The sequence below is a fragment of the Biomphalaria glabrata genome, chromosome 16, assembly GCF_947242115.1.
Source record: "Biomphalaria glabrata chromosome 16, xgBioGlab47.1, whole genome shotgun sequence".
NCBI lineage: Eukaryota > Metazoa > Mollusca > Gastropoda > Planorbidae > Biomphalaria > Biomphalaria glabrata.
This window is the reverse complement of record NC_074726.1, coordinates 19,214,324-19,468,116: the sequence shown is the minus strand read 5'-3', so window position 1 is coordinate 19,468,116 and position 253,793 is coordinate 19,214,324. Positions and strand designations below refer to the sequence as shown.

Sequence of the window (253,793 nt, the reverse complement as noted above, 5' to 3'; positions counted from 1 at the left end):
AGCTTCTGGGAGCCACAGGTAAGAGTTGGGTACCGAGTGTGGACCAAGAGTGAGCCATGCTATCCTCAAAAAGAGGGTACGAATGCCTGTCAACTAGAGGTGCTACCCCTTCTAGATACCCCAAGATTATGTACACACACACACACACATATTTTTTGCGGGGGGGGGGGGGAGAGAAAAAATAGGAAGAACATATTCTAGGGTACAATAAACGTATTCCGAAAGAATGAAGTGTCAGAATTTAATAAAGATTATGTACACACACACCCACACATATATATTCTTTTGCGGTGGGGGGGGGGGGTCCCCCTCTAAAAAAAAGAATCCTGGCTAGGCCCCGCCCATGCTACATAATAATAACACTATTACAATTAAATATGCAATTACTGTGTTTAGTTTTTATATGCTTCAGAGACACAACGGATGCATTCTAAAAAAAAAAAAATGTTTTTTACATTGAAAAAGTGGGCGTGTCGACGGAAGTTGTAACATCCCAATCCAGTTCCTGGTCTTTGTAGAAATTCGTCTTCAATTGTAAAAATAGCGCCGTATTTGAGTTTGTCAATACGTAGCCTACATAATAAAAAGGATTTGAAACGTATATATATTTTATTCTAATTTATAAACTAAATGGGTATTTAAAAAATCAGCATAGTCAACAATGTACGACGTGTACCCTTTCAAACTCTTCCCGTACCCTGGGGGTACGCCTACACCACTTTGGGAAACACTGGTCTACGGCATAGTTAATAAAATCCACCAAAGAAAGATTTTTTTTATTTTTCTTCTCTTTTCTCTTTGATATTTCCATTTTTTTACACTCTGACCCACGTTTCTGTGTGCCTGATAGCTCCGGATAGACATTCAGTAACATTTTGCGCACCGTCTTGTCAAGATCTGGATTTAGAGTCCCATTGTTGGAATTTTATATAGGCTACATTCGCTTGTACAGAATAAAAATGTTGCATTTATTTTAACCTATCATTCATTAGATACCAAGAGTAAATTAAGCACTCTTAAGAATCGTGCTTAACCACATAAGAGTGGAATAGTCTTAGAAAAAACTTTTTAAAAATGTTACTTGTTTATAGAGTCTAGGTCTAATGTTGTGAACTTTCTGTTCCTCCCATTGACATTTTAGAGTCGACGGGTAACTTCCCTTTTACTTGTGTCTTACTGACTTCGTGTGGACTGGTCAACATGATGACGTGATTTGTTTTGTAGATTTCGTGTGAATACCTCGTGCGGGACACAGGTGAAGTGTGTTGAGAGAGATTGAAGAGAGAGTATAAACAATTCCTCAGTGACTGGATTTTTATGTGGCTTCGGTGGAGTATTGTTCAATTGTTCCCAGCTAATTATTTCACTGGATTAATAAAATCTTATTTCATCCTATTGGATTGTGCATCCTGTGAAGGCTTTAGTATTTAGAAGAAGGGCGGCGACCGGATGATTGGTGAGTTCTTTAGAACCCTGAACGTAGCAATTACCATTCAAGATTGCGATAGGGGCCCATTAGAGTATTTAGTATTCCAAAGTTGATTTGTTTTGCTTTGATAAGATTTGACTGATCTCCTGCATACGCTTGGATATAGTGTCACTAGATTTTTGTATAGAATTATTTATTTGTATTAACCTACGCCCATGGTGTTGCAGCGTGAGTACTCAGAGGATATAGAGAAACGAACTGAGCCAATCAATTTCCAATAGAGATGCAAAGATATGCTTTAATCAAGCAGAATAAAAGTATTGATCATAGGTGCAAATGTGCATAAACTCGTGTCCGTGATGTCCTGTGACTTTGTACAATTTGCACACCACTAAACACGGCTTGCGAACTGAACAGTCAATGAACATCACGGAAAAGATCATAGACATAAATAAATATAGACTGGAAGTAGGAAGTTATTTTTATTTGGGGGAAGTCAAATATGTTTTATGTACTATATCTATGTGAAAAAAAAAATGGCGGCGATTGAGCTATAAATTCTAGGACTAACATTTCAGCCAATATATACCTTTGATCTTTAGTTTTGAAAAGTACAAAACTGCCATATTCCCAATATTTTGTCTTTGTTTTACAATCATAGACATTGGCAAATACATATAGGTTTGTGATGTGGATCTACAAACTTATCTTTTCCCAAATATTTCCGATAATAATTTGTTCTTTATCGTCCAGTCTATATATATATGTCTATGGAAAAGATATACGAGAAACTATTTTAAAAGCAAAATAAAACAATTACAAGATACCAAAACAAAAAATAAATGATTAAATAAAGTAAAAGGTTGTGCTCACTTGTGGATGCGGGAGGGGTGGGGGAAGCTATGGGCAATCGCCCCCCCACACACACACACACTACCGATGAGGCGCTTGTGAATCTTTGTACTGAAACCACTCAATTTGACTAAGAATTCTTGTTAATAATATACATAAATTATTTATATTTTAACACAATTTTATATTATGTCGCACCCCTCTTGAATATTTGCCGATTTGGTGGTGAGGAGGGGCTATCGCATCTATCCCGCTCCCCCCCCCCCACACACACACACTTCTCGACCCTAACCCTTCGAGTGGGATTTGATCCAATTTCTTTTGCAGAAATCACAGTTTGTTAACAGAATTAGTAATAAGTCTATATAAAATACGATACTTATTGGTATTTCAATACGTTGCCCCCTTTCTGTTGGCCAATTAGTTTGGGGGGGGGGGGGGAGAGGGGATCTACTGCCCTCCCCACCCAAACCCTTTAAAAAATGAGGGAGGTCCAATTTTCTTTTTTAGAAATAAAAGTTTGTGAACATATATTGTTGAACATCTATTCAATATTATTTTATATTATGTTGTTCCCTTATGATATGTTGGCCGATTCGATGGTCCATTTTTTTGTGTGTAGAAATAAAACTTTTGTGAACATCTATATAATATTTAAATTTGTGTCGTCCCCCTTCTTATAAGTTGGCATATTCGATCGCATCTGCTTCCCTCCTCACCCTAAAGTATAAACTTTGTAAAACTTTAGATGAGTTTTGAAACCAAATTATTGTTTCATAGCTGCCTTTTCGCCATTAAAAAACTAGCAAGAGACCGTGGAGAGTGGCGTGTTTTTACTGAGGCCCTATTTTCCAAGAGGAACTCAAAGGAAAAATGATGAGACGCCTTGTCCCAACCTCTTTTAATCTCAGATTTTTCTATTGTATAAAAAACTTTGGGATAAAACTCACAATGTAGGCTATACATTATACTTGTATCCAAAAAATACACATAATGTAGAGCAGAATCTATTAGGTCTATCTTAGTTTCTCCTCCCCCTTATGAACTTATTTATTCAGAGCTTTGGATGAAAGTTCTGTAACAAAACGAAGTTACAAACAAGTAAAAGCATTATTCAAAATGTTCTTATAAATGTATCCGTAGCCGACAAACCAATTCTACACATTTTACGCGCGTTAAAATGGTCGAATTTCTGCAGAGCGTTTAACCTTTTATGGAATTTCTGTTGACGTCTTCTGCTGACCTGACATGATTAGTTAAGACAGCTAGATAACGAGGCTTCTGGTGCTGATTGGGACGATGTGTTGGTTGATGTTACAATGAGACTGTATAGATCAGAGTCACAGATATTATGTATCTGATGAGACTGTATAGATCAGAGTCACAGATATTATGTATCTGATGAGACTGTATAGATCAGAGTCACAGATATTATGTATCTGATGAGACTGTATAGATCAGAGTCACAGATATTATGTATCTGATGAGACTGTATAGATCAGAGTCACAGACATTGCGTATCTGATGAGACTGTATAGATCAGAGTCACAGACATTGCGTATCTGATGAGACTGTATAGATCAGAGTCACAGACATTGCGTATCTGATGAGAATGAATAGATCAGAGTCACAGACATTGCGTATTTGATGAGACTGTATAGATCAGAGTCACAGACATTGCGTATCTGATGAGACTGTATAGATCAGAGTCACATATATTGCGTATCTGATGAGACTGTATAGATCAGAGTCACAGACATTGCGTATCTGATGAGACTGTATAGATCAGAGTCACAGACATTGCGTATCTGATGAGACTGTATAGATCAGAGTCACAGATATTGCGTATCTGATGAGACTTTATAGATCAGAGTCACAGACATTGCGTATCTGATGAGACTTTATAGATCAGAGTCACAGATATTGCGTATCTGATGAGACTTTATAGATCAGAGTCACAGATATTGCGTATCTGATGAGACTTTATAGATCAGAGCCACAGATATTGCGTATCTGATGAGACTTTATAGATCAGAGTCACAGATATTGCGTATCTGATGAGACTTTATAGATCAGAGTCACAGATATTGCGTATCTGATGAGACTTTATAGATCAGAGTCACAGATATTGCGTATCTGATGAGACTTTATAGATCAGAGCCACAGATATTGCGTATCTGATGAGACTTTATAGATCAGAGTCACAGATATTGCGTATCTGATGAGACTGTATAGATCAGAGCCACAGATATTGCGTATCTGATGAGACTGTATAGATCAGAGTCACAGATATTGCGTATCTGATGAGACTGTATAGATCAGAGTCACAGATATTGTGTATCTGATGAGACTGTATAGATCAGAGTCACAGACATTGCGTATCTGATGAGACTGTATAGATCAGAGTCACAGATATTGCGTATCTGATGAGACTGTATAGATCAGAGTCACAGATATTGTGTATCTGATGAGACTGTATAGATCAGAGTCACAGATATTGTGTATCTGATGAGACTGTATAGATCAGAGTCACAGATATTGCGTATCTGATGAGACTGTATAGATCAGAGTCACAGACATTGCGTATCTGATGAGACTGTATAGATCAGAGTCACAGACATTGCGTATCTGATGAGACTGTATAGATCAGAGTCACAGATATTGCGTATCTGATGAGACTTTATAGATCAGAGTCACAGACATTGCGTATCTGATGAGACTTTATAGATCAGAGTCACAGATATTGCGTATCTGATGAGACTTTATAGATCAGAGTCACAGATATTGCGTATCTGATGAGACTTTATAGATCAGAGCCACAGATATTGCGTATCTGATGAGACTTTATAGATCAGAGTCACAGATATTGCGTATCTGATGAGACTTTATAGATCAGAGTCACAGATATTGCGTATCTGATGAGACTTTATAGATCAGAGTCACAGATATTGCGTATCTGATGAGACTTTATAGATCAGAGCCACAGATATTGCGTATCTGATGAGACTTTATAGATCAGAGTCACAGATATTGCGTATCTGATGAGACTGTATAGATCAGAGCCACAGATATTGCGTATCTGATGAGACTGTATAGATCAGAGTCACAGATATTGCGTATCTGATGAGACTGTATAGATCAGAGTCACAGATATTGTGTATCTGATGAGACTGTATAGATCAGAGTCACAGACATTGCGTATCTGATGAGACTGTATAGATCAGAGTCACAGACATTGCGTATCTGATGAGACTGTATAGATCAGAGTCACAGATATTGCGTATCTGATGAGACTGTATAGATCAGAGTCACAGATATTGTGTATCTGATGAGACTGTATAGATCAGAGTCACAGATATTGTGTATCTGATGAGACTGTATAGATCAGAGTCACAGATATTGCGTATCTGATGAGACTGTATAGATCAGAGTCACAGATATTGTGTATCTGATGAGACTGTATAGATCAGAGTCACAGATATTGCGTATCTGATGAGACTGTATAGATCAGAGTCACAGATATTGTGTATCTGATGAGACTGTATAGATCAGAGTCACAGATATTGCGTATCTGATGAGACTGTATAGATCAGAGTCACAGATATTGCGTATCTGATGAGACTGTATAGATCAGAGCCACAGATATTGCGTATCTGATGAGACTGTATAAAACAGAGTCACAGATATTGCGTATCTGATGAGACTGTATAGATCAGAGTCACAGATATTGTGTATCTGATGAGACTGTATAGATCAGAGTCACAGATATTGCGTATCTGATGAGACTTTATAGATCAGAGTCACAGACATTGCGTATCTGATGAGACTTTATAGATCAGAGTCACAGATATTGCGTATCTGATGAGACTTTATAGATCAGAGCCACAGATATTGCGTATCTGATGAGACTTTATAGATCAGAGTCACAGACATTGCGTATCTGATGAGACTTTATAGATCAGAGTCACAGATATTGCGTATCTGATGAGACTTTATAGATCAGAGCCACAGATATTGCGTATCTGATGAGACTTTATAGATCAGAGTCACAGACATTGCGTATCTGATGAGACTGTATAGATCAGAGCCACAGATATTGCGTATCTGATGAGACTGTATAGATCAGAGTCACAGACATTGCGTATCTGATGAGACTGTATAGATCAGAGTCACAGATATTGTGTATCTGATGAGACTGTATAGATCAGAGTCACAGACATTGCGTATCTGATGAGACTGTATAGATCAGAGTCACAGATATTGTGTATCTGATGAGACTGTATAGATCAGAGTCACAGACATTGCGTATCTGATGAGACTTTATAGATCAGAGTCACAGACATTGCGTATCTGATGAGACTGTATAGATCAGAGTCACAGACATTGCGTATCTGATGAGACTGTATAGATCAGAGTCACAGATATTGTGTATCTGATGAGACTGTATAGATCAGAGTCACAGATATTGCGTATCTGATGAGACTGTATAGATCAGAGTCACAGATATTGTGTATCTGATGAGACTGTATAGATCAGAGTCACAGACATTGCGTATCTGATGAGACTGTATAGATCAGAGTCACAGATATTGTGTATCTGATGAGACTGTATAGATCAGAGTCACAGATATTGCGTATCTGATGAGACTGTATAGATCAGAGTCACAGATATTGTGTATCTGATGAGACTGTATAGATCAGAGTCACAGACATTGCGTATCTGATGAGACTGTATAGATCAGAGTCACAGACATTGCGTATCTGATGAGACTGTATAGATCAGAGTCACAGATATTGCGTATCTGATGAGACTTTATAGATCAGAGTCACAGATATTGCGTATCTGATGAGACTGTATAGATCAGAGTCACAGATATTGTGTATCTGATGAGACTTTATAGATCAGAGTCACAGATATTGTGTATCTGATGAGACTGTATAGATCAGAGTCACAGATATTGTGTATCTGATGAGACTGTATAGATCAGAGTCACAGATATTGTGTATCTGATGTTTAATTTCGCACTGTTCTTTTTTTTTTTAACACTTACTGAACACTCAGACAATATCGTGATACCGGAGATACAAATGTAAGCTATAAATTCAAAACTGAGATCCTGCAACAATAAATATAAAGATTTTATTTTGGAACTAGGAATAACTTTAATAATATACACACTTTATAAATGTACAATCATAGGCATAAATAAATATAGACTTGCCGATAAAAAGAGTTTTATGAAACGAAAATTTGTGACTTGCAATTTTGTGTACTTTATTATACAGCAGTGTAGTTTTGTTTAATTTCTAAGACTGAAGATCATGCAACTTTTCAGAATTCGGAAATCCGACAACAACAGATGTATATGTTTTCAAGTTACATGAGGTTATTCCCTTTTTCCAGTCTATATTTATTTATGTCTATGTGTACAATACATTTTAATTAAACACATTTACTGTCTTCGTTCAAGTCCCCAAACTATTGATGCCTCCCTTTAAATACATTTTACCATCTCCGTCATCCCGCCTTTCGCAACCAATCAATCTCCTTTCGCGTGCGTGAAATTTCTCAACCACTCCTTTTATAGTATGGAATTTCAGTCATTAACATGCCGCCATGACCTTGTGATGCGAACATTTAGCCAATGAAAGAATAATGATTTGTTATTCGAAATGGCCTTGCACGCTTCCGTTCCGTGACATGCCAAAATTAGGCCTATTATAAGAGCTTTAGCTTAACATTAAGATAATCTTACGATGAATATACCAAATAAAGACATACAATTTGTGTGCCTCGATTGTGATTCACACTTCAGTATCAACCTTTTCCGCCAGCTTACTTTATTTCCCCTCATTTGACTTGCCTTTTTAATAGGTTAGATAGTGAACTTTAGACATCAGAAGAATGTTTTTGAGCGTGTAAAAAAGGAAAAAAAAAACAAAAAAAAAAACGCTTGGCGTCGGGGCTCCGTCCCAAACCTCGCCGGGAAAGCTTACAGCGCTCTCCTAGACCTCCCTAGATTTCGAAGTGGAGGGTCACCAGCGAATTATTTTTGGCCGCCGATGGTCGAGAAACACTGCCTCTCTCTCTCTCTATCTATCTTTCTCTCTCCGTCTATCTATCTATCTATATAAATGGATATATATATATATATATATATATATATATATATATATATATATATATATATATATATATATATATATCCATCTCTCTCTCTCTTATACTTATGGTTAGTGTTTAAATTGAAGTTAGGGATAGGGTTTTGAAGAAAAAAGAAGTTTGTGCTTTATGGGATCTAGTGGGAAAAAATGCTAAATGTGGTGTAGACCTAAGTCGTCAACGCACTAATCTTTAAAACTTAGAGATTAGCATCTAATATAGCTACCAATCTTATCTTATATAATACAGACGTTACTTGAAAAAGAAGATGATTACGTCATACGCGTCATGCATTTAGTCATGCATATTAACCAATGACCTAAATTCTGCCAAGTCACTGGTTTTCCTGGCTAGCTTAGGCAACCCATTCCATGCTCTAATAGCGCTAGGGAAGAAGGAGTATTTATACAGATTTGTCCTAGCATATGGAACGAGGAATATGTACAAAAAAATCTGAGCTATTCTCGTAGGAAGAGTGTGCATCCAACAACTAATGGTAGATGTAGTGGCTATAGATTACATATATTACTGTATTAGATAGTATTAGGCTCTATGTTTACACCGTTTTTATTTTCCTCTTAGTGTTTAAGGACTTGAACAATCTGAAATGTTGGCCTTTAGGCATCAATCACTAAATAACGTTAAAAGAAAATCATTTTTTTTACTACGTATTTTATCTTATAGATTACAAAGAAAGGAGGGTGTGGGGGAGATAATAACGTCCTAATCATTTTATGTGCTAATCTAGACGTGCATGTTGATCTGTGACTCCGCTAAGTCGTTGTTGTTTTTCTCTGGCTGATTCAGGCAACCCATTCCATTCTCTAATGCCAATAGGGAAGAAGGAACACTTTTACAAATTTGTCCTAGCATATGAAATAAGAAATGTGTCTTTATTATAATAATTCGTATTTTTTCCCCCTTATTTCTTTTCTGTAAAAAGGAAATCTTAATTCAACGGCGATCTCGGGCTGAAACTCTTTACTCTAGGTCTGTCCGAGAGCGGCCGCTTTATTTATGCCACCCAAAACGTTTCTTAAATTCTGTATACTAGATTGAATTAACAAAACACTACTGCTGGGTTTATATCGTCAGAATTAGTGACATCAGAATTGAAATGTAGGCTTTTTAGAGTCCAGATATCTAGCTGTTTTTATTTTGTTTCTCTCACCCGGCACAATATTTACCCCAAAATTTATATTAAATGTGTGCCGTCATCAAAAGTAAGTAGGACCTACCATCTTTACATGACCTGCATGTAAACACGAATTTGTTTAAAATTTCGTATAGTATAGTTATATAATTTCTGCAAGGATTCATTCACTTCGCCTCAATGGAATGTAGCAGATAAGGTCATATTTCGGACAACGAAGGCCATTGGCTCACTGGGTGCCTAGGTCGCAATAACCTCGAAACAGCCAGCAGGCACACAGGCAGCATACGAGGACACGCTAGCTCATTCTGCTTTGCAGCAGTTAGTAAAGTTAGACAATTATTTTTAAAACTCAAACCAAACAATTGTATTCAGATGGCGGAATGTCTTAAATTACAGACGTTCCTTTCAAAGAGAAGACAACTACGTCCCACAAATTTGACTTCTCAAGTGTAACAATATAGGCTACATTGACCAAGGTGTAGGAAAATACAGATTGGGTTTAAAACTCAAAACTAGTAAAAAGTACCAAAAAAAAAATACAAACCAAAAAAAAAAAAAAAAGAAAAAAAACATATAGCATAAGTTTCTTTACAGATGTTAATCTTATCATTATAGATTATTTATTTTGTAATTTTTAAATATTTTTTTTTTTGTCTATAAAGTCAACAAATACATAGATCTAGTAAAATCTAGATTACTTCACAGAATACCCCTGCAGCAGTAAATCTTTGTTGTTTTTTTTTTGAGTCTTTCTACTTCACATAATCTGCCCTATAGACCCTAAGTTCTGAAAGGGGAACTTTACTATTTTTTCCTTTACGTTATACTTTAGCGTATAACGTTTGTAAGATGTGGCTCTGAATTTTTAAAAGAACGACAACTCTACTTTCCGCCCCTGCCCACATAATACAGCAATGGACTTTTGTGCATTTCTGTCAAGTACTTTTGAGACCAAAAAAATGGAAGAGTGAAGCAGCAAGGCCGAAAGACTAAAGGGGTGGGGAGGGGGCAGATCTGGGGTTTTCACTGGTCGGGGACTAGCCAGAAAGGGAAGTAGAAGAAAAATAAGTGCCGGGAGGGGGGACAATGGCAAATTTTTGAGAATGTTTCGCGAGTTATGACGTTCCGGGAGAAAGGTTGAATCAAGGGAGTGGTTAGTAATAAAAGACCTGGCATGGGAGGGAGGGGGCGGGAGGAGAGCTGACCCACAAACGGATAACGCTGTGTGTTGTGGAGAACTGAACTGGCTGTGGTGTAACATGGCCATGTTGCCGGCCTCTGGCTAACACACACACACAAGGATATTGTCCACTGCAGATTTTGTTTCCAAACCAGGACTAATGAAGGTTAATTATTATATTTTATAGTAGGCCAAAACTTTTGTTTCTTTATTTTTGAAGCAATTACACAACATTCATTCATTGTTTAGTTAGGCTACTAGTATACTAGTTATAGTATAGTTTAGGAATAAGCTACCTTGATTTAGAATTTAGTGTAAATCCTAATCTAATCTATAATATCTGGACTGACTTAACTGACTAGTAACAGTACAAAAAGTCTTGTTAACACAGCTGCGATGTTCATGGCATATACTAATTTCATATCATATAACTAGAATCTATGATTATATTATATATGTATTAATGCATGGCATTTCTAAATCTATATACTTTAACTTTGATGTTGTTTTCGTTCTGTGTTGTTTTTTTTTAATTTTATTTTACAAGACTACTGTGTGAGCATAAAATCTCACAGTGAGCCACCAGCTAGATCTATTTTATTTCTTGTAGAATAGTTTCACTTCTACACACGAGTCTTTCTGATGTCTCTAAAATTTGAACTCTGCCTTTTCTGTTTGTTCTTTTAATGTCTTTATGCTAAGCCATTGCCAGTAATCTTATAAGTTGATTCTTCACTGACTCCTTTCACACTATATTTGAAATGAATTGAACAATCGTTTGTAGATTTAAAAAAAAAAACACATTATCTCCCTTTAATATACATGTATAGCAAAACAGGCTAGAACTCTATCTAGATTGAGATCAATACAAGATCAGCGGTTCTCCACATTTATAGTTTTTTTTTTCCACCATGCAGCGATCTCCAACTGAAGAATAATTTTCGTGCATAAGCCTAAGTAACTGTTCTTTTGAAGTTATAACATCGCAATCACAATGTCAATATCACAATGTCAATATATAACATGCATGTTACAATTTTATTTGAAAACTCAAACATTGGCAATGCTTTGTGATTAATTAATTAACAATGCGTAATTATATTTGTGTATTGTATATTTCTGCTTGCATATAAATTACTAATAAATGAAATTTCATCATTATGACGCATAATTTAGTTTTGTATTGATATTCACCATATTCAAGTTGCATACTTATTTGACATTTGAAAAGCACGCCAAAATATGGATATAATTTCCATACATTGCAAACTTCTACAATATTATTGCATCTGTAAATACAAACAAGCCACAACATCTATATGAAGGTTGACCTTGTTTCCACATCAGGACTTCTCAGTCTTTGTAATGGCACAATTAATGAATTTAGACTTGATGACTTACAGGCTGGAGAAACCTGTTCACCAAAGAAATGTTGTTGGACTATAAGAAGGCGCAACACAATATCTAGACAGAGCAAAACAATAACTAACCAGAGCAACACAATCATAGACAGAGCAACACAATCTAGACAGCAACACAATCTAGACAGAGCAAAACAATATCTACATATCAAAACAATCTAGACAGAGCAACACAATCATAGACAGAGCAACACAATCTAGACAGCAACACAATCTAGACAGAGCAAAACAATATCTACATATCAAAACAATCTAGACAGAGCAACACAATATCTAGACAGAACAACGCAATATCTAGACAGAGCAACACAATATCTAGACAGAGCAACACAATCTAGACAGAACAACACAATATCTAGACAGAGCAACACAATCTAGACAGAACAACACAATATCTAGACAGAGCAACACAATCTAGACAGAACAACACAATATCTAGACAGAGCAACACAATATCTAGACAGAGCAACACAATCTAGACAGAGCGTGATTTGACTGCAAACATTTGAACTCGAATTGTGTAACTGGCTTTGAAGAGAAATAACTTTTCCCTGCATCGCTACTAATTATTTTAATACAACTTTTTCGGTGATGTCCTTAAATCTGATTGTAAATGAATTTCTGGCAAGTGCAATGAGAATTGGAAAATATGGAGAAATCTATCAGCCATCATGCTCAAATATTCTATCACAGATATTGTCAAGTTCAATGTCATTTTCCTCAGAGAAAACAAAGTTGGCAACATGTAAATATTATCCTCGCTCAATCTTAATCAAAGAAATAATATGTATGATTCCGCAATGGCGTAAAGTTGATATTTTGATACTTTGTAAAAATATTTATGCCACACCAATTCAAATGTTTGAAATCATTCACATTCAGTTGTCTGCAACATCTAGTCTCGGATGACGCTTCGAATAAAAACAAAATGGTATGTACCATTGAAAAAAAAAATTATATAGCCTAATGTCAATTTTACACTTAAAACTTTTACCTTGCTCTTATTGACTATATATATATACGTACTCAATGTCAATTCGATCTTGCAGTGGATTATATCGGAAATAGCAAAAACATAAATGAAATGATAAAGATTAAAATAAATGATTTTTCATTAGCAACCCAATCTTTTATTTTTTGGCTAATACTTTAATGGATTTTTTTTTCATTAATAAAAAAATTATGGGTAAAAAGTAGATTCTCTTTTAATTAAATAATTTAAAAAAAAAGTAAAGTAAGTAAAGTAGCGTCTGTATTATATAAGATTAGATAAAGGAAATATTAGATCTAGATATATAGTGATCAATTTAGAACTTAGCCTATATTAGCACAAGAGTAAAATCACTTAAGAGAGAGAGAGAATCCATAATAGAAAATTGAAAAGATAGTAGGTACATAAAACACTAGACCACAACTAATAACATTATTATAGATCTAATAATAGTTTTGGTCTTCTACATCAGCCATCTGGCCATTTATTTTGACAAATTCCGAATTAATTTGAAAAAAATATATTGAAATTAAATTCGTATGAAATGTATTAGTCCATCGTTTTTCATGACTACTTGGTCGTGAGGTATGCTCCGCTGTGGCGATACGCTGTACAAAGTTCGAAGCCTGTTCATTTTCATCTGATTTCCTGCTTGACGTTTCGGCTAGGGCGTAATAATGGTCCGTTTTGAAGGAGCGTGTGACATTTGTAAGTTATACTACCGTTTACACAGACACTATTGCATTTCGTAAAAGAAAAAAAAATAGTAAGAGTTAATATTTAACGCGGCATAAACTGAAAGCCAAATATATATATATACATATTTAAAAGGGTTGGTCCAAAAGATGTGATAACGAGGTCAAATGGTGTTATTTATAGACTCTAGTGACCATATATAGATCTAGATTTAAAGTCTAGGTTTAAGTTCGCTCTTCAAATCCTAACTATTACAGATCTAGCAATTTAGACCTATATTTGGATATCATTCATTAATTCAAACTTGTAAACAAGGACAAGTTTTATTCACCTCCCGGCCACTTCTGCGTATGCTGTCGCCTTGCCAGATACCGTACTACTTGACCTGGTTTCTGTTTGCAAAAGTCGTTGCATTTTCTGCACTTTCACCGCAACACTTGCGTAGGTTACGACTAGGTCATTGGACTACATAAGACGAATTAGGTCACGCTGCATTTAAAAATAGTCATGCCATTGAATCGATATTTTAGCCCTACATTTGCCTTCATTTTTTCCTTTACAGATATTATCATAACTATTCTATCTATCTATCTATCTATCTATCTATCTATCTATCTATCTATCTATCTATCTCTATCTATCTATCTATCTATCTATCTATCTATCTATCTATCTATCTATCTATCTATCTATCTATCTTATCTATCTATCTATCTATCTATCTATCTATCTATCTATCTATCTATCTAGTATTCTAGATCTATCTATCTGTTTGTTTGTCTGTGTCTGTCTAAAACTATTGCTCATCTCTTGAAACATTTCTTATTGTGTATATGGAGTCCATTCTCGCCCACAATTGCAATAGTAAAAAAAGCTGACATGTTGACCTAGATATTTTGACTAGCACATTGAGATATATATATATATATATATATATATATATATTTATATAAACACACTAAAAATTATCTCTGCCTTTCTTTTGTTGTTGTTTTCTATCAAATGAAAAAAATTAAAGTTTAAGGCGTCTCATTCTTAAGCATTCCTAGAATCAAGATCAACTTTAGCAGTTCAGTTCAGTCCAGACTGCCCGACCAAAGTAATTTGTTTGTTTGTTTAAATTATCGGTAATTGAAAATTCTCGCTTGTATAGCAGCAATCATATATTTGCCATATAAATGCATTTATTGCACCTATATACAAACCCGAGTATATATTGGTGTGTTCAAATGACTACTGCTCTCTAAACGTTTGTCTGGGGTCATTCCTCGTTCTCATTTTGATAAGCGAATATGCAAGCTAGCAGCAGGTCTGACACTAAAACTTCTGCAGTTCTGTGACCTTCTCAGAGCTCACACGTAGGCCTGGGCCAGACCGTTGGATTTAACTAGCAGCTCGTTACCTGTCTCCCCAAGGTCAAGGCTGAATCAGTGTGACAGTGGGTTTATTTATAGTGCGACCTTGTCATTGTCTTGAAAATCATAAATCAGGAGTTTTTTAGTTTCAACATAGTTTTTTTAAAATTGTTAGTTGTTTTTTTTTCTTTAATACCTTTAAATGTTTAATTCTTTAGTTTTCATAAAAAGTTCTCGTTTCTCTCTTTCTGTTTCCCCCTCTCCTCTTTTTCTCTCCTTTTCTTAATTCCACTCGGCACTCGCTCTTTTTCTTCATTTTTCTTTCATTCTGTCCCCCTCTTTTTCTTTCTTTCCATATGTCCCCCTCTTTTTCTTTCTTTCCATATATCCTCCTCTTTTTCTTTCTTTCCTTATGTCCCCCTCTTTTCCTTTCTTTCCTTATGTCCCCCTTTTTTCCTTTCTTTCTTCATGTCCCCCTCTTTTTCTTTCTTTCTTTATGTCCTCCTCTTTTTCTTTCTTTCCTTATGTCCCCCTCTTTTTTCTTTCTTTCCTTATGTCCCCCTCTTTTTTCTTTCTTTCATTCTGTCCTCCTCTTTTTCTTTCTTTCTTTATGTCCTCCTCTTTTTCTTTCTTTCTTTATGTCCCCCTCTTTTTTCTTTTTTTAAATCTGTCCTCCTCTTTTTCTTTCTTTCTTTATGTCCTCCTCTTTTTCTTTCTTTCTTTATGTCCTCCTCTTTTTCTTTCTTTCCTTATGTCCCCCTCTTTTTTCTTTCTTTCATTCTGTCCTCCTCTTTTTCTTTCTTTCTTTATGTCCTCCTCTTTTTCTTTCTTTCTTTATGCCCCCCTCTTTTTCTTTCTTTCCTTATGTCCCCCTCTTTTTTCTTTCTTTCCTTATGTCCCCCTCTTTTTCTTTCTTTCTTTATGCCCTCCTCTTTTTCTTTCTTTCTTTATGTCCCCCTCTTTTTCTTTCTTTCTTTATGTCCCCCTCTTTTTTCTTTCTTTCATTCTGTCCCCCTCTTTTTCTTTCTTTCTTTATGTCCCCCTCTTTTTTCTTTCTTTCATTCTGTCCCCCTCTTTTTTCTTTCTTTCCTTATGTCCCCCTCTTTTTTCTTTCTTTCTTTATGCCCCCCTCTTTTTCTTTCTTTCTTTATGTCCCCCTCTTTTTCTTTCTTTCTTTATGTCCCCCTCTTTTTTCTTTCTTTCATTATGTCCCACTCTTTTTCTTTCTTTCCTTATGTCCCCATCTTTTTCTTTCTTTCTTTATGTCCCCCTCTTTTTCTTTCTTTCATTATGTCCCCATCTTTTTCTTTTCTTCATTCTAGCCCCCTTTCTTTCTTTCCTTTTTTCTGCCCCCCCCCCCCTTCTTGGTTTTCACAGTTCACTGTTTTACCCCTCTATGTTGCATCATTATTTCAAAGCTAGGCTAAACTGCCTGTAGGCTAGTCCATTTTATTTCAGCCAAGTCTTCATTTAACTTAGCCCTAGACAAAGATATATATTCCCATTAAATACTGTTTTAGTAAGGGCGTTATTTACCTTGACTTATAAGCTGTCGTCGCGGGGGTCCCCTCTGCGAACTACTGTCATCCCCTTCTGCCTTGAATAGTACGTACTAGTATTTGTTAAGGAACATTCGTCTGATAGAGTTGTGGTAGTTATATAAAATCTTTCTTTAAAATATCACCCTATGTCCCTAATCATTATAAAGATAGTAAACATTGCAAATTTGCTAATGCAAGTTTGTTGTAGAGTTGAATGATAGTAATTATTTTTTACATGATATGGAAGTTCCTTCCGATTTGAAAGGTTCCAACCCAGGACTATTGAATCCAGAGCACATACCCTATGATCAGGATGTATGGATCTATTTGTAGTTTTTTAAAATTGTTTTTTTTTAATAAGTTTAACTGCAATGCTGTGCGAATCTTTACATTACTGCGAGGTTCCCGGTGAGGGTCGCCCCTTCGCCTAACGCCATCGGTACATTATGTCTTGACGCTGTAATCAAGATCTAGCTAGATCTATGTCATATCCTGGTTTTGTTTCGAGTATTCGGTAGATCTTTTGGTTTAAAAAAAAAAAAAGTACGTTCACAAGTTGACACAGAAACCACTTCGCGAAGGTTTACAAACTAACTGAGGCATCGATATCTAGGTCGGCTGCAGGGCTCGTTGGTGAAGGATAGTGCAGTGGGTAGGGGGAGAAATGAGGTCACGGGAAGGAAATAGGGGAGTATAATCTGTCATAGGCTACTGGACTTGTGTGTGGAGTTACATGGGGTGTGTTGTGGTGCGGGGGAGCAGGGGGAGCACCACGCAGAAAGTGAGAGAGAGAGAGAGAAGTGGTGTGTAATCTCGTGCTCAGCGATGAGCTCACTAGTTGTGCTCAATTAACACACTGTGTTAGCCGGCTAGACAATGGTCAGTAGTGCAAAGAAGTTTTATTTGTGTGAGTGTTTTCTGTGCAACTGGATAGTCTATATATCTGGCTACACGATTAACGGCCTAGATTTAGTCAATCTACTCTAGTCTCTGACTCTGGTCTAGATTAGTATAATATAAAACTAGATCTATATTCTATATTATTCTAGATCTATATTGTCTATAATAATCTATATAATATAGATTCTAGACTAGAAAGAGCCACAAGAGTGTCACAGGATCTTATATTCTTATTAATATTACGCCAATTACGGATAAGTACGGGATAAGTCAAGTGACGTACAAGTCTGTCAAGTCATAAGAAACGGTTAGGAATTTATTATTATTATTTTAAATTAGACTTAACTAGAGTACTAGAGTCAATCAGTGGTTCTTCGATCAATAGAATTAGATCTAGAATATTCTAGAATAAGAATCTAGTCAAGAAACTAGACTAGATCTATAGTATAATTATATCTAAATCTAGTAGACTAATTCACAATTATTATTGTTAGAGTATCTAGACTTATTATACTATGCTGTAGGTCTAGACTCTAGATCTAGACTCGATATCCAACATAGAATAGATATCTAGTTCTTCATTTAAGACTTGAATTCTTGTTTGAAAAAATGCTATTTCAGATTTTCTGTTTCATAATAATAATGACAGAACTCGCATCACTAAATTACTATCAATTAAATAATTTTACTAAATTATTATTAGTTAGTATTAGTCTAAGTTAGAGTTACATTCTGTATACACAATAGATTATATCTGTCTAGAAAAGGGGTGGGCAAATTACAGACCGCCGGAGTGTTTTATGCGGCCCACGAACACTTACAGAAATTATGTGTGCACATAGTATACACATAAATACCATCAGCTCACCATTTAGCGCAGAAGCTGATTCAGATCTAGAGGAAGTAACTCCAAGCAAATTATGACCTGAAAGAGTAGTTCCAGTCAATACTTCCTACGGAGCTTTATAGCTGCCAGAAGCTGTAGTTCAGCACTTTAGAAAAAAAAACTTGCCGCTAAACGTTCACGTTTATATATATATATATATATCTGTGGCATTTTACGTCTCGAGAGACGATCTTTTCCCTTTGCAACTTCTTGTGTGACTATGTGGCCCTCCATACAAAAAGGTTGCCCACCCCTGAAGTATCATAATCTAGATCAATTTCGGAATAATGTTTTTAAACAAAGAAAATATTATTAAAATCTAAATATTAGATTAGCAGTGGCACTTTGTTTTTTAAAGTCCCAGTGTGTGTTTTGTATAATGTGTATTTGTGGAATTAAAAAAATCTTGATACTTAGATGTGTATTTACTAGACCTCATTTCATGTGCAATATTTTGTCACATCTTTTTCTAAAATAACCTTTGTTACTCCTTTCTGCTTGAAAAAAATAGCCAGTGACTCTATTTCACTTTGAATTTGATCATCCTAGGTTTTTAACCCAGATATTACAAATTAGAAATGGAAGGGGGAGATATCTTACAATATTACTGGGTAAGGTTTTTAAGTATATATTATATATATTATAAATGTATATAAATGTATATAAATGTATATATATATATATATATATATATATATATATATATATATATATATATATATATATATATATATATATATATATATATATATATATAATATTTTAAGTATATAACATACGATCAGGATAAATTATACAAGACAGTATTGGTTCTGTGGAAGTGTAAAGTTGTTTTTTTCTCATAACTAACATGATAACTTTTATTAGCTTTAATATTTTAAATTGTGTTGAAATTGACAGAATTTACTTGTAATAACTAGACACACATAACATTTATGCTGGACTAAATATGCAATATAGTAAAGCCTAATACTAATAAAAAATGCATTGAAATATCACAAAAAGTGAAAATAGATTGAATGCCTATTACCCTTACAGTTGTTAAACACACACACAAACACACACACACTTGGAGTTTGGTCATATTTGTTCTAATTTAATGTTATGTACTTCAAAGTCCACTAATTCTACTCCTACTTCAGGAACATTGTTACCTTGAAAAGTCGGTATCATTTAGAACATAAATAAATAATGCTTGAAATCTTGCTTTAAATTTGGTCAACAATTGTGGCCTTTCCAATGTTATTGGCTTAACTTTTTGTATCCAAATCAGAAATTCAACTCTTAGTTTTGCTCTAGTTTGAGTTTTGATTCCTAAATACCTAAAGAAGATACATTAGCATTCACTGGGGCAGTTAACAACGAACATACATTCTTCTATATTTGATACTTTTTTTGTTGCAAAGTCTGCACACCATAGACATAAATAAATATAGACTGGCCAATTAAAGAGTTTTATAAAACGAAAATTTGTGACTTGCAATTTTGTGTACTTTATTATACAGCATTTATGAGCAGTATAAAAGTTAAGTATTCATATCTATTTCAGCCAGTGTAGTTTTGTTTAATCTCTAAGAATGAAGATCATGTCATGCAATTTTTCATAATTCGGAAATCCGAATACAATAGATATACATGTTTTCAAGTTACATGAAGTTACTTCCTTCGGCCAGTCTATATTTATGTATGTCTATGCTGCACACTCTTTCACACGTGCACTCCCTTACTTCATTCTATCGCATTGACTAGTCAAAGATAATGTCTGTATCCAAAGATGTCCAGTCCTTATTATCATCACATAAAGGTCTAAACTGTAGACTGAATCACTATGGAATGTTTCCATACTCAATAACTACATCGTCACAATGATTATGCAATAAAGATCACATATTACTTTTAATTATCCATATTAGTATTATTTAGACTGTTAGTTATTTGAAAAGTTGTGCTCAACGTATAGATTTAAGTAGCCTTTTTTTTTACAACCTTAGAAGCACATAGCCATAGTCACACATATATATATACAAATGTCTATGTACACATCATCATTTCTTTTTGTGATCTATTTTTTATTTCAACCGACACTTTCAAAAGAATGAATCGAATGTTTGAAGGCTAGATTTAATGTAGACAACGCCATACGGACGCTAGTACACCTTGAACATGGCTTCCTGCTAAGTTAATCTTTCTTGTTAATTTTTTATTTACATCTAATTACCTTTTCAATTGTTTGTTTTCCCCAAACTTTTTCCTGAACGGAACACTTCACACATTCTGAGTATTTAGCGGAACACTTCACAAGTTCTGAATATTTAGCGGAACACTTTGCTTATATATATATAGGCCTATATATATATTAGAAAGAGTAATTCACGTTGTGACTTACTAGCTAATTATTCCATTAGTTCGTGGAACACTACTCAGGCCTGGCGGAACACTAGGGTTCCGCGCAACACAGTTTGGGAAACCTAGAATCTAAAACAGCGGCGTCTCAGTATCAAGTCACGGGATACTTTTTACTTAGAAAAAAAATTAACCTCAAATATTATTTACATTTTTATGGACCCGTTCTATGTGAGACATAAGGTGTGTGTGTGGAATCTAATCAATTTTATACTCAATGGATCTATATCAACACTAAAACCGGCTACGCCCGTTGATTTGTTCCCATGATCTATATTGTTTATTATGGCCGGAACATCTCCTTTTCGTTTTCTGAATATTCATTAAATGGGCCACATTGTAACGACCCCCCAACGTACTTTTGAGTCCGTGACTTAATGTATTAAATTATTGATTATTAAACGCCCCCCCCCCTCTATTTCCTTCTCTCTCTCTTTTTCTCTCCTGAACCCCCATTTTTTGTTTTTTTAACCTGCGCATCGTTATTTCTGACACTTTGTGACTTGAAGTAAAATGACCCACTTTATTCACCCCACGAAAAAACAAGAGGGGGGGGGAGAACAAGTATTCACCCGTCACTACGGATGGCTGCCTGGTCGTGTGATTTGCACGCTGGACTGTCGTTTGGATTTATCGATAGTCCCGGGTTCGAACCCTGCCCGCTCCCATCTTCCGTCGTCCTGCGGGAGGTTTCGACTAGGAAGTAAACTATCGTCAACTGTGAAGGAACATCATAAACATGTAAAACATTTTACAAACACTAAATAGTAGCGCCGGACTTAACCATTGTGACCAAGAAGTCATGGAAAGAAAACAAGTAATCTACTATGTATATTTACAGGTCACTAAATAGCAGGGCCGGACTTAACAATTGTGGGGCCCTATGCGAAACAGATTTCGCGGGGCCAAGTTTGGGTAGGGAAGCGGATAATAAGTGAAATTTAAGAGTTTCTATTAGAAAATAAAATTCGTCTATGCATTTTATTCATTCTTCACTACGTACAGAATTACTTTACGAGCCTTGCGTGTAGCAAAGTCATACAGTATATCATAATAATTATGTTTCCTAAATAGATCACGCTCAATAGCAAGAATTACCAAATGAAATCTGTTTTAAGTTATAATATGGTTTGATTTAATAATTTATACACCTAGAGTTAGCGCGGGTCCTATGAAAGTGTGGGGCCCAATGCGGTCGCATAGGTTGCAGTGGCCTAAGGCTGGTCCTGCAAAATAGCGGCGTATGCTACGCCGCCGGTCGACTATTGTAATATAGTTTAGTTAAAATGTGTTCTCTAAAGCGGTGTAAGCAGGATCTGTAAGGCATTGCTATATTTGTGGCTAACAAGGAAGGTTGTCATGTGACTAGTACAGTTGACCACAATTTTTTTTTGTCCTTCACAACAATATGTACCCATAAAAAATTGAATTTTAGATTCTCACTTTCAGCCTCCATCGAAACTTCTTTTTAAAACAAACTGGTGTAAGATATCCTCAAGATATGGTTGCCTGGAGGTCCAGTTTGTTTACCTTTACAGTCCCTGAATAGGCATTTTTTAATTATAATTATTGAATAATACGAGCATTATGGTATAATATAAGACAATTTTTATTGGTCTATTCAGAAGGACAACTCAGTTTGACTACAAGTGACCACCTCAGCGTAACTACTGTAACAATAACAATATAGATGCAAATACGAACAAACACACATGAAACGCATACACACTCACAACCAGCGCTTTATGAATTAGTACCTCTCGATGACGACTTATGACCTTGAAACACTCTGACCGAAAGTGGGAGAAAAGAGTTTTTAAATCTTTCTGAATTTCGATGTAAAAGTTTTGACAGTGTTCACTCCATTTTAGTTTGTTGTTGATGGTTGTACCTAGATATTTATATTCTGCAAGACGGTCTTTATGTTTCCTAATATCTATTATCATTTCTTTAGTTTTCTGAGCATTGAAAATTAGAAAGTTCGGTCTGTCCTATGTCTAAGATTGTTTAACAAAGGCGCTATCTAATATTTCTGTTATTTAGTTTATTAAGCTATTTTTTTTTCGGATATGCTGTTGACCTTTCATAAAAAATTGCATAGATTAAAATTATGTCGGTTTTTTTTTGTTATTTTCTAAGTTCAGAAAGCCACACTTTTCTTACTAGGTCTATCCCCTTTTTTTTTGTTTCTAAACTTTGTATTGCTTTAATAATTGTTCTCTTAGTGTCGCCTAGGTTTGAAAGAACATTTCAGATATTTTCCTTTTCTAGTTGTCAGCCCTACCACAAACTTTGTGTACACTTCTTTGTGTCGTGTTCGCTAATCAAAAAACTTCCTCCCAAAATGACACTTTTGAAACTTCTCTACCAATTTTCTTTGTGTGCGTTAGACGTCTGCATGCTGACGTCATGCGATCTCGGCAGCCAACGGGAGGGAAAGATGACTCCTGGACACACAAAAAGTTGCGCCGAGTAACTCAAGGTCACGGAGGGGTGGGTGGAGGCTGTGGACTGAGTGACCCACACTCGAGCGTTGCCCCCCCCCCACATGCATAATTGTGTCAGATGACCACAAGGTCAATTTGTCAACTTTTTTCTGTCAGTTCTCGTTGAAACATAATTATTGAGCAGCAGATTGAATGTGGTGGTGTGTGTGGTTGTAATCCATGTTTCTTGTTCAATCCAAAGGCTGCTAGTCAATAGAGAAGGATATAGTGGACTCTCAAAGACATCATTTTTTAAGTAACTTAGTTTGGGATCACTTTTGAAGCTTATAACATACACTATATATCTAGCTTTAAAACTAGAAAACGACTAACATTAGACAATTGGTCCACTTGGAACGTGTCAACTTTAACAGCACGATAGTAAAGCAAAAGTTGAATCCAATTTGAAGCACAAAGTATTTGGTTTGCAAGAGGATCTTGTCGTCCTTGACATTGTTTTTCAAATCCCGATGTTTTCATTTTTTAAATGCTTTTTTCTTTGCCTATTAATTACAATTTCTTCCCTTTCTTGTGTGAAAATACACACACATACACTCTTTCTCTCTCTCACAGACACACTCTCCCTCTCTCACTCCGTCTCTCTCTGTCTCTCACATAATTTCTCAGATTTTCGGCTAAAGCCAAATATTTTGCGGCTGTCTAGTGCTAAAAGTCTAAAACTATTTATTCGCCATTTTGTTATTGTTTAAGAAACTTTAAAAAAAAAACGATTAAAATGTTGATTAACCACTTGCTTTGTTGGACTAGTCTCTAAAACGTCTGAATTTGTTGTGTAGCTTTGAAGTCCCGCCTACAGCTGTGACTAGATCAACAATTGATTCTACAGTCACACTAGTAGAGTCAGAAATCAGTTTCGTCTTGTTTAGTCGTAAGAAGTAGAACACTGATACTTACACTGCCACAATCTGTTGCACAGAGTCCAGTTTCAGTTTACCATTGATTCCCTCTCACAGAGCTGTGTCACGTGGAGATGTAGCCAGTGCTCATTAGCTAGGTGTGAGGCATAATGACCACAAAACTGTTTGCTCTTCCAAGAGGGTCCTAATGAGTATGTATCCTCAGTTGGTGAACTTGGGCTTCTGTCGGCCTGAGTTCAAATCTCTTTAACGGTTCTTCTTTCAACAGTTAATGTACACTCTATAGTTTTATAAGCTTTACAGGTTTTCATATGCAGAGCTTCTGGTAGGCAGACCATTTCAATTACTGAAACTCCTAATATAGTGTTTAAACCCCCACCCCCGCCTCACATTGGTGAAAGTTACATTTTGTAAAAATTTGTTACACGTGTAAATTTACTTAAACGCCTTAAACTGTGATATGTAAATTATAGTCATATTCAGTAGGAATCTTTTATCTCAGTTGACTGAGCTTCTTGGTATTAAGTTTTTACGGGCTATATATAGGCTGGCTACACTTAGGCATTAAGCTTATGACTTTATGCTGGGCCGGATATAAGGATATAAATGTTCTTTGTCGCATTGTTACCAATATCGTACTTTAAAATTTACAGTTGGCAACACTGTCGTGATTCAAAAGTGTCCGCTTATTGTGTACACTGATTCTCGTACTAAATTTCGGATAAACCACATAAACTGCGTAAACCCATAAACTTACTTTTTTAAAAAAAAACTAAAATATGCATATTAAATGATGTTATTTTATTAAACAAATGATAATGAAATGTATTTTAAAATTCCTTTTTATAATTAAAATATGTCATGCTTTTAGATGTTAGTATTTTTAAAATTAATATGTGGATTTTTATTAAAGCTTACGAAAAAAAAAAAGGTGTAGGGACCTTCACAAAAATTCTGCCTCGGGGCCTCCACATACCTAAATCCGGCTCTAACTTTATGCGCTTACATCATTAGTTAAGGGCATAAATTACATTTGTGTTTGTTGTCATGTGAACTGATGTGTTTCTATTTTTAACTCTTTCCGTTTGCTCCTTGACGACGACGTGAAGCAGAAATGGAAAAGAAAGAGAGCACTTTAGTTTGGGGAGAAAAAAACATTAAATGGCTGGCAAAGAGAAAATGGAGACTGTATTGAATAATGGTCGGGTGGGTGTTTGGGAAAAGGCGGGTGGGTAAACCATTAGGTGGGAATCAATGCATTAGGGGCAAACAGAAAAGAGAGTGGGTCATAGCATTGGGAACAATGAACGAGGCACTGACTGTCGGAAATTCTTTTCTTTCAACATTTGGCTACGACATAAGCTTAGAAATAAGATGTTTTTAACTTTTGTGTTGGCATGCATGCTTAATTTCTAGTTACTTAGGGTTAGGTCAGTTAACTAAGACATTTGATAGAGACAGTCGACGATCAATCTTAAATTATGTACTTTTTTTTTTTTAGCGTATCGCACTAATAACCAGATCTCTAGATCTAGACGTAATCTCGAGTCTTTCTATATACACAAACAAATCAACTTCAATACTATTTTGCGACACCTTGACATGTTTAGTTACTCCACGCACTTAGATCTAGCTTGAACTCCAGTTTTGGCTTCTTTCCCCCTCTGTACCGAATCACACTTTATCTAGGACAAGAAATTGGGTCATTGACCCAATTCTGTCTGCCGACCTGAAACACGTAGAGAATGAGGCCAAGTTATAAGTTTTTAGGCCTAACTTGACTGTTCAGACAGATCGAATCAGGTCACCGTTACGGGTACATCAGTTTTATTTCCTTAGGAATGTGCTTTGTTTTTGTTCTTGTTTGTTTTTCAATTAGGTTTAAAGGCATTCTGTGTTTACAGCGAGATATTTAATCTAGATGTATAGTATAGGCCTATATATAATCTATATAGATCTAGATCTAGATATAAAAAAAATACATTCCTAACGTAACATTTATTATATTGTCACTCACTGTATCGCGTGTGTATTGACATTGATCGACAAATAATAAATCATAATTATAAAATTGAATGATCTAGAGATCTATTTAACTCAGTGCAATAACTGAATCTTACTCCGATGGTTTGCAATTCATCTATTCAAATAGATCTAGATCTATATATTATTTTTATTATATTATCTAAATACATATAGATCTAGATATATCTAGACTAGGCTTTCTAGTCTTTAGAAATCTAGATCTAGAGAGGAGCTCTAAATTTAGAATAATATATTTCATTATTTATTTGAACTATTTTTCTGTTGGCAGTTCAATGAGATAATCTAGATCTCTGGTCATTCTCTCTTGTCCACAATCATTTTTAAATCAATTTGATCAACGTATGCCACAATCTGTCGTCTTGTTTTGTCTTGGTTCTTGGCCAATCAATAAACCACTACAAAAGAAATCCCATTGTTTGGCTTGAATCATCGATATTGATTATGAAGCTTACTATACACCTGTTTCAAAACTATTTGAAGTCTTGCAGTCAGATACATTTTAGAATCAGCTAGAAATGTATATAAAGAGATAGGTTTCAACATTTCCCAATAACAGAATTAGAGTTAAGATTTTTTAAGTAACATTTTTTGCCAGGCATCTAGATCCACCTATATGGATATACCATCAATTTTTGTTTTCAAAGTTAGTGTTAAAATTTACATTATAATTTGACTCACATATATTACTCTAGATTTTACCTGTTTGAAGAGGGTCTAGATCTCTAATTGAAAAGAAAGATACATCTACTAATCACCCCACACTGTGATATATAGCCAATTTCTACTCTTGACTTTATTTCAATGGATCATTGACACTCATCATCTTCATGGAGTTTAAGCTTTATATCCTGGTAAGTATAAATATATTTTTTTCTTTCTTTTTTTTATACCTTGGGTCTTAACTCTTGTATAGAATTAAATTTGAAAATGTGATAGACAGGTTCTTGGGTTTTAAGGGTAATGGGTAACTTAAGATCCACCTGGAAAGATCAATCATTATGCATAGACTACAGATTGGACTGGACTCTTCTTTTAGCTCTGAACAAAGACATCATGGTCTATATTCTATATTAGTCACAAGATTAATTATGAAAATCATTCTTTTTATAAAAAAAAAAAACACTCTTTGAGTCTAGCATTTAGCAGACCTAGGAAAGTTTTCAATGCTGTGCATGATATAAATAACTTCGCTTAACTTCGCTAGAATAAATTCTTTAATTCCAAATGACCAACTCTTATTAAATTTCAATTTGGAGACTTATATATAACAGTTTATGGAAGCGTGGGACTTGCGTGGTAAAACACTAAGCTTCTCAACAGACAAGTTAAGGGTTTAAATCAGAGTGAAGACTCTGGCATTTTTAGGACGTCCAAACTCAAATGGGTACCCTGTTAATTGATATAAGTTGGACAAAATAAAGGCAATCAATTGACACCCTTGTTGACCATGGACACAGATGTCCTTTAATTTAACTGCTTCATAGATCGCAAGGTCTAATAGGGCACCTTCATTTTTTACTCTCTATGTAGCACTTTATGCCATGCAGTTTCCAAAGCTGACATAGATAGCATGATTTAAAAACATCTTTAGCTCACACTGCAACACTTTTGTTATCAACAAGAGAATACTAACTGTTTATTTTTCAAACCCAATGGATAAATAATTTCCTAGATAATTTTTGTCTTAGATAGACTCATTTTTCAACATAACTTTGTCAAATTCATATATGATAATAAAAAAATTACTATAGTATAATTAATTATTTTCAAAAAATTTTTGTGCTAAAAAAATGGGTCATTTTCATTCCAAAAATATTTTATAAAAGTTAAGCTTTTTAGAATACATGACTTTTACAAACATGTGCATAGAAGAGATTAAAAATGATGTGTTCATTTGTAGACAGGGGGTGGCAGCTTGTACCACTGTGCCAGTGAACTCTTCCAGTGACAGGCTGAGACTATGAACTCCAACATGGGAACACAGTCTGCTGGTAGGCACAGTGAAGAGGACAATGACAACAGCAATAGTTCTTCTTCTCTAACACATGAAGTGCACGCAGGTCAGGATATTGATCAATCAATTCCTATTAGATTCATGTGTTATTAAACTTTTTGTGGTGTATTACATAAGTTTAAACCAAGGTATGTTTTTAAAAATCTATTAAACAAAGCACACTTCCAAGGGAGGGAAATTTTTTTTTTTAAATAACTAAGTTTGTGGAGCAGTGAGTTTGGAATTGATGGTTTGGAATAACATTTAAGTACTCCACATTTTCAATTAAATTAAATAAATTATTTTAAATTAGGTTTCCCTTCATTTAGTGCACACAAATAAGAATGTTTTAAAAAATGTTTAAATTTTTTTTGTGTGTTAAAATTCTTTCTAGAAATATAATTTTTTGCTGAGATATTTTAAATAAATGTTTTAAAAATGTTGTTAATAAGATTTGTACATTAATTTTGTGCTTTTAACAATAAGATTTTTATTTCCTGAACCTGTAAAAAATATTTTTATTTGTTTTGTTTTTACCAGGCATGACTGTCATTACTAGCCAGCCTGCTTTTCCTAATTATCCCCAAGTAGCCATGAATTATGGGAATTATAGTCATTATGATCAAGTTAATTTAATGCAGCCTATGGCAAAAGAATCTGGTAAATATTTATTTGTGACGTTAAGTTCTTTTTACCACTGCCAACAATAGTAATAGTACAAGTTGATTTTATACTCACATGTTGGTTAATACAAAATACCACTAGACCAATTTAACAACTTGCTATTATCTAATATATAAAGCAGAAAGTAAGGTGTATGTATCTATGTATGTTTTATATATATGTATGTCCCAAATAAAAATCAAAACCATTTGACCAATCTTGATAAAACTTGGCATAAAAGTTCCTTAGATCATAGTGAAGACTGTAGTGTATGTTTAATGTCCCTCCCACAACTGGAGGGGCCTAAAAATAGAGCAAAAAAGTATGTAATTGTATCTCTATTCTATTAAATAACAAAACTTTTTAGCAAATCAAATAAACCCATTTTCAATGAAAGTTATATTATAAAGTTATATGTCAGCTGAAGGGGTATTTTAAACCCATTTTCATACTCTACTTTTATTTTTGTGGCAAAATAAACAAATGTTAAGGGAACATTCTCCAAGTTTGACATACATCTAAATTCAATTCAGTAGATCAGTAATACCCAAACTAAGGCCAGCAGGCCGCTGGTCTTATCTGGCTAGTCTCAAATATTACTTACTTTTTAATTTATAACAGCCATTTAAAGACTGTACAATTCATATCATATTTCATTTTACTATGTGTAAGACTTGTCTTTGAGTGCAAAGATTGCAGTATTTCATCTGGCTATGCAGACCTAGGTATTTTAGAACAATGTCCAATTTAAGTTCCCTTTCTGTTGGGTCTCAAATGTGTATCCTGGGGCCTTTGTTTCTGTCTCAGACTTCTGTTTCACTGTGCACAAGATTTAGTCTTAACAGTGGTATTGGCCTTTGTAAGCCAATTGTCACTTTAAAAATATTGAGCTCAGGGTGAAGACCTTGCAATTTTACTATATAATAATATACTGAACATGTCAATTTAGCTTAAATGTAAGCTTCTGATTTTAGATTGTATATTTTTTTTATTAACAAGAAGACTATATATGCACACACACACATACAGTTATTTTGATAACATTTCCAGGCAGTATGTATGATCATAACAATGGATACCATGGAAACTTACATTCAACTCACCTTGTTGGTCCTGAGCAGTCCGAGTCACCTCCTCCACCACCAAGGGTATACAAACCATGTGTTGTATGTAATGACAAGAGCTCAGGGTATCACTACGGCGTTAGTTCCTGTGAGGGCTGTAAGGTTGGTCGCACTTGACTAGTTATCAGTTATCATATTTCTTATTGTAAAGTAATTTTCTGAATGTTTTGGTTATGGTTATAGATTGAGATGATTTTTAAAATATACACATAAAATAGGCTTGATCACCATTAAATATAACACTATTAGAATAATGCTGAAGTTACAATAAAATACAATTATAATAAAAAAGAACATTTTCGAACACATACAATAATTAAATTACTCAAATTAAATTTACAACATAAATTCCAACATAATACATGTTCACATTTAAGAAAAATTGTATTATCAAATAATCATTTTTTTCAGACAATTGTAAGAGATACAGAAGCTCTTTTCAAAACATATTTTAACATGAAATCATGATAATTTCTCTCTCTCTTAGTCTGGTAAACTAATAAAGTTTAGTGCTTTCTAAAAAAGACAAAAACAAGAACTGAGACAATTAGAAAGTTTAGCAAAAGATTAAAATATTAAGTATGTTTAAGAAAATAAATACTTTAGGCCAACACAGTTTGAATTCCAATTAGTTTCAAAACTGATCACATATATATATGTTTTTGTAAACATTTAATTATTGCTCTAAAGAGATAGATTGGTATGCCTTGTATTGAACATTATAGGCCCTAGTTTCTAATAATAGCATACATCCTACACATAGAAACTGTATTTAAGGCCAGATTAAAATGTTTTGTTTTCTTGTTCTTAGGGTTTTTTTCGAAGAAGTGTTCAGAAAAATATGCTGTATACTTGCCATAAAGAAAAAACCTGTGTTATCAATAAAGTGACCAGAAACCGGTGTCAATATTGTCGTCTTCAAAAATGTATAGCCAGGGGGATGTCCAAAGAAGGTTTGTTATTCTTCTTCCTTACATAAACTTTTTTAATGTAATTTAACTATAAACAAAAGCAACCAAACTTGTCACTACCATATTGCCTCCCCTTTGTATGTATGTTTATTTTTTCTTTTTTATTTATTTTTTTACACTAGCACTACAAAACGTTGACACCAACAAACATTTTAGTTTAGTAAACACTGTAGAAGGTTTGTGGTTGTTTTTGTCTGTTTGTAAGACTTAGAATTGTTTTTTTTTTTAAGTACTGACAATCACATAATTATAAATTCAACTTAGTTCATCATAGCTTCAAATGTTAAAGATTTTATACCTTTTTTCTATGTTCGCAGCTGTTCGAAATGATAGAAATAAAAAGAAAAAGATGAAGCCTGAAAGCACTTCGAGTCTTGACGAACTAACGGAAGATGATCAAATGTTGATACAGGAAGTTTTAGATGCGCACAGGGAGACAACTCCAAATGGTGTCAATGGTGCTAACAAGTCTCTTTTTGAGAAAAGTGGCATCTATAGCACACTGGCAGCTACCACCACCACAGTAGCCTCCACTACCTCAACTTCAGTAAGTTTTCAATTGACTTTGCCTAAAACTGCTTTGTGCTTAACGTTAATTCTATGCTAAGTGGTTTGTTTTTGTTTCTGTTTGTTTCTGCAGGATCCCAAGGCAGATGATGATGTTACTTCTGGGGTATTTCTTTGGGAGAAAATCACAGAGCTTTCATCAGCTGGTGTTGTTCTCATTGTAGACTTTGCCAAAAAAATACCAGGATTTCTAAGTCTGTCAACATCAGATCAAATCACACTTCTCAAGGCAGCATGTCTAGAAATAATGGTAAATTAATTTTTTTTTTTATTAAAAGAATCAATTTTAAATAAATCTGGATATTCTCTATCTCTAACTTGCTTTAAAAATAAAAGTGTTTAGAGTAAAAATAATCAGTCACTGATTTAAAGGGAACATGCTGGGTAGTTTCTGAACTAAGGGGTCTTGGATTCAAAACTTTGTGAAGACTGGGATTTTGAATTTCTGGATTTTTAGGAATTCTATGAGTTCACTCAACTCTAATGGGTACCTGACAGTAGTTGAAAAAAGTAGAGTTGGTTGGTCATTGTGCTGGCCATATGACACCCTCCTTAACCATCCACCATAGAAATAGATGACCTTTACATCATCTGCCCTATAGATCCCAAGTTCTGAAAGGGGTACTTGAGTTCTACTTTTTTACACTGGTTTAGAACAGCAAAATTTATTTTAATTCATCACTTACATATAAAACATTTAATCTAAAAGTTTATTTTCATAAATCATTTTTACGTGAGGCTTAAAAAATACAAAGATGATTTACTTTTGATTTTCTAGATTCTGAGAATCAGTATACGCTATGACCTGGAGACAGATACTATGCAGTTTTCCAATGGACTTTCCTTAACACGTGAGCAGCTAAAGAAAGGAGGGTTTGGACCACTCACTTCTACAATCTTCTCCTTTGCAGCATCATTAAAAAGCATGAGTTGTGATGAAACTGAATATGCTCTACTTTCATCCATTTGTTTAATCAGTGGTGGTGAGATTTGTATTTTATTTCCACTCAACTTTTGTCCTTATAGTCAGTTATTCATGTCAAGAATGGTAAAAATATAAAACATTGAAGAAGCTTTATATCATTATCTTAAAACAGATTTTAAAGCTTTATAGTGAAATAGGTTTAAAAGCTTTGAAATGATTTTAAATTTCTCAAAACAGATTTTGTCATACGACGTTGAGAATTTAAAAAATCACTTACAGTTACTTATGTTATAAAATATTAATATATAACAATGTAACATAATAATTTTGTTTTTCATGTATATACATTAAAATGTTGTCCTGATCCTGTGCTAATAATCTATTGGTGTTTTGAGATCACCACAACTAGTTCTGTTTTTTTTTAGTCAATGCCTGTCATAGAAACAATTAGTTAACTTATAAGCTTAATTAGAAATTTTAAATTTCTCAATGTTCAGAAAACCATTTATTAACCAAAAAATAATATTTAAACTTTTTTGAAATGATATAAAATATCATAGGTTGCTTCTAATTGAATTTGTTTCAAACAGATCGCTCAGGCTTGAAAGACACTGAAAAAATTGAACAAATGCAAGAACCATTACTAGAGGCACTCAAACATTACATAAGATCTCGACGTCCAGATCAGAAACACTCTTTTGCCAAAATGCTGATGAAATTGACAGACCTTCGCAGCATTAGTGTGAAGGGTGAGAATATATATTTTTTTGTTCCTTTGTTTTGCATTTAAATAGCTTCCATCGCTGGCTATCCATTATTGCTTGCTATTTGTATTGAAGTAGATAGAGCTCTAGTGATTGCATTGCATTATAGCACTTCTGCATGCCAATATTTTCAGTTCTATCAACATTGCAACCAGTGTTTACAATGTGTTCACTCTGCATCTAATGCTATATTATCCACTTAAATTATTGAATGGCAACAGCTTTATTTTCCTTTTCTATTTATTTTTCTCTCCAAAAAAGAAAATTTTATTTAAAGGAAAAAAAAAAATCAAATGTTTACAAAATCTAGTATCCTACTTATCTATTAGCTTATTTATGGAGCTGCCTCTTTGCTTACTTTGTAGATCTAATTCAGAGTTGAGACATAAAGCTAAATATTTACCTTGTGATAAATAGTTCAAGGATAGGAATTATTGATTAAAGCTCAAGTTTGGATTGTTTAAAAATTTCTTTCTACATAAATAATAATAATAGTAATAATAAGGCTTTTCTTCAAGTCCGAAGATTAATGAGGAATGCAGTATTTCCCATGGCTACATAAATACTGATTTAAAAAAAAAACACAATTGACATTTGTTACAAGACTTAAAAAAAAATTGTCATTGTCCATAGTAACAATCACCTTTCAGCTCTGTCACATTGAAGAATGTATTGCCTATTCTAAAGATGTTTCTAAACTTCTCATCTTTGTTTTACATTATTTATATCTTCTGCTATTAAAATGAATTTTATATAATAATATTTTGAAATGGTGAAATCTCTGAAGAGAGAAATACTTCTTGTTAATCTCTTGATGAAAACTAGTCCGTAGTTAAACTTGTGCAAGGCAAAATTTTTTTTTTTTTTATTAATCCAGTAAACGTAGTTAGTTAATCCATTATCTTCTGTACATTTCACTGTGCAGTCAGAATATTCTAAAGTTCTCTACATGATGCAATCAACTTAGTTTCCTCCCCATTAATTGAAAACTACTGCAAATCTTTCTTGCTCATAGTCCTCCAGGAGGGGTTTTATTCCATCTCCATCTAGCTTCTTGCATTTCATAAAATAAATAATAATAATTTGAAATGAATTAATTAGCTGCCACCTGTAAGTTGATAGAAAACTAAAATTACTTTGATTTTTACTTAAGTAAATTAAATAAAAGGAAAATAGAGCTGCATGCATTAATCTTTTTTTTTTGGTCACATAAATACTAATTGCTTTTTTTTTCATTATGAAACCCCTGTGATGGTTTGAATATTTATATATCATTATATCATTCCTTTATATTTATTTTTAGTTTAGCAAGGATTGATAGAATCAAATTGTTAAATCCTAAACCAGCAAACAGAAGTGACAGCTATTTTATTTTTTATTTCAAGAACCATCTAGACAAAGAATTTTTTTTACAAATCTCGCAAATTGTTTTCTTTAGTATCTTGGGTAAAGTGATTGGCCTCTCAGTAAGGCATGTATGAATAAATTATTTTTCCAGAATATTTAGGGCAATGATTAAAATATCTTTAGTAGCTTTTGAACATTTTTTTATTTGACATTTGATTTCTATTTCAATTCTCACACATTTACACATACAATGCAGCAGAGAATATTTTGAAATAAGTTGGAAACAGTCTTAAATGAAATGGTTTCTTTAAATACCATGCACTTTTGAAGCTTCTTTTATTCCTCACTTTACTACATGTAATTTAGTTTCATTAATAAATCATCATTTAGTATATGAATTACAGATGATCACTTAGTCTATGAATTTAAGATAATATTTAAAAAAAATAAATTTTCCGAGGAATATGGCTTTTTCACAAGTGCTTTAGACATTCTAAATTCTGTTTAATTCTAATTAGACTCGATTCAGTTATTATGCCCCCCACCTCCCAAAGATAGTTTAAAAAACAACAAAAAGTTTAATGTTAAAACTTCTACCTGTATGTAGACACAAGACATTCCTTTCACTTCTGTTTGCTTGCAATTTTTGTTTTTTATATTATTTTTTTTTCTTGCTCCCCACTGCTTTGCTTGGCTTTATTTTGCTTTGTTATTTTCATGGCTTGTAGGTGACAAACAGATGTCTCCTAATGATTTGGAATGCATTAGTGACCTTTTGAACCAGCCCCCCTCCTCATCTCATCCTTCCATCAATCATAACAGAATACTTGCATCTTCTCATATGACCACTGGAAGGCGATCAGAAACTGTGACCTCAGCAACACTCAGACAGAACAATGACCTTGACACATCACCATCATTGTCCAGCTCATTATCCATTTCATGCCCATCACCTTCATTAAAGTTAACTAGTCAACAAAGTGTAGCTAATCCTAGAGTTAGTAAGAGAAATAGTTCTAGTAGAAAATGTTCCTCCTCAAGTGTCTCATCATCTGACTTGCAGTTAACTACTTCACAAGAATTTGTTCCTGATTTAGATGAGGCTAGCTTGCCTGTGGTGGCTGAAGCGAATGGGGGAAAGTTGGCAGGCTTTGATAGCAGCAGGAGGATGAAACAGAATGATCATTACTTCAACCCTTGGGAAGTTAAAGAACATCTTCATGAGCAGCAACAGCTTTTACAATTCTCTAGGCCCACAGCAGAGGATTCCACTGTAGAAACAAACACTCTAACAAAGCAGTCTTTGTTTTTGATCAATCAAACCACTTCTGAGGGTTCTCAGTTTTATTCTGGACTGAATCATCCATTCCCATTAGATTCTTCTGACACCAGCACTGGGTATATGTTTGATCTCCCTCACACAACTTCCCACTTGAACCAATCCACTACTCAGCAAACACAAAGCCTTCTCCAGTCTATGATGCACCAAGTGCCAAACCACCCTCAATCCATGAATGGCCAAACATCAAGCAATCTCCAATCCAACTCACACAAAGCATCTAGCCTTTCGCAGCCTATGACTCACCAAGTATCAAGCCATTCCCAATCAATCACTCACCAATCTATGACACAACATGTATCAAGCCATTCCCAATTGGCCACTCACCAGTCTGCGACACACCAAGCATCAAGCCATTCCCAATTGGCCACTCACCAGTCTGCGACACACCAAGCATCAAGCCATTCCCAATTGGCCACTCACCAGTCTGCGACACACCAAGCATCAAGCCATTCCCAATTGGCCACTCACCAGTCTGCGACGCACCAAGGATCAAGCCATTCCCAATTGGCCACTCACCAGTCTGCGACACAGCAAGCATCAAGCCATTCCCAATTGACCACTCACCAGTCTGCAACACAGCAAGCACCCTATGTCTCTGATCAATTTTTATATTCACCTCATTCTTACAGTGAGCACTACTTAGAAGGCCATAATTTCAATGATTATCATTCACACTCTTCGGCTTCTGTCAGTGTTCCAAAAGACTTGTACACAATAAAAGGAGAGAATGGCTCTAGAGACATCCCATTCTTTGCTGAACAGTTTCATGAAGAGCCCGAAGGTCTAGACCTTGGACTTTCTGAGTTAGCCTCAATATTCAACATCAACAATAATTCTACTACAAACCAGACTAAGCAGGATACAACTTGGCTTTTAAACAAAGGCCCTCAACCTCACCCATCCATCTCTGCACAAGATCCTGCCTCCTCCAGCACAAATGTATGCTCTAATGTTGACTCAACCACAGATGATGCACAGCTGATGGCCTCCTCATCCAAGCAAGAAACTATGAACAATGAGAGCTCAAAATCATTTTCGATTGGTCAACTTATTGGTGGGGCAATGAAAGTTGAGCCTCCCTGGGCACATTGTTCAGATTCCCAGTAGAAACTTTACATTGAAAATGAATACACTTGTGCTAAAAAAAAAAATGTTTTTAAAACTTTCACTTAATCATTAAAACACACAAATAAAATGCTATTTTGTGTGTGTAAATTCTTGCAACTGCTTGATGATTGAAGTTTTTCATATGAACTACATGTTATGTGATGGCTGATTTGTATGTAAATATTTTGTTCTATTGTTTTTATTTGTAGCTGTAGCTTTCATTGTAAATAGCATTTGTAGAACAAATTAATGTTAACTTTAATCATTTAAATTGTGAGTGGCTGGAAACGTTTTTGTTGGGATGTAAATTTGAAGTTGAGGGTGTAGTAATGGGAGATCTTCAGGGATTAAGTTTGAAGTTTACAAAAGAGTTCTAATTTGTGCTAGCAATTATTTCCATTCGCTGATGATTTGCTTCTCATGCTGTCCTGTGGTCAGCGCTAAATAGGCCAGTAGTTTAAGTACATGTCTCTAGTAAGTGATATAATGGATAAACATTCTTGTTTCCATATTCGAGCCTTCTTATGATGGTGTTATACATCTAACTGCTGTGATGTGGTTTTGAATGTTATTTTTCTAGTGTTTCTTGTTCTCTTTGTTAATTACCCATTGTGAAATGTATATCCAGTGAGCTGATATTGTTTTTTTATTGTAGTTCTTCTTTTTTACTGTGACATTTTAATCTTGTTGGTACACAAACGTTTGCTTGAAAACTGTTGCATAATCTTTTTTTTCCCTATATTTTTTTTCCCATTTATATTTTCTCCTTCTCTTTATTCTTGACTAAACTAAACTAATGATAATTTGATAGTATCATCATTTAGATGTATATAAATAGATATCTTTTCTATTATTAGTCTTCCATGCTTTACAGGAATACATTAACTACTAGACCCATGTCTTTTAAAACCACCTTTAAATTCATTCCCTACAGTCCTCTGCATAATAGCTTGGATCTTGCTTATAGCATGAAACTTTTTTTTTTTTTTAAGAAAGCTTTTTTTTCCATGTACAATATAGATTTCATAAAAATGTATTTAAATTCTGCATTTCTTTTGAAAACTTAATGGTAATGATTAATTCTAGACAAAAAAAAATTATCTTGTTGAAGTAATGGAAGAAAAATGTATAGATCCTTGACTGTAAGGAAACATCTGCAATGTGTTATGTGTGGCTGAGAGGCCCAAATCACTTGTCCACTTAACAAGGGGGCTGCAGTTTGAATCACCACTTAGCAGAGTTGTGATTCATGACCACAAAAAACAGCACAGAAATCTTCTCCCAGATACCCCCTCCCCCCATTGGTCCACAAAGGAGATAGAACCATTGTGTACTGAGCATGCTATAAGCATGAAAGTTGTGCTAAGTAAAAGCAATGAAAAAAAATATAATCGAGTCTCATTACCATAAAAAAATTATTTTTTTGTATTCTGTTTACTAACAATTGAAACTAAAATTTACTGGTGGAATATATTTACATTTTTAGCTAACTTGTATTAAATATTGTTAATTTTAAATGTACAAACCTTTTATAATACATTTTGATTTTTAAAATCCACTCCTTTTTTTTTTTTGTTGTCATGTTGTTTACAAACCTTTTTTCTCTCCGGTGAGTTTTGTTTTCTTTATGTCATTGTGTATTTTTACGTTGTATGAAATCATTTGTTGAACTTTCATTGCATTCATCTCAATTGGTATTCTGTTATTCTGTTAATATGGATGTAAATTTCAATGACTAAATTTTGATCTCTGAGTAAATCATGTTTTAGATATGCTCTATATTAATCTAGACTTCAGTTGTTGTTTGTTTTGTTTTCTGCTTTTTTTTTTTCTGTTGTTTTTTTTTTTCCATATTTTTATACATGACTAAAAATGAATTTAAAGCAAACAAATCTTACAATATAATCATTTTCTGAAAGAAAGACATTTTGTGAGGTAAGCGATGACATTAGTTATGACCAAAATTGTATTTGAAAGTTATCAATGAAAGATTTACATTTAAAAAACAATATTTTGTTGTAGTTTAATAGTGAAACATTTTAATAGGATGTTATCAGCTATGAATTTTGAATAGCCGAGTCTAAATATAAAATAAAATATGTTTTCTGTAATCTCTTATGCTTACATAAATGATTGCAGATCACATTAGTAACATTGTTTTACATGCTTACATCAATGATTGTTGATAATTTAAAAGACTTTTATTTTTCTGCCACTAGGTGCTGAAAAAGTTCTACATCTGCGTTTGGAAAGATATGCACAGTTACCTCCGCTAGTGGTAGAAATGCTTGAACGAGTGGAAAATGTTTGTCTGCCTTGATTATCAACACTTTATATTTATTTACCAAGATTTTCTTGGTCAGCATGTGGGACTAATAAATGTAGCCAGCCAAACTCAGGGACATTTTTTGAATGTGTGCCTAATTTCATTACAACACTCTTGTTAATGATTGAACATCTTTATTATCCAGCTCACAGTTTACATCCTTGATACATGGCACATCTTGTGTGAGTGTAAAGGATACAAAATCACATTTATATGTTTGTCTAGAAGAATTAGACATGATTTGCTCTGTGGTATCAATACAAAGAGCATAGTGATACTTTCAAAGAAACATGAAGTAAAACAAAAAGGTATCAGGTTAGAGTAGATTATTTTCAGAGTATATATTAAGCATTAGATGTTGAATAAATATAAACAGAGAAAACCAAACAGATGCGCAGTGACTAGTTTAGATCTATGATACATCACTCTGTTTACTCTAAATCTTCATGAAGTTCAAGGGATTTAAGGCCATACAGAAAAGGTTACTAAAACGTAATACTAGATTCATTTTGTTTGTTTTTTTTAATTTCTAGTTTTTTTCTGTTAAGTCAGAACGGCTCCTAAACATATACTTCATTACATTTACAAATTAATATTTAAAGCGCTAATTTTCTATTTAAAAAATCTATTTTAATAAAGCGTTAAAACATTCCTTGTAATAAACACAATTTGATCTCATGACACATAAGGACTACTAGTGTATTATATGTTTTGTTCTCTGCATTGAACCTTTACATCTGTTTGTTTAGCTCCATTCTGAGCTCTATTATATAGGTCTGTCTTAGACTTTGGCACAAGACAAGGGCAACAAGTGACAGCTGTACTTGTAACTACATTCTTTACTTTAAGTCAATCTTCATGCACTGATATTTATTGATATACAAAATATTAAGAGCAGCAGTTTCTTTATAATAAATGCATGATCATGTCTGATACTACACATAGTGTCCTTAGAATTTGGAATATTAATACCTTTAACAAAGGCAGCACATCTTTGTAAGCATCAATTTCGTATCTAAGTGAAAGTCCTGGATGTTTATTGTATTTTTGCTAAAATAAGTCTCAAACATCATGTTATCCGAATCAAGTTAGGTAAATTTTGAAGCTATCAAGTTAGGTAACCAACCCGAAGCTATTAAGTAAGGTAACTTTTGAAGGCTTAGCCAATCTTCGGTAAACTTTTCAAAATGTAGAAACAAAAACAATGCCGTGTTTTATTGAGCTGGCTGGGTTGTATTGAATTTTTATGCTAATTATTTGTTTCTGAATTCCTAATGTCCTAGCCCAGCCTCTGCCACAGAACTGAGTTCTAAGAATCAAATGGCAGATTTCATACACTGTAGAAAAAAAGTTCCCCTTTCAGACCTTGCGTTCTATAGGGCAACTGATATAAAGGTCATCTGTTTCTGTCAATGAGGTCAGTGAGGGTGTCATGTGGCCAGCACAACTAATTTCTGGTACCCATTAGAACTAGGTGGACTCAAGAGGCACCCTAAAGATCCCAAAATTAATTTTTTCCTGAAAATAAAAAAGGAAATTCATTTTTCATCTTTTTTTGCAATTGTTTTGTACACTAAATAGATTTTTGTATGTATGAAATGTGAAATGATTTACAGTTGTGATTTGAATGATTGAATAGTTTAGAAAATTTAAAGGAGTATTGGTTTCATAATACTTGCATAACTTAACATTTCCACTTCTGCTGGCTATGAATTAGGGTGGAGATTTTTTAAAATCCCAACAAATAGCAATAAAAATTAGTTTGAACTTATAATGCATTGATCAATAAGATCAGCAACCAAACATTTTTTTTTTTACTCTTAGTCTTAAAGTTTTTGGTTAAAGCAGTTAAATACAGTTAAAGAATACTGACATATAATTAGAAATAACAGGAGATTAATTTTTAATTTGTTTTGAGATATGATCATGTGTGGAAGAGTTTAGTGTATGTCTAATCAATATATTTTTTTTTGTTATTGACTTCAATAAATGGCACTTCACATTCAGGGATAATAGCAACATATTTTAAAGTACATTTTTTGTACATATTTTTTTTTGTGCTGGACTTAGGGCATTTTAAAATGGTTTGACTAATACTATGCACACAGCCCATATTTTTTGTTTTGGTCATCTTCTTTCCTTGTGTCTGCATTCTAGCCATTGGCAGAGCAATACTAAGTAGTCAGTTTGATTATTTGATAGTGTTTTATTTAAATTGGCAACAATGCTATGTGCGACATGGCAAATTATTTTAAATGGCATGCAAAGTAAACCTTAATATTATTAGTCTCTGGTCTATCTTACAGACTAATTCATTCTACATTGTTCCTATTTGTCTGTCATTGACAAATTCATTCTACATGGTCTTACTGGTCTCATATTGACTTGTTCATTATATTGTTCCGTGTCATAGACAAATTTATTCTACATGGTTCCTACATGCAACTTTATTATTTACTGTATGCTTAATAACAGAATAACTCCAATTCCTTCATTTGAAATTGAATGTTTCCTGTTTGATTGACTTGACTAGTTTCCATCTTGTTTCCTAGTGTGCCACTAGTTTGTCAAGTCTTCACATTGTGTCAATTCCTAAAGTGACTTCTTTGCTAAATACCTCATTATTTAATTTAATTTATTCTACTGTAGCATAATTGATTGAACATAAGACAATTGTATCATATGTTTCATTGTTTAATAGATATTTTATATGTTAAAGCATTCAAATCAGTGTTTAAAGAATTATGTAAACTACTATCTGATGTACTTGCTTCAAGCTTGGGTGTTGAGTGGACCCTGCTGATCTAGGTCAAGTAAAGCTTGTGTATAAACTGTTTCTTACTGACAATTAGATGAGAAACTCAAGTTGTATTTTTATTCTTGATGTTTGTCCCATGGCCACAAAAGGTTCTAGCTGTTAGGGCAAGTAAAGGACTGGAGACTAAATTGATACAACAGTTTAAATATTATTTTTATGTGCAAATAGTTTTTTTTCTGTATTTGGATTGCAATTTTACCTTGATTTTGAAGTTGTGCAATGATTTACTTGAAGATGATTACAGAAAACATAAACATTGTTGAGAAAAAAGATTTGATATTGCATGTTTAAAGAGCTAATTCCCTTATTTAAATTTATCTCGTTCAAAATGTGAATAGTACTTGTGACCAAGAATACCTAATTGGTACAACTTTGTTTTTTGGCCTAATTCAGAGTGGTTCATTTCATCCATAGCTTCATTAATGTGTATATCAAATTATGCAATGGACAATTCTGATTGTACAAGTTGATTGCAGACACTGATTTACATAGATGACCTGTTTATTGTAGATATATTTTTGTTGTAGATACTTTTTTGTAAAGAAAGAAATGTAGTATTCTTCCATTGTTAATGTATGTCTGTTATGACCTATTATCATTTCATTTGTTCCTATTGTGAATCAGTTGGGTGTTATCAGCTGAGAAAAATGTCATGTTTTTTCTTCTTCCTATTATACCGGTTCATATTTCCTCGGTGAATGTAGCCAAACTTTCTCCTTTATTTTTTCTTTTTTGTTTTATTTTTTTCCAATGAAGCATAATCAAGCCCCAATAGCTGTAGCTAATTTTAAAGTCTGAAGCCAATAATTTTATGTTATATCTGATGTTATGTGGTATTTGTCGCACACATTTTTAAGTTTAAAATTTTTTACTGCTGCACTGCCACATTTCTTTTTATACATTTTGAAGATAAGATAAGGTACAAGATTAGATGGAGATTTTTTTTTTTGCTAGATTAGGAAAATTTCACATTTATTCAATATCTGATAATTGAGTGAACCTACCACATAATTTCATATTTATATTTTTGTAATTTAACCCTGTGACACAATAATCTATAAAATTATCACAAATATAATATATTAATAAATATATCAAATATTCAAACTCTAATATAACAATAATACTAAACTGCCCTTATACATTTTGTGCTGCAGATTGTCTCCTTCTAAATTGTTTCTCTTTTAATTTTTTTTTTCTCTATAAAATCATCTCATATTGAAAAGCATTAACGGATACTGTGAGAATTAAAAAAAAAATGATACAACTACAGTAGAACAAGAATACAATGCATATGGGATAGAGATACAACATAATCTTGGGAGAAATTTATATATGGCGTGGAGACTTAAAACAAATATCTGTTAGGTGTTGATTTTTATATGCATTTTAACAATAGGTACATGTAAATCTAACTAGATATGACTATTGAAATGGAAGTAAGCAGCAATAAAATGAATGAACTCAAACATTTGTTCATATAGTGCTCTCCTGAGTTTGTTAGATTCACTTTATATTACTACTATTACAGAAGTAGGCTTGTCTTAGTTGTAGAAACAAAATTATTCACCATTCTTTTGTATTTTAAAAAATGACACCATTTATTCAGGGTTAATTAAAAGAAGATGGTTTGTATTCAATTCTATGGAGAGGAATTCTTTTTTTTTTTTTAATTTTCATCTTCATGACATTGTGTTGCCCCCCCCCCCCTTTTTTTTTTGAAACACACACTCACTCACATCCACCAAACATCTTTTTATTTATTTTTTAAAATTATGCTTCTGCTTTGTTTCAAAGAGTTTTGCATGTTAGGTGGTTGTCTTTATAGAGAGACTTATAATGTAGAAATATTTGTAGCATAACTATATTAAGTAATCTATGGGTGAGTAATAATGTCCTATGTCATGTTGACTTTTTGCATTTTTTGTTACTGTTTTAATTGTTTAAAATTTAAATCTAAATGCATAATGATGATCAGAGAAAATCTGTCTGTGTAATTCATTGACTTGTTGTTTTTTTTAAACATATTATTTTTCTTGTTTATGTTTACTAATTCGTGTTGAATGTCTAAGATTGTAATGGTTAACACAACATCATTAAAAGTGTGGCCTTTGCATTTGAGTGCACAACTTTATAAAACTATTTTTCTGGGTTTAAATCCTATTATTAAATGTTTAGATTTTGAGCTAACCCACATCACCCAGCTCTGAGGGACAAAAAAAAAAATCAAAGCATACGTGGCTCTTTCAGATATGTTACGTGTATGAAGTATTTAAATGTTTTTCTTTCTACATTTGATGTTGATACCATTCATTGGTTTGGGGGATTTAAAAAAAAACATTCTTTTTATCATGAGAAAAATTATGACTTTTCCAATGCTATTTATGCTATTAATTAGTCAACCTTATGGTACACTCTGTTTCACCAATGGTTCATCACTGCTCTATATCTCCATCATTTCTGCCTCTATCATCCTAAAAGAACTGCTGCACTCATGGACTGTTTGTGTGTAAGTGAAACTGGAATCATACACTTGTATACAACCTAGCAGCTACCTCATTCAATCTCTTGTCATTGACTGCAAAGAAGCACTTGAATTGTATTTGCCTATGCTAATGATAACATGTATTGGTATGCTCTGATCATTACACATGTAATTTATTAGCGTTGCAGTGATATTATTGTCAAATATGCTGATTTAAACATGAATAGTAAAATGACAGTGAACAGTTTTAATTGTTCTTATATCATTTGTAAGAAAGTGAATGTGTTGATAGTTGCAACTGTTTTAACGTGCATGCCATATAGACATAGCTGGGTACCAGTACATTGTCATACAATAGGCCTGACATTCAGACCTACAAAATACTGGACTTAACTGTGCTTTAACTTTGTCTTTACAATGAATCGAAAGAAAATATACAACGAAATAGATTGAATATTCATAGGTTGTATTAAGTAAAGTTCTTCTTTCAGACCTTGTGATCTATAGAGCAGATGATGTAAAGGTCATCTGTTTCTGTGGCCTAATAACAAGGATGTCATGTGGCCAGCACAACAACCAACTGCCTTTACATTTCCCCAACTAATTTCGGGTACTCGTTAGAGTTAGGTAGACTCAGAGGCACCCTAAATATACCAAAATTGAAAATCCCAGTCTTTATTGAGATTCCAACACAGGACCCCTGGTTTCAAAGCCAAGCTCTTTACCACTCAGCCACTGCGCTAATATGATGTATTAAAAACAAGACCCACAAAACAACTGATCTAATAGAACTTGTTTTATTCACTCTGTATCTAAGTTAGTGGAGGGACCACTTCATTCTGTGACATCTGCTGTTCTCAGTGAGCCATAAACCCATCACTTTGTTTTATAGTCTCATTCACTTCCAGCAAAATTGAATTAACAGAAGCATTGACCTGGTAGTGCTAGTCACTGTGATCAAATCTGGAATACGTCTGTGTGTGTGTGTCTGTCTTTCACGTTTGGCTTATTTGTCAAACAACAAAAGATATTAAAAAAAATAACTAATTTACAAAAACGAAAAAAAAAACTGCATTTACAACTTATTATTAATTTCCCAAATATAAAGACAATTATTGAAGTAATAGGCTACTGCATTACTCCCAACCCTTCCTTTTTTTGTTTTACTTTTTTTTTTTTTCAGTTACCGCCTTACCAGTAATAGTAACATAGCCTTTGTTACATTGCCTTTCAAATGCCAATTTTTAGGGACAAGTAGATCTACCTCCCATGTAAAAAGAACAAACATTAATTTCAATGAACACGTAGATGACCTTACATCGACCTTTACAAATATACATGTGCCTCGAATTTTCATGACTTAAGTATTGGCCTATCCCCACTTTTCAATTTAAATTTATTTGACCATCGCTTTTCACTAAATAAAAAAAATAAATGCGCCATAGAAGCCAGTCAAATGAATTTTCAGGATTTCGCCGAGGAAGCTTACAGATGGTTCACGTAATTGGGGGGGGGGGGGGGGTGTAGGCCTAACGTTTGAGAACAGAACCCTGACATAGTATCTACATCCCACGACCATCTATTTGCATTACTAAAACAATACACACAAAAAGGCGCGATGAAAGCAATGGTCTAATATTTCTTGATCTATTAGATTTGGTTATCGAGCCATATGAACAGGATATTCTAGATAGATGGACACAGCAACTAAAACAAAACCACAAATTTTCCTTATAAAGCGAGTCGCTAAAAATTAAGATGTTACATCATACATATATAGTTCAGTGATTTTATTTACAAGAGCAGATAATTACGTAGGTTTAACAGCTCCGGAAGTAACCGTTACTATCAACAATTTCCTGAACGCTCTGAGACTTAGTTCTAAATCTACTGGTTCTCTGTTTTCTGATGAGCGGTAAGAGAGAAAACAGATAAAACAAGACGTTATCATACTTGGAGATTATCATACCATTATTTAGGTATGATTAAGCTGATTAAGTATTTATTCATTTATTATTAGTTTATGTTTTAAAAGATAAGAATTATAGATTCTATTAAGTCTTAAGACAATTAACTTAACTTAAGTAACTTAAGACTTTAGTCTTAGTAATAAGTATTATTTTAATATTTCTAGATCTAGATATCTAGATTGATTAGTAATTTTAAATTTAGTATCTTGCAATACTCAATACTTTAAAGTTAAAGTGACTAATACAGTGAATATTATACAATTAATACAATGTAACAATACACTACGTCTACAGTATACAGTTATTACAGTAACAAATAAACAATCCATTCGTCCATTGACAAAAGTCATAATTGACATATTAATATTACTAAAATAAAATCAACACCTAGTCTAGATCTAGCTAGATCTACTAGTGACAGTTTGTCTATTTTTTTAAATCTGCATAGCCACATTTACAGAATTATTGTAGATAATGTTATGATTATTTATAGATCTAGATGAAATTAAAAATGCTGATAAGAAATTAATTGGATTTTATTATCATATAACCTGTATTATTCTATTGCTTCAGTCCCTGTTCAACATGGCGAGAAAAAAGCAAGAAATACAATTACAGAGAGAAATTGAAACTCAAGAAGAATGGGAAGAAGTTATGGCTATGGAGGGCTTGTGGCGTAATTAAATCCTAACTATTCAGTCATTTTATCATTAACCTCATTATATATTTATTAATTATTTAAATCTTGATCTAAATCTTGGTATATAAATAAGGAAATGACAAATTATAAAAAAAATATTATTACTGGAAATATATTTAATATTATCATCACTTTTCTTGTTTTTTAAGTAAATATTATAAAAAGCATGTGCAAATAGTCTTCATTCATTTTCTTAAGTACTCTAAACATTGATTTTTAAACAAACAAGAGGAACATTTTGCATTAAAATTTAAAAAAAATGTCATAGCTATATTTATATTTTCAGTAGTACCCGGTAGTAAGACTGAAAACTAATCTTAGCTTAATAACGCTACAATTGCCATGCCATTAGTTACTTCATTAATAGTGTATAATTTTTTGTTAACTATATCTGCCTTCAATAAATATTTCTAAAATGCTATCTCTATATTTCATGCAACTTTTATCTTTCTGTATCATCCTCTCTTGTCTTCTTTCCACTTGTTTTTCAAGGTATCAGAACCAAGTGTTGAGAGCATTTCTTTTAGCACATGAAGAGCTATTATCTCAGCCTTACTTTATCCAACTTACATCTTGTTATTTTTCAAATAAAAAATTTATTATGAACCACTATTGTAACTATATTTGTTACCAGTTATTGATGTTTATCAAGAGTGGTGTGGACCCTGTCAAGCTTTAGTAGGAAATTTTCGTAGGTTGAAAAATGAACTTGGTGATAATCTTCTGAACTTTGCTATAGTGAGTACAACATTCACATATTAATTGTAAATAGTGTAGATGAATATTTCTAATTTCATCACACAAGAATTTATTCCTTATATAATCTTCAAAAAAGTCTGTTTGGGTATTGGAGCACTGTGCATTCCCATAATCTCTTTTACCACTGAGAAGTAATTCTCTCAGTAGACACTTCTCAATTAATATTTGTAGTGCTGAATCCGTTTCCTGGACCAGCTTTTTGATGAGGCTTGAGTCTGCACACTACAGGGAATTAATATAACTAGAACTTGTTAGACTACTTATATCTATTTACGTTATGTTAATGGTTATTAATGTAAAATAGTTTTAACTACATTTGTATAACATTGTCATAATTAATCGATAATGATTATTTTCAACTTCATTTTAACATTGATGTCAGTAAGATTCTTGAGATCTTATAAGATAAAAATTGTGTTTTTTCCTCCAAATCAGGCTAAGGCTGATACTATTGATGCTTTAGAAAAATATAGAGGCAGATGTGAGCCTACATTTTTATTTTATGCTGTAAGTACCCTCTTTAAGAAAGTTCACTTAAAATATTGTCACCTTTTACAATAACTATTTCAGAAGTTAAAAAAAACAAATTTAACTAAAAATATTCTCACAGGGTGGCATTTTAACTGCTTACATACATGGAGCAAATGCACCAAAAGTTCAAAGAGTTATAACAGAACAGTTAGCATATGAACATAAAGTCTTAGAAGGCACCGCAGACAGGAAAGAAGTAAGGTTTGATTTTAAATATGACTTATTTAATTTTAATATTTAATGTCTCAACTTCTTTCAAATTCTTCAATATTCTCTTCAAAGTCAAAGCAATCATATGGAGCTGCTAGATAATAGTAACATTTGTAATTTATATAATTTATTCATTGATGATCAAGGTGAAAGATCCAGTGATCACAAGACTGCAAGAAATTGAATCTGAAAGGCTAGAAGAAGAAGAAGCCAAACAATTAGCATTAGGTATGATTGAATCTTTGTATTTTTCCCTATTTCTTGAGCTGTATAGGTACATAAGATAAAAACAGAGTATATTTGATAATAACCTGCAGAAAAATCTAATTTAAAAAAGATGTAGTTAAAGTAAATTGTGAAATCGTAAAGAATCACTGTAATAATTGTAATACATTGTGATTTTACAGTAAATGAGTTGAGAAATATAGGCTCGTATCTTACAATTAAGTAAAAATAAAAAATAAAAGCCTTTTTCTGTAGTCAAATGGTATTGTTCCCCCTTACACTACATCAGAGCATATTAATTGTAATATTCCTTGCAATTTAAAATTATAGTGTTCAAATCCTTCTCTTCTTGTCTGTTGGTTTGTTCAGTGAATATTGAATCATTATATTATAATATTATATTTTATTTCTGAGACATCCTCATTGTCTAGAAAATTACCTAGTCCTTGATTGGTTTGCTGAGAATGGATGTAAACAAAAGACATGAGGATACGGTTAGCATTGGTGCCTCAATGACTGTCCGAAGGGTATCATGATAGTAGTATCAAAATTTGCATCTTGAAGTATAATCAAATTACAGTGCATCTATGTGAATCTCTGATTTGAGCCATCAACTTAAAAAAATAATTTTAAATCTTTTAAAACATATTTGTAAACATAGGCACTTTCCCATATGAATGTTGCAAGAAACTCTTTCTTTCTTTACTTGAGGATTCTCCTGTCTTAGTTATTTCTAATTACATGTTTAGTCACTTTATACAAGATAATACATTTTGATCCAACTCAAAATCTACAGCTGCCAAATTTGAGAAGAGTATGTATAATAAAATTTCATTGTTAAATCTTTTTTTAAAGTTGAATTTTATTTCTTCCAAGTTTGTTACACAAAAATTGCTCATTTTATAGGTCAGACAATATGATTACGTATTTATAATCAAAACAAGCAGGTAAACTATACAGTATATATGTCATTATATTAAATCTAATCTAGACTCAGATTCTGTTGATGCTCGTAAAACACCAGTTGCTGCTCAGCGATTGGGTTCAGGTGTTAGAGGTATCATTTGTTGTGTCACTCTTGGTGTTCTATACATCTAATCAAATCTGCTTGCTGTCCTTCATTTTGTTTGGAAATGTGATTAACAACATTTAAACAAGTTGTTTGCAACATTTACATTGACCTTTAAGACAAGATCAACTTTTTAAAAACAACAAAAAAAAATTAAAAAAAATTACAAAACATACCTGTAGCTACATTTTCTTTTTAATACATACAATAACTTTAATAAGAAAAAAATCATGCAATAGAATTATTATTCCTAGTAAAACCAACTGTATATTCAGTAGCTGAAAGAAGTGAACAATTTTCTTCCCAGAGGTTGACTTAATTAGTGGTGTTGCCACTACAGACTTAAGTAAACTGAATAGCAATTTAATATTTCAGTTGTATTAATTTTTACTGTGAGATGCTTCTACTTTTATTTTTAGGCTCAATCTGTGTTTTGAAATGATAAAAAAAACTAACTTCTGCTAGTCTGCTGACACCTCAACTTTTGAAACCAGTGAACTTCATCTCTTAAAAAAAAAAATTTAATTAATTTAAAAAAAACAAACTCAGATGAATTGTATTGTTTGTTCAAAACAATAAATACCAAATAAAATTTTTGCTAAATTTCTAGTATATTATTTTCAGTTTTTAAACTAACAGAAATATCTTGCCTTATTTTTTTCTTTTATTAAACAGTTGAACCTTATGTGTTTTCAATAAGGAATGCTGTTAATTGTCAAAGTTTTATATGACACTATATCACTTAGTTTATAGTTTAAAGCTTGTGGTGAATATAACTGTGTACTGCATTCAAAACCTTATGTATAGATTGATAATTGCATGTCACTTGATTTACAGAAATGTTTAGAGACCTGTATATCACTCACATATTGTTTGTCTTGTATTCCTGCTGCTTAGCAAACAACACAAAACAATACAAAACATTGGATGAAAGTGAATTAGAGCTATAGGATTTTTTAAGAACTTTTTGTTTTTTAAGTGTTAAGCCTTACATCAAATACATGTATATTAAGAACAATCTTCATGTTGTCTTTACTGTGGCATTCTTTTTGGGAGCTTGGAACTAAAAAGCTAGAATCTGAGAAATGGTCTGTGTTTGTTGTGGAAACTATTTTCAGATTTTTTTAAGCTAACAGAAATGTCTTCCCTTTATGAGTTGTTTAAATGAAACATTAGACCAATTGTTCCTGGCATGAATGTGCTCTAACACTATTGAAGCTTTTTCTATAACTTGGTGTTGGCATGATTTGTACTGTTCATTGGATTCAGTTGCTAATAACGCTATTTAAAATTCTAGACAATAAAAGTACCAGGTTCTAGAAATATGTAAATAATATTTTCATGAAGTTTATTTTAGCTTGAATGAGGCTGTTCTTGATCTTTTTTTATAAGAACCTTTTTATAGTTATTATTGTATTTAAAAAATGTATGATCTGATCAATAGAAATTTATGTCTTGTGTATGATATTCTCTATCCAGATTAATGTTCTACAATATATCATTTTTTAATATAATATCTATACATTATTGTCCTTAGCTTTAGTTAATTCTTACTATTTAGAAAAAAACAAACAAACCAAAAAAAACACACATTTTAGTTGTCCAATCAAAAGCTTAGCATGAGTGTTTAGTCTTTGTTTCTAAATATGTTAAAATAATTGCAGTTTTTATTTTATATTCAGGTTCTAAGTAAATTTATTCACATTAGTAATAATGTGATTTTCTCTTAAACTTTTCTTCTAAAAGTATCATTATTATACTAGTTTAAAATTATTACAAACTACTGTAATTGTTCTTTAACAGAGGAAAAAATGGTGACAGTGGCAATCATTAAACCAGACGCAGTTGTTCAAGGAAAAGCTGAGGAGATCATGGCGCTGGTTTGTATATATAATCTTTGAATCAGTTAATGTACAGACATTTCAACTAATATTTGGTTTATTGTTTTATATTTTAGTGTTACTCAATATTTTATAATCTGTTTTAACCTGTTTCTCCTTATATCGTTACTCTGGTGAGGCTTGTAGATAAACTGAACTGCTCTTTTGTAGTTCACTTTAGTCAGTTAATGTTGTTTTTTAAATGAATCTGACTCCCCATACCGAGAATTATCTCCCATCCAGAGGATTATTTCCCATACAGAGGATTCTCTCCCATACAGAGGATTCTTTCTCACACAGAGGATTAGTTCTTTTACAAAAGATTATCCCCTACACAGAGGATTATCTCCCATCCAGAGGATTCTCTCTCTTCAGCTTGTGTTTATGTGTCTTCATGAAGCAATTTTGCCTGAACTGACGTGCACAAAGTTTTAAATTACTGAAAGATATTTTTGAGATAAATATATGGTTTTAGTAAACAAACATAGTTTTTTTTTTATATTTTAAATATGAAAATAAAAAAAAATCATAACTGATGGTAAAACATTCTATCATGTGTTTAGTCTAAATATAAAATTTGTATTTATATTAATATTAGATAATAGAACAAGGTTTTGAGATTTTAACTAAAGAAACAAGGGAAATAACTCAAGAAGAAGCAGAAGCACTTTATGCTCATTTGGACAATGAGGTAAGAAAAATAGTGATAGAATTATTTTTTTATATTTTTGTGACACAACCCATAGGTAGACATTTTTTTTAAAACTGTTTTATGTTTATTTAGCTACATTTTAAAATGCAAGCTATTTATTTGCCAACATTGTCTATTCATTTCTTATGAGCAGCAGAAGCTGAAAAGAAGACAAACAATATTTACATTATCTTTTAGAATTCAGTCTCTATTTATTTGTTTTCAATTACTTTGTATAGTGCACAGTTCAGGCTCTAAGATTTTCAGTTTCCTGTGGTCCAATCTCTTTTGATGACTTGCAAAGGGATCTGGGAGGTTTCCATTCTGTTTTAAGGTGTTTAGCAAACATCCAACTCGATTAGAATAGGGATTTGAAATTGAGTTCTTTTGATAGGTGGCCAAGTGATCAGCCACACATCCCAACATAACACTGAGTCACACATCCCAACATATGAGTCATACATCCCAACATATGAGTCATACATCCCAATATATCACTGAGTCACATGTTCCATCATAACACTGAGCCACACATCCCAACATAACACTGAGTCACATATCCCATCATAACACTGAGTCACATGTTCCATCATAACACTGAGCCACACTTAACATCATTTGTGATGTTTGATAACTTCTTTTATTATTACCATAATCTTTGTATGACTTTACTTCCAGAGTTACTATGATGATATCATTAAGTTCATCACCAGTGGTCCTTCTGTTCTTCTTGTTTTGACACTTGGTCAGTCAGGGGATACTGCAGTGGATTTTTTCAAAATGCTGATTGGTCCAAAAGAAGTGGAAGCAGCCAAAGAAGAAAATCCCAATTGGTAATAATCTCATATTTGGCTTTTACTCTTAGGAATGAATTTTTTTTCAAATAAAGCATTTAGTTTTAAAATTACAGCAAATGTTTATAAAAAAATGCATTAACCTGGAGAAGGACAAAATAAGTTATAGCAGTATAGAGAGTGACTAATAAGTTATACTTTACAATGTTCTACCCTAGATTTGACCTACTACTTGGTGGATGATCTTGACTTAGGCTCTGACAATTATTTATGCTCATCACAGTTTTATTTCCAACACAGCAAACTCTCAACTATAACTATACTTTGAAGCTATAGCCATAGTTGAAACTATACTGCCACTGCTTTAGTTGAAAACCAATGGGTTGTGTTTGTTTTTCACTAAATAATAGGATTCAGCTTATATTAATTTAATTAGAACTTCATAATCTTAACAGCTGATGTTACTGATTGTAGACTGTATTGATCAATCTCATAGATAGAAGAGATAGATCATTGGACTCTTATAATGTGCCTACACTCATGAGATGATTGAGGTTAATAGGGTCAGGCTTATTTTTAAACAATATCAGGAACTTTTAGTTTTGCTATTTTTAATTAATTTTTGTTAAAGTTGCAATGTTTATCTTTTCTAGCATAAGAGCTCTGTTTGGTGAAAAAGGTTACCAAAATGCCATTCATGGTTCAGACTCAAATGAAGCCGCATTAAGGTACATTTGAATATTTATAATTGTTTTTTAAATACCAAAGTTTCTTAATTTTTATATTTTTAAGTAAAACACTGAATATGTACTATGCTATTTATAACAGAGAGCTGGCACTTTTATTCCCTAACTTTACTGTACCAACATATATGAAGAAACGCTTAAACATTCAGAAAACTTTGGCCATCATAAAACCAGAAGTATACTCAAAGAAAGGCAAGTTTTCATTTAATGAAATTTTATCAATCTTAAGTGTCTTATATCTAAAATAAAGTAAATTCATTATTTACTGCAAAGTTCACTTTGCAATTACTCATGTTTTGGTCTTAAAGTTCTAGATATTGTAATGACTCTCACTATTCAGGCTCTCCGCAAACTGCACCACACGACACTACCAACTTAAGGAACTTGACAACTCAGGCCTTTAAAATAACGTAATAGTTTAATGTCCAATAAATCACAGCCAATACTGTACAATTGGCAACACAAAACACAGACTGTACAAATATCTCTCAGTTAACAACTGTACTGCCGGACTTGCACTTGGTTCAACTGTTCAGGGCTGACTTCACACACTGGGCTCATTGTGCCGGAATCTATCACAGATCTAGATCAAGATGTCATCTCATGCTAGTGAGGTGTCTTGACTGTTCTTGACAGTTGTCCCTACTGAACCATCACAATGCGCTGTACAGAACCACCCGTTGAACCAGACTGTTTTGAGCTGTCTTGACTGTGACACCTCTGCTCTTTATATAGGGTCCCTAATGGCCTTCTAGAACCGGATGGAACGTCACTAGACCATTCTGGTTGATCACATAACTACATTTGTCATGACACTCCTGAGCTCTATTCACAACACAGACCCTTCTTGAACTATCTTGGCTGACCATTATGACAGGGTTGACCCCCACTACCCCCATTTGTGCCACCATCAGGTTTATTACAATATTTTGTTTTTTTTACTCTGTGATCATTGACAGATAAGTTTTTGTAAGATCTCTTATGGTCTGGTACTTATTTTTATAGTTGAAGCATAGGCCTTGTAAGGATTAATATTGGTTCTACACAAAAAGTCATAGTGACAGAAAAATGTTTCATTATGATTAAGTCACACTAATAGTAAGCTTGTTACACACTAGTCCTTAGTTTAAAATAACAAAACAAACTTTCTAAGTACCTGAAAGTATTTCTTTCAATACATCAGTTTAGTAGTGGAATTGTTGGGTTGACAATCTAATCTGTATAGTATGCCTGAACACTAACCTGCTATTGGTCTAAACTGTGACATTGCAGGTCATTGTTAAAGCCTATTATAAAAATTGGTCTCAATCCAACATACTCTGAAGGCGTATTTGTCAACTCAGACACAAACTTGAATAAAAGCTTGATATCCTCTTTTATGAACAAATAAACTTAATTTGTATAATATGTATTTACAGGCTTTTAGTGTAGAAATATGCAAAATAAAAATTAATCACAAGATGTAAAAGGATTTTCAATGTATCTCTCATCTCAATTAAATGTATTGTTCTTAACATTCAATATTATGCATGTGTCACTACCTGTACCTTTTCAACAGTTTCATACACACACACACACACTCCTTAACAACTTTATTTGAATTGAACTAATAGATAATTCATGGCTTCTATTTATTTGTATGAAATGTCTTGGCTACAACAGATGATATCATTGCTGCCATCAAACAGTTGAATTTAAATATTACTATGATGAAAGAGATTCACCTGACCAAGGAGCAGGCAGCAGAGTTTTACAAAGAACATGAACAATTTGGATTCTTTGATGCTCTAATTGATCTAATGATCAGGTAGTCTTTCAATACCTGTTTTAGTACATTATTAGCTCAGTGCAGGAGCAAATGTTGCCCTGAAGGACAAAATATGGTTCTCATAAAAAAGATGAACAGCAGATTAATAGATTGAAAAATGTTAAGTTAATAATAGGCTGAGGAATGTTAAGTTAGGATGAAGTTTTAAACTCATTTTTTTCTTTAAACATTTTAGAAAGCTAATCATTTGACAATATATTTTCTTTTCAGTGGGCCTATGATTGCCTTAGGCTTAGTTGGTGATGAAGCTATTACTGTATGGAGAGAAAAACTTGGACCTGATAATGTAGATGAAGCCATTGAAAAAGCCCCAAAGAGGTGGTTTAACAAAAAATAATTTTTAAATGAACTTTCTAACTTCTTACAAACCTTTTGCATTTCGATAGCATAATTTAAAAAGTTAAACTTATAATTACTGATGATCATATACAAAATCCATTTGTGATAAATAGTTAACTTGATAAATTATTTGACTTTTTAAAATAATTTTTGTAGCTTCCGAGCACGCTTTACTGGAGCTTCTGGAATGAATCAATTTCATGGATCTATTTCTGAAGAAGCAGCTGCTAAAGAAATAGCATTCTTTTTCCCCATCGAGCAGACTGTAGCAATGATCAAATCAAATGCCATGGCACACAAAGGTTTGTGAAATGGTCATTTTCTTAAAATTTTGTTTTTTGGTGGGGGATGCCCCCACTTGAGGGAACCCCAAATGAGTGTTTTTTTTACATTAAATATTAAATATTACGCAAAATGCAAGATAATGTAAACTGTTTAGAAGTTTACAGTAATGTATTTACTTAAACATTTACATGTTGACATCTACTAAACCTATTGTTCTATCATAGATGAGATCATTGAATACATTATCAACAGTGGCTATAAAATTGCTGCTCAGACTGAGCTGGTGGTTTCAATCTCATTGATGTCTGTTCTGTATCCTAATGTTGCTGGGATGGATCATTTTGATGAGTTGACAAATACTTTAACGAGGTAATGTTGTCACTGTATTTCTATTGTCTCTGGCAATGTCAGCTTTAACTCGGATCACTAGTAATGAAAGATTAACACTTGTTGTTTAAAATGTGTGTGTATTTTTTTTTTTTTTGATTTCAGTGGTCCATCCTTGTTTATGGTTTTATCTCGAGAGGATGCAATCAATGGCTGGAGAAGGGATATGGGAGATGCAGATCCTGCACAAGCCAAGGAAGAAAATCCAACATCGTTAGTAAATTTAAATTAATTTTATTTTTTTACAAAAAAAATCAATCTTAAAAATGCAATTTCTATTTTGAGTTACTATTGTTAAATAGTTATGAATTGGTTTACTAGTTTGATTTACAAATATCAATATTTTTTTGTAGTTTAATGATGTCTGGAACTTCATTCCAATATTGTAGTTTACAATATTTGTAGTATCACATTCAAAGCCTATGATTTGTAGTAAAGAAAAAGTCATCTCTAATACTATAAAACTCCAACCCCCCCCCCTTTTATTACAAAGAAAATCAACTTGACCTTAATTTTCTGCTGTAAAATAATAATTTAAATGATTTCATTGCTACTAGATCTATTTATGTTTACATAGAAAGGTAACAGCCTTAGGTGCATCGGATTACTAAAAAATTATATAGTTCATGGATATTTATGTCATTCAATATTTCAAGATTTTATTTTAGCTCATACTTAGAGCCTTATTTCAAGTTTTTACAGATTACTCTTTGTTATCATCTTGAATAAATTTTATATAATTTATTTTCAAACTAGGTTCAATTTTCAACTGGCATCATCATTTTGTTTTCAAGCTTTTAAAGCCACTTTTTTACAAATCCATTAGAAGCCAATTACTTCAAACTAAGATAAAGATTTTGGGCTCTTATTGTGACTTATATAAGCTTACTATAACGGTTAAAATATAGATTAGTAAATAATCTTTCATAGATTGAAGTCAAAAAATGTATATGTTACTATTATGATTAAACTTTTAGATTAAGGGCTCTATATGGCACTGACATTGCGAACAATGCTGTTCATGGAAGTGCATCTGCAGAACATGCCAGGGAAGAAATGATTGCAGTCTTTGGAGAAGCTCTCAGCTTTAATGAAGATGGCACACTTAGAGGTAAGGTTGTTTTGTTTTTTTTTAAATCTTGTGTTAATATTAAGAACATTGTACTCATCAAGGTTGAGGGGCTTAAAAGGGCTGTAATTTGTAGGTTGTTCATTGATTAGCTGTTCAGTCATGAACCTTTGTTTTTAAATGCTTTGAAGTTTGGTTTTAAATTTGGAAACAATAAAAATTTAATAAAACATCAAAGCATATTCTTTTTTAGCACCATTGAAACTTTTATTATGTAAAAAGTTGAATTGACCCTAGGACACTTTTGTATGAAAAGCCTCATAGAATAAATGCTAAGTATGTGGCCATTTTTTATGATGGAATTATATATGGCAGCACATTAATTAATAATATTACATTAATATCCATCCTTCCCAATGGCATTACAGCTTTATCCTATTTTAACACATTTGTCCATTACCTCTATATCAAGCCTCTTATTTTTGGATGCCTTTGGGTCACCTGTCTTTTAGTTTTATTGCCCCTCTATTCACCACATTTTAAGTTTAGACTTTGTGTGACCATTTAGCTTTCTGCTTTTTAACTTTAGTGACCCATCTTATTTTTTAAACAATCTGTGTATCCTTGCCATAAAGCCTAAGTCTATCTTGCTGTCATGACCATTGATCATATGTCTGTCTTGCTGTCATGACCATTGATCATATGTCTGTCTTGCTGTCATGACCATTGATCATATGTCTGTCTTGCTGTCATGACCATTGATCATATGTCTGTCTTGCTATAATAGCTGATAAGTATATGTCTGTCTTGCTGTCATTGACTAAAGAATTAGCCTGCAGTTTACATATTGTGATGTATGTGAGGTTTTAAACTAATTGTTTTGTTTTCCAAATCATTTCTTGAATATATTTTATTTTACAGGTGATGAACCTAAACTAGATGAGACAGCTATGGGTATGATGGAATTTTATATAGTACTATTTTTTTTTTTAAATAAAAGAAAAAACTTCATGTTACACAATTATAGCAAATATGTTTTCTTTTAGGAAAGGTGTCCTCCCATACTTGCCAAATTAAAAAAAATGTTTGACTGTTAAAATATTTTTTTTCTTTACTTATCTACCAGTATATATATATGTAGTGAGGTGAATATTTCTTCAGCTCACACCAGATGCTGATAGTCTCTTGAATGAATCTAAATCAGCCTATGAGATGTCTTCATCATATATTTTTCTGTGCCAAGCCCACCACATATAGATAATATACCTGGTGTCCCAAACAATTTTATGCAAAGTTGAAATAATTATAAGCTTGGTGTTTATTATAATTTTTTTATTTTATCATTTTATTATCTAATGGGGATACAAAACAATGTCTATGCTAAGAAACCTTCAATAGTCTCTGAATTAAAAGAAGCCATTGAATATGGATGCGGTAAAATAACAATTAAATCATTTTATGATGTCTGTGATGCCATTGCTTTGTATTGTCAGCATTGTCTGGATCAAAATAAGAACAGGCATTGAAAAAAAAAACACAATAAAATAATACTTGTAAATATTTATATATTTTTTAAATAATAAAAATTTAATAAACACCAAGTTTACAATTATTTAAAATGTATGTATGTTCTTGGGACACCTGATGAACATATATATGTGATATATGTGTATATAACAATTCATTTTATTTTGGTTTCCTATTCTAGTGATAGAAGGGGAAAGAAATGGTAAGAAATTCCATAACTTCTGCTAAAATTTATTAATCATTATTTTGTTTTCATATGCTTTTAGTGGGTTTTTTTTTTACACTAGAAATCTTCTATAAAATTGTCACCTTATTAAAATTGAATTTTTTGTTCTGAATAGCATTTAAACATATTTTTATTCTTAAAATAATCTAATGGAATGTGTATCATGACCATAAAATTTACTCTTCAGAAGCCTGATACCTAATATTTATTTCTTGGGCTTTAAATCCATAGATTCATTATGACCAGAAGCTAATTTATTCTAAAAAATTTTGACAAAAATGCTGTCAAGGCATAGACTATTTCCACCCTGCTCTCTTAATCCTTGTAACTGATTCTTCTCTAAATCTTTTTGTGATGCCTTTATAGAAGTATTTAGAAACAATGTATCTTTTCATAGTTGAGCAGCAATTCTGTCAAAATAAATCATTGCTTTTTGTAGTGGGATCTTGCTATATTTTGTCCATGATGGAGCGCAGAGATCTTTGGTGAAAAAGTTCAAAAGTCTTATTTGCTTTCTGTCAAGTGCCCATGTCTCAGATCCATATAGAAGGATTGAGAGAACCACTGTCTGGTACACACAGTTTTTTTGTATGCAGGCAGAGCTATTTATTACAGGACACTCTCACTTGGAGGCCATTCAAAGGCACTACAGCCCTTAGCCCCAGTTGGTTATCAACTTTCTTTGTAGATCTAGTTTCAATTTAGACTTAATTGCCTGGGAGTTAAAAGTTTTGATGTTTTAGTATTTGAATGTTAAGTTACCAAAAACCATATTGTGTGTGACATAATACATTTTTCTAATTTCTTTAAAGTTAGCAGAATGAATAGGACCTACCCATAGATAGGACAGAAATTTCATAAGAAAGTATATAATGAAACTAATATTCCAAAAAAATAATGAAATTTAAGAAACTAATAAAAAAAAACAACTTTTTACTTCTGCAAATAAAGAAATAATCCCCAGCATAACAAATTTCAATAGACTTCTTGAAATTCATTTAGACAATATGGTGACTCAATAGTTATAACCAGCTACCTTGATGCATATAGTATTTGATATTTTATGTTGCCTATTAAATAAGTGTTTATTGCAAAAATAAAAAAACTTATTGTCCCAAAATATTTGTTTCACATCTGTTGCCAGAACTTTTTATCTAACATTTTGTTTCTGTCTCATGTATATAAGTGTATATTCATCTACACATTTTCTTTTCACTAATGAAAATTTGTTTTTTTCTGATTCTTGTTCGTAATCTTTTGGTTTGAGTTTAATTATAATTTTATTAACTATTCAGACTTAGCATTAAGTCCAATAACTCCAAGCTAGAAGGCAGGTTTTAAACAATGTGTAGTAACTCTGCAAGTGGATCTTGTTGTCTTTGCATTTCAATTGCAGTTTGTTACAACATTAAAAACACAAACTTTCTTCCAAAACAATTTATGCTAATCTCAGTTTTGTGAGGCTTACAATTTTTTTATTATTACATGTATTTTCTAAACACAAGCACAGTTGGTATTTTTCACTTATAAGATAATTGTTAGATAATTGTTTCTTTGACTTATTTTTGAAATCTCACTATGGTACATTATTTATTTCACATTATCTTGATCACTTTAGTCTTAATTAATACTATGAATTATATTTGATTAATTTTGTTTAAAAATAATTTTAATATTAAAATTAAAATAGAAACCTCATTTTTAGTCCTGTATTTAAACAAAATATTAGTTGGTCATAGTAATTATTTACATTTTTTAGATTGGTTTTAAATATATGTCCTCCTTTTCTAATTCTTTTAAGTTTATTTTAACACAATTGTTCTGTATTTTGTTGTTTTTTTGTTTTTCAGAAGAAGTAGAGCCTGAAGGGGGTAAGTAACACACAAAATATCTTTAAACATAGAGATGATGGAAGATATTGTATGTGGATTTAAAGCATGATTCAAGGAGTGGTACACACAAGCTTAGACTTAATAGTCAACATTTAGGTCTACAGTTACATGAATGAAAGGTTCATTTTACCATTTGTACTCAAAGTTTTGCCAATTTTGTTTTGTGAAATAAAGAAAGTGTCAATCAATAAAGGTAAATATTAGTCACAAGCAAGCATTTCAAGATGTCATTCACTTTTCATTTTACATTCAAATACATTGAAATAGCTTGCAATCAAAAGAAAATCATACTAATTAAAATGCATATGTCTACAAATTTAACATGGACCTTTTGATCAATGGAAAGTTTTTCAATTTTACTATTTTTTGTTTGGTTTCAATGTTTTGTTTGATTATGTTTTCAATGATAAACCTCTAGATTGAGTTACATTACAAAAAAGAAAAAAAAGTTAAAAAAAAATGGTTTCAATAAAATTTAAATATTACCTATTTATTTATTTTATCAGTTTAAAATAATGTAAATCTGTTTAAAAAAATCTATAACTCTGAAAAAAAAGGTGTTATCTCAAATATAATTATTAGCTTAAAATAAATATCAATTTATACTTTCACAAAATATCATTGTTTTTGTTTTATTAACAAAACCAAATGTTGATCAACAAAAGAGAACAAATCAGAGCATCAAGAGGTTCACCATGGTGAGTTGATTATTAGTAAAAAAAAAAATGCTTTTTCTCTGCGTCCATATAAGTATTTTACTTGCATTATGGAGAAGATTGCAACAAAACTAGATGAAAGATTAAAATCTCTAAAATGTATGACTTGATTGAAACATGAATACAAATAGAACAAAATCATTTTCTTTTTTGTCTGTAATTTGTAAGAGAAGAGGCTTTAGTTAAAGTGTTTAGTGAATGAATGAATGTATGAATGAACCAACAGATGAATGAATGAATGTGTTAGTGCTACAAGGACATAGACACAATCCTCTCATATTTCAGCTTAGGCTGATTCTCTTATTCCTAGATAGATAAAAGGGGAATGCAAGTTTTAAATGCAGAATAAGTAAATCTCTAGACCCCCACAACCATTTTGTCCACCTATTTCCCCATTGTCACTTTTTTTTTCATGTAGGCTCTCAAAATAAATCATAAATCTGTAATGAAATGTAGTGTTTAACATTTATGATTTTTCTAGCTATGTTCTTAGCTGGCTTTGCTTGGACTTTTTGCTCAGTTTTTATTTTCTTATATAATAAAAGGTCTCTGTTTGTTTAACAGTAAAAATCTATGTCAAGTCTTATTGACCTAAATCCAGTAACGGTACCTGACGTTTTGGCGCCGCCGTTTTGGCCCCGCCGTTTTGGCGACGGGACGTTTTGGCGCGAGCCGTTTTGGCGCGAGATATCATTTGACGATAATTTAATAAGCACGTAGCTTTTTTTAAATGAACCCTTGAATTCCAGCGACTTAGGAAAATAACCATGGTATCTATGTATACTTAACTTAAAGTCTTTTGAGAAACATGGTACATTACAGTACATTATATTTTTACTTATTATTAGCAAGTGTTTGGTATGTATAGCTGGAGATACCATACAGTCATTAAATAAACCAATGTTAATGTAAACAAATAATTGCATAAAGTTTTAGTCTATCATCGTTTCATTTTGTTTTCAATTTTAAAGTAATATCTTAAAAAACTTTTTTGAAAATAAAAGTGTGCCTCTTAATAAACACACATACACAAGCCAAAATGTTTATTAAAGAAAATGATGTGAAAAGCAAACACACATTTACATTTAGTACGTGAAAAATATGTCTTAACACAAACACTCATGTAAAACATAGATAAGCATAATTATTTTAAAAGAAATAATACAATAAACGTACATAATGTATTTCGCGCCAAAACGTCCCGTCGCCAAAAAGCTCGCGCCAAAACGACCTTCGCGCCAAAACGGCGGCGCCAAAACGGCGGCGCCAAAACGTCCTGCTTCGATCCAGTAAACCTTCTTGTTATTGGGCAACTTTACCTTTCCTGAGATCTCTGCTATTATCTAAGGACAATTCATGCCAAGTTTCATTAAGATTGGTCAAACGGTTTTGATTTCTATAAAGGATATACACACATAGTCCTTATATTCTACTTTCTATGATTTAATATCCACTAAATCTTGAACAGAACAAAGTGATGAACACCAAAAGGATGTTACTCCAGATGAACATGATCAACCCAGTGAGAAAAAAGATGACGATAATGAACAAGTTATTTCAGGGGAGGAGAAGGAAGTCAAAGCAGATGATCAACTAGAAGCAGATGATCAACTAGAAGCAGGTGAACAACTAGAAGCAGGGGAACAACTAGAAGCAGGTGAAACTCAACAACAAGCCAGTGAAGCTGCTAACAATGAACAACAAAATTCTCAAGATAATACACCAGGTACATTTTTAGATTATTCAAGAACAGTTTGATGAATTAATGTTTCTGTTTGAAATTCTTTTTGTAATATAACTTCCTGCTTTGCAGAACTGAAACTTTTAGACTAAGAATTCTGGTTTTCATACAATAAGTTTACAAATAATTAAACTAATTATTTAAAACTTTCTCTTTATAGAAGTAGTTTGTTTTTTTATCTGTAAGACTAGTCAATGTATCCCAGAATATATTTTAAATATATAAATATGAAATAAAAATTAAATATAAAAAAAACACTCACAAAAAAATATATATTGTATTCAAAGGAACTAAAAAAAATGGCTCTTGAAGTTTCTTTATTGGAATAGGGATATAGAAATACAAAAAAATTAAGGAACCAAAAACATTGACTATTAGTGTGATAAGATAACATTTTAAAAAATAGTTATATTTTTTTCAAAGCCCTTCTCAGTCTATCCTATTTTTCACAATTAGTAAAACAAAACAAAAAAAACAAAGCCCTTTAAGTATCAATGATAGAGATATAAAAATCTGCATATAATAAAACATTGTTTTAGGTATGGATCAAACATATCATATCAATATCAATATTAATAGAATGTAATAATAAAAAGCACCCAAACCCAATAACAAAAAAAAAAAGCAAAAATAATTAAAAATTCAATAAGCAACATTAAAAAAAACATTGCTAATTATCAACATTTTTTGTTTAAATTTTGTTTAATGCATTAGTCCTTACATTTGTATAAAACATTTTGAACATTTGTTTGTTACATGGCTAGCAGCTGCTCATTGTGTCATTAGATTTTCTGCCTTTTTTTGGTGGATAGCTTGACTAATTTAGCTGACATTTACATTTTTCACTTTTTTTTTTCTTAATTAGTTTGTGCATTATTTTACATGCCATTTAAAATTTTTTATAGGTGATGATACTAAATATCATGTATTTTATTCTTAGTATCTCTTTTTGATTTTTTTAGTTTTAGATTTTATATTTTATGGCACATCAGCATAATTTAGGCATAATTTAGGCCATGTCCTGCCCTTAGTATACCTTTTATCAATCACTTTAGAAAATTACAACTGGGTTACTAGATCTAAAATCTTCATTCAAATTGTCCATGAAATCCTTTATCTTTTAAGTCTATTAATTTCTATTCCATAACTTTTTATCTGTATTTCTCATAAATATAAATTGTGCTGGAAATGTAAAAGTTGAAATTACAGATGCAGCTAATGCAGAAGAACAATCAGCTGAATCTCTTAAACCATCAGAAGAGAATAAAGATGAAGTGCAAGAAATGTCAGACCAAAATGAAATCTCTGAGCAAACTGAAATCTCTGAGCAAACTGAACATACTAACCAAGAGGAATCACCTGGCCAACCTGACACTTCTAGTCTGCCAGAGGGCTCTGCTGAAGCAGAGACTTCTGGCCAGCCAGAAATTTCTAGCAGCGCAGAAGTTTCAGATGCTTCAAAAGATGTTGAGGAAGAATTGGAGCCAGCTAAAGATGAAGATTCGGGGGCCGGTCTAACAGAGGAACATCCAGTCAATCAGGATGGGGCTGATCCAACACCCAGTGATGCACAGAGCTCAGATGGTACATGAAGTGTGCTCTGATTATGTTTGACCTCACCCATATCTGTTACATCATTTATTGGCTTTGTATATATCTTTTCCAATCACGTTTCTGTACCATTTTACTTTATTTGCTTCTCATTAATATTAGATGTAATCTATTTATATAATATAAACAATTCACGTAATCCAAATAGAAACTAATATTTTAGAAGTATGATTTTTATTTGGAAGAAGTGGTTATGTTATGAACGAAACATTTAAATCCGTTATAAATTATATTCTTGTACTAATACTGCACTTATTGTTGTTTTCTCTGTTACTACTCTTGTATCTTTGTTTGTCTATCCAAGCAACAATGTTTGCATCACAAATGTTTATTTATCAGCACATCACATGTTTAGTAATATGTCATTGCAGTGCTTTTTTTGTAAACAATTAGGTGCTGGTACTCAGTGATGGATTGTCTAACTTTCAACTACTAATAAATTAATAATAAACATTAATATATAAGAAAAGTAATAATTTTTCCCCACATTGAGTACTGTCACAAAAAAGTCACTGTATAATTATAATTAAAAGGATGATCTAAATCAGTGGTTCTCAGCCCATAGGTGTCAAAAAAAAGTTTTGTGGGCCCATATATTAATTGTTTTAAAACTAACTATAAGTCATAAAAGTCTTAGTCATGCTGATCAAAATATTAATGCTCTTGCAAAATTGTATCATAATTGTTTCATTCAATCTCTACTTTTAAAAAATCACAAGATATGAATGACAATAGAAACATTTTTAAAATGTTGACTTACACTAAAAGTATTTAAAAAAAAACTATATATAAATATTCAGCCTTTGACTGGTTCATTGGCATTAACAATTAGCTATGAAACTTTTTATGTGCTAATTAGAATCTGTTTTGACTGGTGTGCTTTTAACACTTTGTTTTGATCATTATTTCACTTGTATATTTTTGTTCTAATGCTAGAGATGTGCTTTTTTGTGTTGGATGTTTTGACTTGCAGTGCTTTTATACTTTCTACTTCCTGTCAAGATGGAGACATGTTGCCATTTAACACATTAAAAAAAAAAATTATAACATGTTTAAAAGACAAGATTAGAATAACTTGAATGTCTGTTACTAAACAATGAAATGCTTAGGGATTGAAATTATTTTAAAAAATGTCATTCCCCATTCACACTTTTAAAAACTATAATTTCATTACCTATTGTTCATATTGAGTCACAATAATAGACATGGATAAAACAATGTTCAGCATTTTACATCTTCTCATGTGACTAAAGTAACCAATCCTTGATACACAGCTGAAGTCACAGGTTGGGCATCTGTAATCACCAGACGCTGTAACAATTTGACCCTTCTTTCTTTTTATGTTTTGTATGCCCTCTGCAGTTCAGTACCCTTCCTTTATGCTTTCACTTTATGTGGATCTATCCAGTGCATTTTTTTCCCCAACTGTTAGTGTTGATTCATCAGTATACATTAAAAGGGAGCTCGTTTTCCTTCTATTAGATCACCACACAGAATGTCTTGTGAGAGTCGACCTTGTGGCATTCTGTGAACACTCAGCTCTTTGCAGCACTTTTCATTCATTATTTCATCTTGCCACCTATTTTAAAAATCTAAGTATCAGACGTGAAAGATATTTAGGTGTTTTTTCCTGCCAAAAGTAGGTTGACCATGTTTCTCTAATTCATAACAGAGTGCTTATCACAAAATTAGGGCCTTGATATTGGTAGTCACCTAAACATTATGACCTAATCATATGTTCCTTGCCTCAACCTCTTGCAGGATGGCGGCCATAGAGATGACATTCCAGAGCACTTACCACATGAACAAGCAGCCATTCTGTTATAATATTTCTTTATTGTGTTGGACTAAACACTTAAGTATTGTCCCCTGAAATTCCTCATACCACATGCGAGCTGAGTTTGATGTATAGACAGCCATTCTACTCAGATGAGTTCATATTTAAACATAAATATAGGGAGCTTATAGGTGGTAAAGAACTTCATAGTTTTAACATGAGTTATTGGCCTTGACATGATCCCGACAATATTTACGCTGATGTTACAATTAAATTAAAAGGAGAACTCGGTCAATGCAATTACTCTAGATAAATAATAACACTACAGCTTTTAATTAAAAGGAATGACCTATTACACACTGATTAAGCATAACATATAGTACATTCTCATATGACTAACACTAAGGAATTACTATATATGGTGGGAGATGTTTCATGTATAAACGAAACTTTATTTATTGATGAAACTGATACAAGGTTTATGAATAGAATTTATTAATTAAACTGATAAAAAATGAATAGAATGTTGGATCAACTGTTTCAAATTGATTTGTCTGGACAAATGAGTTGTTGGATAAAATGTTATCACCTACGAAATCAAGAATTTTTTTTTTCTGATTGTTAAAATTGACAGAGCAAACTCAAGAAGTAACAACCGAGGAACCTAAGGCTGACGTGAATGAAACACAGACTGCTGATACACCTAAAGGTATGTCCTATGTATGTTAAATACTTGTGTAACCCATACTAACTCAAGAAATGTCTGCTTGCCTGGCCAAGGTGGTATCTGCTGCTGACTGTCACCATGAAGATCTAGAGTTCCCTACACACTTTCAGGAAGTTTGGGCGAGGATAAAACTTCATTTCTGAAGGAACATACAAAACTTGTAAAACATGCTATTAAATATATTACTTTATTATTAAAAACAGCTATTAGAACATGTCATTATGTAAAAATCTATTTAAAAATCTCAGCTTTTATAAAAAGCAATGGCATCAAATATCTTTTTTTAGCCTTTAAACAGATGTCTCCATTTTATATAGCTTACTGGTTGGATCATTTAAAAAAGCATTTCAAAAATTGAAATAGCGTAATACACTTCAGTATAGCAAAGGAAGGTCCTTGAGCCCTGCATCATCATGTTGTGCATGTTTGTTTTGCTGGTAAAATGTTCTACATGTTTTGGACATTCCCGGACCATCGAGATGACCAAATAATAGTTCAGCGCATAAAAAGCACGACCAGGCAGCCATCCAACAACATAGTACGTGACTATATAGTTAACAACACATATTTGCCTAAAACGTAGGGATCTAGATAATTTAGTATAAGGTAACTCCTCAAGGGACATAGATAATTTAGTATAAGGTAACTCCTCAAGGGACATAGATAATTTAGTATAAGGTAACTCCTCAAGGGACATAGATAATTTAGTATAAGGTAACTCCTCAAGGGACATAGATAATATAGTATAAGGTAGCTTCTCAAGGGAAAGATAATTTAGTATAAGGTAATTCCTCAAGGGACTTAGATAATTCAGCATGATGTAGCTACTCAACAAAAGCTCTATAAGTCTATAAGATTCTTTTCAAAAGTTTTCCAATATGGTTATGACACCATCAAAGGAGCATGCAGAACAGCTTAACAAAAGAAAGTGATCTGGACTACATAAGGAGTATGTAAATATGTCTATGCCAATGCAGTTGAATTTTGTCTGGGAAAAGTGGGAGACTTTACTTGCATTATCAGAGTAGTCCCCAGTAAACGTCAGGGTAGTTCCCTAGTAAACGTCAGAGTAGTTCCCAGTAAATGTCAGAGTAGTTCCCAGTAAACGTCAGAGTAGTCCCCAGTAAACGTCAGAGTAGTTCCCTAGTAAACGTCAGAGTAGTCCCCAGTAAACGACAGAGTAGTCCCCAGTAAACGACAGAGTAGTCCCCAGTAAACGACAGAGTAGTCCCCAGTAAACGTCAGAGTAGTTCCCTAGTAAACGTCAGAGTAGTCCCTAGTAAACGTCAGAGTAGTCCCTAGTAAACGTCAGAGTAGTCCCCAGTAAACGTCAGAGTAGTTCCCTAGTAAACGTCAGAGTAGTCCCCAGTAAACGTCAAAGTAGTCCCCAGTAAACGTCAGAGTAGTCCCCAGTAAACGTCAGAGTAGTCCCCAGTAAACGTCAGAGTAGTCCCCAGTAAAAGTCAGAGTAGTCCCCAGTAAACGTCAGAGTAGTCCCCAGTAAACGTCAGAGTAGTCCCCAGTAAACGTCAGAGTAGTCCCCAGTAAACGTCCAGAGTAGTCCCCAGTAAACGTCAGAGTAGTCCCCAGTAAACGTCAGAGTAGTCCCCAGTAAACGTCAGAGTAGTCCCCAGTAAACGTCAGAGTAGTCCCCAGTAAACGTCAGAGTAGTTCCCTAGTAAACGTCAGAGTAGTTCCCTAGTAAACGTCAGAGTAGTCCCCAGTAAACGTCAGAGTAGTCCCCAGTAAACGTCAGAGTAGTTCCCAGTAAACGTCAGAGTAGTTCCCAGTAAACGTCAGAGTAGTTCCCCAGTAAACGTCAGAGTAGTCCCCAGTAAACGTGTCTAATGTCAGGAGACTGTTAGGCTATACAATAGACTCAGACATATCAAATAATAATGATAGGCTACACATTAGACTCAGACATATCAAACTCGAGTTACAATGTCCTTTTTCATATTCCAATTTAATTTTTTTTTACATCCATTACAAATCTAATTAAAATTTGATGAAAATGTGAGCAACTTAATTTCAATGATGTAAATGTTCTTAGCAGGTTCTTGTGATGAGTACTACACATTCAATTCTCTATGGACTACTAGACTATTCCTCCTTCTGGCCGTAACACCTGTTTCATTTCAGTTTGGTTTTGTTTTTTTATTTTCTGTTTTCTTTCATTTTGTTGTTCTTGTTGAGCTTGTTCATTTGTTAGGTGTCTACAACATAGTTTGTTTACCTACATACCAAATGAAGTCTACAGTAACATTTTGAAAACAATTGAACCATTTTTCTACAACTGAAGTTTGTGTGTACCACATTGTAAACTAATTTAGTATCGTTTAATTTTATATATCGGAAATGTATGAATATTTTTCAGTTATATTATAGTTTTAAAAAAAGTTGATTTAATGAATTTAGTAGGAGGAGTGTTGACAAGTATAGAGATTGTAGTTAAAGGGTATTGTAAAAGTGTATTTACACTCTGAAGTCTAAAATTTAAACATTGACATTCTCTCATGACATCCTCTTCAACCATCATGAGAGATCAGCTGACCAGTTTTCGTATTTCGTTGTTTCATGCCTTATTCAGTGTAACATCCTTCCATCGCTTTCTGTTTCCTTTGTCTCCCTTCCATCACTTAATGTCAACTTTCTGTTTCGTTTGTCTCCCTTCCATCACTTGATGTCAACTTTCTGTTTCCTTTGTCTCCCTTCCATCACTTGATGTCAACTTTCTGTTTCCTTTGTCTCCCTTCCATCACTTGATGTCAACTTTCTGTTTCCTTTGTCTCCCTTCCATCACTTGATGTCAACTTTCTGTTTCCTTTGTCTCCCTTCCATCACTTGATGTCAACTTTCTGTTTCCTTTGTCTCCCTTCCATCACTTGATGTCAACTTTCTGTTTCCTTTGTCTCCCTTCCATCACTTGATGTCAACTTTCTGTTTCCTTTGTCTCCCTTCCATCACTTGATGTCAACTTTCTGTTTCGTTTGTCTCTCGATTTAATAATCCCTTTTGATGTGTTCCTTATCAATGCTCAATGGCGTCTCCATGCCAGAAGATTTCATTTCTTCTGCTGTGAGACTGCAAGATAAAAAAGGAAAGAGTCAAGTCATAGTAGCACTTCATCCAGATCTTTAGCCTGGAGTTTTTGTGTGGTCTAAAGCTTCGCTTCGACGTTCATGTGTGGATTCTTCATCTGAAACTATATCTACCCATCGTTACAGCTAATTGAGGGTCCTAGCATATTTCAACACATCTCTTCAAATTTTTCTGCTTTTTTGTAATTTTTTTTTTTCTTCCGAAATGCAATATTATTGCTAGAGTAGATTGCACTTGTAATTATGTTTCAGTGATACTTGATTTAGGTTTCAACTGCGAAGAATTTTATTATCGTGTGCCTTTCAAAATAAAAAAAAAGAGCACTCTAAATTGAAATTACAGCAATTTTTCACATTATTTTGTTTTTCTTTAAAGAACCATCAGCTTCTGATATGGACGTGAAAGACTCAACAGAATAAGTGTGTCAAGTCACTCACACTCATGGTAAGTAGAACACAGCCTTTTTTTTTTAACATTGATAGTCGTAGATGAAATTTTGTATTCTTTTTTACATAAATGTCTGGAGTTACCGCCCTTTTAGCTGATTTGTTTCCTTAAATAGATCAGTTTGAAACCCTAAGCATCAAGTATTGCAATGTGTGGTTGTTTCTTTACAATGTCTCTTTATGCTTCCCTGAGATGATATCAGTGTACTAATGTGTCCTTGTAAAATAATACATAAAAATAAATTTCATTGTTTTATTTTGACCAGGCAAAGACCGATCCAGAGCTTGTGAATATGATTTGACTCGATTCAACTTTTAACATTTTATATTTTCGTTATACTGAATAAAAAATACATTGAAACTAAGCATGATTTGAAGACTTCACATTTCAAAATGTAACATAGTCATTACAAATATACAGCACCTCGAAGGGGGAGGGGGTAGTCCTGCCCCTCAGTATTACCGTCATACTATTTTCCATTCACGTGCAAGAGGGTTGACCTTGAGTACCAAGGCTATAAAACCGCCCTCTATTCCTAATCCAACTGTTTGAAATGTGGCGACTAGATTCATACAAAATAAGAATAGTTAACAAATGTCTATAAGTTGCAGTGTTGCATTCTGTTCTATTATCAGATTAGTGTATTCTATAGTTAGACAAGTAATTGTGTATTCCTCAAACATGATGCGACTTAGATTAGTTTAAAGACAGTTGACATAAACAGCATAGACTAAAACAATATAGGCCTATAGAGGCTACACATGAAATTGAAGTCTCGATAACCCAACATTGAGCGAACAGCGAACACAGGGCCGGTCTTAGGCCACTGCAGCCTATGCGGCCGCAGTGGGCCCCGCACTTTCATAGGCCCCGCGCGATGCGAATTCTAGGTGTAAATTATTAAATTAAACCATTTTAACTTATTAAAGGGCTCCTGGAATTCTCTTGAAATTATAAAATATAAGAAAAAGTCATGAAAATCTCCTGAAATTATTAAAATCTTCTGAAAACTGATGCAAATCTCCTTAAAACAGACAAAATTGTCATTTCGGGGTGTCATTCAATATGGAAAACACCAATCCTACTCGCGATTAAAAAAACAAAAACAAAACGAAACAGCTTTGTCAGCTTTCATTTAATAAAAATGTAATAATAAGCCGAATTTTAACCAAAACAAGAAGTTCAAATACTTAATTTACTTTAATAGTCACTGGCATACAAATATAGATCTAAATCTATCTAAAAAAAAAAAAAAAACAACAACGATATTTTGCTAGTCGATAGTAAATCTAAAAGACAGATCTGAATATTTATCGGCGTTTTGTTGGAAAACTACTATCTACTGTAAAGTTAATTTGACAGTGATTTTGTACTTAGTAAACTATAAATAAAACACAAAGACGAATTTTTTTTCTAATACAAAATCTTAATTTTCACTTATTATCCTTATTACAACGCAAATTAGGCTCCGCGCAATCCGTTTTGCATAGGGCCCCGCAACCTGTAGGACCGGCCCTGAGCGAACACATCGAAAACTTCGCCTCATATTGTTACCAGATGACTTGACAAATACTTCGTTTCTTGACTGTTTGAGTTCGCAAATCTTTGACACACTATACACTACACACTATACACTACACACTATACACTACAAATACTGAATTCAATAATAAGACAAATTATAACAAATAGAGATATCAAAGTTTGTAAATCTAGACTTACACAAGTGTATAACGTCTTCACATAGTTTGACTGCACCCCAGATTGATGAGGTTTAGATCCGCCAATGGGACTAGGCGTACATCCCAATTAGAATGTTTGACAATTACAAAGCAGGAAGTCATAGATTGTAAATCTAATGTTGTTGTGCCTAAATTCATGCAAGAAATATTGGACAACACATTCAATATTTTGTTTCCTATTTCTAAAGCGTATTTACTGAATACAGATCTATTTCATAGACGTATATAGATTATATCCTGAACATCTTTCGAATAAAAAAAAGACTGTGTTAAGCCCTTTTATTGTTTGTCATAGGTTGTCATGGTGATGAGACACTGACGGGGAAGCCATCTTGAGTCGACCATGGAAGAAGTTAAGAGATTACAGAGAAAACAACTTTTTTTTTCTCCCAGCGTAAAAGTCTTTTGTCACTTTATGAATGAATATTTTAAACTACCAACCTATAGAAAAGTAAAACATAGGCCAGTATAAATTTGGCTTAATGAATTTAATGTTTACAAACCGGACACGTCAGAGCTTGTGCTGTACATATAATTTTCGTTGAATTTTTGTTTTCATTAATTATTTATTACCAACTGTAAAGGATGTGATTGTCTGGCTGTGAATGTAATTGAAAGAATTATTAATTGTTATAATTTTTGTTCTGTCATTTGAAATACATAAAAAAAAAATAATTTATAAAAAAGAAAAACTTTACCTTGTTAAAAGTTTACAATAAAAGTTTATTAAAAAAAACTTTAGTTTTTCTTTAATTACTTCATCCCATTTCTCTTAATTGATGTAACTCCGTCTGTAGGAGCTGCAGTTTAGCTCTTGTACAACTTGGCCCCATTTTGTGAGCTTACACAAAACTTAATTTCTTGTGAACGTGAATGTGATTGCAACAACTATTCCCTAGAATCTGAGCTCCTTGTAAGGGCCGTGCTTCCTCGTGTAGGATCAAAGGAGATCGTTTGTTGGAAAGTAAATGAAGTATTAAGTAAATTGTTTACAAATAAAGTAAATATTAAAATAAACTAATAAGATAAGCTACTTTCTATTTTTTTAAATTCTTTCACATTAATGATTTCCATGAAACTTTCTTGATATCTTTCTGAGATTGAACAACAACATTATATAGTATAAAGTCAACTAAGCAAACTGTGGATAATCTGGAAGAGTAACATCAGCTTCCATGTAAAATTAAAGCTGTATTCTTGGCTAGTGGTCTCTGTACTCATATAAGGTTGTTGTGAAGAAACAAGTCCTTTTACGTTTAAAGTGCCTTTTAATTGTGGAACATTTTAACAAAACATATATACACGGCAACGTTATGTACAGATCTCCTGCTTCACTCGCTGACCTTTCTCTCTCTCGTGTTTACACACTAGTCACTTCCCCCAAGTCCCCTAACTCTCGATACTCAACACTTGACCGTGTGTCACGGTTGACCACACAGCAACCGTGTCACCACAGTCCTCCCAGGGCAGAGAAAAATTTTGATCGTATCAAAATTTCATGAAACCAATAGTTTGGGTGTACATTAATAATGTTTAGCATCGTCAAGAAAAAAAAAACAATGACATGTAATACAATGGCATCTTCAATTATGAGAGAACTGATAATGCCTATGACGACAAATAAATTTTCAATAATATGTTATTGCAAGGGACATTTCCAATTGAACTATCGTAGAAAGCTTTCCTGTTATATTATACAATCTTATATACAAAAAAAAAAAAATACACGCATTTAGTTTTTTCTCTGTAACAATAATCTTTTGAATGCCAACATTGTCAGGTGAAAAATGCACAATTAGTTCATACTTTATGTTACATCAAAATATCTTCCAAATTAAGGGAATTGTTTACTTTGTGTTTCTTTCATATCAGTTCCTACATGGACATCTATGACTACAATCAATGCAACAAACTTAAAAACTAAATTGTAGTACAACTTTCACATCTCTGAATGAAATAAAAAAAAATTCAGAAGTGTAATGTTCATTCAATTTTGACAAGACAAATTTTAAAGTTATCATACAAGTTATTTGTTAATTTTCTCATCATCTGATTAATGAATTAACCTAAGTCGAGCGTCCCTAGACATCATCTGCTTCCTCTATTGGTTCTATCACCATTACTCTACAACTGTCTTGCGTGTCTTGATTAGCGTTTGTTGAAAGAGTAAATGGTCTGGGCATGTACAGCTTCAGCATATTGATGTGAAATACTTTGTCTCGGCCTCTGATGTTTATGCTGTAGTCGACCTTCGAAATCACCTTTGTGACTTGGAATGGGCCCTGCCACTTTATAAATAGCTGGTTATTTCTGTCAGGCAGCAGAACCATGACATTATCACCAACTTGTAGTGTTCTCAACTTTCGACCCTGATTTAGCTTTCTCAATAGTTCTGGTTTCTCTCTGTTTGTTTGCTTTTGGACGGTTTCGCATGCTTTGATTATATTTTGTCTTGTCTTGATGACAAGATCGTATCCTGTGAGTACGTCATGTTCTATGTTCCTATTAACTAGAAAGTCTCTGTATAGTGACATGGGTCCCCTAACAGGTGAGCCATAGAGCATCTCGAATGTTGAGAAGCCCGTTGTTGTGTGTGGTACTTCTCTGTAGGCGAACAGTATGGGGTTGATCAGCTTGTCCCAGTCTGTTGGGTTGTCCTGTGCTACTTTGTTCAGCATTGTTTTCAGCGTTGAATTCAGGCGTTCGCACATCCCATTTGCTTTGGGGTGAAAACGGGCAGCAAATTGTTGTTTAATATTCAGAGTTTTGCAAAACTGTGCGAATTCATTTGATTTAAACTGGGTGCCTTGATCACTCAGTATTATGCGAGGGTAACCTGTTCTTGCAAATATTGCTGTAAGTGCGTCTCCGACATCTTCGGAAGAAATTCTTTTCAATGGTATTGCTTCTGGAAACCGTGTGCACATGTCTACAACAGTCAATATGTAGCGATGGCCTCTTCCGGATATTACTGGCATTGGTCCAATAATATCTACGGCTATCTTTTCAAATGGCATTTCACTTAAGTCTGTTGTTTGTATTGGAGCTTGCATATATGTTCCCTTTGCTCCATGTATTTGGCAAATATGGCAGGATTTTATGTAGGCCTTGACTTCTTGCGTAATTCTAGGCCAAAAAAATTCATTCAAGATTCTATTCAATGTTCTCTTTACTCCCATATGTCCGGCAAACGGGGTGTCATGTGCAAGCTTTAAAATTGTTTCTCTATACTTCTTTGGAACTAGCAATTGTTGTGTCTTGCCTGCTTTCAGATGAATTTCTCTCACATAGGCACCATCTTCGCCTATCTTAATTAACCCTCGTCTTGGTGGAGCTTCACTTTCTATGAGTTTTATTAGATCTGGGTCATTTTTCTGTTCACTGACAAATTTTTCTGTTTTAATGTGTAGTGGGTCTTGACTTTCTGTGGAGATTTCATTCGGGTTGTTCACTTGATTATGGCTTCTCATATCGCTATTTTCTGTTTCTGTATTTTCATTTTCATTGTTATAAGGAACTTGTATGTTATCGTTTGTATTTAGCACTTCTTCTGCTTTCTTCTGAGCTCTTGTAGTAACCATGGAACATTTCTGTGTGTATTTTTCTTTCCACTTGTTCAATTCTTCTACTGTGCAAGGTTTAGAGCCTTTGATACAGCCAATGATAAGACCAATGTTGTCAGGCTTATTGTCTAGTACTAAAGCCTCATGCCAACCACTGATGAACGGTGTGTGTATGTTGATACGTGCTACCAGATGTGTAGTTACTTGACCCGTGTAACCAACACAGTCTTGTCTTCTTCCGGTGTACTCTTGTGGGTTGACGTATTCTTTTGCGACTAAAATTGCAGTTGCACCTGTATCGTACAGTACGTTGGTCATTTGTTCTCCCACAAAGCCTGGGTATTCCTGCAGTTTATTAGCGTGTTTGGCAGCAAATGCTCTATCTCTGGGTCTGTTGTTCAAAACTCTATTGCGTCGGTTGTAGAAGCAAGTGTCTGTAATGTGGTTTGTTCTACCGCAAATTTGACATTGGAAACGAACCTTTTGCTGGTTACGTCGGTATTCTCGTTCCTTGTAGGTATATGTTGGGCTCTTATCTTCATCTTTCCCTCTTCTATATGTATATGTTGGGCTCTTATCTGTGTCTTTCTTATATGTATATGTTGGGCTCCTATCTGCGTTCTCTCTTCGATCTCTATATGTTGGGCTTATTTCTTCATCTTTCTCTCTTCGATCTCTATATGTTGGGCTCATTTCTTCATCTTTCTCTCTTCGAGATCTATATTTTGGGCTTAAGTCGATATCTTTCTCTCTTCTACCTGTATATGGTGTGCTCTTGTCAGCGTTCTCTCTTCTATATAGAGGGCTTGGAGTCCGCATTCTTGCAGCGTTGTTCACCATACAAGCTGATGCCGCAGTTGGGTTCTCTCTAGCTAACACTTCCCTTGGGTGTGCGGCCTTATACTGCCTTAGTTGTGCTATCAGGCTGCTGATGGTCTTTGGCTCTCGCTCCGTGACGTATGTTTTCACATTATTATTGTAAGCTTCCATCACAGCGTCCATTATGATGTGTTCTCTGAGGGTTTCATATTTGTGATCCACTTTTGACAGGTCTACCCATCGATCGAAGTATATCGACATGTTGGTGACGAATATTTGTGGATCGTCGTTCGCCAGAGGTGTCGACTCTTTCAATCTCCTTCTGTATTCGTAACTTGTGGAGCCAAACTGTCTCAGCAACGCCTCCCTCACGGCCACGTACTCTTTTCTTTCTTCATCTCTCATTTGAAGACAGATGTTGATGGCTCTACCTTTTAAGCGCCCCATGAGGCTTCTTGCCCATTCTGTCTGTGGGAGGTTGCATGATGTTGCTATATCCTCAAATCTCAGTAGATATGAGTCAATGCACTCATTCTGGCTCTCGTCAAATGGAGACATTCTGTCTAATTGTTTGTATTTGTCAAAGTGTTCCTCCTTTTCATTTTGCTGTTCTTTGTCTTTCTTTTCTTTAAGTTTTAGTTCTAGTTGTAAGATTTCCTTCCTTCTACTATCTTCTTCTTTCTTTTTGGCTTCTTCCCTATTAAATCTCCTTTCTTCCCTTTCTTCCTCCTGTGTTATTTTTAGTGTAATGAACTTTTCAAGTTCTTCGCCTTGCAGGCCATTTTCCTTGCCCGCTTCTCTAAATATTTTGTACATCGACATTTCCACTTACTTGTGCCTCGTCGTATCTCGTCGTGGTCGCCAGTTGTGAAGAAACAAGTCCTTTTACGTTTAAAGTGCCTTTTAATTGTGGAACATTTTAACAAAACATATATACACGGCAACGTTATGTACAGATCTCCTGCTTCACTCGCTGACCTTTCTCTCTCTCGTGTTTACACACTAGTCACTTCCCCCAAGTCCCCTAACTCTCGATACTCAACACTTGACCGTGTGTCACGGTTGACCACACAGCAACCGTGTCACCACAGTTGTGAAAGTTGGACACTGAACGGTGAAAGAAGAATCAAGCCATTGAGAGGAAATGCTACAGAAAAATGTTGGGTAAAGGAAAAGAAGAGAAATGACTAGCGAAATGGAGGAACTCCTCAATACTATGAAGAAATAAAAGTTGAGCTGGGGTTTGGTCCTATTGTAAGACATGACTCACTATCAAAAGTCATTCTTCAAGGTACAGTGGAAGGAGTACGAAGAAAGGGTCGTCCAAAATAAGCTGGCTGGATAATATAAAAGAATGGACCGGCCTCTCTCTCAATATCCTACCAAGAACAGCCACTGACAGTGAAAGAAGAAGATATTTGGTTATTGGAACTGTCACAGCACCACTATGACGAAAGTCAAGGGACAGATGATACTGAGGATGACAATGTCTAGCAAGATTATGTCTTAAAATGTATTTTTGAAATTATACATTAAAAAAAAACATTCAAAATATAACATTAGTATTTATGATTTACAATATGAAATTATTATTGATACTTTTATTTACAAATGAAACTTAACCCAAAACCTAAAATTTGTTTCGCCAGTTGTTGTTTTTTGACGGAATCTATTCGTTGTGTTTAAATAATGTACACCGCGGATTTTGCAAGAGTTCTCTAATAGTTCCATTTAAAACCAAAGTATTCCCTATTCTAGTCAAAGACTACATACTAGTGGACTTTTATTGCGTTTTCATTGTGCACAAAAAAAAGCCTATTGAAAAAAAAAAATAAGATAGGGTACTTTTGTTTATGTAGTAAAAAATTTAGTTCCCTATACGAAATGTGTGTGACAAAATATTTACAGTACGTCCGTGGCCAAGGCATTGTCGTCATCAAAGGTCAGAGGTCAAAATAACAAACGGATTCATAAGTCAACGTCATATTTTTTTAAAAACGTACACTTTTTTTTGTTTGTTGTGAACTTTTAATGCACTGAACCCAAGTGAAATAACATTTGGCAAGCACATTAGAATCTACTTGGAAACTTGAGGCTGATCACATACAGACCTAACAAAGACTTGTATATTCAGCCTCAAGTGTCAAAGCGAGGACACCATTTTGGAAAATATTTTTTTTTCTTAACTTTGGATCTCCGATGTGACAGTTATAGTAGGCTTATGTTGTCATCCACTCACCCCCCCCCCCTCCCCTTTCCCAATATAAACTTCCCCTATAAAATCTATTGTTGGTTTGCCATATATATATATAACTATACACATGAACAAGGAACAGAAAAAAAAACTTTTTTAAAAACAAAGTTTATCTAAGGGGAAGAACTGCAAAATACTGCAGGAATAAGCTGCCCTTTTTTCTATATAAACAATTAATTACCAATAACTGATTAACTAATTGGTTAAATTTTTAAAAATTGATTCATGTATCGTCATTGACTATAAATAATTATTTACAATTTCCTCTTGATGCGAGGAAGTGGGAGAAAAAAACGTTTTCCAATAGTTATTCGGGAAATAACTCCATATATATAGCCCAATCTCTCATTAAGTAGCATATATTTTCCATTTTCGATACCAAACAAAATAATTAACTACTAATAATTAATTATATAATTGGTTAATTCTTTTTATTGATTCATGTTTTGTCAGGTATCAGAAATAGTGGTATAAAGTTTCAACCTGATCCGAGCATAGGAGAAATAACGTGTACAAATTGTGTACCAGACAGCGAGAGTTAGTTGAGCCAAAGTTTATATAAAAAAAAAAGAATATTGCAAGAATATTCCATCACTGAACTATACTTTATATATAGCAACTTCCTGCATTGTATATATATTCTCAGGCCATACTTTATACACACTATCTTACGATACTCTACACTAGTTTATACATATCATGAATTAGGTTACATAGTAAAAAAGTAAAAAGTAAAATTTCCTTTTCAGACCTTGTGTTTAAACAAACACCGTGTATTCATATATTATACCAGTGATTTAAAAATAAATTAAAACCTAATTGACAAGTAATGCGGACATTGTTAACTTTTTAAATCTTTTTGTAACACGAACGGAGTGGTTCTTAACACTGAACGGAGTGGTTCTTAACACTGAACGGAGTGGTTCTTAACACTGAACGGAGTGGTTCTTAACACTGAACGGAGTGGTTCTTAACACTGAACGGAGTGGTTCTTAACACTGAACGGAGTGGTTCTTAACACTGAACGGAGTGGTTCTTAACACTGAACGGAGTGGTTCTTAACACTGAACGGAGTGGTTCTTAACACTGAACGGAGTGGTTCTTAACACTGAACGGAGTGGTTCTTAACACTGGACAGTCCTCGCCGTGTTCTGTTGGAGATTGTTTCCCCTTGCAACACTCTTCTAAACACAAAAAAATGTAAAGTTAAGCATCTTATGTGGTGTTTCTTTCCCAACACACCTTCTGTACGCTTTCCTAAAAACCAGTTTCAGATCAGGTGAAATGTAGAAAACATGTCGGAAAGTCTGACAGATAAAACTATTGCATTCACAAGAGATCACAGGCAACTAATTAAAGAAATAGGTCTACTATTTATAATTCACAAGAAATCACAGTCAACTAATTAAGGAAATAGATCTACTATTTATAATTCACAAAATATCACAGTCAACTAATAAAAGAAACAGGCCTACTATTTATAATTCACAAAAGATCACAGTAAACTAATTAAAGAAACAGGTCTGCTATTTACAATTCACAAGAGATCACAGGCAACTAATAAAAGAAACAGATCTACTATTTATAATTCACATGAATGTATCATACCGATTTAAACTGCATTGCGACCAAAAAAAAGAAATTAAATGTATCTGTTTGCTACAGACTGTAGCAAACAGATAAGTGAAAATACTTAATAAATAGACAGTGTGACAATGCACATAATAAATACACAGTGTGACAATGCACATAATAAATACACAGTGTGACAATGCACATAATAAATACACAGTGTGACAATGCACATAATAAATACACAGTGTGACAATGCACATAATAAATACACAGTGTGACAATGCACATAATAAATAGACAGTGTGACAATGCACATAACAAATACACAGTGTGACAATGCACATAATAAATAGACAGTCTGACAATGCACATAATAAATACACAGTGTGACAATGCACATAATAAATACACAGTGTGACAATGCACATAATAAATACACAGTGTGACAATGCACATAATAAATACACAGTGTGACAATGCACATAATAAATAGACAGTCTGACAATGCACATAATAAATAGACAGTATGACAATGCACATAATAAATACACAGTGTGACAATGCACATAATAAATACACAGTGTGACAATGCACATAATAAATACACAGTGTGACAATGCACATAATAAATAGACAGTCTGACAATGCACATAATAAATACACAGTGTGACAATGCACATAATAAATAGACAGTCTGACAATGCACATAATAAATAGACAGTATGACAATGCACATAATAAATACACAGTGTGACAATGCACATAATAAATAGACAGTGTGTCAATGCACATAATAAATAGACAGTGTGACAATGCACATAATAAATACACAGTGTGACAATGCACATAATAAATAGACAGTGTGACAATGCACATAATAAATACACAGTGTGACAATGCACATAATGAAAAACATATAAAACACAAAGCACACAGTATATATATATAAATAGTTCGTCCATCGTGGTTCGATAATAACCACTTTTATCATCCAGGAGGCTGAGAGCCTTGCACTGGGGTTTTGTGGCTCCTTATGTGGCTGGTGAGACCTATGTAAGTCCACAATGTTCGGCTGCACACTGGGCAGGTTATTCCAGCTGGAGCTAAAGTTATTGACCCTGTTTTATTTTTCTTTGACGCTTTTCTTCTGCCAGCGCTGTTATCTTGTCCTCTGCAATTTGTACGCCAGTTTTCACAGCGTGAGGCCATGATGCTCATGTTCTTCCATCTCTCAGGTGGCTGGGTCAATGCTGAATGCTTTCAGAGCCGCTTTGAGGTGTCCCTGTAGCGTTTTCTTTGTCCACCTTGTGAGCGCTTCCCTTCCCTTAGTTGGTCATAAAGGAGTCGTTTAGGGATGTAGGAGTCTTCCATTCTGCAGCTCTACATCCTGATTCCTCCACTGATATTGTATAGTTTGACTTCCGGTTTTTCCCACTATTATTCAATTAGTCTTCCACAGTATTGGGATAGACTTGGAGGAGGCCCCCGTCGGATCCTTGTTGGATCCGCCTATTCGCAAGGAATATTCAAGACGTGTTTTATTTTGATTGTCAAATGTAATAATGTTTCAAAGATTCATTTGACGTTTTAAAAAAAAAATGTTTTTTTTTTCAGTTTTACATGTTTTGGATATTTCTTCATAGTTAAAGATAATTAACTTCCTTGTCCAAACCTCCCGCTCAACGACGGGGGATGGCAGCGAGCAGGGCACGAACCCGGGACCGTCGAGATAATCAGTCCAGCACGCTAACCGCACGACCAGGCATTGATGTTAACTTTTTATTAACAAACTGGTTACAACATGATAGCCTATTATCGATAAAGAGATATATTACACATTACGGCATGATATCCACGGATATGTACAATATGTCAGACGAGAGATTTTAGATAATCTTTCAGCATTGATTTTTAATCGAAGAAAAAAGAAGAAGAAAAGAACAGATATCGTGTTTGTACTTCAATATTGAAGGCGCGGTGGCTGAGTGGTAAAGCATTTGGCTTCCTAGCCAAGGTCCCGGGTTCGAATCCTGGTGAAGACTGGGATTTTTAATTTCGTTTTTTTTTGGCGCCTCTGAGTCCACCCAGCTCTAATGGGTACCTGACATTAGTTGGGGAAAAGTAAAGGTGGTTGGTCGTTGTGTTGGCCACACGACACCCTCGTTAACCGTAGGCTACTGAAACAGATGAAGTTTACATCATCTGCCCTATAGACCACAAGGTCTGAAAGGGGAACTTTATTTTTTACTTTTACTTCAATGTCTCAGCACAGTTACCAACAGAGCTAGTGGCATTTTCATTTCAAATGGAACTAGAATGAGAATGTAGATCTACCTAATTTAAACTTCAGATTTAGTTTTCTTAAGATCTATATTTACTAGATCTAGATATAGAAATGCAAATTTCTAATAATAAAGTTGTAATTTAGATTACATTTATGAAAAATTCCTAGATAAATTATCAATAGACTGAATGCAACATTGAATTTAAAAATAGTGTATTACTTTTAGTATATTAGAACATTGTAATATTGATATAGACGTTTGGAAATCAAACTCTACAATTGAAGTCTTGAAATAGAAATTCTATATATTGATCTAGTCTCTATCATTCTAAACTAGACCTAGAAATTCTAGATCTAGAATCCACAATGATTTTTAATTAGAATATAATTATAGATCTAGTTTTAAAAATCTAGATGTACCCTAAAAATCTAGATCTAGTTTAAAAAATCTAGATAAGATATAAATCTAACTATTATGTCTTTTTTAAATACAAGTTAGATAATGAGGTTTAAAAAACATTACTATACCGAGTTGTTTTAGCATTTCATTTAAAGAATTAATTCCATATGAAGTCAAAGGAAAAAAATCTACTACGTCACACGGTCTAGTTAGGCTAAAAAATGTCTTCATCAGTACGAGCAAGTTTTCGAGGGCTCATAGACATTGGTGCACCGGTTTTTTTTTTTAGCATAACATTAAAAGAATTCATTCCATATGACGCCAAAGGAAAAAAAATCCATTACGTCACCTTGGGCTAGTACCAAAAAAATGTCTTTATTAACACGAGAGATTTAACGAAAGGTTTATTTACATTGGTGCACTGAGTTCTAAAAGAATTCTTTTGAAGAGGATTAAAGCCGCATTTTTTGTGCGTTTCGTCTGTCAATCTGTCCGTCCGTCATGTTAATATAAAAAAACAACAACGAAAAGCAATTGAAAATTTGATTCACCTTTAATTTTCCTTCCAAAACATCGCAATAGTTTTAAGTATCTATAATAGTTTGTTCCAGATGTTTGTATATATAGTGAGAGAAAAAGAGAATTCTAGAAAAATCTAATACCGTTAATTACATTTTTGGGATGGTGTCGTATCAAAATTAGATGTACCATAGCATTGGGGAGAGATTTTCATTACATACTTTGGTTTTAGGTAGTTGTTTTCCTTAAAAATCGGAACATAATTTTAACGATAATTAGATTTTGTAGCGTTTTAGCTAGACAATTAAATTTAGTGTAAGAGAGATGTGAGATTTTACATAAATAGTTAAAATATTTTTTTAAATGAGATGAAGATTCTTTGTTTTATTTATTAGAAGAGGGATTTCAAACAGTTATTTGGCGTAAGCAGATTTTTCATATAAAATTCGGAAATTTTTGGCGACGATTTGTAAGAAATGTAGTAATGTAGGTCAATTTTTCAAAACAAAATCCGGAACATTCTTTAAAAATTAAAAAAACTTTTTAAAAATATTTCAGCAAGAAAAATGTAAAATGCAAAATTAGTCTAAAATGTGATTTTCAATAATCGTTTCGATTAAATTACTTTCTTATTTTAAAATCCTGAACAACCTATTGTCGATATAAAAAAATAAAGTCATTTGATATAAATTTGTTTTAAGATGAAATTACGGAATAATTTGATATCGATAATTAAACTATAGTGACGTATTGTCAAAGAATATATGTGTAATATTAGTCAATTTTGCGATTTTAGACAATGTTTTGATATTGACATAATTTATTTTTTATAAAACAATATCTGTAACAAATTTATAGTTAATGAAATATAAGTCAGTATAGAGATTTTCATTTAGCATTAATATGCTATTTACATTAAGAAACCGAAACAACATATTATTGATCATGTGTTTTTGCAACGTTTTAACATGGACATTAAATGTAATATAAGTTATTCACAAAAATACCCGGAACAATCTATCATAGATACTTAAAACTATTGAGATGTTTTGGAAGGTTAAATCAGATTTTCAATAGCTGTTAGAGTTGTTTTTTTTTAATCTAAACTTGACGGACAGACCAACCGACAGACAAAACGCACAAATTAAAAGCGTCTTTTATTCTGATGGGGGCACTAAACAAAAAATAAATAAAATCTGATTATTTAAAATTTTTTTAGAGAACTGATTAGTATCAACTCTTGCGTCTGCTTGTCACGCTACTGCCAGATAATCGCTGCATAAAAAGTCCATTTTATAAAATGTGCGTGATATTTACATACAAAGTGCATTCTTAGCCTTTATAAACAAACATGTTTTCTTTTAATTTTAGCAGCTAGTTGACCAGAAAAAACACTTTTAACTAATTTTTTAAAAATATTTTTTTTGTTTGCATTTTGAAAATATATTTGACTTAGTGATACTGAAAATACACAGAAATTGTCTTTCTTGTTAACATATTGTAACATTGACTCCCTTACATTTACGAAATTGTTTTAGAATTGGTGTTTTTAATTAATAATTTTTTTTTTAAACGGTTTGCTTTTAGAAAACCAAAAGTAGCCGTCGCACCTAAACTTTTCAAGCCGCATCGCATGTTGAAATAATATTTTCCATTTCTCTTCTAGTTTTCGAGATCTGAGTGTGACAGACGGACATTTTGCACAAACCTAATAGCGGCTTTTCCCCTTACGGTGCCGCTAAAAAAGAAAAATTTTGCATTATTTAATTTCACATCTCTAAGATTTCCAAGTTAATCAATCTTTTGTAGACACATTACTAGAAGTCAAAGGGATACGTTGGATAACTTGTGTACAATATGTAAAGTATATCATCACCTTCGCTAGTTTAAAGTTATTTACATACATACGTACATACGTAGACTCTATAGTGTATCATCTTGTGATCCTTCACTTATAACCATAATCCTTAAATCTTCATTTGTCTTGCGTTGAAATGGCTGACACCTACAATGAAAAGGTTTTGTCTTACCATTGATCTTGATCACCATGCATTCGTGAAACTGGATCTTGAATAATATTGATCAACTAATACAGCCCTAGTTAAAATATTGCCTTTCTCTTCTGATATGTCACTGATAGTTTTGGTAAATTCTGAGGCTCTATCCTCGTGTACAAACAAAAAAAAATGTATCACGCTAGAATACATATTTTAACTAGAAATTTAAAATAAGTTCTAAAGTATTTTAAGAATAGAAAAATGAAATGAAAAAAAAAAAAGATTTTGGGCTTAATTCTCATTTGTTCAACGTATATACAAATGTTGAATTCTGCAGGTTAAAGTCTGTCACTAGTTGGGGGTGGGGGGGTGGGAGGACTGTTGAATGGAAACTCTTAATTCCCACCCCCCTCAGTGTTTATTTACTAATGTTAGAATTTTAGATAGGAAAAAAAGGGGGGGGGGATATGAGGATGACTCGGATAAAATATCAAAACTATCAACTATTATTTGTATAAGTAGGCCTAACTAAATTTATTGCTCAAATGGTAAAGCGATCGTCCCTACAGACGTATGTGATTTCAAAATGGATTTTCCTTCATCTAGGTCAGAAGGGACGTAAATCCTCATTAAGTCCTACTTTTATTTTTACTCCGTTTTCCGCCCATGTCACACATCATCTACCATACCAGCGCAACCACTAGACCAGTGATTTGCACGGCCTGCGGGCCATATCTGGCCCTTGACGTAGTGCTATCGGGCCTCTTGAAACTTCTATCCAAAGTGATGAAGCCGAAGTGGCTCATACCCATTAGACTTAACAATTTGTTTTTGTATGTACCACTAGCTGAGAAATGTCCCTGTACCACTAGCTGAGAAATGTCCCTGTACCACTAGCTGAGAAATGTCCCTGCTGAGAAATGTCCCTGCACCACTAGCTAAGAAATGTCCCTGCACCACTAGCTGAGAAATGTCCCTGTACCACTAGCTGAGAAATGTCCCTGTACCACTAGCTGAGAAATGTCCCTGCACCACTAGCTGAGAAATGTCCCTGCACCACTAGCTGAGAAATGTCCCTGCTGAGAAATGTCCCTGCACCACTAGCTAAGAAATGTCCCTGCACCACTAGCTGAGAAATGTCCCTGTACCACTAGCTGAGAAATGTCCCTGTACCACTAGCTGAGAAATGTCCCTGCACCACTAGCTGAGAAATGTCCCTGCACCACTAGCTGAGAAATGTCCCTGCTGAGAAATGTCCCTGCACCACTAGCTAAGAAATGTCCCTGCACCACTAGCTGAGAAATGTCCCTGTACCACTAGCTGAGAAATGTCCCTGTACCACTAGCTGAGAAATGTCCCTGCACCACTAGCTGAGAAATGTCCCTGCACCACTAGCTGAGAAATGTCCCTGCACCACTAGCTGAGAAATGTCCCTGCACCACTAGCTGAGAAATGTCCCTGCACCACTAGCTGAGAAATGTCCCTGCACCACTAGCTGAGAAATGTCCCTGCACCACTAGCTGAGAAATGTCCCTGTACCACTAGCTGAGAAATGTCCCTGCACCACTAGCTGAGAAATGTCCCTGTACCACTAGCTGAAAAAGTTTGGAACCTCTGAAAAGTAGGAAAACAAGACATACTCTGTGTTAAAAGTTAAACTCCAAGATTGCTATGACAATCAATCTGTGCCAAACCACAACTCAGATTAACACGATATTTTATTGGCAGCGAGTCCAAAGACAATGTTTGTTTTGTAAATATCATGACTTGACGACTCCGTATATACAGCAAATGTTTATCCTTATAATATATACGGCAAAAGTTTATTCTTATATACAGCTAATGTTTATCCTTATATACAGCAAATGTTATCTTTATATACAACAAATGCTTATCCTTATAAACAGCAAATGTTTATCCTTATATACAGCAAATGTTATCTTTATATACAGCAAATGTGTATACTTATATACAGCGAATGTTTATTCTTATATACAACAAATGTTTATCCTTATATATATATAGCAAATGTTTATCCTCATATACAACAAATGTTTATCCTCATGTAAAACAAATGTGTATACTTATATATAGCAAATGTTTGTAAATCAAGGGGACAGAATCTCGTCTTCTCTCCGTGGTGCCTACTTTTTACACCCTTTACCCTTTCGTTTATAAAAAAAACTCTCTTACGTCACTTCCCTAAAACTGTCGTCAGTTTCTGGCCTGGCCTATGTACAATTAGATTTATTTTATAGTATCGTCTTACCTTTTACCTTTCACCTTTCTTCTTTCACCTGTTACCTTTGGTTCCTGGTCATTTCATCCCCGGCCACTTCATCCCGTCATTTCATCCCCGGTCATTTTTCCTCTTTGGTCACTTCATCACCAAAGGTCACCGTTACCTTTATCTATCCCTTAGTCTGTTGGACCGTTGGGGCACCACGCAAGATTTGTTGACCATCTTTCTCCATTCCTCTCAGTCTTTTGTCTTAGATAGAACCTTTTTCAGCGACAGGCTCGTCCAATCTTTGATGTTGTCTTCTCATCACTTTCTTTGTCTGCCTCTTATTCTTATTCTTCACTGTTCCATGAAGGAAGGTCTTTGCAAGCCCCGAAGACCTTGTAATATGGCCATAGAGTTCGAGTTTGCGTTTTTTCCCAATAGTTAGAAGGTCATCATGAGGTCCAATGGCTGTAGTAACCCTGTCTCTAATCTCTTCGTTTGTGATGCGGTCTTTAAATGTGATACGTAGGATCCTTCTGTAGCATCTCAATTCCGTTCCTAGGATCTCTAGCTCTGCAGTCAGCTTTCAATACTCCTAGTATCGTCTAGGTCAGACAATTTAAACTTCATTAACTACTGCCATACTATCCTCAGGTAATGTCCTTGGAGTTTAGTGGACTAACACGAACTCAAACAATATTTCTGCATGTTATGATGACAATCGAATGCACACGTAACACGTGAACAAGAACTACTTGCTGTTACTACAATTCTATATTACAGCTGTGAGAATGTGGTCCGCGGTTATTTCACTAGCACTAGGAGAAACTATTCAATGTTGTGTAAAGATTGGGAAATGTCAATAGATGTATTACAGTTTATCACCTCCCTCTGTCTGTCTGTCCGGGTGGAATATTGTACCCATTATTGCTCCCACTTCTCATTCTTGGATCAAGTTGAAGCTTCGCACAATTATTCACTGTCGATAACAACACAAGAATCAATAAAAAAAAAATCAATAAGTTAATAAATTAGTCGTTTTTGATATGTGATGCAATGTTGTATAAAAGTTAGCTCCCTTAGTGACAAAAAGAATGATGCAATTACCCGGTTTGCCTTTAAATGGCCACGACAATGTCTTCCTTAAAGGAATGCCTGATAGTGACAACCAGCAAACAAAGGTGGCACTTGTCGGTCTCTAATCCGAAACTTGACAGAAGAGACTATCCTACGATCAGTCACAGTAAAAGTTTGACACTTTAACTTGATGCTTTCAAAACAAAAAAAGTGCTTTAACTGTTACAAATATTATACAGTGATACAGTTTTACCTTCCGGTTGTTCTTAGTGAACAAAGCTAGTGGGAAATTTATAGTCTTATATTTATAGTCTTATATTTATAGTCTTATATTTATAGTATTATATTTATAGTCTTATATTTATAGTCTTATATTTATAGTCTTATATTTATAGTCTTATATTTATAGTCTTATATTTATAGTATTACTAGACATATTTTACCCGCGACCCGCGAATCTTTATTTGCGTATCACTGTCGATATAGTCACTGAGTGTGTTTTGTAAACAATTAAACGCAATACAATTAGTACGCGATTCATGAATGAATATAGGCCTATCTCAACACGGCTTTGCAGCGTTCATAAACAAATGTATTAAAAATGCTTTAGAAAACCAAATTTGAATGTTAATTTGATCAAAATATGAAATGAATGGACTATAATTAGTATGTTCATGTGTTAAAGTATAAAACTATCTGTGCGAAGAGAAGTTATATTATCTTAGAGTTGAATTAGATGTCAAACGGTTTGATTTCTATTCGTCACATACATACATACACACTTACATACATACGCCTTACATTCTACTTTATAGTATACTTTATAGTAGGCTATAGATATTTATAGTACAATGTATTATAACTATAATATTATATTTATAGTATTATATTTATAGTATTAGATTTATATATTCTTTATGTGGAAATGGCTCCAGCGTTGCACGTCTGTACTCGTGTTTCCTGCTCCATCATAAGATGATACTGATACTACATAACGCGTAGTGTGACTCCATTGTGCAATGTGGGAAGAAGTTTCAGAGAGGGGCGGAAATGGCCTGCAGACCGTAGTTTTGGTATCCCTATCATTGTTTGTTATTGATGATTTGGATTTCCCTTTAGAATTGAACATTTTATATCCTAACCCAAACCTCCCGCAGGGCAGCTGGAAATGATGTCGGACAGGGTTCAAACCTGGGACCATGGAAATGACATCATAAATCATATTCCACAGGCAGCCATTCAGAAATTATGGAAAACTAATGTATGAAAAAAGGGATATCTTGATCCTTGTTGGATAAGCGCCACGCGAGAATAAACATTATACAGCACCCACTTATCACTATTCTATGGGACCTAACAGTTAGAAACATCGAAGAGATGTCAGCCATATTTGGCTAGTTCACAATGCCACCAGTAGTCATACATACAATTAGAATGTTTAAAAAGAATTTATAGCTATTCTTTTTTATGTAGATTTCATTTCGGGAATTGTATTTAGATGTTTGAAACTCACAATTGTACTATTTGGCTGAACAGCATATACGTCCATAGGGATACACACTTTCGATGTAGAAACTGTTTAGTTGGGCAGTCTAGAAAGTTCTATGTCTATGTTCTTCAATTTATTTTATAACATGGCGGCACCTTTGACAGAAGTGAGATTCATAATATTCACATTTGATTAGAGTAACACCTTTAGTAATATATCAAATTTAGAAACCCTTCAGGAAAGAAGACTTAAAAGTTAAGTAGCAATTATACATGAAACACTGATCTTCAAATTCAAAAACAAAAACTAATACAATACCTAGAAAAACACAAAGATAAAGTCATATTCCTTGTTCCATATGCTAGGACAAATTAGTACAAATGCTCCTTTTTCCATAGTGCTATTAGAGCATGGAATGGGTTGCCTGAGTCAGCCAGGAAAACCAATGACTTGGCAGAATCTAAATAATTGATTAACATGCATGACTAGATTGACCTAGGGACACGCGTAGGACGTAATCACCTTCGTGTTTGAAGTAACGTCTGTGTTTCTTAAGATAATGATGTAGTTATTTTTATTTTTAGAAAAACTGGAAAAGATAACTCTTGATATACACTTCAATGGTGTGAAATGTTAATAAATAATCCAGTCCAGGTTTTTTGTTTTTTAAAGATTTTAGTTTTGCCTATGGTTAAAACATAGATCTAGGTATTTATCTTTGATCTTATTACAATGTATTCATTCCCCCCCCCCCCCCTGTGACTTGCTCGTTTTCAAGATGTGACAAGGCGTAGCTAGGAATTTGTAATCATTTGGGGGCCTGGGGAGGGGGACTTGACCTCTTTGGGGGCCTGGGGAGAGGGGCTTGACCTCTTTGGGGGCCCCTGCATTTTGCGTAATATTTAATGTAAACAAAAATTCAAACACTCATTTGGGGTCCCTCTGAAGTGGGGGCCCAAGGGGATTTTCCAATTCTTCCCCCTCCCCACACCCTAGCTAGGTCGTTGGGTGTTATTGTATTTTAGGACATAGAGTTTACTTTTTCTCACGAGTAGAGATTTCCTCTTCACCTTTGACATTTTCTATTATCCGCCTGTTTTGTGACGAAACCAACCAATTTTTTTATGCACCTTTTTTTTGGAAAAGAGGGGAGGGGGATGGAGGAGCATTGGCATACCGGGCAGCCGTACAGCATGTACTTCAATGAAAACAAAAACTGTCCGTAGACGAACTCAAATGACCTTTTAACAGTCTACCATACAAGACTATCAACGACTCTCAAATAGTCAATCTTAGTCAAATTTAGGGTCGCATTTATGATCAATGAAAAATTGGGACTATTTTCAAAATAAATCAAATGTAGACAAAAAATGAACAAGATCAAAAAAGCATTGAAGTTTGTGGTCAACTTCAAATCTCTCCAAATATTGTTTTCATAAGCCTATTGTAGCTGTTTATCCAAATTAAAATATAAAACTAATATAAGAGTTGAGAATTGATTTTTTTTTATTTTTGTTTTTATCAATATATTTTTACCTACAGTCGTTCATTCATAAGGAAACAAAAAGATGTTTCAATGTTCCGTGGATTTGTTAATCTAGTCTTTCGTGACCAGTAGAAATGTATTGGATAGTAATGAATAATTGAATCTCTTAATTCATACAAACGCCCCATTCCCATACTTCCGATGGTCAGATGCTTGTCAGCAGAGCCAGATACACTACGTTAATGTCTACACTACTCTACACTCTACACTCCATCAGCAACAGTAAATGTGAACACTGCCCAACCAATTATGTTTTTTCTAGTCAATGATAATGGAGACAGTAGAGATGGAATGTACATTGTTTGACTACTAAACTTAATGGGTTACTCCTATGACTCCTATCCTATTTAAGGCGATGTAAAAAAAAAAAGTTCCCCTTTCAGACCTATAGGACAGATGATGTAAGTGTCCTCTGTTTCTGTGGCCACGGTTAAGGAGGGTGTCATGTGGCCAGCACAACGAACAACCGCCTTTACCTTTCCCCAACACATGTCAGATACCCATTAGAGCTGGGTAAACTCATAGTCTTCACCGAGATTCGAACCCGGGACCTTCGGTTAGGAAGTCAAGAGCTTTACCGCTCATCCACCGCGCCTCCATAAGGCGAGTGCCGCGAGCTAAAATAATAAATGGTTATAGTAGGCCTGAACACTGACGTTTGACCAAGCTGGACGTTTTGGCAGCCCCGTTTGGGCGACGGGACGTTTTGGCAGCCCCGTTTGGGCGACGGGACGTTTTGGCAGCCCCGTTTAGGCGACGGGACGTTTTGGCAGCCCCGTTTAGGCGACGGGACGTTTTGGCGCTAAATATATAGAGTTATAATGTAAAATAAATGAAATAGTCTTTCAAAAGATGTATACATGTTTTTGTTGTATATCTGTTACATTTATGTGCATTTTTACAAAGCTTCTATCAACTCACTCTGTCTGTCTGTCTGGTAAAAAGTTCGAGCACGTTATTTCAACCAATCGAGGATGAAGCAAAAAATTATTTTTTTTCATTAACTATAGGTAATTAATTATTTTATTTGCTATATCGAACAAGGGAAAGATATTGTACATGATTGAAGTGGTGTTATAAGCTGAATTAGTCCCCTTAATAGGTCGTCGTCTGAGGCTTAGTGAACACAAACATTAAATAGGACAATAGATAACTAAACAACCTTCCCTGTTCATAAGCTCTTTACTAACAGAGTGGTTACCTAATGGCTTGAGAATCATAATGTGAGCTTGCGCTCCCAGAGCTTTTTTTATATGTAATTTTTTTTTCTACTTTTATAGGTCAGAGCTATTTTATGTATTCTATTTTTTATAGGCTAGTGCCAGAATTAATATTTGTACTTCCGCTTTTTGTTATATGGGTTAGGGCGGGTAGTATAAATAGTTAAATCCATGCTACATCCTGTACAGTTGACCAGCGGTCAGTAAAGTATATCTCTGTCTGTGTGACAGTTGATGATCTTAGTGATCTGGCTTATGATAATTTAATCATTGCTGTATTTCTGTACCTGGGACGGCCTGCTATTATTACTGCTGAAATACATGCTGCTGTATCTAATATTGCTGCTTTAACTTTGCTGCTGTTTTAACCGCTATTGTTATTGCTGCTGTAGATCTAGGGAATCTAGTGTAACTAAGTGTTATTTTGTTTCTGTAGAGTGTAGTGTTGCCTTAGACGCCTTAGTGACTTAGTCTTAGACTAGTGGCTTAGTCTGTTCTTAGTCTTAGTGAATACTAGTAGTAAGGTACTAACTAAGGTGTTCTTGTTTTAGTTTTAGTTATGGGTTGGGTTGCTTGTAGTAGTAGAATATTGTAGATCTAGACTAGTTTATTGTAGTGTGTTTGTGTAGAGCTAGGTCTAGTGTAGTAGTTGTAGTGATTTAGTTAGATAGTTGGTTTTATCAGTTTGTGTTGTGTTAGATAGTTGGTTTGGTTAGTTTGTTGGTGTTTGGTAGTGACGTAGATTTAGAGGGTTTTAGTTAGTTGCTGGGTTCAGTTGTGTATATATAATATTTTTTATTATTGATTTTTTTTGTATGTTAATAAAGTTTCGTTGTGTTTATTTATCCTAAACTAAAGTTTCGTTATCTTGCTTTCATTTAGTATAGTTTAGTATGTCTGGTTACTTAGGTGACTCTAGCCCCTTGGTCGTAGACTGAGGTGTCACAGATGAAACCCACCCAGTAGCGCTAACATCTGCCTACTGTATAAAATTTAATGTTGAGCAGAGAATAGGTCTTTCTCGCGCCTCCTGACCTGCTCACAATAAGAAGGCTTTAGCTTACGAGCTCGAATTCAGGTCGCTCAATTAAAAAAAAAGCTTTAAAAAAGCGATCACCCAGATACCCCGTTCTTTCTCCCTCCCCCCCTCACATCTATTTCCAACTGGTCCATACAAGTGATAGAATCAAATCATATGTATGTGGCATTTTACGTCTCGAGAGACGATCTTTTCCCTTTGCAACTTCTTGTCAGAGATAGAGTGACCTCTCCATTGCTGGGGGAAAGCCTGGGCGGTAAATTTGCGAGTGCTGGGCTGCCCACACGTCAGCACACGCCTCTCTTCCATACTGACCGGGTCCAAAGGGATGGCAAGCCATCACTATTTGGGGACAGGTGGCTGCAGGAGTTTGCCAGAGAGCAGTAGTCTTACTACTGCCCCCCCCCGCCTACTCGGCTTCAGGACCGGATTTTCTGTTAGGGTTTGCTCCCTTAGCCTTAGACCTTACAGGGACACACACACAAGGCAGTGCGGCTATTGAACTATAGCTAGGGGTTTGGTTTGTGGGCAACAGGGCGTGTCCGCACGCCGACGGGCCATGCCTGCCTCACATCTTGGGGCCAAACCTCCTCCGAGACCCTTGCAGTTTAGCCTGAGGCTTCGCAGTCTCAGTTTCCATCTGCCACCACGAGGAGGTACTGCATACCGTAAGATTTTGAATTAAAGTTTGTTAGACACTTCATGTCCAAATTATTTATGATATAAGGATTTTAATATTGTATATTAATAACTTATTAAATTTAATGAGGCTTTACATTTTGTGAGAATGTGTGTGTTGTTTTCTTTTCTGTTCATTTTCTCTAACTAGACAATTTTTAAGAAAAAAATGTATTAGTAGATAGTCAGTATTTTGCTAGTATTTATTTTTTAATTAATTTTACAAGTGAAACTTAAGTAAAACACTTGTAAAAAAAATCAATAGATTTTTTTTTCACAATAAGAAAATACTAAGGTATAGAAACAATCAGGCAAAACAGAAAGAGCATTGTTGACAAGTAATAAGACAACAAGATTACAAAGAGAGTTTGTGTTTCCACACAAACTCAGATGCGGCCCCCGTCGGAGTCGGAGCCCTGTCGGATCCGCCTATTTGCAAGGACGTGATTTTGTTTTGATTGTCAAAAGTAATAATGTTTCAAAGATTCATTCGGCGTTGTAAAAAAATTAGTTGTTTTTTTCTGTAAAATGTTTTACATGTTTCGGATGTTCCTTCAAAGTTAAAGATAATTTACTTCCTTATCCAAACCACACACTGGACGACAGGGGATGGCAGCCATCAGGGTATGAATCCCGGACCGTCGAGATTATCAGTCCAGCGCGGTAACCGCACGTCCAGGCATTGCTGTTAACTTAATAACAAACTAAAAGCTTATTATTGATAACTACCGGATATCTTATCTTATTTTAAAAAATACAGACGTTACTTCAAAAAAGAAGATGATTACGTCCTACGCGTCATGCATTCAGTCATACATATTAACCAATGACTTAAATTCTGCTAAGTCACTGGTTTTCCTGGCTAGCTCAGGCAACCCATTCCATGCTCTAATAACACTAGGGAAGAAGGAGTATTTGTACAAATTTGATCTAGTCTATATCATTCTAAACTAGACCTAGACATTCTAGTCTAGAATCTACAATGATTTTAAATAGAATATAAATCTAAATCTAGTTTTAAAAATTTAGATCTAGTGTAAAAAATCTAGCTCTAGTGTAAAACAAATCTAGATTAGATCGCAATCTAGCTATTATTTTTTTAATACGAGAAATATGACGAGGTTTAATAAACATTAATGCACCGAGTTATTTTAGCATTTAATTTAAAGAATTAACTCCATATAACGTCAAAGGGAAAAAATCCACTACGTTCAAGAGACTAAAAAAATGTCTTTATCAACACGAGCAAGTTGTCGAGGGTTCATACACATTGGTGCTATTTTAGCATATGCGATTTCAGATAAATAGAGTTAAAATGTTTTTCATAAAATCCGGAACAACTGATTTTCTTAAATGAGAAGAAGATTATTTGTTTCATATATTAGAAGAGGGTTTTCAAAGTTATTTGGTGTTAATAGATACTTCATTTAAAATTCGGAACAAGTTAGGCAACGATTTGTAAGAAAATTAAATCTTTTTCAAAACAAAATCCGGAATATTTTTAATGAGAAAAAAACTTCTGTAATTTTCAGCAAAACAATTAAATGCAAAATAAGTCTAAAAAGTGATTTTCAATAATCGTTTCTAATAAATGACTTTCTTTTTTTAAAATCCTGAACAACCTATTGTCGATATTTTTGAAAAAAAAAAGTCATTTGAAGTAAATTTATTTTAGGTAGAAAATACGGAACAAATTGATATCGATAATTAAACTATAGTGACGTATTGTCCAAGAATATAAATGTAATGTAAGTCAATGATGCGATTTTTAATAATCTTTTGACATACTTTATTTTTATAAAACAATATCCGGAACAACTTTATAGTTAATGAAGTATAAGTCAATATAGAGATTTTCATTTAGTATTTATATGCTACTTACATCAAAAAACCGGAACAAGATATGATTGATAATGTGTTTTTGCAACGTAAATTAAATGTAATATAAGATAGAAGAGCAAACAAACATTCGTTGACATTGATTTGTTTTTCAAAAAAACATCCGGAACAATCTATTTTGGATACTTAAAACTATTGCAATGTTTTCCGAAGGAATATTAAATGTTAAATCAGATTTTCAATAGCTTTTAGTGTTGTTTTTTTTTAAATCTAAACGTGACGGGCAGACCGACCAACAGACAAACGGACAGAAAATAAACGGCTTATATCCTAATTGGGGACACCAAACAAAAAATAAATAAAATCTGATTATTTAAAAATTTTGTGGAACTAATTCTGTATTGCGACTTCCCGCGGTCTTCACGCTACTGATTGAAATTTGATTAGTAGTCCCACTATTTTAAAAAATGTACATAATATACATACAAAGTGCATTCTTAGCCTTTGTAAACAAACATAAATGTTTTCTTTTAATTTTAGCAGACAATGGGCCAGACAAAAAAAAACACAATTAAATATTTATATTTGTTCTAAACATTTCTTGTACATTTTATAAATATATTTGACTTAGTGATACTGAAAATACACAGAAAAAAATATCTTTCTCTATTAACATATTTTAACATTATCTCCCTTACATTTATGTAGTGTATTTTTATGAAAAATTCGCTTCCATAATTAATTTTATAAACTAAAATTAATGCTTTTAGAAAACCAAAAGTAGCCGTTGCACCCAAACTTTGTAAGCCGCATCGCATGGTGAAATAATATTTTTCATTTCTCTTCTAGATTTTGAGATCAGAGTGTGACAGACGGACAGGCGGACATTTTGCTTACAGGGGCCGCTAATAAAAGGAAACGTTTCACAGTTACATGGCATGATTTAAAGGGCCCATTTTCTTTTCTTTTTGAGACCGTTGGTCTTCCCTTCTGACCTGTCATTATAAACGATGAGGGATATAGGTCACGTCAGGTTAGGACCTCAACTCAGCTGATACCAACGTGCTGGCTTGTGAAGTACAGGTGAGAGTCACCTGAAATGTATTCTTAGTTTGTTTTTTACATTAATCTATTCAAGTCACTTCTTCATGGAGGAACCTGGGTGGGTGGGCGGGCGCTGATCTCAAAAACGGCTCTAGCAACTTTCCTAGAAATTTAACAGTTGACGTATATCGCCTAGAAAAGAATGACTAGCTCGTTGGCCACACGGAGCAAACTCTAGTTAGACCGTTATAATTTTTGAAAGTGAAAAAATAAATAAATGCAAATTTGGCTAGAGACTACATATTTAGGTCTAGAGCCAGCATGCCGTAGTCAGCCGTAATTTTTCGATAACTGAGTAAATTTAAAGTTGCTTCAATTTTATTTAAGTTTATGAGCGTTGCTTACGTAAATCTAATATAGAGTACATCTAGATTCTAGATCCAGAAGTAGATCTAGACTAGATCTTAAGAGTTCTAAATCAGAACTTTACGGCTTTTGTTAGATCTAGATGTCCATATAGTGAGCAGACCAATAAATAATGGCACAAGTTCTAGCAGTTGACGGTTTCACGGGTTCTATACCCGAATTGAATACAAAAATATATATATTTATATTTGAAGTTAAATAATGGAGGTATTGTCTAAAAAATGTTGTTCTTGTTTATAATGTAAAAACTACTTTTTTTTTTTGTTCTTCTTAAATATTCATGTCTTGTTTTGTTTCGTAGCCTATATAAAAAATGTTTATTACAAAATGTTGTGCTTTCTAAAAAATCACCATGACAACCCCTGGCGCCAAAACGTCAACGGCGCCAAAACGGATTTGCCAAAGCGTCGCGATTCAGACCTATGACGTGAAAGCATGTGATCATTGGAGACCACTAGAGCATTGCTACGACACAGATCAGTACGTCAGGGTTCAGACTTATTATGACGATCGGTCTGGCCTATAGGCAGCTTGAAGGGAACGGCGTGACAGAATTCTCACAAGAAGTGCCTACCAAGTACAAGGAAATCACTTGATGACTTTAGTACAAGAAAGAAGAAAAAGGAAAGTTCCCCATTCAGAGCCTACGATCTCTAGGGATGCTGATGTTAAGGTCATCTGTTTCTTTGGTTGTAAACGAATGACGGATGTGAATTTGACTCTTGGACTGGTCACCAAAATGTAAACGACGTGTTTGTTATCAATGTGTGTAATGTTGAAGAATGCTGAGTTCGTGTGTCCTGGAGCTACACTTAACACGTAGCGAACGTAAATAGAATAGATTAATTTGAATCCAACTTTAGCAGACACAAGTGGCGTTTATTCAATAACAATATACTGCAATTTCTTGGCAGCTACACAAATATACTCCACTGCTTTGAAATAAAATTACATCCGCATCACAGCGGTATCAAATATACTAAGTCATCTATTATACTAAATAACGTCCGCATCACAGTGGGTAACAATAATCTTCAACAACATGTATCCAGAAAACAACTACTAACAAGGTTACAAAGACAGTTTGTGTGAAACACAAAGTCAAAATCGGTTCCTGAAATGGTCCACCCAGGCAGGTAAAAAGGCAGGTTTCAATATTTTCAGAAAGAACATCAGAATGAAATTCTATCAAAGACGAATGACAGAGAAGAATGGAGAAAGAAGGTTGACAGATCTTGTGTCGTGCCCCAGCGGTCCAGCAGACCAAAGGATAAGTGAATGTGAAGTTAGATGAGAACCTGGTCTAACCGATGACTTATAATGAATATCTAATTGATCCAATTGTTTTGTAATGGGTCAATCTCTTATTCAATTATGTGTACTGTCTCAAGTCCCCGAGACGACTCAACTCAATTGACCTAAAGTTATTACTGACTAAAAGTCAATTTAGTCATTCTTACTTCCTCTTTCTATGTCCGAGGTTTCTCATGCTTTTCACCCTCTTGACCCAAGGTGAATATATAAAAGGCAATGTCAAGAGAAACTGTGACATTGGTCAACGGTTAACGAGCAGGGTGCCATGTGGCCAGCACAACGACCAACCGCCTTTACTTTCCCAAACTAAAGTCAGGTACCCATTAGGGTAGGGTGGACTCAGGGGCGCCCAAAAAATCCCAGTCGCCATCGAGATTCGAACCCACGACCCCACTCAGCCACCGTGCCTCCCTTCAGTTAAAATAATTAAATTGATTTTGCTTTGCATAATTAGTGAATGTATTAGACTAATATAAGACTTAAAGAAGGTACATTTCGCTTGCTCCTGTATTATGTTTGAAGAAGAGATTAGCCTGTGCTTATTAAAGTCCCTACACTAACAAAACATCTTTTTGAGAAATGTTTATAATTGTGTTGACATTGTTCTCCTCCCCCTCCCCCTAGTTACCGTCAAGTCCTATAGAAATACTTTAGGTATGCACTATGCAGTTATTGTATAGCTGTTGTTGTATAGCTGTTATTGTATAGCTGTTGTACTCTACTCTAAAATACAAGTCGCAAATATCCTCGAACAATCTTCACAGCATGTCAAGAAATCAGGGGAGGTAAACTAATTAGATCTACGCCTGTTCCGTTAAAACAGGGGCCAGTTAGGCTACTTGTTCTGTTGTTGTTCTCAAAACAATTTCAAGGCGAGTGTGTCAAAGGAGGATGGAGCGTCCGTCGTCAACAGGTCACTTTAGAACAGCACAGGGATAGTCGTCCAGGTAAGTAGAACTAGTTTGAGACATTGAAACGACTTAAGGTTTTCTGTATAATCTAATTTGTAAGACCTAGCTTCTCATCAACACGTGGTTAGTTGTTCCTTTTCACATGTTGGAGAGGAACTGACACTATGTCGACTGTTGTATTCAAAGAATTGTTTACTATAATAGTGTATCTATAACAAATATATAGATCTATGTATAAGATAATCGTGCATTGCAATTACTTCGTATAATATGAAAATCTGAGCGAAACTGAGGGAAAGTTTATTTTACAAAGTTTTTATTAATTCACTCTGTCTGGTAAAAAGTTTGAACAGGTGATTTCTCCCACACTCATTCTGGGATCAAGTTGAAACTTTAAACTATTGTTTATTGTATCTAACTAAGCATGAATCAATAAAAAAAAAACAACCAACTAGTCAATTAATTATTTGTTATTAATTGTTTGATATCGAAAAAGTGAAATAACTTCTATATTATTGATATATATAGTAGTATATATGGAGTTCTTCCCCTTATATAAACTTTTTTAAAGGACTTTTTATACTTTGCTTTTTAATCTTAATTTTATATGCAATTTAAAATATTGTTGAGATTAGGTTTATTCATTTATAATTTTATGGTGTCTATAAAATATACCATACAATTGCTTAAAGTTTAGAAATGTAGGCCTAATTAAAGTTTGTAACACATAGGCATATGAAATTAATTATTTCTAGCTTCATAACTTAAAGTTATTGGTTTATATAAAGTTATTCCTATTTATGTAGGAACAAATTTGTTAATGACATTGCATGCTATCTCCATAGACCAAGAAATTTGTTAATGACATTGCATGCTATCTCCATAGACCAAGAAATTTGTTAATGACATTGCATGCTATCTCCATAGACCAAGAAATTTGTTAATGAAATTGCATGCCATCTCCATAGACCAAGAAATACTATTTGCAGACATCTGTGACCTCATTTGATTTGAACAAGTAATTATCGATTATTTCTGGGGTTGGGGGGGGTATTGTTTGCTTATTTTGTGACTTGCGTCAAGGACGTCTGTTTAAGTCAAGGAAGTCTGTTTAAGTCAAAGAAATCTGTTTAAGTCAAAGAAGTTTGTTTAAGTCAAGGAAGTCTGTTTAAGTCAAGGAAGTCTGTTTAAGTCAAAGAGGTCTGTTTAAATCAATGAAGTTTGTTTAAGTCGAAGAAATCTTTTAAATCAAAGAAATCTATTTAAGTCAAGGAAGTCTGTTTAAGTCAAGGACGTATGTTTAAGTCAAGGAAGTCTGTTTAAGTCAAGGACGTATGTTTAAGTCAAGGAAGTCTGTTTAATTCAAAGAAATCTGTTTAAGTCAAAGAAGTTTGATAAAGTCAAGGAAGTCTGTTTAAGTCAAGGAAGTCTGTTTAAGTCAAAGAGGTCCGTTTAAGTCAAGGAGGTCTGTTTAAGTCAAAGAAATCTGTTTAAGTCAAGGAAGTCTGTTTAAGTCAAGGACGTATGTTTAAGTCAAGGAAGTCTGTTTAAGTCAAGGACGTATGTTTAAGTCAAGGAAGTCTGTTTAATTCAAAGAAATCTGTTTAAGTCAAAGAAGTTTGTTTAAGTCAAGGAAGTCTGTTTAAGTCAAGGACGTATGTTTAAGTCAAGGAAGTCTGTTTAAGTCAAAGAAATCTGTTTAAGTCAAGGAAGTCTGTTTAAGTCAAGGACGTATGTTTAAGTCAAGGAAGTCTGTTTAATTCAAAGAAATCTGTTTAAGTCAAAGAAGTTTGTTTAATTCAAAGAAATCTGTTTAAGTCAAAGAAGTTTGTTTAAGTCAAGGAAGTCTGTTTAAGTCAAGGACGTATGTTTAAGTCAAGGAAGTCTGTTTAAGTCAAGGACGTATGTTTAAGTCAAGGAAGTCTGTTTAAGTCAAAGAAATCTGTTTAAGTCAAAGAAGTTTGTTTAAGTCAAGGAAGTCTGTTTAAGTAAAATGTTTGTAAAATGTTTTACATGTTTCGGATGTTCCTTCAGAGTTGAAGATAGTTTACTTCCTAGTCCAAACCTCCCGCAGGACGACGGGGGATGGGAGCGGGCAGGGTTGGAACCCTCGACCGTCGATAAATCCGAACGACAATCCAGCGCGCAAACCGCACGACCACGCAGCCATCAAGGAAGTCTGTTTAAGTCAAAGAGGTCCGTTTAAGTCAAGGAGGTCTGTTTAAGTCAAAGAGGTCTGTTTAAGTCAAGGAAGTCTGTTTAAGTCAAAGAGGTACGTTTAAATCAAGGAAGTTTGTTTAAGTCGAAGAAATCTTTTAAATCGAAGAAATCTGTTTAAGTCAAGGAAGTCTGTTTAAGTCAAGGACGTATGTTTAAATCAAAGAAATCTGTTTAAGTCAAGGTAGTCTGTTTAAGTCAAAGAAATTTGTTTAAGTCAAAGAAGTTTTTTTAAGTCAAGGAAGTCTGTTTAAGTCAAGGACTTGTGTTTAAGTCAAGGAAGTCTATTTAAGTCAAGGACGTATGTTTAAGTCAAGGAAGTCTGTTTAAGTCAAGGACGTATGTTTAAGTCAAGGAAGTCTGTTTAAGTCAAGGAAGTCTGTTTAAGTTAAAGAGGTCTGTTTAAGTCAAGGAAGTCTGTTTAAGTTAAAGAGGTCTGTTTAAGTCAAGGAAGTCTGTTTAAGTTAAAGAGGTCTGTTTAAGTCAAGGAAGTTTGTGGAAGTTGATACGTTTTCTCAACCTTCTTTATTGCTTTGTTTCGTTCCCGCAGTAAATGTCCCACTAGATCTTGACTCCAGGGTGTCTTTAACTTAACCATCTATTTGACACCATCATTTGAATTTAAGGTCTTTGGTTTGATCTTACATAAAAAACATATAAAACATATAAGCGAATATATTAAGTGGAAAAAAAATCTCATGAAACAGAAACATTTACCGTCTGCTTTTTAAAAAAATTGTTGAATTTTTTATTTTTTTTTGAAAAACACTTTTCTTATTCTTACAATTTTCAAGTGCAATTAGAACATGGAACTGGTTGCCTGAATCAGCCCGGAAAACCAAATGGCTTAGCAAAGTCTAAGTCTCTAATTAGCATGCACAACTAGTTTAACATATCCTAGGACGTAATTATATTCCCTTTTTGAGGTAACGTCTGTAATATATAAGACAAGATGATAACTTGCAATAAATTGTTTGTTTGGTTAGACAAGTCCCCAGACAAATACCCAGACAAGTCCCCAGACAAATACCCAGACAAGTCCCCAGACAAGTCCCCAGACAAGTCCCCAGACAAGGTGGTCGTATATGTCCTCTCTCACATAGAAACAGCAACCTACTCATGTCAGAACTGAATAGTTGTCTGAACATCACGTGATTTCACTCTATTTTCTTTGTTCACAAAGTCAAACAAATGAGCACAAATGTGCAGAAAACAAAATGTAGGTTATTGCTTGCTTCGATTTGCTATTTGCTCTCCCCGTGGCTACGCCATTCATTATCCAGACCACCTAACACATTCTACTATGGATCTGCCCACAACCAGAGTACAGCACCTTCATCTGCGTGACTGGAAATCGAACTAATTAACAAAGGCTATGCATGATAATCCTCTAATACTATGTCACTAACTTTGTCTCATGATACGGTTAGCCAGCGCAGTTCCAGAACTAGCTCCAGACCCATTCACCTTGTTTTGTTTGTGTCTAGAGAGGCGCGGTTAGAGCAAGTAGGGCCTTCCCTCCTTTACTTTTCCATGTTATATGTGCAAACGTTTTCTTCATTTCACCACCTTTTGTAGGACCTGGTCTTAACTCCCATTCTTAGATTTCAGAAAAGCAGGGCGGGGAGGTGGAACCTTCTACTTCTACTACAGACTAGTGAAACTTAAATGCAACTCAATTTATAGTCCAACACTTTATTATGTCATTATTATTATTATCCCATATGTCACAAAAAAAATTGAGACATTTTCATCTCACAGGTCTTCACATTGAAACGTTTAGGCTCGGTTTAGAACAGGCAATGGAATATTGGAAGTCATATTAGTTTGTAATGAGAGTGCCTTATAAGGGTTCTGACCTTGCGGCTTAGGATATGGGGCAATGGCGCTGTGAGCTCCATCAAAGGGATTTAGATAGGAGCCAATCGAGTTCTTGCATTCTGATCTGGAAAGAATCGTTGATTTTGCATTTATCATTTAAGTGAAGGCTTTCTTTTCTACTCGCACATTTTTTTAAACGTTTTAAAATCTTAAATCTGTTTCTCTAGCTTCTAGGACCTCAAGTCTGTATCTCTTGCTCCGAGGTCCTCACAAGTCTGTATCTCTTTCTCCGAGGTCCTCACAAGTCTGTATCTCTTGCTCCGAGGTCCTCACAAGTCTGTATATCTTTCTCCAAGGTCCTCACAAGTCTGTATCTCTTGCTCCGAGGTCCTCACAAGTCTGTATCTCTTGCTCCGAGGTCCTCACAAGTCTGTATCTCTTGCTCCGAGGTCCAGTCGCACATTGCACACCCGTAATGTATTTGATGAAGGTATTACATTGTAACGTTTGTTTTCTTGACCTGCATTAACCTTGTTAAGGGATTCAGTTTCCTGTATTCACCACCTCGGGAATGTTTCTGTTGATGTCTATGGCAGGAGAATGTTGAATATAAAGACCTCACTTTGTGTAACAACCTTGAAAAATATGCAGCGACTGCTAAAGCATGCTAACTTCATGAGTCAGATACCCATTTGCATAGATCGTGTTAAAAAAAAGGACATGTAACTTGACATGTGGGTGAAGTTTGGTTTCTTCTTTTTGTCTGTTGAATCTTGAAGTTTTCAAAGCCAATGATATACATATCAATTAGTAGGCTGTATTCATTCAATGTGTTTTAGAGCTGGCCGTGACAGTGAGAAAAAGCTTAAACAATGTATGTAAATGTTTCGTAGCAGATCTCAAAGTTTAAAAGTGAGGACCTTTTTTTTTTGATTGAAAAATTTGTTCCTATTTTGTTCTAGACAGTATTCAAGAGTAGACCTACTTTAAAAAAAACTAAGGTTATATTAACTCAATCCGCCTGTTTGTTGTTTATTTCTCCTGATTCTCGTTCTTGGACCAAGTTGAAATTTTGAAAAATTGTCGAGGATAATACATGAATCAATAAAAAAAAATTAACCAACTTGTTTATCAGCGTTAATTAATTTTGTTTTATGAAGGAAAAAGAGGGATAAACCTTGCAATGTTGAGACATGGCATTTATTACAACGCTTATATCAACTCTGTCTGTCTGTCAGTCCGTCGGTCTGTAAAAAGTTTGTACACATTATTTCTATCACATCCAATCTCGGATCAAGCTGAAAATGTGCACAATTATTTCTTTTACCTGACAACACAAGAATCAATTTAAACAAGATTACAAAGAGAGTTTGTGTTATCACAAAAACTCAGAGGTGACCACCATCGAAGTCACCAATGGACAAATGGACCAGGAATATTTAAGCCATAGTCTTCCAATAAACATTATCGCTAGTAAGTTCTTTTTGTTGAGCAAATACAGTGAGCTGATTTCCTACTATTATTGATTTTTACTCAAATGTAAAATGTGTAACAATTCTATTATAAAATCCAACTGTTTTTGAGTTTTATTAAAATGTTATTGCCTCTATTGAGTCTAATTTAGATTGTTGTAAAGTGTATCATGCAGATATAAAAGTAGTTCTTTTTTTTTAACTTTCAACTAAACGAAGTTCGTATTAAAATCATTTTTTAAAAACAACATTTCAATCAGTATTCTATTCTAACTCCATTAGTTAGTTAATAAATGTAAAATTTATTTTATAATGATCCATTGATACTTTTCTATAGTGACCTGAAGGTTTTCATTTTAAAGTTGTGTATTTAAAAAAAAAAATCTGCTTGCATAGATAATTTTAAAAATTAGATGGTTCACTCTCGGAAAATAAAAACTGTAGCCGTTGCATGAGAACTTTGAATGATCTAAAATATCATGATGTCCGATTTTCATTTTTTCTCCTAGTTTCTGAGATCTAAACGGGACGGACAAACAGACGGACGTACATACAGGCCACACAAAACTAATAGCGTCTTTTCCCCTTTAAAAAAAAATTAAACAAGTAGTTAATTAACTATTGGTAATAAATTATTTTGTTTGGTATCTCGAACAGGGAAAATTAATGTTACTTGAATGTAATTAGTAATTAGTAATTAGTCCCCTTTCTAGGTCATCGTCTGAGTCTTAGTGAATAAAAACATGAAAAATAGGAAGAAACTATAGAAACAATAGATATCTATACAGACTTCCATGTTCATAAGCTCTCCACTAGCCAAGTGGTTCCCGTGTTGGCTTGAGAGGTCTGAGAAGGCTTGATCTATGAGTTTGAATTCAGATCGTTCCTTTTTTTTTATTTTTATAACTGCTTTTGTAATGTTAGTCTAGATCTATTACAAATTTAATTACATGACTGATCGAAAACTAATTGATACAAGTACGCTTAATATAAGCTTTGTTGTTTTTTTTAATTGTGTTCATGATTTCTTGTTATACTTTCCCTTAAATAAGTTGTTAAAAACTTTTCTTAATATTTTGCTGGTTTAAGTTCAGCTTTAATTCAGCACACAGGCCTAGAATTATGGGTGACTCATACAATGTGGGTGTGTGCGTTTTTATTTTTTGGCTTGTATTAGTTTTAATTTATCTCTTTTTGTAAACCGGCTTTTATCATTTTTGTTTACTAACTCACACTGTCTGTCTGTCTGTCTGTCTGGTACAACTTTTGAACTTGTTATTTCTCCCACACCCATTCTAGGATCATGTTGTTATTAAATATAACAAAACACGAATCAATAAAAAAAATATTAACTAATTAGTCAATTAATTATTGGTAATTGATTATTTTGTATGATATTTAAAAAGGGCAATAGGTTCTACATTATAGAGAAATATAGTTGTAAATGTGGAGTTCCCTTTTAGTTAAGCTTTGTTTTGTTTTTTTAAAGCTATTCTTGTAGTTAGCGTGTTTAAATCTTACTATCATTAGTATTACTATTGTTACATGTTTTTTTTTTTTGAAACTAAAAATTGTTTTAAAATTGAAAACTTGAAATTAAATGTTTATAAAAAAACTGGAGGAAATGTTACCGGGACCTTACAGCGAACAATGGTATCAGAAGTATATTTTGTGTATTGGCGACTAAAATGTACAGAACAAACTACTAGGGTCCTCAAGTAACTAGCCCCCCACTATCTAAGGGAGCATAGCCGTACACTATTAGCTGCTCAAGTACTGCAAAAAAAAAGGGCATATGAGAAAAAAAAGTTTTTCGGACTGAAAGTAAAAAAAAAAAAAATCCTGAATGTCTCACGCTTCAACGTGTCTCACACCTAGCATCAGACCATCAGTATTATCTACCCGCGACTCCTTCCTTGCAGACGCGGACGGATACAATTCAATAAAGGAAGTGCACAATATGTCTGCCCTTAACTGTACATGCCCTGTTGTTTGATGGTTTCCTGATCATTTAGCACTGGATTATTTTGTGTTCATTTGGAATCATGGAGGGAAAAAAAAAGGTTTCAATTCCTTCTTGTTTTCATTAGACGTACTGAAGAGACACACATGTCCTAGATAATATCTGTACGGCGTGAAGTTTCTCTTACTGCCTCTCTGTGTTTGGAAAGTCAGCGGAAGGCACAAACCAGCGATGTTGGCCGCGTACTTCTGAGAGGGGGGGGGGAGGGGAGTAACACCAGGTTCACCTGAACTAAGAGGAAGTAGCAGGACAGGGGGAGTGTACTCTAAGTGTGGCACTGGAACTGGATGTCTGGCTACTGGATAACTCGGTGACGTCATTTGGGAGAGAGACGTAGACTGCTGTTTGGTCAACGTGTGAGCAACGTGAGACATTTCATTCAGTGTGGAATATTGGACATCTTCACGGCATGGTTTGTAAGTTAGATTAATATAATTCTAAGTACAGCTATCTCAACTATGCAAGTTAATTTGGTGACCTCCCTTGTGGACACCTTCATTAATCTTCTAGGTCAGAGTTACACAACTTTTGACATGTGCATACTCATACCCCGTCTTGAATCTCTATAGGGTATCATGTGATACTGCCTTCTCCCATAACAAATTACATTTTTAGCGGCCCCCGTAAGGGGAAAAAGCCGCTATTAGGTTTGTGTAAAATGTCCGTCTGTCCGTCTGTCCGTCTGTCCGTCTGTCCGTCTGTCACACTCAGATCTCGAAAACTAGAAGAGATATGAAAAATATTATTTCATCATTAAATCCGGCTTGAAAAGTTTAGGTGCAACGGCTACTTTTGGTTTTCTAAAAGCAAACCGTTTAATTTATAAAATTAATTATGCAAGCGATTTTTTCATAAAAATACACCAATTCTAAAACAATTACGTAAATGTAAGGGAGGCAATGTTACAATATGCTAACAAAGATGGACAATTTTTGTGTATTTTCAGTATCACTAAGTCAAATATATTTTTAAAATGTACAGGAAATGTTTACAACAAATACAAATAATAGTTAAAGACGTTTTTTCTGGTCAACTAGCTGCTAAAATTAAAAGAAAACATTTCTGTTTGTTTATAAAGGCTAATAATGCACTTTGTATGTAAATATCACGCACATTTTTTTAAATGGACTTTTTATGCAGCGATTTTCGTGCAGTAGCGTAACGTCGCAACATGATCAGGTGCTAAACCAATTCCTTAAACTTTTTTTAAAAATCAGATTTTATTTATTTTTTGTTTAGTGCCCCCATCCGAATAAAAGAAGCTTATTTTTGTGCGTTTTGTCTGTTGGTCGGTCTGTCCGTCACGATTAGATTTAAAAAACTAGAACTCTAAAAGCTATTGAAAATCTGATTTACCCTTTAATGTTCCTCCCATAACATCTCAATAGTTTTAAGTATCTAAAATTGATTGTTCCGGATTTTTTTGTGCAAAACTAATCAACGCCAACAAATGTTTGTTTGCTCTTCTAACTTATATTACATTCAATTTCGATGCTTAAACGTTGCAAAAACACATTATCAATAATATGTTGTTCCGTTTTTTATGTAAATAGCATATTAATGCTAAATCATAATCTCTATACTGACTTATATTTCATTAAGTGTAAAAATGTTCCGGATATTGTTTTATAAAACATGAATTATGCCTAATGATTGTTTGAAATCGCATAAGGCTTTTAAAAAAAAGTAATTTACTAGAATTGATTACTGAAAATTACTTTTTAGACATTTAATTTTCTTGTAAAACATAACATAGAAGTTTTGTAATCGATAAAGAAAGTTCCGGATTTTGTTTCTTACAAATCGTCGCCAGAAATTTCCGAATTTATTTAAAAATCTACTAACGCCAAATAATTGTTTGAACTCCCTCTTCTAATTAATAAACAAATAATCTTCTCATTTACGAAATAATGTTTTTACGGATTTTTATGAAAAATATTTTAACTCACTACTCTCTTACAGTACATTTAACTTTCTACCTAAAACATTAAAAAATCTAATTATCGTTAATATTATGTTCCGATTTTTAAGGAAAACAGAATCCAAACACCAAAGTAAGGTATGAAAATCTCTCCACGTGGCTGTAGTACATCTAATTTTTATACGAGACCATCCAAAAAATTTAATTAACGGTATTACATTTATCTGAAATTCTCTTTTTCTTTTACTATTTATACAAACATCCGGAACAATCTATTATATAAACTTTTCAATTGTGTTCATACCTAAAAATTATTGCGATGTTTTGAAACGTAAAATAAAGGTTAATCAATTTTTAATAACTTTTAGTTGTTTTTTTTATATCAAGATAACGGACAGACCGACTGACAGACAAAACGCAAAAACAATGTGGCTTTGATCCTTTTTAAATAATATCTATAAGAACTCAGTGCACCAATGTCTATGAACCCTCGTTAAATATCTCGTGTAAATAAAGACATTTTTTTTTATGGTACCGGTACTAGCCTATTGTGAGGTAATGGAATTTTTTTTCTTTGACGTCATATGAATGGACTCTTTAAATGTAATGTTAAAAGAACGCACTCGGTGCACCAATGTCTATTAACCCTCGAAAAAATTGCTTGTATTAATGAAAACATATTTTAGTCTAACTAAGCCGTGTGACGTAGTGTTTTTTTTTTCCTTTGACGTCACATGGAATGAATTCTTTAAATGAAATGCTAAAAGAACGCACTCGGTGCACCAATGTCTATGAACACTCGAGAAATGGCTCCTGTTGATAAAGGTGATTTTTAGTCTAGCTAGGCCTTGTGACGTAGTGTTTTTTTTTCCTTTGACGTCATATGGAATGAATTCTTTAAATGAAATGCTAAAAGAACGCACTCGGTGCACCAATGTCTATGAACACTCGATAAAAGGCTCGTAATGATGAAGGCGATTTTTATTCTAGCTATTCCGTGTGACGTAGTGTTTTTTTTCCTTTGACGTCATATGGAATGAATTCTTTAAATGAAATGCTAAAAGAACGCACTCGGTGCACCAAAGTCAATAAACACTCGGATAAATGGCTCGTAATGATGAAGGCGATTTTTAGTCTAGCTAGGCCGTGTGAAGTAGTGTTTTTTTTCCCTCTAACGTTATATGGAATTAATTCTTCAAATGAAATGAAAAAAGAACTCGGTATAGTAATGTTTATTAAGCCTCGTTATGTGACTCGCGTTTAAAAAAGGAATGATATCTTGATTTAGATCTAATCTATATTTTTCAACTAGATCTAGATTTTTATTACAGTATATCTAGATCTGGATTTATATTCTAATTAAAATTATTTTAGAGTCTAGATCTAGAATTTCTAGATCTAGTTTAGACTAAAATAGACTAGATTAAGATGTAGAATTTCAATTTCTAAACTTAAAGTGTAAAAAAAAATTTTCATTTCCAAACGTTTTGATCAATATTGTAATGTTTTAATATACTAAAACTAATCTACTATTTTTTTATTAAATTTAAATTTAAATTTACGGCAAATGAATCTTTGAAACATTATTACTTTTGACCATCGGATGGCTGCCTGGTCGTGCGGTTTGCGCGCTGGACTGTCGTTCAGATTTATGGATGGCCCAGGGTTCAAACCCTGTCCGCTCCCATCCCTCGTCGTCCTGCGGGAGGTTTGGACTAGGAAGTAATTATCTTCAACTCTGAAGGAACATCCGAAACGTGTAAAACATTTTACATCAAAATTAAATCACCTCTTGAATATTATTTGCGAATATGCAGATCCGACAGGGATCCGACTTCGACGGGGGCCGCCTCTGAGTTTGTGTAACACAAACTCTCTTTGTAATCTTGTTTTTTTCGTGTTTTGTTTTTGGTACGCACACAAAAGCAAAATAAACTAAAAATAAAATGGTTAATAAAAAATATAAATACAAGTTCTATTACAAATTTATTTCGACCAATGCAAAGGAACAAATTGTTTGTGCGAGATGACAGATCATCACAATCTGGTAATTGTGGTACACTGGTTGTCCATTGAAATCTGAGATGTGGTTCCACTCCTGTTCATTGTTTTCTACTTCATGCCTACAAATGTTGAGAAATAAACTTCAAATAACTATGAAGTTGGAAAAGTCCAAATGTATTTCAGAATTATTTCTGAACCGGACACAAATGGTGCATTAGTAACCCCTTCCACAGTGTACGTCTCCAGAGACTATATTTTCCCATTGCAACGTCGCCTTGATTCACAACTGCGGTCACAGGTTTCACATTTGTAAATTGACTGTAATTAGTGATGGTTGATATTGAACTAGCTTCAACATTGTATTGTCCACCCCAGTGTCTCATGTCAGATTGTACCCATGACCTAATGCTATCATGACGACCTTGCTGGTCTCCAGGAGAGTAACCTTGCTTTGGTTTTCCCACGAACTTTTTTGGTTTCGCTCACACAAAGATTTTAAAATTAGGAAGGCAATACTTAACTACTGATTTGGTCAATACTTAACTACTGATTTGGTCAATACTTAACTACTGATTTGGTCAATACTTAACTACTGATTTGGTCAATACTTAACTACTGATTTGGTCAATACTTAACTACTGATTTGGTCAATACTTAACTACTGATTTGGTCAATACTTAACTACTGATTTGGTCAATACTTAACTACTGATTTGGTCAATACTTAACTACTGATTTGGTCAATACTTAACTACTGATTTGGTCAATACTTAACTACTGATTTGGTCAATACTTAACTACTGATTTGGTCCATATTTTTTTTAGACTAAAAACTTATAAATTTATTATTTTTTAAAGTGTACTAAAATGAAAATTGATGATTGAATAATTAAAAATATGTATTGCAAATTAAAACTTGGAAAATTGAGAAAGATGTTCCAAATATAAAGCGGGACTAAATGTGGCGGGAACAGAGAATATGTTCCAAATGTCAAGTAAGTCTGAATGTGGCGGGAACAGAGAATATGTTCCAAATCTCATGTAGGTATAAATGTGACGGGAACATACAATGTGTTCCAAATGTCAAGTAGGTATAAATGTGACGGGAACATACAATGTGTTCCAAATGTAAAGTAGGTATAAATGTGACGGGAACAGAGAATGTGTTCCAAATGTCTTCTTAGATAGCCGTTAATGTATTTTTAAAAAAAAGGCAGGTTGAGTCGTCCACATGTCATCAAGAAATAGGTCGTTTGGAAATGATACAATAAGCTTTCAATGTCGCAACTCATTTCACCAGTAGTCATTTGCATTGTTTTGTAGCTTAGAAGAAATGCTTTTATTTCACTTGAAAGTTTGAGTACACAATAGTTTTTAAAACATTTTCAACTGCTGGCAAAATCATTCGCCTAATGTGGGATGTTGTCCGAAGTTCCCAATAAGTCAAAGATATTTACAATCACTTGCAAACCATCATCTCTTTTTTTTTTATCTCAAAGCAAAGATTTCGCCTACTATAGATCTTTTGTCAACTTTATCATTTGATTGTTCAAAATTATTTCCAACCTTAAGTCATTTGATTAGGATTGAATCGTTTTGAAGGATTCTCCAGCTTAATTCGTTTCATAGTGTCGTTATATAAAACTTTGCTACATAAGGCACATAGGCAATATAGGTTAGACAAAGAAAGAAGCCAAATAACAAAATAATTAAAACAACTTTCTACATTTCATATTTAAATTCCGCCTTGTTAAATAGTAGTTCCCTGTAGACTAAATTAAGCTATTTAAGTGAGATATTAAAAATAAAATATTCATGCGAATAATATGATTACAATTTGAAGGATTACCTACAACAATGTATACATAATTTATATTTCTATTATTTTTAATTTCATTATTGTAAGGTCGAAATTCAAATCACGACCTTTTTAAATGTGAACCACTCTCGTGGTCCCCTCTTTGCATCTCATAGACCCCATTTCTTTTTTACACTTTCGTAGACCCCTTGGATGGCGTCGTAGAATCACTGGTCTAGATCTAGTAGAAATTTCATTACATGATTGATCTTAACTAATTGATACAATTACGCTTCACATAAGCTTTGTTTATTTTCAAGTATTTTGTTTTAAGTTTAGATGATCTCGGAGAGGCTAACCTGTTTCAATAAGTGTATATGTATCAGTGTGTATGTGTCAGTGTGTATGTGTCAGTGTGTATGTGTCAGTGTGTATGTGTCAGTGTGTATGTGTCAGTGTGTATGTGTCAGTGTGTATGTGTCAGTGCGTATGTGTCAGTGCTAGGAGCCGTCAACATGCTTGTGCTGGTCTTCATTATCGTCACCATTTCTCTCAAGAACTAGACCTATTCGGGGTGGACTGGGTGTCGGCCCGGGTGTTTCTATACCAAGCGGCCCACAAAATTGTATATCATGAAGGGCATCCATTCATACCTGTCCTTAAAATCATTATGTTAGCTTTGATAATGCATCGATAACTACGCATGCATACAATGAACTCGATATTTGTATAAGAAATAGAGGCCTTATGCTGTTTTTTAATCGCTAAGTGTGTAGGCCCTAAAGGATGGAGCCTACTAGTAGCACTGTCTACGGATGTAGGCTATTATATTATTTCAGAAAAATGTGTTATATTTAATTAGTATTAGACTGTAGTGTAGAGTCTGTAAAATATTTTTTTTAAACATGACGCTCAGAGGGCACTTTTGTAAGAGAATCTTATAAAACCTTTAACAATTGAATACGTGCTATATTGGCATCCAAGAGGCCCTTTCGGTGGCCCTACCGGCCCATTTAGGTACCAGCCCACCGGACATTTCCCGAATGCCCATATAACATAGGTTGTATACATAGAGATCTGTCACTGGCAATGTTTGCAGCCTCTTCCTAGCCGGTGTCCACTGATCTGAAGTCCTCCATGAAAGTGCGGCCCCAAGCTTTACGAAGACCCTTCTCGTATTGACTTCTATAATAATGACATGGCTATATATATATATATATATATATATATATATATCGAAGTAGATTTCAAAAGATCACAATTCAATAGGGCTAACAATTATATTTATTGACTGTTTCAGTAATCTCACATCATGGATGACGCGGAACTTAACTCCAAATCAGACATTCTGATAGTTTCCCGAATGTTAGACGGGCAAACGATGACGTCATTGCCAATGTTTTGTCAAATGAACAGACTGACGGACACAGGAACAGAAGTCATCTGGATGGAAACAGCCAGGTAAGCAGTCGGTTCACTTGAAGGTAAGCAGTCGGTTCACTTGAAGGTAAGCAGTCGGTTCACTTGAAGGTAAGCAGTCGGTTCACTTGAAGGTAAGCAGTCGGTTCACTTGACAAGATGAAACTTTGGTAGCTAGAAAATTGGCTTGGCTTAAAAACTGATTCAACAACAAAACCTGCGCACGTCTGTATGAATCTCCTACTGGAAGCAAGTTTCCAAGGAGCCAAAGCTAGGACCTCTATTTATACACTGGACACAGATTATGTTAAAAATAGCACATTGTTGACAATTTGAAAAGGACTTCAAGCATTCAAATGTTTATTTCTCAGGCATACATGATATACTTGATCAACTTCCGCTTGCTACACTCTTCTCATAGTTTAAACAATATTTTAATTTCAATCTTCACACAGAGAAGGTAATTTAATTAGAAGATATTGAAACATTGGTAATACTCTGTTTTCATTTCCATGGAAATCATAAACAGCGTTAGATTGTTTATAAGTTTCGTATACTAAAGATCACAAGATTTCTTAAAGATTACAAGATTTCTTAGATATCACAAGATTTCTTAAAGATCACAAGATTTCTTAAAGATCACAAGATTTATTAAAGATCACAAGATTTCTTAAACTAAAGAACATTATCTTAGACATAGAAATATATAGACTTTTTATTCGATCATTATACAACACCATCTCTAGAGAAAAACAATTGAATCTGCTCTTCACCCAAAAGAAAATGTGAAATGCGGTTTTAAAGAATCTAGAAAACAACATAATTCCAATATTTCAAAACGCGGCCTACGTGTATTACATAGATGTACCAGACAAAAGTGCAGGTGACTTTACAAAGTCTCGATTTAGATCTCAACAACTAGATGTCGTCAAAGTTGTTTTTGAATAAGCTATTTCTGGAAAATAAAACATGATTTAAAGTACCACTGAACACCAGATCTACAGCAGTACCTCCCCCCCCCCCGACCTGCCTGAAATGTGCAATAGATATGTCTTGTCTAGTTTATATATATATATAGAGAGAGATTTATATTTGTATATTTAATTATTCCCATGCTATGATAGGACCTTTCAATGTTTGATTTCCATGTATATTTTTTCTGCCTGTCTCTTATTTATTCTCTTATTTATTCTCTTATTCCAAAACTGTCCATCGTTATGTCTGTGTCTCCAGATGGATCAAATTTGAAGAATTTCTCGATGAGGACGCCAATCGATGGTCTAAGCCTCACGTGCCGTCCTTGTGTCTCAGCGCTTTGACAACGTTAAGGCGTGAAATCAAGCACGCGCCACTTTACCTTGACCCGGAAGTGACTGATTTCACCTCACTTGTAGGTACAGTGAAACTTTGATACTCAAAACTTAAAGATACACTTTCACTACAGATGTAGAGACTTTGGCTGCTGACCAATTTTTAAAAGTTGCATCGAAGTGTAAAAAAAAATGTTATGAAACATTAGCTTCGTTTGAATCTTTTGATTCTCTGAGATCAATGCTAAGCTCGTTCGTTTCCATGGCTATCAGCTTACGAGGGTGTCATGTGGCCAGTACAACAACTAACCTAAGTTGCTTTTTTTTTTCAACTAACTTAATTTATCTGCTAGTAATGCTAGTGGAAACCAAACACAGGGAAATTCATATACTCCAGAATTTTTTTAAAATATCTTGTCATCCCACAGGACTTGAATAGTAGCAGAATAGCTCCAAAAATTTACATCACATCATCAGCATACTATAATACTATCATCAGCATACCTCAAAATGACATCATCAGACTACAAGACAACCTCAGCATACCGATAGAACACCATCAGACTATAAGACAACCTCAGCATACTGTTAGAACATCATCAGACCTACCATCAGAATGACATCAGAAAAACATCAGCATTATCACCATACACATTACATCGCATTGCTCTATCCATAAACATTAAAAAGATTTTTCTTTACAATATTCCAATTATTGTCAAGAACAATCTCTTCGATTCAAATTTCCAATTCTTGTCAAGAACAATCTCCTCAATTCAATATTCCAATTCTTTTCAAGAACAATCTCTTCAATTCAATATTCCAATTCTTTTCAAGAACAATCTCTTCAATTCGATATTTCTATTCTTTTCAAGAACAATCTCTTCAATTCAATGTTTCAGTTCTTGACAAGAACAATCTCTTCAATTCAATGTTTCAGTTCTTGACAAGAACAATCTCTTCAATTCAATGTTCCAATTACAGCTGCTTCTAATCTTCTGAAGCTAACACTTCTGTTATAAATATTAAACATTTAAAAACAACAACTTTTTTTTGCTTATTGGGAGTGCAAGTTTGAAGTTTAACATATCGGTCAAATAATTCCGTATTGATCTGTATTTTTTACTCGCAAGAATTCATTTGTGACGAGTCTTATGAAAATCTACGTAATCCATTCTGACCCCTACCTGAGCATGCGCGTCACACACACACACACATTTCTCACACACGCACACACCACAAACACACACCACACACAAGCAATTTGACACTAAACTGGTCTAACCTATGAGCAAGAGGTATGTCTGTTTGATCTGGGCTTCTGCAGGCTATCGATTAAAGTAATAAATCTAGCCTCATCAGTTATTTCAATATAATTGTGTATCCCTGTAATAAGAAACGTATTAGTATATTGAAATTACCTAAACAACTCATACTGTCTGATCTAAGCATTGTATTGACTAAAGTGATCACACAGAAAAAAATCGGAACTTTGAATTTCGAAATTTTAATGTCATAAATTAATAGAGTGAAACTGGGGAAGGTCTTAAGTTCATCCTAAGAAATCGTGGGTTCGACCTTTATCTTATCAAATGTAGGCTTTAGTATGAAGGAAGCAGTAGACTTTCACTCTGTAGGAAGCAGTAGACTTTCACAATGGATGAAGCAGTAGACTTTCACTCTGTAGGAAGCAGTAGACTTTCACAATGTAGGAAGCAGTAGACTTTCACAATGTAGGAAGCAGTAGACTTTCACAATGGAGGAAGCAGTAGACTTTCACAATGGAGGAAGCAGTATACTTTCACTATGTTGGAAGCAGTAGACTTTCACTCTGTAGGAAGCAGTAGACTTTCACAATGGAGGAAGCAGTAGACTTTCACTCTGTAGGAAGCAGTAGACTTTCACTCTGTAGGAAGCAGTAGACTTTCACTCTGTAGGAAGCAGTAACTTTCACTCTGTAGGAAGCAGTAGACTTTCACAATGTAGGAAGCAGTAGACTTTCACAATGTATGAAGCAGTAGACTTTCACTCTGTAGGAAGCAGTAGACTTTCACAATGTATGAAGCAGTAGACTTTCACTCTGTAGGAAGCAGTAGACTTTCACAATGGAGGAAACAGTATACTTTCACTATGTTGGAAGCAGTAGACTTTCACTCTGTAGGAAGCAGTAGACTTTCACAATGGATGAAGCAGTAGACTTTCACTCTGTAGGAAGCAGTAGACTATCACTCTGTAGGAAGCAGTAGACTTTCACAATGGAGGAAGCAGTAGACTTTCACTCTGTAGGAAGCAGTAGACTTTCACAATGGAGGAAGCAGTAGACTTTCACAATGGAGGAAGCAGTAGACTTTCACAATGGAGGAAGCAGTAGACTTACACTCTGTAGGAAGCAGTAGACTTTCACAATGGAGGAAGCAGTAGACTTTCACTCTGTAGGAAGCAGTAGACTTTCACTCTGTAGGAAGCAGTAGACTTTCACTCTGTAGGAAGCAGTAGACTTTCACAATGGAGGAAGCAGTAGACTTTCACAATGGATGAAGCAGTAGACTTTCACTCTGTAGGAAGCAGTAGACTTTCACAATGGATGAAGCAGTATACTTTCACACTGTAGGAAGCAGTAGACTTTCACAATGTAGGAAGCAGTAGACTTTCACTCTGTAGGAAGCAGTAGACTTTCACTCTGTAGGAAGCAGTAGACTTTCACAATGGAGGAAGCAGTAGACTTTCACAATGGAGGAAGCAGTAGACTTTCACAATGGATGAAGCAGTAGACTTTCACTCTGTAGAAAGCAGTAGACTTTCACAATGGATGAAGCAGTATACTTTCACTCTGTAGGAAGCAGTAGACTTTCACTCTGTAGGAAGCAATAGACTTTCACTTTGTAGGAAGCAGTAGACTTTCACTCTGTAGGAAGCAATAGACTTTCACTCTGTAGAAAGCAGTAGACTTTCACAATGGAAGAAGCAGTAAACTTTCACAATGTAGGAAGCAGTAGACTTTCACTATGTAGGAAGCAGTAGACTTTCACTCTGTAGGAAGCAGTAGACTTTCACTCTGTAGGAAGCAGTAGACTATCACTCTGTAGGAAGCAGTAGACTTTCACAATGGAGGAAGCAGTAGACTTTCACAATGGAGGAAGCAGTAGACTTTCACAATGGAGGAAGCAGTAGACTTTCACTCTGTAGGAAGCAGTAGACTTTCACAATGGATGAAGCAGTAGACTTTCACTCTGTAGGAAGCAGTAGACTTTCACAATGTAGGAAGCAGTAGACTTTCACTATGTAGGAAGCAGTAGACTTTCACTATGTAGGAAGCAGTAGACTTTCACTCTGTAGGAAGCAATAGACTTTCACTCTGTAGGAAGCAGTAGACTTTCACTCTGTAGGAAGCAGTAGACTTTCACAATGGAGGAAGCAGTAGACTTTCACAATGGAGGAAGCAGTAGACTTTCACAATGGAGGAAGCAGTAGACTTTCACAATGGAGGAAGCAGTAGACTTTCACAATGGATGAAGCAGTAGACTTTCACAATGGAGGAAGCAGTAGACTTTCACAATGGATGAAGCAGTAGACTTTCACAATGTAGGAAGCAGTATACTTTCACTCTGTAGGAAGCAGTAGACTTTCACTCTGTAGGAAGCAATAGACTTTCACTTTGTAGGAAGCAGTAGACTTTCACTCTGTAGGAAGCAATAGACTTTCACTCTGTAGAAAGCAGTAGACTTTCACAATGGAAGAAGCAGTAAACTTTCACAATGTAGGAAGCAGTAGACTTTCACTATGTAGGAAGCAGTAGACTTTCACTCTGTAGGAAGCAGTAGACTTTCACTCTGTAGGAAGCAGTAGACTTTCACAATGGATGAAGCAGTAGACTTTCACAATGGATGAAGCAGTAGACTTTCACAATGTAGGAAGCAGTAGACTTTCACAATGTAGGAAGCAGTAGACTTTCACAATGTAGGAAGCAGTAGACTTTCACTCTGTAGGAAGCAGTAGACTTTCACAATGGAGGAAGCAGTAGACTTTCACTCTGTAGGAAGCAGTAGACTTTCACAATGTAGGAAGCAGTAGACTTTCACTCTGTAGGAAGCAGTAGACTTTCACTCTGTAGGAAGCAGTAGACTTTCACTCTGTAGGAAGCAGTAGACTTTCACTCTGTAGGAAGCAGTAGACTTTCACAATGTAGGAAGCAGTAGACTTTCACAATGTATGAAGCAGTAGACTTTCACTCTGTAGGAAGCAGTAGACTTTCACAATGTACGAAGCAGTAGACTTTCACTCTGTAGGAAGCAGTAGACTTTCACTCTGTAGGAAGCAGTAGACTTTCACTCTGTAGGAAGCAGTAGACTTTCACAATGGAGGAAGCAGTAGACTTTCACAATGGAGGAAGCAGTAGACTTTCACAATGGAGGAAGCAGTAGACTTTCACTCTGTAGGAAGCAGTAGACTTTCACAACGGAGGAAGCAGTAGACTTTCACTCTGTAGGAAGCAGTAGACTTACACTCTGTAGGAAGCAGTAGACTTTCACTCTGTAGGAAGCAGTAGACTTTCACAATGGAGGAAGCAGTAGACTTTCACTCTGTAGGAAGCAGTAGACTTTCACAATGGATGAAGCAGTAGACTTTCACTCTGTAGGAAGCAGTAGACTTTCACTCTGTAGGAAGCAGTAGACTTTCACTCTGTAGGAAGCAGTAGACTTTCACAATGGATGAAGCAGTAGACTTTCACTCTGTAGGAAGCAGTAGACTTTCACTCTGTAGGAAGCAGTAGACTTTCACAATGGAGGAAGCAGTAGACTTTCACAATGGAGGAAGCAGTAGACTTTCACAATGGAGGAAGCAGTAGACTTTCACAATGGAGGAAGCAGTAGACTTTCACAATGGATGAAGCAGTAGACTTTCACAATGGAGGAAACAGTAGACTTTCACAATGGATGAAGCAGTAGACTTTCACAATGTAGGAAGCAGTATACTTTCACTCTGTAGGAAGCAGTAGACTTTCACTCTGTAGGAAGCAATAGACTTTCACTCTGTAGGAAGCAGTAGACTTTCACAATGTAGGAAGCAGTATACTTTCACTAAGTTGGAAGCAGTAGACTTTCACTCTGTAGGAAGCAGTAAACTTTCACTCTGTAGGAAGCAGTAGACTTTCACTATGTAGGAAGCAGTAGACTTTCACTCTGTAGGAAGCAGTAGACTTTCACAATGGAGGAAGCAGTAGACTTTCACAATGGAGGAAGCAGTAGACTTTCACAATGGAGGAAGCAGTAGACTTTCACAATGGATGAAGCAGTAGACTTTCACAATGGAGGAAGCAGTAGACTTTCACAATGGATGAAGCAGTAGACTTTCACAATGGAGGAAGCAGCAGACTTTCACAATGGATGAAGCAGTAGACTTTCACAATGTAGGAAGCAGTATACTTTCACTCTGTAGGAAGCAGTAGACTTTCACTCTGTAGGAAGCAATAGACTTTCACTCTGTAGGAAGCAGTAGACTTTCACAATGTAGGAAGCAGTATACTTTCACTAAGTTGGAAGCAGTAGACTTTCACTCTGTAGGAAGCAGTAAACTTTCACAATGTAGGAAGCAGTAGACTTTCACTATGTAGGAAGCAGTAGACTTTCACTCTGTAGGAAGCAGTAGACTTTCACTCTGTAGGAAGCAGTAGACTTTCACAATGGATGAAGCAGTAGACTTTCACAATGGATGAAGCAGTAGACTTTCACAATGTAGGAAGCAGTAGACTTTCACAATGTAGGAAGCAGTAGACTTTCACAATGTAGGAAGCAGTAGACTTTCACTCTGTAGGAAGCAGTAGACTTTCACAATGGAGGAAGCAGTAGACTTTCACTATGTAGGAAGCAGTAGACTTTCACAATGTAGGAAGCAGTAGACTTTCACTCTGTAGGAAGCAGTAGACTTTCACTCTGTAGGAAGCAGTAGACTTTCACTCTGTAGGAAGCAGTAGACTTTCACTCTGTAGGAAGCAGTAGACTTTCACTCTGTAGGAAGCAGTAGACTTTCACAATGTAGGAAGCAGTAGACTTTCACTCTGTAGGAAGCAGTAGACTTTCACAATGTAGGAAGCAGTAGACTTTCACAATGTATGAAGCAGTAGACTTTCACTCTGTAGGAAGCAGTAGACTTTCACAATGTACGAAGCAGTAGACTTTCACAATGTAGGAAGCAGTAGACTTTCACTCTGTAGGAAGCAGTAGACTTTCACAATGGAGGAAGCAGTAGACTTTCACTCTGTAGGAAGCAGTAGACTTTCACAACGGAGGAAGCAGTAGACTTTCACTCTGTAGGAAGCAGTAGACTTACACTCTGTAGGAAGCAGTAGACTTTCACTCTGTAGGAAGCAGTAGACTTTCACAATGGAGGAAGCAGTAGACTTTCACTCTGTAGGAAGCAGTAGACTTTCACAATGGATGAAGCAGTAGACTTTCACAATGGAGGAAGCAGTAGACTTTCACAATGGAGGAAGCAGTAGACTTTCACAATGGAGGAAGCAGTAGACTTTCACAATGGAGGAAGCAGTAGACTTTCACAATGGATGAAGCAGTAGACTTTCACAATGGAGGAAACAGTAGACTTTCACAATGGATGAAGCAGTAGACTTTCACAATGTAGGAAGCAGTATACTTTCACTCTGTAGGAAGCAGTAGACTTTCACTCTGTAGGAAGCAATAGACTTTCACTCTGTAGGAAGCAGTAGACTTTCACAATGTAGGAAGCAGTATACTTTCACTAAGTTGGAAGCAGTAGACTTTCACTCTGTAGGAAGCAGTAAACTTTCACTCTGTAGGAAGCAGTAGACTTTCACTATGTAGGAAGCAGTAGACTTTCACTCTGTAGGAAGCAGTAGACTTTCACAATGTAGGAAGCAGTAGACTTTCACAATGGAGGAAGCAGTAGACTTTCACAATGGAGGAAGCAGTAGACTTTCACAATGGATGAAGCAGTAGACTTTCACAATGGAGGAAGCAGTAGACTTTCACAATGGATGAAGCAGTAGACTTTCACAATGGAGGAAGCAGCAGACTTTCACAATGGATGAAGCAGTAGACTTTCACAATGTAGGAAGCAGTATACTTTCACTCTGTAGGAAGCAGTAGACTTTCACTCTGTAGGAAGCAATAGACTTTTACTCTGTAGGAAGCAGTAGACTTTCACAATGTAGGAAGCAGTATACTTTCACTAAATTGGAAGCAGTAGACTTTCACTCTGTAGGAAGCAGTAAACTTTCACAATGTAGGAAGCAGTAGACTTTCACTATGTAGGAAGCAGTAGACTTTCACTCTGTAGGAAGCAGTAGACTTTCACTCTGTAGGAAGCAGTAGACTTTCACAATGGATGAAGCAGTAGACTTTCACAATGGATGAAGCAGTAGACTTTCACAATGTAGGAAGCAGTAGACTTTCACAATGTAGGAAGCAGTAGACTTTCACAATGTAGGAAGCAGTAGACTTTCACTCTGTAGGAAGCAGTAGACTTTCACAATGGAGGAAGCAGTAGACTTTCACTATGTAGGAAGCAGTAGACTTTCACAATGTAGGAAGCAGTAGACTTTCACTCTGTAGGAAGCAGTAGACTTTCACTCTGTAGGAAGCAGTAGACTTTCACTCTGTAGGAAGCAGTAGACTTTCACAATGTAGGAAGCAGTAGACTTTCACAATGTATGAAGCAGTAGACTTTCACTCTGTAGGAAGCAGTAGACTTTCACAATGTACAAAGCAGTAGACTTTCACTCTGTAGGAAGCAGTAGACTTTCACAATGTAGGAAGCAGTAGACTTTCACAATGTATGAAGCAGTAGACTTTCACTCTGTAGGAAGCAGTAGACTTTCACAATGTACGAAGCAGTAGACTTTCACAATGTAGGAAGCAGTAGACTTTCACTCTGTAGGAAGCAGTAGACTTTCACAATGGAGGAAGCAGTAGACTTTCACTCTGTAGGAAGCAGTAGACTTTCACAACGGAGGAAGCAGTAGACTTTCACTCTGTAGGAAGCAGTAGACTTACACTCTGTAGGAAGCAGTAGACTTTCACTCTGTAGGAAGCAGTAGACTTTCACAATGGAGGAAGCAGTAGACTTTCACTCTGTAGGAAGCAGTAGACTTTCACAATGGATGAAGCAGTAGACTTTCACTCTGTAGGAAGCAGTAGACTTTCACTCTGTAGGAAGCAGTAGACTTTCACTCTGTAGGAAGCAGTAGACTTTCACAATGGAGGAAGCAGTAGACTTTCACAATGGAGGAAGCAGTAGACTTTCACAATGGAGGAAGCAGTAGACTTTCACAATGGAGGAAGCAGTAGACTTTCACAATGGATGAAGCAGTAGACTTTCACAATGGAGGAAACAGTAGACTTTCACAATGGATGAAGCAGTAGACTTTCACAATGTAGGAAGCAGTATACTTTCACTCTGTAGGAAGCAGTAGACTTTCACTCTGTAGGAAGCAATAGACTTTCACTCTGTAGGAAGCAGTAGACTTTCACAATGTAGGAAGCAGTATACTTTCACTAAGTTGGAAGCAGTAGACTTTCACTCTGTAGGAAGCAGTAAACTTTCACTCTGTAGGAAGCAGTAGACTTTCACTATGTAGGAAGCAGTAGACTTTCACTCTGTAGGAAGCAGTAGACTTTCACAATGTAGGAAGCAGTAGACTTTCACAATGGAGGAAGCAGTAGACTTTCACAATGGAGGAAGCAGTAGACTTTCACAATGGATGAAGCAGTAGACTTTCACAATGGAGGAAGCAGTAGACTTTCACAATGGATGAAGCAGTAGACTTTCACAATGGAGGAAGCAGCAGACTTTCACAATGGATGAAGCAGTAGACTTTCACAATGTAGGAAGCAGTATACTTTCACTCTGTAGGAAGCAGTAGACTTTCACTCTGTAGAAAGCAGTAGACTTTCACAATGTAGGAAGCAGTAGACTTTCACAATGTATGAAGCAGTAGACTTTCACTCTGTAGGAAGCAGTAGACTTTCACAATGTACGAAGCAGTAGACTTTCACAATGTAGGAAGCAGTAGACTTTCACTCTGTAGGAAGCAGTAGACTTTCACAATGGAGGAAGCAGTAGACTTTCACTCTGTAGGAAGCAGTAGACTTTCACAACGGAGGAAGCAGTAGACTTTCACTCTGTAGGAAGCAGTAGACTTACACTCTGTAGGAAGCAGTAGACTTTCACTCTGTAGGAAGCAGTAGACTTTCACAATGGAGGAAGCAGTAGACTTTCACTCTGTAGGAAGCAGTAGACTTTCACAATGGATGAAGCAGTAGACTTTCACTCTGTAGGAAGCAGTAGACTTTCACTCTGTAGGAAGCAGTAGACTTTCACTCTGTAGGAAGCAGTAGACTTTCACAATGGAGGAAGCAGTAGACTTTCACAATGGAGGAAGCAGTAGACTTTCACAATGGAGGAAGCAGTAGACTTTCACAATGGAGGAAGCAGTAGACTTTCACAATGGATGAAGCAGTAGACTTTCACAATGGAGGAAACAGTAGACTTTCACAATGGATGAAGCAGTAGACTTTCACATTGTAGGAAGCAGTATACTTTCACTCTGTAGGAAGCAGTAGACTTTCACTCTGTAGGAAGCAATAGACTTTCACTCTGTAGGAAGCAGTAGACTTTCACAATGTAGGAAGCAGTATACTTTCACTAAGTTGGAAGCAGTAGACTTTCACTCTGTAGGAAGCAGTAAACTTTCACTCTTTAGGAAGCAGTAGACTTTCACTATGTAGGAAGCAGTAGACTTTCACTCTGTAGGAAGCAGTAGACTTTCACAATGTAGGAAGCAGTAGACTTTCACAATGGAGGAAGCAGTAGACTTTCACAATGGAGGAAGCAGTAGACTTTCACAATGGATGAAGCAGTAGACTTTCACAATGGAGGAAGCAGTAGACTTTCACAATGGATGAAGCAGTAGACTTTCACAATGGAGGAAGCAGCAGACTTTCACAATGGATGAAGCAGTAGACTTTCACAATGTAGGAAGCAGTATACTTTCACTCTGTAGGAAGCAGTAGACTTTCACTCTGTAGGAAGCAATAGACTTTTACTCTGTAGGAAGCAGTAGACTTTCACAATGTAGGAAGCAGTATACTTTCACTAAGTTGGAAGCAGTAGACTTTCACTCTGTAGGAAGCAGTAAACTTTCACAATGTAGGAAGCAGTAGACTTTCACTATGTAGGAAGCAGTAGACTTTCACTCTGTAGGAAGCAGTAGACTTTCACTCTGTAGGAAGCAGTAGACTTTCACAATGGATGAAGCAGTAGACTTTCACAATGGATGAAGCAGTAGACTTTCACAATGTAGGAAGCAGTAGACTTTCACAATGTAGGAAGCAGTAGACTTTCACAATGTAGGAAGCAGTAGACTTTCACTCTGTAGGAAGCAGTAGACTTTCACAATGGAGGAAGCAGTAGACTTTCACTATGTAGGAAGCAGTAGACTTTCACAATGTAGGAAGCAGTAGACTTTCACTCTGTAGGAAGCAGTAGACTTTCACTCTGTAGGAAGCAGTAGACTTTCACTCTGTAGGAAGCAGTAGACTTTCACTCTGTAGGAAGCAGTAGACTTTCACAATGTAGGAAGCAGTAGACTTTCACAATGTATGAAGCAGTAGACTTTCACTCTGTAGGAAGCAGTAGACTTTCACAATGTACAAAGCAGTAGACTTTCACTCTGTAGGAAGCAGTAGACTTTCACAATGTAGGAAGCAGTATACTTTCACTCTGTAGGAAGCAGTAGACTTTCACAATGGAGGAAGCAGTAGACTTTCACTATGTAGGAAGCAGTAGACTTTCACAATGTAGGAAGCAGTAGACTTTCACTCTGTAGGAAGCAGTAGACTTTCACAATGTAGGAAGCAGTAGACTTTCACTCTGTAGGAAGCAGTAGACTTTCACTCTGTAGGAAGCAATAGACTTTCACTCTGTAGGAAGCAGTAGACTTTCACTCTGTAGGAAGCAATAGACTTTCACTCTGTAGAAAGCAGTAGACTTTCACAATGGAAGAAGCAGTAGACTTTCACTCTGTAGGAAGCAGTAGACTTTCACTCTGTAGGAAGCAGTAGACTTTCACAATGGAGGAAGCAGTAGACTTTCACTCTGTAGGAAGCAGTAGACTTTCACAATGGAGGAAGCAGTAGACTTTCACTCTGTAGGAAGCAGTAGACTTACACTCTGTAGGAAGCAGTAGACTTTCACTCTGTAGGAAGCAGTAGACTTTCACAATGGAGGAAGCAGTAGACTTTCACTCTGTAGGAAGCAGTAGACTTTCACAATGGATGAAGCAGTAGACTTTCACTCTGTAGGAAGCAGTAGACTTTCACTCTGTAGGAAGCAGTAGACTTTCACAATGGAGGAAGCAGTAGACTTTCACAATGGAGGAAGCAGTAGACTTTCACAATGGAGGAAGCAGTAGACTTTCACAATGGAGGAAGCAGTAGACTTTCACAATGGATGAAGCAGTAGACTTTCACAATGGAGGAAGCAGTAGACTTTCACAATGGATGAAGCAGTAGACTTTTACAATGTAGGAAGCAGTATACTTTCACTCTGTAGGAAGCAGTAGACTTTCACTCTGTAGGAAGCAATAGACTTTCACTTTGTAGGAAGCAGTAGACTTTCACAATGTAGGAAGCAGTATACTTTCACTAAGTTGGAAGCAGTAGACTTTCACTCTGTAGGAAGCAGTAAACTTTCACAATGTAGGAAGCAGTAGACTTTCACTATGTAGGAAGCAGTAGACTTTCACTCTGTAGGAAGCAGTAGACTTTCACTCTGTAGGAAGCAGTAGACTTTCACAATGGATGAAGCAGTAGACTTTCACAATGGATGAAGCAGTAGACTTTCACAATGTAGGAAGCAGTAGACTTTCACAATGTAGGAAGCAGTAGACTTTCACAATGTAGGAAGCAGTAGACTTTCACTCTGTAGGAAGCAGTAGACTTTCACAATGGAGGAAGCAGTAGACTTTCACTATGTAGGAAGCAGTAGACTTTCACAATGTAGGAAGCAGTAGACTTTCACTCTGTAGGAAGCAGTAGACTTTCACTCTGTAGGAAGCAGTAGACTTTCACTCTGTAGGAAGCAGTAGACTTTCACTCTGTAGGAAGCAGTAGACTTTCACAATGGATGAAGCAGTAGACTTTCACTCTGTAGGAAGCAGTAGACTTTCACAATGTAGGAAGCAGTAGACTTTCACAATGTAGGAAGCAGTAGACTTTCACAATGTAGGAAGCAGTAGACTTTCACTCTGTAGGAAGCAGTAGACTTTCACAATGGAGGAAGCAGTAGACTTTCACTATGTAGGAAGCAGTAGACTTTCACAATGTAGGAAGCAGTAGACTTTCACTCTGTAGGAAGCAGTAGACTTTCACTCTGTAGGAAGCAGTAGACTTTCACTCTGTAGGAAGCAGTAGACTTTCACTCTGTAGGAAGCAGTAGACTTTCACAATGTAGGAAGCAGTAGACTTTCACAATGTATGAAGCAGTAGACTTTCACTCTGTAGGAAGCAGTAGACTTTCACAATGTACGAAGCAGTAGACTTTCACTCTGTAGGAAGCAGTAGACTTTCACTTTGTAGGAAGCAGTAGACTTTCACAATGGAGGAAGCAGTAGACTTTCACTCTGTAGGAAGCAGTAGACTTTCACAATGGAGGAAGCAGTAGACTTTCACTCTGTAGGAAGCAGTAGACTTACACTCTGTAGGAAGCAGTAGACTTTCACTCTGTAGGAAGCAGTAGACTTTCACAATGGAGGAAGCAGTAGACTTTCACTCTGTAGGAAGCAGTAGACTTTCACAATGGATGAAGCAGTAGACTTTCACTCTGTAGGAAGCAGTAGACTTTCACTCTGTAGGAAGCAGTAGACTTTCACAATGGATGAAGCAGTAGACTTTCACTCTGTAGGAAGCAGTAGACTTTCACTCTGTAGGAAGCAGTAGACTTTCACTCTGTAGGAAGCAGTAGACTTTCACAATGGAGGAAGCAGTAGACTTTCACAATGGAGGAAGCAGTAGACTTTCACAATGGAGGAAGCAGTAGACTTTCACAATGGAGGAAGCAGTAGACTTTCACAATGGATGAAGCAGTAGACTTTCACAATGGAGGAAGCAGTAGACTTTCACAATGGATGAAGCATTAGACTTTCACAATGTAGGAAGCAGTATACTTTCACTCTGTAGGAAGCAGTAGACTTTCACTCTGTAGGAAGCAATAGACTTTCACTCTGTAGGAAGCAGTAGACTTTCACAATGTAGGAAGCAGTATACTTTCACTAAGTTGGAAGCAGTAGACTTTCACTCTGTAGGAAGCAGTAAACATTCACAATGTAGGAAGCAGTAGACTTTCACTATGTAGGTAGCAGTAGACTTTTACTCTGTAGGAAGCAGTAGACTTTCACAATGGAGGAAGCAGTAGACTTTCACAATGGAGGAAGCAGTAGACTTTCACAATGGAGGAAGCAGTAGACTTTCACAATGGATGAAGCAGTAGACTTTCACAATGGAGGAAGCAGTAGACTTTCACAATGGATGAAGCAGTAGACTTTCACAATGTAGGAAGCAGTATACTTTCACTCTGTAGGAAGCAGTAGACTTTCACTCTGTAGGAAGCAATAGACTTTCACTCTGTAGGAAGCAGTAGACTTTCACAATGTAGGAAGCAGTATACTTTCACTAAGTTGGAAGCAGTAGACTTTCACTCTGTAGGAAGCAGTAAACTTTCACAATGTAGGAAGCAGTAGACTTTCACTATGTAGGAAGCAGTAGACTTTCACTCTGTAGGAAGCAGTAGACTTTCACTCTGTAGGAAGCAGTAGACTTTCACAATGGATGAAGCAGTAGACTTTCACAATGGATGAAGCAGTAGACTTTCACAATGTAGGAAGCAGTAGACTTTCACAATGTAGGAAGCAGTAGACTTTCACAATGTAGGAAGCAGTAGACTTTCACTCTGTAGGAAGCAGTAGACTTTCACAATGGAGGAAGCAGTAGACTTTCACTATGTAGGAAGCAGTAGACTTTCACAATGTAGGAAGCAGTAGACTTTCACTCTGTAGGAAGCAGTAGACTTTCACTCTGTAGGAAGCAGTAGACTTTCACTCTGTAGGAAGCAGTAGACTTTCACTCTGTAGGAAGCAGTAGACTTTCACAATGTAGGAAGCAGTAGACTTTCACAATGTATGAAGCAGTAGACTTTCACTCTGTAGGAAGCAGTAGACTTTCACAATGTACGAAGCAGTAGACTTTCACTCTGTAGGAAGCAGTAGACTTTCACTCTGTAGGAAGCAGTAAACTTTCACAATGTAGGAAGCAGTAGACTTTCACAATGTATGAAGCAGTAGACTTTCACTCTGTAGGAAGCAGTACACTTTCACTCGATGACTTTAAAACGTGCTGTTTATATGAACAGCAACTGTCAGGCTCATTTCATTTTATTTAGTTTTTGTTCGAATTTTTTATCTATTTGTTATTTTGCAGTAGTTACGCTGAGGTTGTCAATTGTAGTCAAACTGAATTTCCATTTGATTGGATCAATAAAAAGTATCTTATTTTATCTTATCTAATCTTAGTTGTCAACAATGAAGCTCAATTTAGCGTCCTTGACTTTGTAAACCTTAAAGTGAAAATATCCAAACAAACGTACAAGAGAAAGTAATCTTCATTAATACATGTTTATTTCCGATATATCTTTATCAGAGAAGTACATTCAACTAAATCTTCATTAATACATGTTTATTTCCGATATATCTTTATCAGAGAAGTACATTCAACTTAATCTTCATTAATACATGTTTATTTCCGATATATCTTTATTAGAGAAGTACATCCAACGTAATCTTCATTAATACATGTATATTTCCGATATATCTTTATCAGAGAAGTACATTCAACTTAATCTTCATTTATAGATGTTTATTTCCGATATATCGTTATAACAGTAGTACACGATATTTTTTAATTTCTGTGACGCATTTTTCTCTATTTTATTTTCGTCAAATAATTACAGCATTAAAAGGCGATATTTCATGTTAAAAAAAAGAGCCCACATTTCTCTCTCAAAATGTTGATACTGCTAAGTTACAAGTCAAAAACACGGTCTAAATGTAAACATCAACAAAAAATACAATTTAGATGAAGGCCTATGTACCTATGTGTGTACGTATGTGTGTGTACGTATGTGTGTGCGTATGTGTATGAACGTATGTGTTTGTGTGTGTGTGTGTGTAAACAGAACTGTGTAAGCTTTTTTTTTTCCTATGTAAAGTGTATTTTTAATGTACAACTTTGATGTCTAATTAATAATAATGAAATCTAATGAAACATAATCAACAGCACACGTGGATAAAAAGAAAGTCAGAGACCAGGTAGGAACATGTTTCTCACACCTGCTCTCTTTCTTGTCCATCTTGTGCTCCTGACAGATGGACTAGCACACCGTGATGTGACGTCACCTGTGTGCTGTGTGACGTCATACCTCCTCGCTGATTAAAAAGCATAATGTCATACACAGTGTCTTAGCCTGAGTGACTTCTGTCAGAAGTATTTCATACTATTGATTGTACTAAGTACCATACCAGAAACTATTTCACGCTCACTCTTTCACACACACACACTCACACAAAGCTTTGACACGGCAACAGCACACGAAAAGGTCAAAGACACACACATAGCCTTACATTGTTAGTATATGTAATTCACTAGCACAAGATTGAAACACACACAGACTTAGTGTTGTATTATCCTTTAAGAAACAAAGTGTTTACAATAGACTCTTATTACAAGAAGACATAACCACTTTTAATTCATTAACTAAACATAATAAACATTACCCAGTTGAAGAATTCATTCCATATAGAGTCGAAGGAAAAAAATCCACACGGCCCAGTTAGACTAAAAATGTCTTCAATACGAGCAAGATGTCGAATGTTTATAGACATTGGTGCACCGAGTGAGTTCTTTTAGCATTTCATTTCAAGAATTAATTCCATATGACGTCTAAGGAAAAAAAATCCACTACGTCACACGGCCTACTTAGACTAAAAAATGTCTTCGTCAATACGAGCAAGTTTTCGAGGGTACATAGACATAAGTGCACTGAGGTTTTTTATAGCATTACATTTAAATAATTCATTCATATGACGTTAAAGGAAAAATATTCCCTTACGTCACAATGGGCTAGTACCAAAAAATGTCCTAATGAATAAGAGAGACCTAACGAGGGTCTATTGACATTGGTGCACTGAGTTCTAATAGAATTCAAATAAAGAGGATTAAAGCCGCATTTTATGTGCGTTTTGTCTGTTCGTCATGTTAATATGACAAAAACAACTAAAAGCTATTGAAAATTTGATTCACCTTTAATTTTCCTTTTGAAACATCTCAATAGTTTTAAGTATGTATAATCAGGGCCGGTCCTAGGGCACAGCAACCTATGCGACCTCAGTGGTCCCCGCACTTTCATAGGCCCCGCGCTAACTCTAGTTGTAAATTATTAAATTAAACCATTTTAACTTATAACAGGCTCCTGGAAATCTCCTGAAATTTGCAAAGTATACGAAAAAAGTCAAAACATGTTCTGAAAAATAGACAAAATTGTCATGTTGGTGTGTCGTTCAATATGGAAAGCGCCAAACCTACTCGCGATTTAAAAAAACAACAACTGGCATTGTCAACTTTTATTTAATTAAAATAATTGGGCGAATTTTAACCAAAACAGTACGTTCCCATACTTAATTTACTGTAATAGTCACTGGCATATAAATATAGATCTAAATCTATCTCGATCTCTTTTTAAAAAAATCAAAAGCGATATTTTGCTAGTCGATAGTAAATCTAAAAGGCAGATCTGAATGTTTATCGGCTTTATGTTGGAAATCTACCTTCTACTGTAGATGGCTCGTAAAGTTAATTTGACCTTTATTTTGCACTTAGTTTGAGTTTGAATAAAATGCAAAGACGAATTTATTTTCTAGCAAAAAAAAACACTTAATTTTCACTTATTATCGTTATCCCTACTCAGACTAGGCCCCGCCCAATTCGTTTCGCATAGGGCCCCGCAATCTGTAAGACCGGCCCTGTGTATAATAGATTTGTCCGGATGTTTGTATATATAGTGAGAGAAAAAGAGAAATCCAGATAAATCTAATATCGTTAATTAAATTTTTTGGATGGTCTCGTATGAAAATTAGATGTACCATAGTCTTGTGGAGAGATTTTAATACCATACTTTGGTGTTAGGAAGTTGTTTTCCTTAAAAAATCAGAATATAATATTAATGATAATTAGATTTTGTAACATTTTAGCAAGAAAATTAAATGTAGTGTAAGAGAGAAGTTTGATTTTACATAAAAAGAGTTTAAATATTTTTCTTAAAAATCCGGAACAGCCTATTTTCGTAAATGTGAAAGAGAGTATTTGTTTTATTTATTAGATGAGGGATTTAACCAGTTATTTGGCGTTAGTAGATTTTTCATATAAAATTCGGAAATTTTCGGAGACGATTTGTAGGAAAATTAAAGTAATGTGGTCGATTTCTTTTTCAAAACAAAATCCGGAACATCCTTTACCGATTACAAAAACTTTTGTTATGTTTCAGCAAAAAATTAAATGTAAAATTAGTCTAAAAAGTGATTTTCAAAAATCATTTCTAGTAAACGATTTTCTTATTTTAAAATCCTGAACAACCTATTGTCGATATTTTTGAAAAAATAAAGTCATTTGACATAAATTAGTTTTAAGACGAAAATAAGGAAAAATTTGATATCGATAATTAAACTATAGTGACGTATTGTCAAAGAATATAAGTGTAATATTAGTCAATTTTGCGATTTCAAACAATCTTTTGACATAATTTATTTTTTATAAAACAATATCCAAACCACCTTATAGTTAATGAGATTCTTAGGCCAACAGTATAGAGATTTTCATTTTGCATTTATATGCTATTTACATTAACAAACCGAAACAACATATTACTGATCATGTGTTTTTGCAACGATTAAGCATGGAAATTAAATGTAATATAAGTTAAGAGAACAAACAAAATTCGTCGGCATTGATTTGTTTTTCACAAAAACATCCGGAACAATCTATTATAGATACTTTAAACTATTGAGATGTTTCGGAAGGAACATTAAAGGTCAAATCAGATTTTCAAGAGCTTTTAGTATTGTTGTTTTTTTATTTAAACGTGACTGCCAGACCGTTTGACAGACAAAACACACAAAAAATAAGCGTCTTTTATTCTGATGGGGGTGCTAAACAAAAAATAAATAAAATCTGATTTGATTATTTTTAAAATTTTGAGGGAACTGATTAGTACCGTGTCTTGCCGATGCTAGTCACGCTACTGCATGAAAGTCGCTGCCTAAAATGTCCATTTTAAAAAATATGCGTGATATTTACATACAAAGTGCATTCTTAGCCTTTATTAGCATAAAAATAAATGTTTTCTTTAATTTTAGCAGCTAGTTCACCAGAAAAAAAACACCTTTAACTAATATTTATATTTGTTGTGAATATTTCTTGTACATTTTATGAATATATTTAACTTGGTGATACTGAAAATACAAAAAATATTTTCTTTGTTTACATTACCTTCTAACATTACTTCCCTTATATTTACGTATTGTTTTAGAATTGGTGTATTTTTATGAAAAAATCGCTTGCATAATTAATTTTATAAATTAAACGGTTTGCTTTTAGAAAACCAAAAGTAGCAGTTGCATCTAAACTTTTCAAGCCGCATCGCATGGTGAAATAATATTTTTTATTTCTCTTCTAGTTTTCGAGTTTTCTGAGTGTGACAGACGGACAGACTGACATTTTGCACAAACCTAATAGCGGCTTTTCCCCTTACGTGGGCCGCTAAAAATCACCGAGTGGTTAAACGCTTAGCTTCCAAACCTGGGGTACTTGGTTCGAATCTCGGTGAAGACTGGGATATTGAATTTCGGGAATTTTAGGGCTTCCCTGAAAGTACCCATCTCTAATAGGTACCTGACTTTAGTTGAGGAAAGTTAAGGCGGTTGGTCGTTGTGCCGTCCACATAACACCCTGCTCGTTAAACGTTGGCCTAAGAAACAAATCTCCTTAATATCATTTACAAAGGGCAGACAAGTACAGGGAAAACAAAAATTAAGTACATGTAATTATAACTACGTCTATATTAGCTAGACAGTTTGCGTTTCATTACGTAATTGTCTGCCGCTAGTTTAATGCTATTGCAATCTCCAACACCTTATCGCGTCAACAGACCACTGGACCTTAAAGTAGTGACAGGCGTAATAATACTGTCGTAAGCAGGAACGCTTGTAGACTTTGACTTTTATGAAAAATTACTAGGACATCAACTGCACACTTCAAACAAGCTATGTCACATGACCCGTTCAGATGTCTACCTTTTGAAGCGAAGAAGACTTGTTTAGTGAAGCGTAATGTACAGATTTGATAGCCTCTTCCTAAATGACATTATAAGCCTTTTCAAGACCAATATTTTGTAATCAATTGTAGCCATTTTCTGTTCATCCAAGCCTAGTTACCCCACGCTGCACCCACACGCGACGAACCAATCAGACCTAGTTGAATTCACTTACTGGCTATTAGGAATATAGAGTTTTTTTGTTTTTTTTTGGTTTCGTTGTTGTTGTTTTTTTGTTTATTCCTTTGTATTCAATATATTTTTAAATATGAACTTCCCAGTTTTATTTATAAACTAGTAAAACCAATAAGCTGACCAACCAAACACAATCCTTTACACACATAGACACACACATAGACATATTAATTCTCCACACTTGCAATGATATAAGGAACACAGACACATTGTTAGAACTATTGCCAATCTTCTCATTTCAAAAGTAAAAGAAATAATTTAGTACAACTAAGCTCAATGCAACTAGACTCAATACAAGAATACAACTAGACTCAATACAACTAGACTCAATACAAGAATACAACTAGACTCAATGCAACTAGATTTCAATACAAGAATACTAGACTCAAAACGAGAAAACAACTATACTCAATACAAGAATACAACTAGACTCAATACAAGAATACAACTAGACTCAATACAAGAATACAACTAGACTCAATGCAACTAAACTCAATACAAGAATACAACTAAACTCAATACAAGAGTACAACTCTCAAAGCCGAACAGAAGTATTAGCATGTATTCACTGCGACTTGAATTCTTTCTTTAACCAAAAAAAAAACACGCACACACACAACTAAGTACATGATCTACACATTAAGCACATGATCTACACACTAAGTACATGATCTACACACTAAGTACACGATCTACACACTAAGTACATGATCTACACACTGCACAAGGACTAAATACACGTGTCCTGCACTTTTCCAGTTTGGACTAATTTGTTAAAAAGTTGATTGCGAATGAAACGAAGAATCGACTGAAGTTAATAAGTTGGAAGACATACAACAGGAGCTACTGTGTTGAAGGGAGACTGGAGCTATTGAGCTATGATACAACTGGAGCTACTGTGTTGAAGAGAGACTGGAGCTATTGAGCTATGATACCACTGGAGCTACTGTGTTGGAGAGAGACTGGAGCTATTGAGCTATGATACAACTGGAGCTACTGTGTTGGAGAGAGACTGGAGCTATTGAGCTATGATACAACTGGAGCTACTGTGTTGGAGAGAGACTGGAGCTATTGAGCTATGATACAACTGGAGTCACTGAGTTAAGGAGTAGCAGCTAGAGCTACTGAGCTGGAGTGCAACTGGAGCTACTGTGTTGGAGAGAGACTGGAGCTATTGAGCTATGATACAACTGGAGTCACTGAGTTAAGGAGCAGCAGCTGGAGTGCAACTGGAGCTACTGTGTTGGAGAGAGACTGGAGCTATTGAGCTATGATACAACTGGAGTCACTGAGTTAAGGAGTAGCAGCTAGAGCTACTGAGCTGGAGTGCAACTGGAGCTACTGTGTTGGAGAGAGACTGGAGCTATTGAGCTATGATACAACTGGAGTCACTGAGTTAATGAGTAGCAGCTAGAGCTACTGAGCTGGAGTGCAACAGGAGCTACTGAGTTTAAATAGGAGCATCTGGAGCTACTGAATTTAAATAGGAACATCTGGAGCTATTGAGTTTAAATAGGAACATCTGGAGCTATTGAATTGATTGTGTGAAGTCATTGATATTGGGGAGAAGAACCTGGGGGCTAAACTAAACAACTAATTAAACAAGAAACACCAACGCGAAAAAATAACTTTTGAATTCACGAAACCACACAATGAATCCCCATCCTGGGACCAAAGCTCTTTTCCTACTATAAAAGAATGTATTGAACATAAATTTAAAAATCTGACTACATTCGAACAGATCACAAGGAAATAGTGAACTCTTTTCTTCAAACTCATTACCCTAACAATCAGTGGATCAGAGTTTACACGGATGGTTCATCTCATTAAGCTGGAATACTCATCGAATGGCCCGATGGAGAAAAACTAGAAAAATCCATTGCAACTGGAGAGCTCTCTGACAGTCACAGAGCAGAAAGGGAAACATTACAAGAAGCAGCTATTATGCTAGCTAATCATCCAAGTACCCCACACAGTCAGATTGTCTTTCTAACCAATGCGAAAACAATCCTCCAAAACTTGGAAAACTCTGATTCCTCTTATGTGAAACGACTTAGGACAGCAGTTATAAAGTTTAACAACAAATCAAAAGAACTGTTATTCAAAGGATACCAGAACATATTGAACTCGCAGGAAATGAGAAGGCTGACGACCTTTCTAAGTGTGGGAGAAAAACACACAATGAAACATTGCACTCTATCCAGAAGAAATGAAGAAACTAATAGTGAAGACAATAAATGAGAATTGGACACGCTGTCATCCAAATAACAAAAAGATGACGCCTATTATAAACTATCCCGACAAGATCAACGCCTAATCTTTCGCCTCAGAACCGGACAGAATTAGACAACATATGTTTCCGTAGCTCAAAATTGGAACCATTGAAATCTGCCCATGTGGATTGTCACCAGAGAATGCTGACCATGTCCTTCAAAACTGCATTCTTTACCAAGAGTCCCGAATAAGACACTGGCCCCAAAACACCAATATAGAAAGAAAACTATATGGAGAGCTCCCTGATTTGGAAACAAGTGTGTATTGGTCTAGTCATCTGAACGCCTAAACATAATAATGAGAACGAGGAAAAAGAAGGAGCAACTAGAATCACTACGGGCTGGACTTACTAATAGAGTTTGGTGGGAACGACTGGACTCATATTAAGTTGATGGTTGGGGATAAGAATTACTTAGTTGATGGGAAAGGTGAAGAATCAGAGCTGGCTTAGTCGAATTGCGAAAGTGAAGCTACTAAGCAACATTTGCAATAAGAGTTTATAAAGTCTAGTGGCTAAACGGTAAACAGACGAAAATGTGAACATCTAAAGATGAAATTCTGTTGTTGTTGTTTTAAATACAAATAACTGAAGCCATTCCGATGGAATACGTTCTACAAATGTGTCGATCCACTTGAAAGAAGTTGGTGGTTACGTTGACCACTTAACATTGCCTTCAACTGAAATCTTGGCCTGAACACATTTGTGAAGATATAGAGTGGATACAAGTAGCACATTGACTGGCCCTCACAGTGGCAGATATGTGTTCAATCATTTTTCGCCATATAAGTCTAAGAAATGTTTTTCATTTTACTTCAGGCAATAATTGTTCTTACATTCTTGTATCCCCCCCCCAACCCGTTCTCAGTTTTTAGGTTGTTGGGTTGTTGTCTTTTTGAAAGTAGAACCTTATGGCTTCGATCCTAAACACATTTCTTCTTCATGTGTGAAATATCTATAAGTGAAGTTACAGAAATATATTTATAAAAGATCCAGTTGTTTTGTGTGTGTTTCTACGTGAAAGATTGATAAGGAAGTGTTTGTTTTGTTTTCTGTTGTCCCATCATACATAAATCTTTAACCTAATGAATTAATTGCTAAAAAAACAAACAAATTTAAACATGAAGTCTAGGAAATGAACAAATCATGACGTGTGGGTTACTTCCCCTGTTGTTAAACCTCTGTGTTTTGTAAACCCAACATTTTGTGTGTACGAGATGATGTCCTCAATGAAAATTGGGAAGATTTGTCTGTTTGACTCCCAAACTGAGAGAGTTAAACTTATGTTAATTTTTTAAAGCCATGCCACAATTTGCAGCCATCGTTATAAAGGCCGAGTCTAAATATAGCAATAGTTTATTAGGTTGGAGGCATCAACTTTCTATCAGGTGTGGACTTGGGAATGTTGTAACCTTGAGAAGAAAGGCAATGCATACTCTATTAGTAGAAACTGAGAATGTCCCATTAGATTCCAATTGTTTATACTCTGTCATTGTCGCACCAAACAGCTTAATGTAGGATGTAAACACGAACAAGTTTCTTTTACAAAAAAACTGAATAGAACTTTTATTTATATGTACTTATACACATAATTGAAAGATGATCTCAACTAGATCTAATTCTCTACAAAAACACGTCTTTTCTGTCTCAGTGTCTTGTTAGTCTCCTCTCTTTAGCTTTCTATCTTCTCACACCAGTTCTATGAACTTCAGTTACGACAGACCATCAAAGGATTTCATCAGAAACTCTTCAGCCTACACAACCAAAAACATCCGCCCTTCTTTCTTCACGGTGACATCATAAACACGCACATACACGCCACAACAGCAATCCTTACAGACACAGATCAGCGGGAAACAGTTACATTCTGAGCTGCAGAAATTGAACAAAAAATCCAATAGAAAAACAGCACTGGAAAAGGGTCAAGTAATACTATAGAAATGCGACTATTGCAAATTTTAATTATAAAACAACAATCTTTTCCTTTACCGACTCTGGCAGAACACACACACAACTGAAACAGTAATTCCCTGTACATTTTCATTGTTTTAACTGAGATCACCTGACCTTAGTCTCTTCAATTGGTGAAATATCTCAGAAAGTTTTCCTCATGTCAGCTACCAGTCTTCAAGACTTTCCAATAGTAACATTTTTGTGTTGGGACCTTACTAAATTATTTTAACTGTATTGTACGTATAGTAAGTACATGTCTCCATCGTGAATCTTACTTAATGTGATTGATTGATTGTGGATAGAAATGTTCGTTTTGAGTCGCACTCATGGTTTGATTAATAGGGTTATCATGGCTACGTCCATCATGGATATTTTTATCATGGATATGTTTATCATGAATGTGTCTGTTATGACTAGGTCTAACGAAGCTATGTCTATTATAGCTAAGTGTATCATGGATATGCGTATCAGGGATGTCTTTATCACGAATATGTTTATCATGGATAAACCAGTGTCTCCGGTGTCTCCAGTGTCTATCATGAGCATGTCTATCATGGAAATGTCTATCATGGATATGTCTATCATGGATATGTCTCTATATGTTTATCAAGTTTATGGCTGTCATGGTTATTAAACAAAATAGCTCCACTATTGCAATAGCCAGATCCTGAGTTTCCTAGGTCAGTGGTTCTCAAATTTTGTTAAGTGTCCTCCCTCATTTTCCCCCGAACAAAAGTCTAATGATATTACATCATAAATCACAAGGAACTGTTTGTATTGTTTTACCAAAGGTCAACAATATTTTTACATTTAAAATGTTCATAAATGAAGTCCAATTCATAAATAGGAAGCTTTTGACGTCTCCAGTGTCTCCAGTGTCTCCAGTGTCTCCGGTGTCTCCAGTGTCTCCGGTGTCTCCAGTGTCTCCGGTGTCTCCAGTCAGTGTCTCCAGTGTCTCCAGTGTCTCCAGTGTCTCCAGTGTCTCCGTTGTCTCCAGTGTCTCCAGTGTCTCCAGTCAGTGCCTCCAGTGTCTCCAGTGTCTCCAGTGTCTCCAGTGCCTCCAGTGTCCAGTGTCTCCGGTGTCTCCAGTCAAAGCCTCCAGTGTCTCCAGTGTCTCCAGTGTCTCCGGTGTCTCCAGTGTCTCCGGTGTCTCCAGTCAGTGTCTCCAGTGTCTCCAGTGTCTCCAGTGTCTCCGGTGTCTCCAGTGTCTCCGGTGTCTCCAGTCAGTGTCTCCAGTGTCTCCAGTGTCTCCAGTGTCTCCAGTGTCTCCGGTGTCTCCAGTGTCTCCGGTGTCTCCAGTCAGTGTCTCCAGTGTCTCCAGTGTCTCCAGTGTCTCCAGTGTCTCCGGTGTCTCCAGTGTCTATCATGAGCATGTCTATCATGGAAATGTCTATCATGGATATGTCTATCATGGATATGTCTCTATATGTTTATCAAGTTTATGGCTGTCATGGTTATTAAACAAAATAGCTCCACTATTGCAATAGCCAGATCCTGAGTTTCCTAGGTCAGTGGTTCTCAAATTTTGTTAAGTGTCCTCCCTCATTTTCCCCCGAACAAAAGTCTAATGATATTACATCATAAATCACAAGGAACTGTTTGTATTGTTTTACCAAAGGTCAACAATATTTTTACATTTAAAATGTTCATAAATGAAGTCCAATTCATAAATAGGAAGCTTTTGACGTCTCCAGTGTCTCCAGTGTCTCCAGTGTCTCCGGTGTCTCCAGTGTCTCCGGTGTCTCCAGTCAGTGTCTCCAGTGTCTCCAGTGTCTCCGGTGTCTCCAGTGTCTCCGGTGTCTCCAGTCAGTGTCTCCAGTGTCTCCAGTGTCTCCAGTGTCTCCAGTGTCTCCGGTGTCTCCAGTGTCTCCGGTGTCTCCAGTCAGTGCCTCCAGTGTCTCCAGTGTCTCCAGTGTCTCCAGTGCCTCCAGTGTCCAGTGTCTCCGGTGTCTCCAGTCAGTGCCTCCAGTGTCTCCAGTGTCTCCGGTGTCTCCAGTGTCTCCGGTGTCTCCGGTGTCTCCAGTCAGTGTATCCAGTGTCTCCAGTGTCTCCAGTGTCTCCGGTGTCTCCGGTGTCTCCGGTGACTCCAGTGTCTCCGGTGTCTCCAGTCAGTGTCTCCAGTGTCTCCAGTGTCTCCAGTGTCTCCGGTGTCTCCAGTGTCTCCGGTGTCTCCAGTCAGTGTCTCCAGTGTCTCCAGTGTCTCCGGTGTCTCCAGTGTCTCCAGTGTCTCCAGTGTCTCCGGTGTCTCCGGTGTCTCCAGTCAGTGTCTCCAGTGTCTCCAGTGTCTCCGGTGTCTCCAGTGTTTCCAGTGTCTCCAGTGTCTCCGGTGTCTCCAGTGTCTCCAGTGTCTCCAGTGTCTCCAGTGTCTCCGGTGTCTCCAGTGTCTCCGGTGTCTCCAGTGTCTCCAGTGTCTCCGGCGTCTCCAGTGTCTCCAGTGTCTCCGGTGTCTCCAGTGTCTCCAGTGTCTCCGGTGTCTCCGGTGTCTCCAGTGTCTCCGGTGTCTCCAGTGTCTCCAGTGTCTCCAGTGTCTCCGGTGTCTCCAGTGTCTCCAGTGTCTCCAGTGTCTCCGGTGTCTGCAGTGTCTCCAGTGTCTCCAGTGTCTCCGGTGTCTCCAGTGTCTCCGGTGTCTCCAGTGTCTCCAGTGTCTCCAGTGTCTCCGGTGTCTCCAGTGTCTCCGGTGTCTCCAGTGTCTCCAGTGTCTCCGGTGTCTCCAGTGTCTCCAGTGTCTCCAGTGTCTCCAGTGTACAGAAGACGGAAACAATGATAAGCAACGTGTTAAATCAAACAAATTCTGCTTCTGGTGTACTCAGCATTGTAAAATCAACTTTGTAAGCTCTTTGGCTTGCAACAAAAAGTAACTTTAATTCTTGAGTTGGCAACAACGAGATTTCAATGTGGCATCTTTGACATTGTTTATTTTGTAAATGTCTTCTGTCTCCTAATTTTCCACTTTTGAAATAATGCCTCAACATTTGGTCCTTAAGTGAGTAAATAATGCCTCAACATTTGGTCCTTAAGTGAGTAAATAATGCCTCAACATTTGGTCCTTAAGTGAGTAAATAATGCCTCAACATTTGGTCCTTAAGTGAGTAAATAATGCCTCAACATTTGGTCCTTAAGTGAGTAAATAATGCCTCAACATTTGGTCCTTAAGTGAGTAAATAATGCCTCAACATTTGGTCCTTAAGTGAGTAAATAATGCCTCAACATTTGGTCCTTAAGTGAGTAAATAATGCCTCAACATTTGGTCCTTAAGTGAGTAAATAATGCCTCAACATTTGGTCCTTAAGTGAGTAAATAATGCCTCTACATTTGGTCCTTAAGTGAGTAAATAATGCCTCAACATTTGGTCCTTAAGTGAGTAAATAATGCCTCAACATTTGGTCCTTAAGTGAGTAAATAATGCCTCTACATTTGGTCCTTAAGTGAGTAAATAATGCCTCAACATTTGGTCCTTAAGTGAGTAAATAATGCCTCAACATTTGGTCCTTAAGTGAGTAAATAATGCCTCAACATTTGGTCCTTAAGTGAGTAAATAATGCCTCAACATTTGGTCCTTAAGTGAGTAAATAATGCCTCAACATTTGGTCCTTAAGTGAGTAAATAATGCCTCAACATTTGGTCCTTAAGTGAGTAAACGGGACCTTAAAAAATCAAAGTGTCATCAAAGATTAGTGTGATTAAGTTTTAGTGTAAACATCCTCAAACATAAAAGGAAATCTGTGAAAAGTTAGACTAACTGCTCACTATTCAGAGCATGAAGTATTAGTGAAACATGTTTTTATAAACATGAGTTTCAAAGTATCCTAAGTTTCCAAAGATTTTTTTTGAAGGCTTACTTTTTTAAATATGTGCCCAACCAGATATCCTTAGCATATTTTACTGATACTTGATATGTGCCCAACCAGATATCCTTAGCATATTTTACTGATACTTGATATGTGCCCAACCAGTAAGCTTAATCATGTAATATATCTACACTACATTTATTATAGTGAAGATATTAAAAGAAAAGGCGCAACAATCTTAGAAACATCGGACCGAATGGATAATGAGATTTAAATAAATCTCTTCTGTATGAATGAACAAAAACATGTTTAAAAAGATTTTGGAAATAGGCATATTTGTTCAATATCTGTTTTATATTACAGATAAAATGACCAGTGGCTGGGTTCAAAGTGGATACATTGACAAAACAATGGAGATTGGACTTAAAGCTGCACTTCACAAGCCACACCGCCATGTTCACGAGGGGAAGATAGCTCGCCCTCTGTCTGTGGGTTCTAACCTTTTGGCCGTTCAAGAACGAGGTTTGAGTGGCTCCAGTGTCTCCTTGCAGTCTTTAGAAAGTTTCGTTAGTGAAAGAGGTTAGTTGGTGAAAGAGGTTAGTTGGTGAAAGAAGTTAATTGGTGAAAGAGTTTAGTTAGTGAAAGTAGAGGTTAGTTGGTTTATTTACATTGATTCTAAACTTGTCATCTTTTTTTTTTATTAAAGAGTCATCTTATTTTTTCTCATGATTTGCCTACATAGTTTGTCACATCAGGTGCAGACATAACCATTGTTCGCATGTGGTCGATTTAGATTCTGCCGTCTTCGTCTGTCCTCGATAGTGGCTTTGCTTTGGATCAAATGTGTATACCGCGGCCTAGTAAGGGATTTCCAGCTATCTCATTCCAATGCCGCCTGCAGCCAGGTCCACACAGCCTGGCTTCACGCCATTTTCTAATAGGAAGTGATCAGACAGGTCATCGGTGCGTCTGATCTAGCCTATTTGTCCTTCATGAAACTGATTGAGAATGGATAGGAATTTAAGTGGGCATCCGAGTCTGGTCAAAATCCTCCGTAAGACATTGTGACTAACCATGTGGAAAGCCTTGGTGAGATCAACAAAGGCAGAGTAGTCATGTTGATTGATACACACGATTGTGTGTTGATATGATAGTCATATTGATTTACTACACTAGTACTGGTTTTGATACAATAGTCATGATTGCAGCATATAAAGTAGTAGTGTTCATTGCTACACACGATTGTGTGTTGATTTGGTAATCATGTTGATTGCTACACAAGATTGTGTGTGGATATGATAGTCATATTGATTTGCTACACAAGATTGTGTGTTGGTATGATAGTCATAGTGATTGCTACACACGATTGTGAGTTGGTATGATAATCATGTTGATTGCTACACACGATTGTGAGTTGGTATGATAGTCATGGTGATTGCTACACACGATTGTGTGTTGATATGATAATCATGTTGATTTGCTACACACGATTGTGTGTTGATATGATAATCATGTTGATTGCTACACACGATTGTGAGTTGGTATGATAGTCATGGTGATTGCTACACACGATTGTGTGTTGATATGATAGTCATGGTGATTGCTACACACGATTGTGTGTTGATATGATAGTCATGGTGATTGCTACACACGATTGTGTGTTGATATGATAATCATGTTGATTGCTACACACGATTGTGAGTTGGTATGATAGTCATGGTGATTGCTACACACGATTGTGTGTTGATATGATTATCATGTTGATTGCTACACACGATTGTGTGTTGATATGATAGTCATATTGATTTGCTACACAAGATTGTGTGTTGGTATGATAGTCATATTGATTTGCTACACAAGATTGTGTGTTGGTAAGATAGTCATGGTGATTGCTACACACGATTGTGTGTTGATATGATAATCATGTTGATTGCTACACACGATTGTGAGTTGGTATGATAGTCATGGTGATTGCTACACACGATTGTGTGTTGATATGATAATCATGTTGATTGCTACACACGATTGTGTGTTGATATGATAGTCATATTGATTTGCTACACAAGATTGTGTGTTGGTATGATAGTCATATTGATTTGCTACACAAGATTGTGTGTTGGTATGATAGTCATAGTGATTGCTACACACGATTGTGTGTTGATATGATAGTCATGGTGGTTGCTACACACGATTGTGTGTTAGTATGATAGTCATAGTGATTGCTCAGCAACATAAACGTCTTGCATATTGAAGGACATTTAATCTTCCTGCTACAACATTTTTACTTCATTTGTGACTAAACAGTCACGTGACTAGTAAAGACTACGAGTACAGTCGCTGATCATTTTGAACACACAGGGGGGGGGGGGTCATCAATGTTGTTTTGAATAGACACCCCCCTATCCCCATCACACTGCTTTGTTTCGTTTCTTTGCACTCGACGAAATTTCAAATGTCTGGGGGGGGGGGTATTTACCACTGCCATATTTTAAGCACGTGCGTTATTTGCATATAGAAACTACAAAATGTCACTGACACCTGACATTTTAAAGATTTACAGGCCTTTTAAAAATGTATGTTGTATGTTGCAGGCACGTTGTACAATTTTTATAATTCAAAATCAATATGCAACTTAAATGTACATTTATTAGAAGTCTATTAATTAACATTCTGACTTGTAAAGACTGTGTTTATCACAGAATTAAACTAAAGAGAATCTTTTCAATCAAACAAGAAGCAGAGAGAGAAAGAGATAAGGGGAGATTGTGTGTGTGAGAGCGAGAGAGAAAGAGTTTAGAATTTTAATTTCTGGATTTTAATGACCATTTACGAGTAGGATCTAGGGCTAGTTGCACCGGACGAAAAAAAAAATGTTTGCCTTTGTAGTTTGCACCACGACAATAAAGCGAACGACTAAATAGCGCCGACAAGAAAAACGCTAAATGTTTCGACAAAATAGCGCGACACAAAATAGCGCTGAGATATAATCAGTTCCGGATTTCAATGGATGGAGGCCCTGGAAAGGATTTTTGTGAAGCCTCTCCCCTCTTCAAGCTTCAATATCAATGTACTTAATTTCAATAAAACTAACAGTAGGTCATATTTGTTTTAAAAAAAAAAGAAAATCTAAGAAACAAAAAATATTTTAAAAAATAGACAATACCTACTGGTTAAGTGAATGTATAGATTTACTAGACTTTATAATATTCTTGTGATAGGCCTTTAGATCTAGACTTAGTAGACGGTGCGGAAAATGTTCATGAACATTCATTTATTAAACTCTTGAATGTATAGGGCCTTCATGCGGAAAAACCAGAAGACGTAGAGGCTGTTCAAAATAAATATTTGCTAGTTCTCTATCCAATCTTAAATTATTATTTTTTTTATACTTTGAAAAATTATATAGGCTAAACTACAGTTTTCCCCTGTGACCAAGTAATTCTTATCCCAAAGATATACGTCAACTATCAAATCTCTGGAAAAAATAGTTAGAGCCATTTTCGAGATCAAAACCTTGCAAGATCCAAAATTTGATGTCGGATTTTCAATATCTTTTCTAGTTTTTGCAATCTAAACGGGACGGACGGGCATAAAGATGAGCGGACAGACAGACCACACAAAACGAATAGCGCCTATTCCCCTTTCTGGGAATTAAGTGAAAACAAAAAGCAGATTATTGTCCTTGTGTTGGTGTTTCAAGACTTCCAGGCGTTGTTTGTTTGTTTGTACATTTCGGATGTTTCTTCCTTGGGAGGGGCGGCGGATAGGGTTTAGGCCCGGGACCATCGAGACAAAAGTCCAGAGCACATACCACACGACCAGGCAGCCACATTAATATGCTCTGTCTGTCTCTCTCTCTCTCTCTCTTTCTCTCTCTCTCTCTCTCTGTGTGTGTGTGTGTTCATGGCAATAAATCTAGTCCCATTTCTTCATTTCACTTGCAAACAACCAAGATGAACATAAATACGTTCCTTCTCTTGTCTAGCAATTAGTGGTGGTATACTTGTTATTATTTCTCTTCTACACAGAAGGCTCAGAGAGACACTTCAACGATGACGTATCAGAGAAGGGGACTCCCCGATGCTCCAGAGTATGTAGATATCAAATTATTTTGTATGTAGCGTTTGTTTATAGATAGACTGCATGCCACTGATAAATTCTGCACACTCTAATCATGACATGGGCGTGACATTTTCTTTTCCTTGACGTGACTATGTTTACGCCTATGATTCATGTTTTCAAAGTTTATTCACGCAGCCACACTCGCTGTGTAGTCTTCTTACCGATTTATTTATTTGTTAAATTAACTGGTTCATTAAATAAGCCCTATGCGTATTTCTCGTGCATTCAGTAAATGTATTAGTGCGCAGATGACGCAAAGACAACTTATATAGACCGTCCCGGTGGACAACGCTTTGTCTTCGAGAAAAATATGCAAGTCGTAACTGGGTTTGCCAACACTGATCTTATCCTTAATCTTTGGAATCGAAGACAGAGCCATTAAATCTACACACGATTGTGTGTTGGTATGATAGTCATTGTGAGTCATTTATTTTTTCTGGCTGATTCAGGCAACCTGTTCCATTCTGTACTGGCACTGGGAAAGTGCCTTAATATTTGGGTCTCTAAGTAGTACTGCAAGTGCGCGCAAATACTGCCAGTGCGTGCAAATACTGCCAGTGCATTCAATTACTGCCAGTGTGTGCAATTACTGCCAGTGTGTGCAAATACTGCCAGTGCGTGCAAATACTGCAGGATCTTATCTTAGCGTGTATATTACAGACGCTACGTCAAAAAGGGAAGATAATTACGTCCTACGTATTTCATGTGTCAATCCAGTCCTGCATGTTAATCAATGACTTCAACTCTGCTACGTCGTTGGTTTTTTACCAATATGAGGACTTCATAATAACTGTTCATTTACTATTACACCTAGATATTTCGAGTTTTTAGTCTATTTGTTTTAGTTATTTTTTTTGTTTGTATTTTTTTGTTACTCTTAATTGCTGGCATTTTCTTGCTGTAAGGACATACTCTAATTTGATTCCAATCTCATTCATGCTGTAAAATGTCTGTATCTTGTGTTGTTTTTATTGCCCTATATATTAGTTCCTGAACTAATGCAATTTGGTAAATCACGTATCTTCCTTCTTTTACATGAACAAAATTAATTAATTACCACCAATTAATTAAGTAATTTCTCAGTTTTTTTAATTGATATATGTGCTGTCGTAGACAATGTATAATTGTGTCAAGTTTTTTGATCCGACGATGGGAAAAATAATGTGTACAAGACTTGTACCCCACAGACAGATATAAGCTTTGTACAAATACTGAAATAAATGAGACTAGATATCTGGACCTAGAGTAACTCTTCAATCTAGCTAACACAGTTATCTCCCCCCCCCCTTTTTTTTTCTTTCCGCACCCAACGTTTCATTCAACAATCACCTCACGTTCAGTTTATAAATAACCGAGGGGCTTGATCACTGGTTGCTAAACACAGGCCAACGGGCTAATTCCGGACCGCATCAATATCCTGTTGGATGAAGACATGTTTTTGCTTTCCATTATTACAACTAAGAAAAAATTCATTGACAGTTATTTTATGTCGTCAAAGTATGCAGTAGCCTATGTCTTATGTGGCGTATCAGTGTAGCAAATACCTTTTAGTTAACACAATTCATTCTTAAATACCCCCCCCAACTTCTTAAAATAACTGGCATTACCCACTGGCTACGCCCGTTGATTTGGTCAGATTAAAAGCTAGCAGCTTTACAACCAAAAATACTCTGTTATTGTTCTCTTCTTGAAACATAAATGTTGGTACTTCTGAATGTAAAGAGCTTATCAGTGTCTTGAGGTCATGTGACTGATCCATTCGGTTCATCCCTTTGTTGTCCCAGACAACTTCCAACAGGAACAATTAGGACACAGAACTCAGGTGTCAGTTGTTAAGGAAGCTGAACGCCTGGCCGAGTGCCATTCTTGTAACTCTATGTCTAAACCAAATAAACTACTGTTCATCGCCAGGTGGCGCTGTCAGATAGACATATACCTTGGAAACGGAAACAGCTTCCGTGACGCCAAGCATTGATTTAGCACATCTGGTCAGATCAATGTTAAATGAGAATTTAACACGTTCAGTAAAAATAACAGATAAAAAAAAACGTACCTTTAACATTTGTTTAATGTTAACCTTAGATATTTTATTTTACAATGTCTCAATTCAAATCACTTCCTTTGAACACGGATTTTGAAAACGGCTCTAACGATTTTCTTAGAAATCTGACTGTTGATGTAGGCTATATCGTTGGGAAGAATAAATAGCTCGTTGGCCACGATGGGAAAACTCTAGTTTGACCGTTATAAGTTTTCAAAGTGAAAAAAGGAACTAATTTTAATTTGGAACTAAAAAATCTTTATCTTTAACATACTATATGACTTCGGGTGATTCCGGAAGTAGGTATTATAAGTTAAAAGTATAAAAAAATAATTCATATATTCTGTATTTAAAATAGTTTATAAGTATGTATACAACTTTTGAAAGAATACTTAATAATAAAATAATCAGTAAGCTCTTCTATGAAAGACTATCAGTAATCTTCACATCTATTTTAAGCTCAATAAAGATGGTGGTAAATTAGATTTTACTTAGCATTTTGTTTGTGAAAGAAAATGGTTGTAAAATTTTTGACATGTTTCGGATGTTGCTTCACATTTGAAAATAATGACAACCTAGAGCCCAAATCTCCCACAGGACAACGCAGGACTATCGAGGCCACCGAATGACAGTCCAGAGCGCAGACTACACGACTAGGTAGCCATTTTATTCTGAAAAATAAAACAAAAACAAAAAAATGACTTCCCCACCAATCTCTGCAGTTCGCTGAGTCTCAAATTCGTTTGTTTTGTGGGTTCAAAACTTTGTTTGATAAATGAAGATGATTACATCCAAACCCAACCATCAGACGGGAAAGGATTGCGGCGGCAGAGTACGAACTGGGAATCAAATTGACGACAGAAGGGAGCGCTAACTACACGACCAGTTTAGATCAATATTCTGGTGTTCTGTTTACGGGCTGTTTTTACAAAGCTTATATCAACTCACTATGCCTGTCTGTCTGGTAAAAAGATAGTACATGATTTCTCCCACATCTATTCTTGGGTCAAGTTGAAACTTTGCACAATTATTCATTTGCTTAGGCAAGCTACGAATCAATAAAAATAATCCAATAAGTAAATTAATTACAGGAATCATTTTTTTTAATACCAAATAGCGTTAGTAATCCTTCAGTATTCAAAGATATGGCTAATTTGAGTTTGAGTCCCTTAGATAATTATATTCATTTCTCTCACACCCATTCTCGGATCAAGTTTAAATTTAAAACAATTATTTATTGTACCTAAAAATCAATTTAAAAATTAACCAATTAGTCAAGTAATTATTGGTAATGAATTATATATGTATGTCTCCTTTTGTCTCGAAAGGCAATGGATGCGCCCAGATAAGACACTGGTTTTGGTTTAGTCTTGAGACGGGGCAGAACCTGGTGTGGCTAATCAAGCCAACTCTAGAGCGGCAGACTTTACCACAATTCATGCATGTGCATGGATCTGATTCAGGGCTAGCGAACAGGGCAACTCTCTTTTTTCCCTCTTGATTAAGGCGCTTCGTTTCTTTTGCTCTCCTCGAGGATCGTCCCAGCACGCACATCTGTTTCCATGCACTCCGGTCTTTGGCTATTTCTTCCCACATACCTTCGATGATGTCTGTGGCTCTTATGTCTCGCCTGCAAACATCTCTATATGTTAGTCTTTGGCGGCCGTTGGGTCTGACTCCCTCCACAAGCCCAGCACATAAGATATCTTTCTGGATTATCGGTAATGAATTATTTTGTTTAATATTGAATAATGGAAATAACTTCTGCATTATTGAAATATATAGATGTAAGGGCGGAGTTCTTCCCCTTTGATGAGCTTTGTTGTTGTTTTTCTTTAAAGAATTTATTTTATATTTTGCTTGTTAATGTTTGAGTTGAAAGTGTTGAAGTAAATCTATCCCTCTCTAAAGACTTGTCTTTGTTTCAACTGTAGAAAAACACCAAATTTCAAAGAAAAATACCAAAGAATGCAGTGGCAACAAATGTTATGATAGGGGAGGTAACTGGACTGAAGCGTCCACTGATGGCGTTTGTTCGGCTGAACCCAGCCCGCCACCTTGGCTGGGTCTGTGAAGTGAGACTACCAACTCGGTTTTTGTTTCTCGCTCTTGTGCCTGACGTCCAAACAGACGTCCGCTATGACGTCAAGGAAGTGGGAAGGTGCGTCGGAACTCTAATGATAGATCCGGTAAGGTCAGCTCGATACATTTAGTGCTTATTAGCGCAAGATTGATTATTGGATGATCAGATTATAAGATGACATGATTGTGATTGGGTTGTAGGACAGTATTGAGATTATTGTAGTGATTGTGCAACGAGCTATATCTTAATGATGGCTTTGAGATTATGCAATGAATGAGAATGAGATTAGTTTAGTCAATTTGATATGAATATTTGGCACTTCTGTGGTACTTAAATGATTTATGCTAATAAATTGCTAATTGGACATATCTACATATTTTGAAAGGTGTAAGGTATTTACCTAGATCAGAAGCTTTGCAAGTTACCCTTGGTCCCGGGTTCAAGACTGATGATTGTAGATTTTCTCCACTTGGTATGAAAGCTCATATATTACTTTGTGTAACCTGAACAGTGATAGTGGGTCATAAAAGAGTATGATGTCCCAAACATTTAGTGTTGGTGTAGCTTAGTGAGTTCAATGTTCCTTACTGCTACATCAGGTTAACATCGTTATTTAAGCTAACATAGAAATGTAAACAGATCGAGGTTAAAATGTGTTTCAACAGAAAAGCTCGGTATTTAGATTTAATTATTTTTGTGTAAAGTATATCTGGATTAGTATCCATTCTATTGCCACTCACTAACCCATATACATTTACTTGACCAACTGTTAACCCATTCAAAAGTCAGCAATTAAGAATAATAACACGACTTCTGAAACAGCTATGATATCTTCCTTTAAAGACAGAGCCAACTCTTATGATTGTAATTATGAGTTTAGTTCTTAAGTTGTTCAAGAAACTCTAAACAAACTCTCACTTCCACTTAGATATTCCGAGAAGTTGCTGAACGCTGTTCAAGTAGATTTGAACTGCTGGCTGGGATCACTGAGTTCACGAACCACTTGACAGTGCTGCCATCTTGTGTCTGGGATCCCAGTACAAGACTGGAACCCCCAAACAAAATACCATCTCAGGTAAATATTGGTTTTGTGTGATGCTTAAGCATCATCTGGTGAACCACGCGTTACTATTTCAGCGCTTTGACTTCAAGAAACAGTAGCTGTGTAAATAAAATATGCAAATAAAGACCTAAAAGCTGGGTGGCTGAAATTGAATTTGTAAAATAAAAATAGCCTTGAGTTTGAAAGTGTTCAAATTTTACAGGAAAGTTATGGATGAAATACGAAAGTAAAAAAGAAACACTTTACTTGTTACATTAGCATATCGCTAAAAAATTATATGAATAGGACGCTAACTAGATACATTTCAGTAATATTAGTGATTAAATGGCTTAACTTAGTAGACCCTATTTAACTTTTTAAAAATTGATTTAGCTCTTTAAAAATTCGATTTTTTTGTTTTAGACATCTAAACTTGAGATTCTGCAATGTTCTAGCCCTCTAAAGTTTAGATAATGTAATATTTTAGCCCCTCAAGTTTAGGTCCTCTAATGTTTTAGCCCACTAAAGTTTAGGCTCCATAATATTTAGGACTTACAATGTTTATGATTATTCAACTTATGATGGCTAAATAACTGCATGATGAAATATTGATAATAAGGGCGATTCTCACTAATCTATAAATGTGTATGTTACGTGCGCATCTTAGTGTGAATGTGAAATGGTGCGATTGCGTGTTGAAAGGAAAGAAGAACCGAAATGGAGGACTATGAACAAGAAAGTGTTTTCAGTGTTAATAAAGATTAAAGTATTTATAAACTGTGATTTTGTCGTGTACATGTCTAAAGAGTCTCATCCAATATGAAAACGTAACAAGTGGCGCCCAACGCAAAGGTAACCCACGTATCCCTCTATTCACAGGGGATCTCCTGTCAGCAGACAGTAGAGATAGTAAAATCTAGATCTAGAGACAGGAGAACATTCGATTCGATATTATTAGAAATAGACTATGGCGGACAGGGCCGAGGTAGCAGCGTTGAAGGAAGAGGGAAGGTTGTTGGAGCTGGAAGGGGCAGAACTAAGAAAATACGTACAAGAAAGGTTGATGGAGAGGGAGAGATTAGCGATGGAAAGAGACAAAGAAAAGGAGAGATTAGCGATGGAAAGAGACAAAGAAAAGGAGAGATTAGATAAGGAGGACAAAAGAGAAAGGGAAAAAGAAAAGGAGAGATTAGCGATGGAAAGAGACAAAGAAAAGGAGAGATTAGCGATGGAAAGAGACAAAGAAAAGGAGAGATTAGATAAGGAGGACAAAAGAGAAAGAGAAAAGGATAAGGAGATAGTAGCAATTGAAAGGGAAAAGAAAAATGAATTGGTCGCCATTGAAAGAGAAAGATTAGCATTTGAAAAAGAGACAGCAGAGAAAAAGTTAAAAACAGACCAAGGAAAAGAGAATGATAAAAGAAAGAGTGAATCTACAGGGAATAAACTGGCAAAATATAAAGGTTTGATATTCAACGAAGACAAAATGGACATAGACATTTTTTTGAAGAAGTTCGAAATAGAAATGAGAGAACTGGAGTACCCTGAAGACAAATGGACATTCTTATTGTCAAGATCATTTACAGCGGAGGTGCCTTCAAAAATATGTATGAACCAGAGTAACTACAGCATTGTGAAAGAACAACTACTTCGAACTTTCGGGAAAACAGAAGCTTTCTATCGCCAACAGTTTGTTAATTGTGAGATAGAACCAGAGGATGACCCGCAGACCTTCTTGGACAAAATGAGCAGCCATTTCGATAACTGGATAGAAACCGCTGAGGTAGAAAAAACCTTTGACAGTCTTAAGACATTTCTCATGCTGGACAAAGTGATGTACGAGTGTCAGGAGGAATTAAAAATATTTCTGTTGGAGAGGAAACCGAAATCCATAGAAGACATAGTAAGACTGATAAGGGCTTATAAAGTGGCACATCCCGAGAAGAAATTATCTAGAGGCAGTGATATAGAAGAAATAGTTGCCTTTAACAGAACATGTGAGACACAGAATAACTCTCACAGAACAAGGGAGACACAGGAGAGACAGTATAGAAGTGGTACATATGAAAGACAAAATGATAGCCGCAACGGAAGATATCAAGGAAACAGACAGGAAAGAAAGGACTGGGAGAAAGGTAGAATAGAGCAAGGTTTATCATTGTCATCTGATACTGGAACATTGGAGATTTTTCATACATTCGTAGGGAACAAGGCAGCCAAGACCATCAGGGATACTGGGAGCACTATTATTGGAGTGAATAAGAATTTAGTGGAAGACCATGAATATACAGGCGAATCTAGGAAGTGTGTTATGTTTAATGGGAATATTGTACAATTACCGATTGCTAAAGTTAGTATAGACACACCGTATGTTAAGGGGACAGTGGAAGCTTGTGTTGTAGATCAGGGTGAGATAGATTTAATTATTGGGAATATCCATGGGGTGAAAATATGTTCAGTAAGGGAGATTGAGAATTGGAAGAAATATTATGGGATAAAGTCTACGCGAGGTAGAAATGGGGATGTGGAAGAAGACATAAGATCTCATACATCAGATGACATGGGTAGCAGAGAGCACGAGAAGAAAGAATTAACAGATAAGGTAGAAAGCAATGCAATAGGAATGGGTCCAAATCAAAGTAAAGTAAGGCAATCAGTGGTACAGGGAAAGCGATTTAAACCCACATATAGACGTACAAGTTCATACATCTTATGCTTTAATTGTGGGAGAAGGGGGCATATTAGAAGACAGTGTCAACAATTAATTAGAATTAAGGATTCAAGGTACAATAGTGAAGAGGCGTATACGAGAAAAGAGAGGGATATTAGCAGCCTAGAAAACAGTACAGCTAGATCATTAGGTAGTAGGATCACAATGGGACATCATTGCAAAGGAGGGAAGCGGAAAGGATGGCATGTCAATAATGTTAGAATTATATAGATAGGATTAGAAAAGGTGGGAATGATGGACATTAATTATTGTTCTATTCTACAATGAATAAATATATGTGTAATGAATTGAATATTGTTGTTACAATATGCATGGAGCAAGATAGACTTTGTTTGTTAACTATTTGATTGCGACTGGAATGATGGTGTTTTGTACAGGCATACGATTATGAGTGGGGAGTTGTATTAATAGAAATATGATTACTTATAGATATATGTTAACAGAAGTGGTTTCAATTGCTCATAATAACAGTTATTATTGTGATGAATATAATTGTTATTCCATGTTGGAATTGTATTGGTATTAACATGACATTGTGTTTGATTTTGTGTAGTTATTACATTATGGTTTTATATGTTACCGATTTGTTTTAACTTGGAATAGTCTGATAATATATTCAGTGATTTGTATTTTGGACGTTCGATGTGCATCGAACTTGTTAAACAGGGGGGGGTGTTACGTGCGCATCTTAGTGTGAATGTGAAATGGTGCGATTGCGTGTTGAAAGGAAAGAAGAACCGAAATGGAGGACTATGAACAAGAAAGTGTTTTCAGTGTTAATAAAGATTAAAGTATTTATAAACTGTGATTTTGTCGTGTACATGTCTAAAGAGTCTCATCCAATATGAAAACGTAACAGTGTAAGTTCCTAGAGTTCTAAGAATGTATTTGTGACCTTTAACATATAGTATAAACCAAATTTTGTTGAATATTCATAAAATGTTGAAGACAATTCTTTACACGTGACAGGCCTGCATGTCTAATTGTTTTTAAGCTTGTGTTTTTCTAAAGGATTTCAGATTAATGTCAAAGAAAGTTCTAGAAGAAGATAAGGAACATGTTGAGTCGACTTTGTTACTACAGGAAGACCACGAGGAACCGGAGCTCAAACGATCTGGCAGGTAAAAGTTTGTTTACATTGTAACACATCCGATGAAATCGAGGCTGTGTATATGGACAAGTCTTGGGTTTGAAAACCTGACGTCACACCATTGTTGAAAAGTCTAAGGAGGGCGGGGGGCGCGGATGGATCAACACTGACAAGGCGCTTTATTGAGAAGTTCTGGAAATTAGAAGACTTTATACTCGTAATACTGTAATACTTCTAACATCATGATACTTCTTATACCCTATGCTTCAATTATTGTATATGTGATACCTATTTGTGATACCTATATGTGATACCTATATGTGATACCTATATGTGATACCTATATGTGATACCTATATGTGATACCTATATGTGATACCTATATGTGATACCTATATGTTCTTGGTACTTTTAATAGCCTACAGTGATACTTGTCATACTGATTTGTTAAACGAACTTTAACCCCCAGAAATGATTGTAACTGCCCTCAAATATGAGACATTTGTACACAACTGGGCTTCAATGAGCGATGGCCACATTTGAATTTCACTTTCATTTGGACAGATCACAAATTGCACTGAGATATGATACAGAGATGAGAGAGAGAGAGAAAAAGAGATAAGAGAAGCAATGAGAGAAAGAGAATAAGGGAAATAGATCAGAGAAAAAGAGAACGAAAAAAGAGAGCTAGAAAGATATTAGAAAGAAATTAAAAAGAAAAGAGAGAAACATAGAGAGATGAGTGCGGAAATAAATGTTAAAAGAAAGTGAGATACAAAAGAATGAAAGAGAGAGAGGGGGCAAAATAGAGAGAAAGAGGAGAGAGAGAGAGAGAGAAAAAATAAAGAGAATAAGACAGAGAGAAACTAAAAAAACACATCTAAATCATGAATTGCGGTTTCTGATGAAGGTAATTTTTAAACCTACAGCTATCCTATACTCAAGGACATGTGACACGAATTCGTATTCGTCTGTCTCTAGTAGTCAGTGGTTTCTAAATCAAAAACTTCATTTCGAAGGCGCTATGACTTCTATCAGCAAGAAGAAGTTAGAGTCTTCTCGTTAACGTTTTAAAATGACGTTTAGGATTTGAGTGATGAGCAATCTATAAATGTTAAGCTATCATTTGTATGTTAAAGACATTTTTTCTATACATTTCCTTTTGCTGCTGACCTTGAAGACTATTTGGCGGCTTGGTAGCAGACGTGAAACGCAAGTGGCCTTGGTACTGGAGTGATTTCAAAGACTGTCTTCATGTGCAGTGTCTGGCTTCAGTCATCTTTATATTTCTAGCCACACTGACTCCAAACGTGACATTCGGAGGACTCTTAGGTCAAGAGACTGATCAATATATGGTAAATCGTTAAGCTATAATCCTCAGAGAGGAAGATAATTACGTCCTATGAGTTTCCATTTGTTAATCAAGACTTGCATGTCAATTAGACCAGTTTCTTACTGGTTTTCCACTATTATTGCAATCTAAATCTGACAATCATTGATGCATTAAGCAAAACTCCAATATGTCTCAATTATAAAATGAGTTAAAGTATAAATATGGAATCATAATGGCAACTAAAGCTTATACAAATTTTAAATTCTGGATCTAGAATGATCAAAGCTACGAAATGAGCTTTATTTACTTTCGTAGGGTACCATGGAGTGCATATTAGCTGCGGCTATCTGTGGAGTTGTCTACGCATTATTCGCCGGTCAGCCACTGAACATTCTAGGATCTACCGGGCCTATGCTGGTGTTAGAGACGATTATCTATCAGTACTGCAGGTCAGTTCACTTTAACATAGGGGTCATAATAATTAGAAAAAGTGACATAAGTTAGGGTTAAAGATTCAACATTTCTTTCGACTGACAAACGATTGATCAGTCACTACCATCGAAACCATTTGATGTGGAAATGATAGTAACACTTGCACTTGAAAAGAAAAGTTGGAAGTAAACAAATAAAATATTTTGGAAACATGTTTTAAACAAATTACCTCCGAAAATATGTTTAATCCAATGCAGACATTTAACTAATCAAGATTTATAGGTTAATGTCAATTTTCTTCTTTTATTGAATATATGTATTGATATGATACATGACATATATACATGACACATCAAGCATGACATTAAAAATATCTGACACAATCATGACTCAGCAAGCATGAAATTATATATTACACAATTTCGACGGTGGCGCGGTGGACTGAGTGGTTAAGCGCTTGGTTTCTGTACATTAGGTCCTGGGTTTGAATCTCAGTTAAGACTGTGATTTTGAATTTTGGGATTTTTAGGCTCCCTGAGTCCACCCAACTCTAATGGGTACCTGACTTTAGTTGTAGAAAGTAAAGGTGGTTGGTCGTTGTGCTGGCCACATGACACCCTGGTCGTTAACCCTTGGCTTAAGAAACAGATGATCTTAACATCGTCTGTCTAGAGACAGCATGGTCTGAAAGGGGAACTTTACTTTACCTACAATTTCGACACATCAAGCATGACATTATAAATGTATGACATTGTAAATGTATGACATTATAAATGTATGACATTATAAATGTATGACATTGTAAATGTATGACATTGTAAATGTATGACACAAAAATGTATGATACATGACACAACATACATTTGTTAGATGGTCAAAAATATATTTTTTTAGCCTCAGCCCTACTAGAGTTTCAGAACATAAGAAGACTTTAATAAAATATATTTATTATGATGTACACAATTCCTATTGTATTTTTATTTGTGCAGTAAATGTCTTTTTCCCCTAGAATATTTGATCTGAAATCATAGCCAAGGAAAGGATGAATTTAAATGGTCTTTGTAAATCTTAAGACCTTTTTTAAGAATTCAAAATTTAAAAGGCATCATAATTAGGACTTTTAAAAGTTCTGTGTTTTATTCTGCAGAGATCAAAATTGGGATTTTATGTCCTTCCGAGTCTGGATTGGTTTATGGACGACTCTAATCATGCTTGTCATTGTGGCCTTTGACCTTAGCTCCCTTGTCAGGTTTATAACTCGATTCACTGAAGAGTGCTTTGCATCTCTCATTGCACTGATATTCATCTATGAGGCTTTTGCGAAGGTGAGCACTTCTTTGACCCAAGTCATACTATTAAAATACAAATTGTTTGCTTGTCTTTTTCATAGAAACCATTGAATATACTTTTGTCTTTAAACATTTACAAAGATATTTCAAAGAAAGTTTTGACATTTAACTGTAAAGGAAGATAAACATATATTACTCTATCCAATGAAGTATATACAAAGGCTGTAACATTAACAAGCATTTTTATAAGATAAGATAACATTATTTTTATTGGTCCATTGAAATGGAAATTCAGTTTGACCACAACTGACCACCTCAGCGTAACTACTGCAACAATAATAATATAGATGCAGATACGAACAACATTCCCACACGAAACACAAACACGCTCACAACCAGTGTTTTATGAATTAGACTTCTATGTACTTCTCGGTGACGATAAATGACCTTGCAACACTCTGACCGAAAGTGGGATAAAGAAGTTTTTAAATCTTTCTGTTCCAGACGTGTTCGGGTGATATACGATGCTCTTTAAATTATTTTAATATATAAGCAGCTCTCTGATGACAAAATTCAATCAAAAATCTTTTTTATTCTCTTACTCCTTTTTCATTCCTTTTCTCTTTCCATCTCGCTCTATATCCTCTTACAAGGAACATTTCTGAATAGTGTCTCAAGTAAGTCCGATAGTACTTATTTTGCCATAGATTAGTGAAATTTAATACAATTTAATCTTGTTTTCATTTTGTTCTGGGGGAATGGGGGGAAGTGAGATCACAATAATGATGATTGAATTTTATTCGCCGATGAGGATTGTTTCGACTCTTATGTAACTAGCTGTGGTTTTTATTTAATCAAAGTTGGTGTGTGTACATATCAAGATTACGTCTTTAAAGAGCGTCACATGTTACTGTCAAATTACAAGATGTGTACAAGATGTGTCCAGACTCCAAACACACACACACACACACGAACTCTGTCCACAAAGAGAGAGGATGAGAGAGAAATCAAGGGACAATTATTGTGACCTTTCTCCATTAACAGGTGTTCTTTTCAAGTGTGTTTATTGACGAGATATTAGGCTCAGAATTCGATAAGACGATGCCATGTGTACATTTGTAGTGTACGCTCCATTGAGAGGGTCTGTAAAGCGCAATGAGCTGTTTCAGTGGAGTGGACATCGGGCCACCTAACAATTTCCTGCATTCATAGCCGTCAAATTACATTATTCAAGCAGAATGGAACTTAGCATAGCCGTTTGTTAAATCACTAGGTCCTTTCAGGGTTAAGACCCTGTGCGATCGTATTTTGCGCACCCCTAAATCAGGTCCTTAATATATTTAACAATAATTAGTAATTGTTTTTTTTAATTTTGCTGACACTACTTGATGTAGTCAATATAAAGATTTGATTGTAGTAATGTTTCAATTTTTCAATGTATCCTGTTCATGTTGTGATGTATCCTGTTCATGTTTCAATGTATCCTGTTCATGTTTCAATGTATCCTGTTCATGTTTCCATGTATCCTGTTCATGTTGTGATGTATCCTGTTCATGTTGTGATGTATCCTGTTCATGTTTCAATGTATCCTGTTCATGTTGTGATGTATCCTGTTCATGTTTCAATGTATCATGTTCATGTTTCAATGTATCATGTTCATGTTTCAATGTATCCTGTTCATGTTGTGATGTATCCTGTTCATGTTTCAATGTATCCTGTTCATGTTGTGATGTATCCTGTTCATGTTTCAATGTATCATGTTCATGTTTCAATGTATCCTGTTCATGTTGTGATGTATCCTGTTCATGTTTCAATGTATCCTGTTCATGTTTCAATGTATCCTGTTCATGTTTCAATGTATCCTGTTCATGTTTCAATGTATCCTGTTCATGTTGTGATGTATCCTGTTCATGTTTCAATGTATCCTGTTCATGTTTCAATGTATCCTGTTCATGTTGTGATGTATCCTGTTCATGTTTCAATGTATCCTGTTCATGTTTCCATGTATATTATTCATGTTTCAATGTATCCTGTTCATGTTGTGATGTATCCTGTTCATGTTGTGATGTATCCTGTTCATGTTTCAATGTATCCTGTTCATGTTTCCATGTATATTATTCATGTTTCAATGTATCCTGTTCATGTTGTGATGTATCCTGTTCATGTTGTGATTTATCCTGTTCATGTTGTGATGTATCCTGTTCATGTTGTGATGTATTCTGTTCATGTTGTGATGTATCCTGTTCATGTTTCCATGTATCATGTTCATGTTTCCATGTATCCTGTTCATGTTTCCATGTATCATGTTCATGTTTCAATGTATCCTGTTCATGTTGTGATGTATCCTGTTCATGTTGTGATGTATCCTGTTCATGTTGTGATGTATCCTGTTCATGTTGTGATGTATTCTGTTCATGTTTCAATGTATCCTGTTCATGTTTCAATGTATCCTGTTCATGTTTCAATGTATCTTGATCATGTATCAATGTATCCTGTTCATGTTTTAATGTATCCTGTTCATGTTACAGGTCATCAAGATCAGCTCCAGCTATCCAGTATTTTTAGGCAGTTTCACAGAGCCCCCAGTTTGTAGGCCTAAATTCTTCAACATGTCCTTAGAATCCTACAACTTTACTTCAAACACATCCAGGTCATTTGTGGACAACACCACACAAAGCCTGATGACCATGATGACCACAAACATTCCATGGAGTCCAAACTCCACCACGACAGTGCCTGTTAAATGTTCCTTCTATATTGCAGATGTTTTTTTCTTATCTGTTTTGGAATTTTTCTTCACTTTTGGAATCGCTTTGTTTCTTGTCAAGTTTAAAAACACAATTTTCTTCCCTAACGTGGTGAGTACAACTTCAAGTAGTTTACAGAGCGATTACTTTCATTCAACTAGTTTACAGGCGATTACTTTCATTCAACTAGTTTACAGAGCGATTACTTTCATTCAACTAGTTTACAGAGCGATTACTTTCATTCATTTATTAATATAACAACTTACTTCTTTTCATTTAAAATGTATGGGCTAAAGGGGAGATAACTGATGGAGTTAATGATTATTGAGCTTGAACCCCGATTTGAAACTCTGAAAAAGATCAGTACTTCGGCTTGCGATGGGGAGTTGCAATGTCATGTAATAAATATTTTCTAGAAAGTTTTAAATGAATATTGTTCATGACCTATTCAAATTAATTGCTATTGTTCAAGGTATTCGTTATAGCAAAGGACAAATACATTTCTAAAACGTGGGGCTAATTTTACGTTTGTATAAGCCATGAGAAGACATTGAGACACACAGAAAGACAAAGACGATAGTAAACGATTCAGAAAACTTTTTAAAAACTTGTTTTTTTTAGGGATTGTCCCTGGAAATCTGAATTAAAAGGCCATGTAAATATTTTCCAACAAATTCGTTTATAAAGATGAATTTTCACAAACTACAAGTTTCTTTAGTTTAAATCCAACTTCCTTATCTTAAGTCCTAACTAAGACTACTTGAACGCTTTCACCAAAGATGCTTGCCCCATCATGGACATACGGTGGCAAGACCGCACTACAAACAGTGATGTCATTGCGAACGCCGGCATGGACAGTATAGAGAGACTTCTTTTGGTCCGACAGTTACGCTGGGTAGGCACGTATTCCGTATGGGAGACGAATGTATGCCAAAGGATGTATTTTTTGGTGAGCTTAAAGGTGGTTGACGTAACAGAGGCGCCCCAAGGAAACGCTTCAGCTTAGGCGTCAACTTGCGCTGACATAGAACAGAGCACCTGGTTGCATGCGGACTCAGAACAAGACATCTGGAAGACACTCACAAAGGCCGCGGGATACACATTTGAGACCATAAGAAAATCCGCTGCCGAGGACAGACGCAGAAGGCAAAAAGAAAACCTAAATCGACCACCTGCGAACAATGTTTATGCTTGCCCTGGATGTGGCAAAATATGTAGGTCACAGCTGGGGCTTCGCAGCCACGGGAAATTCTGCATTCCTCACTAAACTTTGGACAAGCCTTATTATCTTTAGGTGTAGCCATCATATAAGTTCTAGTTTGCTTGAGTCTTTTTCAAAAATTGATGTGATCCATAGAATAAAGGTTATGGTATGTATTGCCATACTTTAGATTAATATCTGTTATGTGGATAAAAATAAAAATCCTTCTCATTTACGATGTGAATGTTTGATGCAAGACATTGGACACTTGCTCAACAGTTTACACTTAACAATTCATTAGCATTTTATTTTCTTCTTATTCACTATAACTCACATGAAACTTCTTATATTCAAAATATTATTGCTTTAAATATTATTTTATAATTAATGGCTATCAAAATGTAATACACTACTCAACACACCTGTATCTTACACTGCGTTGAATGGCAATTGAAAAAAGTATGTAAAAACAGTAAATACTCACCATGACCCACTGCACCAATTAAGGATGCTTTACCTATTAAAAACAAACACTAAGTAGGTCAAGGTGGTGTGAAGGTTCAAGGTCATTCAACTTATATTTTATTTAGGTGAGACAAACATTGAGTGATTTTGGTGTTTTGATTGCCATCGTCATTGTTGTTGGAGTCGATGTTGTTCTAAACATCGACACCCCTAAACTAAATGTACCAGACACATTCTCAGTAAGTTCCCTTTATAATCACTTTTTTATGTTAAATTTATTCAAAGACTTCTAGTCGACTAATCTGCATACTTTATGTTTGCAAAGTAGAATAAAAGAAAACCTGGAGTTAGTGTCTGGCTCTAAGTTACCAAGGATTCCAGCTCTTGTAGACTCAACACTAGTAGTGGAAACTGTATAGCTGAATACCGGGTAGCGAACACAGCCAACTTGGGATTCTCGTGGGCGAGACTTTTGTTTTTATTTTGTTTAGGATGAGGATGGAACAGAGCCCCCACAACCCAGTCTAGCAAGACTGCCACACCGTTCCATAAAGGGAATCATTGATAATAGTCAAGCAGTTATGGTAATCCCCCCTCAGTATTATGGCAGTGACAATATAGGAACGTGTGGAAATTCAATATGGTGTATCAGCCTTCTATAGCGGGTGCTGTGCGCAACATATATGACACAACCCAGTTTAAACAGTGATAGTCGCTGTCATTGTAGAACCCTCAGACAGGACTTGGGGTGAAGAGCTTCCTGTGCACACCTGGTCCTTGGATAAAATCCTTTCTAATGACCAGTTGGAATAACGGAGCAGTCGGCACCCATTCCCCAATGAATTTGAATAAAGGTGAAGACCCTAAGGCAAAAAAGTTCAGTAGGATCGAGCCTATTTGTCTTTATTGAGCCCTGTAGAGGTCAGATAGCCCCCATCAGGGCCAAATAAATTACAATTTTCTCTATTGATTAACTTCCATGTTTTATCAGTAGTGGTTCTGTTATTTTTGTTTAATGTTTTTTTTATAGTCTTTCAATTACAAAATTAATAGTTGCATATCATTTTCTTGACATGTTTTGATCTACTCAAGCCTACACGACATGATCGAGGTTGGTTGATCAGTCCTATCAATCAGAAAAATCCTTGGTGGCTTGCACTTGCTGCAGGTCTCCCAGCACTGCTAGCTACTATCCTAGTCTTCATGGACCAACAGATTACTGCTGTTATTGTCAACAGGAAGGAAAATAAGCTCAAAGTAGGAATTTATTCATTGAATTGATGTTGTGAAAATTTATAACTAGCTTACTAATCATTCTCCTTTATACATGCAATGTATATAAGTTTTTAGATTGAATAGCAGTCATTTAGAATTTTAACATAAAAAAACAAAAAAAAAATGAAACGGTGGAGTCTATATTGAGTCTGACGAATAATGAAGAGTGCAGAATTTGACTTAGTTCAGCAAGTCCTGCTGTGTATTATATGATGTATTTATCTAATGCTGATAAAGCTGTCGACTGCTAAGAATCAATTTTAGCTATCATTTTGCTGAATGTGCCTCTTTGACTGTGGCATGTGCCATCTTTTTTTCATAACTTAAAGACAAAAAAAATTGCTATTTATTTGCTTTCTTATATCATGCACTAATTTGTTGCAATTTTATATTTCAAAAGCTTTTTAAAAAATAAGAAAAATAATTTATACAAAAAAATTGAAGAAATGAAAGCCCCATTTGATTATTGAAATTTTTTTTTCTGAGAGAGTGAGAGAGAATGACAAGACATAGACATAGTATTATTTCTTTTTACTATACTTCAGATTTCTTTTTATTATTTTTTTTTCTGAAAACTAAAATATGTTTATTTAAAAAATTGAGTTAGGCTTTAAAAATTGTTGTTCACTTTTTTTCTATATGAAAAAATTCAGTAAAAAAAAAGAATTGATGTTCTCTTTCTTTACCACAGAAAGGATGTGGTTACCACTTGGATATCCTAGTCCTTGGTATTCTCATTACTGTCATGTCCTTCCTTGGATTACCTTGGTATGTGGCTGCAACTGTCTCAGCACTGGCCCATATAATGAGCTTAAAGGTAGAACCCTTTTTTTATATTTAATGGGCTAACTATTTCTAATAAATCTCAGGCACATGTACAAAAAAACAAAAACATATTGAACTGTCCTGGATCACAGATCTGTTGAATTAATGAAATGTATAATGTGTAACATGTACAGTGGCCTATTAATCACATCAAATTATTTTCTACTTTACCAATTCAGCAACTTGAAAGTATCTTAGTGTTATCTATTGATTGTCAATTATTCAGTAGATATTTTAAAGCAGTTGCTGTAGATTTTTTTCTACTTTCTTTCAACTTATTCTAACGTCTGTTTTGATAGCCCTAAAACTCCAGGACAACATAATCAGCTAGAGCTAGACTATTAGTCACTACCTAGCAGTTTCTTCAAATCATAAATATATAACTTCTTCTGTCTCTACAGAAAATGGATTCACTCAGATACTTTGGAGCATATTCATAAGTCTTACACATGCGTCAAATTTCCTCTTTCGACCTTGTTAGTGTGATCCATAGGATAAAATACGATTGGCACCAAGTTACTCATTAGCAGAACATTTCAGAGTAAAAATCATTATTGATAGGACTAATCCCTACTAAGCTCCTTCATGATTTTTCCTTAAGGTTGAAACTTATGCACCTCAAGGAAGTGGCAGTTTGACACCAGAGTACCCTGCTCCTAGAAAAATTGCTTACTAAGCTAACAATCTCATTCTGCCCAAATCTCCATGTTTAAGAGGTGTCAGGTATTCAAGTTCATCTTTTCAACTGTCAGTAAGAACATTTTTGTCTGGCTTAGGGCTGGACTTATCTAATGCTGTTTGAGATGCATTCAGAATGCCATTAATAAGTATTTTATACAAACATTGGAAACTTATCTATTGACACCTTGGCTAAGCAACTTTTGTAGCCTTGAGATAGTAGGCATAAGTAAGCCTGAGATTATTAATATCAATAGGACTCAGAGAAAAACAAAGTTTAAGAAATAAAGATAAATGGATTTTGAAGCTGTTTGTGCTGAAACAAATTATGAATAAACATTAGATGTAGCAAATAATAATAGCAGCAATAAGGTACCATGGTTATTGAGAGAAGAAGATGAAGAAAATATAGCGAATATAGACAAGGAGGAGTTGAACCACCAACCCCGACCCAGTGCATCGCAAACAATTTTATATTTAGGGTCAACACATATTGGAACCCAAGGCTTGTTCCAAAGACAACCAAGATCATTGCTAGGCAATTATCTCTGTAAGAAAAAAATGCAACGCTTTTCACCCCTTTGCAAATGAAGCTGGGAACTTGAAGACTTACAACTTAATGTTTCATTTCAAGTATTTCATCACATTATGTCACTTACAAACTATTAAAAAAATGTAACCCTATTTCTGAGACCTTAAATTTATGTTCCTTTATTTATACAGGTTGAATCTGACTGTACAGCTCCGGGAGAGAAACCTGAGTTTTTGGGCGTTAGAGAACAGAGAGTTACTGCCCTTTTAGTTGGTATCTTAAGTGGATTGTCTGTTTTATTGACTAGTATTTTAAAGGTATTGTGTGTTGAATAGAGTCTGTATATTTCCAAAGTAAATGTAAGCATTAATTGTGTAATTAGCACCAGAAGATTCACCTTCTATTGCCTATGCATGTAAATATGTTTCTTTTTATTTCTTCAGCTTATTCCATTACCTGTTTTGTATGGTGTCTTCCTGTTCATGGGTATTAGATCATTAGAAGGAATGCAGGTAATACATATAAACATAGTCTTCATCTTAAGTTTAACTCTTTATCTCTGTAATTATTTACCACATTCTGGTGGAATCAATGCTGTATCATCAGTTAGGAGAGAAAGAGTTAAAATACCATAAAAGCTAACATTAGTTGAACTTTGATTAGGCCTCATAAGCCCACATATAATGTGTTGCTGCCTGCTTTTAAAAAAATAATTTTTGAAAATTTAAAAGGTCTGTGCCTCTTTATATACCAGAAATTATTTATTGAAATTATAATATAAGAGTAAGGTAAAGAATTGGCCACACAAGACTATCACTTAATGCACACTTTTGATTCACATGCTACTTCCAATAGAATTGACCTCTTTTTTTTCTCTCAGATTGTTGACAGATTCATTCTGTACTTTGTGAGTCCAAAGTACCAACCTGACTATCCTTACCTTCGACATGTGCCTTTAATGAGAATTCATATCTACACTTTCATACAAATTCTGTGCCTTGCTGGATTGTGGATTATAAAAACATTCAAAGAAACATCTGTTGGTTTCCCACTCATGGTATAACATTATATTTTAGTTATAATAAACAATTTTTATGTATACAATCTATTAAATGATTAACAATCAGTCCATTTTTAATATAATATTCCACTTTGATGATTAACAATCTACTATGAATAAACTACTGTACTATATTGTATACAAATCTATTTAAATGTATTCAAATGTACTTTAATTTATATAAATCCATTTTAATTTTACAAAGCTTATATCAACTCATTCTGTCTGTCTCTCAGATAAAAAGTTGTTATTTCTACCACACCCAATCTCAGATCAAGTTGAAATTTTGCAAAACTATTTCTTGTTCCTGAAGTAACAAAACAAAATCATTAAGTTAAATAACTATTGGTATAAGATTGAAAGATAATCTTGTCTTTAAATAGATGATTATTCACCTTGTTGGCATTATTCATAACAATGTCAATCAATACATTTGGAAACTATTTAGTTTCATAAACCTACTCCTAGCCACTCTTATCAAGAGCTGCCATTACAAGATAGCTTCCTGTGAGGTGAATTGGGGACTAGACATGAGAGAAACTTTCTTTCATCCTAACTATTTGAAGTGCTCTTGGTGTTGCAATAGTCTGCAGGAAGTTTTTTTGTTAATTTAGGGTTTATAAATGTATCCAATAAGGCACCAGTGCTGAAGTTGGAAGTGACCCATATAACTCATATAACCCTGAAAAAACAGAAGTTTTTCTTTTCTTTTTTTTTTTATGTATTACCTATTAATTTATGTACCCTCTTTTTCAAAATTCACCTTTTTAATTATCTGTTACCAGGTTTTAGCTACATGCTTTATCCGAAAACTTTTGGACTGTATCTTTACCCAATATGAGCTCAGCTGGCTAGATCACATACTTCCACCAATCACATGCAAGAAACAAAAGGTAACTGTGAATGAAAACATCATCATGGAAACCAAAAGAAATGTATATAATATAAACAAACCTGAAACTAGACCTCCTTTTCTTAAAGAGGAGTCTCCTATGAAGATTAAAATGAAAATGGATGTAGAAGCCCAATTGCGTGATAGACAAGTTAATGGCATTATGTAAACTCTCCTTTTCATAAGTCAAAAAACATTTTTCTTATACATCAAAAAAATATTATAGAGCAAATTTTTGAAAATGTAGCTCTATTTAAACATTATTTGCTTGCTAAAGCTGCTAATTAATTGTTAGTTATAAAACAATATTAGCAGGATTACATAATCTATACTACTAAAACTTTTGTTGATAAACTTTCTTTTATGTAAATATTTGTTTTTGAGACAGGTTCTTATTAAATTAATTTTTTTTACAGAAGCATTGATTCCATTAATTGTTTTACCTAAATTACAAATTTCAACAGAGAGAAAATGTATTTAGAAATTCAAAACTGAAAGATTCAAAGTTAAAAACATTAAGATTTCATGTTGAACTCTATTGTATTAATGAACTCAATCAATTACATCTTTACATTCCAACATTTAAGTTTGCTTTGATAAAATACAGACTTACTTACTTAGACTTAGGTCCTCCCGCGCCGTTCGGCGCATTGGGCGGCAAGCTGTCTCCATAATGATCTGTCACTGGCAATGTCTGAAGCCTCTTCCCATCTGGTGTCCACTGTTCTGAGGTCCTCCATGAAGGTGTGTCGCCAGGTAATACGAGGACGTCCCTGTTTGCGCTTTCCTCGTTTTGGCTTCCATGTTATCGCAACTCTTGGTGTGCGTAATTCATTTTGACGTAGAACATGTCCCGCAAACCTCATGCGACGCTTAGTCACAACCTCACTAAGTGTTCGACTCCCAGTTCGGCAAAGGATTTCCTTGTTTGAGATCCGGTCTGTGTAACTGACTCCCAAAATCCGTCTCAGCCATCTCTGTTGAGCCACATTTAGTCTTTTCTCAATTTTGACAGATGACTTCCACGTCTCACATGCATATGTAGCAGTTGGAATGACGATTGTGTTGAGAAGGTGTATTTTTGTCTCGAGTCCAATGGCTTGGCTAGTCCAAATAGGCTGCAGCCTTTGGAAAATGCTCCCTGCCTTTCCTATTCGGCACGCTACATCATGGTAAGCATCTCCATCATTTGTTATGATGCTGCCAAGGTACGTGAACTTGTCCAGCTCTTCAAGCTTTGACTCGCCAAGTCTGACGGGGACACCCTTTGCCTTATATCCCACTCGCATAATTTTAGTCTTATCCAAGTTTATGCGGAGGCCAATTTTGGGTGCCTCTCTGTCTAGGCTCTCCGTCATTTCTTGAATGCATTTATTTGTAGCCCCGAGTAGTGCAACATCATCAGCAAAGTCCAAGTCCGTCAATCGGAGTTGTTCATGCCATGGGATAAAATACAGATTAAAAATAATTTTTATAGCTTTTTATTATAGAAACAAACAAAAAAGTGTCAAAAACTTTGAAATGAAGTCCACATGAAAATGTAAGAGAACAGACAACACGAATGCTGATCACTCTCTGACATCGTCATCTTTTCTCATCAAGTTCATGGCAGCATTTTTTCTTTGCTGTATCTTGTCACTAAAGTATTCTAGACAAAATTATTATCAAAAGTATTTGCATTAAACAATAAAATATCTTCAATTTTGAGCAAAATATGATTTCTCTCTCACTCAGCTGTGACACAGTCATATCAATCTTACACACACAATATATATATATAGTAAAGTAGTAGTATATATATATATATCAAGTAAAGTAAAGTTTCCCTTTCAGACTTTGTGATCTATGGAGCGGGTGATATTAAGGTCATCTGTTTCTTTGGCCAATGGTTAATGAGTAGGGTGTCATGTGACCAGCACAATGATCAACCGCCTTTACTTTCCCCAACTAAAATCAGATACCATAAGTTATGATAAGAGTTGTGTGGACTCAGGGGCACCCTAAAAATTCAGAATTTCAAAATCCCAGTCTTCACTGAGATTCAAACCCAGGACCCCAGGTTTGGAAGCCAAGTACTTAATCACTAAGCCACCACGCCCCCTATATAAATAAATATATTTATAATGTTCTGGATGAGAAAACAGTGGTGTTATTAAGGGAGGATGCTAATGAGACCAAATGAAAGAGATAAATCAATTTGAAGAATACAGTTAAAGTATGTAGGTAATAAAATAATAAGACTGCTTTATTGATCCTTATGGAAATTTGATGTGATTACAAGGACTCTTTTCTCATATAAAGACAACACAACAGAAACATACACATAAATACAACAGACACAACATAAAGTTCATTCAGAGACTACACACAGGCATCTTGGTGCTTTTCATGTTCCCTCATCAATCAGTGGCGGTGATAGAGATCTGGCCAAGTGAGGTACAAATGAGTTTTTGTACTGTTCTGTTCTTGTTTTGATTGACAGTAGTGTCGCCCACTTCGCGACGACTTGACATAGTTATGATGAAGCGGATGGTCGTTGTCTTCCAAGATTTTTTTCGATATTTCTTAAACACTTTTTGTTCAAAAAGTTCCTTTAAATGTGGTAATGTTGTGAGTGTAATTTTTTATGCCCTTTTCATAATATAATATATAATAATAGTATAATAATAGTATAAATAATAATAATATACCAACCCTAGTATGCATGTGGGTAAATTGAAAATAATCTTTTTAACTAAAAAGATTATAAATATATTCATTTACAAAGTATCCTACTGATAATGATATATTAACTGTCAACTACCAAACCTTATTTATTGTCACACTGATCTTTCTAAAGATGTTTTACAAAAGTTCTCATTTTCATTTTGCAAAGAACTATAACTTGTTACTATATATATACATATCATTTTCATATTTATTTTCGTTTTCCTTTTACTAATATGTTGTTTTTTTTTAATTCAGTACTTACTTCCCCTTATATGGGATGGTTAAATATATTACATAGTTTTCTTCTCTCTCTACTAATCTATTATTATGAGCTATTAACACTCTTATTTATCTCCCTTGTATAGCAATACATTCCATTATGGTTAATTGGCCTACTAATAATATTGTCATTTAAAAGACACAGTCTTTGAATCCAAATAGAAAAAAATGTACTTGGAGAAGCAGAGGTTGGACAATATCCTTTCTTATAATAAAAGACATCTTCAATGCAGTAGTATAATATTAATTTGTTCCTCTTGATAAAAAAAAAAGATTTCAAAATTCTCTCTAGATGTACATTTTGTTAGTAGATCATCTGACAACTTCATGATGCTAAGATATTTAGTCAAAGATTATTGTTCTCCAGGCTAGTAGCTCGCTAGAGAACTCTGACTGCACCAATGGTACACGGTCAGTACCAGTGATCAACATAAAGGAAGAGCCCATAGAGATGTCTGACCAGAGTGAGGCGTATGGTTCTAATGAAGCTATTGTTAAAGGTCATGAAAACAACTCCTGGAGTCATGTGACAATTACAATAAGCTAAACAACAGTTGTTGCCTGCTATGAATTAATATGGCAATAAGTTAAGCAATAATCTATGCTGAGAATTAGCATGTTAATAAGCTAAACAACAGTTGTTGCCTGCTTTGAATTAATATGACAATAAGTTAAGCAATAATCTATGCTGAGAATTAGCATGTTAATAAGCTAAACACATAACCATTGCATGATGGGAATTAGTATGACAATAAGCCAAATACACATCCATTGCATGCTGGGAATTAATAATAATCTTTATTATCCAGAGGAAATCTGTCTTACAATTTGGGCACTAAAAATACATTATAATTATAGAAACAAAATCTACATTCAGACGAGTTTCTCTCACAGAAATGTTCACAGATAGAACTATTCTAGTCAATGATTGGATCGCCTGGGAACAAAGTCGTTTTTGTAAATGGTATCATCTTGTATCTCCTTTGTAAAATCTCAAAATCCTGGTCCAGAGGGTGTTGTTTTTATTTGTAACATCTTTTTAGCCTTTCTCTCAAACAGTTGTCCGATGAAGTTATTTGGCTACCAATGAGTTTGCTAGCAGCATTGGTAATTTTCTGCAGTTTATTTTTATTTTATAATGTTTAGATTGCATAACCAGGCAGTGATATTGAAACTTAAAATACTGTAGTGTTACCATGGTAAAACATTGACAACACCTTTTCACTAACCTTAAAGGATTAATTTTTTCTTAGTAAGAGTAATCTTGGTTGCCCCTTTTTTTTGTGCTATAATCAAATCAAGTCAACTAAGACAATCCACTTGAGACATTTTTCTGCTGTTGAAAAGCCTCAGCATTACACAGCTTTTATTTCAGACATCCTCTTTGCATGGCTGACATTAATTTCTTGTTAGACAAGTTGGAATGCCTTGAGAGAGATTTGAACATTGTGCTATAGTGTATACACTTCCATGATGCATCAGTCATGTTTTATGCAATATTGTATTATGTTCCCTTATTAATTAATTGTATTTAGAATATTATGAAACACATCGAACAATAGGCAACATATTCATGAATTGGGAGAGTAAGAAAAGCCAAAATCTATTGGTCAAAAGGTCAATAACTGATCGTAATCAGAAATTACTTTAAAAGTATGCTGTTTCTCTTTTTTAATTTTAATTTAAATATTTGTCACTTTCTCACTAACATTTCAAAGCAGCGTTTAATCTCAAACTATCTAGTTTTTAAGATGTAAAGATCAAAATTTATAAACAAAATAACTAAGGGCCTGAGTCAAAATGATTTCTAAAAGTCTGATTTAGAGGTTGTGTGCAAATTCAACACCAATATCTTAATTTGGCATAGAGCTGGGGAGGGGAGGTAAGCGGCTATTGAGGAGAAATATAACGTGAAATTGTACTCCCAAGAGGTTTCTATCTAAAAAAAAAAAAAAAAAAAATTTAAAGTTACGAAACTTTTACAAACCTATTTGTAACCTCAACCTCGATACTTTTGATCATCACTTCACTAGATATAGCCTTTTTCTAGAATTGTTTTTCTTAGTATGCATGTTGTTACAGAAACAATAACAAACTGATCCAGTGGTAGAAGTCATTGGTCAAAGAATCTCATATAGGTAAACCCGATGGTATTTCTTTCCGATGGATTCTTTCTTTCAAAATAGCGCCTAAAGGCAGCAAGGAAAACCTACTCCCGGATACCTCTTCCCTCCACTGGTCCACAAATGTGATGGCACCATAGACCTCTGAGCATGCTATCAGCATGAAAGTAGCGCTATATAATAGCTACAATATATTTATTTATGTAATAGTTGTCTTCGCTTTATCGGACCGAATCCTTCTTAAAGTTTAGAAAGAAACATTTTTGTAGCATAAAAAAAATTTTCTTGTTGTCGAAAATCCATAGAAATTATGTTCAGACACCGTCATTGGATATTTGTTTTGGTTACATTCACAACACGCTAAAGAACAGATGTGTATATAAGCATGCTATACTTTAATTCATAATAAACTTTCAAAATAAATACCTAGTGATTAAATGTAGGCTTATGTAGTTTAGGTTTGTATAATAAACAGAGACACGTGTAACTAGAGTGTAACCTAACGTACTAGATTTCAATAGAGTTGAACACTATGCTAAATATCATGCGAAATAATATACAAGTGTTACCTAAATTTGACTAAGCCAATATTTACAAGACCGATTTCTGTGGAGCGAGCTTGCCGCCATAAGCTCCATAAAAAAATATTTGTAGGATTTTTTCCCGATGATTTAGATTTAGTTTCGTAAACTCTTTTAACAAACACAATGGGCTAAAGTATATTTGAAAAAGTTGCAACATTCCTACTGATTCCTAGTGGCCGTCTATTGATCATATGCACAATCCATAAAAATATATCAACATCACATCAACGCCCCGCCTTTTTTGTTCTAAAAAGTAATTACACTTTCTTGGAAGGACCCGCCGACTAAAATTTAATAGCGATGGTGGATTGCTACTGCAGAGCATTTCTTTCATTGCCGTCATATGCAATGACCTCGGGCCCCATGGTATCTCAGCAGAAGCCATAGTTACCTTGCTTGTTTGTTCATGTTCTCTCCTGAACGTTTCTCAAGGAACAGGCGCTGGAAGCTCGGGGCAATTTAATCATTAAATAAATCAACCCATTTAGCTTCGCTTTATATAAGTTAAATATAACAGTGTATAAAACTTTGATGGGTATATTGGGCGTTTAGTATAACCATAGAAACAAAAGTAGTGTCCGACATTTAAAAAGGGAAGTATTTAGACCAACTCAAATTCTTAAAAAATTAAAAGCAAGTTCTGTATGTCAATGTCTAGCATTACACCTTAGTTTGTAGTCGCAATGTAGTTTCTGAGTAGAACATTTTGTGTTTTTGGACTTGCACTTTACTAACAATTCATGTTGGATTATGTTTCTTATGACCGCTATGTCAACACATTTGTTTTGTAAATATTGTTATATATATTTAACTGTACATTATTGTCATTGTACAAAACGTTCATCTGTTTCACCCGTGTATACAACCAGAGAATTATCAATACATAAAGACAAAATTCTGTGGAAAAAAAAAAGATTGTAGTTATTCTCATTGAATATTTCAATTGCCTAATGTTATGAAAGTAAATAATTATGACTCATGAAGAATTGTTACAGTAAAACAATAATGCTAACTGTTTCTATGAAATAAACTACTTTGAGTTCAACTACTTTTTCGCTTCTTCTTTTTTATATATGTCCTCTGCTGTTTATGTTCACTTTTGTTGAGTTTGAAGAACACGTCTACAGCTTAACCAAAAATGTACATCTCGTTAAAAAATAGGCTGGTTTCTTTCTGAGAACAAAAGATTGAGGACCTGAGAGTTTTAAGCATGAAGGGTTGGGAATAGCAGGTATAATACAGTAGGTACATTGCAAGACAAATATATAGGCGTAGCTATTTGTTTCTTTTACTAAGCAAGATCTGTACCAAAAAAGAAAGTAGATTTATGTATGATACTCAAAATCAATTTAAAGAATTCAAAATAATCCACGACAAAAAAGCTTCGTTAACAAATTGAACATTTTTCCTAAATGATTTCTGTCGTCCTTTTTTTCTCTGTGTTATAAAGAGCTACAAATAGACTAAGCATAAACCTTTTAACTTAAAAAAAAAACAGTGCTCTGAGCTATTATAAAAAAATCACCTGTCATCTTATCTCTACAAGCTACAATTGTAATTCAATACAGAATAAGAACAGCTACACAAACAGGACTTGCCCGTACCATACGAAAAGAAATATAAAGTCTTTGGATTAAGTGCTGAAGAAGAATGACCTTAAGATCAAAATAGAATGAAGATATTTATTAATACTTTGTTGCTAAATGGTTGATGCTGGCTGAAATGATCGTAAGATTCCAAACAATTATAAATCCAGCAGAAAGATATCTGGGGCTAAACTTCTCACTAGGATTATCTTGGCAGACGATTCTTCAAGATCAACGGAAGTTCTTTGTCCTGATGGAGGTGATGAAATTACTAAGTCTGTTCCGGTTCTAAATTTTTAAATACATCATGTATTTCAGCACGAAAAGATTTGACACAAACTTTCTTTTCTTCTCTTTAAATGATTGTATTGAATCACTTTTGATACTACTAAACCACTAAACTTGACACAATGTGTGCCTTCTTAATTTTTACACACACATTTTCAGCTTTTATTTTGGCCATGTGCCCTGCTAGAAGAGAACTATTTCCTGTCGCAATAAGCATGGCTGCCTGGTCGTGTGATCTGTATTATATGTACATTTGCACACTAGTGCGTCAGTGCAACACCGCTTGTGTTTACGTAATAAATGCAGTTCCTAATATGTCTTCCCTCTTAAACACAGAGTAAAACTTAAAAAGCTGTCCAGACAAAGGGTTTTATTAATCTAATAATGGCTTCTTTTTATTTTGAGCAACCAATGTTGAATTGGAATGCTAAAGAACTATATCAAGAGTTTTTAAGGTTTCAACAGCAGGTGAGCTTTTGTTTCAAAGGACCGTTAGCTGGTGCCGATAGTAAACAAAAAGCCGGATGGCTGGGAATGTGGATAGATCAACAGGGCCGAGAAGTTTACAAAACTCTAAATATTACGGATAGTGAAGAGGGAGATCCGCAATTGCTATTAAAAAAAATAGAAGACTACATAAGGCCAAGACAAAATAAAAGAGTGTCTAGATTTAGAGCACATCAGAGAAAGCAGGAAGAAGGAGAAAGTTTTGATAACTTTGTTAAAGACCTAAAGCTTGTCATTATGGACTGTGAGTATGACAATCCAGACGATATGCTTATTGATTTGATCATTAGTGGAGCCATACACGAAAAGGTACAGTTAAGACTACTTGACCAGGGACAGAAGTTGACCCTTAGCAAGGATATTGAAATTGGACAACAATATGAATTGTCACAAAGCCAAGTGAAAATGTTTAGGGGCCAAGAAGTTCTAGCAATCAAGAGACAGTCAAACAATGTACTAAAGCAGAAGTCTAAAGACAACTCAGATAAATTATGTAGTAAATGAGGTAAGAACCACGAAAAGGGAAAATGTCCAGCAATAGGAACCACATGCAATTTCTGCAAGAAGAAAAACCACTGGTTTCAAATGTGCAGAAAAAGACACAACGTCAATCTGGTAGAAAATGACAGCCACAGTGATGAAAATGTTGTACCTGTTAGTACTGCAAGTAGCCAGTATAAAAAGGGTAAAATTGAGAAAATCAATGTCGTTGAAGACAAGTGGACAGTAAAACAAGTCGTACATGGCAAGACATTAATTTTTCGTATCGACACTGGTGCAAGATGTAACATTCTTGTCAAGTCAGAGTTTGAAAAACTCAAAGACAAAGTAAAACTTGCTTATTCAGTAAAGTTTCTCAAGTCTTTCATTAATCATGTTATTAAGACTGTAGGAGCAGTGGTGCTACCTTTGAAAAATAATATCCAAGAGGTGAAAGCAAGATTTGAGGTAGTAGACATAAGCCAAGAGAACATTTTGAGTGGTGACACAGCAGAATGTTTAGGACTACTACAACGGATTGACAGCATAGAATCCAAGGCAGAAGACGAGTTACAAAGAGAATTTCCTGAAATGCTGAAAACAACTAGAACACAGCCAGGAGAATACAAGATTCAGTTACAGGAAAATGCTAAAGGAGTTATCCATCCACCACGTCGCTTAGCAGCATCGCTACGCAATAAAGTTAAAGAAAAACTTAAAGAAATGCAAGCTGCTGTACATGAACCTACTGAATGGGTTAGCTCCATGGTTGTATCGTTCAGGAATGACAAAGTGAGAATATGTATTGATCCAAAAGATCTCAATAAAGCAATCGGACGGGAACATCACTCAATGAAAACTGTTGAAGATGTGATCACTAATATTCCAGATTCGAAGATATTCTCAGTTCTCGATGCCAAGTCAGGGTTTATGCAAATAAAGCTTGAAAGAGAATCTTCATTTTTCACAACTTTCAACACACCTCTCGGAAGATATAGATAGTTACGATTACCTTTTGGAATCAAATCAGCGCCAGAAATTTACCAAAGAATTATGGATGACATGCTTCAAGGTATTGAAGGAGCATATGTCATCATAGACGACATTCTAGTAGCTGGTAGAGATGTTGAACATCATGATCACATTTTGAAACAAGTCATGCAAAGAGCAACGGAGTACAATCTAAAGCTGAACTATGACAAGTGCAAGATAAGGCAAAACAGAGTACCTTATATGGGCCATATCTTGTCAGAGAAAGGTTTAGAACCAGATCCAGCAAAGATAAAGGCAATTATTGACATGCCAGCTCCTCAAGACAAAGATGGAATCAGAAAATTTCTAGGTTTAATTCAGTACCTAGCAAAATTTATTCCTAATCTAAGTCAAGCAGATGCTCCAATACGAAAGCTTCTAAAAGATGATGTAGAATTTCAATGGAATCATGAACAAAACAAGAGTTTTGAAGAATTGAAACAGCTTTGTACAAAACCTCCAGTTTTAGCATATTATAATGTCAACAAGAACGTAGAGATAGAATGTGATGCAAGTAAAGATGGACTGGGAGCAGTATTACTCCAGGAAGGTCGTATAATTGCATACGCATCAAGAGCTCTCACAGACACAGAATCAAGTTATGCTCAGATTGAGAAGGAAATGCTCTCAATTGTGTATAGTACAAGCAAATTTCACTGCTACATATTTGGTAAGGAAGTAATAGTTTATAACGATCACAAACCTCTGGAGCAAATCTCCAAGAAACCCTTATTGTCAGCCCCAATGAGAATACAGAAGATGCTAATAAGACTACAGTGGTATGATCTGAAAGTCTGTTATAGAAAAGGCAAGGAAATGTTTATCTCCGATACACTTTCTCGTGCACATCTACCAAATACTGATACACAGACATGTGAATTTACAGATGATTCAGTGCATATCATCTCTGTAAGTGATTCAAAATACAGTGAAATTCAAGACTGTACAAGCAAGGAACTTTCAATGCTTCTGGAAGTAATTATGACTGGTTGGCCAGACACAAGAAGCGAGACTCCAATTGAAGTCAGGCCATATTGGGATTCAAGAGACCAGTTATCAACTTCGGATGGTATTATATACAAAGGTCTGAGAATTGTCATGCCACCAAGCTTACGTAAATACATGCTAAATCTGATTCACAAGTCTCACTTAGGAATAGTCAAGTGTAAGCAGTGAGCCAGAGAAGTCATGTATTGGCCAGGCATGAGTGCAGACATTGAAGTGACAGTTAGGGATTGTAGAAGGTGTGCTGAACCGCTAATACCTACCAAGACACCAGATCTCAAGTTGGTGAAGAAACATTTTGACTCCGAGAAACAGTCTCAGAAACATTATAATGATAAGAGGAAATGAGTTAAGAGTCATAATCCACTATAAGACGGAACGGCAGTCAGAATGCAACTTAATTCTAAGTGGAAACCAGGAACAGTAATTTCGAAGCATTCTAAGCCTAGATCATATAATGTCAAAAGTGGAAATAAGGTCTACAGAAGAAACAGAAAACACATCAGATTTGTCAATAATTATGACTTTCCAGATGACATCGCAGAACAACCAGAACCACAATATCTAGAGAGTCCAGGATTACAAAACTACACTAGATGTTGAGCCGCCACTACACACTGCTTCTTCTAACACATCTAGACCATATGAACCTTACGTAACACGCTCAGGCAGAATAGTTAACAAACCCAAGAGACTTGATTTGTGATGAACTGATTTGACTTTTTAGTTGACTAGTTTGGTAGTTATTCTGATAAATAGATTTTCTGAATTAAAGAAGAGAGATGTAACATAATAGTATTATATGTACATTTGCACACTAGCGCGTCAGTGCAACACCGCTTGTGTTTACGTCATAAATGCAGTTCCTAATATGTCTTCCCTCTTAAACACTAGTTTGTTATTTGTGTAACACGAATATTCTACAGTCTCGGTGGTCCTGGGTTCAAACCCTGCCCTGCCTGGGAGTGCCCGCTGTCTTCCCCAGTCGTCATGTAGAAGGTTTTGGCTTAGCTAAGATCTAGATTATCTGGGTACGCATGGCCCCAGGTGTACGGGAAGACTTTGGAAGGGATACGCGTGGCCCCAGGTGTACGGGAAGACTTTGGAAGGGATACGCGTGGCCCCAGGTGTACGGGAAGACTTTGGAAGGGGTACGCATGGCCCCAGGTGTACGGGAAGACTTTGGAAGGGGTACGCATGGCCCCAGGTGGACGGGAAGACTTTGGAATGGGTACGCATGGCCCCAGGTGTACGGGAAGACTTTGGAAGGGGTACGCGTGGCCCCAGGTGTACGGGAAGACTTTGGAAGGGGTACGCATGGCCCCAGGTGGACGGGAAGACTTTGGAATGGGTACGCATGGCCCCAGGTGTACGGGAAGACTTTGGAAGGGGTACGCATGGCCCCAGGTGTACGGGAAGACTTTGGAAGGGGTACGCATGGCCCCAGGTGTACGGGAAGACTTTGGAAGGGGTACGCATGGCCCCAGGTGTACGGGAAGACTTTGGAAGGGGTACGCGTTGCACCTCATTAACTATGCCAGCGATGCCCAATATACTGCCCGTGGGTCAGATCCGGTCCGCCGAAACGTCGGCACAAAAATATAGAAAATACCCCCCCCCCCAAAAAAAAAAACAAAAATGTTCAAGATTTATCTTTTCCTACGTTTGGGCCCTCACTTTTTTCTAATGGATTATATCAAGGTATTTAACATTTGTGCGTACATGAAATAGGAATCTACTAGGAAAAGTGAACTGATCTTTACTTTTTTGTAGAACAGGATGCCATTGGTAGCCAACATGTTTGTTTTTGTAAAGAAAGTCTGGCGGTTATAAAAAAAAAACAAGAACAACAAAATATAAACAGAACTTACGCCATTGTTTGATGTGTAAAAAGAAAATTCAAATCTCCCAATATTTCAATGTAAGTACTAGATCCACGGGTTTGAAATAAAATAGTTTCAGGTCGATTTCATTAAAATTTTGTATCTTTTCCATCATGTGGCCCGCGACATTAGTGTTGGAAATTAAAATGGTCCGCAGATTAAATTAGGTTGGGTATCACTGAGCTATGTTTAATTTTTTTAAATACCCATTTATAATGTTCTGTTAATAGATTAAAATTAACTATCGATGAGTTTTAATTCACATTCTTTAATATTATTTTATTTTATACAAACTCATAAATCGGTGTTGTTCTACATCTTAGAAATAATTTCACAAAGATCAGGTAATGAACAGGGATGTTTTTCAAGGTCAAACAGACTACTAGAAGTGGAACAACATCTCAGATTAAAATTAACAACCAGGGAACCAAATTATATGATCTATCATCTCAGCACATTGATGCAATTACATAGAAAGGGGACTTTGCAAGCTGATAAGAGGAATTTTAAAAAATGAGAAAAATAATTTTCTTATACTGCCGTTATACAATTTAAGGAAAACGCGTTATAATGTCCAGGTTTGTCTACATTCTTGAGCCCAACCATTTCTGAGTTTTTAGGCGCTTGAATAGTTGTGTGCATGTTTGTTTTGTTTCGCCCTGCAAGACTACTGCTTAACAGATAGCCAAATTTTGGAACTACGTAAATTGTATTTGTAGAGGCACATAATCCATTAAATTACAGATTTACAAATATTACTTACTTAATAATTCCCCTTTAAAAATAAATCTCTAGTACAGTACCGGTAGTATAAATCTTTTACGTAAGTTCAAAATAATTTTTTTTTGTCATCCTTTTGTATGAAACCACGAGGACAACTTACATAAAAATTTAACCAGAAACAAAAATTAAAAAAAAAAGATTTTTTTTCAAACAAAATATATTATGAAAACAGATTCAGTTTGATTCAAGCTATATGAATTGAACTAGCTAGTTCGAAGACATTGTTTAATATTGTTTCTTCTAGCACTGCACAGTAAAATATTTATAACCAAAGCACCCTGTTTATTTTATCTTATCTTATATAATAAAGACGTTACTTCAAAAAAGATGTTTACGTCCTACGCGTCATGCATTCAGTCATGCATATTAACCAATGACTTAAATTCTGCCAAGTCACTGGTTTTCCTGGCTAGCTCATGAGCAGGTAATGATTTAACTGTATGGAATTTAGCTCTTGTAAAAGAGAGTAATCCTTGAAGGATTACGGGCACGACATGGCCTAATTTGTGCCGATGTGCCAAAAACTCAAACTCTTTCTTTCTCATTCTGTCTATCTATGTACTGTCTTCTTTCTTTCTCATTCTGTCTATCTATGTTCTGTCTTCTTTCTCATTCTTTCTATGTTCTGACTTCTTTCTTTCTCATTCTTTCTTTCTATGTTCTGTCTTCTTTCTTTCTCATTCTGTCTATCTATGTTCTGTCTTCTTTCTCATTCTTTCTATCTATGTTCTGTCTTCTTTCTTTCTCATTCTTTCTTTCTATGTTCTGTCTTCTTTCTCATTCTTTCTATCTATGTTCTGTCTTCTTTCTTTCTCATTCTTTCTTTCTATGTTCTGTCTTCTTTCTCATTCTGTCTATCTATGTTCTGTCTTCTTTCTTTCTCATTCTTTCTTTCTATGTTCTGTCTTCTTTCTCATTCTTTCTATCTATGTTCTGTCTTCTTTCTTTCTCATTCTGTCTATCTATGTTCTGTCTTCTTTCTTTCTCATTCTTTCTATCTATGTACTGTCTTCTTTCTTTCACATTCTGTCTATCTATGTTCTGTCTTCTTTCTTTCTCATTCTGTCTATCTATGTTCTGTCTTCTTTCTTTCTCATTCTGTCTATCTATGTACTGTCTTCTTTCTTTCTCATTCTGTCTATCTATGTTCTGTCTTCTTTCTTTCTCATTCTGTCTATCTATGTTCTGTCTTCTTTCTTTCTCATTCTGTCTATCTATGTTCTGTCTTCTTTCTTTCTCATTCTGTCTATCTATGTTCTGTCTTCTTTCTCATTCTGTCTATCTATGTTCTGTCTTCTTTCTCATTCTGTCTATCTATGTTCTGTCTTCTTTCTCATTCTGTCTATCTATGTTCTGTCTTCTTTCTCATTCTGTCTATCTATGTTCTGTCTTCTTTCTCATTCTGTCTATCTATGTTCTGTCTTCTTTCTTTCTCATTCTGTCTATCTATGTTCTGTCTTCTTTCTCATTCTGTCTATCTATGTTCTGTCTTCTTTCTTTCTCATTCTTTCTATCTATGTTCTGTCTTCTTTCTTTCTCATTCTGTCTATCTATGTTCTGTCTTCTTTCTTTCTCATTCTTTCTTTCTATGTTCTGTCTTCTTTCTTTCTCATTCTGTCTATCTATGTTCTGTCTTCTTTCTCATTCTGTCTATCTATGTTCTGTCTTCTTTCTTTCTCATTCTGTCTATCTATGTACTGTCTTCTTTCTTTCTCATTCTGTCTATCTATGTTCTGTCTTCTTTCTCATTCTGTCTATCTATGTTCTGTCTTCTTTCTTTCTCATTCTTTCTATCTATGTTCTGTCTTCTTTCTTTCTCATTCTGTCTATCTATGTTCTGTCTTCTTTCTTTCTCATTCTGTCTATCTATGTTCTGTCTTCTTTCTTTCTGATTCTGTCTATCTATGTTCTGTCTTCTTTCTCATTCTGTCTATCTATGTTCTGTCTTCTTTCTCATTCTGTCTATCTATGTTCTGTCTTCTTTCTCATTCTGTCTATCTATGTTCTGTCTTCTTTCTTTCTCATTCTTTCTATGTTCTGTCTTCTTTCTTTCTCATTCTTTCTATGTTCTGTCTTCTTTCTTTCTCATTCTTTCTATGGTCTATCTTCTTTTTTTCTCATTCTTTCTATCTATGTTCTGTCTTCTTTCTTTCTCATTCTGTCTATCTATGTTCTGTCTTCTTTCTTTCTCATTCTTTCTATCTATGTACTGTCTTCTTTCTTTCTCATTCTGTCTATCTATGTACTGTCTTCTTTCTTTCTCATTCTGTCTATCTATGTTCTGTCTTCTTTCTTTCTCATTCTGTCTATCTATGTACTGTCTTCTTTCTGTCTCATTCTGTCTATCTATGTTCTGTCTTCTTTCTTTCTCATTCTGTCTATCTATGTACTGTCTTCTTTCTTTCTCATTCTTTCTATCTATGTTCTGTCTTCTTTCTTTCTCATTCTGTCTATCTATGTTCTGTCTTCTTTCTTTCTCATTCTGTCTATCTATGTTCTGTCTTCTTTCTTTCTCATTCTTTCTATCTATGTACTGTCTTCTTTCTTTCTCATTCTTTCTATCTATGTTCTGTCTTCTTTCTCATTCTGTCTATCTATGTTCTGTCTTCTTTCTTTCCCATTCTTTCTATCTATGTACTGTCTTCTTTCTTTCTCATTCTTTCTATCTATGTTCTGTCTTCTTTCTTTCTCATTCTGTCTATCTATGTTCTGTCTTCTTTCTCATTCTGTCTATCTATGTTCTGTCTTCTTTCTTTCTCATTCTGTCTATCTATGTTCTGTCTTCTTTCTTTCTCATTCTGTCTATCTATGTTCTGTCTTCTTTCTTTCTCATTCTGTCTATCTATGTTCTGTCTTCTTTCTCATTCTGTCTATCTATGTTCTGTCTTCTTTCTCATTCTGTCTATCTATGTTCTGTCTTCTTTCTTTCTCATTCTTTCTATCTATGTATTGTCTTCTTTCTTTCTCATTCTTTCTATCTATGTTCTGTCTTCTTTCTTTCTCATTCTGTCTATCTATGTTCTGTCTTCTTTCTTTCTCATTCTGTCTATCTATGTTCTGTCTTCTTTCTCATTCTGTCTATCTATGTTCTGTCTTCTTTCTCATTCTGTCTATCTATGTTCTGACTTCTTTCTTTCTCATTCTTTCTATCTATGTTCTGTCTTCTTTCTTTCTCATTCTGTCTATCTATGTTCTGTCTTCTTTCTTTCTCATTCTGTCTATCTATGTTCTGTCTTCTTTCTTTCTCATTCTTTCTATCTATGTACTGTCTTCTTTCTTTCTCATTCTTTCTATCTATGTTCTGTCTTCTTTCTCATTCTGTCTATCTATGTTCTGTCTTCTTTCTTTCTCATTCTGTCTATCTATGTTCTGTCTTCTTTCTTTCTCATTCTGTCTATCTATGTTCTGTCTTCTTTCTCATTCTGTCTATCTATGTACTGTCTTCTTTCTCATTCTGTCTATCTATGTTCTGACTTCTTTCTTTCTCATTCTTTCTATCTATGTTCTGTCTTCTTTCTTTCTCATTCTGTCTATCTATGTTCTGTCTTCTTTCTTTCTCATTCTGTCTATCTATGTTCTGACTTCTTTCTTTCTCATTCTTTCTATCTATGTTCTGTCTTCTTTCTTTCTCATTCTGTCTATCTATGTTCTGTCTTCTTTCTTTCTCATTCTTTCTATCTATGTACTGTCTTCTTTCTTTCTCATTCTTTCTATCTATGTTCTGTCTTCTTTCTTTCTCATTCTTTCTATCTATGTTCTGTCTTCTTTCTTTCTCATTCTGTCTATCTATGTTCTGTCTTCTTTCTTTCTCATTCTGTCTATCTATGTTCTGTCTTCTTTCTTTCTCATTCTGTCTATCTATGTTCTGTCTTCTTTCTCATTCTGTCTATCTATGTTCTGTCTTCTTTCTCATTCTGTCTATCTATGTTCTGTCTTCTTTCTTTCTCATTCTGTCTATCTATGTTCTGTCTTCTTTCTCATTCTGTCTATCTATGTTCTGTCTTCTTTCTCATTCTGTCTATCTATGTTCTGTCTTCTTTCTCATTCTGTCTATCTATGTTCTGTCTTCTTTCTCATTCTGTCTATCTATGTTCTGTCTTCTTTCTCATTCTGTCTATCTATGTTCTGTCTTCTTTCTTTCTCATTCTGTCTATCTATGTACTGTCTTCTTTCTTTCTCATTCTGTCTATCTATGTTCTGTCTTCTTTCTTTCTCATTCTGTCTATCTATGTACTGTCTTCTTTCTTTCTCATTCTGTCTATCTATGTTCTGTCTTCTTTCTCATTCTGTCTATCTATGTTCTGTCTTCTTTCTCATTCTGTCTATCTATGTTCTGTCTTCTTTCTTTCTCATTCTGTCTATCTATGTTCTGTCTTCTTTCTTTCTCATTCTGTCTATCTATGTTCTGTCTTCTTTCTTTCTCATTCTGTCTATCTATGTTCTGTCTTCTTTCTCATTCTGTCTATCTATGTTCTGTCTTCTTTCTCATTCTGTCTATCTATGTTCTGTCTTCTTTCTTTCTCATTCTGTCTATCTATGTTCTGTCTTCTTTCTTTCTCATTCTGTCTATCTATGTTCTGTCTTCTTTCTTTCTCATTCTGTCTATCTATGTTCTGTCTTCTTTCTCATTCTGTCTATCTATGTTCTGTCTTCTTTCTCATTCTGTCTATCTATGTTCTGTCTTCTTTCTTTCTCATTCTTTCTATGTTCTGTCTTCTTTCTTTCTCATTCTTTCTATGTTCTGTCTTCTTTCTTTCTCATTCTTTCTATGTTCTGTCTTCTTTCTTTCTCATTCTTACTATTAGGGCCGGCCTTAGGCCACTGCAACCTATGCGGTCGCAGTGAGCCCCGCACTTTCATAGCCCCTGCGCTAATTCTAGGTTTAAATTATTAAATTAAACCATTATAACTTATATATAATAACAGAGTCTCCGCAGCCTCCTGATTTCCCATAGCCTCCAGGAAATCTCAAGTAAATGCAAAATATACGAAAAGTTCTTGAAATCTCTTGAAATTAGTAAAATCTCCTGAAAACTCATAAATCTCATGAAAAATAGACATAATTGTCATTGCGAGATTCCAATCCTATGTGCGATTAAAAAAAAACGGCATTCTCAGCTTTCATTTAATAGAAATTTAGCGCAAAGACGAATGTATTTTTTAATACAAAATCTAAAATTTGAAATTATTCTTATCCCTACCCAAACTGGGCCCCGCGCAAACCGTTTCGCATAGGGCCCCGCAATAGTTAGGGCCGGCCCTGCTTACTATCTATCTTCTGTCTTCCTATTCTCTTTTCCCTTTGACTTAGGTTTTCTAGACAAATGTATGCCCATCAATCTTCTGTCTCTTATTCGTTGCTCTCTATCACTCTTTCCTGTTCTCACTTTTCTCTTCACTTATTTGTTTTTCAATCAAAATGTTTCTGTGTATATTAAGAAACAAACAATTGTATGAAAGTACGTCTCTCATTTTTCTCTCTCTCTCTCTCTCCTTCATTTCTTTCATGAAATACAAACTGTTCTTTATGTTCTTTCTCGCCCATTCATTTGCTCTTCCCTTGCATTCTCTCTCACTCTCTTCTAGATCTAACTGCACAGAAGAAGGAACACGACCACTGAAGAAAGCCTATACTTTAAACATTTTTATCACACTTCAGATTATGAGGTCTGCGTTAAAACTACACACTGACTTTATGTTTCATCATTTGTAATTGAGTTTGTCTACAAGATCGACTGGTCTCCATTACCCCCCCCCTTTTTTTTTCCTCAAACACACACACAAGTTTTAGCCAACACACAAACTATTGTGTTCAGTGAGTTGTTCTCACCAACGGGATGTCAGTTTAACTAGAGACGTCTGGTTGACCAGAATGTCTCTCTGTTTGACTTTACAGGTTAGTTTTGTTTGCTTTTATCTTTGAATTTAAGCTAATTAAATATTTATTATAAGTACTTAGACATTTTAAACAGAAACGTTTGTTGTGTATTCTCCAAGATCGTTTTCGGATGACTTGATTCCTAGAATTTCATTGTAAACATCAACATCATTTTTAACTAATAAGACCCAAAACATCTACTCTAGAGCCAGGCTATATTGATTTCTTTTTAATCTTATCTTATATAATACAGACGTTACTTCAAAAAAGAAGATAATTACGTCCTACGACTACTATTCTACTACTATTGAACAGCAGCTGATTGGGAAAAATGTAGAAATATGGTAACGCTATCTAAGAGCCTGAGAATGCAAAATGTAAATGGGACATAGTGGTTCAAATAAGTTAGTTTTTAGACATAACTCACATCATAATTTATTTTTTTTTCAAATCTCTTGTATAATTAATTAATTCTTTTAGTTTGAAAGTATTTTTTTCACAAGAGGCTCATTCTTCAAGTCATTCAAGTTTGGATTGTGATACGGGTAAGATTTTAAATTTTTATCTTTTTTTCATTCTAAGAAGTAGAACATTTAAAAATAGGTTTGTACATTTAAATCCAAGTTGTTTTTTTGTTCAATGAATATTTAACCATATTTTATACAGGTCATGGAATATGGAGCAAAGATATGATTCAGATCAAGAAAATGGCTAAAATGGAAAGTGATGTGGCTCTACAGAACTCAACATGTCACTAATGTCAGTGTGACATTAGCATTAAGGTGAAGTTATTTAAACATTATTGAACCTTCATAAATGTTTTGTTTGTTTGTGAATTGTTTAGTCTTGAAGGCCGTCAGACAAATGTTTCTGTCTAGTAACATATTGTATGTTTCAAATGTTAACATGTCCAGTGTTGTATTTTCTTTAAAATTTATTAAATTTTAGATAGTTTTATCATTTCTTTTTAGCATTGCATTATTATTTCAGTTTTGTTTTGGTCCTTTGGAGAATAAGTCTAATTCTTCTAGTTTGAAAGTATTTTTTCAGAAGAGGCTCATCCTTCAAGTCATTCAAGTCTGGATTGTGATAAGGGCTCTCCAGAACTCAACATGCCAGTGTGACATTAGCATTAAGGTGAAGTTATTTAAACATTATTGACCCTTCATAAATGTTTTGTTTTGTTCGTTTATGAATTTGTTTTGTCTTGACGGCCGTCGGACAAATGTTTTTTGTCAAAACCGTATTGTATGTTATAAATGTGAACATGTCCAATGTTGTATTTTCTTTAAAGTTTATTTAATTTTAGATAGTATTCTCTTTTTTTTTTAGTGTAGCTCTATTATTTCAATTTTTTATTTTTTTATTTCGTCCTTTGGAGAATTAGTCTAATTCTTTTAGTTTGAAAGTATTTTTTCAGAAGAGGCTCATTCTTCAAGTCATTCAAGTTTGGATTGTGATGTAGGCTCTCAGGAACTCAACATGCCAGTGTTACATTAGCATTAAGGTGAAGTTATTTAAACATTATATAACCTTCATAAATGTTTTGTTTTTTTCGTTTGTGAATTTGTTTTGTCTTGACGGCCATCGGACAAATGTTTTTTGTCAAAACCATATTGTATGTTATAAATGTGAACATGTCCAATGTTGTATTTTCATTAAAGTTTATTTAAATTTAGATAGTTTTATCTTTTTTTTTAGTGTAGCTCTATTATTTCAATTTTTTTTTTTATTTCGTCCTTTGGAGAATTAGTCTAATTCTTTTAGTTTGAAAGTATTTTTTCAGAAGAGGCTCATTCTTCAAGTCATTCAAGTTTGGACTGTGATGTGGGCTCTACAGAACTCAACATGCCAGTGTGACATTAGCATTAAGGTGAAGTTATTTAAACATTATTGACCCTTCATAAATGTTTTGTTTTGTTCGTTTGTGAACTTTTGTCTTGACGGCCGTCGGACAAAATGTTTTTTGTCAAAACTGTATTGTATGTTATAATTGTAAACATGTCCAGTGTTGTATTTTCTTTAAAGTTTAATTAATTTTAGATAGTTTTATCTTTTTTTTTTGGTGTAGCTCTATTATTTCAATTTTTTTTTTTTTATTTCATCCTTTGCAGAATTAGTCTAATTCTTTTAGTTTGAAAGTATTTTTTCAGAAGAGGCTCATTCTTCAAGTCATTCAAGTTTGGATTGTGATGTGTGCTCTCAGGAACTCGACATGCCAGTGTTACATTAGCATTAAGGTAAAGTTATTTAAACATTATATAACCTTCATAAATTTGTTTTGTTCGTTTGTGAATTTTTGTCTTGACGGCCGTCGGACAAAAGTTTTTTGTCAAAACCATATTGTATGTTATAAATGTGAACATGTCCAATGTTGTATTTTCTTTAAAGTTTATTTAATTTTAGATAGTTTTATCTTTTTTTTTAGCATTGCTTTATTGTATCAGTTTTGGTTTGGTACTTTGGAGAATAAGTCTAATTCTTCTAGTTTAAAAGTATTTTTTCAGAAGTGGCTCATACTTCAAGTCATTCAAGTCTGGATTGTGATAAGGCCTCTCCAGAACTCAACATGCCAGTGTGACATTAGCATTAAGGTGACGTTATTTAAACATTATATAACCTTCATAAATGTTTTGTTTTGTTCGTTTGTGAATTTTTGTCTTGACGGCCGTCGGACAAATGTTTTTTGTCAAAACCGTATTGTATGTTATAAATGTAAACATGTCCAATGTTGTATTTTCTTTAAAGTTTAATTAATTTTAGATAGTTTTATCTTTTTTATTTAGTGTAGCTCTATTATTTCAATTTTTTTTTTTTATTTCGTCCTTTGGAGAATTAGTCTAATTCTTTTAGTTTGAAAGTATTTTTTCAGAAGAGGCTCATACTTCAAGACATTCAAGTTTGGACTGTGATGTGGGCTCTACAGAACTCAGCATGCCAGTGTGACATTAGCATTAAGGTGAAGTTATTTAAACATTATTGAACCTTCATAAATGTTTTGTTTTGTTCGTTTGTGAGTTTTTGTCTTGACGGCCATCGGACAAATGTTTTTTGTCAAAACTGTATTGTATGTTATAAATGTAAACATATCCAGTGTTGTATTTTCTTTAAAGTTTAATTAATTTTAGATAGTTTTATTTTTTTTATTTAGTGTAGCTCTATTATTTCAATTTTTTTTTTATTTCGTCCTTTGGAGAATTAGTCTAATTCTTTTAGTTTGAAAGTATTTTTTCAGAAGAGGCTCATTCTTCAAGTCATTCAAGTTTGGATTGTGATGTGTGCTCTCAGGAACTCGACATGCCAGTGTTACATTAGCATTAAGGTGAAGTTATTTAAACATTATATAACCTTCATAAATGTTTTGTTTTGTTTGTTTGTGAATTTGTTTTGTCTTGACGGCCGTCGGACAAATGTTTTTTGTCAAAACCATTTGTATGTTATAAATGTGAACATGTCCAATGTTGTATTTTCTTTAAAGTTTATTTAAGTTTAGATAGTTTTATCTTTTTTTTTAGTGTAGCTCTATTATTTCAATTTTTTTTTTTATTTCGTCCTTTGGAGAATTAGTCTAATTCTTTTAGTTTGAAAGTAATTTTTCAGAAGAGGCTCATACTTCAAGACATTCAAGTTTGGACTGTGATGTGGGCTCTACAGAACTCAGCATGCCAGTGTGACATTAGCATTAAGGTGAAGTTATTTAAACATTATTGAACCTTCATAAATGTTTTGTTTTGTTCGTTTGTGAGTTTTTGTCTTGACGGCCGTTAGACAAATGTTTTTTGTCAAAACTTTATTGTATGTTTTAATTGTGAACATGTCCAATGTTGTATTTTCTTTAAAGTTTAATTAATTTTAAATAGTTTTATCTTTTTTTTTTAGTGTAGCTCTATTATTTCAATTTTTTTTTTTTTTATTTCATCCTTTGGAGAGTTAGTCTAATTCTTTTAGTTTGAAAGTATTTTTTCAGAAGAGGCTCATTCTTCAAGTCATTCAAGTTTGGATTGTGATGTGTGCTCTCAGGAACTTGAAATGCCAGTGTTACATTAGCATTAAGGTGAAGTTATTTAAACATTATATAACCTTCATAAATGTTTTGTTTTGTTCGTTTGTGAATTTTTGTCTTGACGGCCGTCGGACAAATGTTTTTTGTCAAAACTGTATTGTATGTTTTAATTGTGAACATGTCCAATGTTGTATTTTCTTTAAAGTTTATTTAATTTTAGATAGTTTTATCTTTTTTATTTAGTGTAGCTCTATTATTTCAATTTTTTTCTTTTATTTCGTCCTTTGGAGAATTAGTCTAATTCTTTTAGTTTGAAAGTATTTTTTCAGAAGAGGCTCATACTTCAAGACATTCAAGTTTGGACTGTGATGTGTGCTCTACAGAACTCAACATGCCAGTGCAACATTAGCATTAAGGTGAAGTTATTTAAACATTATTAAACCTTCATAAATTTGTTTTGTTCGTTTGTGAATTTGTTTTGTCTTGACGGCCGTCGGACAAATGTTTTTTGTCAAAACTGTATTGTATGTTTTTATTGTGAACATGTCCAATGTAGTATTTTCTTTAAAGTTTAATTAATTTTAGATAGTTTTATCTTTTTTATTTAGTGTAGCTCTATTATTTCAATTTTTTGTTTTAATTTCGTCCTTTGGAGAATTAGTCTAATTCTTTTAGTTTGAAAGTATTTTTTCAGAAGAGGCTCATACTTAAATACATTCAAGTTTGGACTGTGATGTGGGCTCTACAGAACTCAACATGCCAGTGTGACATTAGCATTAAGGTGAAGTTATTTAAACATTATATAACCTTCATAAATGTTTTGTTTTGTTCGTTTGTGAATTTTTGTCTTGACGGCCGTCGGACAAATGTTTTTTGTCAAAACTGTATTGTATGTTTTAATTGTAAACATGTCCAATGTAGTATTTTCTTTAAAGTTTAATTAATTTTAGATAGTTTTATCTTTTTTATTTAGTGTAGCTCTATTATTTCAATTTTTTTTTTATTTCGTCCTTTGGAGAATTAGTCTAATTCTTTTAGTTTGAAAGTATTTTTTCAGAAGAGGCTCATTCTTCAAGTCATTCAAGTTTGGATTGTGATGTGTGCTCTCAGGAACTTGAAATGCCAGTGTTACATTAGCATTAAGGTGAAGTTATTTAAACATTATATAACCTTCATAAATGTTTTGTTTTGTTCGTTTGTGAATTTGTTTTGTCTTGACGGCCGTCGGACAAATGTTTTTTGTCAAAACTGTATTGTATGTTTTAATTGTGAACATGTCCAATGTTGTATTTTCTTTAAAGTTGATTTAAGTTTAGATAGTTTTATCTTTTTTATTTAGTGTAGCTCTATTATTTCAATTATTTTTTTTTATTTCGACCTTTGAAGAATTAGTCTAATTCTTTTAGTTTGAAAGTATTTTTTCAGAAGAGGCTCATACTTCAAGACATTCAAGTTTGGACTGTGATGTGGGCTCTACAGAACTCAACATGCCAGTGTGACATTACCATTAAGGTGAAGTTATTTAAACATTATTGAACCTTCATAAATGTTTTGTTTTGTTCGTTTGTGAGTTTTTGTCTTGACGGCCATGGGACAAATGTTTTTTGTCAAAACTGTATTGTATGTTATAAATGTAAACATATCCAGTGTTGTATTTTCTTTAAAGTTTAATTAATTTTAGATAGTTTTATCTTTTTTATTTAGTGTAGCTCTATTAATTCAATTTTTTTTTTTATTTCGTCCTTTGGAGAATTAGTCTAATTCTTTTAGTTTGAAAGTAATTTTTCAGAAGAGGCTCATACTTCAAGACATTCAAGTTTGGACTGTGATGTGGGCTCTACAGAACTCAGCATGCCAGTGTGACATTAGCATTAAGGTGAAGTTATTTAAACATTATTGAACCTTCATAAATGTTTTGTTTTGTTCGTTTGTGAGTTTTTGTCTTGACGGCCGTTAGACAAATGTTTTTTGTCAAAACTTTATTGTATGTTTTAATTGTGAACATGTCCAATGTTGTATTTTCTTTAAAGTTTAATTAATTTTAAATAGTTTTATCTTTTTTTTTTAGTGTAGCTCTATTATTTCAATTTTTTTTTTTTTATTTCGTCCTTTGGAGAGTTAGTCTAATTCTTTTAGTTTGAAAGTATTTTTTCAGAAGAGGCTCATTCTTCAAGTCATTCAAGTTTGGATTGTGATGTGTGCTCTCAGGAACTTGAAATGCCAGTGTTACATTAGCATTAAGGTGAAGTTATTTAAACATTATATAACCTTCATAAATGTTTTGTTTTGTTCGTTTGTGAATTTTTGTCTTGACGGCCGTCGGACAAATGTTTTTTGTCAAAACTGTATTGTATGTTTTAATTGTGAACATGTCCAATGTTGTATTTTCTTTAAAGTTTATTTAATTTTAGATAGTTTTATCTTTTTTATTTAGTGTAGCTCTATTATTTCAATTTTTTTCTTTTATTTCGTCCTTTGGAGAATTAGTCTAATTCTTTTAGTTTGAAAGTATTTTTTCAGAAGAGGCTCATACTTCAAGACATTCAAGTTTGGACTGTGATGTGTGCTCTACAGAACTCAACATGCCAGTGCAACATTAGCATTAAGGTGAAGTTATTTAAACATTATTAAACCTTCATAAATTTGTTTTGTTCGTTTGTGAATTTGTTTTGTCTTGACGGCCGTCGGACAAATGTTTTTTGTCAAAACTGTATTGTATGTTTTTATTGTGAACATGTCCAATGTAGTATTTTCTTTAAAGTTTAATTAATTTTAGATAGTTTTATCTTTTTTATTTAGTGTAGCTCTATTATTTCAATTTTTTGTTTTAATTTCGTCCTTTGGAGAATTAGTCTAATTCTTTTAGTTTGAAAGTATTTTTTCAGAAGAGGCTCATACTTAAATACATTCAAGTTTGGACTGTGATGTGGGCTCTACAGAACTCAACATGCCAGTGTGACATTAGCATTAAGGTGAAGTTATTTAAACATTATATAACCTTCATAAATGTTTTGTTTTGTTCGTTTGTGAATTTTTGTCTTGACGGCCGTCGGACAAATGTTTTTTGTCAAAACTGTATTGTATGTTTTAATTGTAAACATGTCCAATGTAGTATTTTCTTTAAAGTTTAATTAATTTTAGATAGTTTTATCTTTTTTATTTAGTGTAGCTCTATTATTTCAATTTTTTTTTTATTTCGTCCTTTGGAGAATTAGTCTAATTCTTTTAGTTTGAAAGTATTTTTTCAGAAGAGGCTCATTCTTCAAGTCATTCAAGTTTGGATTGTGATGTGTGCTCTCAGGAACTTGAAATGCCAGTGTTACATTAGCATTAAGGTGAAGTTATTTAAACATTATATAACCTTCATAAATGTTTTGTTTTGTTCGTTTGTGAATTTGTTTTGTCTTGACGGCCGTCGGACAAATGTTTTTTGTCAAAACTGTATTGTATGTTTTAATTGTGAACATGTCCAATGTTGTATTTTCTTTAAAGTTGATTTAAGTTTAGATAGTTTTATCTTTTTTATTTAGTGTAGCTCTATTATTTCAATTATTTTTTTTTATTTCGACCTTTGAAGAATTAGTCTAATTCTTTTAGTTTGAAAGTATTTTTTCAGAAGAGGCTCATACTTCAAGACATTCAAGTTTGGACTGTGATGTGGGCTCTACAGAACTCAACATGCCAGTGTGACATTACCATTAAGGTGAAGTTATTTAAACATTATTGAACCTTCATAAATGTTTTGTTTTGTTCGTTTGTGAGTTTTTGTCTTGACGGCCATGGGACAAATGTTTTTTGTCAAAACTGTATTGTATGTTATAAATGTAAACATATCCAGTGTTGTATTTTCTTTAAAGTTTAATTAATTTTAGATAGTTTTATCTTTTTTATTTAGTGTAGCTCTATTAATTCAATTTTTTTTTTTATTTCGTCCTTTGGAGAATTAGTCTAATTCTTTTAGTTTGAAAGTAATTTTTCAGAAGAGGCTCATACTTCAAGACATTCAAGTTTGGACTGTGATGTGGGCTCTACAGAACTCAGCATGCCAGTGTGACATTAGCATTAAGGTGAAGTTATTTAAACATTATTGAACCTTCATAAATGTTTTGTTTTGTTCGTTTGTGAGTTTTTGTCTTGACGGCCGTTAGACAAATGTTTTTTGTCAAAACTTTATTGTATGTTTTAATTGTGAACATGTCCAATGTTGTATTTTCTTTAAAGTTTAATTAATTTTAAATAGTTTTATCTTTTTTTTTTAGTGTAGCTCTATTATTTCAATTTTTTTTTTTTTATTTCGTCCTTTGGAGAGTTAGTCTAATTCTTTTAGTTTGAAAGTATTTTTTCAGAAGAGGCTCATTCTTCAAGTCATTCAAGTTTGGATTGTGATGTGTGCTCTCAGGAACTTGAAATGCCAGTGTTACATTAGCATTAAGGTGAAGTTATTTAAACATTATATAACCTTCATAAATGTTTTGTTTTGTTCGTTTGTGAATTTTTGTCTTGACGGCCGTCGGACAAATGTTTTTTGTCAAAACTGTATTGTATGTTTTAATTGTGAACATGTCCAATGTTGTATTTTCTTTAAAGTTTATTTAATTTTAGATAGTTTTATCTTTTTTATTTAGTGTAGCTCTATTATTTCAATTTTTTTCTTTTATTTCGTCCTTTGGAGAATTAGTCTAATTCTTTTAGTTTGAAAGTATTTTTTCAGAAGAGGCTCATACTTCAAGACATTCAAGTTTGGACTGTGATGTGTGCTCTACAGAACTCAACATGCCAGTGCAACATTAGCATTAAGGTGAAGTTATTTAAACATTATTAAACCTTCATAAATTTGTTTTGTTCGTTTGTGAATTTGTTTTGTCTTGACGGCCGTCGGACAAATGTTTTTTGTCAAAACTGTATTGTATGTTTTTATTGTGAACATGTCCAATGTAGTATTTTCTTTAAAGTTTAATTAATTTTAGATAGTTTTATCTTTTTTATTTAGTGTAGCTCTATTATTTCAATTTTTTGTTTTAATTTCGTCCTTTGGAGAATTAGTCTAATTCTTTTAGTTTGAAAGTATTTTTTCAGAAGAGGCTCATACTTAAATACATTCAAGTTTGGACTGTGATGTGGGCTCTACAGAACTCAACATGCCAGTGTGACATTAGCATTAAGGTGAAGTTATTTAAACATTATATAACCTTCATAAATGTTTTGTTTTGTTCGTTTGTGAATTTTTGTCTTGACGGCCGTCGGACAAATGTTTTTTGTCAAAACTGTATTGTATGTTTTAATTGTGAACATGTCCAATGTAGTATTTTCTTTAAAGTTTAATTAATTTTAGATAGTTTTATCTTTTTTATTTAGTGTAGCTCTATTATTTCAATTTTTTTTTTATTTCGTCCTTTGGAGAATTAGTCTAATTCTTTTAGTTTGAAAGTATTTTTTCAGAAGAGGCTCATTCTTCAAGTCATTCAAGTTTGGATTGTGATGTGTGCTCTCAGGAACTTGAAATGCCAGTGTTACATTAGCATTAAGGTGAAGTTATTTAAACATTATATAACCTTCATAAATGTTTTGTTTTGTTTGTTTGTGAATTTGTTTTGTCTTGACGGCCGTCGGACAAATGTTTTTTGTCAAAACTGTATTGTATGTTTTAATTGTGAACATGTCCAATGTTGTATTTTCTTTAAAGTTTATTTAAGTTTAGATAGTTTTATCTTTTTTATTTAGTGTAGCTCTATTATTTCAATTTTTTTTTTTAATTTCGTCCTTTGGAGAATTAGTCTAATTCTTTTAGTTTGAAAGTATTTTTTCAGAAGAGGCTCATACTTCAAGACATTCAAGTTTGGACTGTGATGTGGGCTCTACAGAACTCAGCATGCCAGTGTTACATTAGCATTAAGGTGAAGTTATTTAAACATTATTGAACCTTCATAAATGTTTTGTTTTGTTCGTTTGTGAGTTTTTGTCTTGACGGCCATGGGACAAATGTTTTTTGTCAAAACTGTATTGTATGTTATAAATGTAAACATATCCAGTGTTGTATTTTCTTTAAAGTTTAATTAATTTTAGATAGTTTTATCTTTTTTATTTAGTGTAGCTCTATTAATTCAATTTTTTTTTTTATTTCGTCCTTTGGAGAATTAGTCTAATTCTTTTAGTTTGAAAGTAATTTTTCAGAAGAGGCTCATACTTCAAGACATTCAAGTTTGGACTGTGATGTGGGCTCTACAGAACTCAGCATGCCAGTGTGACATTAGCATTAAGGTGAAGTTATTTAAACATTATTGAACCTTCATAAATGTTTTGTTTTGTTCGTTTGTGAGTTTTTGTCTTGACGGCCGTTAGACAAATGTTTTTTGTCAAAACTTTATTGTATGTTTTAATTGTGAACATGTCCAATGTTGTATTTTCTTTAAAGTTTAATTAATTTTAAATAGTTTTATCTTTTTTTTTTAGTGTAGCTCTATTATTTCAATTTTTTTTTTTTTATTTCGTCCTTTGGAGAGTTAGTCTAATTCTTTTAGTTTGAAAGTATTTTTTCAGAAGAGGCTCATTCTTCAAGTCATTCAAGTTTGGATTGTGATGTGTGCTCTCAGGAACTTGAAATGCCAGTGTTACATTAGCATTAAGGTGAAGTTATTTAAACATTATATAACCTTCATAAATGTTTTGTTTTGTTCGTTTGTGAATTTATTTTGTCTTGACGGCCGTCGGACAAATGTTTTTTGTCAAAACCGTATTGTATGTTATAAATGTGAACATGTCCAATGTAGTATTTTCTTTAAAGTTTATTTAATTTTAGATAGTTTTCTCTTTTTTTTTTAGTGTAGCTCTATTATTTCAATTGTTTGTTTTTTTTACTTCATCCTTTGGAGAGTTAGTCTAATTCTTTTAGTTTGAAAGTATTTTTTCAGAAGAGGCTCATTCTTCAAGTCATTCAAGTTTGGATTGTGATGTGTGCTCTCAGGAACTCGACATGCCAGTGCAACATTAGCATTAAGGTGAAGTTATTTAAACATTATTAAACCTTCATAAATTTGTTTTGTTCGTTTGTGAATTTGTTTTGTCTTGACGGCCGTCGGACAAATGTTTTTTATCAAAACTGTATTGTATGTTATAAATGTGAACATGTCCAATGTTGTATTTTCTTTAAAGTTTATTTAAGTTTAGATAGTTTTATCTTTTTTTTTAGTCTAGCTCTATTATTTTAATTTTTTGTTTTAATTTCTTCCTTTGGAGAATTAGTCTAATTCTTTTAGTTTGAAAGTATTTTTTCAGAAGAGGCTCATACTTCAAGACATTCAAGTTTGGACTGTGATGTGTGCTCTACAGAACTCAACATGCCAGTGCGACATTAGCATTAAGGTGAAGTTATTTAAACATTATTAAACCTTCATAAATTTGTTTTGTTCGTTTGTGAATTTGTTTTGTCTTGACGGCCGTCGGACAAATGTTTTTTGTCAAAACTGTATTGTATGTTTTAATTGTGAACATGTCCAATGTTGTATTTTCTTTAAAGTTTATTTAAGTTTAGATAGTTTTATCTTTTTTATTTAGTGTAGCTCTATTATTTCAATTTTTTTTTTTATTTCGACCTTTGGAGAATTAGTCTAATTCTTTTAGTTTGAAAGTATTTTTTCAGAAGAGGCTCATACTTCAAGACATTCAAGTTTGGACTGTGATGTGGGCTCTACAGAACTCAGCATGCCAGTGTGACATTAGCATTAAGGTGAAGTTATTTAAACATTATTGAACCTTCATAAATGTTTTGTTTTGTTCGTTTGTGAGTTTTTGTCTTGACGGCCGTCGGACAAATGTTTTTTGTCAAAAATATGTTTTAATTGTGAACATGTCCAATGTAGTATTTTCTTTAAAGTTTAATTAATTTTAGATAGTTTTATCTTTTTTATTTAGTGTAGCTCTATTATTTTAATTTTTTGTTTTAATTTCGTCCTTTGGAAAATTAGTCTAATTCTTTTAGTTTGAAAGTATTTTTTCAGAAGAGGCTCATACTTAAATACATTCAAGTTTGGACTGTGGTGTGGGCTCTACAGAACTCAACATGCCAGTGCGACATTAGCATTAAGGTGAAGTTATTTAAACATTATTAAACCTTCATAAATGTTTTGTTTTGTTCGTTTGTGAATTTGTTTTGTCTTGACGGCCGTCGGACAAATGTTTTTTGTCAAAACCGTATTGTATGTTTTAATTGTAAACATGTCCAATGTTGTATTTTCTTTAAAGTTTAATTAAGTTTAGATAGTTTTATCTTTTTTATTTAGTGTAGCTCTATTATTTCATTTATTTTTTTTATTTCGACCTTTGGAGAATTAGTCTAATTCTTTTAGTTTGAAAGTATTTTTTCAGAAGAGGCTCATACTTCAAGACATTCAAGTTTGGACTGTGATGTGGGCTCTATAGAACTCAGCATGCCAGTTTGACATTAACATTAAGGTAAAGTTATTTAATCATTATTGAACCTTCATAATGTTTTGTTTTGTTCGTTTGTGAGTTTTTGTCTTGACGGCCGTCGGACAAATGTTTTTTGTCAAAACTGTATTGTATGTTTTAATTGTGAACATGTCCAATGTAGTATTTTCTTTAAAGTTTAATTAATTTTAGATAGTTTTATCTTTTTTATTTAGTGTAGCTCTATTATTTCAATTTTTTTTTTATTTCGTCCTTTGGAGAATTAGTCTAATTCTTTTAGTTTGAAAGTATTTTTTCAGAAGAGGCTCATTCTTCAAGTCATTCAAGTTTGGATTGTGATGTGTGCTCTCAGGAACTCGAAATGCCAGTGTTACATTAGCATTAAGGTGAAGTTATTTAAACATTATATAACCTTCATAAATGTTTTGTTTTGTTCGTTTGTGAATTTGTTTTGTCTTGACAGCCGTCGGACAAATGTTTTTTGTCAAAACTGTATTGTATGTTTTAATTGTGAACATGTCCAATGTTGTATTTTCTTTAAAGTTTATTTAATTTTAGATAGTTTTATCTTTTTTTTTAGTGTAGCTCTATTATTTCAATTTTTTTCTTTTACTTCGTCCTTTGGAGAATTAGTCTAATTCTTTTAGTTTGAAAGTATTTTTTCAGAAGAGGCTCATACTTCATGACATTCAAGTTTGGACTGTGATGTGTGCTCTAAAGAACTCAACATGCCAGTTCGACATTAGCATTAAGGTGAAGTTATTTAAACATTATTAAACCTTCATAAATTTGTTTTGTTCGTTTGTGAATTTGTTTTGTCTTGACGGCCGTCGGACAAATGTTTTTTGTCAAAACTGTATTGTATGTTTTAATTGTGAACATGTCCAATGTTGTATATTCTTTAAAGTTTATTTAAGTTTAGATAGTTTTATCTTTTTTATTTAGTGTAGCTCTATTATTTCAATTTTTTTTTTATTTCGACCTTTGGAGAATTAGTCTAATTCTTTTAGTTTGAAAGTATTTTTTCAGAAGAGGCTCATACTTTAAGACATTCAAGTTTGGACTGTGATGTGTGCTCTACAGAACTCAACATGTCAGTATGTTTTAATTGTGAACATGTCCAATGTTGTATTTTCTTTGAAGTTTATTTAATTAATTTTAGATATTTTAAAGTTGTTTTATCAGGGTTTTTGTAGCATTGCTTTTTCATTTAATTTTTTTTTAAGGTGTAGTTTGTTTTAAGTATTTAGTTCATTTTAATTTCTATTATGTTATCTTGTTTAAGTCTAGCTTTGTTATTGTTGATATTGTTCTATTTGTTTTTGGACGTTTTTAAAGTTTTGTTTGCATATGTCTGACAGACTGTTGTTTCTTTTTTCTGTGATTGTTTGATTTCTGTTAAGTTGATTTGTATTAGACAGACTGCTTGTGACATGGGGTGTAGGGTAAAGGGAAAGGTGAATTGACAGCCATATTCTTGAGAATATTCAGAAACCTTAAATGTGATTTAGCAACAATATTCTTAAGAATAGTCAAAAACCTGAAATTCCCATTTACCTAGCTCATGTATGGCTCCTCGTGCCACACCCAGGACAACAGTCTTGGCTGACTGTCTAAATACATGAGTGAAATTTCTTTTTTTTTTACTAATCAAAATGTTCAGTAAAAAATGTACTGGAATTTGTTTTCAAAAGGATCTTTTGTAAATGATTTTTGTATTGGTTTGTTTGAAAGAAAAAATAAAATGTCTTAGTATTTATAGATAGAAAATGTTTGAATGTACAAATTGAGTGACTGACTCTTATGGTAGACTTTTTATTATTGTTTTAATAATTATTATGAAAATTTTTTAAAATTTTTTTAAAGATTGATAGGAAGCTTATTAAATTGTTGAACATTGTTAATAATGCTTTTTTAATCACATTACATTACACTATTAATTATTAATCCTTACATTCTGCTTATTTTTTCCCCAGGCCCTATTGTTTTCAAAGAAGAGAAAAAAATGAAATCACTCATTTCACAATGAAATGAATTGTATTGGCCACTCATAATGTTTTACTGTTTTGAAAATGTTTACAAATTTATTGTATATTAAATTAACAAAATGAACCATCTTTTATTTGTCATTTAATTATTTTGTATAGTATATTGCAACGTGTGGTTTGATTATCAAAAAAATACTATTATATATATATGCACGTATTTTGTAAAACACAAAAAGAAAGTTAAACAATGTTTTTCAACTTATAGCATTTTATTAATTGGTCATCATTTTGGCATCACAAATAATTTTAACAATACATTCACAAATAAACTGGCTACTAGATCTTGTAGACCTAGATTAGATCTAGCGTATCATCTAGCTAGTTTATATATTTAAAAAATCTAATTTTAAATCAATTCATTAGACTTAATACCTTCCCACTTTAACATAAGCCATGAAAGTATCCTTAAGCCTATAAATAAGTTTGCACTCGACAATCTTCTTTCACCTTAGACTGCAATTAATTATTCATTACATCACAAATATATAGGCCACTTTACACAATAAAAGGATGGCTGCCAGGTCGTGTGGTTTGCGCGCTGGACTGTCGTTTGGATTTATCGATTGGCCCGGGTTCAAACCCTGCCCGGTCCCATCCCCCATCTACCTGCGGGAGTTTTTGAACTAGGAAGTAAACTATCTTAAACTCTAAAGGAACATATGAACTATGAATTTTTTTTTCTAACAGTGCACATGTATTAATTATTATTGAAATAAAGCGCCAATGAAAAATAAAATATTAGGCCTACTGACAAGAAAAATTTGAAAGATCTATATCTAGTCTAGAGTTTGAGTTTTTTGGCACATCGGCACACTTTAGGCCATGTAGTGCCCGTAATCCCTAAAAGGTTACTCTCTCTTCATACCACAAGAGCTAGATTTTATTTAGTTATTAAAAAACAAGGTCTATTCACAGTTAAAATAGTAAAGGTAGTGAAAAATTTTATAATTTAGTAAAAATCGTTTGTAAATATTGAGCCTATGTTTACAAGTTCACAAATCAAATCTTCGTAGACATCAATCCCCACCTCCCGGACAAAGCCCAGTAGTAGATAGATTAGTAGCGTAGGTAGTTTGAAAAAAAAATCCAATTTAAATAAATTTACCATCCTACTTAATTTGAATCAAAAGAAAATTACACACACAGTCACAGTGTCACTTACACTCACTTTATAGTGTGCAGGAATGTAAGCCTGAAGTTTGCAATCGCCCGCAGTCTTTCACATTTCAACATTAAACTGCATTTCATTCATGTAGATAAGTCACCAAATTCCAAGAGCATAGCCAAGAGAGGTTACATTTTCTACCAGTCGCTGGGCTCCATTAATAAAAATGCAGTGAATAGCATGGAAGTTATCTGCCGAAATTGAAAAACAAATTTGGCTCAACAAAGATGGCTAAGACGGATTTTTGGAGTCAATTATAGAGATCAGGTCTCAATCAAGGAAATCCTATGCTGAACTGGGAGTCGAACATTTAGTGAGGTTGTGACAAAGCGTCGCATGAGGTTTGCGGGACATGTTCTCAGACAAAGTGAATTACGCATACCAAGAATTGCAATTACATGGAGGCCATTACGAGGAAAGCGGAAACAGGGAAATCCTAATATAACTTGGCGCCACACTTTCATGGGGAACCTCAGCAGTGAACACCAGGTGGGAAGAGGCTTCAGACATTGCCAGTGACTTTTGTTGTAGAGTCAGCTTGCTGCCCAATGCGCCTAACGGTGCCGGAGGATCTAAGTCCTAAGTAAGCATAAGTAAGAATAACATAGGTTTTGAACTAAAAAATTTTATTAGCACGATAATGCACTGTAGATACCTCACAATATGCATTTTTAACACCGGAAATAATGCCTGGCGGCGAGGTTCTGCCCCGAGCCCCGCTGGGGGAGCTTACAGCACTTCTCCAGACCCCCTTGCTGATAAAGACGGTTTGTTTAAAGCCTTTCCCACTCATTCCAGGAACAACATATTCTAGGCTACACATTCAGGGCAAACCTAACCATATGTCCGCCGATGTGGTCGATTTTCTTTTTGCTGTCTGATTCTGTCTTCGGCTGCGGATTTTCTTTTGGTCTCAAATGTGTATCCCGCCGCCTTTGAGAGTGAATAGAATACATGAGAAATGCACAAGCTCTCATCCTAATCACAAGAAAGACGACGCCAATTATAAGCTATCCCGACAAGATCAACGTCTAATCTTTACACTCAGAAGCGGACACAACAGAATGAGAACACATGTTACGAAAGTTCAAAATTGGAACCAGTGAAATCTGCCCATGTGGAGTGTCACCAGAGAATGCAGACCATGTCCGTCAAAACTGTATTTCTTATTAAAAGGCCCGAACAAGACACTGGCCCCAAAACACACACACACAAAAAGGAAGACAACTATATGGAGAGCTCCCCTGATTTGGAAACCACTGCGCAGTTCATCTCATATACCTATTGGTCTAGTCATCTGAGCGTTCCAACATAATAATGAGAATGAGGAAGGGTCGTCATAAGGTGGTGTTTTTGTATTTGTAAATAATGATTCAGTGTTTAATATGTTATGGATGAATATAATTTTCTTGTTCGCTGCATTTATGTAATTAGGTTACAACTAGATTTCAATGGCTTTTACTTTTTGAATATTTATTGAAATATATCCACTATGACTATTTCGAATAAAGATCAGTGACCAAAAAAAAAAAAGAAAATAAGGTATAACAATTTAAAACGAGATTCAGTGTAAGCCTATATTCAAGATTAGCATTGTTAATACATACCGATAGCAATTGTAAACAAAGCACATTAGTAACATTATTGCACTTTATTGAGTAGCCTAAATTGTTAATTAAATTATGGTGCTCTTACAGCTCAAGTCCCACAAATGTGGCATTGATAAACTGGAACATGAGCCCCAATATTCAAGCACCAAAGAAATCACAGTGTGTACAAAATAAAAGCCGACTAAAATCATTTTAAAATTTACATTACTGATTGGTACCAATATAACGAATGTCTGTACACGAATACAGACATTTGCTATATAACAAACTACATAATATAATACACAATAAACAATACAAGAATGACACAAATACTTTAAGAGACAGAAAGAGCAGTGAAACAAAGTTTAATACATCATTTTGTGAGCAGGTCAGGCAGGCGCGAGCTGTGGTGGCCTATTCTCTTCTGCTGCTCAACATTAAATTCATTTGTAACAGTAGGCAGGTGGTAGCTCTACTGGGTGGGCCCAATCTGTGCACCTCGGTCTGCGACCAAGGGGCTAGAGTCGCCTAAGCAACCAGACAGCACAATTGAACTAAACTAAACTAATCTAGCTAACTAAAAGAAAGCAATAACGAAACTTTTACTTTAGGATAAATAAAACAAAAAGAAACTTTATTTACACACACAAATAAATCAATAATAAAATATAACATATAGAGCTACACTAGCACTACAACTGAACTCAGCAACTAACTAAAACCCTCTAAATCTACAAACACTAACAGACTAACCAAACCAACTATCTAACTATTACTACCCTAGACCTAAGCTTAGAATTAATAAAATATAACAAAAAGAAAGGTACAAGGAGGCGATGGCAGACTAATGGCAGTAGACTAACAACAGCCTACAGGCAGTAGACTAACAACAGCAGTACTGCAGTAGACTAACAACAGCCTACAGTAGACTAACAACAGCAGTACTGCAGTAAGGATAGCAGGCGGTCCCAGCTGAAATTACACTACACACAATTAGCTCTACACCGGCACCACTGTCAGCACTGACCACTGGTCAAGACAAAAGAGGGCTCAACGTGGTTCTGGAGCTAGCTATAACTGGTCAGCGCGAACATATCGGAGAGCATGACGTCACGCTAATTACCTAAAACTAAACTGGACTACTGATTTCCCTAATTTGTACCTAGCCGTACGCTATAATAAAATCTAGAAAATGACTAAAGACACGGACTACACAACATTATATACCAAATTAAACAGCATAAAAAAGAGAACCTTAAAATTTAAATCTTACAAAAATATAAAAAGGAAGAAGAAAGATATTTATGTTCTAAATTCGTACAGGGACCCTATACAGCTTCTAGACTTACACTTAGACTGAAATTAAAAAATAACTACTAACCTAACCTAAGCGCTAAAGACAAAAATACGTAGAACTAATCAGGGACAAAGAAATGGAAACAGTGCCAACAACTCTAAGGCTAGTTAACTATTTTTAAAACTACTTTTCCTCTACGAGTAAAACACAAATAACAGAAAAAGACTAAAACTAGCAGAAGTTATAAATAGCGGAAACTACAAACACACAGCACTGACCTATGCAAGAAGAAAAGACACTAAATTAAATTATTCTACCCTGGCCTATATAAAGTAAATAGGTCGAAATACAGATAAAAATAGATAACAAATAGACCTGGGGTCGCACGCTCACATTCACCCCCGCTCAAAACTTTTGCGTCCCCGCAAAAATAAAAATACACAAAATACAGAGACAAAAAGTCAAAACATATACAGCAGAAATAAAATAAAAATGAATTCATACAAGAGAACGGAGAACTATAACCATAGCCCTCGGTACTAAATGGCTTCACAAGTGGCAAAGCTTTCAACAGAAAACAATAAAAATACAGGTAATACAAAATATAGTGCATGACATCTTTAAAAAAATGGAACGATAAAAAAAAAGTAATTAACGAAAACTACATGGTTAGAGCAAATGACGCCCTAGCCAAACATGATAAACTTAGTCACACAGACTAACAGGAACTCTTTAAGGCTTAACTTAGTTCCTTAGCCACACAGGCTAAAACAAAGTCACACAGACTTATACAAAGCCACCAAGGCTTCAAACAGGTCCATAGTCACACAGACTTATACAAAGCCACCAAGGCTTCAACAGGCCCATAGTCACACAGACTTATGGCCAGCCACTGAAGGCTCACAATGGTCACAAAGACCAAAACATTAAAAAATGGTACACCCAAAGTGTCATAACACAACCTGAAGTTACAGTGCTATAACAAAAACACAGGGCATCCAACAGTGGTGATGAGACATAGAAAATAAAAAATAAAAGGACCACTGTCAGACAATTCAACCTAACATGACATTAATGAGTACCTTAAGTACTTCAAAAAGTAAAAAAACTTCCTACATCACAAAGCAAAAAAAGTCGAAACTACTCACAAAAAGACATTACATGGCCTTCCAAAGGCAACAACAAAATACTGCAATAAAATGTATTACATTTATCTACGTCATGGCCTCCAAGACAAATAACATAACGAGTACCTTGACGGCAACATCGAAAATTAACATGACTAGAAAAACCGTACATACAGCATATTACTACAGCAACTACAACATTCCAGCACAATATTGGCTTTTGAGAGCCCAATAAAGACTAACAAAATATCTACTAGGTTGCAAAACCATTAGTAGAGCAAGCATGGAATATACAAAAACATAAAAAATCAATATACAAAATACATCATTAATACCACACAACAAAATAATACTAAACATGCAAAAACATAGCCATACAAAGAAAAGTTTACAACAACAAAAAAGAACTAAAACTAAAGATCCAGTCGGGTAGGTTGTCTTCCTCGTCCTGGAGGACCTTCTTGGGCCTACCGGTGCAGGAGCAGGGGTTGACTGTGGCTGGCTGGGTGCATCTGGCAAGGTAATCTTGTAGACAGAGTAGCTGACCCCCAGACTTAGGGACCTTTCAAGGTGTGGCAATGGCCACAAAACTGAACGTTGCAACTGGGCTGACAGTCGTCCTAAATGGAAGGACAAACTGGCCCAGTTGTTTAAAACACAGAGGTGGCAGTGGGGCACCTCTGTCAGGCCAGTACATGGCTACTTGCAAAAAAAACAGTGCTGGTAGTATCGCTTCACACATTCAGACACCAGCAATAGTCAAGTTTGGCGATGACCCATCAAGACTCGAACTGCCATCCCGCCATCTGTCAACACTGGGCTGACACCTCTCCGCAGGCATGGGAGAGCTGCAGACTTGTCTCCTCTCGGATCACTCTTCCGAGGCACCTCCACATCAGCCTGGGACCGCTGCATCCTTCCTGCCGCTGCTGCCATTCTGCCAACCTAACCTAACCTAGCAACCCTAACACTAACCCATAACAACAATACTAACTACCTCACAATGCACTACAACTTCCTAGAACTACATCCTACCAACTTCTAGACCTAGCACTTCAATGACAATAAAAAACTTTACCGACTATAAGGAAACCACAACATAAAACAAAACTCAAAACAACAAACTAGACTATCCATATGATCCATATCCTAACAACTAACAACAAAAAAAAATTCTCCAACACTGATTCCTACTGCTATCAAAACCTAAAACTAATATCAACCTATGCAATCCTAACAATGCGCTAACGAAGCCTAACCAAAACCTAAATCAACCTAACAAAAGCCTCAAAAAAACCTAACAACAACCTAATCCCTAAGAAAACAATGTGTGTCTGATTACTTAAGCACAGATCCCACTTCTGACACCAAAAAATGTGAGCAGGTCAGGCAGGCGCGAGCTGTGGTGGCCTATTCTCTTCTGCTGCTCAACATTAAATTCATTTGTAACAGTAGGCAGGTGGTAGCTCTACTGGGTGGGCCCAATCTGTGCACCTCGGTCTGCGACCAAGGGGCTAGAGTCGCCTAAGCAACCAGACAGCACAATTGAACTAAACTAAACTAATCTAGCTAACTAAAAGAAAGCAATAACGAAACTTTTACTTTAGGATAAATAAAACAAAAAGAAACTTTATTTACACACACAAATAAATCAATAATAAAATATAACATATAGAGCTACACTAGCACTACAACTGAACTCAGCAACTAACTAAAACCCTCTAAATCTACAAACACTAACAGACTAACCAAACCAACTATCTAACTATTACTACCCTAGACCTAAGCTTAGAATTAATAAAATATAACAAAAAGAAAGGTACAAGGAGGCGATGGCAGACTAATGGCAGTAGACTAACAACAGCCTACAGGCAGTAGACTAACAACAGCAGTACTGCAGTAGACTAACAACAGCCTACAGTAGACTAACAACAGCAGTACTGCAGTAAGGATAGCAGGCGGTCCCAGCTGAAATTACACTACACACAATTAGCTCTACACCGGCACCACTGTCAGCACTGACCACTGGTCAAGACAAAAGAGGGCTCAACGTGGTTCTGGAGCTAGCTATAACTGGTCAGCGCGAACATATCGGAGAGCATGACGTCACGCTAATTACCTAAAACTAAACTGGACTACTGATTTCCCTAATTTGTACCTAGCCGTACGCTATAATAAAATCTAGAAAATGACTAAAGACACGGACTACACAACATTATATACCAAATTAAACAGCATAAAAAAGAGAACCTTAAAATTTAAATCTTACAAAAATATAAAAAGGAAGAAGAAAGATATTTATGTTCTAAATTCGTACAGGGACCCTATACAGCTTCTAGACTTACACTTAGACTGAAATTAAAAAATAACTACTAACCTAACCTAAGCGCTAAAGACAAAAATACGTAGAACTAATCAGGGACAAAGAAATGGAAACAGTGCCAACAACTCTAAGGCTAGTTAACTATTTTTAAAACTACTTTTCCTCTACGAGTAAAACACAAATAACAGAAAAAGACTAAAACTAGCAGAAGTTATAAATAGCGGAAACTACAAACACACAGCACTGACCTATGCAAGAAGAAAAGACACTAAATTAAATTATTCTACCCTGGCCTATATAAAGTAAATAGGTCGAAATACAGATAAAAATAGATAACAAATAGACCTGGGGTCGCACGCTCACATTTTATTTAATGATATTTAAACCCAAATTTAAAACAACAGTTAAAGTTTAAAAACGATTATTATAGTTTTTTGTCTGTTATATATAAATATCCTCCAACACATGGACTTAGAATATAGGCCATGGAACTATACTAGAGTCACTATTGCGGAACAGGCATGTTTGCGGAACAGCTCGTCAAAATTAGTTAAAATCTACTTTATTTTGCAATTTTCTGCTAAATTACTGTAATGGTACTGCGCAAGGTCCATTTCTCTACATTTCCAAAATAAGGGTTTTCCTTTTACAGCAGAAAATTAATTTTGACTCCAGGTTAAAGTTGACAGGTGTGGAATCGTCCATTATTTTTCACGTACCAGGAGAACCGCAAGGGTCAGGACTTAAGGCTTTACCCAGTTTTTACCTTTTTAAAGATAGTCACAATTGTGGAACACTATATATGTTATTTGACCTGCAAATTTACATAGTGATTTAGATTATTGGAGTTTAAATATGAGTTTATGAGTAATATAAATTTAAAAACATTTAGAGAATAATATTACACATAAGATAGAATTTATGATTACCAGAAGTCCAGCAAAAAGAGGACAAATCATATTAAATATCAAATAATATCTTATATATAATATTAATATAACAAAAAAATTAGAATGAAAAGTAAAACCTTGTAAGGAAAATCAGGGTAGTGTGACGTCAATTAAATTAAAGAAGAGATCAATAATTAAAAAGTGACAATGTGTGTCTTAAGCGAACTAAAGATAGTCCCTCACATTCACTCTGACAATTATCTTAGATTCAGTGGCGTCACTAGGGTTGGTGCGGTTAGTACTTTCTGTAAACATTTCCCAATAAACACTATCATTAGTTTGTTCTTTTTGTTGAACAAGTACAGTGAGTTGGTTATCTACTTTCATTGATTGTTGTACAAATGTAAAATCAGTATATATTCTATTATAAATCCCATTGTTAAATACATTTACTCAATAGTTATTGTATATTTTACAATGCAAGTTGAATACGATTAGAAACAGACTGAATATCACTTGAACTTTTTTTCCTTTCTTAAAGAATTACTTGGAAACGGTAGAACATTAGGATGTGGGTGCGGCCGGCTGAGCCCCGGACGGCAAGCGCTTTTTGGCATATCTGAGCTTGAAAGACTCATTCTCCTTAAATCTAACTTGTACTATTTCCCTAACAAGAAGTCCATTCTGACCATTCGAGAAAAGTCACGCAAGCAGATAAGTTTTGAAATGTCTTCTTTAAAAAGTTTTGAAACAATATTGTTGCTAACGCCTCTCACGAAACCGGTAGACATTTTAAAAGGTCCTTAATAAAAGATGATGCGAAGTCTTAACTTACACTATTTTAACTATTGAAACATTGATGATATGGTGCGCAAAGGTGCACTCGTTCAAGATAATAAAGTAGTGTTTCCGCCATGACACTAATGGTAGTTGTTTGCTTATTGCTGACTGTGAACCTAGGTCTTAATCAACATGGTGGCAGCGGTGTATTAGTAATCAAAGGTAATCATTAATCGGTAGTAAAGGTTTATTGTTGGCAATAATAAATAGACAACAATTACAGGGCTACGCCAGACAATGGCGGGTAGAAATTTCCTTCCTGTACACGAGCCACTCGAGGTAGAAGGTAACATGGCCGCTAATTGGCAAAAGTTTTACCGGAGCTGGCGAAAGTATGAGTTAGCCACTAAATTGGCATAAGAATCAGAGGAGGTCAGAGTGGCTACCTTTCTAACAATTATAGGGACAAAAGCAAAGGCCAAAGGTCTTGAAATGGAGAAGGGAAAAGAAAGAAAGATGGAAGAAATAGTGAATAAATTTGAAAAGTTTTTGCATTGGAAAAACGAATGAAACTTATGAGCACTTCGTTTTCAATACTCGTGAACAGCAAGAAGATGAAGACATTGAAAAGAACATTAAAAATCTGAGAAGACTAGCAAAGACGTGTAGGTTTGAACGCCTGGAAGATAGCTTGATTTGAGACAGAGTAGTTCTCGGAGTTAGACATGAATGCCTCAAAATGAAATTATTACAAGATAGTAATCTCACATTGGAAAAGTGCAGACATTTGCAGAGCCTACGAGACCGCCAACAAACAGTTGAGACAGATACAAGCCAACTCTCCAATGATTGAGAAAGTATCAACACCCTCAAGAACAAACATTCAGAAAGGTAAATGCAGGTATTGTGGAAGAATTCACGAATACATTAAGGAAAAGTGCCCTGCATGGGGTAAAACGTGCCTAGCGTGCACTGGGGGACATCATTTTGTCGTTATTTGCAAAAAGAAAATTCATCAGGTGTCAGAGGATATGTCGGACAATGAAAGACAGCTGCAAGCCGACACAATAGATAAAATCATGATGATAAATAAATGGTTGATGTCTTTAGAGAAAAGCAAAACGAAAAGGATGACAACAGTTATGACAGCGAATAGTCACCGTGTAAGGTTTCAAATGGATAGTGGAGCTGATATAGATACATGAGAGATACGACAATAAAAGTCAGATAGAAAAGGCAACGCAAATATTACTAATGTGGAATAAGACTAAAATGAACCCCATAGGGGAAAGCCACTCTTACGACGAGAAATGAGAAAACTAACGAAGCATTTAAGATAGAATATATAGTTGTACCAAACAATCTAGCATGCCTTCTAGGCATGAGCGTTTCCAGGGGAGGGGTTGGGGTTCATCCCCCCCTCCCAAATGAATCCCCCACCCCGCAAGGGGAAAGACGGAATTTAGTGACTGATTTTTGCTTTGATTTTGTTTATTTAAGTGAGATTTTAATATTAAACCATCACTTGCCCCAGCGCAGCCAATGTGGTTTTGAGTTTAAAACCCCTACCAGGGGTTTTTGCAGTGAAATTCCCCTCTTCTATAAAACAAAACAAACAATAAATAATGCAAACGACAATCTCCAAATTCCAAGAGCATAGCTAAGGAAGATTTCGATTTTAAAACCTCCTCCGAAATTTACTTTAAAACCCTCTCTTCATTATAAAGAAAGCAAATTACACACCGCAAATGCTACGAGCGTAGCCAAAGGGGTTTTTGAGTTTAAACCCCCCTTCAGCGGAGTTTAAAGCTAAAAAATACCACTTCAATATTTAAAAAATCAAATTACGCACTCAAAATGCTATGAGCGTAGCCAGAGGGGTTTTGACTTTAACCCCCCCCCCCTTTTTTCATTGGGATTAAAGCTAAAAAAATACCTCTTCAATATAAAAAAAGCAAATTACACACTAAAAATTTCTATGAGTGTAGCCAAAGCGTGTTTTGAGTTTAAACCCCCCTCCAGTGGGTTTGAAGCTAAAAAAAAAAAAACATCTTTAATAAAAAAGCACATTACACACCCAAAATGCTATGAACGTAGCCAGAGGGGTTTTGAATGTAAGCCCCCCTTTAGTGGGGTTTAAAGCTAAAAAATACCTCTTCAATATAAAAAAAGCAAATTACACACTCAAAATTTCTATGAGTGTAGCCAAAGCGGGTTTTGAGTTAGTTTAAACACCCGTTTATCGGGGTATGATGCTAAAAAATACCTCTTCGATATTAAAAAAAAAATTCTTTGAGCATAGCCAAGCCAAAGGGGGGGGGGTGAGTTTAACACCCCCCCTCCAGCTGGCTTTTTAAAACCACTCCAGATGGTTTTGAGTTTAAAATCCCCCTACAGAGTGTTTTGAGGTTGAAAACCCCCGCTTCAATATTATTCTAAAGCAAACTACACTCACCAATTTCTATGAGCGTAGTTAAATGGGATTTTGAATTTGTTAAAAAAAAAACAACTCCAGAGGTTTTTAGTTTAAAACCCCCCAACATATTATTTTGACGATAAAACTTGCTTTTGCTTTAGATTTTATAGCGAAAACTATAGTCAACTAATTCCAAGAGCGTGGCCAAGAGAGGTTACAAATTTCTAGCAGTGGCTGGGCTCCATTAATAAAGTGCAGTGGATAGTCATCTGCCAAAATTACCGAAATTGAAAAACACTAAATGTGCTAAGAGGGATTTTAGGAGTCAGTTATAGAGATCGGGTCTCAATCAAGGAAATCCTATGCCAAACTGGGAGTCGACTCCTTGGTAAGGTTGTGACAGAGCTTCGAATGAGGTTTGCGGGACATGTTCTCCGACAAAATGAATTACGCAAAATAAGAGTTGCAATGACATGGAGGCAATTACGGGGAAAGCGCAAACAGGGACATCCTAGTACAACATCACGCCACACTTTCATTGAGGTCCTCAGAGCAAGTTGGTATTGAGACCCGATTTTTGTGGAAACAACTTGCCGCTCAATGAGCCGAACGGCGCGGGAGGATCTCAGTCATTAAGAATAGCAGATTAAAACTTTTTAATAGCAGGATAATGCATTTTAGATACCTCAGAATATGCATTTAGTTGGCTTTCATTACCGGAAATAGTGCTTGGCGGCGGCCCGCGCTGAGGGAGCTTACAACGCTCCCCCAGACCTCATTCCTAGAAAGAGCGTGGAGTCTACAATTTTTCCACTAACTCTAGGAAGAACCTATCCTAGGGTACAGTACAGTTATATATATATTTGGCGGGTGGGGGGGGGTAGAAAAAATCCCCCCCAAACCCCACCCCTGAAAAAAATCCTGGCTACGCATATGCTTCTAGGTCATGGAACTTTAACAAGAATGAAATTCATCAACGTCAATAAAGATAGGTTCATAGCATCAGTAGTGAATAACCAAGAAGAAGACGGCGATAGTGGAAAAAGCTAATGGAATAATTAGGATTTGCATAGATCCAGAAGCCCTGAATAAAGTTTTACTAGGGGATTTTTCTGTAATCTTGCTACTTTAGATGACATATTGGCAGTTTGGAACGAGGCCAAAATATTCAGCAAATCGGATGTGCAAGAAGCTTTCTGGCATGTCAGGCTAGACACAGCGTCATCTAATTTGACAGCGATGATAACCTCTTTTGGTAGATACAAATGGAAGCTATTACCATTTGGTCTGAAAGTGAGTTCAGACATTTTTCAGAAAAGATTAAATCAAGCACTAGAAGGACTGAAAGGCGGTTTCAATTATGTTGATGATATTATAGTGGTAGAAAGAGGAAGAACGAAAGAAGAAGCACTCAGAAATCATGATATTAACCTAAGAGAGCTGACGAAGAGACGTCAAGAAAAAAAAATTAAACTAAACCATGAAAAGTCTTTTAGAACAGCTGAAATTAACTTTCTGGGTCATATTATTACAGAAGCAGGAATAAAACCAGGCCCGAACAAAGTAACTGCGATTTTGAGTTTAAATCCTCCGAAAGATATCACATCGGTTCGAAGATCATGTTGCATTGTTCAATATCTTGCAAGATTTGTTCCAGACCTGTCGACAGATTTACAGCCCATAACAATAACAGAGTTGACGAGAAAGAACACGCCATTTGTTTGGTCTGATTAGCGCACATTAGATTTCATCAAGATAAAACAAACAAAAAATATCGACTCATCGCACACTGATATATTTTGACCCTAACAAAGAGCTTACATTACAAGCAGATAGTAGCCAAAATGGGTTGGGAGCAGCGTTATTACAGTCCAATAGCATTAGCTTCTAGATCATTAACTGATACTCAGAAAAGATGGGCACAGATTGAAAAAGAATTGTTGGCAGTGGTTGTTGGTTTGGAACGTTTTGACCAGTATACGTATGGCAGAAGTTATAGTTCAGAATGACCATAAACCACTGGAAAACATCGTTCAAAAACCACGTAGTTCTGCTCCGAGAAGGCTACAAAGTCTAATGATGCGCCTTTATCGTTACGATATCCAGTTTCAATATGTCAAAGGCGAAAACTTGTTTATAGCTGATACCTTGAGTAGAGACCCACCAAAGGAAAAGAGTGATATCCCTGATGTTCAGTCGGACTGGCAATACCAGATGCAGTGCCGGAATAAATCAGAAACGAGACAGAGAAAGATAGAACAATAGAACACTGATTCAGTATATCATTCAGTAAATCATAAATGGATGGCCAGACAAACATAATAGTCTACCTGAACTCAAACAATATTTTTTACTAAGAGACATTTTAACATACGAAGACGGACTCTTAGTGAAAGGAGAACAAACAATCATATCGATATCACTTCGCAAGGAAATAAAAGAAAAACTCCATGCAGCACATCTGGGAGTAGACTCAATGAAAAGAAGAGCAAAAGAAACAGTTTTCTGGACTGGATTATCAGCTCGAATACAGGAAATAGCTAACTCAAAAAAACAAAAAGAAAAGAGGATGTTGATATGGTGTGCAAAGGTGCACTCTTTCAAGATAATAAAGTAGTGTTTCCGCCATGACACTAATGGTAGACGTTTGCTTATTGCTATGAACCTAGATCTTAATCAACAATTTTACTAGATTTATATTCAAACGTTGGTTGATAACTACAATGAAATAGACATTTTTAATTTTACCCTTGTAATTTGTCAGGATGTCGCGCCTCCCACGAAATGATGTCGCACGTTTGTTATTGGCTTGTCTTAAGATGATACTCGTGTTCAGGGCCGCCGCGAGGGTTGTGGCCGCCTGCGTGCAAAATTAAAAAATGCCGCCCACCTTTTTTTTTTCTAGAAAAAAAAATGTATTTCGACTGAGATTGTACTAAAAGCGCCCAATCATTTAAATTCATTTTTAGATCATTTTTGTACACCCTTTGTGTGTGTGTGTCAAATAAACTTTGTGTGTTTCCTTTAAAAAGCGAGACATTGCCGATAATAATTCGTTCTATAAATGATTGCTAATGCTGCTTTTCAAAATCAACACACCACCAGGACAAAGTGAAGAAACTCAGCGCTGAGTATTTTTCTTGAATTGATATAAAATAAATAATCCAAAGTACAAGTCACTAATACAATGACTTGAAATAATACGCATTAAGGCAGTTATTTTCAAACATTTCCGGATGGTGACTACCTGCATGACAAAATTTTCGCTCGAGCCCCCTTAGAAGCTGGGAACCTAGAGGAGCGATGTAGGCTCCCACAGTGAGGTCGGTGAGTCTTTCTAAGAATGTAATGAAAAAGAAAAGAAACTTAGTCATGATTATAACACAAGACTGTACCACTCTGCTAGTGAGGTACTTAGGATTAGAGAATATGTTTGTTTCAATTCAGAACGGCGACCTATAAAGAGGACTAATTCAGCCCAGACTTTCTTGTAATCAGCCACCAGTTCATTATCAATTAGATTCAAAATTCCATCTCTTCGTATGTTTATCTTCTGTCAATTCTCTCATGGATGTGCTGCTTAGGGGAAATCCTTTGTCTCGCAATGAAATCTCTTATTTAGGGGTCTGGGGTACGAATCCCAATTTGAGCATAGTGGTCTTTGATGGTTTTCACAATATAAAATAAATAATCATAGAAAGAAAGAAATTTAAACACAATCAACTTGATAAAGAATATTAAAAAGAAAAAAATATAAAGATACCAATTTAAGAGAATATAAATTAGCACATCGCACACGTGAGCACACAGGGTAATGCTAATGTCACACTGACATGAGTTCTGGAAAGCCCACATCACTTTCTTGTTTCTTGATCTGAATCGTCTTTCCTCCATGTTCCAAGACCTTCACAAAATATGGGCAAATATTAGGGGTGCACAGGATAGTACTTTTTGATATTCCGACGGAGCCGAATATTGCCGGATAGTAAAATATGATATTCGGCCGGAGCCGGAGCCGAATACCTACATGTCTTGTGTTGTTGAGAATTTTACAAAACTGTTAAATAACATACTTATATTCGTAATAATTGTTTTCCTTATTGCTTTAAACTCTGTTAATGATTGATGAATTAAAGCTTAACAGTAGGACTATTTATAAACAGAGAGGCCTATTAAGAACTAATATGTGATTAATTCATTTGCGGTAAACGATATTTTATTAACCTATTTATAGCTTGAACCTTAGATGATGCCGAAGCATAGATTAAATTGTAGTCTGATAACAAAGAATATGAGCGGCGCAAGTAGAAATGTGGTTATTTGAGCATAAAGGAATGTTGTTCACATGTTCAATTAAGAAGAATAGAAGAGGCCCATGTTGTTGTGCACATGGAGGGCAGTGCACTTGTGCAAATAAATAACATTCCTGCAACGTAGGTGTGCACAATATAGAACACATGAGCAAATAAATATATGTACGGCCGGTGCACACTTTCAAATAAAAAGAATAGATGCAGCCTTGGTGTGCACATAAAATACGAATAGGTGTGATCATAGATGTGCACTTGGAAGGTGTTAAAATAAAGCAAATAGTAGTGGCACCTAAGGTGCATATGAAAGGTGATGCTAAGGTGATAATTCTCAGTTTTAAGCGAAATAAATTATTTAATTAAATATTTACAAGGATCAATGATTGTTTTTGTCATTGACTTTTTTTTTTTTTTACATTTTGTAATTTATAAAAATAATTTAATTTGCTTAGTTTCTAGAATATTTAATGAACTTTAATTGTATGCATGGGCGTAGCCAGGATTTTTTTTTCGGGGTGGGGGGCGTGGTGGGAAGTCCCCCCCCCCCGCGGAAAAAAATTATATGTGTGTGTGTGTGTACATAATTAATCTTTATTACATTCAAACACTTTCGAAAGACGTTTATTGTACCCTAGAATAGGTTCTTCCTGGAATTAGTGGAAATCTTGTAGACTCCCCGCCCTTCCTAGCAAGGGAGCACTGTGAGCTCCCCCAGCGCGGGGCGAAGCCGCTGTTAGGGGGTTTTAAACTTAAAACACCTGTAGGGGGTTTTAAACTCAAAACCCCTGGTAGGGGGGTTTTAACTCAAAACCCCTTCGGCTGTGCTGTGGTAAGTGATGATTTAGTATTAAAATCTCACCTAAAATGAACAAAATGAAAGCAAAAAATCAGTCTCTGAATTCCAACCCCAACCCCCCCCCCCCCGGCTACGCCCATGATTGTATGAAATAAACTGGTCTATTTTGGTATATGTTTTTAATTTTCAAATACTAATTATGATAGTGAAATGCTAACTGAAGCATTAAATTTTAAATGTTGAAAGTTTTACTTGGTCTTTGTTTATATATAGAGTGTTTCATTTTTCTAAAATACATACACATAAGTAGGCTATTTACTGCATTTTTATTTAAATTTTATTGCATAGATATTTTGCTATGTACAAGTTTCAATGCATAATCCACTGTACTACTTGCAGCCAATATTGAAATAGTCCACCTGTTGTTATGATAGGAGGGAAGTGACTTTCATTCTCAATGTGTACATATGTTTTTATCAAATCACCCATTCACATGAGCAATAAACTAACAAACTATGAATTATCAATTTAATCAAACTTATTAATATGCAATCTCAGAAAACAAAATTAAGAATGGCTTGGAAATTAATATTTCATTTTATTGTTTCATTTCTCTCCTTTAACTTTCTGCCCTGAGGTAAAAAGTATATCAATTGATGAAAATAAACAACAGTGATACAAGATAGAATTAAAAAATTCATCGATTTAAATAAGTATCAGAATGTATTGATAAAAAATACAAAATCATTAATATCAATATAGTCAGGAATATAGAAACTGATTACTGTTAGTAACAACTGATGCCCAGTGGTGTTTCTATGAATGTAACAATTTTATTTACATGAAGTAAAAAGATATAAGAAATTGAAATGTACTTTAAAAATATTTACATGAAGTATATAAATAGCAATATGAATCAGTTCAACAATTATGCAAAATTACACAAAAAATATATACTTGCAATATAGAACAGCATAAAACATACTTAACATCTTAACTATTCTACTTAGCATCCAAAATTTATCATCATCGATGTATTAACTCAATGCTCTTCTTGAAGTACATGTATCAACTCATTAAATGCTTCTCATACTACAATCTCTAATTCCGTATGTCTTGGGTCATAATAACTCTCTACCTTCTTAACAATACATTCATAGTAAATATACAGGATTTCAACCCACACTGACACTAGCCCTAAAGCAATATTGTAACAATCAATATAGTCTAATTCTAACAAGTAAACAATATCCTTTACAATTGCAACAATCCAAGATCTTGAGACAAAGGATTTTCAACAGCAACAACATCAGATAATAGAGCAAACTGTATACTAATGTCAATAACATGGCCTCAACTTACACATTACAAGGCTACTTGCCTTCAATATACACATTATAAAATTTAGCTCTTGTGATATAAAGGGAGAGTAACCCTTCAGAAATTACAGGCACGACATGGCCTAAACTGTGCAGATATGCAAAAAAACAAAATACCAATACATATTCTTGCAAATCAAAACATTGAAGAGTCATTCACAACAGAGGTCAATAAGAATCATCCAGACAAACAGTCCTAATAAACATAATAAAAAAATAAGTATGAAGATACTGACAAATATAACAATAGGTTGCAGTAAACATCTGAAAAATTCTTAATTTTTTTGTTTCACAAAAAAATTATTTTGTATTAAAAAGATGCATTATTAATGTAGAGCGAATGTAGATATAGGTCTCAATATTTAACAAGTACATTAATTATCATCTACAAAGTTCCTTCTGGAAACAAATATGAGTTTGTACACTTAACATTTCACTAAGGAACAAACTACTTTCACACATGTATTCAGCCAATGAGTCAACAAACCAATACAAAAATCATTATTTACAAAAGATCCTTTTCAAAACAAAATCCAGTACATTTTTTACTGAACATTTTGATTAGTAAAAAAAAGAAATTTCACTCATGTATTTAGACAGTCAGCCAAGACTGTTGTCCGGGGTGTGGCACGAGGAGCCATACATGAGCTAGGTAAATGGGAATTTCAGGTTTTTGACTATTCTTAAGAATATTGTTGCCAAATCACATTTAAGGTTTCTGAATATTCTCAAAAATATGGCTGTCAATTCACCTTTCCCTTTACCCTACACCCCATGTCACAAGCAGTCTGTCTAATACAAATCAACAGATATCAATCACAGAAAAACAAACAACAGTCTGTCAGACATATGCAAACAAAACTTTGGAAACGTCAAAAACAAATAGAACAATATCAACAATAACAAAGCTGGACTTAAACAAGATAACATAATAGAAATTAAAATGGACTAAAAACTTAAAACTAACTGCACATTAAAATAAAAAAATTTGAAATGAAAAAGCAACACTACAAAAACTCTGATAAAACAACTTTAAACTATCTAAAAATTAAATAAACTTCAAAGAAAATACAACATAGGACATGTTCACATTTCAAACATACAATATGTTACTAGACAGAAACATTTGTCCGACGGCCGTCAAGACTAAACAATTTACAAACAAACAAAACAAAACATTTATGAAGGTTCAATAATGTTTAAATAACTTCACCTTAATGCTAATGTCAGTTAAGTTCTGGAGAGCCTACATCACAATTAATACTTGAATGACTTGAAGTATGAGACTCTTCTGAAAAAATACTTTCAAACTAAAAGAATTAGACTAATTCTCCAAAGGACGAAATTTTACAAAAATTGAAATAATAGAGCTACGCTAAAAAAAAATTATAAGAAAATTTAAAATTAAATAACATTCAAAGAAAATAAAACATTAGACATGTTCACATTTAATACATACAATATAGTTTTGAAAAAAAAACTTTTGTCCGACGGCCGTCAAGACAAAACAAATTTACAAACAAACAAAACAAAACATTTATGAAGGTTTAATAATGTTTAAATAACTTCACCTTAATGCTAATGTCACACTGACAAAACAAAATTTGAAATGATAAAGCAATGCTAAAATAAAATGATAAAACTATCTAAAATTAAAAAAATTTTTAAAGAAAATACAACATTGAACATGTTCACATTTGAAACATACAATATGTTACTAGACAGAAACATTTGTCCGACGGCCGTCAAGACTAAACAATTTACAAACAAACAAAACAAAACATTTATGAAGGTTCAATAATGTTTAAATAACTTCACCTTAATGCTAATGTCACACTGACATGTTGAGTTCTGCAGAGCCGACATCACAGTCCAAACTTGAATGTCTTGAAGTATGAGCCTCTTCTGAAAAAATACTTTCAAACTAATAGAATTAGACTAATTCTCCAAAGGACGAAATTAAAACAAAAAATTGAATTAATAGAGCTACGCTAAAAAAAAAAAGATAAAAAAATCTCAAATTAAATAAACTTCAAAGAAAATAAAACATTGGACATGTTCACATTTAAAACATACAATATAGTTTTGACAAAAAACATTTGTCCGACATCCGTCAAGACAAAACAAATTCACAAACGAACAAAACAAAACATTTATGAAGGTTTAATAATGTTTAAATAACTTCACCTTAATGCTAATGTCACACTGACATGTTGAGTTCTGCAGAGCCCACATCACAGTCCAAACTTGAATATCTTGAAGAATGAGCCTCTTCTGAAAAACTACTTTCAAACTAAAAGAATTAGACTTATTCTCCAAAGGACGAAATTTTGAAAAAAAATTGAAATAATAGAGCTACGCTAAAAAAAAAACTAAAATTAAATAAACTTCAAAGAAAATAAAACATTGGACATGTTCACATTTAAAACATACAATACAGTTTTGACAAAAAACATTTGTCCAACGGCCGTCAAGACTAAACAATTTACAAACAAACAAAACAAAACATTTATGAAGGTTCAATAATGTTTAAATAACTTCACCTTAATGCTAATGTCACACTGACATGTTGAGTTCTGCAGAGCCGACATCACAGTCCAAACTTGAATGTCTTGAAGTATGAGCCTCTTCTGAAAAAATACTTTCAAACTAAAAGAATTAGACTAATTCTCAAAAGGACGAAATTTTACAAAAATTGAAATAATAGAGCTACGCTAAAAAAAAATGATAAGAAAATCGAAAATTAAATTAACTTCAAAGAAAATAAAACATTGGACATGTTCACATTTAAAACATACAATATGGTTTTGACAAAAAACATTTGTCCGATGGCCGTCAAGACAAAACAAATTCACAAACGAACAAAACAAAACATTTATGAAGGTTCAATAATGTTTAAATAACTTCACCTTAATGCTAGTGTCACACTGACATGTTGAGTTCTGCAGAGCCCACATCACAGTCCAAACTTGAATGTCTTGACGTATAAGCCTCTTCTGAAAAAATTCTTTCAAACTAAAAGAATTAGACTTATTCTCCAAAGGACAAAATTTAAAAAAAAATTGAAATAATAGAGCTACGCTAAAAAAAATGATACGAAAATCTAAAATTTAATAACATTCAAAGAAAATAAAACATTGGACATATTCACATTTAAAACATACAATATAGTTTTGACAAAAAACATTTGTCCGACGGCCGTCAAGACTAAACAATTTACAAACAAACAAAACAAAACATTTATGAAGGTTCAATAATGTTTAAATAACTTCACCTTAATGCTAATGTCACACTGACATGTTGAGTTCTGCAGAGCTGATATCACAGTCCAAACTTGAATGTCTTGAAGTATGAGCCTCTTCTGAAAAAATACTTTCAAACTAATAGAATTAGACTAATTCTCCAAAGGACGAAATTAAAACAAAAAATTGAATTAATAGAGCTACGCTAAAAAAAAAATGATAAGAAAATCTAAAATTAAATAAACTTCAAAGAAAATAAAACATTGGACATGTTCACATTTAAAACATACAATATAGTTTTGACAAAAAACATTTGTCCGACGGCCGTCAAGACAAAACAAATTCACAAACGAACAAAACAAAACATTTATGAAGGGTCAATAATGTTTAAATAACTTCACCTTAATGCTAATGTCACACTGACATGTTGAGTTCTGCAGAGCCCACATCACAGTCCAAACTTGAATGTCTTGAAGAATGAGCCTCTTCTGAAAAAATACTTTCAAACTAATAGAATTAGACTAATTCTCCAAAGGACAAAATTAAAACAAAAAATTGAATTAATAGAGCTACGCTAAAAAAAATCTAAAATTAAATAAACTTCAAAGAAAATACAACATTGGACATGTTCACATTTAAAACATACAATACAATTTTGACAAAATACATTTGTCCGACGGCCGTCAAGATTAAACAGTTTACAAACAAACAAAACATTTATGAAGGTTTAATAATGTTTAAATAACTTCACCTTAATGCTAATGTCACACTGACATGTTAAGTTCTGCAGAGCCCACATCACAGTCCAAACTTGAATGTCTTGAAGTATGAGCCTCTTCTGAAAAAATACTTTCAAACTAAAAGAATTAGACTAATTCTCCAAAGAACCAAAACAAAACAAAATTTGAAATGATAAAGCAATGCTAAAAAGAAATGATAAAACTATCTAAAATTTAATAAATTTCAAAGAAAATACAACATTGAACATGTTCACATATGAAACAATCAATATGTTACTAGACAGAAACATTTGTCCGACGGCCGACAAGACTAAACAATTTACAAACAAACAAAACAAAACATTAATGAAGGGTCAATAATGTTTAAATAACTTCACCTTAATGCTAATGTCACACTGACATGTTGAGTTCTGCAGAGCCGACATCACATTCCAAACTTGAATGTCTTGAAGTATGAGCCTCTTCTGAAAAAATACTTTCAAACTAATAGAATTAGACTAATTCTCCAAAGGATAAAATTAAAACAAAAAATTGAATTATTAGAGCTACGCTAAAAAAAAATCTAAAATTAAATAAACTTCAAAGAAAATACAACATAGGACATGTTCACATATAAAACATACAATACAATTTTGACAAAATACATTTGTCCGACGGCCGTCAAGACTAAACAATTTACAAACAAACAAAACATTTATGAAGGTTTAATAATGTTTAAATAACTTCACCTTAATGCTAATGTCACACTGACATGTTGAGTTCTGCAGAGCCGACATCACAGTCCAAACTTGAATGTCTTGAAGTATGAGCCTCTTCTGAAAAAATACTTTCAAACTAAAAGAATTAGACTAATTCTCAAAAGGACGAAATTTTACAAAAATTGAAATAATAGAGCTACGCTAAAAAAAAATGATAAGAAAATCTAAAATTAAATTAACTTCAAAGAAAATAAAACATTGGACATGTTCACATTTAAAACATACAATATGGTTTTGACAAAAAACATTTGTCCGATGGCCGTCAAGACAAAACAAATTCACAAACGAACAAAACAAAACATTTATGAAGGTTCAATAATGTTTAAATAACTTCACCTTAATGCTAGTGTCACACTGACATGTTGAGTTCTGCAGAGCCCACATCACAGTCCAAACTTGAATGTCTTGACGTATAAGCCTCTTCTGAAAAAATTCTTTCAAACTAAAAGAATTAGACTTATTCTCCAAAGGACAAAATTTAAAAAAAAATTGAAATAATAGAGCTACGCTAAAAAAAATGATACGAAAATCTAAAATTTAATAACATTCAAAGAAAATAAAACATTGGACATATTCACATTTAAAACATACAATATAGTTTTGACAAAAAACATTTGTCCGACGGCCGTCAAGACTAAACAATTTACAAACAAACAAAACAAAACATTTATGAAGGTTCAATAATGTCTAAATAACTTCACCTTAATGCTAATGTCACACTGACATGTTGAGTTCTGCAGAGCTGATATCACAGTCCAAACTTGAATGTCTTGAAGTATGAGCCTCTTCTGAAAAAATACTTTCAAACTAATAGAATTAGACTAATTCTCCAAAGGACGAAATTAAAACAAAAAATTGAATTAATAGAGCTACGCTAAAAAAAAAATGATAAGAAAATCTAAAATTAAATAAACTTCAAAGAAAATAAAACATTGGACATGTTCACATTTAAAACATACAATATAGTTTTGACAAAAAACATTTGTCCGACGGCCGTCAAGACAAAACAAATTCACAAACGAACAAAACAAAACATTTATGAAGGGTCAATAATGTTTAAATAACTTCACCTTAATGCTAATGTCACACTGACATGTTGAGTTCTGCAGAGCCCACATCACAGTCCAAACTTGAATGTCTTGAAGAATGAGCCTCTTCTGAAAAAATACTTTCAAACTAATAGAATTAGACTAATTCTCCAAAGGACAAAATTAAAACAAAAAATTGAATTAATAGAGCTACGCTAAAAAAAAATCTAAAATTAAATAAACTTCAAAGAAAATACAACATTGGACATGTTCACATTTAAAACATACAATACAATTTTGACAAAATACATTTGTCCGACGGCCGTCAAGATTAAACAGTTTACAAACAAACAAAACATTTATGAAGGTTTAATAATGTTTAAATAACTTCACCTTAATGCTAATGTCACACTGACATGTTAAGTTCTGCAGAGCCCACATCACAGTCCAAACTTGAATGTCTTGAAGTATGAGCCTCTTCTGAAAAAATGCTTTCAAACTAAAAGAATTAGACTAATTCTCCAAAGAACCAAAACAAAACAAAATTTGAAATGATAAAGCAATGCTAAAAAGAAATGATAAAACTATCTAAAATTTAATAAATTTCAAAGAAAATACAACATTGAACATGTTCACATATGAAACAATCAATATGTTACTAGACAGAAACATTTGTCCGACGGCCGACAAGACTAAACAATTTACAAACAAACAAAACAAAACATTAATGAAGGGTCAATAATGTTTAAATAACTTCACCTTAATGCTAATGTCACACTGACATGTTGAGTTCTGCAGAGCCGACATCACATTCCAAACTTGAATGTCTTGAAGTATGAGCCTCTTCTGAAAAAATACTTTCAAACTAATAGAATTAGATTAATTCTCCAAAGGATAAAATTAAAACAAAAAATTGAATTATTAGAGCTACGCTAAAAAAAAATCTAAAATTAAATAAACTTCAAAGAAAATACAACATAGGACATGTTCACATATAAAACATACAATACAATTTTGACAAAATACATTTGTCCGACGGCCGTCAAGACTAAACAATTTACAAACAAACAAAACATTTATGAAGGTTTAATAATGTTTAAATAACTTCACCTTAATGCTAATGTCAAACTGACATGTTGAGTTCTGCAGAGCCGACATCACAGTCCAAACTTGAATGTCTTGAAGTATGAGCCTCTTCTGAAAAAATACTTTCAAACTAAAAGAATTAGACTAATTCTCAAAAGGACGAAATTTTACAAAAATTGAAATAATAGAGCTACGCTAAAAAAAAATGATAAGAAAATCTAAAATTAAATTAACTTCAAAGAAAATAAAACATTGGACATGTTCACATTTAAAACATACAATATGGTTTTGACAAAAAACATTTGTCCGATGGCCGTCAAGACAAAACAAATTCACAAACGAACAAAACAAAACATTTATGAAGGTTCAATAATGTTTAAATAACTTCACCTTAATGCTAGTGTCACACTGACATGTTGAGTTCTGCAGAGCCCACATCACAGTCCAAACTTGAATGTCTTGACGTATAAGCCTCTTCTGAAAAAATTCTTTCAAACTAAAAGAATTAGACTTATTCTCCAAAGGACAAAATTTAAAAAAAAATTGAAATAATAGAGCTACGCTAAAAAAAATGATACGAAAATCTAAAATTTAATAACATTCAAAGAAAATAAAACATTGGACATATTCACATTTAAAACATACAATATAGTTTTGACAAAAAACATTTGTCCGACGGCCGTCAAGACTAAACAATTTACAAACAAACAAAACAAAACATTTATGAAGGTTCAATAATGTTTAAATAACTTCACCTTAATGCTAATGTCACACTGACATGTTGAGTTCTGCAGAGCTGATATCACAGTCCAAACTTGAATGTCTTGAAGTATGAGCCTCTTCTGAAAAAATACTTTCAAACTAATAGAATTAGACTAATTCTCCAAAGGATGAAATTAAAACAAAAAATTGAATTAATAGAGCTACGCTAAAAAAAAAATGATAAGAAAATCTAAAATTAAATAAACTTCAAAGAAAATAAAACATTGGACATGTTCACATTTAAAACATACAATATAGTTTTGACAAAAAACATTTGTCCGACGGCCGTCAAGACAAAACAAATTCACAAACGAACAAAACAAAACATTTATGAAGGGTCAATAATGTTTAAATAACTTCACCTTAATGCTAATGTCACACTGACATGTTGAGTTCTGCAGAGCCCACATCACAGTCCAAACTTGAATGTCTTGAAGAATGAGCCTCTTCTGAAAAAATACTTTCAAACTAATAGAATTAGACTAATTCTCCAAAGGACAAAATTAAAACAAAAAATTGAATTAATAGAGCTACGCTAAAAAAAAATCTAAAATTAAATAAACTTCAAAGAAAATACAACATTGGACATGTTCACATTTAAAACATACAATACAATTTTGACAAAATACATTTGTCCGACGGCCGTCAAGATTAAACAGTTTACAAACAAACAAAACATTTATGAAGGTTTAATAATGTTTAAATAACTTCACCTTAATGCTAATGTCACACTGACATGTTAAGTTCTGCAGAGCCCACATCACAGTCCAAACTTGAATGTCTTGAAGTATGAGCCTCTTCTGAAAAAATACTTTCAAACTAAAAGAATTAGACTAATTCTCCAAAGAACCAAAACAAAACAAAATTTGAAATGATAAAGCAATGCTAAAAAGAAATGATAAAACTATCTAAAATTTAATAAATTTCAAAGAAAATACAACATTGAACATGTTCACATATGAAACAATCAATATGTTACTAGACAGAAACATTTGTCCGACGGCCGACAAGACTAAACAATTTACAAACAAACAAAACAAAACATTAATGAAGGGTCAATAATGTTTAAATAACTTCACCTTAATGCTAATGTCACACTGACATGTTGAGTTCTGCAGAGCCGACATCACATTCCAAACTTGAATGTCTTGAAGTATGAGCCTCTTCTGAAAAAATACTTTCAAACTAATAGAATTAGACTAATTCTCCAAAGAACCAAAACAAAACAAAATTTGAAATGATAAAGCAATGCTAAAAAGAAATGATAAAACTATCTAAAATTTAATAAATTTCAAAGAAAATACAACATTGAACATGTTCACATATGAAACAATCAATATGTTACTAGACAGAAACATTTGTCCGACGGCCGACAAGACTAAACAATTTACAAACAAACAAAACAAAACATTAATGAAGGGTCAATAATGTTTAAATAACTTCACCTTAATGCTAATGTCACACTGACATGTTGAGTTCTGCAGAGCCGACATCACATTCCAAACTTGAATGTCTTGAAGTATGAGCCTCTTCTGAAAAAATACTTTCAAACTAATAGAATTAGACTAATTCTCCAAAGGATAAAATTAAAACAAAAAATTGAATTATTAGAGCTACGCTAAAAAAAAATCTAAAATTAAATAAACTTCAAAGAAAATACAACATAGGACATGTTCACATATAAAACATACAATACAATTTTGACAAAATACATTTGTCCGACGGCCGTCAAGACTAAACAATTTACAAACAAACAAAACATTTATGAAGGTTTAATAATGTTTAAATAACTTCACCTTAATGCTAATGTCACACTGACATGTTGAGTTCTGCAGAGCCGACATCACAGTCCAAACTTGAATGTCTTGAAGTATGAGCCTCTTCTGAAAAAATACTTTCAAACTAAAAGAATTAGACTAATTCTCAAAAGGACGAAATTTTACAAAAATTGAAATAATAGAGCTACGCTAAAAAAAAATGATAAGAAAATCTAAAATTAAATTAACTTCAAAGAAAATAAAACATTGGACATGTTCACATTTAAAACATACAATATGGTTTTGACAAAAAACATTTGTCCGATGGCCGTCAAGACAAAACAAATTCACAAACGAACAAAACAAAACATTTATGAAAGGTCAATAATGTTAAAATAACTTCACCTTAATGCTAATGTCACACTGACATGTTGAGTTCTGCAGAGCCCACATCACAGTCCAAACTTGAATGTCTTGACGTATAAGCCTTTTCTGAAAAAATACTTTCAAACTAAAAGAATTAGACTTATTCTCCAAAGGACGAAATTTAAAACAAAAATTGAAATAATAGAGCTACGCTAAAAAAAAAAATGATAAGAAAATCTAAAATTAAATAAACTTTAAAGAAAATAAAACATTGGACATGTTCACATTTAAAACATACAATATAGTTTTGACAAAAAACATTTGTCCGACGGCCGTCAAGACAAAACAAATTCACAAACGAACAAAACAAAACATTTATGAAGGTTCAATAATGTTTAAATAACTACACCTTAATGCTAGTGTCACACTGACATGTTGAGTTCTGCAGAGCCCACATCACAATCCATACTTGAATGACTTAAAGTATGAGCCTCTTCTGAAAAAATACTTTCAAACTAAAAGAATTAGACTTATTATCCAAAGGACGAAAGTTTAAAAAAAATTGAAATAATAGAGCTACGCTAAAAAAAATGATACGAAAATCTAAAATTAAATAACATTCAAAGAAAATAAAACATAGGACATGTTCACATTTAAAACATACAATTTAGTTTTGACAAAAAACATTTGTCCGACGGCCGTCAAAACAAAACAAATTCACAAACGAACAAAACAAAACATTTATGAAAGGTCAATAATGTTGAAATAACTTCACCTTAATGCTAATGTCACACTGACATGTTGAGTTCTGCAGAGCCCACATCGCAATCCATACTTGTATGACTTAAAGTATGAGACTCTTCTGAAAAAATACTTTCAAACTAAAAGAATTAGACTAATTCTCCAAGGGTTGAAATTAAAAAAAAAATTGAAATAATAGAGCTACGCTAAAAAACATGATACGAAAATCTAAAATTAAATAACATTCAAAGAAAATAAAACATTGGACATATATTTACATTTAAAACATACAATATAGTTTTGACAAAAAACATTTGTCCGACGGCCGTCAAGACAAAACAAATTCACAAACGAACAAAACAAAACATTTATGAAAGGTCAATAATGTTTAAATAACTTCACCTTAATGCTAATGTCACACTGACATGTTGAGTTCTGCAGAGCCCACATCACAGTCCAAACTTGAATGTCTTGAAGTATGGGCCTCTTCTGAAAAAATACTTTCAAACTAAAAGAATTAGACTTATTCTCCAAAAGACCAAAACAAAACAAAATTTGAAATGATTAAGCAATGCTAAAAAGAAATAATAAAACTATCTAAAATTTAATAAATTTCAAAGAAAATACAACACTGGACATGTTCACATTTGAAACATACAATATGTTACTAGACAGAAACATTTGTCCGACGGCCGTCAAGACTAAACAATTTACAAACAAACAAAACATTTATGAAGGGTCAACAATGTTTAAATAACTTCACCTTAATGCTAGTGTCACACTGACATGTTGAGTTCTGCAGAGCCCACATCACAATCCATACTTGTATGACTTAAAGTATGAGACTCTTCTGAAAAAATACTTTCAAACTAAAAGAATTAGAATAATTCTCCAAGGGACGAAATTTTAAAAAAAATTGAAATAATAGAGCTACGCTAAAAAAAATGATACGAAAATCTAAAATTAAATAACATTCAAAGAAAATAAAACATTGGACATATTCACATTTAAAACATACAATATAGTTTTGACAAAAAACATTTGTCCGACGGCCGTCAAGACAAAACAAATTCACAAACGAACAAAACAAAACATTTATGAAAGGTCAATAATGTTAAAATAACTTCACCTTAATGCTAATGTCACACTGAGATGTTGAGTTCTGCAGAGCCCACATCACAGTCCAAACTTGAATGTCTTGACGTAAAAGCCTCTTCTGAAAAAATACTTTCAAACTAAAAGAATTAGACTTATTCTCCAAAAGACGAAATTTTAAAAAAAATTGAAATAATAGAGCTACGCTAAAAAAAAATGATAATAAAATCTAAAATTAAATAACATTCAAAGAAAATAAAACATTGGACATGTTCACATTTAAAACATACAATACAGTTTTGACCAAAAACATTTGTCAGACGGCCGTCAAAACAAAACAAATTCACAAACGAACAAAACAAAACATTTATGAAAGGTCAATAATGTTTAAATAACTTCACCTTAATGCTAATGTCACACTGACATGTTGAGTTCTGCAGAGCCCACATCACAGTCCAAACTTGAATGTCTTGAAGTATGAGCCTCTTCTGAAAAAATACTTTCGAACTAAAAGAATTAGACTTATTCTCCAAAGGACCAAAACAAAACAAAATTTGAAATGATTAAGCAATGCTAAAAAGAAATGATAAAACTATCTAAAATTTAATAAATTTCAAAGAAAATACAACACTGGACATGTTCACATTTAAAACATACAATATGTTACTAGACAGAAACATTTGTCCGACGGCCGTCAAGACTAAACAATTTACAAACAAACAAAACATTTATGAAGGGTCAACAATGTTTAAATAACTTCACCTTAATGCTAATGTCACACTGACATGTTGAGTCCTGCAGAGCCCACATCACAGTCCAAACTTGAATGTCTTGACGTATAAGCCTCTTCTGAAAAAATACTTTCAAACTAAAAGAATTAGACTTATTCTCCAAAGGACAAAATTTAAAACAAAAATTGAAATAATAGAGCTACGCTAAAAAAAAAATGATAAGAAAATCTAAAATTAAATAAACTTCAAAGAAAATAAAACATTGGACATGTTCACATTTAAAACATACAATATAGTTTTGACAAAAAACATTTGTCCGACGGCCGTCAAGATAAAACAAATTCACAAACGAACAAAACAAAACATTTATGAAGGTTCAATAATGTTTAAATAATTTCACCTTAATGCTAGTGTCACACTGACATGTTGAGTTCTGCAGAGCCCACATCACAATCCATACTTGAATGACTTAAAGTATGAGCCTCTTCTGAAAAAATACTTTCAAACTAAAAGAATTAGACTAATTATCCAAAGGACGAAAGTTTTAAAAAAATTGAAATAATAGAGCTACGCTAAAAAAAAATGATACGAAAATCTAAAATTAAATAACATTCAAAGAAAATAAAACATAGGACATATTCACATTTAAAACATACAATATAGTTTTGACAAAAAACATTTGTCCGACGGCCGTCAAAACAAAACAAATTCACAAACGAACAAAACAAAACATTTATGAAAGGTCAATAATGTTTAAATAACTTCATCTTAATACTAGTGTCACACTGACATGTTGAGTTCTGCAGAGCCCACATCACAGTCCAAACTTGAATGTCTTGAAGTATGAGCCTCTTCTGAAAAAATACTTTCAAACTAAAAGAATTAGACTTATTCTCCAAAGAACCAAAACAAAACAAAATTTGAAATGATAAAGAAATGCTAAAAAGAAATGCTAAAACTATCTAAAATTTAATAAATTTCAAAGAAAATACAACACTGGACATGTTCACATTTAAAACATACAATATGTTACTAGACAGAAACATTTGTCTGACGGCCGTCAAGACAAAACAATTCACAAACAAACAAAACAAAACATTTATGAAGGGTCAATAATGTTTAAATAACTTCACCTTAATGCTAATGTCCACTGACATGTTGAGTTCTTGAGAGCCCACATCACAGTCCAAACTTGAATGTCTTGAAGTATAAGCCTCTTCTGAAAAAATACTTTGAAACTAAAAGAATTAGACTTTTTCTCCAAAGGACCAAAACAAACAAATTTGAAATAATAAAGCAACGCTAAAAAGAAATGATAAAACTATCTAAAATTAAATAAACTTCAAAGAAAATACAACATTGAACATGTTCACATTTGAAACATACTATACGGTTTTGACAAAAAACCATTTGTCCAATTGCTGTCAAGACAAAACAATTTACAAACAAACAAAACAAAACATTAATAAAGGTTCGATAATGTTTAAATAACTTCACCTTTATCCTTATTTACACTGACATGTTGAGTTCTGGAGAACCCACATCACTTTCTTGTTTCTTGATCTGAATCATCTTTCCTCCATGTTCCATGACCTGTGTAAAATATGGGTAAATATTCATTTGAAAATAAACAGCTTGGACTTAAATGTACAAACCTATTTTTAAATGTTCTACTTCTTACAATAAAATATAGGTAAATAAATTGAAATGATTGACAGACATCAACAAACAAAACTTACAAAAAGACTTTGGACATATCTACGGTAACAAACTTTATATTAACAAAAAAGATGTGCAACAAAAATATGTGTACAAGTACTAGTACAATAGGAAAATTAGAAACAAATAAACATGAATGAAAAAATAGATATTAAACAATGGTTTAGAATCACTAGCTTCACCTTAACTTAATGTCCCATTGACATGTTTAACTCCAGACGGTCATCATCTTGACCTCTATGTTTGTTGGCCTGTATCAAAAAGGATAAAAAAAAACTTTTTTGTTTATAAAACAATTTTTTTTAAAGAAAAAAATATAACAAAATTTTTTTCCATGTTTCTTGAATTGTTGGAATGAAGAATAAAGGTTAGTTAAATTCTTTGTCTTCTGATAACTCAATAGTTTGTCCAATAATAATTAGTAAATTTTTACTACCTTTACTATTTTAACTGTGAATAGACCTTGTTTTTAATGACTTAACTAAATAAAACTTAGCTCATGTGATATGAAGGAAAAGTAACCCTTTAGGGATTACGGGCACGACATGGCCTAAAGCATGCTGATGTGCCAAAAACTGAAACTCAAACCCATTAATACAACTTTTTAAAAATGTCTGTCACATTTACATTTTTAAAACTGTAAATGGAAATTCTATTTCAACAACATTATTTTGATCCTAAAATTAATCAATAGTGTTTTGAAAGCTTCTTCTTATCAGTCACATTATGGTCATTGCCCTGAATACTATTTAGAAGTGAGTTTGTGCTTTTGGCTTAATATATCTACATAAATAAAAATAACATACTTTTATGACCACCTCTGAAGTAATTTCATCCTGTTCTGTATCCATATAACTCTTTAGCACACACAAGCTGTCAATAAACTTTCTAATATAATTAGAAACATTTAGTTAAAAACTTATGTAAGCTAGTTATGTACTTAGGTTACCACTTGATCTTTATATTCTTGACTCTTGTCTTGAAGATTAACTGAAAAATACTTATAAAAAAGTAGATTATAAGTAGATTATTAAAAGCATCTCTATACTAACTTAACACTTAAGCTAATCTTTATGGAATAGAAAAATTTTAAGAAAGTAAATGAGGGGGGAAAGAGTTTAGTTTGAAATCAGCAGAAAGATTGGAATACATAATGACACACAAATGTTGAGGAAATTGAGAAACACTAGAGCGTTCTTATCTATTCTGTGTTTTTTTCATAACCCTCAGAGGTCCCCATCCAAAATACTAGTGCATAAGTAATTTTACCAGCAGGAGTCTTATGCTCTCTATTAGATATTGATAAACCTAAAGCAATGGTCAGCCAGATGGTCAGGCACCAGCCAATCAAAGATCATCTTCTTGAGAAAGTATAAGTTCATACATCATGCACAATACACAACACTTACCATGGCCACTGATGGGTAAGGATTGATTGCATGCTGAGGACACCTACATTTAGGACATCTTGAATTATCACCTGGCACTGATGATGTGGTGGGCACATATCAGGTGAAATGTATTTAGTTTTTGTTGTTCAACATTTATTTATCTTTCGTCACTGCACTTCTGGTTATTTTTTTTAAATACTTATGGTAATGTCAGGTACATCTGTGCCTGTTTTCATTTCCCTGTTTGCTTTGTATATACAACACTCTATACAATCTTTAATGTATTGTATTAGGTTTATTGGTATAAAACTGAGAATTCTTAAGTTTGAATCCTAATGGTGGCTAGAAATTTTAATTCATGATTTAAGATGAGATATTTTTCAATCTTTAAATTCAGCAGAAAATGTCTCACAGGTTTACTTCCCACAAGAATGCTAAGAATGAGATCTGGTCAGAACATACTATAACAGAGTGAAGGCTTGCAGTGAAAATGTCAAAACAGTGTGGCCAATGAGAGTCAGCAGTTGTATCCTGGACTAAGTCCTTAAAATAATTGCTGATTGAATTGAAAGTTTTTTTAATTATCAATTGGATATTTAGTTAAGTAATAATTATTAGCTTTTTGTTTAAATCCCTAAAATTCTGTACATTACTGATCATAACCCCCTCTTTCAGACATGATATGATGATCATGGTTTCTAGTGACTTTTTCTATGATATAAATCATTTATTTATTTCTTTGAGTAAGACTATTCACACTAAGGTTTCTAAGAAGCGTCCAGCAAGACAAAGAAAAACTAGTGAAAACAGAAATGAATGTTGAAAGGAAAAATGTTGAAACTAAAAGAAACACTGAAAATATCAGTCAGAAAAATAAATGAAGAACAAACACAGAGTAAGACTCTAGTATGATGACATGTTGAATAGCTAGGAATACGTCTAGGATGTCTTTTAGTATGCAGAGAATTCAGCTAAAATTTAAAATGATGAAGACAAACTTTCAATTGGAGAAGAGTTTAGCATATCAAAAATAGAATTTAAAGAAAAGAATTTAATGTTGGAAGAAAATGGCATGAAAATAACAGAAACAAAAAAAATACCAGCAAATCCTTTCAGAATAAGAAATCAATCATTGAACACCAACATTGGGTCCAGTAGGATGAAGTAGTTTAATCAATCAATATAGGGCCTATCTAGAAAAGTTCATGTTTGTTATTAGGTGGATAGTTAGTCCAAAATGAAAGCATGCTGATTTTAGACTTAGCCTAAACTGGCCTTGAACTAATTTTTTTTATAAAGAAAGAGCTTGTGATGGTCAAGGAAAAGACAGAATCTTTTAATTGAGCTAAATTTAAGTTGTTAGTTTTCTGCTGTAGGATAGTGTTGGTAGTCATGAAAATGTGTCACTATGCAATTTATTGATTTTGATGTTTAATAAATGCATTTTTTTTATTCCAGTACAAGCTCACACCCCAAAGAAAAGTAGAAGATCAATTTAGACAACTTTTAAACTTCTTGAAGAAAATAGCTCTCCAGTTCAAACGTGTTTAGGTCATAAAATGCATTTCATGATGTACTGATCTCTTTCATAATTCTCTTTGCTTTAGAAAAAAAGAAATACTTGATCTTTGCATAAACTTCAGGGCAGCACTCCAAAGTTCATATCTCCTATATTTCAATAAGACCTTTTAGGAAAATCATATTCCATGCTTTGGACAAAAATCTATTTTTGGCTCTAAAAAGAACCTTTCTTTTGGTATTAAAATGACCTGTTCTTGTTGGACCACAGTTAATGGTTTTCTTATGGCTCTAAAAAGGACCTTTCTTTTGGTATTAAAATAACCTGTTCTTGTTGGACCATAGTAAATGGTTTTCTTATGGCCCTAAAAAGGACCTTTGTAACATCTGTTATCTATTGTACTTGTCAATAAATGTACTTTAGCATATTTTCCCTTTGTTTTCTCTTGATTAGCTTCATGTGCATTGATTCCTCAAAAGGACCTGTTTAATTTTTGTAGTTGTCTAAATTAGTCTACACTACTCTTCATAAAGAGATGTATATATCAGTTGAGACAAAACTTTAACAAAAATTGTTGTAAGGTTTTGATGTTATAGGCCTACTATGATGATAAAAATTGTCTTCATTTACTTTTATAAGGCAGTTAACAGTCCTAATTTTTTTTTAACTTTTCCCCAGTGAGCCATATATAAAAAGCAGAAATCAAAATTGTCAAAATCATATAAACATAAAATAAATAAGAAAAATACTTGTAAATTTGTGGTTAAACCATTTGAATATCAGTATCAGTTTATACATAGCAGGCATTAATAACTGTCACTGCTAGTCTAAGGTTTAATCTTATTGATAGTTTACATAATATATATTTATATGTTGTGTAGTCATTATGTTATCAGCAGAATTCATAGAAAGTCCCTATTCTACTTGTAGCATCTAAGTTGGTCAGAACTCCTCCTCCCCAAGAGAAGAAAAGATCAACAAAGAATCAATCAAAAGAGACACGTAACAAAAGAAATATTGTAGTTAGCTGTTTTAATAAATGGAATCATTCTTTTAGCTCGAAATAAGAAATCAAAATTCAGAGTCTAAGTTGGTCAGAACCACTCCTCCCCAAGAGAAGAAAAGATCAACAAAGAATCAGCAAAAAGAAAAATTAAGTAAAGAAATGCTTTACATACAATACTTGTAATGAATGGAATAATTAATTTAGTTTTAAAATATGGCACATCAACAGAAAAGCAATTTCACCCACATGACAGCATTGAGAAACATGAGATTGAAATTCAGAATCTAAGTTGGTCAAAACCCCTTTTCCCCAAGAGAAGAAAAGATCAACAAAGAATCAGCAAAGAGAAAAAAATAAGGAAAGAAATGCTGTAGTTAAGAATCTGCTGACTGAAATAATGATGCAAACCAAACTAATTGTAAAAAGACAAGAGACCAAAAGAGACTTCACAAATTTTGAAAGATTTAAATCAATCAAGAACAAATGTTGAATATTTTTTATTTGTGAACTCAAAAAGATGCTTGAAAAATTTTTATAACTAAACATGTATAATTCTTGACAACAATATTCTCAGTTAGAAATTTATTATTTCAGAGTTGATAATCAGAACTGACATGCTGATACAGTCCTCACAGAGAGCAAAAAAGAATGAAGTGGTCTTAGGAGGATGAAGGCTGCCCTGATAGCTATGAGAAAAATTTGTCACACATGAACTGTGGCAATGAAAGTAACTCCAGCTTTGACCTGTTTAGATCAAGCAAAATCTACTCCAATTCAGGTGAAACAATTGAGAAACAGAAGGAGCCAAAAGTCATCAGAAATCAATTGAATATATTTTAAGAATTTTCTACACAAATATTGTTTAATTTTGTTTTTCAAAGAAATAAATACTGATAAATATAATAGACAAGTCCAATGACAATGATATAATAAATCATGTTATTAAATTCACCCTGTCTAATAAGCCCTTCAGAATTAGAATTGAAGTCAATATATTCCATTTAATGCTTTTATAATTGCTTTTTAAAATGCCAACTTTTACACCAAAAAAAATAATTTCTTCTTAATGTAGTGACTAAAAAAATTATAATCTTAGAGAATCTCATGTTTTATTACTCTTCTAAATTGTCCAAAATACCATGTTGTGGCATTATGCTGCTTTGATCTGAATGAGTTGACTTCAATTAAGAAGGAAATAAGCCTTAAAAGAAACACTTTCTTTTTCTGTAGTCTATGTTGGTAAGAAAATCATCTACTGGGCCTTATGATGACCTTCTGATCTTTCTAAAAAAAAATTAAGACTGTATAAAGAAATCCTGACTAAAGGGTTCTCAAGAATTTTCTGCAGTGAACATTCCCAGGGAAAAGAAGGAGAGGCAGACAACATTAAGGAATGAACCAGCCAGTCTATTGAAGAAACTATAACTTGGAAAAGACAGAGAAGATTGAAGAGAGTCATGCAGACTGTGTGGTGCCCCTAATGGTCCAACAGACTGAGTGACAGGTGAAAATGAGATGGTAAGAACTCCATTCTCAAGTGATGCACAAATCATTTACAACATCAGTAAAAAGAGAGAACCTTTAGAAAATTACAGACACATACAAAAATATTTTAAGACAAAGAACCAAGTGACAGAAAGAATGAAAGGGAAAAAGACTGTTTTTTTACTAAAGTTGATTTTTAGAACTCTCATTTCATGTTCTTAAATAAAAGCCTTAAATAATTAATATTTTAGTTCTTATAGCCAACAATTAACAATCTAATTTCCATTAGGAATCAAATTTAAGGTCTTAATATTAAAAACTATTGGCTCTACTCCTTGACCATTTAATTTTTAATTTTCATCATCAACAGCATTGCGAAGGTTTAACTTATGAAATACTTACACTTACTTACAGAAAACTATTTAAACAAGAAGTAGTTAGAATTTAAGAATTGTCTTACTCCATACAATAGTAAACCATTTTATTTGGGTCTGATGTCAATATTATTATTATATTATGAATAGTTGTTTCATTTTGGTTTACAAAATAAAATAGAAATAAAGAAATTCTTGCCTTTGGTATATTTTTATTTCACAAAATCAAAACAAAAGACTTTTATCACTTCAAAAGTATTAAAAGTGTTCAAAGTTCTATTTTTACTGCAATTTTTTTTTTAATGTTTTGTGTGAAACTAATATTTAATGCTATATCTACTATGCATTTACCCGGAAAAGTAGAGTTCTGAATTATTTTGAAAGATATCAAAAATATTTTTTATGTAAGAATGTACATGTGCAGTTTCCTTAAAGCATAAATCTTTTGTTTATTTTTTTGATGTTTTGAATGTTCCTTTAAATTCAAAATTATAATATCCTAGTCTGAACCTGCCCAAGGACAACAGGGGACGGCAGTGGGCAGGGTTCAAACCCAGGACCATTGGGATGACAGTTCAGAATACATATCACTTAACCTGGCAGCCATCCTCAGCATTGACTTTTGACTTGCATAATACTAGTGCTGTAATGATTTTTAATATTAGTTCACCACTTATATGGATCAGTTGCAATCCCATTAGGGTATCAGGAGAAGAAAACCAGATCATTTATATTGTAGTGACTACAGAGCCTTCAGCAAGGCTCTTGGCTAGTTCTCAATCTAAATTGAATCTGAAAAAGCCCATATTGAATATATCCCTTCTTTTAAGAGTACTGTGATTGATGTATTGTATGACAACAGATACCATACAGACAGTTGTTAAACAAAATTTGTCAAACATGTCATAACATATCATAACATATTCTGATAATAATGTTTTTATTCACATTTTTTTATGTTATCAACCTACAATATAGTTAAGTTTCCCTTTCAGACCTTATGATCTATGGGGCTGATGAACAACTGTTACCCTCGAAATATTAGACTTGCCAGCAGTCTTTGTACAAGTCTCAACTCTGCTGTGCTAGACATTTTGAATTATTTCTTCAAGCACAACTCACACCTGTACAATTCTATATCTCCTTCAAGGTCTGACAACTAATGTCAGTAACAATGAGAAAATTCAATTCAGAACAAATAGCATAAATGTATGAAATCTGCTACCAAACAAAATTTGTCAAACATGTCATAACATATTCTGATAATAATGTTTTTATTCACATTTTTTTATGTTATCAACCTACAATATAGTTAAGTTTCCCTTTCAGACCTTATGATCTATGGGGCTGATGAAGTAAAGATCATCTGTTTCTGTGACCAATAGTTAATGGGGGTGTCATGTGGTCAGCACAATGACCAACCACTTTACTTTTCCCAACTAATGTCAGGTACCCATTAGAGTTGGGTGGACTCAGAGGTGCCTTAAAGATTCCAAAATTTAAAAATCCCAGTCTTCCCCAGAATTCAAACCCAGAACCACTTAGTTTTGAAGCCAAGCCCTTTATCACACAGCCAGTGTGCCTCTAACCTACAATATAGACATGTAATGTAAGTTATATATGATGTATATTATGTTTAACAGTGGCTTAAACTTATAACTGTGCTTTTTAATTTTAATTCTTATTAAGTTTTAAAATGCATTTAGGTCCACTTCCACATGTTGCTCAACTAGGATTTACATGGAAGTCAAGCATCACAATTTGCATTCAGAATATTTGTCTTCATCGCCATTGTCTACAGACTGAAAACCATTTTGTCTGATAGGGTTTTTGCAGAGCATAAAGGTATATAGTTTGCTCTCTCCACCCAACAATAGGTTTGGTGCTGGGTATAAAGGTACATAGCTTGATTCCTCCAACCAACAATTGGTTTTGTGCTGGGTATATAGGTATATAGCTTGCTTTCTCCACCCAACAATAGGTTTGGTGCTGGGTATAAAGGTACATAGCTTGCTTCCTCCACCCAACAATTAGTTTGGTGCTGGGTATAAAGGTACATAGCTTGATTCCTTCACCCAACAATTGGTTTTGTGCTGGGTATATAGGTATATAGCTTGCTTTCTCCACCCAACAATTAATTTGGTGCTGGGTATAAAGTTACATAGCTTGATTCCTCCACCCAACAATTGGTTTTGTGGTGGGTATAAAGGTACATAGCTTGCTTCCTCCACCCAACAATTGGTTTTGTGGTGGGTATAAAGGTACATAGCTTGCTTCCTCCACCCAACAATTGGTTTTGTGGTGGGTATAAAGGTACATAGCTTGCTTCCTCCACCCAACAATTGGTTTTGTGGTGGGTATAAAGGTACATAGCTTGCTTCCTCCACCCAACAATTGGTTTTGTGCTGGGCATAAAGGTACATAGCTTGCTTCCTCCACCAAACAATTGGTTTTGTGCTGGGCATAAAGGTACATAGCTTGCTTCCTCCACCCAACAATTGGTTTTGTGCTGGGCATAAAGGTACATAGCTTGCTTCCTCCACCCAACAATTGGTTTTGTGCTGGGCATAAAGGTACATAGCTTGCTTCCTCCACCCAACAATTGGTTTTGTGCTGGGCATAAAGGTACATAGCTTGCTTCCTCCACCCAACAATTGGTTTTGTGCTGGGCATAAAGGTACATAGCTTGCTTCCTCCACCCAACAATTGGTTTTGTGCTGGGCATAAAGGTACATAGCTTGCTTCCTCCACCCAACAATTGGTTTTGTGCTGGGCATAAAGGTACATAGCTTGCTTCCTCCACCCAACAATTGGTTTTGTGCTGGGCATAAAGGTACATAGCTTGCTTCCTCCACCCAACAATTGGTTTTGTGCTGGGCATAAAGGTACATAGCTTGCTTTCTCCACCCAACAATTGGTTTTGTGCTGGGCATAAAGGTACATAGCTTGATTCCTCCACCCAACAATTGGTTTTGTGGTGGGTATAAAGGTACATAGCTTGCTTCCTCCACCAAACAATTGGTTTTGTGGTGGGTATAAAGGTACATAGCTTGATTCCTCCAACCAACAAATCAACAAATGGTTTTGTGCTGGGTATAAAGGTATGTAGCTTGCTTCCTCCACCCAACAATTGTTATTATGCAGGGTATAAAGGTATATGTTATATAGCTTGCTTTCTCTCCCAACAAGCATGAACAATATATTTCTGAGTGTCTCAGAGTGTCTCTGAAAGTTCTTGCTGTCTTTGCTTTGATGGACTTATAGCATAACTCATGCTAATGTCAAGAATGGTGTTTCCAAAATACTAATAAATTTTATGTCTTTTTTTATTATAAAGTTAAGAATCTTGAAGTATTTTTTTCATTCAACATAGTCCTTTAATTAATATTGCCTGATACATTTTTGTATTCCTGGCATCAAGGTATGGAACTTACTACACAATAAGTTCAGGTGAACTGTATTTCTTTATGATGTATCAAAAAAATAATGATTTTATGCATTTCCTTTTTTGGACACTAAGAATTTTTCTCATGTATGAATTATCTAAAAGGTCTTAAGTATTGTGAACTTTTAATATGAGATACTGGTTTTCTTCTCCTGAAGTGTTGGACAACAAACTTTAAATACTCTGCACCCTATATATACCCACCACTAGATCAGTAACAGGTAACAAGACTTAATATCCAAAACAGAGATGTTGACGGCATGCTTTCAATCTTTACCCAAGAGTGACTATGACAATAGTCACATGAGTACAAAATGTACTACCACTTTCATCAAGAAAATATACTGATGATCTTTGAAGGGCTAGCTCCCATCTAGTCTGCCACTGCAGGTTCATCAATACCCACAGAGGGTAAAGACCCTTACTAATAAAGCCACTATATGCTACCAGCATTAAGGATGGTTCCCTCAAATCAGATTATGAAAAAAACACAAAAAAGATAAGACAACTATTAAGTGATTCTCTATCTGGGCTGATCAAACTTGATCAAGAAAAGGAAAGTGACAAGTGATAAAAAGGGATAGGAAAGACCAAACAAGAAATAAATGGAAGAAATTAGTAAAGATCCATACTTAGGTTTCCAGTTAGTGCAACAAATCTAAACACAAGCAGTTAGTGTAACAGCCCTCAACACTAACAGTTAGTGTAACAGCCCTCAATACAAGCAGTTAGTGCAACAGCCCTCAACACAAGCAGTTAGTGCAACAGCCCTCAACACAAGCAGTTAGTGCAACAAATCTAAACACAAGCATTTAGTGTAACAGCCCTCAACACAAGCAGTTAGTGTAACAGCCCTCAACACAAGCAGTTAGTGTAACAGCCATCACAAGCAGTTAGTGTAACAGCCCTCAACACAAGCAGTTAGTGTAACAGCCCTCAACACAAGCAGTTAGTGTAACAGCCCTCAACACAAGCAGTTAGTGTAACAGCCTTGAACACTATCAATTAGTTCAACAACCCTAAATACTAGCAGTTAATAGCACAAACCTGAACACTAGCAGTTAGCATAATAAACCCTAAACTACTGCAATAAAGGAACACAAATAATTAACAAATTAAATGCATGCAACAACCCAAAACTTGTAGCAAACATATAGTAGAAATAGCAAACAAGAATCAATAGGCGAAATAGTATGATCAGCCATGACAAACACTTGTGTGCCAAAATGTAGCAATCTTAAATGTAGAAAAACAAATAAAGTAGACAGAGTACAGATATGAAAGAGTAGAAATTAGTACAAATCTTAAAGACCAACTGAAGAGGTTTTTATCGAAATTGAGATAACTATTGATTATGATAGTAGATGGTATCAAATATAGATCCTAAAAATTTGAGTTAAAAGAAATACATATTTATACTAGAAAAAGTCATTTGAAAGTGTAAAAAAATTAACGAGATTTGAAATGGCTCTGTCATGGCCGAAAGCGGAAGTGACGTTATAGTATGGAAATCACGGAAAAATGTCGAGCTCAAGACACTAGATCTAGCTAGAGGCCTGGAGGATTCTAGATCTTGTTTTTTGTTATTAAGACCAACTTAACGTAGACAATTTAATCTTATTACTAGATTGTAACTAGATATGGATTTAGATATCTAATAATAGATTTTTAGCTAGATATATTTTTTTTACTAGTCTTAGTTTAGAATATTTAGATGTAGATCTAGACAATCTAGATCTAAATTATTCTAAATCTAGTCGTAGATCTAAATCTAATTTAGTATAAATAAATTAAATAAATTACTATAAAAATAAATACAAAAAACAATAATATAGGAATATAAAAATATAGTCTTATGACTTATATAGTGACTAGCCTAGGCTATAGAGCTAGGTCACTTCACTAGTGGTCTGTAATATTAATATATATAAATTCTATGTCCTGGGGAAGGTTCTGTCTAAATCTTTAGTTGGTCTATAAAAAAAAGTATTAAAAGTCTATTCTTGTTTTGTAGTAGGGCCTACTACAAGATTTAGAAGACTATTATCACTTATAGTCACTATAGTGTCTATAGTAACAATAGTTTTTAGAAAGCATATAATTTTTACATATCATTTAAGGAAGGTATAGATCTAGATTTATAAATTAATAAAATCTAGACTTACTAAACTCTTTCATCATTAGACTCCAAGAATTATAAGAATTAAGATAGATCTACTATAGACCTTTATAGTATATAATCTAGTTATATTCTAGTAAAGTAGCACTAGATTCCTCTAGGCTGATATTAATGTTCATATTATTTATTATTATTATAGCTTTTATATAGCGCTACTTTCATGCTTATAACATGCTCAGAGCGCTTTGGTCCAATCTCATTTGTGGACCGGGGGGGGGGGGGGGGGTAAATCTAGGAGTTGCTTTTCCGTGCTGCCTTTAGGCACTCAGTAAACGCAACTCCGCCCGAGTCCGGTGTCGAACCTCGAGCCCCCTTCTAGGTAGCCAAGTTCAAGCGCACTTAGCCTCTCGACCACGCTTCCCACCAATATTCATTTAATATTACTTAATTTTTCATTTATGTATCTATTATGTATCTATTACTAAATATATATATAAATATATTTTATTTTATTTTATTGTAGAAACCTGAGATGAACTCCTATTGAAAAATCAGAGCAGGAAGGACTAGTCCTCCCGTAGTGCTCTGGCAAGAAACTTAGCCGTCCGGCGTAGTGCCTCATAGCTACCATACAAGTCGAGTGACTGCACAGGCAAGTCCCCCCTTAGCTCGCGGAGCTGGGGACACTCGTACAAGACATGCGACACTGTTTCGACGCTCTCTCCACAGTGACGGCATCGGGAGTCAAAGTTAGTGCGGAACCGGGCAAAGTATGCCCCAATAGGACAATGTTCCGTCCTGCACTGCGCAACTATTGACTGCTCTGACCTCCTCAGTCGCCATTGTAGAAACCTGACATTGACTAAAAGATGATCTGACGCATCCAACAGTGGATGGCTGCCTGATTGTGTGTTATGCCAGCTGGACTGTTATTTTATAAGACTGTTGAGCATCTTTTACTTATGAATCTAAAAGATGATGCTATGACACTCAATGGCTTAGAAGAAATCCTGTCAGTTTTATATGGTTATGACAATAATCTTTAATAAATAAGTCTTATACAAGGACAATAAAGATTATTATTATTATTATCATATTTTCAGTTGGTTTGTTTTAAGCTAACATTGTCTTAAATTTTTAGAATTAACAAATTTGTTACATTTTCTTTATAAATACTCAAAAGTGAAAAAATATTCTTTTGGATAAATTTCAACTTTGTGGGACATGCCCTTTATATTTAATGCAAACATAAAGTTATAAGGCATTATCTTTGATTCCAAAGATTAAGGATGAATGCAGCATTTCTCTTGATCACACAAACCCAGTTGCAACTTGTATATTTTGTCATATCTAATTCATTATACAGACAAACCAGTGGTTTCTATGGCATATAGGAAAACAGATTGCATTTGAAAGAAACAGCTTAAAAGCTCTGACGAGCTTGCTAAAGACAGACGCAGACGACGAAAAAAAATTAAATTATTATAAATGCGGAATGCATAGTTTGTTTATATTTATAAATTAGTTAATGAAATGTAAATATTTCCAGTAAGACACTGTTTACAAAGATATTTTAAAGAAAATTTAGCACCCAAAAGTTATTTAGCCAGATAAATAATTTAATATTAGAACTTGAAATATTTAATAGCTTGAACCTAACTGATCAAATATATTACCTCAGCTGTTTCTGCTCTTATTATCTTATTTAAATTAAAGTATTCTGATAATATTCTAATAGTCATAATGTTTTTTGTTTGGACAATAAAGATTATTATTATTATTACTTTGAAAATATGTTAATATAAGAAAAAGTAAAAGTGAACTATTAGTTAGCAATTCTGCTTTATAACAGAATTAGGAAAAACAAATTGAGCTCTTCATTGCTATCAGCTTTTCATTGAGCTAACTGCTTCCAATATGGGGATTACTCTTAAATTTTTAAATCATATAAGTTAAGGAAGCTGAATTTGTACTTAGTGTGTAAGTAACTATCAAGCTTTGACTTGTTTCTCCCCCACCCCATCTCTACACACAATTACACATTATCATTCCAAGGGCATTTGAATAAGTGAATTCCATTAGTCAAGGAGCTGTTTCTGCAACCATAGTTTCTAGCATATAGATCTACTTTGTCACATGTAAATTATGAGTGAGTCTGGTGTGAATGTACACTTTGGTTTCTTATAGTTATAATGTTTTTTGTTTGGTGTAATGCACAAATTGTAAGACAAATTTCCTTACGGATAATAAAGATTATTATTATTATTATTTTACTATCATCGTTATCAGAACGAAAAATACCGGTAATTGAAAGAATTGGTGATAAAAAAAAATTGCAGGTGTACTGCACGATATAGTGGACAGAAACACTGTGTTGTGGTCAAATACTGGGTACGCATGAATGGATCTAAGTTAAACCGGCTTGCTAATTGTGATTAGCTTACACTCATAGTCATACAAAACCACACGTGGACTTTAACAAGAGATATAGTAGACTGATCAACGTTGTACGGTGGACTAAAACTCGATACTAGTACGCTTGATTGGATCTAGGCTAATCCGGCGAACATTAATTCGCTTACCTCTAAATTTAGTAGCGTGACCTAGTTTCCATACTATGACGTCACGGACCAGTGTAGTGAGGGAGAAAGACATCTCGAATGGCTACGAGACTAAGACTTTTTAGTGTCCCTAAAACCCACATTAAAACGCTAATATCTCATTAACGGCTGAAAAGTTATAGAAAATATTTTGCATACACGTTTTTTTAAGCATTATATTACAGAAAACAAGTATTAAAACGGTTTCTGTGATTGACCCCAAAACCTCTTCAGTTGGTCTTTAACTTGAATAGTTTTATAGAAAATGTTTAACATGACCTTTTATTTTCATCACTTGATAGAAGTCCTCAAACATCAACATGTAAAGTTCCAATCAAAATGAGTAGATCAACAGCTAGCCCTTATGTTCCTGAGACACTGAAATACAGAATATTTAAATTGATTTTGTAATTTATTTTGTTTATCTTTCAACTAGTCACTAGGGTCTAATATACAAATAAACTTAAGGCCAACTCAAAGATATTAATAAAATGATGCTTTGTGCCTAAAAAATTCTGAAGCTGACAAGCTTAAATTTTGTGTGAAAAAAAAAAAAAAAAAAAAAAACATGTACGAAAAGGTTCAAGTTTCTATTTGAATGAAAGGAAACTCCCATACAATGATTAGATTTAAATACAAAAAGTGATTTTAAAAATTCACCAATATCTAGATCAGTAGATGCCGTGTGTCTTGTTTAAATAATATTGATGTTTATAGATTCTAGACTTTGTTCAGCAAAAAAAAAAAAAAATTTTAAGTGATGCATTTTACACAAGTTACTGTTTACAATAATGTTGTTGTTTGAAATGAATAGGTATGCCTAATTTTACAAATAATTACCTTAGAAAATATCTAGTAAACTGTAATTATTTGATATAAACACAAATATAAACAACCTGTAAAGTAAACAACTGTCTAGTTCCGCTAGCCTTTCTGGTCAACATGGAGGTTCTAGTAAAACTGATACTGGGAGGTGAGAACAACTCACTTAACCCAATAACTTAGTAATGTAGTTATTAAACACCTGTTTGTGTGTTTGGTGGGAAAAGAAGGCGGGAGGGGGGATAATGTTGACCAGGCGATCTAATGCACAATTTAAAGCAAAGTCTGTGTGTAGTTTTGTAGAAGGCTTACACAATGTGTAGAAAGAAACATTTGAAACAGGGCTACTACTCCGTGGATGTTTCTTCTTCCGTGTATTTAGATTTTTAAGAGGCAGAATGAGAGAACGCAAGATATTAAAGAACAATTAAATTAAAGAACAACAGAAAATAATTGAAAAAAAGAGATAAAGTGCAAGAGAGAGTGAAAAAGAGTCATTCAGAAAGAGGTTAAAGAAAGAAAGCAAAAAAAGAGAGAGTAGGGATCAAACATAATCAGAGAAATCAAAAAGGTTAGAAGTAGAAAAAGAGAGAACCAAATGTATATTCTCTCTATGAAACGGAGGGGGCGCGTTGGCTGCAACAAGCGGTAAAGCGCTTGGCTTTCGAACCGACGGGGGTTCCTGGTTCAAATCATGTTAGTAAAGACAGGGATTTTTAATTTCGGGATCCTCTGGCGCCTCTGAGTCCACCCAGCTCTAATGGGTACCTGACATAAGCTGGGAAAAAGTAAAGGCGGTTGGTCCGGGTTGGTCGTTGTGCTGGTCACATGGCACCCTCGTCAACCGTGGGCCACAAAAAAAACAGATTATCGTTACATCATCTGCCTTATAGATCGCAAGGTCCAAAAGGGGACCTCTACTTTACTATGAAACGATTAAACATTGTTTATATTTAAAAAAAAAAAAAAGAACGAGAGAAAATAGAGAACGGGGGGGGGGGGTTGGGAGAGAAGGAGAGAGAGAGATGGACTGACAGACAGATAGAGCGAAACGAGAAAGACGATGGATTGATGGAATGAATTAATCTTTCCATAGACTTGCAGATGCCAAGTAAAGGAATTGACATTGGCCACGTTTCCTAAAAGTAATTTCATAAATGCTCCTTCTTACCTAGTGCTATTGGGTTGCCTAAGCTAGCAAGGTAAACCAGTGACTTGGCAGAATTTAAGTCATTGGTTAACATGCATGACTAGATGCATGACGCTTATGACGTATTATAATCATTATCTTTTTTGAAGTAACGTCTGTATTATATAAGATAAGAATTCGAATCGATTTTTGTTTCTCGCGTCCTCAGTAAATTATGTTTAATGAGAGAGAGAGAGAGAGAGAGAGAGAAAAGGGAAGAGAAGAAAGAGCCATGGCAAGCCACGGTGCAAAGATTGAGAAAGAAGTAAGAGAGATATAACGGGACAAAGAGCCAAATACAGTGGGGAAAGAGAGGGAGGTAGGGGGCGAATGTGTAGTACAGGATTAGTAGCATTTTCCCATGATACTTTTTTTTATGGAGGAAATGTATTATAGATATAGGCCCTATAAATGTGTGTGCGCGCGCGTGCCCGTATGTATGATACAATTTAAAACATACACAAAACTATGCATTTTTAAATCAATTCTTGGTACTTGAATGTGGAGATAATAAATATCTTGCCAACATTCCACCCAGAACAGAAACAATATCATCAGCTGTGTTATGTCCACAGAAAAAGTAATAAAAGTTATCTTATAATCGAGTAACAACTTGATTTGTGAAG

General features: G+C 34.3%; 4 protein-coding genes and 2 long non-coding RNA genes across 16 annotated transcripts; 4 read left to right on the top strand and 2 right to left on the bottom strand.

The window, feature by feature from the left end:
- Window positions 1-26,883: 26,883 nt before the first annotated feature.
- Window positions 26,884-45,061, top strand: LOC106070249 (retinoic acid receptor alpha-A-like). Of its 3 annotated transcripts, none has more exons than XM_056014170.1 (11): window positions 26,884-27,233; window positions 28,283-28,442; window positions 28,916-29,035; window positions 30,089-30,264; window positions 30,974-31,115; window positions 31,256-31,309; window positions 31,451-31,680; window positions 31,774-31,950; window positions 32,479-32,683; window positions 33,216-33,374; window positions 35,800-39,398. In XM_056014170.1, the coding sequence occupies exons 2-11, from the start codon at window positions 28,343-28,345 to the stop codon at window positions 35,826-35,828; spliced, it is 1,392 nt and encodes a 463-aa protein (XP_055870145.1). In that variant the 5' UTR covers window positions 26,884-27,233; window positions 28,283-28,342; the 3' UTR covers window positions 35,829-39,398. The 3 variants fall into 3 exon arrangements, with proteins under 3 accessions (XP_055870145.1, XP_055870143.1, XP_013085550.2); XM_056014168.1 differs by lacking the exon at window positions 35,800-39,398 and adding an exon at window positions 39,405-45,061 and having other exon boundaries at window positions 26,886-27,233; XM_013230096.2 differs by lacking the exons at window positions 31,256-31,309; window positions 35,800-39,398 and adding an exon at window positions 39,405-45,061 and having other exon boundaries at window positions 26,895-27,233.
- Window positions 45,062-46,633: 1,572 nt separating this feature from the next.
- Window positions 46,634-74,523, top strand: LOC106070247 (thioredoxin domain-containing protein 6-like). 6 transcript variants are annotated; one of them, XM_056014027.1, is made up of 28 exons: window positions 46,634-46,793; window positions 47,358-47,460; window positions 48,119-48,222; window positions 48,679-48,750; window positions 48,854-48,970; window positions 49,131-49,212; window positions 50,201-50,266; window positions 52,082-52,158; window positions 52,757-52,849; window positions 53,528-53,682; window positions 54,297-54,371; window positions 54,472-54,581; window positions 56,052-56,196; window positions 56,428-56,535; window positions 56,713-56,858; window positions 57,066-57,210; window positions 57,334-57,441; window positions 58,206-58,339; window positions 59,219-59,251; window positions 60,006-60,026; window positions 61,901-61,921; window positions 62,608-62,640; window positions 64,127-64,384; window positions 65,597-65,983; window positions 68,422-68,496; window positions 71,992-72,060; window positions 72,329-72,349; window positions 74,101-74,523. In XM_056014027.1, the coding sequence occupies exons 2-26, from the start codon at window positions 47,370-47,372 to the stop codon at window positions 72,033-72,035; spliced, it is 2,700 nt and encodes an 899-aa protein (XP_055870002.1). In that variant the 5' UTR covers window positions 46,634-46,793; window positions 47,358-47,369; the 3' UTR covers window positions 72,036-72,060; window positions 72,329-72,349; window positions 74,101-74,523. The 6 variants fall into 6 exon arrangements, with proteins under 6 accessions (XP_055870002.1, XP_055870003.1, XP_055870001.1 ...); XM_056014028.1 differs by lacking the exon at window positions 72,329-72,349 and having other exon boundaries at window positions 65,609-65,983; window positions 74,101-74,522; XM_056014026.1 differs by lacking the exon at window positions 72,329-72,349 and having other exon boundaries at window positions 74,101-74,522.
- Window positions 74,524-74,860: 337 nt separating this feature from the next.
- LOC129923450 (uncharacterized) lies at window positions 74,861-78,745 on the bottom strand. Its single transcript, XM_056014359.1, has 3 exons — window positions 78,127-78,745; window positions 76,352-77,802; window positions 74,861-74,899 (listed from the first exon to the last, which is right to left on the bottom strand). The coding sequence occupies exons 1-3, from the start codon at window positions 78,743-78,745 to the stop codon at window positions 74,861-74,863; spliced, it is 2,109 nt and encodes a 702-aa protein (XP_055870334.1).
- Window positions 78,746-101,906: 23,161 nt separating this feature from the next.
- LOC106078427 (electroneutral sodium bicarbonate exchanger 1-like) lies at window positions 101,907-178,245 on the top strand. Of its 4 annotated transcripts, XM_056013929.1 has the most exons (21): window positions 109,787-109,975; window positions 116,582-116,742; window positions 117,934-118,094; window positions 146,031-146,246; window positions 149,696-149,757; window positions 153,765-154,019; window positions 154,842-154,988; window positions 158,698-158,807; window positions 159,957-160,131; window positions 160,425-160,558; window positions 161,689-161,866; window positions 164,359-164,688; window positions 166,369-166,482; window positions 167,336-167,500; window positions 168,210-168,335; window positions 169,745-169,870; window positions 169,997-170,065; window positions 170,434-170,610; window positions 171,399-171,506; window positions 174,861-175,054; window positions 175,139-178,245. In XM_056013929.1, the coding sequence occupies exons 2-20, from the start codon at window positions 116,594-116,596 to the stop codon at window positions 175,038-175,040; spliced, it is 2,982 nt and encodes a 993-aa protein (XP_055869904.1). In that variant the 5' UTR covers window positions 109,787-109,975; window positions 116,582-116,593; the 3' UTR covers window positions 175,041-175,054; window positions 175,139-178,245. The 4 variants fall into 4 exon arrangements, with proteins under 4 accessions (XP_055869907.1, XP_055869904.1, XP_055869906.1 ...); XM_056013932.1 differs by lacking the exon at window positions 109,787-109,975 and adding an exon at window positions 101,907-102,062 and having other exon boundaries at window positions 174,861-178,245; XM_056013931.1 differs by having other exon boundaries at window positions 109,787-109,971; window positions 174,861-178,245.
- A 30,229-nt stretch (window positions 178,246-208,474) lies between these two features.
- Window positions 208,475-212,972, bottom strand: LOC129923482 (uncharacterized). Its single transcript, XR_008775451.1, has 2 exons — window positions 211,574-212,972; window positions 208,475-211,521 (listed from the first exon to the last, which is right to left on the bottom strand). It is a non-coding gene; the product is annotated as an uncharacterized LOC129923482 (long non-coding RNA).
- Window positions 212,973-247,747: 34,775 nt separating this feature from the next.
- On the top strand, window positions 247,748-249,647 carry LOC129923519 (uncharacterized). Its single transcript, XR_008775485.1, has 2 exons — window positions 247,748-248,039; window positions 249,080-249,647. It is a non-coding gene; the product is annotated as an uncharacterized LOC129923519 (long non-coding RNA).
- Window positions 249,648-253,793: the final 4,146 nt, after the last annotated feature.

What these genes read in the sequence shown, in the direction of transcription:
- LOC106070247 (XM_056014027.1), top strand. Translation starts at nt 47,370, where the DNA reads ATGGCGAGAAAAAAGCAAGAAATACAATTACAGAGAGAAATTGAAACT. An exon ending in GGCTATGGAGGGCTTGTGGC is followed by an intron (nt 47,461 to 48,118) that starts GTAATTAAATCC and finishes ATTTGTTACCAG; the next exon opens with TTATTGATGTTTATCAAGAG. An exon ending in ACTAGATGAGACAGCTATGG is followed by an intron (nt 59,252 to 60,005) that starts GTATGATGGAAT and finishes TTCCTATTCTAG; the next exon opens with TGATAGAAGGGGAAAGAAAT.
- LOC106078427 (XM_056013932.1), top strand. Translation starts at nt 116,594, where the DNA reads ATGGATGACGCGGAACTTAACTCCAAATCAGACATTCTGATAGTTTCC. An exon ending in GGAAGGAAAATAAGCTCAAA is followed by an intron (nt 167,501 to 168,209) that starts GTAGGAATTTAT and finishes TCTTTACCACAG; the next exon opens with AAAGGATGTGGTTACCACTT. An exon ending in GATCATTAGAAGGAATGCAG is followed by an intron (nt 170,066 to 170,433) that starts GTAATACATATA and finishes TTTTTCTCTCAG; the next exon opens with ATTGTTGACAGATTCATTCT.
- LOC129923450 (XM_056014359.1), bottom strand. Translation starts at nt 78,745, where the DNA reads ATGTCTCCATTTGACGAGAGCCAGAATGAGTGCATTGACTCATATCTA. An exon ending in CAAGAGCACACCATATACAG is followed by an intron (nt 77,803 to 78,126) that starts GTAGAAGAGAGA and finishes ACCACATTACAG; the next exon opens with ACACTTGCTTCTACAACCGA. An exon ending in AGATGCTCTATGGCTCACCT is followed by an intron (nt 74,900 to 76,351) that starts GTTAGGGGACCC and finishes GTTCAATCTCAG; the next exon opens with AAAGATATCAAGAAAGTTTC.
- LOC106070249 (XM_056014168.1), top strand. Translation starts at nt 28,343, where the DNA reads ATGAACTCCAACATGGGAACACAGTCTGCTGGTAGGCACAGTGAAGAG. An exon ending in CAGCATGTCTAGAAATAATG is followed by an intron (nt 31,951 to 32,478) that starts GTAAATTAATTT and finishes TTGATTTTCTAG; the next exon opens with ATTCTGAGAATCAGTATACG. An exon ending in TCGCAGCATTAGTGTGAAGG is followed by an intron (nt 33,375 to 39,404) that starts GTGAGAATATAT and finishes TTCTGCCACTAG; the next exon opens with GTGCTGAAAAAGTTCTACAT.